We start from the raw sequence: 288,358 nt of genomic DNA on the forward strand, positions 1-288,358 counted from the left end.
ATTCCACTCCACTGCACTCCACTACATTCCATTGCATTCCACTCCCTTCCACTCCACTCCACTCCATTGCAGTGCACTCCTCTCTATTCCACTCCACTCCATTCCATTCCATTCCATTGCCTTCCACTCCATTCTATTCTGTTTCACTCCATTCCACTCTACTCCACTGTACTACATTCCCTTCCATTCCACTCCTTTGAAATCTGTTCTTTCCTTCCACAGAATCTCTCTCGGTCACTAAGGCTGGAGTGTAGTCACACAATCTCAGCTCACATTTCTCTTCTCCATTCCATTGCATTCCATTCCATCCCATTCCATTTCTTTCTATTTCACTCCACTCCACTGCATTCCATTCCACTGCATCCCATTCCATTCCACTCTGTTCCTCTTCACTCCACTCCATTCTACTCCTGTCCACTACATTCCATTCCATTTCACACCACTGCATTCCATTCCATTCTTTCGACACGATATCACTGTGTCAAACAGCCTGGAGAGCTTAGGCACAATCTCAGCTCACATTACATGTCAACTCTCTATTGAACTGCATTCTATTGCATTAAATTCCATTGCATCCCATTCCATTCCTTTGCTTTCCATTACATTCAATTCCATTCCATTCCACTCCTTTCCACTCCGCTCCACTCCAGTACGTTCCTTTACATCCGATTCCATTCCACGCCATTGCACTCCTCTCCACTCCACTGCACTGCACTCCACTCCACACCATCCCGTTACTTTCTGCTCCATTCCACAGCACTACACTCCTCACCACTCCACTCCACATCATTCCATTCCTTTACATCCGATTCCATTCCATTCCATTCCTCTCTATTCCACTGCACTCTACTTCAGTCCACTCGAATCCACCCAGTTAAAAATTCTTTCCATTCCATTTCTTTCTTTCAAGAGTATCTCACTCTGTCACCCAGCGTGGAGTGCAGTGGCACAATCTCAGCTCACATATCATTTCATCATTCCATCACATTCCATTGCATTCCATTCCATTCCAGTGCACTCCACTCCACTCAATTCCACTCCACTCCACTCCAATACGTTCCATTCCATTCCATTCCAATCCCTTCCATTCCACACTGTTTTATCGACAGGATCTCCCTCTCTCACACAGGCTCCAGCGCAGTGGCCAAATCACTGCACATATTTCTTCATTGCATTGGATTCAATTCCATTTCATTCCATTGGATTCCATTCCACTCCACTCCGTTCCATTCCACTCCACTCCGTTCCTTTCCTCTCCATTCCATTCCACTCCATTCCACTCTCCTCCACGACACTCCACTCCATTTCACTCCACTCCACTCCACTACACTCTTCTCCACACCACTCCACTCCACTCCAATCCATTCCATTCCATTCCATTCCATTCCATTCCATTCCTTTTTTTCCACAGGATTTCATTCCGTCACAAAGGCTGGAGTGCAGTGGAACAATAACAGCTCACATTTCCTTTCAGCAGTCCATTGCATTCCATTCCAACCCAGTGCATTCCATTCTATTTCACTAGACGATACTCCACTCCACTCCGTTCCATTCCACTCCGTCCCATTCCATTCGTCTCCATTCGACTCCAATCCACTCCACTCCATTCCATTCAATTCCATTCCACTCCATTCCATTTCACTCTATTGCATTCCATTCCTTTCTATCCACAGGATATAAGGTGTCACCCAGTCTGGAGTGCAGTGGCACAATCTCAGCTCACACTCCATGTCAACTTTCCGTTGTATTCCATTCTATTACAATGGATTCCATTGCATTCCAAAACATTCCACTACTGTCCACTCAATTCTATGCCATTCAACTCCGTTCCACTCCACTGCACTCCACTTCATTCCAGTCCATCCCATTCCTTTCCACCCCATTCCACTATAATCCATTCCACCCCACACCACTCCATTTCATGCCATTACGTTCCATTTCATTCCATTCCTCCACATTCCACTCCACTAATGTCCACTCTGTTCCATTCCATTCCACTGCGTTCCATTCCATTCCTTTCTTTTGAGAGTATGACACCCAGTCACCCTGCCTAGAGCACATTGGTAAAATCTCAGCTCCCATTCCATGCCTTCCCATTCCATTCCACTCCAGTCCAGTCCACTCCATTCTGTTCTGCTCCATTCCAGTCCATTACACTGCACTCCATTCCCTTCCACTACACTCCAATCCACTCCACTCCACTCCACTACTATCCATTCCATTCCACTCCATTCCATGCCATTCCACTCCACTCCATTCCATTCCTTTCCTCTCCGCTCCACTCAATTCCATTCCACTCCACTTCACTCCAATCCATTCCACTCCTCTCCACTCCACTCCATCCCATTCTATTCCATTCCATGCCATTCTATTCCATTCCACTCCACTCCATTCCATTCCATTCCACTCCATTCCATTCCATTCCATTTAACTCCATTCCACTCCAGTCCACTAAATTCAATTTCACTCCGTTCCACTCCTTTCCACTTCATTCCATTCCACTCCATTCCACTCCAATCCATACGTCTCCATCCCAATCCTTTCCATTCCTTTCCACTCCACTCCACTCCAATCAACTGCGTTTCTCTCCACTCCCTTCCATTTCATTTCATTCCACTCCACTCCACTCCACTCCATTCCACTCCACTCCATCCCATTTGATTCAATTCCATTCCACTCCATTCCATTCCATTCCAGTCCGTTCGACACCATTCCACTCTAATCCACTCTACTCCATTCCACTCCATTCGACTCCATTCCACTCCGTTACCTTCCACTCCATTCCACTCCTATTCACTCCATTCACTTCCACTCCACTCCACACCATGATATTCCATTCAACTGCACTCCACTTCACTCAATTCCATTCCACTCCACTCCCCTCCACTCCACTCCATTCCATTCCATTCCACTCCACTCTACTCCAATGCATTCCATTCCACTCCACTTATCGCCACTGCATTCCATTACACTCTACTCCATTCCATTCTATTCCATTCCATTCCACTCCACTACATTCCACTCCAATCCACCTCATATCATTCCATTCCATTCCACTCCGTTCCATTCCATTGTACTCCATTGAAGTACATTCAGCTCCATTCCACTCCACTCCACACCACTCTACTCCACTCTACTCCTTTGCATTCCTTTCCAATCCACTCCATTGCATTCAATTCCACTCCATTCTATGCCAGTCCATTCCATTCCACTCCATTCCACTCTACTTCTTTCCACTCCATGCCATTACAGTCCACTGCATTCTATTTCATTCCACTCCATTCCCTTCCACTCCGCTCCATTCCATTTCATTCCATTCCATTTCACTCCATTGCATTCCATTCACTTCTTACGACAGGATATCACCATGTCACCCTGGCTGGAGTGCAGTGTCACAATCTCAGCTCATATTACATGTCAACTATACATTCCATTGCATTCTATTCCATTGCATTCCATTGCATTCTTTTAATTCCGTTGCATTCAATTCTATTCCTTTCCATTGCTTTCCATTCCTTTCCATTCCATTCCATTCCCCTCAATTCCATTCCATTCCACTCCATTCCAGTCCATTCCACTAAATTCCACTACACTACACTCAATTCTAGTCTATTGCACTCCATTCCATTCCACTCTGTTCCATTCCACTCCATTTGATTCCATTCCACTCCACTCCATTCCGCTGCACTCCATTCCATTCTGCTCCATTCCCCTCCTCTCCATTCTATCACATTCCACTCCACTCCACTCCATTCCATTATACTCCATTTCACTCCACCCCACTACAAGTCATCCCACTCCATTCCATTCCATTCCATTCCATTCTATTCCACTCCATTCTTTTCCATTGCATTCCATTCCATTCCACTCTGGCCCACTCCATTCCACTCCACTCCTCTACGTTCCATTACATCCAATTCCATTCCACTGCATTCCTATCCTCTCCTCTCCAGTGCACTCCACTCCTGTCCATTCCACTCCTTTCCATTCCATTCTGCTCCATTCCACTGCAATGCACTCCACTGCACTCCACTGCATTTCATTCAATTCCCTTCCATCCCATTGCATTCTTCATTCCACTCTGCTCCAACTCACTCCATTCCACTCCACTCCACTCCGTTCCATTCCATTCTACGGCATTCCATTCCATTCCTTTATTGCGAGAATACCTCAGTCAGCCAGCCAGCCTGGAGTGCAGTGGCCCCAACCCACCTCCCGCTCCGTTCCATTCCACTCCGCTCCACTCCTTTCCTTTCCGTTCCATCCACTCCACTACTTTCCGTTACTTCCGATTCCATTCCACTCCATTGCACTCCTTTCCACTCTACTGCACTCCTCTCTACTCCATTTCTCTGCATCTGATTCCATTTCGCTCCATTCCATTGCACTCAACTCCACCCCACTCCAGTCTACTTCATTCCATTCCATTCCGTTCCATTCCTCTCCATTCCACTCCAATCCACTTCACTTCACTCCACTCCACTCCAATGCACCCCATTGCATTCCATTCCATTCCACTGCATTCCATTCCATTCCTTTCTTTTGAGAGTATCACACTGTGTCACCCATCCTGGAGCGCAGTGGTACAATCTCAGCTTCCATTGCGTTCCATTCAATTCCATTCCATGAGACTCCTCTGCACTCCACTCCATTACATTCCACTTCACCCATCGTCACTCCACTCCACCCCTTTCCAATCCACTCCACTCCATTGCATTCCACTGTGCTCCATTCCATGCCACTCCGTTCTATTCCTCACCACTCCAATCGACTCCACTCCACTGCATTCCACTCCCCTCCATTCCATTCAATTCCGTGCCATTCCGATGTATTTCACTCCACTCCACTCCACTCAATTCCTCTCCATTACCCGCCTCTCAAATACATTCCACTCCAGTACACTCCATTCGATTACATTCCACTCCAGTCCACTCCACTCCTCTCCATTCCACTACATTCCATTCCATTTCGTTCCATTCCACTCCCCTCCCTTCCATTCGTTTCCACACCATTCCACTCCACTCCATTCCATTCCAATCCACTCTAATCCACTCTACTCCACTCCTTTCCACTTCTTTCGATTCCTCTACTTTCAACTCCACTCCACTCCCTTCCACTCCACTCCAATCCATTCCATTCCATATAATTCCACTCCCTTCCACTCTACCCCATCCACTGTATTCCAATCCACCGCTGTTAACTCCACTCTGCTCCCCTCCATTCCAATCCACTCCATTCTACTCTACTTCTCTCCATTCTATTCCTTTCCACTTCATTCCAATCTACTCCATTGCATTCCACTCCACTCCATTCCACTCCTTTCAGACCTTTCCACTCCATTCCATTCCTCTCCACTCCACTCCATTCCACTCCATTCCACTCAATTCCATTCCGTTCCATTCCATACCCCTCCATTCCACTCTACTCCATTCCATGCCATTCCTTTCCACTTCACTCCACTCCACTACATGCCACTCCATTCCTCTCCATTCCATTCTGTTCCATTCCTTTCCACCCCACTCCACACCATTCCACTCCACTCCATTCCATTCCAGTCCACTCCACTCATCTCCACTCCAGTCCACTCCATTCCACTGCACTATACTCCATTTTATTCCACTCCCCTCCAGTCCACTGCACTCCAATCCTTTCCATTCAATTTCAATCCACTCCATTCCATTCCTTTCCACTACATTCCTTTCCGTTCCCTTCCATTCCACTCCATTCCACTCCTCTGCAACCCACTCCATTCTACTCCACTCCGTTCCACTCCATTCCATTCCACTCCATTCCAATCCACTCCTTTTCATTCCACTCCTTTACCTTCCACTCCATTCCACTCCACTTAACTCCATTCCATTCCATTCCATTCCTTTCCTCTCGACTCCACATCACTCCACTCCTTTCATCTCCACTCCACTCCACACAATTGCACTTCCCTCCTTTCGATTCCATTCCATTCTCTTCCTCTTACTCCCCTCCATTCCACTCCACTTCCACTCCATTCCTCTCCATTCCACTCCATTCCATTTTATTCCGTTTCATTCCACTCCATTGCATTCCCATCCACTTCATTCCATTCCATGCCACTCCACTCCACTCCACTCCAATCTGCTTCAGTCAATTCCTATCCACTTGTCTCCATTCCCTTCCATTCCACTCCATTCCATTCATTTCCACTCCATTCCACTCCACTCCACTACTTTCCACTTCACTCCATTCAATTCCATTGCAGTCCATTCCGTTCCACTTCATTCCATTCCTCTCCATTCCAGTTCATTCCAATCCAATCCACTCCACTGCATTCCATTCCTCTCCATTCCACTCATCTCCCTTCCTTCCCACTCCACTCTACTCCACTCCATTCCGTGCCATTCCATTCCATTTTGTTCCATTCCATTCCACTCCACTAGACTCCACTCCACTCCTTTAGATTCCATAGTACTCCATTTCACTGCATTCCAATCCACACCACTGCGTTCCGTTGCATTCCCTTCCATTCCATTCCACTCCTCTCCATTCCACTCCACTCCACTCCACTCCATTCCAATCCATTGGATTCCATTTCACTCCATTCCATTCCATTCCACTCCATGCCACTCCACTCACCTCCACTCCCCTCCACTCCACTGCATTCTGTTCCATTCTATTCCATTCCAGTCCACTCTACTCCTTCCACTCCTGTCCACTCCATTCCATTCCACTCCACTGCACTCCACTACATTCCATTGCATTCCACTCCCTTCCACTCCACTCCACTCCATTGCAGTGCACTCCTCTCTATTCCACTCCACTCCATTCCATTCCATTCCATTGCCTTCCACTCCATTCTATTCTGTTTCACTCCATTCCACTCTACTCCACTGTACTACATTCCCTTCCAATCCACTCCTTTGAAATCTGTTCTTTCCTTCCACAGAATCTCTCTCGGTCACTAAGGCTGGAGTGTAGTCACACAATCTCAGCTCACATTTCTCTTCTCCATTCCATTGCATTCCATTCCATCCCATTCCATTTCTTTCTATTTCACTCCACTCCACTGCATTCCATTCCACTGCATCCCATTCCATTCCACTCTGTTCCTCTTCACTCCACTCCATTCTACTCCTGTCCACTACATTCCATTCCATTTCACACCACTGCATTCCATTCCATTCTTTCGACACGATATCACTGTGTCAAACAGCCTGGAGAGCTTAGGCACAATCTCAGCTCACATTACATGTCAACTCTCTATTGAACTGCATTCTATTGCATTAAATTCCATTGCATCCCATTCCATTCCTTTGCTTTCCATTACATTCAATTCCATTCCATTCCACTCCTTTCCACTCCGCTCCACTCCAGTACGTTCCTTTACATCCGATTCCATTCCACGCCATTGCACTCCTCTCCACTCCACTGCACTGCACTCCACTCCACACCATCCCGTTACTTTCTGCTCCATTCCACAGCACTACACTCCTCACCACTCCACTCCACATCATTCCATTCCTTTACATCCGATTCCATTCCATTCCATTCCTCTCTATTCCACTGCACTCTACTTCAGTCCACTCGAATCCACCCAGTTAAAAATTCTTTCCATTCCATTTCTTTCTTTCAAGAGTATCTCACTCTGTCACCCAGCGTGGAGTGCAGTGGCACAATCTCAGCTCACATATCATTTCATCATTCCATCACATTCCATTGCATTCCATTCCATTCCAGTGCACTCCACTCCACTCAATTCCACTCCACTCCACTCCAATACGTTCCATTCCATTCCATTCCAATCCCTTCCATTCCACACTGTTTTATCGACAGGATCTCCCTCTCTCACACAGGCTCCAGCGCAGTGGCCAAATCACTGCACATATTTCTTCATTGCATTGGATTCAATTCCATTTCATTCCATTGGATTCCATTCCACTCCACTCCGTTCCATTCCACTCCACTCCGTTCCTTTCCTCTCCATTCCATTCCACTCCATTCCACTCTCCTCCACGACACTCCACTCCATTTCACTCCACTCCACTCCACTACACTCTTCTCCACACCACTCCACTCCACTCCAATCCATTCCATTCCATTCCATTCCATTCCATTCCATTCCTTTTTTTCCACAGGATTTCATTCCGTCACAAAGGCTGGAGTGCAGTGGAACAATAACAGCTCACATTTCCTTTCAGCAGTCCATTGCATTCCATTCCAACCCAGTGCATTCCATTCTATTTCACTAGACGATACTCCACTCCACTCCGTTCCATTCCACTCCGTCCCATTCCATTCGTCTCCATTCGACTCCAATCCACTCCACTCCATTCCATTCAATTCCATTCCACTCCATTCCATTTCACTCTATTGCATTCCATTCCTTTCTATCCACAGGATATAAGGTGTCACCCAGTCTGGAGTGCAGTGGCACAATCTCAGCTCACACTCCATGTCAACTTTCCGTTGTATTCCATTCTATTACAATGGATTCCATTGCATTCCAAAACATTCCACTACTGTCCACTCAATTCTATGCCATTCAACTCCGTTCCACTCCACTGCACTCCACTTCATTCCAGTCCATCCCATTCCTTTCCACCCCATTCCACTATAATCCATTCCACCCCACACCACTCCATTTCATGCCATTACGTTCCATTTCATTCCATTCCTCCACATTCCACTCCACTAATGTCCACTCTGTTCCATTCCATTCCACTGCGTTCCATTCCATTCCTTTCTTTTGAGAGTATGACACCCAGTCACCCTGCCTAGAGCACATTGGTAAAATCTCAGCTCCCATTCCATGCCTTCCCATTCCATTCCACTCCAGTCCAGTCCACTCCATTCTGTTCTGCTCCATTCCAGTCCATTACACTGCACTCCATTCCCTTCCACTACACTCCAATCCACTCCACTCCACTCCACTACTATCCATTCCATTCCACTCCATTCCATGCCATTCCACTCCACTCCATTCCATTCCTTTCCTCTCCGCTCCACTCAATTCCATTCCACTCCACTTCACTCCAATCCATTCCACTCCTCTCCACTCCACTCCATCCCATTCTATTCCATTCCATGCCATTCTATTCCATTCCACTCCACTCCATTCCATTCCATTCCACTCCATTCCATTCCATTCCATTTAACTCCATTCCACTCCAGTCCACTAAATTCAATTTCACTCCGTTCCACTCCTTTCCACTTCATTCCATTCCACTCCATTCCACTCCAATCCATACGTCTCCATCCCAATCCTTTCCATTCCTTTCCACTCCACTCCACTCCAATCAACTGCGTTTCTCTCCACTCCCTTCCATTTCATTTCATTCCACTCCACTCCACTCCACTCCATTCCACTCCACTCCATCCCATTTGATTCAATTCCATTCCACTCCATTCCATTCCATTCCAGTCCGTTCGACACCATTCCACTCTAATCCACTCTACTCCATTCCACTCCATTCGACTCCATTCCACTCCGTTACCTTCCACTCCATTCCACTCCTATTCACTCCATTCACTTCCACTCCACTCCACACCATGATATTCCATTCAACTGCACTCCACTTCACTCAATTCCATTCCACTCCACTCCCCTCCACTCCACTCCATTCCATTCCATTCCACTCCACTCTACTCCAATGCATTCCATTCCACTCCACTTATCGCCACTGCATTCCATTACACTCTACTCCATTCCATTCTATTCCATTCCATTCCACTCCACTACATTCCACTCCAATCCACCTCATATCATTCCATTCCATTCCACTCCGTTCCATTCCATTGTACTCCATTGAAGTACATTCAGCTCCATTCCACTCCACTCCACACCACTCTACTCCACTCTACTCCTTTGCATTCCTTTCCAATCCACTCCATTGCATTCAATTCCACTCCATTCTATGCCAGTCCATTCCATTCCACTCCATTCCACTCTACTTCTTTCCACTCCATGCCATTACAGTCCACTGCATTCTATTTCATTCCACTCCATTCCCTTCCACTCCGCTCCATTCCATTTCATTCCATTCCATTTCACTCCATTGCATTCCATTCACTTCTTACGACAGGATATCACCATGTCACCCTGGCTGGAGTGCAGTGTCACAATCTCAGCTCATATTACATGTCAACTATACATTCCATTGCATTCTATTCCATTGCATTCCATTGCATTCTTTTAATTCCGTTGCATTCAATTCTATTCCTTTCCATTGCTTTCCATTCCTTTCCATTCCATTCCATTCCCCTCAATTCCATTCCATTCCACTCCATTCCAGTCCATTCCACTAAATTCCACTACACTACACTCAATTCTAGTCTATTGCACTCCATTCCATTCCACTCTGTTCCATTCCACTCCATTTGATTCCATTCCACTCCACTCCATTCCGCTGCACTCCATTCCATTCTGCTCCATTCCCCTCCTCTCCATTCTATCACATTCCACTCCACTCCACTCCATTCCATTATACTCCATTTCACTCCACCCCACTACAAGTCATCCCACTCCATTCCATTCCATTCCATTCCATTCTATTCCACTCCATTCTTTTCCATTGCATTCCATTCCATTCCACTCTGGCCCACTCCATTCCACTCCACTCCTCTACGTTCCATTACATCCAATTCCATTCCACTGCATTCCTATCCTCTCCTCTCCAGTGCACTCCACTCCTGTCCATTCCACTCCTTTCCATTCCATTCTGCTCCATTCCACTGCAATGCACTCCACTGCACTCCACTGCATTTCATTCAATTCCCTTCCATCCCATTGCATTCTTCATTCCACTCTGCTCCAACTCACTCCATTCCACTCCACTCCACTCCGTTCCATTCCATTCTACGGCATTCCATTCCATTCCTTTATTGCGAGAATACCTCAGTCAGCCAGCCAGCCTGGAGTGCAGTGGCCCCAACCCACCTCCCGCTCCGTTCCATTCCACTCCGCTCCACTCCTTTCCTTTCCGTTCCATCCACTCCACTACTTTCCGTTACTTCCGATTCCATTCCACTCCATTGCACTCCTTTCCACTCTACTGCACTCCTCTCTACTCCATTTCTCTGCATCTGATTCCATTTCGCTCCATTCCATTGCACTCAACTCCACCCCACTCCAGTCTACTTCATTCCATTCCATTCCGTTCCATTCCTCTCCATTCCACTCCAATCCACTTCACTTCACTCCACTCCACTCCAATGCACCCCATTGCATTCCATTCCATTCCACTGCATTCCATTCCATTCCTTTCTTTTGAGAGTATCACACTGTGTCACCCATCCTGGAGCGCAGTGGTACAATCTCAGCTTCCATTGCGTTCCATTCAATTCCATTCCATGAGACTCCTCTGCACTCCACTCCATTACATTCCACTTCACCCATCGTCACTCCACTCCACCCCTTTCCAATCCACTCCACTCCATTGCATTCCACTGTGCTCCATTCCATGCCACTCCGTTCTATTCCTCACCACTCCAATCGACTCCACTCCACTGCATTCCACTCCCCTCCATTCCATTCAATTCCGTGCCATTCCGATGTATTTCACTCCACTCCACTCCACTCAATTCCTCTCCATTACCCGCCTCTCAAATACATTCCACTCCAGTACACTCCATTCGATTACATTCCACTCCAGTCCACTCCACTCCTCTCCATTCCACTACATTCCATTCCATTTCGTTCCATTCCACTCCCCTCCCTTCCATTCGTTTCCACACCATTCCACTCCACTCCATTCCATTCCAATCCACTCTAATCCACTCTACTCCACTCCTTTCCACTTCTTTCGATTCCTCTACTTTCAACTCCACTCCACTCCCTTCCACTCCACTCCAATCCATTCCATTCCATATAATTCCACTCCCTTCCACTCTACCCCATCCACTGTATTCCAATCCACCGCTGTTAACTCCACTCTGCTCCCCTCCATTCCAATCCACTCCATTCTACTCTACTTCTCTCCATTCTATTCCTTTCCACTTCATTCCAATCTACTCCATTGCATTCCACTCCACTCCATTCCACTCCTTTCAGACCTTTCCACTCCATTCCATTCCTCTCCACTCCACTCCATTCCACTCCATTCCACTCAATTCCATTCCGTTCCATTCCATACCCCTCCATTCCACTCTACTCCATTCCATGCCATTCCTTTCCACTTCACTCCACTCCACTACATGCCACTCCATTCCTCTCCATTCCATTCTGTTCCATTCCTTTCCACCCCACTCCACACCATTCCACTCCACTCCATTCCATTCCAGTCCACTCCACTCATCTCCACTCCAGTCCACTCCATTCCACTGCACTATACTCCATTTTATTCCACTCCCCTCCAGTCCACTGCACTCCAATCCTTTCCATTCAATTTCAATCCACTCCATTCCATTCCTTTCCACTACATTCCTTTCCGTTCCCTTCCATTCCACTCCATTCCACTCCTCTGCAACCCACTCCATTCTACTCCACTCCGTTCCACTCCATTCCATTCCACTCCATTCCAATCCACTCCTTTTCATTCCACTCCTTTACCTTCCACTCCATTCCACTCCACTTAACTCCATTCCATTCCATTCCATTCCTTTCCTCTCGACTCCACATCACTCCACTCCTTTCATCTCCACTCCACTCCACACAATTGCACTTCCCTCCTTTCGATTCCATTCCATTCTCTTCCTCTTACTCCCCTCCATTCCACTCCACTTCCACTCCATTCCTCTCCATTCCACTCCATTCCATTTTATTCCGTTTCATTCCACTCCATTGCATTCCCATCCACTTCATTCCATTCCATGCCACTCCACTCCACTCCACTCCAATCTGCTTCAGTCAATTCCTATCCACTTGTCTCCATTCCCTTCCATTCCACTCCATTCCATTCATTTCCACTCCATTCCACTCCACTCCACTACTTTCCACTTCACTCCATTCAATTCCATTGCAGTCCATTCCGTTCCACTTCATTCCATTCCTCTCCATTCCAGTTCATTCCAATCCAATCCACTCCACTGCATTCCATTCCTCTCCATTCCACTCATCTCCCTTCCTTCCCACTCCACTCTACTCCACTCCATTCCGTGCCATTCCATTCCATTTTGTTCCATTCCATTCCACTCCACTAGACTCCACTCCACTCCTTTAGATTCCATAGTACTCCATTTCACTGCATTCCAATCCACACCACTGCGTTCCGTTGCATTCCCTTCCATTCCATTCCACTCCTCTCCATTCCACTCCACTCCACTCCACTCCATTCCAATCCATTGGATTCCATTTCACTCCATTCCATTCCATTCCACTCCATGCCACTCCACTCACCTCCACTCCCCTCCACTCCACTGCATTCTGTTCCATTCTATTCCATTCCAGTCCACTCTACTCCTTCCACTCCTGTCCACTCCATTCCATTCCACTCCACTGCACTCCACTACATTCCATTGCATTCCACTCCCTTCCACTCCACTCCACTCCATTGCAGTGCACTCCTCTCTATTCCACTCCACTCCATTCCATTCCATTCCATTGCCTTCCACTCCATTCTATTCTGTTTCACTCCATTCCACTCTACTCCACTGTACTACATTCCCTTCCAATCCACTCCTTTGAAATCTGTTCTTTCCTTCCACAGAATCTCTCTCGGTCACTAAGGCTGGAGTGTAGTCACACAATCTCAGCTCACATTTCTCTTCTCCATTCCATTGCATTCCATTCCATCCCATTCCATTTCTTTCTATTTCACTCCACTCCACTGCATTCCATTCCACTGCATCCCATTCCATTCCACTCTGTTCCTCTTCACTCCACTCCATTCTACTCCTGTCCACTACATTCCATTCCATTTCACACCACTGCATTCCATTCCATTCTTTCGACACGATATCACTGTGTCAAACAGCCTGGAGAGCTTAGGCACAATCTCAGCTCACATTACATGTCAACTCTCTATTGAACTGCATTCTATTGCATTAAATTCCATTGCATCCCATTCCATTCCTTTGCTTTCCATTACATTCAATTCCATTCCATTCCACTCCTTTCCACTCCGCTCCACTCCAGTACGTTCCTTTACATCCGATTCCATTCCACGCCATTGCACTCCTCTCCACTCCACTGCACTGCACTCCACTCCACACCATCCCGTTACTTTCTGCTCCATTCCACAGCACTACACTCCTCACCACTCCACTCCACATCATTCCATTCCTTTACATCCGATTCCATTCCATTCCATTCCTCTCTATTCCACTGCACTCTACTTCAGTCCACTCGAATCCACCCAGTTAAAAATTCTTTCCATTCCATTTCTTTCTTTCAAGAGTATCTCACTCTGTCACCCAGCGTGGAGTGCAGTGGCACAATCTCAGCTCACATATCATTTCATCATTCCATCACATTCCATTGCATTCCATTCCATTCCAGTGCACTCCACTCCACTCAATTCCACTCCACTCCACTCCAATACGTTCCATTCCATTCCATTCCAATCCCTTCCATTCCACACTGTTTTATCGACAGGATCTCCCTCTCTCACACAGGCTCCAGCGCAGTGGCCAAATCACTGCACATATTTCTTCATTGCATTGGATTCAATTCCATTTCATTCCATTGGATTCCATTCCACTCCACTCCGTTCCATTCCACTCCACTCCGTTCCTTTCCTCTCCATTCCATTCCACTCCATTCCACTCTCCTCCACGACACTCCACTCCATTTCACTCCACTCCACTCCACTACACTCTTCTCCACACCACTCCACTCCACTCCAATCCATTCCATTCCATTCCATTCCATTCCATTCCATTCCATTCCTTTTTTTCCACAGGATTTCATTCCGTCACAAAGGCTGGAGTGCAGTGGAACAATAACAGCTCACATTTCCTTTCAGCAGTCCATTGCATTCCATTCCAACCCAGTGCATTCCATTCTATTTCACTCCACGATACTCCACTCCACTCCGTTCCATTCCACTCCGTCCCATTCCATTCGTCTCCATTCGACTCCACTCCACTCCACTCCATTCCATTCAATTCCATTCCACTCCATTCCATTTCACTCTATTGCATTCCATTCCTTTCTATCCACAGGATATAACGTGTCACCCAGTCTGGAGTGCAGTGGCACAATCTCAGCTCACACTCCATGTCAACTTTCCGTTGTATTCCATTCTATTACAATGGATTCCATTGCATTCCAAAACATTCCACTACTGTCCACTCAATTGTATGCCATTCAACTCCGTTCCACTCCACTGCACTCCACTTCATTCCACTCCATCCCATTCCTTTCCACCCCATTCCACTATAATCCATTCCACCCCACACCACTCCATTTCATGCCATTACGTTCCATTTCATTCCATTCCTCCACATTCCACTCCACTAATGTCCACTCTGTTCCATTCCATTCCACTGCGTTCCATTCCATTCCTTTCTTTTGAGAGTATGACACCCAGTCACCCTGCCTAGAGCACATTGGTAAAATCTCAGCTCCCATTCCATGCCATCCCATTCCATTCCACTCCAGTCCCGTCCACTCCATTCTGCTCTGCTCCATTCCAGTCCATTACACTGCACTCCATTCCCTTCCACTACACTCCAATCCACTCCACTTCACTCCACTACTATCCATTCCATTCCACTCCTTTCCATGCCATTCCACTCCACTCCATTCCATTCCTTTCCTCTCCGCTCCACTCAATTCCATTCCACTCCACTTCACTCCAATCCATTCCACTCCTCTCCACTCCACTCCATCCCATTCTATTCCATTCCATGCCATTCTATTCCATTCCACTCCACTCCATTCCATTCCATTCCACTCCATTCCATTCCATTCCATTTAACTCCATTCCACTCCAGTCCACTAAATTCAATTTCACTCCGTTCCACTCCTTTCCACTTCATTCCATTCCACTCCATTCCACTCCAATCCATACGTCTCCATCCCACTCCTTTCCATTCCTTTCCACTCCACTCCACTCCAATCAACTGCGTTTCTCTCCACTCCCTTCCATTTCATTTCATTCCACTCCACTCCACTCCACTCCATTCCATTTGATTCAATTCCATTCCACTCCATTCCATTCCATTCCAGTCCGTTCGACACCATTCCACTCTAATCCACTCTACTCCATTCCACTCCATTCGACTCCATTCCACTCCGTTACCTTCCACTCCATTCCACTCCTATTCACTCCATTCACTTCCACTCCACTCCACACCACGATATTCCATTCAACTGCACTCCACTTCACTCAATTCCATTCCACTCCACTCCCCTCCACTCCACTCCATTCCATTCCATTCCACTCCACTCTACTCCAATGCATTCCATTCCACTCCACTTATCGCCACTGCATTCCATTACACTCTACTCCATTCCATTCTATTCCATTCCTTTCCACTCCACTACATTCCACTCCAATCCACCTCATATCATTCCATTCCTTGCCACTCCGTTCCATTCCATTGTACTCCATTGAAGTACATTCAGCTCCATTCCACTCCACTCCACACCACTCTACTCCACTCTACTCCTTTGCATTCCTTTCCAATCCACTCCATTGCATTCAATTCCACTCCATTCTATGCCAGTCCATTCCATTCCACTCCATTCCACTCTACTTCTTTCCACTCCATGCCATTACAGTCCACTGCATTCTATTTCATTCCACTCCATTCCCTTCCATTCCGCTCCATTCCATTTCATTCCATTCCATTTCACTCCATTGCATTCCATTCACTTCTTACGACAAGATATCACCATGTCACCCTGGCTGGTGTGCAGTGTCACAATCTCAGCTCATATTACATGTCAACTATACATTCCATTGCATTCTATTCCATTGCATTCCATTGCATTCTTTTAATTCCGTTGCATTCAATTCTATTCCTTTCCATTGCTTTCCATTCCTTTCCATTCCATTCCATTCCCCTCAATTCCATTCCATTCCACTCCATTCCAGTCCATTCCACTAAATTCCACTACACTACACTCAATTCTAGTCTATTGCACTCCATTCCATTCCACTCTGTTCCATTCCACTCCATTTGATTCCATTCCACTCCACTCCATTCCGCTGCACTCCATTCCATTCTGCTCCATTCCCCTCCTCTCCATTCTATCACATTCCACTCCACTCCACTCCATTCCATTATACTCCATTTCACTCCACCCCACTACAAGTCATCCCACTCCATTCCATTCCATTCCATTCCATTCTATTCCACTCCATTCCTTTCCATTGCATTCCATTCCATTCCACTCTGGCCCACTCCATTCCACTCCACTCCTCTACGTTCCATTACATCCAATTCCATTCCACTGCATTCCTATCCTCTCCTCTCCAGTGCACTCCACTCCTGTCCATTCCACTCCTTTCCATTCCATTCTGCTCCATTCCACTGCAATGCAATCCACTGCACTCCACTGCATTTCATTCAATTCCCTTCCATCCCATTGCATTCTTCATTCCACTCTGCTCCAACTCACTCCATTCCACTCCACTCCACTCCGTTCCATTCCACTCTACGGCATTCCATTCCATTCCTTTATTGCGAGAATACCTCAGTCAGCCAGCCAGCCTGGAGTGCAGTGGCCCCAACCCACTTCCCGCTCCGTTCCATTCCACTCCGCTCCACTCCTTTCCTTTCCGTTCCATCCACTCCACTACTTTCCGTTACTTCCGATTCCATTCCACTCCATTGCACTCCTTTCCACTCTACTGCACTCCTCTCTACTCCATTTCTCTGCATCTGATTCCATTTCGCTCCATTCCATTGCACTCAACTCCACCCCACTCCAGTCTACTTCATTCCATTCCATTCCGTTCCATTCCTCTCCATTCCACTCCAATCCACTTCACTTCACTCCACTCCACTCCAATGCACCCCATTGCATTCCATTCCATTCCACTGCATTCCATTCCATTCCTTTCTTTTGAGAGTATCACACTGTGTCACCCATCCTGGAGCGCAGTGGTACAATCTCAGCTTCCATTGCGTTCCATTCCATTCCATTCCATGAGACTCCTCTGCACTCCACTCCATTACATTCCACTTCACCCATCGTCACTCCACTCCACCCCTTTCCAATCCACTCCACTCCATTGCATTCCACTGTGCTCCATTCCATGCCACTCCGTTCTATTCCTCACCACTCCAATCGACTCCACTCCACTGCATTCCACTCCCCTCCATTCCATTCAATTCCGTGCCATTCCGATGTATTTCACTCCACTCCACTCCACTCAATTCCTCTCCATTACCCGCCTCTCAAATACATTCCACTCCAGTACACTCCATTCGATTACATTCCACTCCAGTCCACTCCACTCCTCTCCATTCCACTACATTCCATTCCATTTCGTTCCATTCCACTCCCCTCCCTTCCATTCGTTTCCACACCATTCCACTCCACTCCATTCCATTCCAATCCACTCTAATCCACTCTACTCCACTCCTTTCCACTTCTTTCGATTCCTCTACTTTCAACTCCACTCCACTCCCTTCCACTCCACTCCAATCCATTCCATTCCATATAATTCCACTCCCTTCCACTCTACCCCATCCACTGTATTCCAATCCACCGCTGTTAACTCCACTCTGCTCCCCTCCATTCCAATCCACTCCATTCTACTCTACTTCTCTCCATTCTATTCCTTTCCACTTCATTCCAATCTACTCCATTGCATTCCACTCCACTCCATTCCACTCCTTTCAGACCTTTCCACTCCATTCCATTCCTCTCCACTCCACTCCATTCCACTCCATTCCACTCAATTCCATTCCGTTCCATTCCATACCCCTCCATTCCACTCTACTCCATTCCATGCCATTCCTTTCCACTTCACTCCACTCCACTACATGCCACTCCATTCCTCTCCATTCCATTCTGTTCCATTCCTTTCCACCCCACTCCACACCATTCCACTCCACTCCATTCCATTCCAGTCCACTCCACTCATCTCCACTCCAGTCCACTCCATTCCACTGCACTATACTCCATTTTATTCCACTCCCCTCCAGTCCACTGCACTCCAATCCTTTCCATTCAATTTCAATCCACTCCATTCCATTCCTTTCCACTACATTCCTTTCCGTTCCCTTCCATTCCACTCCATTCCACTCTTCTGCAACCCACTCCATTCTACTCCACTCCGTTCCACTCCATTCCATTCCACTCCATTCCAATCCACTCCTTTTCATTCCACTCCTTTACCTTCCACTCCATTCCACTCCACTTAACTCCATTCCATTCCATTCCATTCCTTTCCTCTCGACTCCACATCACTCCACTCCTTTCATCTCCACTCCACTCCACACAATTGCACTTCCCTCCTTTCGATTCCATTCCATTCTCTTCCTCTTACTCCCCTCCATTCCACTCCACTTCCACTCCATTCCTCTCCATTCCACTCCATTCCATTTTATTCCGTTTCATTCCACTCCATTGCATTCCCATCCACTTCATTCCATTCCATGCCACTCCACTCCACTCCACTCCAATCTGCTTCAGTCAATTCCTATCCACTTGTCTCCATTCCCTTCCATTCCACTCCATTCCATTCATTTCCACTCCATTCCACTCCACTCCACTACTTTCCACTTCACTCCATTCAATTCCATTGCAGTCCATTCCGTTCCACTTCATTCCATTCCTCTCCATTCCAGTTCATTCCAATCCAATCCACTCCACTGCATTCCATTCCTCTCCATTCCACTCATCTCCCTTCCTTCCCACTCCACTCTACTCCACTCCATTCCGTGCCATTCCATTCCATTTTGTTCCATTCCATTCCACTCCACTAGACTCCACTCCACTCCTTTAGATTCCATAGTACTCCATTTCACTGCATTCCAATCCACACCACTGCGTTCCGTTGCATTCCCTTCCATTCCATTCGACTCCTCTCCATTCCACTCCACTCCACTCCACTCCATTCCAATCCATTGGATTCCATTTCACTCCATTCCATTCCATTCCACTCCATGCCACTCCACTCACCTCCACTCCCCTCCACTCCACTGCATTCTGTTCCATTCTATTCCATTCCAGTCCACTCTACTCCTTCCACTCCTGTCCACTCCATTCCATTCCACTCCACTGCACTCCACTACATTCCATTGCATTCCACTCCCTTCCACTCCACTCCACTCCATTGCAGTGCACTCCTCTCTATTCCACTCCACTCCATTCCATTCCATTCCATTGCCTTCCACTCCATTCTATTCTGTTTCACTCCATTCCACTCTACTCCACTGTACTACATTCCCTTCCATTCCACTCCTTTGAAATCTGTTCTTTCCTTCCACAGAATCTCTCTCGGTCACTAAGGCTGGAGTGTAGTCACACAATCTCAGCTCACATTTCTCTTCTCCATTCCATTGCATTCCATTCCATCCCATTCCATTTCTTTCTATTTCACTCCACTCCACTGCATTCCATTCCACTGCATCCCATTCCATTCCACTCTGTTCCTCTTCACTCCACTCCATTCTACTCCTGTCCACTACATTCCATTCCATTTCACACCACTGCATTCCATTCCATTCTTTCGACACGATATCACTGTGTCAAACAGCCTGGAGAGCTTAGGCACAATCTCAGCTCACATTACATGTCAACTCTCTATTGAACTGCATTCTATTGCATTAAATTCCATTGCATCCCATTCCATTCCTTTGCTTTCCATTACATTCAATTCCATTCCATTCCACTCCTTTCCACTCCGCTCCACTCCAGTACGTTCCTTTACATCCGATTCCATTCCACGCCATTGCACTCCTCTCCACTCCACTGCACTGCACTCCACTCCACACCATCCCGTTACTTTCTGCTCCATTCCACAGCACTACACTCCTCACCACTCCACTCCACATCATTCCATTCCTTTACATCCGATTCCATTCCATTCCATTCCTCTCTATTCCACTGCACTCTACTTCAGTCCACTCGAATCCACCCAGTTAAAAATTCTTTCCATTCCATTTCTTTCTTTCAAGAGTATCTCACTCTGTCACCCAGCGTGGAGTGCAGTGGCACAATCTCAGCTCACATATCATTTCATCATTCCATCACATTCCATTGCATTCCATTCCATTCCAGTGCACTCCACTCCACTCAATTCCACTCCACTCCACTCCAATACGTTCCATTCCATTCCATTCCAATCCCTTCCATTCCACACTGTTTTATCGACAGGATCTCCCTCTCTCACACAGGCTCCAGCGCAGTGGCCAAATCACTGCACATATTTCTTCATTGCATTGGATTCAATTCCATTTCATTCCATTGGATTCCATTCCACTCCACTCCGTTCCATTCCACTCCACTCCGTTCCTTTCCTCTCCATTCCATTCCACTCCATTCCACTCTCCTCCACGACACTCCACTCCATTTCACTCCACTCCACTCCACTACACTCTTCTCCACACCACTCCACTCCACTCCAATCCATTCCATTCCATTCCATTCCATTCCATTCCATTCCATTCCTTTTTTTCCACAGGATTTCATTCCGTCACAAAGGCTGGAGTGCAGTGGAACAATAACAGCTCACATTTCCTTTCAGCAGTCCATTGCATTCCATTCCAACCCAGTGCATTCCATTCTATTTCACTCCACGATACTCCACTCCACTCCGTTCCATTCCACTCCGTCCCATTCCATTCGTCTCCATTCGACTCCACTCCACTCCACTCCATTCCATTCAATTCCATTCCACTCCATTCCATTTCACTCTATTGCATTCCATTCCTTTCTATCCACAGGATATAACGTGTCACCCAGTCTGGAGTGCAGTGGCACAATCTCAGCTCACACTCCATGTCAACTTTCCGTTGTATTCCATTCTATTACAATGGATTCCATTGCATTCCAAAACATTCCACTACTGTCCACTCAATTGTATGCCATTCAACTCCGTTCCACTCCACTGCACTCCACTTCATTCCACTCCATCCCATTCCTTTCCACCCCATTCCACTATAATCCATTCCACCCCACACCACTCCATTTCATGCCATTACGTTCCATTTCATTCCATTCCTCCACATTCCACTCCACTAATGTCCACTCTGTTCCATTCCATTCCACTGCGTTCCATTCCATTCCTTTCTTTTGAGAGTATGACACCCAGTCACCCTGCCTAGAGCACATTGGTAAAATCTCAGCTCCCATTCCATGCCATCCCATTCCATTCCACTCCAGTCCAGTCCACTCCATTCTGCTCTGCTCCATTCCAGTCCATTACACTGCACTCCATTCCCTTCCACTACACTCCAATCCACTCCACTTCACTCCACTACTATCCATTCCATTCCACTCCTTTCCATGCCATTCCACTCCACTCCATTCCATTCCTTTCCTCTCCGCTCCACTCAATTCCATTCCACTCCACTTCACTCCAATCCATTCCACTCCTCTCCACTCCACTCCATCACATTCTATTCCATTCCATGCCATTCTATTCCATTCCACTCCACTCCATTCCATTCCATTCCACTCCATTCCATTCCATTCCATTTAACTCCATTCCACTCCAGTCCACTAAATTCAATTTCACTCCGTTCCACTCCTTTCCACTTCATTCCATTCCACTCCATTCCACTCCAATCCATACGTCTCCATCCCACTCCTTTCCATTCCTTTCCACTCCACTCCACTCCAATCAACTGCGTTTCTCTCCACTCCCTTCCATTTCATTTCATTCCACTCCACTCCACTCCACTCCATTCCATTTGATTCAATTCCATTCCACTCCATTCCATTCCATTCCAGTCCGTTCGACACCATTCCACTCTAATCCACTCTACTCCATTCCACTCCATTCGACTCCATTCCACTCCGTTACCTTCCACTCCATTCCACTCCTATTCACTCCATTCACTTCCACTCCACTCCACACCACGATATTCCATTCAACTGCACTCCACTTCACTCAATTCCATTCCACTCCACTCCCCTCCACTCCACTCCATTCCATTCCATTCCACTCCACTCTACTCCAATGCATTCCATTCCACTCCACTTATCGCCACTGCATTCCATTACACTCTACTCCATTCCATTCTATTCCATTCCTTTCCACTCCACTACATTCCACTCCAATCCACCTCATATCATTCCATTCCTTGCCACTCCGTTCCATTCCATTGTACTCCATTGAAGTACATTCAGCTCCATTCCACTCCACTCCACACCACTCTACTCCACTCTACTCCTTTGCATTCCTTTCCAATCCACTCCATTGCATTCAATTCCACTCCATTCTATGCCAGTCCATTCCATTCCACTCCATTCCACTCTACTTCTTTCCACTCCATGCCATTACAGTCCACTGCATTCTATTTCATTCCACTCCATTCCCTTCCATTCCGCTCCATTCCATTTCATTCCATTCCATTTCACTCCATTGCATTCCATTCACTTCTTACGACAAGATATCACCATGTCACCCTGGCTGGTGTGCAGTGTCACAATCTCAGCTCATATTACATGTCAACTATACATTCCATTGCATTCTATTCCATTGCATTCCATTGCATTCTTTTAATTCCGTTGCATTCAATTCTATTCCTTTCCATTGCTTTCCATTCCTTTCCATTCCATTCCATTCCCCTCAATTCCATTCCATTCCACTCCATTCCAGTCCATTCCACTAAATTCCACTACACTACACTCAATTCTAGTCTATTGCACTCCATTCCATTCCACTCTGTTCCATTCCACTCCATTTGATTCCATTCCACTCCACTCCATTCCGCTGCACTCCATTCCATTCTGCTCCATTCCCCTCCTCTCCATTCTATCACATTCCACTCCACTCCACTCCATTCCATTATACTCCATTTCACTCCACCCCACTACAAGTCATCCCACTCCATTCCATTCCATTCCATTCCATTCTATTCCACTCCATTCCTTTCCATTGCATTCCATTCCATTCCACTCTGGCCCACTCCATTCCACTCCACTCCTCTACGTTCCATTACATCCAATTCCATTCCACTGCATTCCTATCCTCTCCTCTCCAGTGCACTCCACTCCTGTCCATTCCACTCCTTTCCATTCCATTCTGCTCCATTCCACTGCAATGCAATCCACTGCACTCCACTGCATTTCATTCAATTCCCTTCCATCCCATTGCATTCTTCATTCCACTCTGCTCCAACTCACTCCATTCCACTCCACTCCACTCCGTTCCATTCCACTCTACGGCATTCCATTCCATTCCTTTATTGCGAGAATACCTCAGTCAGCCAGCCAGCCTGGAGTGCAGTGGCCCCAACCCACTTCCCGCTCCGTTCCATTCCACTCCGCTCCACTCCTTTCCTTTCCGTTCCATCCACTCCACTACTTTCCGTTACTTCCGATTCCATTCCACTCCATTGCACTCCTTTCCACTCTACTGCACTCCTCTCTACTCCATTTCTCTGCATCTGATTCCATTTCGCTCCATTCCATTGCACTCAACTCCACCCCACTCCAGTCTACTTCATTCCATTCCATTCCGTTCCATTCCTCTCCATTCCACTCCAATCCACTTCACTTCACTCCACTCCACTCCAATGCACCCCATTGCATTCCATTCCATTCCACTGCATTCCATTCCATTCCTTTCTTTTGAGAGTATCACACTGTGTCACCCATCCTGGAGCGCAGTGGTACAATCTCAGCTTCCATTGCGTTCCATTCCATTCCATTCCATGAGACTCCTCTGCACTCCACTCCATTACATTCCACTTCACCCATCGTCACTCCACTCCACCCCTTTCCAATCCACTCCACTCCATTGCATTCCACTGTGCTCCATTCCATGCCACTCCGTTCTATTCCTCACCACTCCAATCGACTCCACTCCACTGCATTCCACTCCCCTCCATTCCATTCAATTCCGTGCCATTCCGATGTATTTCACTCCACTCCACTCCACTCAATTCCTCTCCATTACCCGCCTCTCAAATACATTCCACTCCAGTACACTCCATTCGATTACATTCCACTCCAGTCCACTCCACTCCTCTCCATTCCACTACATTCCATTCCATTTCGTTCCATTCCACTCCCCTCCCTTCCATTCGTTTCCACACCATTCCACTCCACTCCATTCCATTCCAATCCACTCTAATCCACTCTACTCCACTCCTTTCCACTTCTTTCGATTCCTCTACTTTCAACTCCACTCCACTCCCTTCCACTCCACTCCAATCCATTCCATTCCATATAATTCCACTCCCTTCCACTCTACCCCATCCACTGTATTCCAATCCACCGCTGTTAACTCCACTCTGCTCCCCTCCATTCCAATCCACTCCATTCTACTCTACTTCTCTCCATTCTATTCCTTTCCACTTCATTCCAATCTACTCCATTGCATTCCACTCCACTCCATTCCACTCCTTTCAGACCTTTCCACTCCATTCCATTCCTCTCCACTCCATTCCATACCCCTCCATTCCACTCTACTCCATTCCATGCCATTCCTTTCCACTTCACTCCACTCCACTACATGCCACTCCATTCCTCTCCATTCCATTCTGTTCCATTCCTTTCCACCCCACTCCACACCATTCCACTCCACTCCATTCCATTCCAGTCCACTCCACTCATCTCCACTCCAGTCCACTCCATTCCACTGCACTATACTCCATTTTATTCCACTCCCCTCCAGTCCACTGCACTCCAATCCTTTCCATTCAATTTCAATCCACTCCATTCCATTCCTTTCCACTACATTCCTTTCCGTTCCCTTCCATTCCACTCCATTCCACTCTTCTGCAACCCACTCCATTCTACTCCACTCCGTTCCACTCCATTCCATTCCACTCCATTCCAATCCACTCCTTTTCATTCCACTCCTTTACCTTCCACTCCATTCCACTCCACTTAACTCCATTCCATTCCATTCCATTCCTTTCCTCTCGACTCCACATCACTCCACTCCTTTCATCTCCACTCCACTCCACACAATTGCACTTCCCTCCTTTCGATTCCATTCCATTCTCTTCCTCTTACTCCCCTCCATTCCACTCCACTTCCACTCCATTCCTCTCCATTCCACTCCATTCCATTTTATTCCGTTTCATTCCACTCCATTGCATTCCCATCCACTTCATTCCATTCCATGCCACTCCACTCCACTCCACTCCAATCTGCTTCAGTCAATTCCTATCCACTTGTCTCCATTCCCTTCCATTCCACTCCATTCCATTCATTTCCACTCCATTCCACTCCACTCCACTACTTTCCACTTCACTCCATTCAATTCCATTGCAGTCCATTCCGTTCCACTTCATTCCATTCCTCTCCATTCCAGTTCATTCCAATCCAATCCACTCCACTGCATTCCATTCCTCTCCATTCCACTCATCTCCCTTCCTTCCCACTCCACTCTACTCCACTCCATTCCGTGCCATTCCATTCCATTTTGTTCCATTCCATTCCACTCCACTAGACTCCACTCCACTCCTTTAGATTCCATAGTACTCCATTTCACTGCATTCCAATCCACACCACTGCGTTCCGTTGCATTCCCTTCCATTCCATTCGACTCCTCTCCATTCCACTCCACTCCACTCCACTCCATTCCAATCCATTGGATTCCATTTCACTCCATTCCATTCCATTCCACTCCATGCCACTCCACTCACCTCCACTCCCCTCCACTCCACTGCATTCTGTTCCATTCTATTCCATTCCAGTCCACTCTACTCCTTCCACTCCTGTCCACTCCATTCCATTCCACTCCACTGCACTCCACTACATTCCATTGCATTCCACTCCCTTCCACTCCACTCCACTCCATTGCAGTGCACTCCTCTCTATTCCACTCCACTCCATTCCATTCCATTCCATTGCCTTCCACTCCATTCTATTCTGTTTCACTCCATTCCACTCTACTCCACTGTACTACATTCCCTTCCATTCCACTCCTTTGAAATCTGTTCTTTCCTTCCACAGAATCTCTCTCGGTCACTAAGGCTGGAGTGTAGTCACACAATCTCAGCTCACATTTCTCTTCTCCATTCCATTGCATTCCATTCCATCCCATTCCATTTCTTTCTATTTCACTCCACTCCACTGCATTCCATTCCACTGCATCCCATTCCATTCCACTCTGTTCCTCTTCACTCCACTCCATTCTACTCCTGTCCACTACATTCCATTCCATTTCACACCACTGCATTCCATTCCATTCTTTCGACACGATATCACTGTGTCAAACAGCCTGGAGAGCTTAGGCACAATCTCAGCTCACATTACATGTCAACTCTCTATTGAACTGCATTCTATTGCATTAAATTCCATTGCATCCCATTCCATTCCTTTGCTTTCCATTACATTCAATTCCATTCCATTCCACTCCTTTCCACTCCGCTCCACTCCAGTACGTTCCTTTACATCCGATTCCATTCCACGCCATTGCACTCCTCTCCACTCCACTGCACTGCACTCCACTCCACACCATCCCGTTACTTTCTGCTCCATTCCACAGCACTACACTCCTCACCACTCCACTCCACATCATTCCATTCCTTTACATCCGATTCCATTCCATTCCATTCCTCTCTATTCCACTGCACTCTACTTCAGTCCACTCGAATCCACCCAGTTAAAAATTATTTCCATTCCATTTCTTTCTTTCAAGAGTATCTCACTCTGTCACCCAGCGTGGAGTGCAGTGGCACAATCTCAGCTCACATATCATTTCATCATTCCATCACATTCCATTGCATTCCATTCCATTCCAGTGCACTCCACTCCACTCAATTCCACTCCACTCCACTCCAATACGTTCCATTCCATTCCATTCCAATCCCTTCCATTCCACACTGTTTTATCGACAGGATCTCCCTCTCTCACACAGGCTCCAGCGCAGTGGCCAAATCACTGCACATATTTCTTCATTGCATTGGATTCAATTCCATTTCATTCCATTGGATTCCATTCCACTCCACTCCGTTCCATTCCACTCCACTCCGTTCCTTTCCTCTCCATTCCATTCCACTCCATTCCACTCTCCTCCACGACACTCCACTCCATTTCACTCCACTCCACTCCACTACACTCTTCTCCACACCACTCCACTCCACTCCAATCCATTCCATTCCATTCCATTCCATTCCATTCCATTCCTTTTTTTCCACAGGATTTCATTCCGTCACAAAGGCTGGAGTGCAGTGGAACAATAACAGCTCACATTTCCTTTCAGCAGTCCATTGCATTCCATTCCAACCCAGTGCATTCCATTCTATTTCACTAGACGATACTCCACTCCACTCCGTTCCATTCCACTCCGTCCCATTCCATTCGTCTCCATTCGACTCCAATCCACTCCACTCCATTCCATTCAATTCCATTCCACTCCATTCCATTTCACTCTATTGCATTCCATTCCTTTCTATCCACAGGATATAAGGTGTCACCCAGTCTGGAGTGCAGTGGCACAATCTCAGCTCACACTCCATGTCAACTTTCCGTTGTATTCCATTCTATTACAATGGATTCCATTGCATTCCAAAACATTCCACTACTGTCCACTCAATTCTATGCCATTCAACTCCGTTCCACTCCACTGCACTCCACTTCATTCCAGTCCATCCCATTCCTTTCCACCCCATTCCACTATAATCCATTCCACCCCACACCACTCCATTTCATGCCATTACGTTCCATTTCATTCCATTCCTCCACATTCCACTCCACTAATGTCCACTCTGTTCCATTCCATTCCACTGCGTTCCATTCCATTCCTTTCTTTTGAGAGTATGACACCCAGTCACCCTGCCTAGAGCACATTGGTAAAATCTCAGCTCCCATTCCATGCCTTCCCATTCCATTCCACTCCAGTCCAGTCCACTCCATTCTGTTCTGCTCCATTCCAGTCCATTACACTGCACTCCATTCCCTTCCACTACACTCCAATCCACTGCACTCCACTCCACTACTATCCATTCCATTCCACTCCATTCCATGCCATTCCACTCCACTCCATTCCATTCCTTTCCTCTCCGCTCCACTCAATTCCATTCCACTCCACTTCACTCCAATCCATTCCACTCCTCTCCACTCCACTCCATCCCATTCTATTCCATTCCATGCCATTCTATTCCATTCCACTCCACTCCATTCCATTCCATTCCACTCCATTCCATTCCATTCCATTTAACTCCATTCCACTCCAGTCCACTAAATTCAATTTCACTCCGTTCCACTCCTTTCCACTTCATTCCATTCCACTCCATTCCACTCCAATCCATACGTCTCCATCCCAATCCTTTCCATTCCTTTCCACTCCACTCCACTCCAATCAACTGCGTTTCTCTCCACTCCCTTCCATTTCATTTCATTCCACTCCACTCCACTCCACTCCATTCCACTCCACTCCATCCCATTTGATTCAATTCCATTCCACTCCATTCCATTCCATTCCAGTCCGTTCGACACCATTCCACTCTAATCCACTCTACTCCATTCCACTCCATTCGACTCCATTCCACTCCGTTACCTTCCACTCCATTCCACTCCTATTCACTCCATTCACTTCCACTCCACTCCACACCATGATATTCCATTCAACTGCACTCCACTTCACTCAATTCCATTCCACTCCACTCCCCTCCACTCCACTCCATTCCATTCCATTCCACTCCACTCTACTCCAATGCATTCCATTCCACTCCACTTATCGCCACTGCATTCCATTACACTCTACTCCATTCCATTCTATTCCATTCCATTCCACTCCACTACATTACACTCCAATCCACCTCATATCATTCCATTCCATTCCACTCCGTTCCATTCCATTGTACTCCATTGAAGTACATTCAGCTCCATTCCACTCCACTCCACACCACTCTACTCCACTCTACTCCTTTGCATTCCTTTCCAATCCACTCCATTGCATTCAATTCCACTCCATTCTATGCCAGTCCATTCCATTCCACTCCATTCCACTCTACTTCTTTCCACTCCATGCCATTACAGTCCACTGCATTCTATTTCATTCCACTCCATTCCCTTCCACTCCGCTCCATTCCATTTCATTCCATTCCATTTCACTCCATTGCATTCCATTCACTTCTTACGACAGGATATCACCATGTCACCCTGGCTGGAGTGCAGTGTCACAATCTCAGCTCATATTACATGTCAACTATACATTCCATTGCATTCTATTCCATTGCATTCCATTGCATTCTTTTAATTCCGTTGCATTCAATTCTATTCCTTTCCATTGCTTTCCATTCCTTTCCATTCCATTCCATTCCCCTCAATTCCATTCCATTCCACTCCATTCCAGTCCATTCCACTAAATTCCACTACACTACACTCAATTCTAGTCTATTGCACTCCATTCCATTCCACTCTGTTCCATTCCACTCCATTTGATTCCATTCCACTCCACTCCATTCCGCTGCACTCCATTCCATTCTGCTCCATTCCCCTCCTCTCCATTCTATCACATTCCACTCCACTCCACTCCATTCCATTATACTCCATTTCACTCCACCCCACTACAAGTCATCCCACTCCATTCCATTCCATTCCATTCCATTCTATTCCACTCCATTCTTTTCCATTGCATTCCATTCCATTCCACTCTGGCCCACTCCATTCCACTCCACTCCTCTACGTTCCATTACATCCAATTCCATTCCACTGCATTCCTATCCTCTCCTCTCCAGTGCACTCCACTCCTGTCCATTCCACTCCTTTCCATTCCATTCTGCTCCATTCCACTGCAATGCACTCCACTGCACTCCACTGCATTTCATTCAATTCCCTTCCATCCCATTGCATTCTTCATTCCACTCTGCTCCAACTCACTCCATTCCACTCCACTCCACTCCGTTCCATTCCATTCTACGGCATTCCATTCCATTCCTTTATTGCGAGAATACCTCAGTCAGCCAGCCAGCCTGGAGTGCAGTGGCCCCAACCCACCTCCCGCTCCGTTCCATTCCACTCCGCTCCACTCCTTTCCTTTCCGTTCCATCCACTCCACTACTTTCCGTTACTTCCGATTCCATTCCACTCCATTGCACTCCTTTCCACTCTACTGCACTCCTCTCTACTCCATTTCTCTGCATCTGATTCCATTTCGCTCCATTCCATTGCACTCAACTCCACCCCACTCCAGTCTACTTCATTCCATTCCATTCCGTTCCATTCCTCTCCATTCCACTCCAATCCACTTCACTTCACTCCACTCCACTCCAATGCACCCCATTGCATTCCATTCCATTCCACTGCATTCCATTCCATTCCTTTCTTTTGAGAGTATCACACTGTGTCACCCATCCTGGAGCGCAGTGGTACAATCTCAGCTTCCATTGCGTTCCATTCCATTCCATTCCATGAGACTCCTCTGCACTCCACTCCATTACATTCCACTTCACCCATCGTCACTCCACTCCACCCCTTTCCAATCCACTCCACTCCATTGCATTCCACTGTGCTCCATTCCATGCCACTCCGTTCTATTCCTCACCACTCCAATCGACTCCACTCCACTGCATTCCACTCCCCTCCATTCCATTCAATTCCGTGCCATTCCGATGTATTTCACTCCACTCCACTCCACTCAATTCCTCTCCATTACCCGCCTCTCAAATACATTCCACTCCAGTACACTCCATTCGATTACATTCCACTCCAGTCCACTCCACTCCTCTCCATTCCACTACATTCCATTCCATTTCGTTCCATTCCACTCCCCTCCCTTCCATTCGTTTCCACACCATTCCACTCCACTCCATTCCATTCCAATCCACTCTAATCCACTCTACTCCACTCCTTTCCACTTCTTTCGATTCCTCTACTTTCAACTCCACTCCACTCCCTTCCACTCCACTCCAATCCATTCCATTCCATATAATTCCACTCCCTTCCACTCTACCCCATCCACTGTATTCCAATCCACCGCTGTTAACTCCACTCTGCTCCCCTCCATTCCAATCCACTCCATTCTACTCTACTTCTCTCCATTCTATTCCTTTCCACTTCATTCCAATCTACTCCATTGCATTCCACTCCACTCCATTCCACTCCTTTCAGACCTTTCCACTCCATTCCATTCCTCTCCACTCCACTCCATTCCACTCCATTCCACTCAATTCCATTCCGTTCCATTCCATACCCCTCCATTCCACTCTACTCCATTCCATGCCATTCCTTTCCACTTCACTCCACTCCACTACATGCCACTCCATTCCTCTCCATTCCATTCTGTTCCATTCCTTTCCACCCCACTCCACACCATTCCACTCCACTCCATTCCATTCCAGTCCACTCCACTCATCTCCACTCCAGTCCACTCCATTCCACTGCACTATACTCCATTTTATTCCACTCCCCTCCAGTCCACTGCACTCCAATCCTTTCCATTCAATTTCAATCCACTCCATTCCATTCCTTTCCACTACATTCCTTTCCGTTCCCTTCCATTCCACTCCATTCCACTCCTCTGCAACCCACTCCATTCTACTCCACTCCGTTCCACTCCATTCCATTCCACTCCATTCCAATCCACTCCTTTTCATTCCACTCCTTTACCTTCCACTCCATTCCACTCCACTTAACTCCATTCCATTCCATTCCATTCCTTTCCTCTCGACTCCACATCACTCCACTCCTTTCATCTCCACTCCACTCCACACAATTGCACTTCCCTCCTTTCGATTCCATTCCATTCTCTTCCTCTTACTCCCCTCCATTCCACTCCACTTCCACTCCATTCCTCTCCATTCCACTCCATTCCATTTTATTCCGTTTCATTCCACTCCATTGCATTCCCATCCACTTCATTCCATTCCATGCCACTCCACTCCACTCCACTCCAATCTGCTTCAGTCAATTCCTATCCACTTGTCTCCATTCCCTTCCATTCCACTCCATTCCATTCATTTCCACTCCATTCCACTCCACTCCACTACTTTCCACTTCACTCCATTCAATTCCATTGCAGTCCATTCCGTTCCACTTCATTCCATTCCTCTCCATTCCAGTTCATTCCAATCCAATCCACTCCACTGCATTCCATTCCTCTCCATTCCACTCATCTCCCTTCCTTCCCACTCCACTCTACTCCACTCCATTCCGTGCCATTCCATTCCATTTTGTTCCATTCCATTCCACTCCACTAGACTCCACTCCACTCCTTTAGATTCCATAGTACTCCATTTCACTGCATTCCAATCCACACCACTGCGTTCCGTTGCATTCCCTTCCATTCCATTCCACTCCTCTCCATTCCACTCCACTCCACTCCACTCCATTCCAATCCATTGGATTCCATTTCACTCCATTCCATTCCATTCCACTCCATGCCACTCCACTCACCTCCACTCCCCTCCACTCACCTCCACTCCCCTCCACTCCACTGCATTCTGTTCCATTCTATTCCATTCCAGTCCACTCTACTCCTTCCACTCCTGTCCACTCCATTCCATTCCACTCCACTGCACTCCACTACATTCCATTGCATTCCACTCCCTTCCACTCCACTCCACTCCATTGCAGTGCACTCCTCTCTATTCCACTCCACTCCATTCCATTCCATTCCATTGCCTTCCACTCCATTCTATTCTGTTTCACTCCATTCCACTCTACTCCACTGTACTACATTCCCTTCCAATCCACTCCTTTGAAATCTGTTCTTTCCTTCCACAGAATCTCTCTCGGTCACTAAGGCTGGAGTGTAGTCACACAATCTCAGCTCACATTTCTCTTCTCCATTCCATTGCATTCCATTCCATCCCATTCCATTTCTTTCTATTTCACTCCACTCCACTGCATTCCATTCCACTGCATCCCATTCCATTCCACTCTGTTCCTCTTCACTCCACTCCATTCTACTCCTGTCCACTACATTCCATTCCATTTCACACCACTGCATTCCATTCCATTCTTTCGACACGATATCACTGTGTCAAACAGCCTGGAGAGCTTAGGCACAATCTCAGCTCACATTACATGTCAACTCTCTATTGAACTGCATTCTATTGCATTAAATTCCATTGCATCCCATTCCATTCCTTTGCTTTCCATTACATTCAATTCCATTCCATTCCACTCCTTTCCACTCCGCTCCACTCCAGTACGTTCCTTTACATCCGATTCCATTCCACGCCATTGCACTCCTCTCCACTCCACTGCACTGCACTCCACTCCACACCATCCCGTTACTTTCTGCTCCATTCCACAGCACTACACTCCTCACCACTCCACTCCACATCATTCCATTCCTTTACATCCGATTCCATTCCATTCCATTCCTCTCTATTCCACTGCACTCTACTTCAGTCCACTCGAATCCACCCAGTTAAAAATTCTTTCCATTCCATTTCTTTCTTTCAAGAGTATCTCACTCTGTCACCCAGCGTGGAGTGCAGTGGCACAATCTCAGCTCACATATCATTTCATCATTCCATCACATTCCATTGCATTCCATTCCATTCCAGTGCACTCCACTCCACTCAATTCCACTCCACTCCACTCCAATACGTTCCATTCCATTCCATTCCAATCCCTTCCATTCCACACTGTTTTATCGACAGGATCTCCCTCTCTCACACAGGCTCCAGCGCAGTGGCCAAATCACTGCACATATTTCTTCATTGCATTGGATTCAATTCCATTTCATTCCATTGGATTCCATTCCACTCCACTCCGTTCCATTCCACTCCACTCCGTTCCTTTCCTCTCCATTCCATTCCACTCCATTCCACTCTCCTCCACGACACTCCACTCCATTTCACTCCACTCCACTCCACTACACTCTTCTCCACACCACTCCACTCCACTCCAATCCATTCCATTCCATTCCATTCCATTCCATTCCATTCCATTCCTTTTTTTCCACAGGATTTCATTCCGTCACAAAGGCTGGAGTGCAGTGGAACAATAACAGCTCACATTTCCTTTCAGCAGTCCATTGCATTCCATTCCAACCCAGTGCATTCCATTCTATTTCACTCCACGATACTCCACTCCACTCCGTTCCATTCCACTCCGTCCCATTCCATTCGTCTCCATTCGACTCCACTCCACTCCACTCCATTCCATTCAATTCCATTCCACTCCATTCCATTTCACTCTATTGCATTCCATTCCTTTCTATCCACAGGATATAACGTGTCACCCAGTCTGGAGTGCAGTGGCACAATCTCAGCTCACACTCCATGTCAACTTTCCGTTGTATTCCATTCTATTACAATGGATTCCATTGCATTCCAAAACATTCCACTACTGTCCACTCAATTGTATGCCATTCAACTCCGTTCCACTCCACTGCACTCCACTTCATTCCACTCCATCCCATTCCTTTCCACCCCATTCCACTATAATCCATTCCACCCCACACCACTCCATTTCATGCCATTACGTTCCATTTCATTCCATTCCTCCACATTCCACTCCACTAATGTCCACTCTGTTCCATTCCATTCCACTGCGTTCCATTCCATTCCTTTCTTTTGAGAGTATGACACCCAGTCACCCTGCCTAGAGCACATTGGTAAAATCTCAGCTCCCATTCCATGCCATCCCATTCCATTCCACTCCAGTCCCGTCCACTCCATTCTGCTCTGCTCCATTCCAGTCCATTACACTGCACTCCATTCCCTTCCACTACACTCCAATCCACTCCACTTCACTCCACTACTATCCATTCCATTCCACTCCTTTCCATGCCATTCCACTCCACTCCATTCCATTCCTTTCCTCTCCGCTCCACTCAATTCCATTCCACTCCACTTCACTCCAATCCATTCCACTCCTCTCCACTCCACTCCATCCCATTCTATTCCATTCCATGCCATTCTATTCCATTCCACTCCACTCCATTCCATTCCATTCCACTCCATTCCATTCCATTCCATTTAACTCCATTCCACTCCAGTCCACTAAATTCAATTTCACTCCGTTCCACTCCTTTCCACTTCATTCCATTCCACTCCATTCCACTCCAATCCATACGTCTCCATCCCACTCCTTTCCATTCCTTTCCACTCCACTCCACTCCAATCAACTGCGTTTCTCTCCACTCCCTTCCATTTCATTTCATTCCACTCCACTCCACTCCACTCCATTCCATTTGATTCAATTCCATTCCACTCCATTCCATTCCATTCCAGTCCGTTCGACACCATTCCACTCTAATCCACTCTACTCCATTCCACTCCATTCGACTCCATTCCACTCCGTTACCTTCCACTCCATTCCACTCCTATTCACTCCATTCACTTCCACTCCACTCCACACCACGATATTCCATTCAACTGCACTCCACTTCACTCAATTCCATTCCACTCCACTCCCCTCCACTCCACTCCATTCCATTCCATTCCACTCCACTCTACTCCAATGCATTCCATTCCACTCCACTTATCGCCACTGCATTCCATTACACTCTACTCCATTCCATTCTATTCCATTCCTTTCCACTCCACTACATTCCACTCCAATCCACCTCATATCATTCCATTCCTTGCCACTCCGTTCCATTCCATTGTACTCCATTGAAGTACATTCAGCTCCATTCCACTCCACTCCACACCACTCTACTCCACTCTACTCCTTTGCATTCCTTTCCAATCCACTCCATTGCATTCAATTCCACTCCATTCTATGCCAGTCCATTCCATTCCACTCCATTCCACTCTACTTCTTTCCACTCCATGCCATTACAGTCCACTGCATTCTATTTCATTCCACTCCATTCCCTTCCATTCCGCTCCATTCCATTTCATTCCATTCCATTTCACTCCATTGCATTCCATTCACTTCTTACGACAAGATATCACCATGTCACCCTGGCTGGTGTGCAGTGTCACAATCTCAGCTCATATTACATGTCAACTATACATTCCATTGCATTCTATTCCATTGCATTCCATTGCATTCTTTTAATTCCGTTGCATTCAATTCTATTCCTTTCCATTGCCTTCCATTCCTTTCCATTCCATTCCATTCCCCTCAATTCCATTCCATTCCACTCCATTCCAGTCCATTCCACTAAATTCCACTACACTACACTCAATTCTAGTCTATTGCACTCCATTCCATTCCACTCTGTTCCACTCCACTCCATTTGATTCCATTCCACTCCACTCCATTCCGCTGCACTCCATTCCATTCTGCTCCATTCCCCTCCTCTCCATTCTATCACATTCCACTCCACTCCACTCCATTCCATTATACTCCATTTCACTCCACCCCACTACAAGTCATCCCACTCCATTCCATTCCATTCCATTCCATTCTATTCCACTCCATTCCTTTCCATTGCATTCCATTCCATTCCACTCTGGCCCACTCCATTCCACTCCACTCCTCTACGTTCCATTACATCCAATTCCATTCCACTGCATTCCTATCCTCTCCTCTCCAGTGCACTCCACTCCTGTCCATTCCACTCCTTTCCATTCCATTCTGCTCCATTCCACTGCAATGCAATCCACTGCACTCCACTGCATTTCATTCAATTCCCTTCCATCCCATTGCATTCTTCATTCCACTCTGCTCCAACTCACTCCATTCCACTCCACTCCACTCCGTTCCATTCCACTCTACGGCATTCCATTCCATTCCTTTATTGCGAGAATACCTCAGTCAGCCAGCCAGCCTGGAGTGCAGTGGCCCCAACCCACTTCCCGCTCCGTTCCATTCCACTCCGCTCCACTCCTTTCCTTTCCGTTCCATCCACTCCACTACTTTCCGTTACTTCCGATTCCATTCCACTCCATTGCACTCCTTTCCACTCTACTGCACTCCTCTCTACTCCATTTCTCTGCATCTGATTCCATTTCGCTCCATTCCATTGCACTCAACTCCACCCCACTCCAGTCTACTTCATTCCATTCCATTCCGTTCCATTCCTCTCCATTCCACTCCAATCCACTTCACTTCACTCCACTCCACTCCAATGCACCCCATTGCGTTCCATTCCATTCCACTGCATTCCATTCCATTCCTTTCTTTTGAGAGTATCACACTGTGTCACCCATCCTGGAGCGCAGTGGTACAATCTCAGCTTCCATTGCGTTCCATTCCATTCCATTCCATGAGACTCCTCTGCACTCCACTCCATTACATTCCACTTCACCCATCGTCACTCCACTCCACCCCTTTCCAATCCACTCCACTCCATTGCATTCCACTGTGCTCCATTCCATGCCACTCCGTTCTATTCCTCACCACTCCAATCGACTCCACTCCACTGCATTCCACTCCCCTCCATTCCATTCAATTCCGTGCCATTCCGATGTATTTCACTCCACTCCACTCCACTCAATTCCTCTCCATTACCCGCCTCTCAAATACATTCCACTCCAGTACACTCCATTCGATTACATTCCACTCCAGTCCACTCCACTCCTCTCCATTCCACTACATTCCATTCCATTTCGTTCCATTCCACTCCCCTCCCTTCCATTCGTTTCCACACCATTCCACTCCACTCCATTCCATTCCAATCCACTCTAATCCACTCTACTCCACTCCTTTCCACTTCTTTCGATTCCTCTACTTTCAACTCCACTCCACTCCCTTCCACTCCACTCCAATCCATTCCATTCCATATAATTCCACTCCCTTCCACTCTACCCCATCCACTGTATTCCAATCCACCGCTGTTAACTCCACTCTGCTCCCCTCCATTCCAATCCACTCCATTCTACTCTACTTCTCTCCATTCTATTCCTTTCCACTTCATTCCAATCTACTCCATTGCATTCCACTCCACTCCATTCCACTCCTTTCAGACCTTTCCACTCCATTCCATTCCTCTCCACTCCACTCCATTCCACTCCATTCCACTCAATTCCATTCCGTTCCATTCCATACCCCTCCATTCCACTCTACTCCATTCCATGCCATTCCTTTCCACTTCACTCCACTCCACTACATGCCACTCCATTCCTCTCCATTCCATTCTGTTCCATTCCTTTCCACCCCACTCCACACCATTCCACTCCACTCCATTCCATTCCAGTCCACTCCACTCATCTCCACTCCAGTCCACTCCATTCCACTGCACTATACTCCATTTTATTCCACTCCCCTCCAGTCCACTGCACTCCAATCCTTTCCATTCAATTTCAATCCACTCCATTCCATTCCTTTCCACTACATTCCTTTCCGTTCCCTTCCATTCCACTCCATTCCACTCCTCTGCAACCCACTCCATTCTACTCCACTCCGTTCCACTCCATTCCATTCCACTCCATTCCAATCCACTCCTTTTCATTCCACTCCTTTACCTTCCACTCCATTCCACTCCACTTAACTCCATTCCATTCCATTCCATTCCTTTCCTCTCGACTCCACATCACTCCACTCCTTTCATCTCCACTCCACTCCACACAATTGCACTTCCCTCCTTTCGATTCCATTCCATTCTCTTCCTCTTACTCCCCTCCATTCCACTCCACTTCCACTCCATTCCTCTCCATTCCACTCCATTCCATTTTATTCCGTTTCATTCCACTCCATTGCATTCCCATCCACTTCATTCCATTCCATGCCACTCCACTCCACTCCACTCCAATCTGCTTCAGTCAATTCCTATCCACTTGTCTCCATTCCCTTCCATTCCACTCCATTCCATTCATTTCCACTCCATTCCACTCCACTCCACTACTTTCCACTTCACTCCATTCAATTCCATTGCAGTCCATTCCGTTCCACTTCATTCCATTCCTCTCCATTCCAGTTCATTCCAATCCAATCCACTCCACTGCATTCCATTCCTCTCCATTCCACTCATCTCCCTTCCTTCCCACTCCACTCTACTCCACTCCATTCCGTGCCATTCCATTCCATTTTGTTCCATTCCATTCCACTCCACTAGACTCCACTCCACTCCTTTAGATTCCATAGTACTCCATTTCACTGCATTCCAATCCACACCACTGCGTTCCGTTGCATTCCCTTCCATTCCATTCCACTCCTCTCCATTCCACTCCACTCCACTCCACTCCATTCCAATCCATTGGATTCCATTTCACTCCATTCCATTCCATTCCACTCCATGCCACTCCACTCACCTCCACTCCCCTCCACTCCACTGCATTCTGTTCCATTCTATTCCATTCCAGTCCACTCTACTCCTTCCACTCCTGTCCACTCCATTCCATTCCACTCCACTGCACTCCACTACATTCCATTGCATTCCACTCCCTTCCACTCCACTCCACTCCATTGCAGTGCACTCCTCTCTATTCCACTCCACTCCATTCCATTCCATTCCATTGCCTTCCACTCCATTCTATTCTGTTTCACTCCATTCCACTCTACTCCACTGTACTACATTCCCTTCCAATCCACTCCTTTGAAATCTGTTCTTTCCTTCCACAGAATCTCTCTCGGTCACTAAGGCTGGAGTGTAGTCACACAATCTCAGCTCACATTTCTCTTCTCCATTCCATTGCATTCCATTCCATCCCATTCCATTTCTTTCTATTTCACTCCACTCCACTGCATTCCATTCCACTGCATCCCATTCCATTCCACTCTGTTCCTCTTCACTCCACTCCATTCTACTCCTGTCCACTACATTCCATTCCATTTCACACCACTGCATTCCATTCCATTCTTTCGACACGATATCACTGTGTCAAACAGCCTGGAGAGCTTAGGCACAATCTCAGCTCACATTACATGTCAACTCTCTATTGAACTGCATTCTATTGCATTAAATTCCATTGCATCCCATTCCATTCCTTTGCTTTCCATTACATTCAATTCCATTCCATTCCACTCCTTTCCACTCCGCTCCACTCCAGTACGTTCCTTTACATCCGATTCCATTCCACGCCATTGCACTCCTCTCCACTCCACTGCACTGCACTCCACTCCACACCATCCCGTTACTTTCTGCTCCATTCCACAGCACTACACTCCTCACCACTCCACTCCACATCATTCCATTCCTTTACATCCGATTCCATTCCATTCCATTCCTCTCTATTCCACTGCACTCTACTTCAGTCCACTCGAATCCACCCAGTTAAAAATTCTTTCCATTCCATTTCTTTCTTTCAAGAGTATCTCACTCTGTCACCCAGCGTGGAGTGCAGTGGCACAATCTCAGCTCACATATCATTTCATCATTCCATCACATTCCATTGCATTCCATTCCATTCCAGTGCACTCCACTCCACTCAATTCCACTCCACTCCACTCCAATACGTTCCATTCCATTCCATTCCAATCCCTTCCATTCCACACTGTTTTATCGACAGGATCTCCCTCTCTCACACAGGCTCCAGCGCAGTGGCCAAATCACTGCACATATTTCTTCATTGCATTGGATTCAATTCCATTTCATTCCATTGGATTCCATTCCACTCCACTCCGTTCCATTCCACTCCACTCCGTTCCTTTCCTCTCCATTCCATTCCACTCCATTCCACTCTCCTCCACGACACTCCACTCCATTTCACTCCACTCCACTCCACTACACTCTTCTCCACACCACTCCACTCCACTCCAATCCATTCCATTCCATTCCATTCCATTCCATTCCATTCCATTCCATTCCATTCCTTTTTTTCCACAGGATTTCATTCCGTCACAAAGGCTGGAGTGCAGTGGAACAATAACAGCTCACATTTCCTTTCAGCAGTCCATTGCATTCCATTCCAACCCAGTGCATTCCATTCTATTTCACTCCACGATACTCCACTCCACTCCGTTCCATTCCACTCCGTCCCATTCCATTCGTCTCCATTCGACTCCACTCCACTCCACTCCATTCCATTCAATTCCATTCCACTCCATTCCATTTCACTCTATTGCATTCCATTCCTTTCTATCCACAGGATATAACGTGTCACCCAGTCTGGAGTGCAGTGGCACAATCTCAGCTCACACTCCATGTCAACTTTCCGTTGTATTCCATTCTATTACAATGGATTCCATTGCATTCCAAAACATTCCACTACTGTCCACTCAATTCTATGCCATTCAACTCCGTTCCACTCCACTGCACTCCACTTCATTCCACTCCATCCCATTCTTTTCCACCCCATTCCACTATAATCCATTCCACCCCACACCACTCCATTTCATGCCATTACGTTCCATTTCATTCCATTCCTCCACATTCCACTCCACTAATGTCCACTCTGTTCCATTCCATTCCACTGCGTTCCATTCCATTCCTTTCTTTTGAGAGTATGACACCCAGTCACCCTGCCTAGAGCACATTGGTAAAATCTCAGCTCCCATTCCATGCCATCCCATTCCATTCCACTCCAGTCCAGTCCACTCCATTCTGCTCTGCTCCATTCCAGTCCATTACACTGCACTCCATTCCCTTCCACTACACTCCAATCCACTCCACTTCACTCCACTACTATCCATTCCATTCCAATCCTTTCCATGCCATTCCACTCCACTCCATTCCATTCCTTTCCTCTCCGCTCCACTCAATTCCATTCCACTCCACTTCACTCCAATCCATTCCACTCCTCTCCACTCCACTCCATCCCATTCTATTCCATTCCATGCCATTCTATTCCATTCCACTCCACTCCATTCCATTCCATTCCACTCCATTCCATTCCATTCCATTTAACTCCATTCCACTCCAGTCCACTAAATTCAATTTCACTCCGTTCCACTCCTTTCCACTTCATTCCATTCCACTCCATTCCACTCCAATCCATACGTCTCCATCCCACTCCTTTCCATTCCTTTCCACTCCACTCCACTCCAATCAACTGCGTTTCTCTCCACTCCCTTCCATTTCATTTCATTCCACTCCACTCCACTCCACTCCATTCCATTTGATTCAATTCCATTCCACTCCATTCCATTCCATTCCAGTCCGTTCGACACCATTCCACTCTAATCCACTCTACTCCATTCCACTCCATTCGACTCCATTCCACTCCGTTACCTTCCACTCCATTCCACTCCTATTCACTCCATTCACTTCCACTCCACTCCACACCACGATATTCCATTCAACTGCACTCCACTTCACTCAATTCCATTCCACTCCACTCCCCTCCACTCCACTCCATTCCATTCCATTCCACTCCACTCTACTCCAATGCATTCCATTCCACTCCACTTATCGCCACTGCATTCCATTACACTCTACTCCATTCCATTCTATTCCATTCCTTTCCACTCCACTACATTCCACTCCAATCCACCTCATATCATTCCATTCCTTGCCACTCCGTTCCATTCCATTGTACTCCATTGAAGTACATTCAGCTCCATTCCACTCCACTCCACACCACTCTACTCCACTCTACTCCTTTGCATTCCTTTCCAATCCACTCCATTGCATTCAATTCCACTCCATTCTATGCCAGTCCATTCCATTCCACTCCATTCCACTCTACTTCTTTCCACTCCATGCCATTACAGTCCACTGCATTCTATTTCATTCCACTCCATTCCCTTCCATTCCGCTCCATTCCATTTCATTCCATTCCATTTCACTCCATTGCATTCCATTCACTTCTTACGACAAGATATCACCATGTCACCCTGGCTGGTGTGCAGTGTCACAATCTCAGCTCATATTACATGTCAACTATACATTCCATTGCATTCTATTCCATTGCATTCCATTGCATTCTTTTAATTCCGTTGCATTCAATTCTATTCCTTTCCATTGCTTTCCATTCCTTTCCATTCCATTCCATTCCCCTCAATTCCATTCCATTCCACTCCATTCCAGTCCATTCCACTAAATTCCACTACACTACACTCAATTCTAGTCTATTGCACTCCATTCCATTCCACTCTGTTCCATTCCACTCCATTTGATTCCATTCCACTCCACTCCATTCCGCTGCACTCCATTCCATTCTGCTCCATTCCCCTCCTCTCCATTCTATCACATTCCACTCCACTCCACTCCATTCCATTATACTCCATTTCACTCCACCCCACTACAAGTCATCCCACTCCATTCCATTCCATTCCATTCCATTCTATTCCACTCCATTCCTTTCCATTGCATTCCATTCCATTCCACTCTGGCCCACTCCATTCCACTCCACTCCTCTACGTTCCATTACATCCAATTCCATTCCACTGCATTCCTATCCTCTCCTCTCCAGTGCACTCCACTCCTGTCCATTCCACTCCTTTCCATTCCATTCTGCTCCATTCCACTGCAATGCAATCCACTGCACTCCACTGCATTTCATTCAATTCCCTTCCATCCCATTGCATTCTTCATTCCACTCTGCTCCAACTCACTCCATTCCACTCCACTCCACTCCGTTCCATTCCACTCTACGGCATTCCATTCCATTCCTTTTTTGCGAGAATACCTCAGTCAGCCAGCCAGCCTGGAGTGCAGTGGCCCCAACCCACTTCCCGCTCCGTTCCATTCCACTCCGCTCCACTCCTTTCCTTTCCGTTCCATCCACTCCACTACTTTCCGTTACTTCCGATTCCATTCCACTCCATTGCACTCCTTTCCACTCTACTGCACTCCTCTCTACTCCATTTCTCTGCATCTGATTCCATTTCGCTCCATTCCATTGCACTCAACTCCACCCCACTCCAGTCTACTTCATTCCATTCCATTCCGTTCCATTCCTCTCCATTCCACTCCAATCCACTTCACTTCACTCCACTCCACTCCAATGCACCCCATTGCATTCCATTCCATTCCACTGCATTCCATTCCATTCCTTTCTTTTGAGAGTATCACACTGTGTCACCCATCCTGGAGCGCAGTGGTACAATCTCAGCTTCCATTGCGTTCCATTCCATTCCATTCCATGAGACTCCTCTGCACTCCACTCCATTACATTCCACTTCACCCATCGTCACTCCACTCCACCCCTTTCCAATCCACTCCACTCCATTGCATTCCACTGTGCTCCATTCCATGCCACTCCGTTCTATTCCTCACCACTCCAATCGACTCCACTCCACTGCATTCCACTCCCCTCCATTCCATTCAATTCCGTGCCATTCCGATGTATTTCACTCCACTCCACTCCACTCAATTCCTCTCCATTACCCGCCTCTCAAATACATTCCACTCCAGTACACTCCATTCGATTACATTCCACTCCAGTCCACTCCACTCCTCTCCATTCCACTACATTCCATTCCATTTCGTTCCATTCCACTCCCCTCCCTTCCATTCGTTTCCACACCATTCCACTCCACTCCATTCCATTCCAATCCACTCTAATCCACTCTACTCCACTCCTTTCCACTTCTTTCGATTCCTCTACTTTCAACTCCACTCCACTCCCTTCCACTCCACTCCAATCCATTCCATTCCATATAATTCCACTCCCTTCCACTCTACCCCATCCACTGTATTCCAATCCACCGCTGTTAACTCCACTCTGCTCCCCTCCATTCCAATCCACTCCATTCTACTCTACTTCTCTCCATTCTATTCCTTTCCACTTCATTCCAATCTACTCCATTGCATTCCACTCCACTCCATTCCACTCCTTTCAGACCTTTCCACTCCATTCCATTCCTCTCCACTCCACTCCATTCCACTCCATTCCACTCAATTCCATTCCATTCCATTCCATACCCCTCCATTCCACTCTACTCCATTCCATGCCATTCCTTTCCACTTCACTCCACTCCACTACATGCCACTCCATTCCTCTCCATTCCATTCTGTTCCATTCCTTTCCACCCCACTCCACACCATTCCACTCCACTCCATTCCATTCCAGTCCACTCCACTCATCTCCACTCCAGTCCACTCCATTCCACTGCACTATACTCCATTTTATTCCACTCCCCTCCAGTCCACTGCACTCCAATCCTTTCCATTCAATTTCAATCCACTCCATTCCATTCCTTTCCACTACATTCCTTTCCGTTCCCTTCCATTCCACTCCATTCCACTCCTCTGCAACCCACTCCATTCTACTCCACTCCGTTCCACTCCATTCCTTTCCACTCCATTCCAATCCACTCCTTTTCATTCCACTCCATTACCTTCCACTCCATTCCACTCCACTTAACTCCATTCCATTCCATTCCATTCCTTTCCTCTCGACTCCACATCACTCCACTCCTTTCATCTCCACTCCACTCCACACAATTGCACTTCCCTCCTTTCGATTCCATTCCATTCTCTTCCTCTTACTCCCCTCCATTCCACTCCACTCCACTCCATTCCTCTCCATTCCACTCCATTCCATTTTATTCCATTTCATTCCACTCCATTGCATTCCCATCCACTTCATTCCATTCCATGCCACTCCACTCCACTCCACTCCAATCTGCTTCAGTCAATTCCTATCCACTTGTCTCCATTCCCTTCCATTCCACTCCATTCCATTCATTTCCACTCCATTCCACTCCACTCCACTACTTTCCACTTCACTCCATTCAATTCCATTGCAGTCCATTCCGTTCCACTTCATTCCATTCCTCTCCATTCCAGTTCATTCCAATCCAATCCACTCCACTGCATTCCATTCCTCTCCATTCCACTCATCTCCCTTCCTTCCCACTCCACTCTACTCCACTCCATTCCGTGCCATTCCATTCCATTTTGTTCCATTCCATTCCACTCCACTAGACTCCACTCCACTCCTTTAGATTCCATAGTACTCCATTTCACTGCATTCCAATCCACACCACTGCGTTCCGTTGCATTCCCTTCCATTCCATTCCACTCCTCTCCATTCCACTCCACTCCACTCCACTCCATTCCCATCCATTGGATTCCATTTCACTCCATTCCATTCCATTCCACTCCATGCCACTCCACTCACCTCCACTCCCCTCCACTCCACTGCATTCTGTTCCATTCTATTCCATTCCAGTCCACTCTACTCCTTCCACTCCTGTCCACTCCATTCCATTCCACTCCACTGCACTCCACTACATTCCATTGCATTCCACTCCCTTCCACTCCACTCCACTCCATTGCAGTGCACTCCTCTCTATTCCACTCCACTCCATTCCATTCCATTCCATTGCCTTCCACTCCATTCTATTCTGTTTCACTCCATTCCACTCTACTCCACGGTACTACATTCCCTTCCATTCCACTCCTTTGAAATCAGTTCTTTCCTTCCACAGAATCTCTCTCGGTCACTAAGGCTGGAGTGTAGTCACACAATCTCTGCTCACATTTCTCTTCTCCATTCCATTGCATTCCATTCCATCCCATTCCATTTCTTTCTATTTCACTCCACTCCACTGCATTCCATTCCACTGCATCCCATTCCATTCCACTCTGTTCCTCTTCACTCCACTCCATTCTACTCCTGTCCACTACATTCCATTCCATTTCACACCACTGCATTCCATTCCATTCTTTCGACACGATATCACTGTGTCAAACAGCCTGGAGAGCTTAGGCACAATCTCAGCTCACATTACATGTCAACTCTCTATTGAACTGCATTCTATTGCATTAAATTCCATTGCATCCCATTCCATTCCTTTGCTTTCCATTACATTCAATTCCATTCCATTCCACTCCTTTCCACTCCGCTCCACTCCAGTACGTTCCTTTACATCCGATTCCATTCCACGCCATTGCAATCCTCTCCACTCCACTGCACTGCACTCCACTCCACACCATCCCGTTACTTTCTGCTCCATTCCACAGCACTACACTCCTCACCACTCCACTCCACATCATTCCATTCCTTTACATCCGATTCCATTCCATTCCATTCCTCTCTATTCCACTGCACTCTACTTCAGTCCACTCGAATCCACCCAATTAAAAATTCTTTCCATTCCATTTCTTTCTTTCAAGAGTATCTCACTCTGTCACCCAGCGTGGAGTGCAGTGGCACAATCTCAGCTCACATATCATTTCATCATTCCATTACATTCCATTGCATTCCATTCCATTCCAGTGCACTCCACTCCACTCAATTCCACTCCACTCCACTCCAATACGTTCCATTCCATTCCATTCCAATCCCTTCCATTCCACACTGTTTTATCGACAGGATCTCCCTCTCTCACACAGGCTCCAGCGCAGTGGCCAAATCACTGCACATATTTCTTCATTCCATTCGATTCAATTCCATTTCATTCCATTGGATTCCATTCCACTCCACTCCGTTCCATTCCACTCCACTCCGTTCCTTTCCTCTCCATTCCATTCCACTCCATTCCACTCTCCTCCACGACACTCCACTCCATTTCACTCCACTCCACTACACTCCTCTCCACACCACTCCACTCCACTCCATTCCATTCCATTCCATTCCATTCCATTCCATTCCATTCCATTCCATTCCTTTTTTTCCACAGGATTTCATTCCGTCACAAAGGCTGGAGTGCAGTGGAACAATAACAGCTCACATTTCCTTTCAGCAGTCCATTGCATTCCATTCCAACCCAGTGCATTCCATTCTATTTCACTCCACGATACTCCACTCCACTCCGTTCCATTCCACTCCGTCCCATTCCATTCGTCTCCATTCGACTCCACTCCACTCCACTCCATTCCATTCAATTCCATTCCACTCCATTCCATTTCACTCTATTGCATTCCATTCCTTTCTATCCACAGGATATAACGTGTCACCCAGTCTGGAGTGCAGTGGCACAATCTCAGCTCACACTCCATGTCAACTTTCCGTTGTATTCCATTCTATTACAATGGATTCCATTGCATTCCAAAACATTCCACTACTGTCCACTCAATTGTATGCCATTCAACTCCGTTCCACTCCACTGCACTCCACTTCATTCCACTCCATCCCATTCCTTTCCACCCCATTCCACTATAATCCATTCCACCCCACACCACTCCATTTCATGCCATTACGTTCCATTTCATTCCATTCCTCCACATTCCACTCCACTAATGTCCACTCTGTTCCATTCCATTCCACTGCGTTCCATTCCATTCCTTTCTTTTGAGAGTATGACACCCAGTCACCCTGCCTAGAGCACATTGGTAAAATCTCAGCTCCCATTCCATGCCATCCCATTCCATTCCACTCCAGTCCCGTCCACTCCATTCTGCTCTGCTCCATTCCAGTCCATTACACTGCACTCCATTCCCTTCCACTACACTCCAATCCACTCCACTTCACTCCACTACTATCCATTCCATTCCACTCCTTTCCATGCCATTCCACTCCACTCCATTCCATTCCTTTCCTCTCCGCTCCACTCAATTCCATTCCACTCCACTTCACTCCAATCCATTCCACTCCTCTCCACTCCACTCCATCCCATTCTATTCCATTCCATGCCATTCTATTCCATTCCACTCCACTCCATTCCATTCCATTCCACTCCATTCCATTCCATTCCATTTAACTCCATTCCACTCCAGTCCACTAAATTCAATTTCACTCCGTTCCACTCCTTTCCACTTCATTCCATTCCACTCCATTCCACTCCAATCCATACGTCTCCATCCCACTCCTTTCCATTCCTTTCCACTCCACTCCACTCCAATCAACTGCGTTTCTCTCCACTCCCTTCCATTTCATTTCATTCCACTCCACTCCACTCCACTCCATTCCATTTGATTCAATTCCATTCCACTCCATTCCATTCCATTCCAGTCCGTTCGACACCATTCCACTCTAATCCACTCTACTCCATTCCACTCCATTCGACTCCATTCCACTCCGTTACCTTCCACTCCATTCCACTCCTATTCACTCCATTCACTTCCACTCCACTCCACACCACGATATTCCATTCAACTGCACTCCACTTCACTCAATTCCATTCCACTCCACTCCCCTCCACTCCACTCCATTCCATTCCATTCCACTCCACTCTACTCCAATGCATTCCATTCCACTCCACTTATCGCCACTGCATTCCATTACACTCTACTCCATTCCATTCTATTCCATTCCTTTCCACTCCACTACATTCCACTCCAATCCACCTCATATCATTCCATTCCTTGCCACTCCGTTCCATTCCATTGTACTCCATTGAAGTACATTCAGCTCCATTCCACTCCACTCCACACCACTCTACTCCACTCTACTCCTTTGCATTCCTTTCCAATCCACTCCATTGCATTCAATTCCACTCCATTCTATGCCAGTCCATTCCATTCCACTCCATTCCACTCTACTTCTTTCCACTCCATGCCATTACAGTCCACTGCATTCTATTTCATTCCACTCCATTCCCTTCCATTCCGCTCCATTCCATTTCATTCCATTCCATTTCACTCCATTGCATTCCATTCACTTCTTACGACAAGATATCACCATGTCACCCTGGCTGGTGTGCAGTGTCACAATCTCAGCTCATATTACATGTCAACTATACATTCCATTGCATTCTATTCCATTGCATTCCATTGCATTCTTTTAATTCCGTTGCATTCAATTCTATTCCTTTCCATTGCCTTCCATTCCTTTCCATTCCATTCCATTCCCCTCAATTCCATTCCATTCCACTCCATTCCAGTCCATTCCACTAAATTCCACTACACTACACTCAATTCTAGTCTATTGCACTCCATTCCATTCCACTCTGTTCCACTCCACTCCATTTGATTCCATTCCACTCCACTCCATTCCGCTGCACTCCATTCCATTCTGCTCCATTCCCCTCCTCTCCATTCTATCACATTCCACTCCACTCCACTCCATTCCATTATACTCCATTTCACTCCACCCCACTACAAGTCATCCCACTCCATTCCATTCCATTCCATTCCATTCTATTCCACTCCATTCCTTTCCATTGCATTCCATTCCATTCCACTCTGGCCCACTCCATTCCACTCCACTCCTCTACGTTCCATTACATCCAATTCTATTCCACTGCATTCCTATCCTCTCCTCTCCAGTGCACTCCACTCCTGTCCATTCCACTCCTTTCCATTCCATTCTGCTCCATTCCACTGCAATGCACTCCACTGCACTCCACTGCATTTCATTCAATTCCCTTCCATCCCATTGCATTCTTCATTCCACTCTGCTCCAACTCACTCCATTCCACTCCACTCCACTCCGTTCCATTCCACTCTACGGCATTCCATTCCATTCCTTTTTTGCGAGAATACCTCAGTCAGCCAGCCAGCCTGGAGTGCAGTGGCCCCAACCCACCTCCCGCTCCGTTCCATTCCACTCCGCTCCACTCCTTTCCTTTCCGTTCCATCCACTCCACTACTTTCCGTTACTTCCGATTCCATTCCACTCCATTGCACTCCTTTCCACTCTACTGCACTCCTCTCTACTCCATTTCTCTGCATCTGATTCCATTTCGCTCCATTCCATTGCACTCAACTCCACCCCACTCCAGTCTACTTCATTCCATTCCATTCCGTTCCATTCCTCTCCATTCCACTCCAATCCACTTCACTTCACTCCACTCCACTCCAATGCACCCCATTGCATTCCATTCCATTCCACTGCATTCCATTCCATTCCTTTCTTTTGAGAGTATCACACTGTGTCACCCATCCTGGAGCGCAGTGGTACAATCTCAGCTTCCATTGCGTTCCATTCCATTCCATTCCATGAGACTCCTCTGCACTCCACTCCATTACATTCCACTTCACCCATCGTCACTCCACCCCACCCCTTTCCAATCCACTCCACTCCATTGCATTCCACTGTGCTCCATTCCATGCCACTCCGTTCTATTCCTCACCACTCCAATCGACTCCACTCCACTGCATTCCACTCCCCTCCATTCCATTCAATTCCGTGCCATTCCGATGTATTTCACTCCACTCCACTCCACTCAATTCCTCTCCATTACCCGCCTCTCAAATACATTCCACTCCAGTACACTCCATTCGATTACATTCCACTCCAGTCCACTCCACTCCTCTCCATTCCACTACATTCCATTCCATTTCATTCCATTCCACTCCCCTCCCTTCCATTCGTTTCCACACCATTCCACTCCACTCCATTCCATTCCAATCCACTCTAATCCACTCTACTCCACTCCTTTCCACTTCTTTCGATTCCTCTACTTTCAACTCCACTCCACTCCCTTCCACTCCACTCCAATCCATTCCATTCCATATAATTCCACTCCCTTCCACTCTACCCCATCCACTGTATTCCAATCCACCGCTGTTAACTCCACTCTGCTCCCCTCCATTCCAATCCACTCCATTCTACTCTACTTCTCTCCATTCTATTCCTTTCCACTTCATTCCAATCTACTCCATTGCATTCCACTCCACTCCATTGCACTCCTTTCAGACCTTTCCACTCCATTCCATTCCTCTCCACTCCACTCCATTCCACTCAATTCCATTCCATTCCATTCCATACCCCTCCATTCCACTCTACTCCATTCCATGCCATTCCTTTCCACTTCACTCCACTCCACTACATGCCACTCCATTCCTCTCCATTCCATTCTGTTCCATTCCTTTCCACCCCACTCCACAACATTCCACTCCACTCCATTCCATTCCAGTCCACTCCACTCATCTCCACTCCAGTCCACTCCATTCCACTGCACTATACTCCATTTTATTCCACTCCCCTCCAGTCCACTGCACTCCAATCCTTTCCATTCAATTTCAATCCACTCCATTCCATTCCTTTCCACTACATTCCTTTCCGTTCCCTTCCATTCCACTCCATTCCACTCCTCTGCAACCCACTCCATTCTACTCCACTCCGTTCCACTCCATTCCATTCCACTCCATTCCAATCCACTCCTTTTCATTCCACTCCATTACCTTCCACTCCATTCCACTCCACTTAACTCCATTCCATTCCATTCCATTAATTTCCTCTCGACTCCACATCACTCCACTTCTTTCATCTCCACTCCACTCCACACAATTGCACTTCCCTCCTTTCGATTCCATTCCATTCTCTTCCTCTTACTCCCCTCCATTCCACTCCACTCCACTCCATTCCTCTCCATTCCACTCCATTCCATTTTATTCCATTTCATTCCACTCCATTGCATTCCCATCCACTTCATTCCATTCCATGCCACTCCACTCCACTCCACTCCAATCTGCTTCAGTCAATTCCTATCCACTTGTCTCCATTCCCTTCCATTCCACTCCATTCCATTCATTTCCACTCCATTCCACTCCACTCCACTACTTTCCACTTCACTCCATTCAATTCCATTGCAGTCCATTCCGTTCCACTTCATTCCATTCCTCTCCATTCCAGTTCATTCCAATCCAATCCACTCCACTGCATTCCATTCCTCTCCATTCCACTCATCTCCCTTCCTTCCCACTCCACTCTACTCCACTCCATTCCGTGCCATTCCATTCCATTTTGTTCCATTCCATTCCACTCCTCTAGACTCCACTCCACTCCTTTAGATTCCATAGTACTCCATTTCACTGCATTCCAATCCACACCACTGCGTTCCGTTGCATTCCCTTCCATTCCATTCGACTCCTCTCCATTCCACTCCACTCCACTCCACTCCATTCCAATCCATTGGATTCCATTTCACTCCATTCCATTCCATTCCACTCCATGCCACTCCACTCACCTCCACTCCCCTCCACTCCACTGCATTCTGTTCCATTCTATTCCATTCCAGTCCACTCTACTCCTTCCACTCCTGTCCACTCCATTCCATTCCACTCCACTGCACTCCACTACATTCCATTGCATTCCACTCCCTTCCACTCCACTCCACTCCATTGCAGTGCACTCCTCTCTATTCCACTCCACTCCATTCCATTCCATTCCATTGCCTTCCACTCCATTCTATTCTGTTTCACTCCATTCCACTCTACTCCACGGTACTACATTCCCTTCCATTCCACTCCTTTGAAATCAGTTCTTTCCTTCCACAGAATCTCTCTCGGTCACTAAGGCTGGAGTGTAGTCACACAATCTCAGCTCACATTTCTCTTCTCCATTCCATTGCATTCCATTCCATCCCATTCCATTTCTTTCTATTTCACTCCACTCCACTGCATTCCATTCCACTGCATCCCATTCCATTCCACTCTGTTCCTCTTCACTCCACTCCATTCTACTCCTGTCCACTACATTCCATTCCATTTCACACCACTGCATTCCATTCCATTTTTCGACACGATATCACTGTGTCAAACAGCCTGGAGAGCTTAGGCACAATCTCAGCTCACATTACATGTTAACTCTCTATTGAACTGCATTCTATTGCATTAAATTCCATTGCATCCCATTCCATTCCTTTGCTTTCCATTACATTCAATTCCATTCCATTCCACTCCTTTCCACTCCGCTCCACTCCAGTACGTTCCTTTACATCCGATTCCATTCCACGCCATTGCACTCCTCTCCACTCCACTGCACTGCACTCCACTCCACACCATCCCGTTACTTTCTGCTCCATTCCACAGCACTACACTCCTCACCACTCCACTCCACATCATTCCATTCCTTTACATCCGATTCCATTCCATTCCTCTCTATTCCACTGCACTCTACTTCAGTCCACTCGAATCCACCCAATTAAAAATTCTTTCCATTCCATTTCTTTCTTTCAAGAGTATCTCACTCTGTCACCCAGCGTGGAGTGCAGTGGCACAATCTCAGCTCACATATCATTTCATCATTCCATTACATTCCATTGCATTCCATTCCATTCCAGTGCACTCCACTCCACTCAATTCCACTCCACTCCACTCCAATACGTTCCATTCCATTCCATTCCAATCCCTTCCATTCCACACTGTTTTATCGACAGGATCTCCCTCTCTCACACAGGCTCCAGCGCAGTGGCCAAATCACTGCACATATTTCTTCATTCCATTCGATTCAATTCCATTTCATTCCATTGGATTCCATTCCACTCCACTCCGTTCCATTCCACTCCACTCCGTTCCTTTCCTCTCCATTCCATTCCACTCCATTCCACTCTCCTCCACGACACTCCACTCCATTTCACTCCACTCCACTACACTCCTCTCCACAACACTCCACTCCACTCCATTCCATTCCATTCCATTCCATTCCATTCCATTCCATTCCATTCCTTTTTTTCCACAGGATTTCATTCCGTCACAAAGGCTGGAGTGCAGTGGAACAATAACAGCTCACATTTCCTTTCAGCAGTCCATTGCATTCCATTCCAACCCAGTGCATTCCATTCTATTTCACTCCACGATACTCCACTCCACTCCGTTCCATTCCACTCCGTCCCATTCCATTCGTCTCCATTCGACTCCACTCCACTCCACTCCATTCCATTCAATTCCATTCCACTCCATTCCATTTCACTCTATTGCATTCCATTCCTTTCTATCCACAGGATATAACGTGTCACCCAGTCTGGAGTGCAGTGGCACAATCTCAGCTCACAATCCATGTCAACTTTCCATTGTATTCCATTCTATTACAAGGGATTCCATTGCATTCCAAAACATTCCACTACTGTCCACTCAATTCTATGCCATTCAACTCCGTTCCACTCCACTGCACTCCACTTCATTCCACTCCATCCCATTCCTTTCCACCCCATTCCACTATAATCCATTCCACCCCACACCACTCCATTTCATACCATTACGTTCCATTTCATTCCATTCCTCCACATTCCACTCCACTAATGTCCACTCTGTTCCATTCCATTCCACTGCGTTCCATTCCATTCCTTTCTTTTGAGAGGATGACACCCAGTCACCCTGCCTAGAGCACATTGGTAAAATCTCAGCTCCCATTCCATGCCATCCCATTCCATTCCACTCCAGTCCAGTCCACTCCATTCTGCTCTGCTCCATTCCAGTCCATTACACTGCACTCCATTCCCTTCCACTACACTCCAATCCACTCCACTCCACTCCAATACTATGCATTCCATTCCACTCTATTCCATGCCATTCCACTCCACTCCATTCCATTTCTTTCCTCTCCGCTCCACTCAATTCCATTCCACTCCACTTCACTCCAATCCATTCCACTCCTCTCCACTCCACTCCATCCCATTCTATTCCATTCCATGCCATTCTATTCCATTCCACTCCACTCCATTCCATTCCATTCCACTCCATTCCATTCCATTCCATTTAACTCCATTCCACTCCAGTCCACTAAATTCAATTTCACTCCGTTCCACTCCTTTCCACTTCATTCCATTCCACTCCATTCCACTCCAATCCATACGTCTCCATCCCACTCATTTCCATTCCTTTCCACTCCACTCCACTCCAATCAACTGCGTTTCTCTCCACTCCCTTCCATTTCATTTCATTCCACTCCACTCCACTCCACTCCATTCCACTCCACTCCATTCCATTTGATTCAATTCCATTCCACTTCATTCCATTCCATTCCAGTCCGTTCGACACCATTCCACTCTAATCCACTCTACTCCATTCCACTCCATTCGACTCCATTCCACTCCGTTACCTTCCACTCCATTCCACTCCTATTCACTCCATTCACTTCCACTCCACTCCACACCACGATATTCCATTCAACTGCACTCCACTTCACTCAATTCCATTCAACTCCACTCCCCTCCACTCCACTCCATTCCATTCCATTCCACTCCACTCTACTCCAATGCATTCCATTCCACTCCACTTATCGCCACTGCATTCCATTACACTCTACTCCATTCCATTCTATTCCATTCCATTCCACTCCACTACATTCCACTCCAATCCACCTCATATCATTCCATTCCATTCCACTCCGTTCCATTCCATTGTACTCCATTGAAGTACATTCAGCTCCATTCCACTCCACTCCACACCACTCTACTCCACTCTACTCCTTTGCATTCCTTTCCAATCCACTCCATTGCATTCAATTCCACTCCATTCTATGCCAGTCCATTCCATTCCACTCCATTCCACTCTACTTCTTTCCACTCCATGCCATTACAGTCCACTGCATTCTATTTCATTCCACTCCATTCCCTTCCACTCCGCTCCATTCCATTTCATTCCATTCCATTTCACTCCATTGCATTCCATTCACTTCTTACGACAGGATATCACCATGTCACCCTGGCTGGAGTGCAGTGTCACAATCTCAGCTCATATTACATGTCAACTATACATTCCATTGCATTCTATTCCATTGCATTCCATTGCATTCTTTTAATTCCGTTGCATTCAATTCTATTCCTTTCCATTGCTTTCCATTCCTTTCCATTCCATTCCATTCCCCTCAATTCCATTCCATTCCACTCCATTCCAGTCCATTCCACTAAATTCCACTACACTACACTCAATTCTAGTCTATTGCACTCCATTCCATTCCACTCTGTTCCATTCCACTCCATTTGATTCCATTCCACTCCACTCCATTCCGCTGCACTCCATTCCATTCTGCTCCATTCCCCTCCTCTCCATTCTATCACATTCCACTCCACTCCACTCCATTCCATTATACTCCATTTCACTCCACCCCACTACAAGTCATCCCACTCCATTCCATTCCATTCCATTCCATTCTATTCCACTCCATTCCTTTCCATTGCATTCCATTCCATTCTACTCTGTCCTACTCCATTCCACTCCACTCCTCTACGTTCCATTACATCCAATTCCATTCCACTGCATTCCTATCCTCTCCTCTCCAGTGCACTCCACTTCTGTCCATTCCACTCCTTTCCATTCCATTCTGCTCCATTCCACTGCAATGCACTCCACTGCACTCCACTGCATTTCATTCAATTCCCTTCCATCCCATTGCATTCTTCATTCCACTCTGCTCCAACTCACTCCATTCCACTCCACTCCACTCCGTTCCATTCCACTCTACGGCATTCCATTCCATTCCTTTATTGCGAGAATACCTCAGTCAGCCAGCCAGCCTGGAGTGCAGTGGCCCCAACCCACCTCCCGCTCCGTTCCATTCCACTCCGCTCCACTCCTTTCCTTTCCGTTCCATCCACTCCACTACTTTCCGTTACTTCCGATTCCATTCCACTCCATTGCACTCCTTTCCACTCTACTGCACTCCTCTCTACTCCATTTCTCTGCATCTGATTCCATTTCGCTCCATTCCATTGCACTCAACTCCACCCCACTCCAGTCTACTTCATTCCATTCCATTCCGTTCCATTCCTCTCCATTCCACTCCAATCCACTTCACTTCACTCCACTCCACTCCAATGCACCCCATTGCATTCCATTCCATTCCACTGCATTCCATTCCATTCCTTTCTTTTGAGAGTATCACACTGTGTCACCCATCCTGGAGCGCAGTGGTACAATCTCAGCTTCCATTGCGTTCCATTCCATTCCATTCCATGAGACTCCTCTGCACTCCACTCCATTACATTCCACTTCACCCATCGTCACTCCACTCCACCCCTTTCCAATCCACTCCACTCCATTGCATTCCACTGTGCTCCATTCCATGCCACTCCGTTCTATTCCTCACCACTCCAATCGACTCCACTCCACTGCATTCCACTCCCCTCCATTCCATTCAATTCCGTGCCATTCCGATGTATTTCACTCCACTCCACTCCACTCAATTCCTCTCCATTACCCGCCTCTCAAATACATTCCACTCCAGTACACTCCATTCGATTACATTCCACTCCAGTCCACTCCACTCCTCTCCATTCCACTACATTCCATTCCATTTCGTTCCATTCCACTCCCCTCCCTTCCATTCGTTTCCACACCATTCCACTCCACTCCATTCCATTCCAATCCACTCTAATCCACTCTACTCCACTCCTTTCCACTTCTTTCGATTCCTCTACTTTCAACTCCACTCCACTCCCTTCCACTCCACTCCAATCCATTCCATTCCATATAATTCCACTCCCTTCCACTCTACCCCATCCACTGTATTCCAATCCACCGCTGTTAACTCCACTCTGCTCCCCTCCATTCCAATCCACTCCATTCTACTCTACTTCTCTCCATTCTATTCCTTTCCACTTCATTCCAATCTACTCCATTGCATTCCACTCCACTCCATTCCACTCCTTTCAGACCTTTCCACTCCATTCCATTCCTCTCCACTCCACTCCATTCCACTCCATTCCACTCAATTCCATTCCATTCCATTCCATACCCCTCCATTCCACTCTACTCCATTCCATGCCATTCCTTTCCACTTCACTCCACTCCACTACATGCCACTCCATTCCTCTCCATTCCATTCTGTTCCATTCCTTTCCACCCCACTCCACACCTTTCCACTCCACTCCATTCCATTCCAGTCCACTCATCTCCACTCCAGTCCACTCCATTCCACTGCACTATACTCCATTTTATTCCACTCCCCTCCAGTCCACTGCACTCCAATCCTTTCCATTCAATTTCAATCCACTCCATTCCATTCCTTTCCACTACATTCCTTTCCGTTCCCTTCCATTCCACTCCATTCCACTCCTCTGCAACCCACTCCATTCTACTCCACTCCGTTCCACTCCATTCCTTTCCACTCCATTCCAATCCACTCCTTTTCATTCCACTCCATTACCTTCCACTCCATTCCACTCCACTTAACTCCATTCCATTCCATTCCATTCCTTTCCTCTCGACTCCACATCACTCCACTCCTTTCATCTCCACTCCACTCCACACAATTGCACTTCCCTCCTTTCGATTCCATTCCATTCTCTTCCTCTTACTCCCCTCCATTCCACTCCACTCCACTCCATTCCTCTCCATTCCACTCCATTCCATTTTATTCCATTTCATTCCACTCCATTGCATTCCCATCCACTTCATTCCATTCCATGCCACTCCACTCCACTCCAATCTGCTTCAGTCAATTCCTATCCACTTGTCTCCATTCCCTTCCATTCCACTCCATTCCATTCATTTCCACTCCATTCCACTCCACTCCACTACTTTCCACTTCACTCCATTCAATTCCATTGCAGTCCATTCCGTTCCACTTCATTCCATTCCTCTCCATTCCAGTTCATTCCAATCCAATCCACTCCACTGCATTCCATTCCTCTCCATTCCACTCATCTCCCTTCCTTCCCACTCCACTCTACTCCACTCCATTCCGTGCCATTCCATTCCATTTTGTTCCATTCCATTCCACTCCACTAGACTCCACTCCACTCCTTTAGATTCCATAGTACTCCATTTCACTGCATTCCAATCCACACCACTGCGTTCCGTTGCATTCCCTTCCATTCCATTCCACTCCTCTCCATTCCACTCCACTCCACTCCACTCCATTCCAATCCATTGGATTCCATTTCACTCCATTCCATTCCATTCCACTCCATGCCACTCCACTCACCTCCACTCCCCTCCACTCCACTGCATTCTGTTCCATTCTATTCCATTCCAGTCCACTCTACTCCTTCCACTCCTGTCCACTCCATTCCATTCCACTCCACTGCACTCCACTACATTCCATTGCATTCCACTCCCTTCCACTCCACTCCACTCCATTGCAGTGCACTCCTCTCTATTCCACTCCACTCCATTCCATTCCATTCCATTGCCTTCCACTCCATTCTATTCTGTTTCACTCCATTCCACTCTACTCCACTGTACTACATTCCCTTCCATTCCACTCCTTTGAAATCAGTTCTTTCCTTCCACAGAATCTCTCTCGGTCACTAAGGCTGGAGTGTAGTCACACAATCTCAGCTCACATTTCTCTTCTCCATTCCATTGCATTCCATTCCATCCCATTCCATTTCTTTCTATTTCACTCCACTCCACTGCATTCCATTCCACTGCATCCCATTCCATTCCACTCTGTTCCTCTTCACTCCACTCCATTCTACTCCTGTCCACTACATTCCATTCCATTTCACACCACTGCATTCCATTCCATTCTTTCCACACGATATCACTGTGTCAAACAGCCTGGACAGCTTAGGCACAATCTCAGCTCACATTACATGTCAACTCTCTATTGAACTGCATTCTATTGCATTAAATTCCATTGCATCCCATTCCATTCCTTTGCTTTCCATTACATTCAATTCCATTCCATTCCACTCCTTTCCACTCCGCTCCACTCCAGTACGTTCCTTTACATCCGATTCCATTCCACGCCATTGCAATCCTCTCCACTCCACTGCACTGCACTCCACTCCACACCATCCCGTTACTTTCTGCTCCATTCCACAGCACTACACTCCTCACCACTCCACTCCACATCATTCCATTCCTTTACATCCGATTCCATTCCATTCCATTCCTCTCTATTCCACTGCACTCTACTTCAGTCCACTCGAATCCACCCAATTAAAAATTCTTTCCATTCCATTTCTTTCTTTCAAGAGTATCTCACTCTGTCACCCAGCGTGGAGTGCAGTGGCACAATCTCAGCTCACATATCATTTCATCATTCCATTACATTCCATTGCATTCCATTCCATTCCAGTGCACTCCACTCCACTCAATTCCACTCCACTCCACTCCAATACGTTCCATTCCATTCCATTCCAATCCCTTCCATTCCACACTGTTTTATCGACAGGATCTCCCTCTCTCACACAGGCTCCAGCGCAGTGGCCAAATCACTGCACATATTTCTTCATTCCATTCGATTCAATTCCATTTCATTCCATTGGATTCCATTCCACTCCACTCCGTTCCATTCCACTCCACTCCGTTCCTTTCCTCTCCATTCCATTCCACTCCATTCCACTCTCCTCCACGACACTCCACTCCATTTCACTCCACTTCACTACACTCCTCTCCACACCACTCCACTCCACTCCATTCCATTCCATTCCATTCCATTCCATTCCATTCCATTCCATTCCATTCCTTTTTTTCCACAGGATTTCATTCCGTCACAAAGGCTGGAGTGCAGTGGAACAATAACAGCTCACATTTCCTTTCAGCAGTCCATTGCATTCCATTCCAACCCAGTGCATTCCATTCTATTTCACTCCACGATACTCCACTCCACTCCGTTCCATTCCACTCCGTCCCATTCCATTCGTCTCCATTCGACTCCACTCCACTCCACTCCATTCCATTCAATTCCATTCCACTCCATTCCATTTCACTCTATTGCATTCCATTCCTTTCTATCCACAGGATATAACGTGTCACCCAGTCTGGAGTGCAGTGGCACAATCTCAGCTCACACTCCATGTCAACTTTCCGTTGTATTCCATTCTATTACAATGGATTCCATTGCATTCCAAAACATTCCACTACTGTCCACTCAATTCTATGCCATTCAACTCCGTTCCACTCCACTGCACTCCACTTCATTCCACTCCATCCCATTCCTTTCCACCCCATTCCACTATAATCCATTCCACCCCACACCACTCCATTTCATGCCATTACGTTCCATTTCATTCCATTCCTCCACATTCCACTCCACTAATGTCCACTCTGTTCCATTCCATTCCACTGCGTTCCATTCCATTCCTTTCTTTTGAGAGTATGACACCCAGTCACCCTGCCTAGAGCACATTGGTAAAATCTCAGCTCCCATTCCATGCCATCCCATTCCATTCCACTCCAGTCCCGTCCACTCCATTCTGCTCTGCTCCATTCCAGTCCATTACACTGCACTCCATTCCCTTCCACTACACTCCAATCCACTCCACTCCACTCCACTACTATCCATTCCATTCCACTCCATTCCATGCCATTCCACTCCACTCCATTCCATTCCTTTCCTCTCCGCTCCACTCAATTCCATTCCACTCCACTTCACTCCAATCCATTCCACTCCTCTCCACTCCACTCCATCCCATTCTATTCCATTCCATGCCATTCTATTCCATTCCACTCCACTCCATTCCATTCCATTCCACTCCATTCCATTCCATTCCATTTAACTCCATTCCACTCCAGTCCACTAAATTCAATTTCACTCCGTTCCACTCCTTTCCACTTCATTCCATTCCACTCCATTCCACTCCAATCCATACGTCTCCATCCCACTCCTTTCCATTCCTTTCCACTCCACTCCACTCCAATCAACTGCGTTTCTCTCCACTCCCTTCCATTTCATTTCATTCCACTCCACTCCACTCCACTCCATTCCATTTGATTCAATTCCATTCCACTCCATTCCATTCCATTCCAGTCCGTTCGACACCATTCCACTCTAATCCACTCTACTCCATTCCACTCCATTCGACTCCATTCCACTCCGTTACCTTCCACTCCATTCCACTCCTATTCACTCCATTCACTTCCACTCCACTCCACACCACGATATTCCATTCAACTGCACTCCACTTCACTCAATTCCATTCCACTCCACTCCCCTCCACTCCACTCCATTCCATTCCATTCCACTCCACTCTACTCCAATGCATTCCATTCCACTCCACTTATCGCCACTGCATTCCATTACACTCTACTCCATTCCATTCTATTCCATTCCATTCCACTCCACTACATTCCACTCCAATCCACCTCATATCATTCCATTCCATTCCACTCCGTTCCATTCCATTGTACTCCATTGAAGTACATTCAGCTCCATTCCACTCCACTCCACACCACTCTACTCCACTCTACTCCTTTGCATTCCTTTCCAATCCACTCCATTGCATTCAATTCCACTCCATTCTATGCCAGTCCATTCCATTCCACTCCATTCCACTCTACTTCTTTCCACTCCATGCCATTACAGTCCACTGCATTCTATTTCATTCCACTCCATTCCCTTCCACTCCGCTCCATTCCATTTCATTCCATTCCATTTCACTCCATTGCATTCCATTCACTTCTTACGACAGGATATCACCATGTCACCCTGGCTGGAGTGCAGTGTCACAATCTCAGCTCATATTACATGTCAACTATACATTCCATTGCATTCTATTCCATTGCATTCCATTGCATTCTTTTAATTCCGTTGCATTCAATTCTATTCCTTTCCATTGCTTTCCATTCCTTTCCATTCCATTCCATTCCCCTCAATTCCATTCCATTCCACTCCATTCCAGTCCATTCCACTAAATTCCACTACACTACACTCAATTCTAGTCTATTGCACTCCATTCCATTCCACTCTGTTCCATTCCACTCCATTTGATTCCATTCCACTCCACTCCATTCCGCTGCACTCCATTCCATTCTGCTCCATTCCCCTCCTCTCCATTCTATCACATTCCACTCCACTCCACTCCATTCCATTATACTCCATTTCACTCCACCCCACTACAAGTCATCCCACTCCATTCCATTCCATTCCATTCCATTCCATTCTATTCCACTCCATTCCTTTCCATTGCATTCCATTCCATTCCACTCTGGCCCACTCCATTCCACTCCACTCCTCTACGTTCCATTACATCCAATTCCATTCCACTGTATTCCTATCCTCTCCTCTCCAGTGCACTCCACTCCTGTCCATTCCACTCCTTTCCATTCCATTCTGCTCCATTCCACTGCAATGCACTCCACTGCACTCCACTGCATTTCATTCAATTCCCTTCCATCCCATTGCATTCTTCATTCCACTCTGCTCCAACTCACTCCATTCCACTCCACTCCACTCCGTTCCATTCCACTCTACGGCATTCCATTCCATTCCTTTTTTGCGAGAATACCTCAGTCAGCCAGCCAGCCTGGAGTGCAGTGGCCCCAACCCACCTCCCGCTCCGTTCCATTCCACTCCGCTCCACTCCTTTCCTTTCCGTTCCATCCACTCCACTACTTTCCGTTACTTCCGATTCCATTCCACTCCATTGCACTCCTTTCCACTCTACTGCACTCCTCTCTACTCCATTTCTCTGCATCTGATTCCATTTCGCTCCATTCCATTGCACTCAACTCCACCCCACTCCAGTCTACTTCATTCCATTCCATTCCGTTCCATTCCTCTCCATTCCACTCCAATCCACTTCACTTCACTCCACTCCACTCCAATGCACCCCATTGCATTCCATTCCATTCCACTGCATTCCATTCCATTCCTTTCTTTTGAGAGTATCACACTGTGTCACCCATCCTGGAGCGCAGTGGTACAATCTCAGCTTCCATTGCGTTCCATTCCATTCCATTCCATGAGACTCCTCTGCACTCCACTCCATTACATTCCACTTCACCCATCGTCACTCCACCCCACCCCTTTCCAATCCACTCCACTCCATTGCATTCCACTGTGCTCCATTCCATGCCACTCCGTTCTATTCCTCACCACTCCAATCGACTCCACTCCACTGCATTCCACTCCCCTCCATTCCATTCAATTCCGTGCCATTCCGATGTATTTCACTCCACTCCACTCCACTCAATTCCTCTCCATTACCCGCCTCTCAAATACATTCCACTCCAGTACACTCCATTCGATTACATTCCACTCCAGTCCACTCCACTCCTCTCCATTCCACTACATTCCATTCCATTTCATTCCATTCCACTCCCCTCCCTTCCATTCGTTTCCACACCATTCCACTCCACTCCATTCCATTCCAATCCACTCTAATCCACTCTACTCCACTCCTTTCCACTTCTTTCGATTCCTCTACTTTCAACTCCACTCCACTCCCTTCCACTCCACTCCAATCCATTCCATTCCATATAATTCCACTCCCTTCCACTCTACCCCATCCACTGTATTCCAATCCACCGCTGTTAACTCCACTCTGCTCCCCTCCATTCCAATCCACTCCATTCTACTCTACTTCTCTCCATTCTATTCCTTTCCACTTCATTCCAATCTACTCCATTGCATTCCACTCCACTCCATTGCACTCCTTTCAGACCTTTCCACTCCATTCCATTCCTCTCCACTCCACTCCATTCCACTCAATTCCATTCCATTCCATTCCATACCCCTCCATTCCACTCTACTCCATTCCATGCCATTCCTTTCCACTTCACTCCACTCCACTACATGCCACTCCATTCCTCTCCATTCCATTCTGTTCCATTCCTTTCCACCCCACTCCACACCATTCCACTCCACTCCATTCCATTCCAGTCCACTCCACTCATCTCCACTCCAGTCCACTCCATTCCACTGCACTATACTCCATTTTATTCCACTCCCCTCCAGTCCACTGCACTCCAATCCTTTCCATTCAATTTCAATCCACTCCATTCCATTCCTTTCCACTACATTCCTTTCCGTTCCCTTCCATTCCACTCCATTCCACTCCTCTGCAACCCACTCCATTCTACTCCACTCCGTTCCACTCCATTCCATTCCACTCCATTCCAATCCACTCCTTTTCATTCCACTCCATTACCTTCCACTCCATTCCACTCCACTTAACTCCATTCCATTCCATTCCATTAATTTCCTCTCGACTCCACATCACTCCACTTCTTTCATCTCCACTCCACTCCACACAATTGCACTTCCCTCCTTTCGATTCCATTCCATTCTCTTCCTCTTACTCCCCTCCATTCCACTCCACTCCACTCCATTCCTCTCCATTCCACTCCATTCCATTTTATTCCATTTCATTCCACTCCATTGCATTCCCATCCACTTCATTCCATTCCATGCCACTCCACTCCACTCCACTCCAATCTGCTTCAGTCAATTCCTATCCACTTGTCTCCATTCCCTTCCATTCCACTCCATTCCATTCATTTCCACTCCATTCCACTCCACTCCACTACTTTCCACTTCACTCCATTCAATTCCATTGCAGTCCATTCCGTTCCACTTCATTCCATTCCTCTCCATTCCAGTTCATTCCAATCCAATCCACTCCACTGCATTCCATTCCTCTCCATTCCACTCATCTCCCTTCCTTCCCACTCCACTCTACTCCACTCCATTCCGTGCCATTCCATTCCATTTTGTTCCATTCCATTCCACTCCTCTAGACTCCACTCCACTCCTTTAGATTCCATAGTACTCCATTTCACTGCATTCCAATCCACACCACTGCGTTCCGTTGCATTCCCTTCCATTCCATTCGACTCCTCTCCATTCCACTCCACTCCACTCCACTCCATTCCAATCCATTGGATTCCATTTCACTCCATTCCATTCCATTCCACTCCATGCCACTCCACTCACCTCCACTCCCGTCCACTCCACTGCATTCTGTTCCATTCTATTCCATTCCAGTCCACTCTACTCCTTCCACTCCTGTCCACTCCATTCCATTCCACTCCACTGCACTCCACTACATTCCATTGCATTCCACTCCCTTCCACTCCACTCCACTCCATTGCAGTGCACTCCTCTCTATTCCACTCCACTCCATTCCATTCCATTCCATTGCCTTCCACTCCATTCTATTCTGTTTCACTCCATTCCACTCTACTCCACGGTACTACATTCCCTTCCATTCCACTCCTTTGAAATCAGTTCTTTCCTTCCACAGAATCTCTCTCGGTCACTAAGGCTGGAGTGTAGTCACACAATCTCAGCTCACATTTCTCTTCTCCATTCCATTGCATTCCATTCCATCCCATTCCATTTCTTTCTATTTCACTCCACTCCACTGCATTCCATTCCACTGCATCCCATTCCATTCCACTCTGTTCCTCTTCACTCCACTCCATTCTACTCCTGTCCACTACATTCCATTCCATTTCACACCACTGCATTCCATTCCATTCTTTCCACACGATATCACTGTGTCAAACAGCCTGGAGAGCTTAGGCACAATCTCAGCTCACATTACATGTCAACTCTCTATTGAACTGCATTCTATTGCATTAAATTCCATTGCATCCCATTCCATTCCTTTGCTTTCCATTACATTCAATTCCATTCCATTCCACTCCTTTCCACTCCGCTCCACTCCAGTACGTTCCTTTACATCCGATTCCATTCCACGCCATTGCACTCCTCTCCACTCCACTGCACTGCACTCCACTCCACACCATCCCGTTACTTTCTGCTCCATTCCACAGCACTACACTCCTCACCACTCCACTCCACATCATTCCATTCCTTTACATCCGATTCCATTCCATTCCTCTCTATTCCACTGCACTCTACTTCAGTCCACTCGAATCCACCCAATTAAAAATTCTTTCCATTCCATTTCTTTCTTTCAAGAGTATCTCACTCTGTCACCCAGCGTGGAGTGCAGTGGCACAATCTCAGCTCACATATCATTTCATCATTCCATTACATTCCATTGCATTCCATTCCATTCCAGTGCACTCCACTCCACTCAATTCCACTCCACTCCACTCCAATACGTTCCATTCCATTCCATTCCAATCCCTTCCATTCCACACTGTTTTATCGACAGGATCTCCCTCTCTCACACAGGCTCCAGCGCAGTGGCCAAATCACTGCACATATTTCTTCATTCCATTCGATTCAATTCCATTTCATTCCATTGGATTCCATTCCACTCCACTCCGTTCCATTCCACTCCACTCCGTTCCTTTCCTCTCCATTCCATTCCACTCCATTCCACTCTCCTCCACGACACTCCACTCCATTTCACTCCACTCCACTACACTCCTCTCCACAACACTCCACTCCACTCCATTCCATTCCATTCCATTCCATTCCATTCCATTCCATTCCTTTTTTTCCACAGGATTTCATTCCGTCACAAAGGCTGGAGTGCAGTGGAACAATAACAGCTCACATTTCCTTTCAGCAGTCCATTGCATTCCATTCCAACCCAGTGCATTCCATTCTATTTCACTCCACGATACTCCACTCCACTCCGTTCCATTCCACTCCGTCCCATTCCATTCGTCTCCATTCGACTCCACTCCACTCCACTCCATTCCATTCAATTCCATTCCACTCCATTCCATTTCACTCTATTGCATTCCATTCCTTTCTATCCACAGGATATAACGTGTCACCCAGTCTGGAGTGCAGTGGCACAATCTCAGCTCACACTCCATGTCAACTTTCCATTGTATTCCATTCTATTACAATGGATTCCATTGCATTCCAAAACATTCCACTACTGTCCACTCAATTCTATGCCATTCAACTCCGTTCCACTCCACTGCACTCCACTTCATTCCACTCCATCCCATTCCTTTCCACCCCATTCCACTATAATCCATTCCACCCCACACCACTCCATTTCATACCATTACGTTCCATTTCATTCCATTCCTCCACATTCCACTCCACTAATGTCCACTCTGTTCCATTCCATTCCACTGCGTTCCATTCCATTCCTTTCTTTTGAGAGGATGACACCCAGTCACCCTGCCTAGAGCACATTGGTAAAATCTCAGCTCCCATTCCATGCCATCCCATTCCATTCCACTCCAGTCCAGTCCACTCCATTCTGCTCTGCTCCATTCCAGTCCATTACACTGCACTCCATTCCCTTCCACTACACTCCAATCCACTCCACTCCACTCCACTACTATGCATTCCATTCCACTCTATTCCATGCCATTCCACTCCACTCCATTCCATTCCTTTCCTCTCCGCTCCACTCAATTCCATTCCACTCCACTTCACTCCAATCCATTCCACTCCTCTCCACTCCACTCCATCCCATTCTATTCCATTCCATGCCATTCTATTCCATTCCACTCCACTCCATTCCATTCCATTCCACTCCATTCCATTCCATTCCATTTAACTCCATTCCACTCCAGTCCACTAAATTCAATTTCACTCCGTTCCACTCCTTTCCACTTCATTCCATTCCACTCCATTCCACTCCAATCCATACGTCTCCATCCCACTCATTTCCATTCCTTTCCACTCCACTCCACTCCAATCAACTGCGTTTCTCTCCACTCCCTTCCATTTCATTTCATTCCACTCCACTCCACTCCACTCCATTCCACTCCACTCCATTCCATTTGATTCAATTCCATTCCACTTCATTCCATTCCATTCCAGTCCGTTCGACACCATTCCACTCTAATCCACTCTACTCCATTCCACTCCATTCGACTCCATTCCACTCCGTTACCTTCCACTCCATTCCACTCCTATTCACTCCATTCACTTCCACTCCACTCCACACCACGATATTCCATTCAACTGCACTCCACTTCACTCAATTCCATTCAACTCCACTCCCCTCCACTCCACTCCATTCCATTCCATTCCACTCCACTCTACTCCAATGCATTCCATTCCACTCCACTTATCGCCACTGCATTCCATTACACTCTACTCCATTCCATTCTATTCCATTCCATTCCACTCCACTACATTCCACTCCAATCCACCTCATATCATTCCATTCCATTCCACTCCGTTCCATTCCATTGTACTCCATTGAAGTACATTCAGCTCCATTCCACTCCACTCCACACCACTCTACTCCACTCTACTCCTTTGCATTCCTTTCCAATCCACTCCATTGCATTCAATTCCACTCCATTCTATGCCAGTCCATTCCATTCCACTCCATTCCACTCTACTTCTTTCCACTCCATGCCATTACAGTCCACTGCATTCTATTTCATTCCACTCCATTCCCTTCCACTCCGCTCCATTCCATTTCATTCCATTCCATTTCACTCCATTGCATTCCATTCACTTCTTACGACAGGATATCACCATGTCACCCTGGCTGGAGTGCAGTGTCACAATCTCAGCTCATATTACATGTCAACTATACATTCCATTGCATTCTATTCCATTGCATTCCATTGCATTCTTTTAATTCCGTTGCATTCAATTCTATTCCTTTCCATTGCTTTCCATTCCTTTCCATTCCATTCCATTCCCCTCAATTCCATTCCATTCCACTCCATTCCAGTCCATTCCACTAAATTCCACTACACTACACTCAATTCTAGTCTATTGCACTCCATTCCATTCCACTCTGTTCCATTCCACTCCATTTGATTCCATTCCACTCCACTCCATTCCGCTGCACTCCATTCCATTCTGCTCCATTCCCCTCCTCTCCATTCTATCACATTCCACTCCACTCCACTCCATTCCATTATACTCCATTTCACTCCACCCCACTACAAGTCATCCCACTCCATTCCATTCCATTCCATTCCATTCTATTCCACTCCATTCCTTTCCATTGCATTCCATTCCATTCCACTCTGTCCTACTCCATTCCACTCCACTCCTCTACGTTCCATTACATCCAATTCCATTCCACTGCATTCCTATCCTCTCCTCTCCAGTGTACTCCACTCCTGTCCATTCCACTCCTTTCCATTCCATTCTGCTCCATTCCACTGCAATGCACTCCACTGCACTCCACTGCATTTCATTCAATTCCCTTCCATCCCATTGCATTCTTCATTCCACTCTGCTCCAACTCACTCCATTCCACTCCACTCCACTCCGTTCCATTCCATTCTACGGCATTCCATTCCATTCGTTTATTGCGAGAATACCTCAGTCAGCCAGCCAGCCTGGAGTGCAGTGGCCCCAACCCACCTCCCGCTCCGTTCCATTCCACTCCGCTCCACTCCTTTCCTTTCCGTTCCATCCACTCCACTACTTTCCGTTACTTCCGATTCCATTCCACTCCATTGCACTCCTTTCCACTCTACTGCACTCCTCTCTACTCCATTTCTCTGCGTCTGATTCCATTTCGCTCCATTCCATTGCACTCAACTCCACCCCACTCCAGTCGACTTCATTCCATTCCATTCCGTTCCAGTCCTCTCCATTCCACTCCAATCCACTTCACTTCACTCCCCTCCACTCCAATGCACCCCATTGCATTGCATTCCCTTCCACTGCATTCCATTCCATTCCTTTCTTTTGAGAGTATCACACTGTGTCACCCATCCTGGAGCGCAGTGGTACAATCTCAGCTTCCATTGCGTTCCATTCCATTCCATTCCATGAGACTCCTCTGCACTCCACTCCATTACATTCGACTTCACCCATCGTCACTCCACTCCACCCCTTTCAAATCCACTCCACTCCATTGCATTCCACTGTGCTCCATTCCATGCCACTCCGTTCTATTCCTCACCACTCCAATCGACTCCACTCCACTGCATTCCACTCCCCTCCATTCCATTCAATTCCGTGCCATTCCGATGTATTTCACTCCACTCCACTCCACTCAATTCCTCTCCATTACCCGCCTCTCAAATACATTCCACTCCAGTACACTCCATTCGATTACATTCCACTCCAGTCCACTCCACTCCTCTCCATTCCACTACATTCCATTCCATTTCGTTCCATTCCACTCCCCTCCCTTCCATTCGTTTCCACACCATTCCACTCCACTCCATTCCATTCCAATCCACTCTAATCCACTCTACTCCACTCCTTTCCACTTCTTTCGATTCCTCTACTTTCAACTCCACTCCACTCCCTTCCACTCCACTCCAATCCATTCCATTCCATATAATTCCACTCCCTTCCACTCTACCCCATCCACTGTATTCCAATCCACCGCTGTTAACTCCACTCTGCTCCCCTCCATTCCAATCCACTCCATTCTACTCTACTTCTCTCCATTCTATTCCTTTCCACTTCATTCCAATCTACTCCATTGCATTCCACTCCACTCCATTCCACTCCTTTCAGACCTTTCCACTCCATTCCATTCCTCTCCACTCCACTCCATTCCACTCCATTCCACTCAATTCCATTCCATTCCATTCCATACCCCTCCATTCCACTCTACTCCATTCCATGCCATTCCTTTCCACTTCACTCCACTCCACTACATGCCACTCCATTCCTCTCCATTCCATTCTGTTCCATTCCTTTCCACCCCACTCCACACCATTCCACTCCACTCCATTCCATTCCAGTCCACTCCACTCATCTCCACTCCAGTCCACTCCATTCCACTGCACTATACTCCATTTTATTCCACTCCCCTCCAGTCCACTGCACTCCAATCCTTTCCATTCAATTTCAATCCACTCCATTCCATTCCTTTCCACTACATTCCTTTCCGTTCCCTTCCATTCCACTCCATTCCACTCCTCTGCAACCCACTCCATTCTACTCCACTCCGTTCCACTCCATTACATTCCACTCCATTCCAATCCACTCCTTTTCATTCCACTCCATTACCTTCCACTCCATTCCACTCCACTTAACTCCATTCCATTCCATTCCATTCCTTTCCTCTCGACTCCACATCACTCCACTCCTTTCATCTCCACTCCACTCCACACAATTGCACTTCCCTCCTTTCAATTCCATTCCATTCTCTTCCTCTTACTCCCCTCCATTCCACTCCACTCCACTCCATTCCTCTCCATTCCACTCCATTCCATTTTATTCGATTTCATTCCACTCCATTGCATTCCCATCCACTTCATTCCATTCCATGCCACTCCACTCCACTCCACTCCAATCTGCTTCAGTCAATTCCTATCCACTTGTCTCCATTCCCTTCCATTCCACTCCATTCCATTCATTTCCACTCCATTCCACTCCACTCCACTACTTTCCACTTCACTCCATTCAATTCCATTGCAGTCCATTCCGTTCCACTTCATTCCATTCCTCTCCATTCCAGTTCATTCCAATCCAATCCACTCCACTGCATTCCATTCCTCTCCATTCCACTCATCTCCCTTCCTTCCCACTCCACTCTACTCCACTCCATTCCGTGCCATTCCATTCCATTTTGTTCCATTCCATTCCACTCCACTAGACTCCACTCCACTCCTTTAGATTCCATAGTACTCCATTTCAGTGCATTCCAATCCACACCACTGCGTTCCGTTGCATTCCCTTCCATTCCATTCGACTCCTCTCCATTCCACTCCACTCCACTCCACTCCATTCCAATCCATTGGATTCCATTTCACTCCATTCCATTCCATTCCACTCCATGCCACTCCACTCACCTCCACTCCCCTCCACTCCACTGCATTCTGTTCCATTCTATTCCATTCCAGTCCACTCTACTCCTTCCACTCCTGTCCACTCCATTCCATTCCACTCCACTGCACTCCACTACATTCCATTGCATTCCACTCCCTTCCACTCCACTCCACTCCATTGCAGTGCACTCCTCTCTATTCCACTCCACTCCATTCCATTGCCTTCCACTCCATTCTATTCTGTTTCACTCCATTCCACTCTACTCCACTGTACTACATTCCCTTCCATTCCACTCCTTTGAAATCAGTTCTTTCCTTCCACAGAATCTCTCTCGGTCACTAAGGCTGGAGTGTAGTCACACAATCTCAGCTCACATTTCTCTTCTCCATTCCATTGCATTCCATTCCATCCCATTCCATTTCTTTCTATTTCACTCCACTCCACTGCATTCCATTCCACTGCATCCCATTCCATTCCACTCTGTTCCTCTTCACTCCACTCCATTCTACTCCTGTCCACTACATTCCATTCCATTTCACACCACTGCATTCCATTCCATTCTTTCCACACGATATCACTGTGTCAAACAGCCTGGAGAGCTTAGGCACAATCTCAGCTCACATTACATGTCAACTCTCTATTGAACTGCATTCTATTGCATTAAATTCCATTGCATCCCATTCCATTCCTTTGCTTTCCATTACATTCAATTCCATTCCATTCCACTCCTTTCCACTCCGCTCCACTCCAGTACGTTCCTTTACATCCGATTCCATTCCACGCCATTGCACTCCTCTCCACTCCACTGCACTGCACTCCACTCCACACCATCCCGTTACTTTCTGCTCCATTCCACAGCACTACACTCCTCACCACTCCACTCCACATCATTCCATTCCTTTACATCCGATTCCATTCCATTCCATTCCTCTCTATTCCACTGCACTCTACTTCAGTCCACTCGAATCCACCCAATTAAAAATTCTTTCCATTCCATTTCTTTCTTTCAAGAGTATCTCACTCTGTCACCCAGCGTGGAGTGCAGTGGCACAATCTCAGCTCACATATCATTTCATCATTCCATTACATTCCATTGCATTCCATTCCATTCCAGTGCACTCCACTCCACTCAATTCCACTCCACTCTACTCCAGTACGTTCCATTCCATTCCATTCCAATCCCTTCCATTCCACACTGTTTTATCGACAGGATCTCCCTCTCTCACACAGGCTCCAGCGCAGTGGCCAAATCACTGCACATATTTCCTCATTCCATTCGATTCAATTCCATTTCATTCCATTGGATTCCATTCCACTCCACTCCGTTCCATTCCACTCCACTCCGTTCCTTTCCTCTCCATTCCATTCCACTCCATTCCACTCTCCTCCACGACACTCCACTCCATTTCACTCCACTCCACTACACTCCTCTGCACACCACTCCACTCCACTCCACTCCATTCCATTCCATTCCATTCCATTCCATTCCTTTTTTTCCACAGGATTTCATTCCGTCACAAAGGCTGGAGTGCAGTGGAACAATAACAGCTCACATTTCCTTTCAGCAGTCCATTGCATTCCATTCCAACCCAGTGCATTCCATTCTATTTCACTTCACGATACTCCACTCCACTCCGTTCCATTCCACTCCGTCCCATTCCATTCGTCTCCATTCGACTCCACTCGACTCCACTCCATTCCATTCAATTCCATTCCACTCCATTCCATTTCACTCTATTGCATTCCATTCCTTTCTATCCACAGGATATAACGTGTCACCCAGTCTGGAGTGCAGTGGCACAATCTCAGCTCACACTCCATGTCAACTTTCCGTTGTATTCCATTCTATTACAATGGATTCCATTGCATTCCAAAACATTCCACTACTGTCCACTCAATTGTATGCCATTCAACTCCGTTCCACTCCACTGCACTCCACTTCATTCCACTCCATCCCATTCCTTTCCACCCCATTCCACTATAATCCATTCCACCCCACACCACTCCATTTCATGCCATTACGTTCCATTTCATTCCATTCCTCCACATTCCACTCCACTAATGTCCACTCTGTTCCATTCCATTCCACTGCGTTCCATTCCATTCCTTTCTTTTGAGAGTATGACACCCAGTCACCCTGCCTAGAGCACATTGGTAAAATCTCAGCTCCCATTCCATTCCATCCCATTCCATTCCACTCCAGTCCAGTCCACTCCATTCTGCTCTGCTCCATTCCAGTCCATTACACTGCACTCCATTCCCTTCCACTACACTCCAATCCACTCCACTCCACTCCACTACTATGCATTCCATTCCACTCCATTCCATGCCATTCCACTCCACTCCATGCCATTCCACTCCACTCCATTCCATTCCTTTCCTCTCCGCTCCACTCAATTCCATTCCACTCCACTTCACTCCAATCCATTCCACTCCTCTCCACTCCACTCCATCCCATTCTATTCCATTCCATGCCATTCTATTCCATTCCACTCCACTCCATTCCATTCCATTCCACTCCATTCCATTCCATTCCATTTAACTCCATTCCACTCCAGTCCACTAAATTCAATTTCACTCCGTTCCACTCCTTTCCACTTCATTCCATTCCACTCCATTCCACTCCAATCCATACGTCTCCATCCCACTCCTTTCCATTCCTTTCCACTCCACTCCACTCCAATCAACTGCGTTTCTCTCCACTCCCTTCCATTTCATTTCATTCCACTCCACTCCACTCCACTCCATTCCATTTGATTCAATTCCATTCCACTCCATTCCATTCCATTCCAGTCCGTTCGACACCATTCCACTCTAATCCACTCTACTCCATTCCACTCCATTCGACTCCATTCCACTCCGTTACCTTCCACTCCATTCCACTCCTATTCACTCCATTCACTTCCACTCCACTCCACACCACGATATTCCATTCAACTGCACTCCACTTCACTCAATTCCATTCCACTCCACTCCCCTCCACTCCACTCCATTCCATTCCATTCCACTCCACTCTACTCCAATGCATTCCATTCCACTCCACTTATCGCCACTGCATTCCATTACACTCTACTCCATTCCATTCTATTCCATTCCATTCCACTCCACTACATTCCACTCCAATCCACCTCATATCATTCCATTCCATTCCACTCCGTTCCATTCCATTGTACTCCATTGAAGTACATTCAGCTCCATTCCACTCCACTCCACACCACTCTACTCCACTCTACTCCTTTGCATTCCTTTCCAATCCACTCCATTGCATTCAATTCCACTCCATTCTATGCCAGTCCATTCCATTCCACTCCATTCCACTCTACTTCTTTCCACTCCATGCCATTACAGTCCACTGCATTCTATTTCATTCCACTCCATTCCCTTCCACTCCGCTCCATTCCATTTCATTCCATTCCATTTCACTCCATTGCATTCCATTCACTTCTTACGACAGGATATCACCATGTCACCCTGGCTGGAGTGCAGTGTCACAATCTCAGCTCATATTACATGTCAACTATACATTCCATTGCATTCTATTCCATTGCATTCCATTGCATTCTTTTAATTCCGTTGCATTCAATTCTATTCCTTTCCATTGCTTTCCATTCCTTTCCATTCCATTCCATTCCCCTCAATTCCATTCCATTCCACTCCATTCCAGTCCATTCCACTAAATTCCACTACACTACACTCAATTCTAGTCTATTGCACTCCATTCCATTCCACTCTGTTCCATTCCACTCCATTTGATTCCATTCCACTCCACTCCATTCCGCTGCACTCCATACCATTCTGCTCCATTCCCCTCCTCTCCATTCTATCACATTCCACTCCACTCCACTCCATTCCATTATACTCCATTTCACTCCACCCCACTACAAGTCATCCCACTCCATTCCATTCCATTCCATTCCATTCTATTCCACTCCATTCCTTTCCATTGCATTCCATTCCATTCCACTCTGGCCCACTCCATTCCACTCCACTCCTCTACGTTCCATTACATCCAATTCCATTCCACTGCATTCCTATCCTCTCCTCTCCAGTGCACTCCACTCCTGTCCATTCCACTCCTTTCCATTCCATTCTGCTCCATTCCACTGCAATGCACTCCACTGCACTCCACAGCATTTCATTCAATTCCCTTCCATCCCATTGCATTCTTCATTCCACTCTGCTCCAACTCACTCCATTCCACTCCACTCCACTCCGTTCCATTCCATTCAACGGCATTCCATTCCATTCCTTTATTGCGAGAATACCTCAGTCAGCCAGCCAGCCTGAAGTGCAGTGGCCCCAACCCACCTCCCGCTCCGTTCCATTCCACTCCGCTCCATTCCTTTCCTTTCCGTTCCATCCACTCCACTACTTTCCGTTACTTCCGATTCCATTCCACTCCTTTCCACTCTACTGCACTCCTCTCTACTCCATTTCTCTGCATCTGATTCCATTTCGTTCCATTCCATTGCACTCAACTCCACCCCACTCCAGTCTACTTCATTCCATTCCATTCCGTTCCAGTCCTCTCCATTCCACTCCAATCCACTTCACTTCACTCCACTCCACTCCGATGCACCCCATTGCATTCCATTCCATTCCACTGCATTCCATTCCATTCCTTTCTTTTGAGAGTATCACACTGTGTCACCCATCCTGGAGCGCAGTGGTACAATCTCAGCTTCCATTGCGTTCCATTCCATTCCATTCCATGAGACTCCTCTGCACTCCACTCCATTACATTCCACTTCACCCATCGTCACTCCACTCCACCCCTTTCCAATCCACTCCACTCCATTGCATTCCACTGTGCTCCATTCCATGCCACTCCGTTCTACTCCTCACCACTCCAATCGACTCCACTCCACTGCATTCCACTCCCCTCCATTCCATTCAATTCCGTGCCATTCCGATGTATTTCACTCCACTCCACTCCACTCAATTCCTCTCCATTACCCGCCTCTCAAATACATTCCACTCCAGTACACTCCATTCGATTACATTCCACTCCAGTCCACTCCACTCCTCTCCATTCCACTACATTCCATTCCATTTCGTTCCATTCCACTCCCCTCCCTTCCATTCGTTTCCACACCATTCCACTCCACTCCATTCCATTCCAATCCACTCTAATCCACTCTACTCCACTCCTTTCCACTTCTTTCGATTCCTCTACTTTCAACTCCACTCCACTCCCTTCCACTCCACTCCAATCCATTCCATTCCATATAATTCCACTCCCTTCCACTCTACCCCATCCACTGTATTCCAATCCACCGCTGTTAACTCCACTCTGCTCCCCTCCATTCCAATCCACTCCATTCTACTCTACTTCTCTCCATTCTATTCCTTTCCACTTCATTCCAATCTACTCCATTGCATTCCACTCCACTCCATTCCACTCCTTTCAGACCTTTCCACTCCATTCCATTCCTCTCCACTCCACTCCATTCCACTCCATTCCACTCAATTCCATTCCATTCCATTCCATACCCCTCCATTCCACTCTACTCCATTCCATGCCATTCCTTTCCACTTCACTCCACTCCACTACATGCCACTCCATTCCTCTCCATTCCATTCTGTTCCATTCCTTTCCACCCCACTCCACACCATTCCACTCCACTCCATTCCATTCCAGTCCACTCCACTCATCTCCACTCCAGTCCACTCCATTCCACTGCACTATACTCCATTTTATTCCACTCCCCTCCAGTCCACTGCACTCCAATCCTTTCCATTCAATTTCAATCCACTCCATTCCATTCCTTTCCACTACATTCCTTTCCGTTCCCTTCCATTCCACTCCATTCCACTCCTCTGCAACCCACTCCATTCTACTCCACTCCGTTCCACTCCATTCCATTCCACTCCATTCCAATCCACTCCTTTTCATTCCACTCCATTACCTTCCACTCCATTCCACTCCACTTAACTCCATTCCATTCCATTCCATTCCTTTCCTCTCGACTCCACATCACTCCACTCCTTTCATCTCCACTCCACTCCACACAATTGCACTTCCCTCCTTTCGATTCCATTCCATTCTCTTCCTCTTACTCCCCTCCATTCCACTCCACTCCACTCCATTCCTCTCCATTCCACTCCATTCCATTTTATTCCATTTCATTCCACTCCATTGCATTCCCATCCACTTCATTCCATTCCATGCCACTCCACTCCACTCCACTCCAATCTGCTTCAGTCAATTCCTATCCACTTGTCTCCATTCCCTTCCATTCCACTCCATTCCATTCATTTCCACTCCATTCCACTCCACTCCACTACTTTCCACTTCACTCCATTCAATTCCATTGCAGTCCATTCCGTTCCACTTCATTCCATTCCTTTCCATTCCAGTTCATTCCAATCCAATCCACTCCACTGCATTCAATTCCTCTCCATTCCACTCATCTCCCTTCCTTCCCACTCCACTCTACTCCACTCCATTCCGTGCCATTCCATTCCATTTTGTTCCATTCCATTCCACTCCTCTAGACTCCACTCCACTCCTTTAGATTCCATAGTACTCCATTTCACTGCATTCCAATCCACACCACTGCGTTCCGTTGCATTCCCTTCCATTCCATTCGACTCCTCTCCATTCCACTCCACTCCACTCCACTCCATTCCAATCCATTGGATTCCATTTCACTCCATTCCATTCCATTCCACTCCATGCCACTCCACTCACCTCCACTCCCCTCCACTCCACTGCATTCTGTTCCATTCTATTCCATTCCAGTCCACTCTACTCCTTCCACTCCTGTCCACTCCATTCCATTCCACTCCACTGCACTCCACTACATTCCATTGCATTCCACTCCCTTCCACTCCACTCCACTCCATTGCAGTGCACTCCTCTCTATTCCACTCCACTCCATTCCATTCCATTCCATTGCCTTCCACTCCATTCTATTCTGTTTCACTCCATTCCACTCTACTCCACGGTACTACATTCCCTTCCATTCCACTCCTTTGAAATCAGTTCTTTCCTTCCACAGAATCTCTCTCGGTCACTAAGGCTGGAGTGTAGTCACACAATCTCAGCTCACATTTCTCTTCTCCATTCCATTGCATTCCATTCCATCCCATTCCATTTCTTTCTATTTCACTCCACTCCACTGCATTCCATTCCACTGCATCCCATTCCATTCCACTCTGTTCCTCTTCACTCCACTCCATTCTACTCCTGTCCACTACATTCCATTCCATTTCACACCACTGCATTCCATTCCATTTTTCGACACGATATCACTGTGTCAAACAGCCTGGAGAGCTTAGGCACAATCTCAGCTCACATTACATGTTAACTCTCTATTGAACTGCATTCTATTGCATTAAATTCCATTGCATCCCATTCCATTCCTTTGCTTTCCATTACATTCAATTCCATTCCATTCCACTCCTTTCCACTCCGCTCCACTCCAGTACGTTCCTTTACATCCGATTCCATTCCACGCCATTGCACTCCTCTCCACTCCACTGCACTGCACTCCACTCCACACCATCCCGTTACTTTCTGCTCCATTCCACAGCACTACACTACTCACCACTCCACTCCACATCATTCCATTCCTTTACATCCGATTCCATTCCATTCCTCTCTATTCCACTGCACTCTACTTCAGTCCACTCGAATCCACCCAATTAAAAATTCTTTCCATTCCATTTCTTTCTTTCAAGAGTATCTCACTCTGTCACCCAGCGTGGAGTGCAGTGGCACAATCTCAGCTCACATATCATTTCATCATTCCATTACATTCCATTGCATTCCATTCCATTCCAGTGCACTCCACTCCACTCAATTCCACTCCACTCCACTCCAATACGTTCCATTCCATTCCATTCCAATCCCTTCCATTCCACACTGTTTTATCGACAGGATCTCCCTCTCTCACACAGGCTCCAGCGCAGTGGCCAAATCACTGCACATATTTCTTCATTCCATTCGATTCAATTCCATTTCATTCCATTGGATTCCATTCCACTCCACTCCGTTCCATTCCACTCCACTCCGTTCCTTTCCTCTCCATTCCATTCCACTCCATTCCACTCTCCTCCACGACACTCCACTCCATTTCACTCCACTCCACTACACTCCTCTCCACAACACTCCACTCCACTCCATTCCATTCCATTCCATTCCATTCCATTCCATTCCATTCCATTCCTTTTTTTCCACAGGATTTCATTCCGTCACAAAGGCTGGAGTGCAGTGGAACAATAACAGCTCACATTTCCTTTCAGCAGTCCATTGCATTCCATTCCAACCCAGTGCATTCCATTCTATTTCACTCCACGATACTCCACTCCACTCCGTTCCATTCCACTCCGTCCCATTCCATTCGTCTCCATTCGACTCCACTCCACTCCACTCCATTCCATTCAATTCCATTCCACTCCATTCCATTTCACTCTATTGCATTCCATTCCTTTCTATCCACAGGATATAACGTGTCACCCAGTCTGGAGTGCAGTGGCACAATCTCAGCTCACACTCCATGTCAACTTTCCATTGTATTCCATTCTATTACAAGGGATTCCATTGCATTCCAAAACATTCCACTACTGTCCACTCAATTCTATGCCATTCAACTCCGTTCCACTCCACTGCACTCCACTTCATTCCACTCCATCCCATTCCTTTCCACCCCATTCCACTATAATCCATTCCATCCCACACCACTCCATTTCATACCATTACGTTCCATTTCATTCCATTCCTCCACATTCCACTCCACTAATGTCCACTCTGTTCCATTCCATTCCACTGCGTTCCATTCCATTCCTTTCTTTTGAGAGGATGACACCCAGTCACCCTGCCTAGAGCACATTGGTAAAATCTCAGCTCCCATTCCATGCCATCCCATTCCATTCCACTCCAGTCCAGTCCACTCCATTCTGCTCTGCTCCATTCCAGTCCATTACACTGCACTCCATTCCCTTCCACTACACTCCAATCCACTCCACTCCACTCCAATACTATGCATTCCATTCCACTCTATTCCATGCCATTCCACTCCACTCCATTCCATTTCTTTCCTCTCCGCTCCACTCAATTCCATTCCACTCCACTTCACTCCAATCCATTCCACTCCTCTCCACTCCACTCCATCCCATTCTATTCCATTCCATGCCATTCTATTCCATTCCACTCCACTCCATTCCATTCCATTCCACTCCATTCCATTCCATTCCATTTAACTCCATTCCACTCCAGTCCACTAAATTCAATTTCACTCCGTTCCACTCCTTTCCACTTCATTCCATTCCACTCCATTCCACTCCAATCCATACGTCTCCATCCCACTCATTTCCATTCCTTTCCACTCCACTCCACTCCAATCAACTGCGTTTCTCTCCACTCCCTTCCATTTCATTTCATTCCACTCCACTCCACTCCACTCCATTCCACTCCACTCCATTCCATTTGATTCAATTCCATTCCACTTCATTCCATTCCATTCCAGTCCGTTCGACACCATTCCACTCTAATCCACTCTACTCCATTCCACTCCATTCGACTCCATTCCACTCCGTTACCTTCCACTCCATTCCACTCCTATTCACTCCATTCACTTCCACTCCACTCCACACCACGATATTCCATTCAACTGCACTCCACTTCACTCAATTCCATTCAACTCCACTCCCCTCCACTCCACTCCATTCCATTCCATTCCACTCCACTCTACTCCAATGCATTCCATTCCACTCCACTTATCGCCACTGCATTCCATTACACTCTACTCCATTCCATTCTATTCCATTCCATTCCACTCCACTACATTCCACTCCAATCCACCTCATATCATTCCATTCCATTCCACTCCGTTCCATTCCATTGTACTCCATTGAAGTACATTCAGCTCCATTCCACTCCACTCCACACCACTCTACTCCACTCTACTCCTTTGCATTCCTTTCCAATCCACTCCATTGCATTCAATTCCACTCCATTCTATGCCAGTCCATTCCATTCCACTCCATTCCACTCTACTTCTTTCCACTCCATGCCATTACAGTCCACTGCATTCTATTTCATTCCACTCCATTCCCTTCCACTCCGCTCCATTCCATTTCATTCCATTCCATTTCACTCCATTGCATTCCATTCACTTCTTACGACAGGATATCACCATGTCACCCTGGCTGGAGTGCAGTGTCACAATCTCAGCTCATATTACATGTCAACTATACATTCCATTGCATTCTATTCCATTGCATTCCATTGCATTCTTTTAATTCCGTTGCATTCAATTCTATTCCTTTCCATTGCTTTCCATTCCTTTCCATTCCATTCCATTCCCCTCAATTCCATTCCATTCCACTCCATTCCAGTCCATTCCACTAAATTCCACTACACTACACTCAATTCTAGTCTATTGCACTCCATTCCATTCCACTCTGTTCCATTCCACTCCATTTGATTCCATTCCACTCCACTCCATTCCTCTGCACTCCATTCCATTCTGCTCCATTCCCCTCCTCTCCATTCTATCACATTCCACTCCACTCCACTCCATTCCATTATACTCCATTTCACTCCACCCCACTACAAGTCATCCCACTCCATTCCATTCCATTCCATTCCATTCTATTCCACTCCATTCCTTTCCATTGCATTCCATTCCATTCCACTCTGTCCTACTCCATTCCACTCCACTCCTCTACGTTCCATTACATCCAATTCCATTCCACTGCATTCCTATCCTCTCCTCTCCAGTGCACTCCACTTCTGTCCATTCCACTCCTTTCCATTCCATTCTGCTCCATTCCACTGCAATGCACTCCACTGCACTCCACTGCATTTCATTCAATTCCCTTCCATCCCATTGCATTCTTCATTCCACTCTGCTCCAACTCACTCCATTCCACTCCACTCCACTCCGTTCCATTCCACTCTACGGCATTCCATTCCATTCCTTTATTGCGAGAATACCTCAGTCAGCCAGCCAGCCTGGAGTGCAGTGGCCCCAACCCACCTCCCGCTCCGTTCCATTCCACTCCGCTCCACTCCTTTCCTTTCCGTTCCATCCACTCCACTACTTTCCGTTACTTCCGATTCCATTCCACTCCATTGCACTCCTTTCCACTCTACTGCACTCCTCTCTACTCCATTTCTCTGCATCTGATTCCATTTCGCTCCATTCCATTGCACTCAACTCCACCCCACTCCAGTCTACTTCATTCCATTCCATTCCGTTCCATTCCTCTCCATTCCACTCCAATCCACTTCACTTCACTCCACTCCACTCCAATGCACCCCATTGCATTCCATTCCATTCCACTGCATTCCATTCCATTCCTTTCTTTTGAGAGTATCACACTGTGTCACCCATCCTGGAGCGCAGTGGTACAATCTCAGCTTCCATTGCGTTCCATTCCATTCCATTCCATGAGACTCCTCTGCACTCCACTCCATTACATTCCACTTCACCCATCGTCACTCCACTCCACCCCTTTCCAATCCACTCCACTCCATTGCATTCCACTGTGCTCCATTCCATGCCACTCCGTTCTATTCCTCACCACTCCAATCGACTCCACTCCACTGCATTCCACTCCCCTCCATTCCATTCAATTCCGTGCCATTCCGATGTATTTCACTCCACTCCACTCCACTCAATTCCTCTCCATTACCCGCCTCTCAAATACATTCCACTCCAGTACACTCCATTCGATTACATTCCACTCCAGTCCACTCCACTCCTCTCCATTCCACTACATTCCATTCCATTTCGTTCCATTCCACTCCCCTCCCTTCCATTCGTTTCCACACCATTCCACTCCACTCCATTCCATTCCAATCCACTCTAATCCACTCTACTCCACTCCTTTCCACTTCTTTCGATTCCTCTACTTTCAACTCCACTCCACTCCCTTCCACTCCACTCCAATCCATTCCATTCCATATAATTCCACTCCCTTCCACTCTACCCCATCCACTGTATTCCAATCCACCGCTGTTAACTCCACTCTGCTCCCCTCCATTCCAATCCACTCCATTCTACTCTACTTCTCTCCATTCTATTCCTTTCCACTTCATTCCAATCTACTCCATTGCATTCCACTCCACTCCATTCCACTCCTTTCAGACCTTTCCACTCCATTCCATTCCTCTCCACTCCACTCCATTCCACTCCATTCCACTCAATTCCATTCCATTCCATTCCATACCCCTCCATTCCACTCTACTCCATTCCATGCCATTCCTTTCCACTTCACTCCACTCCACTACATGCCACTCCATTCCTCTCCATTCCATTCTGTTCCATTCCTTTCCACCCCACTCCACACCTTTCCACTCCACTCCATTCCATTCCAGTCCACTCATCTCCACTCCAGTCCACTCCATTCCACTGCACTATACTCCATTTTATTCCACTCCCCTCCAGTCCACTGCACTCCAATCCTTTCCATTCAATTTCAATCCACTCCATTCCATTCCTTTCCACTACATTCCTTTCCGTTCCCTTCCATTCCACTCCATTCCACTCCTCTGCAACCCACTCCATTCTACTCCACTCCGTTCCACTCCATTCCTTTCCACTCCATTCCAATCCACTCCTTTTCATTCCACTCCATTACCTTCCACTCCATTCCACTCCACTTAACTCCATTCCATTCCATTCCATTCCTTTCCTCTCGACTCCACATCACTCCACTCCTTTCATCTCCACTCCACTCCACACAATTGCACTTCCCTCCTTTCGATTCCATTCCATTCTCTTCCTCTTACTCCCCTCCATTCCACTCCACTCCACTCCATTCCTCTCCATTCCACTCCATTCCATTTTATTCCATTTCATTCCACTCCATTGCATTCCCATCCACTTCATTCCATTCCATGCCACTCCACTCCACTCCACTCCAATCTGCTTCAGTCAATTCCTATCCACTTGTCTCCATTCCCTTCCATTCCACTCCATTCCATTCATTTCCACTCCATTCCACTCCACTCCACTACTTTCCACTTCACTCCATTCAATTCCATTGCAGTCCATTCCGTTCCACTTCATTCCATTCCTCTCCATTCCAGTTCATTCCAATCCAATCCACTCCACTGCATTCCATTCCTCTCCATTCCACTCATCTCCCTTCCTTCCCACTCCACTCTACTCCACTCCATTCCGTGCCATTCCATTCCATTTTGTTCCATTCCATTCCACTCCACTAGACTCCACTCCACTCCTTTAGATTCCATAGTACTCCATTTCACTGCATTCCAATCCACACCACTGCGTTCCGTTGCATTCCCTTCCATTCCATTCCACTCCTCTCCATTCCACTCCACTCCACTCCACTCCATTCCAATCCATTGGATTCCATTTCACTCCATTCCATTCCATTCCACTCCATGCCACTCCACTCACCTCCACTCCCCTCCACTCCACTGCATTCTGTTCCATTCTATTCCATTCCAGTCCACTCTACTCCTTCCACTCCTGTCCACTCCATTCCATTCCACTCCACTGCACTCCACTACATTCCATTGCATTCCACTCCCTTCCACTCCACTCCACTCCATTGCAGTGCACTCCTCTCTATTCCACTCCACTCCATTCCATTCCATTCCATTGCCTTCCACTCCATTCTATTCTGTTTCACTCCATTCCACTCTACTCCACTGTACTACATTCCCTTCCATTCCACTCCTTTGAAATCAGTTCTTTCCTTCCACAGAATCTCTCTCGGTCACTAAGGCTGGAGTGTAGTCACACAATCTCAGCTCACATTTCTCTTCTCCATTCCATTGCATTCCATTCCATCCCATTCCATTTCTTTCTATTTCACTCCACTCCACTGCATTCCATTCCACTGCATCCCATTCCATTCCACTCTGTTCCTCTTCACTCCACTCCATTCTACTCCTGTCCACTACATTCCATTCCATTTCACACCACTGCATTCCATTCCATTCTTTCCACACGATATCACTGTGTCAAACAGCCTGGACAGCTTAGGCACAATCTCAGCTCACATTACATGTCAACTCTCTATTGAACTGCATTCTATTGCATTAAATTCCATTGCATCCCATTCCATTCCTTTGCTTTCCATTACATTCAATTCCATTCCATTCCACTCCTTTCCACTCCGCTCCACTCCAGTACGTTCCTTTACATCCGATTCCATTCCACGCCATTGCAATCCTCTCCACTCCACTGCACTGCACTCCACTCCACACCATCCCGTTACTTTCTGCTCCATTCCACAGCACTACACTCCTCACCACTCCACTCCACATCATTCCATTCCTTTACATCCGATTCCATTCCATTCCATTCCTCTCTATTCCACTGCACTCTACTTCAGTCCACTCGAATCCACCCAATTAAAAATTCTTTCCATTCCATTTCTTTCTTTCAAGAGTATCTCACTCTGTCACCCAGCGTGGAGTGCAGTGGCACAATCTCAGCTCACATATCATTTCATCATTCCATTACATTCCATTGCATTCCATTCCATTCCAGTGCACTCCACTCCACTCAATTCCACTCCACTCCACTCCAATACGTTCCATTCCATTCCATTCCAATCCCTTCCATTCCACACTGTTTTATCGACAGGATCTCCCTCTCTCACACAGGCTCCAGCGCAGTGGCCAAATCACTGCACATATTTCTTCATTCCATTCGATTCAATTCCATTTCATTCCATTGGATTCCATTCCACTCCACTCCGTTCCATTCCACTCCACTCCGTTCCTTTCCTCTCCATTCCATTCCACTCCATTCCACTCTCCTCCACGACACTCCACTCCATTTCACTCCACTCCACTACACTCCTCTCCACACCACTCCACTCCACTCCATTCCATTCCATTCCATTCCATTCCATTCCATTCCATTCCTTTTTTTCCACAGGATTTCATTCCGTCACAAAGGCTGGAGTGCAGTGGAACAATAACAGCTCACATTTCCTTTCAGCAGTCCATTGCATTCCATTCCAACCCAGTGCATTCCATTCTATTTCACTCCACGATACTCCACTCCACTCCGTTCCATTCCACTCCGTCCCATTCCATTCGTCTCCATTCGACTCCACTCCACTCCACTCCATTCCATTCAATTCCATTCCACTCCATTCCATTTCACTCTATTGCATTCCATTCCTTTCTATCCACAGGATATAACGTGTCACCCAGTCTGGAGTGCAGTGGCACAATCTCAGCTCACACTCCATGTCAACTTTCCGTTGTATTCCATTCTATTACAATGGATTCCATTGCATTCCAAAACATTCCACTACTGTCCACTCAATTCTATGCCATTCAACTCCGTTCCACTCCACTGCACTCCACTTCATTCCACTCCATCCCATTCCTTTCCACCCCATTCCACTATAATCCATTCCACCCCACACCACTCCATTTCATGCCATTACGTTCCATTTCATTCCATTCCTCCACATTCCACTCCACTAATGTCCACTCTGTTCCATTCCATTCCACTGCGTTCCATTCCATTCCTTTCTTTTGAGAGTATGACACCCAGTCACCCTGCCTAGAGCACATTGGTAAAATCTCAGCTCCCATTCCATGCCATCCCATTCCATTCCACTCCAGTCCAGTCCACTCCATTCTGCTCTGCTCCATTCCAGTCCATTACACTGCACTCCATTCCCTTCCACTACACTCCAATCCACTCCACTCCACTCCACTACTATCCATTCCATTCCACTCCATTCCATGCCATTCCACTCCACTCCATTCCATTCCTTTCCTCTCCGCTCCACTCAATTCCATTCCACTCCACTTCACTCCAATCCATTCCACTCCTCTCCACTCCACTCCATCCCATTCTATTCCATTCCATGCCATTCTATTCCATTCCACTCCACTCCATTCCATTCCATTCCACTCCATTCCATTCCATTCCATTTAACTCCATTCCACTCCAGTCCACTAAATTCAATTTCACTCCGTTCCACTCCTTTCCACTTCATTCCATTCCACTCCATTCCACTCCAATCCATACGTCTCCATCCCACTCCTTTCCATTCCTTTCCACTCCACTCCACTCCAATCAACTGCGTTTCTCTCCACTCCCTTCCATTTCATTTCATTCCACTCCACTCCACTCCACTCCATTCCATTTGATTCAATTCCATTCCACTCCATTCCATTCCATTCCAGTCCGTTCGACACCATTCCACTCTAATCCACTCTACTCCATTCCACTCCATTCGACTCCATTCCACTCCGTTACCTTCCACTCCATTCCACTCCTATTCACTCCATTCACTTCCACTCCACTCCACACCACGATATTCCATTCAACTGCACTCCACTTCACTCAATTCCATTCCACTCCACTCCCCTCCACTCCACTCCATTCCATTCCATTCCACTCCACTCTACTCCAATGCATTCCATTCCACTCCACTTATCGCCACTGCATTCCATTACACTCTACTCCATTCCATTCTATTCCATTCCATTCCACTCCACTACATTCCACTCCAATCCACCTCATATCATTCCATTCCATTCCACTCCGTTCCATTCCATTGTACTCCATTGAAGTACATTCAGCTCCATTCCACTCCACTCCACACCACTCTACTCCACTCTACTCCTTTGCATTCCTTTCCAATCCACTCCATTGCATTCAATTCCACTCCATTCTATGCCAGTCCATTCCATTCCACTCCATTCCACTCTACTTCTTTCCACTCCATGCCATTACAGTCCACTGCATTCTATTTCATTCCACTCCATTCCCTTCCACTCCGCTCCATTCCATTTCATTCCATTCCATTTCACTCCATTGCATTCCATTCACTTCTTACGACAGGATATCACCATGTCACCCTGGCTGGAGTGCAGTGTCACAATCTCAGCTCATATTACATGTCAACTATACATTCCATTGCATTCTATTCCATTGCATTCCATTGCATTCTTTTAATTCCGTTGCATTCAATTCTATTCCTTTCCATTGCTTTCCATTCCTTTCCATTCCATTCCATTCCCCTCAATTCCATTCCATTCCACTCCATTCCAGTCCATTCCACTAAATTCCACTACACTACACTCAATTCTAGTCTATTGCACTCCATTCCATTCCACTCTGTTCCATTCCACTCCATTTGATTCCATTCCACTCCACTCCATTCCGCTGCACTCCATTCCATTCTGCTCCATTCCCCTCCTCTCCATTCTATCACATTCCACTCCACTCCACTCCATTCCATTATACTCCATTTCACTCCACCCCACTACAAGTCATCCCACTCCATTCCATTCCATTCCATTCCATTCCATTCTATTCCACTCCATTCCTTTCCATTGCATTCCATTCCATTCCACTCTGGCCCACTCCATTCCACTCCACTCCTCTACGTTCCATTACATCCAATTCCATTCCACTGCATTCCTATCCTCTCCTCTCCAGTGCACTCCACTCCTGTCCATTCCACTCCTTTCCATTCCATTCTGCTCCATTCCACTGCAATGCACTCCACTGCACTCCACTGCATTTCATTCAATTCCCTTCCATCCCATTGCATTCTTCATTCCACTCTGCTCCAACTCACTCCATTCCACTCCACTCCACTCCGTTCCATTCCACTCTACGGCATTCCATTCCATTCCTTTTTTGCGAGAATACCTCAGTCAGCCAGCCAGCCTGGAGTGCAGTGGCCCCAACCCACCTCCCGCTCCGTTCCATTCCACTCCGCTCCACTCCTTTCCTTTCCGTTCCATCCACTCCACTACTTTCCGTTACTTCCGATTCCATTCCACTCCATTGCACTCCTTTCCACTCTACTGCACTCCTCTCTACTCCATTTCTCTGCATCTGATTCCATTTCGCTCCATTCCATTGCACTCAACTCCACCCCACTCCAGTCTACTTCATTCCATTCCATTCCGTTCCATTCCTCTCCATTCCACTCCAATCCACTTCACTTCACTCCACTCCACTCCAATGCACCCCATTGCATTCCATTCCATTCCACTGCATTCCATTCCATTCCTTTCTTTTGAGAGTATCACACTGTGTCACCCATCCTGGAGCGCAGTGGTACAATCTCAGCTTCCATTGCGTTCCATTCCATTCCATTCCATGAGACTCCTCTGCACTCCACTCCATTACATTCCACTTCACCCATCGTCACTCCACTCCACCCCTTTCCAATCCACTCCACTCCATTGCATTCCACTGTGCTCCATTCCATGCCACTCCGTTCTACTCCTCACCACTCCAATCGACTCCACTCCACTGCATTCCACTCCCCTCCATTCCATTCAATTCCGTGCCATTCCGATGTATTTCACTCCACTCCACTCCACTCAATTCCTCTCCATTACCCGCCTCTCAAATACATTCCACTCCAGTACACTCCATTCGATTACATTCCACTCCAGTCCACTCCACTCCTCTCCATTCCACTACATTCCATTCCATTTCGTTCCATTCCACTCCCCTCCCTTCCATCCGTTTCCACACCATTCCACTCCACTCCATTCCATTCCAATCCACTCTAATCCACTCTACTCCACTCCTTTCCACTTCTTTCGATTCCTCTACTTTCAACTCCACTCCACTCCCTTCCACTCCACTCCAATCCATTCCATTCCATATAATTCCACTCCCTTCCACTCTACCCCATCCACTGTATTCCAATCCACCGCTGTTAACTCCACTCTGCTCCCCTCCATTCCAATCCACTCCATTCTACTCTACTTCTCTCCATTCTATTCCTTTCCACTTCATTCCAATCTACTCCATTGCATTCCACTCCACTCCATTCCACTCCTTTCAGACCTTTCCACTCCATTCCATTCCTCTCCACTCCACTCCATTCCACTCCATTCCACTCAATTCCATTCCATTCCATTCCATACCCCTCCATTCCACTCTACTCCATTCCATGCCATTCCTTTCCACTTCACTCCACTCCACTACATGCCACTCCATTCCTCTCCATTCCATTCTGTTCCATTCCTTTCCACCCCACTCCACACCATTCCACTCCACTCCATTCCATTCCAGTCCACTCCACTCATCTCCACTCCAGTCCACTCCATTCCACTGCACTATACTCCATTTTATTCCACTCCCCTCCAGTCCACTGCACTCCAATCCTTTCCATTCAATTTCAATCCACTCCATTCCATTCCTTTCCACTACATTCCTTTCCGTTCCCTTCCATTCCACTCCATTCCACTCCTCTGCAACCCACTCCATTCTACTCCACTCCGTTCCACTCCATTACATTCCACTCCATTCCAATCCACTCCTTTTCATTCCACTCCATTACCTTCCACTCCATTCCACTCCACTTAACTCCATTCCATTCCATTCCATTCCTTTCCTCTCGACTCCACATCACTCCACTCCTTTCATCTCCACTCCACTCCACACAATTGCACTTCCCTCCTTTCAATTCCATTCCATTCTCTTCCTCTTACTCCCCTCCATTCCACTCCACTCCACTCCATTCCTCTCCATTCCACTCCATTCCATTTTATTCGATTTCATTCCACTCCATTGCATTCCCATCCACTTCATTCCATTCCATGCCACTCCACTCCACTCCACTCCAATCTGCTTCAGTCAATTCCTATCCACTTGTCTCCATTCCCTTCCATTCCACTCCATTCCATTCATTTCCACTCCATTCCACTCCACTCCACTACTTTCCACTTCACTCCATTCAATTCCATTGCAGTCCATTCCGTTCCACTTCATTCCATTCCTCTCCATTCCAGTTCATTCCAATCCAATCCACTCCACTGCATTCCATTCCTCTCCATTCCACTCATCTCCCTTCCTTCCCACTCCACTCTACTCCACTCCATTCCGTGCCATTCCATTCCATTTTGTTCCATTCCATTCCACTCCACTAGACTCCACTCCACTCCTTTAGATTCCATAGTACTCCATTTCAGTGCATTCCAATCCACACCACTGCGTTCCGTTGCATTCCCTTCCATTCCATTCGACTCCTCTCCATTCCACTCCACTCCACTCCACTCCATTCCAATCCATTGGATTCCATTTCACTCCATTCCATTCCATTCCACTCCATGCCACTCCACTCACCTCCACTCCCCTCCACTCCACTGCATTCTGTTCCATTCTATTCCATTCCAGTCCACTCTACTCCTTCCACTCCTGTCCACTCCATTCCATTCCACTCCACTGCACTCCACTACATTCCATTGCATTCCACTCCCTTCCACTCCACTCCACTCCATTGCAGTGCACTCCTCTCTATTCCACTCCACTCCATTCCATTGCCTTCCACTCCATTCTATTCTGTTTCACTCCATTCCACTCTACTCCACTGTACTACATTCCCTTCCATTCCACTCCTTTGAAATCAGTTCTTTCCTTCCACAGAATCTCTCTCGGTCACTAAGGCTGGAGTGTAGTCACACAATCTCAGCTCACATTTCTCTTCTCCATTCCATTGCATTCCATTCCATCCCATTCCATTTCTTTCTATTTCACTCCACTCCACTGCATTCCATTCCACTGCATCCCATTCCATTCCACTCTGTTCCTCTTCACTCCACTCCATTCTACTCCTGTCCACTACATTCCATTCCATTTCACACCACTGCATTCCATTCCATTCTTTCCACACGATATCACTGTGTCAAACAGCCTGGAGAGCTTAGGCACAATCTCAGCTCACATTACATGTCAACTCTCTATTGAACTGCATTCTATTGCATTAAATTCCATTGCATCCCATTCCATTCCTTTGCTTTCCATTACATTCAATTCCATTCCATTCCACTCCTTTCCACTCCGCTCCACTCCAGTACGTTCCTTTACATCCGATTCCATTCCACGCCATTGCACTCCTCTCCACTCCACTGCACTGCACTCCACTCCACACCATCCCGTTACTTTCTGCTCCATTCCACAGCACTACACTCCTCACCACTCCACTCCACATCATTCCATTCCTTTACATCCGATTCCATTCCATTCCATTCCTCTCTATTCCACTGCACTCTACTTCAGTCCACTCGAATCCACCCAATTAAAAATTCTTTCCATTCCATTTCTTTCTTTCAAGAGTATCTCACTCTGTCACCCAGCGTGGAGTGCAGTGGCACAATCTCAGCTCACATATCATTTCATCATTCCATTACATTCCATTGCATTCCATTCCATTCCAGTGCACTCCACTCCACTCAATTCCACTCCACTCTACTCCAGTACGTTCCATTCCATTCCATTCCAATCCCTTCCATTCCACACTGTTTTATCGACAGGATCTCCCTCTCTCACACAGGCTCCAGCGCAGTGGCCAAATCACTGCACATATTTCCTCATTCCATTCGATTCAATTCCATTTCATTCCATTGGATTCCATTCCACTCCACTCCGTTCCATTCCACTCCACTCCGTTCCTTTCCTCTCCATTCCATTCCACTCCATTCCACTCTCCTCCACGACACTCCACTCCATTTCACTCCACTCCACTACACTCTTCTGCACACCACTCCACTCCACTCCACTCCATTCCATTCCATTCCATTCCATTCCATTCCTTTTTTTCCACAGGATTTCATTCCGTCACAAAGGCTGGAGTGCAGTGGAACAATAACAGCTCACATTTCCTTTCAGCAGTCCATTGCATTCCATTCCAACCCAGTGCATTCCATTCTATTTCACTTCACGATACTCCACTCCACTCCGTTCCATTCCACTCCGTCCCATTCCATTCGTCTCCATTCGACTCCACTCGACTCCACTCCATTCCATTCAATTCCATTCCACTCCATTCCATTTCACTCTATTGCATTCCATTCCTTTCTATCCACAGGATATAACGTGTCACCCAGTCTGGAGTGCAGTGGCACAATCTCAGCTCACACTCCATGTCAACTTTCCGTTGTATTCCATTCTATTACAATGGATTCCATTGCATTCCAAAACATTCCACTACTGTCCACTCAATTGTATGCCATTCAACTCCGTTCCACTCCACTGCACTCCACTTCATTCCACTCCATCCCATTCCTTTCCACCCCATTCCACTATAATCCATTCCACCCCACACCACTCCATTTCATGCCATTACGTTCCATTTCATTCCATTCCTCCACATTCCACTCCACTAATGTCCACTCTGTTCCATTCCATTCCACTGCGTTCCATTCCATTCCTTTCTTTTGAGAGTATGACACCCAGTCACCCTGCCTAGAGCACATTGGTAAAATCTCAGCTCCCATTCCATTCCATCCCATTCCATTCCACTCCAGTCCAGTCCACTCCATTCTGCTCTGCTCCATTCCAGTCCATTACACTGCACTCCATTCCCTTCCACTACACTCCAATCCACTCCACTCCACTCCACTACTATGCATTCCATTCCACTCCATTCCATGCCATTCCACTCCACTCCATGCCATTCCACTCCACTCCATTCCATTCCTTTCCTCTCCGCTCCACTCAATTCCATTCCACTCCACTTCACTCCAATCCATTCCACTCCTCTCCACTCCACTCCATCCCATTCTATTCCATTCCATGCCATTCTATTCCATTCCACTCCACTCCATTCCATTCCATTCCACTCCATTCCATTCCATTCCATTTAACTCCATTCCACTCCAGTCCACTAAATTCAATTTCACTCCGTTCCACTCCTTTCCACTTCATTCCATTCCACTCCATTCCACTCCAATCCATACGTCTCCATCCCACTCCTTTCCATTCCTTTCCACTCCACTCCACTCCAATCAACTGCGTTTCTCTCCACTCCCTTCCATTTCATTTCATTCCACTCCACTCCACTCCACTCCATTCCATTTGATTCAATTCCATTCCACTCCATTCCATTCCATTCCAGTCCGTTCGACACCATTCCACTCTAATCCACTCTACTCCATTCCACTCCATTCCACTCCGTTACCTTCCACTCCATTCCACTCCTATTCACTCCATTCACTTCCACTCCACTCCACACCACGATATTCCATTCAACTGCACTCCACTTCACTCAATTCCATTCCACTCCACTCCCCTCCACTCCACTCCATTCCATTCCATTCCACTCCACTCTACTCCAATGCATTCCATTCCACTCCACTTATCGCCACTGCATTCCATTACACTCTACTCCATTCCATTCTATTCCATTCCATTCCACTCCACTACATTCCACTCCAATCCACCTCATATCATTCCATTCCATTCCACTCCGTTCCATTCCATTGTACTCCATTGAAGTACATTCAGCTCCATTCCACTCCACTCCACACCACTCTACTCCACTCTACTCCTTTGCATTCCTTTCCAATCCACTCCATTGCATTCAATTCCACTCCATTCTATGCCAGTCCATTCCATTCCACTCCATTCCACTCTACTTCTTTCCACTCCATGCCATTACAGTCCACTGCATTCTATTTCATTCCACTCCATTCCCTTCCACTCCGCTCCATTCCATTTCATTCCATTCCATTTCACTCCATTGCATTCCATTCACTTCTTACGACAGGATATCACCATGTCACCCTGGCTGGAGTGCAGTGTCACAATCTCAGCTCATATTACATGTCAACTATACATTCCATTGCATTCTATTCCATTGCATTCCATTGCATTCTTTTAATTCCGTTGCATTCAATTCTATTCCTTTCCATTGCTTTCCATTCCTTTCCATTCCATTCCATTCCCCTCAATTCCATTCCATTCCACTCCATTCCAGTCCATTCCACTAAATTCCACTACACTACACTCAATTCTAGTCTATTGCACTCCATTCCATTCCACTCTGTTCCATTCCACTCCATTTGATTCCATTCCACTCCACTCCATTCCGCTGCACTCCATACCATTCCGCTCCATTCCCCTCCTCTCCATTCTATCACATTCCACTCCACTCCACTCCATTCCATTATACTCCATTTCACTCCACCCCACTACAAGTCATCCCACTCCATTCCATTCCATTCCATTCCATTCTATTCCACTCCATTCCTTTCCATTGCATTCCATTCCATTCCACTCTGGCCCACTCCATTCCACTCCACTCCTCTACGTTCCATTACATCCAATTCCATTCCACTGCATTCCTATCCTCTCCTCTCCAGTGCACTCCACTCCTGTCCATTCCACTCCTTTCCATTCCATTCTGCTCCATTCCACTGCAATGCACTCCACTGCACTCCACAGCATTTCATTCAATTCCCTTCCATCCCATTGCATTCTTCATTCCACTCTGCTCCAACTCACTCCATTCCACTCCACTCCACTCCGTTCCATTCCATTCAACGGCATTCCATTCCATTCCTTTATTGCGAGAATACCTCAGTCAGCCAGCCAGCCTGCAGTGCAGTGGCCCCAACCCACCTCCCGCTCCGTTCCATTCCACTCCGCTCCATTCCTTTCCTTTCCGTTCCATCCACTCCACTACTTTCCGTTACTTCCGATTCCATTCCACTCCTTTCCACTCTACTGCACTCCTCTCTACTCCATTTCTCTGCATCTGATTCCATTTCGTTCCATTCCATTGCACTCAACTCCACCCCACTCCAGTCTACTTCATTCCATTCCATTCCGTTCCAGTCCTCTCCATTCCACTCCAATCCACTTCACTTCACTCCACTCCACTCCGATGCACCCCATTGCATTCCATTCCATTCCACTGCATTCCATTCCATTCCTTTCTTTTGAGAGTATCACACTGTGTCACCCATCCTGGAGCGCAGTGGTACAATCTCAGCTTCCATTGCGTTCCATTCCATTCCATTCCATGAGACTCCTCTGCACTCCACTCCATTACATTCCACTTCACCCATCGTCACTCCACTCCACCCCTTTCCAATCCACTCCACTCCATTGCATTCCACTGTGCTCCATTCCATGCCACTCCGTTCTACTCCTCACCACTCCAATCGACTCCACTCCAGTGCATTCCACTCCCCTCCATTCCATTCAATTCCGTGCCATTCCGATGTATTTCACTCCACTCCACTCCACTCAATTCCTCTCCATTACCCGCCTCTCAAATACATTCCACTCCAGTACACTCCATTCGATTACATTCCACTCCAGTCCACTCCACTCCTCTCCATTCCACTACATTCCATTCCATTTCGTTCCATTCCACTCCCCTCCCTTCCATTCGTTTCCACACCATTCCACTCCACTCCATTCCATTCCAATCCACTCTAATCCACTCTACTCCACTCCTTTCCACTTCTTTCGATTCCTCTACTTTCAACTCCACTCCACTCCCTTCCACTCCACTCCAATCCATTCCATTCCATATAATTCCACTCCCTTCCACTCTACCCCATCCACTGTATTCCAATCCACCGCTGTTAACTCCACTCTGCTCCCCTCCATTCCAATCCACTCCATTCTACTCTACTTCTCTCCATTCTATTCCTTTCCACTTCATTCCAATCTACTCCATTGCATTCCACTCCACTCCATTCCACTCCTTTCAGACCTTTCCACTCCATTCCATTCCTCTCCACTCCACTCCATTCCACTCCATTCCACTCAATTCCATTCCATTCCATTCCATACCCCTCCATTCCACTCTACTCCATTCCATGCCATTCCTTTCCACTTCACTCCACTCCACTACATGCCACTCCATTCCTCTCCATTCCATTCTGTTCCATTCCTTTCCACCCCACTCCACACCTTTCCACTCCACTCCATTCCATTCCAGTCCACTCATCTCCACTCCAGTCCACTCCATTCCACTGCACTATACTCCATTTTATTCCACTCCCCTCCAGTCCACTGCACTCCAATCCTTTCCATTCAATTTCAATCCACTCCATTCCATTCCTTTCCACTACATTCCTTTCCGTTCCCTTCCATTCCACTCCATTCCACTCCTCTGCAACCCACTCCATTCTACTCCACTCCGTTCCACTCCATTCCTTTCCACTCCATTCCAATCCACTCCTTTTCATTCCACTCCATTACCTTCCACTCCATTCCACTCCACTTAACTCCATTCCATTCCATTCCATTCCTTTCCTCTCGACTCCACATCACTCCACTCCTTTCATCTCCACTCCACTCCACACAATTGCACTTCCCTCCTTTCGATTCCATTCCATTCTCTTCCTCTTACTCCCCTCCATTCCACTCCACTCCACTCCATTCCTCTCCATTCCACTCCATTCCATTTTATTCCATTTCATTCCACTCCATTGCATTCCCATCCACTTCATTCCATTCCATGCCACTCCACTCCACTCCACTCCAATCTGCTTCAGTCAATTCCTATCCACTTGTCTCCATTCCCTTCCATTCCACTCCATTCCATTCATTTCCACTCCATTCCACTCCACTCCACTACTTTCCACTTCACTCCATTCAATTCCATTGCAGTCCATTCCGTTCCACTTCATTCCATTCCTCTCCATTCCAGTTCATTCCAATCCAATCCACTCCACTGCATTCCATTCCTCTCCATTCCACTCATCTCCCTTCCTTCCCACTCCACTCTACTCCACTCCATTCCGTGCCATTCCATTCCATTTTGTTCCATTCCATTCCACTCCACTAGACTCCACTCCACTCCTTTAGATTCCATAGTACTCCATTTCACTGCATTCCAATCCACACCACTGCGTTCCGTTGCATTCCCTTCCATTCCATTCCACTCCTCTCCATTCCACTCCACTCCACTCCACTCCATTCCAATCCATTGGATTCCATTTCACTCCATTCCATTCCATTCCACTCCATGCCACTCCACTCACCTCCACTCCCCTCCACTCCACTGCATTCTGTTCCATTCTATTCCATTCCAGTCCACTCTACTCCTTCCACTCCTGTCCACTCCATTCCATTCCACTCCACTGCACTCCACTACATTCCATTGCATTCCACTCCCTTCCACTCCACTCCACTCCATTGCAGTGCACTCCTCTCTATTCCACTCCACTCCATTCCATTCCATTCCATTGCCTTCCACTCCATTCTATTCTGTTTCACTCCATTCCACTCTACTCCACTGTACTACATTCCCTTCCATTCCACTCCTTTGAAATCAGTTCTTTCCTTCCACAGAATCTCTCTCGGTCACTAAGGCTGGAGTGTAGTCACACAATCTCAGCTCACATTTCTCTTCTCCATTCCATTGCATTCCATTCCATCCCATTCCATTTCTTTCTATTTCACTCCACTCCACTGCATTCCATTCCACTGCATCCCATTCCATTCCACTCTGTTCCTCTTCACTCCACTCCATTCTACTCCTGTCCACTACATTCCATTCCATTTCACACCACTGCATTCCATTCCATTCTTTCCACACGATATCACTGTGTCAAACAGCCTGGAGAGCTTAGGCACAATCTCAGCTCACATTACATGTCAACTCTCTATTGAACTGCATTCTATTGCATTAAATTCCATTGCATCCCATTCCATTCCTTTGCTTTCCATTACATTCAATTCCATTCCATTCCACTCCTTTCCACTCCGCTCCACTCCAGTACGTTCCTTTACATCCGATTCCATTCCACGCCATTGCAATCCTCTCCACTCCACTGCACTGCACTCCACTCCACACCATCCCGTTACTTTCTGCTCCATTCCACAGCACTACACTCCTCACCACTCCACTCCACATCATTCCATTCCTTTACATCCGATTCCATTCCATTCCATTCCTCTCTATTCCACTGCACTCTACTTCAGTCCACTCGAATCCACCCAATTAAAAATTCTTTCCATTCCATTTCTTTCTTTCAAGAGTATCTCACTCTGTCACCCAGCGTGGAGTGCAGTGGCACAATCTCAGCTCACATATCATTTCATCATTCCATTACATTCCATTGCATTCCATTCCATTCCAGTGCACTCCACTCCACTCAATTCCACTCCACTCCACTCCAATACGTTCCATTCCATTCCATTCCAATCCCTTCCATTCCACACTGTTTTATCGACAGGATCTCCCTCTCTCACACAGGCTCCAGCGCAGTGGCCAAATCACTGCACATATTTCTTCATTCCATTCGATTCAATTCCATTTCATTCCATTGGATTCCATTCCACTCCACTCCGTTCCATTCCACTCCACTCCGTTCCTTTCCTCTCCATTCCATTCCACTCCATTCCACTCTCCTCCACGACACTCCACTCCATTTCACTCCACTCCACTACACTCCTCTCCACACCACTCCACTCCACTCCATTCCATTCCATCCATTCCATTCCATTCCATTCCATTCCATTCCATTCCTTTTTTTCCACAGGATTTCATTCCGTCACAAAGGCTGGAGTGCAGTGGAACAATAACAGCTCACATTTCCTTTCAGCAGTCCATTGCATTCCATTCCAACCCAGTGCATTCCATTCTATTTCACTCCACGATACTCCACTCCACTCCGTTCCATTCCACTCCGTCCCATTCCATTCGTCTCCATTCGACTCCACTCCACTCCACTCCATTCCATTCAATTCCATTCCACTCCATTCCATTTCACTCTATTGCATTCCATTCCTTTCTATCCACAGGATATAACGTGTCACCCAGTCTGGAGTGCAGTGGCACAATCTCAGCTCACACTCCATGTCAACTTTCCGTTGTATTCCATTCTATTACAATGGATTCCATTGCATTCCAAAACATTCCACTACTGTCCACTCAATTCTATGCCATTCAACTCCGTTCCACTCCACTGCACTCCACTTCATTCCACTCCATCCCATTCCTTTCCACCCCATTCCACTATAATCCATTCCACCCCACACCACTCCATTTCATGCCATTACGTTCCATTTCATTCCATTCCTCCACATTCCACTCCACTAATGTCCACTCTGTTCCATTCCATTCCACTGCGTTCCATTCCATTCCTTTCTTTTGAGAGTATGACACCCAGTCACCCTGCCTAGAGCACATTGGTAAAATCTCAGCTCCCATTCCATGCCATCCCATTCCATTCCACTCCAGTCCCGTCCACTCCATTCTGCTCTGCTCCATTCCAGTCCATTACACTGCACTCCATTCCCTTCCACTACACTCCAATCCACTCCACTCCACTCCACTACTATCCATTCCATTCCACTCCATTCCATGCCATTCCACTCCACTCCATTCCATTCCTTTCCTCTCCGCTCCACTCAATTCCATTCCACTCCACTTCACTCCAATCCATTCCACTCCTCTCCACTCCACTCCATCCCATTCTATTCCATTCCATGCCATTCTATTCCATTCCACTCCACTCCATTCCATTCCATTCCACTCCATTCCATTCCATTCCATTTAACTCCATTCCACTCCAGTCCACTAAATTCAATTTCACTCCGTTCCACTCCTTTCCACTTCATTCCATTCCACTCCATTCCACTCCAATCCATACGTCTCCATCCCACTCCTTTCCATTCCTTTCCACTCCACTCCACTCCAATCAACTGCGTTTCTCTCCACTCCCTTCCATTTCATTTCATTCCACTCCACTCCACTCCACTCCATTCCATTTGATTCAATTCCATTCCAGTCCATTCCATTCCATTCCAGTCCGTTCGACACCATTCCACTCTAATCCACTCTACTCCATTCCACTCCATTCGACTCCATTCCACTCCGTTACCTTCCACTCCATTCCACTCCTATTCACTCCATTCACTTCCACTCCACTCCACACCACGATATTCCATTCAACTGCACTCCACTTCACTCAATTCCATTCCACTCCACTCCCCTCCACTCCACTCCATTCCATTCCATTCCACTCCACTCTACTCCAATGCATTCCATTCCACTCCACTTATCGCCACTGCATTCCATTACACTCTACTCCATTCCATTCTATTCCATTCCATTCCACTCCACTACATTCCACTCCAATCCACCTCATATCATTCCATTCCATTCCACTCCGTTCCATTCCATTGTACTCCATTGAAGTACATTCAGCTCCATTCCACTCCACTCCACACCACTCTACTCCACTCTACTCCTTTGCATTCCTTTCCAATCCACTCCATTGCATTCAATTCCACTCCATTCTATGCCAGTCCATTCCATTCCACTCCATTCCACTCTACTTCTTTCCACTCCATGCCATTACAGTCCACTGCATTCTATTTCATTCCACTCCATTCCCTTCCACTCCGCTCCATTCCATTTCATTCCATTCCATTTCACTCCATTGCATTCCATTCACTTCTTACGACAGGATATCACCATGTCACCCTGGCTGGAGTGCAGTGTCACAATCTCAGCTCATATTACATGTCAACTATACATTCCATTGCATTCTATTCCATTGCATTCCATTGCATTCTTTTAATTCCGTTGCATTCAATTCTATTCCTTTCCATTGCTTTCCATTCCTTTCCATTCCATTCCATTCCCCTCAATTCCATTCCATTCCACTCCATTCCAGTCCATTCCACTAAATTCCACTACACTACACTCAATTCTAGTCTATTGCACTCCATTCCATTCCACTCTGTTCCATTCCACTCCATTTGATTCCATTCCACTCCACTCCATTCCGCTGCACTCCATTCCATTCTGCTCCATTCCCCTCCTCTCCATTCTATCACATTCCACTCCACTCCACTCCATTCCATTATACTCCATTTCACTCCACCCCACTACAAGTCATCCCACTCCATTCCATTCCATTCCATTCCATTCCATTCTATTCCACTCCATTCCTTTCCATTGCATTCCATTCCATTCCACTCTGGCCCACTCCATTCCACTCCACTCCTCTACGTTCCATTACATCCAATTCCATTCCACTGCATTCCTATCCTCTCCTCTCCAGTGCACTCCACTCCTGTCCATTCCACTCCTTTCCATTCCATTCTGCTCCATTCCACTGCAATGCACTCCACTGCACTCCACTGCATTTCATTCAATTCCCTTCCATCCCATTGCATTCTTCATTCCACTCTGCTCCAACTCACTCCATTCCACTCCACTCCACTCCGTTCCATTCCACTCTACGGCATTCCATTCCATTCCTTTTTTGCGAGAATACCTCAGTCAGCCAGCCAGCCTGGAGTGCAGTGGCCCCAACCCACCTCCCGCTCCGTTCCATTCCACTCCGCTCCACTCCTTTCCTTTCCGTTCCATCCACTCCACTACTTTCCGTTACTTCCGATTCCATTCCACTCCATTGCACTCCTTTCCACTCTACTGCACTCCTCTCTACTCCATTTCTCTGCATCTGATTCCATTTCGCTCCATTCCATTGCACTCAACTCCACCCCACTCCAGTCTACTTCATTCCATTCCATTCCGTTCCATTCCTCTCCATTCCACTCCAATCCACTTCACTTCACTCCACTCCACTCCAATGCACCCCATTGCATTCCATTCCATTCCACTGCATTCCATTCCATTCCTTTCTTTTGAGAGTATCACACTGTGTCACCCATCCTGGAGCGCAGTGGTACAATCTCAGCTTCCATTGCGTTCCATTCCATTCCATTCCATGAGACTCCTCTGCACTCCACTCCATTACATTCCACTTCACCCATCGTCACTCCACCCCACCCCTTTCCAATCCACTCCACTCCATTGCATTCCACTGTGCTCCATTCCATGCCACTCCGTTCTATTCCTCACCACTCCAATCGACTCCACTCCACTGCATTCCACTCCCCTCCATTCCATTCAATTCCGTGCCATTCCGATGTATTTCACTCCACTCCACTCCACTCAATTCCTCTCCATTACCCGCCTCTCAAATACATTCCACTCCAGTACACTCCATTCGATTACATTCCACTCCAGTCCACTCCACTCCTCTCCATTCCACTACATTCCATTCCATTTCATTCCATTCCACTCCCCTCCCTTCCATTCGTTTCCACACCATTCCACTCCACTCCATTCCATTCCAATCCACTCTAATCCACTCTACTCCACTCCTTTCCACTTCTTTCGATTCCTCTACTTTCAACTCCACTCCACTCCCTTCCACTCCACTCCAATCCATTCCATTCCATATAATTCCACTCCCTTCCACTCTACCCCATCCACTGTATTCCAATCCACCGCTGTTAACTCCACTCTGCTCCCCTCCATTCCAATCCACTCCATTCTACTCTACTTCTCTCCATTCTATTCCTTTCCACTTCATTCCAATCTACTCCATTGCATTCCACTCCACTCCATTGCACTCCTTTCAGACCTTTCCACTCCATTCCATTCCTCTCCACTCCACTCCATTCCACTCAATTCCATTCCATTCCATTCCATACCCCTCCATTCCACTCTACTCCATTCCATGCCATTCCTTTCCACTTCACTCCACTCCACTACATGCCACTCCATTCCTCTCCATTCCATTCTGTTCCATTCCTTTCCACCCCACTCCACACCATTCCACTCCACTCCATTCCATTCCAGTCCACTCCACTCATCTCCACTCCAGTCCACTCCATTCCACTGCACTATACTCCATTTTATTCCACTCCCCTCCAGTCCACTGCACTCCAATCCTTTCCATTCAATTTCAATCCACTCCATTCCATTCCTTTCCACTACATTCCTTTCCGTTCCCTTCCATTCCACTCCATTCCACTCCTCTGCAACCCACTCCATTCTACTCCACTCCGTTCCACTCCATTCCATTCCACTCCATTCCAATCCACTCCTTTTCATTCCACTCCATTACCTTCCACTCCATTCCACTCCACTTAACTCCATTCCATTCCATTCCATTAATTTCCTCTCGACTCCACATCACTCCACTTCTTTCATCTCCACTCCACTCCACACAATTGCACTTCCCTCCTTTCGATTCCATTCCATTCTCTTCCTCTTACTCCCCTCCATTCCACTCCACTCCACTCCATTCCTCTCCATTCCACTCCATTCCATTTTATTCCATTTCATTCCACTCCATTGCATTCCCATCCACTTCATTCCATTCCATGCCACTCCACTCCACTCCACTCCAATCTGCTTCAGTCAATTCCTATCCACTTGTCTCCATTCCCTTCCATTCCACTCCATTCCATTCATTTCCACTCCATTCCACTCCACTCCACTACTTTCCACTTCACTCCATTCAATTCCATTGCAGTCCATTCCGTTCCACTTCATTCCATTCCTCTCCATTCCAGTTCATTCCAATCCAATCCACTCCACTGCATTCCATTCCTCTCCATTCCACTCATCTCCCTTCCTTCCCACTCCACTCTACTCCACTCCATTCCGTGCCATTCCATTCCATTTTGTTCCATTCCATTCCACTCCTCTAGACTCCACTCCACTCCTTTAGATTCCATAGTACTCCATTTCACTGCATTCCAATCCACACCACTGCGTTCCGTTGCATTCCCTTCCATTCCATTCGACTCCTCTCCATTCCACTCCACTCCACTCCACTCCATTCCAATCCATTGGATTCCATTTCACTCCATTCCATTCCATTCCACTCCATGCCACTCCACTCACCTCCACTCCCCTCCACTCCACTGCATTCTGTTCCATTCTATTCCATTCCAGTCCACTCTACTCCTTCCACTCCTGTCCACTCCATTCCATTCCACTCCACTGCACTCCACTACATTCCATTGCATTCCACTCCCTTCCACTCCACTCCACTCCATTGCAGTGCACTCCTCTCTATTCCACTCCACTCCATTCCATTCCATTCCATTGCCTTCCACTCCATTCTATTCTGTTTCACTCCATTCCACTCTACTCCACGGTACTACATTCCCTTCCATTCCACTCCTTTGAAATCAGTTCTTTCCTTCCACAGAATCTCTCTCGGTCACTAAGGCTGGAGTGTAGTCACACAATCTCAGCTCACATTTCTCTTCTCCATTCCATTGCATTCCATTCCATCCCATTCCATTTCTTTCTATTTCACTCCACTCCACTGCATTCCATTCCACTGCATCCCATTCCATTCCACTCTGTTCCTCTTCACTCCACTCCATTCTACTCCTGTCCACTACATTCCATTCCATTTCACACCACTGCATTTCATTCCATTTTTCGACACGATATCACTGTGTCAAACAGCCTGGAGAGCTTAGGCACAATCTCAGCTCACATTACATGTTAACTCTCTATTGAACTGCATTCTATTGCATTAAATTCCATTGCATCCCATTCCATTCCTTTGCTTTCCATTACATTCAATTCCATTCCATTCCACTCCTTTCCACTCCGCTCCACTCCAGTACGTTCCTTTACATCCGATTCCATTCCACGCCATTGCACTCCTCTCCACTCCACTGCACTGCACTCCACTCCACACCATCCCGTTACTTTCTGCTCCATTCCACAGCACTACACTCCTCACCACTCCACTCCACATCATTCCATTCCTTTACATCCGATTCCATTCCATTCCTCTCTATTCCACTGCACTCTACTTCAGTCCACTCGAATCCACCCAATTAAAAATTCTTTCCATTCCATTTCTTTCTTTCAAGAGTATCTCACTCTGTCACCCAGCGTGGAGTGCAGTGGCACAATCTCAGCTCACATATCATTTCATCATTCCATTACATTCCATTGCATTCCATTCCATTCCAGTGCACTCCACTCCACTCAATTCCACTCCACTCCACTCCAATACGTTCCATTCCATTCCATTCCAATCCCTTCCATTCCACACTGTTTTATCGACAGGATCTCCCTCTCTCACACAGGCTCCAGCGCAGTGGCCAAATCACTGCACATATTTCTTCATTCCATTCGATTCAATTCCATTTCATTCCATTGGATTCCATTCCACTCCACTCCGTTCCATTCCACTCCACTCCGTTCCTTTCCTCTCCATTCCATTCCACTCCATTCCACTCTCCTCCACGACACTCCACTCCATTTCACTCCACTCCACTACACTCCTCTCCACAACACTCCACTCCACTCCATTCCATTCCATTCCATTCCATTCCATTCCATTCCATTCCTTTTTTTCCACAGGATTTCATTCCGTCACAAAGGCTGGAGTGCAGTGGAACAATAACAGCTCACATTTCCTTTCAGCAGTCCATTGCATTCCATTCCAACCCAGTGCATTCCATTCTATTTCACTCCACGATACTCCACTCCACTCCGTTCCATTCCACTCCGTCCCATTCCATTCGTCTCCATTCGACTCCACTCCACTCCACTCCATTCCATTCAATTCCATTCCACTCCATTCCATTTCACTCTATTGCATTCCATTCCTTTCTATCCACAGGATATAACGTGTCACCCAGTCTGGAGTGCAGTGGCACAATCTCAGCTCACACTCCATGTCAACTTTCCTTTGTATTCCATTCTATTACAATGGATTCCATTGCATTCCAAAACATTCCACTACTGTCCACTCAATTCTATGCCATTCAACTCCGTTCCACTCCACTGCACTCCACTTCATTCCACTCCATCCCATTCCTTTCCACCCCATTCCACTATAATCCATTCCACCCCACACCACTCCATTTCATACCATTACGTTCCATTTCATTCCATTCCTCCACATTCCACTCCACTAATGTCCACTCTGTTCCATTCCATTCCACTGCGTTCCATTCCATTCCTTTCTTTTGAGAGGATGACACCCAGTCACCCTGCCTAGAGCACATTGGTAAAATCTCAGCTCCCATTCCATGCCATCCCATTCCATTCCACTCCAGTCCAGTCCACTCCATTCTGCTCTGCTCCATTCCAGTCCATTACACTGCACTCCATTCCCTTCCACTACACTCCAATCCACTCCACTCCACTCCACTACTATGCATTCCATTCCACTCTATTCCATGCCATTCCACTCCACTCCATTCCATTCCTTTCCTCTCCGCTCCACTCAATTCCATTCCACTCCACTTCACTCCAATCCATTCCACTCCTCTCCACTCCACTCCATCCCATTCTATTCCATTCCATGCCATTCTATTCCATTCCACTCCACTCCATTCCATTCCATTCCACTCCATTCCATTCCATTCCATTTAACTCCATTCCACTCCAGTCCACTAAATTCAATTTCACTCCGTTCCACTCCTTTCCACTTCATTCCATTCCACTCCATTCCACTCCAATCCATACGTCTCCATCCCACTCATTTCCATTCCTTTCCACTCCACTCCACTCCAATCAACTGCGTTTCTCTCCACTCCCTTCCATTTCATTTCATTCCACTCCACTCCACTCCACTCCATTCCACTCCACTCCATTCCATTTGATTCAATTCCATTCCACTTCATTCCATTCCATTCCAGTCCGTTCGACACCATTCCACTCTAATCCACTCTACTCCATTCCACTCCATTCGACTCCATTCCACTCCGTTACCTTCCACTCCATTCCACTCCTATTCACTCCATTCACTTCCACTCCACTCCACACCACGATATTCCATTCAACTGCACTCCACTTCACTCAATTCCATTCAACTCCACTCCCCTCCACTCCACTCCATTCCATTCCATTCCACTCCACTCTACTCCAATGCATTCCATTCCACTCCACTTATCGCCACTGCATTCCATTACACTCTACTCCATTCCATTCTATTCCATTCCATTCCACTCCACTACATTCCACTCCAATCCACCTCATATCATTCCATTCCATTCCACTCCGTTCCATTCCATTGTACTCCATTGAAGTACATTCAGCTCCATTCCACTCCACTCCACACCACTCTACTCCACTCTACTCCTTTGCATTCCTTTCCAATCCACTCCATTGCATTCAATTCCACTCCATTCTATGCCAGTCCATTCCATTCCACTCCATTCCACTCTACTTCTTTCCACTCCATGCCATTACAGTCCACTGCATTCTATTTCATTCCACTCCATTCCCTTCCACTCCGCTCCATTCCATTTCATTCCATTCCATTTCACTCCATTGCATTCCATTCACTTCTTACGACAGGATATCACCATGTCACCCTGGCTGGAGTGCAGTGTCACAATCTCAGCTCATATTACATGTCAACTATACATTCCATTGCATTCTATTCCATTGCATTCCATTGCATTCTTTTAATTCCGTTGCATTCAATTCTATTCCTTTCCATTGCTTTCCATTCCTTTCCATTCCATTCCATTCCCCTCAATTCCATTCCATTCCACTCCATTCCAGTCCATTCCACTAAATTCCACTACACTACACTCAATTCTAGTCTATTGCACTCCATTCCATTCCACTCTGTTCCATTCCACTCCATTTGATTCCATTCCACTCCACTCCATTCCGCTGCACTCCATTCCATTCTGCTCCATTCCCCTCCTCTCCATTCTATCACATTCCACTCCACTCCACTCCATTCCATTATACTCCATTTCACTCCACCCCACTACAAGTCATCCCACTCCATTCCATTCCATTCCATTCCATTCTATTCCACTCCATTCCTTTCCATTGCATTCCATTCCATTCCACTCTGTCCTACTCCATTCCACTCCACTCCTCTACGTTCCATTACATCCAATTCCATTCCACTGCATTCCTATCCTCTCCTCTCCAGTGTACTCCACTCCTGTCCATTCCACTCCTTTCCATTCCATTCTGCTCCATTCCACTGCAATGCACTCCACTGCACTCCACTGCATTTCATTCAATTCCCTTCCATCCCATTGCATTCTTCATTCCACTCTGCTCCAACTCACTCCATTCCACTCCACTCCACTCCGTTCCATTCCATTCTACGGCATTCCATTCCATTCGTTTATTGCGAGAATACCTCAGTCAGCCAGCCAGCCTGGAGTGCAGTGGCCCCAACCCACCTCCCGCTCCGTTCCATTCCACTCCGCTCCACTCCTTTCCTTTCCGTTCCATCCACTCCACTACTTTCCGTTACTTCCGATTCCATTCCACTCCATTGCACTCCTTTCCACTCTACTGCACTCCTCTCTACTCCATTTCTCTGCGTCTGATTCCATTTCGCTCCATTCCATTGCACTCAACTCCACCCCACTCCAGTCGACTTCATTCCATTCCATTCCGTTCCAGTCCTCTCCATTCCACTCCAATCCACTTCACTTCACTCCCCTCCACTCCAATGCACCCCATTGCATTGCATTCCCTTCCACTGCATTCCATTCCATTCCTTTCTTTTGAGAGTATCACACTGTGTCACCCATCCTGGAGCGCAGTGGTACAATCTCAGCTTCCATTGCGTTCCATTCCATTCCATTCCATGAGACTCCTCTGCACTCCACTCCATTACATTCGACTTCACCCATCGTCACTCCACTCCACCCCTTTCCAATCCACTCCACTCCATTGCATTCCACTGTGCTCCATTCCATGCCACTCCGTTCTATTCCTCACCACTCCAATCGACTCCACTCCACTGCATTCCACTCCCCTCCATTCCATTCAATTCCGTGCCATTCCGATGTATTTCACTCCACTCCACTCCACTCAATTCCTCTCCATTACCCGCCTCTCAAATACATTCCACTCCAGTACACTCCATTCGATTACATTCCACTCCAGTCCACTCCACTCCTCTCCATTCCACTACATTCCATTCCATTTCGTTCCATTCCACTCCCCTCCCTTCCATTCGTTTCCACACCATTCCACTCCACTCCATTCCATTCCAATCCACTCTAATCCACTCTACTCCACTCCTTTCCACTTCTTTCGATTCCTCTACTTTCAACTCCACTCCACTCCCTTCCACTCCACTCCAATCCATTCCATTCCATATAATTCCACTCCCTTCCACTCTACCCCATCCACTGTATTCCAATCCACCGCTGTTAACTCCACTCTGCTCCCCTCCATTCCAATCCACTCCATTCTACTCTACTTCTCTCCATTCTATTCCTTTCCACTTCATTCCAATCTACTCCATTGCATTCCACTCCACTCCATTCCACTCCTTTCAGACCTTTCCACTCCATTCCATTCCTCTCCACTCCACTCCATTCCACTCCATTCCACTCAATTCCATTCCATTCCATTCCATACCCCTCCATTCCACTCTACTCCATTCCATGCCATTCCTTTCCACTTCACTCCACTCCACTACATGCCACTCCATTCCTCTCCATTCCATTCTGTTCCATTCCTTTCCACCCCACTCCACACCATTCCACTCCACTCCATTCCATTCCAGTCCACTCCACTCATCTCCACTCCAGTCCACTCCATTCCACTGCACTATACTCCATTTTATTCCACTCCCCTCCAGTCCACTGCACTCCAATCCTTTCCATTCAATTTCAATCCACTCCATTCCATTCCTTTCCACTACATTCCTTTCCGTTCCCTTCCATTCCACTCCATTCCACTCCTCTGCAACCCACTCCATTCTACTCCACTCCGTTCCACTCCATTCCATTCCACTCCATTCCAATCCACTCCTTTTCATTCCACTCCATTACCTTCCACTCCATTCCACTCCACTTAACTCCATTCCATTCCATTCCATTCCTTTCCTCTCGACTCCACATCACTCCACTCCTTTCATCTCCACTCCACTCCACACAATTGCACTTCCCTCCTTTCAATTCCATTCCATTCTCTTCCTCTTACTCCCCTCCATTCCACTCCACTCCACTCCATTCCTCTCCATTCCACTCCATTCCATTTTATTCGATTTCATTCCACTCCATTGCATTCCCATCCACTTCATTCCATTCCATGCCACTCCACTCCACTCCACTCCAATCTGCTTCAGTCAATTCCTATCCACTTGTCTCCATTCCCTTCCATTCCACTCCATTCCATTCATTTCCACTCCATTCCACTCCACTCCACTACTTTCCACTTCACTCCATTCAATTCCATTGCAGTCCATTCCGTTCCACTTCATTCCATTCCTCTCCATTCCAGTTCATTCCAATCCAATCCACTCCACTGCATTCCATTCCTCTCCATTCCACTCATCTCCCTTCCTTCCCACTCCACTCTACTCCACTCCATTCCGTGCCATTCCATTCCATTTTGTTCCATTCCATTCCACTCCACTAGACTCCACTCCACTCCTTTAGATTCCATAGTACTCCATTTCAGTGCATTCCAATCCACACCACTGCGTTCCGTTGCATTCCCTTCCATTCCATTCGACTCCTCTCCATTCCACTCCACTCCACTCCACTCCATTCCAATCCATTGGATTCCATTTCACTCCATTCCATTCCATTCCACTCCATGCCACTCCACTCACCTCCACTCCCCTCCACTCCACTGCATTCTGTTCCATTCTATTCCATTCCAGTCCACTCTACTCCTTCCACTCCTGTCCACTCCATTCCATTCCACTCCACTGCACTCCACTACATTCCATTGCATTCCACTCCCTTCCACTCCACTCCACTCCATTGCAGTGCACTCCTCTCTATTCCACTCCACTCCATTCCATTGCCTTCCACTCCATTCTATTCTGTTTCACTCCATTCCACTCTACTCCACTGTACTACATTCCCTTCCATTCCACTCCTTTGAAATCAGTTCTTTCCTTCCACAGAATCTCTCTCGGTCACTAAGGCTGGAGTGTAGTCACACAATCTCAGCTCACATTTCTCTTCTCCATTCCATTGCATTCCATTCCATCCCATTCCATTTCTTTCTATTTCACTCCACTCCACTGCATTCCATTCCACTGCATCCCATTCCATTCCACTCTGTTCCTCTTCACTCCACTCCATTCTACTCCTGTCCACTACATTCCATTCCATTTCACACCACTGCATTCCATTCCATTCTTTCCACACGATATCACTGTGTCAAACAGCCTGGAGAGCTTAGGCACAATCTCAGCTCACATTACATGTCAACTCTCTATTGAACTGCATTCTATTGCATTAAATTCCATTGCATCCCATTCCATTCCTTTGCTTTCCATTACATTCAATTCCATTCCATTCCACTCCTTTCCACTCCGCTCCACTCCAGTACGTTCCTTTACATCCGATTCCATTCCACGCCATTGCACTCCTCTCCACTCCACTGCACTGCACTCCACTCCACACCATCCCGTTACTTTCTGCTCCATTCCACAGCACTACACTCCTCACCACTCCACTCCACATCATTCCATTCCTTTACATCCGATTCCATTCCATTCCATTCCTCTCTATTCCACTGCACTCTACTTCAGTCCACTCGAATCCACCCAATTAAAAATTCTTTCCATTCCATTTCTTTCTTTCAAGAGTATCTCACTCTGTCACCCAGCGTGGAGTGCAGTGGCACAATCTCAGCTCACATATCATTTCATCATTCCATTACATTCCATTGCATTCCATTCCATTCCAGTGCACTCCACTCCACTCAATTCCACTCCACTCTACTCCAGTACGTTCCATTCCATTCCATTCCAATCCCTTCCATTCCACACTGTTTTATCGACAGGATCTCCCTCTCTCACACAGGCTCCAGCGCAGTGGCCAAATCACTGCACATATTTCCTCATTCCATTCGATTCAATTCCATTTCATTCCATTGGATTCCATTCCACTCCACTCCGTTCCATTCCACTCCACTCCGTTCCTTTCCTCTCCATTCCATTCCACTCCATTCCACTCTCCTCCACGACACTCCACTCCATTTCACTCCACTCCACTACACTCCTCTGCACACCACTCCACTCCACTCCACTCCATTCCATTCCATTCCATTCCATTCCATTCCATTCCTTTTTTTCCACAGGATTTCATTCCGTCACAAAGGCTGGAGTGCAGTGGAACAATAACAGCTCACATTTCCTTTCAGCAGTCCATTGCATTCCATTCCAACCCAGTGCATTCCATTCTATTTCACTTCACGATACTCCACTCCACTCCGTTCCATTCCACTCCGTCCCATTCCATTCGTCTCCATTCGACTCCACTCGACTCCACTCCATTCCATTCAATTCCATTCCACTCCATTCCATTTCACTCTATTGCATTCCATTCCTTTCTATCCACAGGATATAACGTGTCACCCAGTCTGGAGTGCAGTGGCACAATCTCAGCTCACACTCCATGTCAACTTTCCGTTGTATTCCATTCTATTACAATGGATTCCATTGCATTCCAAAACATTCCACTACTGTCCACTCAATTGTATGCCATTCAACTCCGTTCCACTCCACTGCACTCCACTTCATTCCACTCCATCCCATTCCTTTCCACCCCATTCCACTATAATCCATTCCACCCCACACCACTCCATTTCATGCCATTACGTTCCATTTCATTCCATTCCTCCACATTCCACTCCACTAATGTCCACTCTGTTCCATTCCATTCCACTGCGTTCCATTCCATTCCTTTCTTTTGAGAGTATGACACCCAGTCACCCTGCCTAGAGCACATTGGTAAAATCTCAGCTCCCATTCCATTCCATCCCATTCCATTCCACTCCAGTCCAGTCCACTCCATTCTGCTCTGCTCCATTCCAGTCCATTACACTGCACTCCATTCCCTTCCACTACACTCCAATCCACTCCACTCCACTCCACTACTATGCATTCCATTCCACTCCATTCCATGCCATTCCACTCCACTCCATGCCATTCCACTCCACTCCATTCCATTCCTTTCCTCTCCGCTCCACTCAATTCCATTCCACTCCACTTCACTCCAATCCATTCCACTCCTCTCCACTCCACTCCATCCCATTCTATTCCATTCCATGCCATTCTATTCCATTCCACTCCACTCCATTCCATTCCATTCCACTCCATTCCATTCCATTCCATTTAACTCCATTCCACTCCAGTCCACTAAATTCAATTTCACTCCGTTCCACTCCTTTCCACTTCATTCCATTCCACTCCATTCCACTCCAATCCATACGTCTCCATCCCACTCCTTTCCATTCCTTTCCACTCCACTCCACTCCAATCAACTGCGTTTCTCTCCACTCCCTTCCATTTCATTTCATTCCACTCCACTCCACTCCACTCCATTCCATTTGATTCAATTCCATTCCACTCCATTCCATTCCATTCCAGTCCGTTCGACACCATTCCACTCTAATCCACTCTACTCCATTCCACTCCATTCGACTCCATTCCACTCCGTTACCTTCCACTCCATTCCACTCCTATTCACTCCATTCACTTCCACTCCACTCCACACCACGATATTCCATTCAACTGCACTCCACTTCACTCAATTCCATTCCACTCCACTCCCCTCCACTCCACTCCATTCCATTCCATTCCACTCCACGCTACTCCAATGCATTCCATTCCACTCCACTTATCGCCACTGCATTCCATTACACTCTACTCCATTCCATTCTATTCCATTCCATTCCACTCCACTACATTCCACTCCAATCCACCTCATATCATTCCATTCCATTCCACTCCGTTCCATTCCATTGTACTCCATTGAAGTACATTCAGCTCCATTCCACTCCACTCCACACCACTCTACTCCACTCTACTCCTTTGCATTCCTTTCCAATCCACTCCATTGCATTCAATTCCACTCCATTCTATGCCAGTCCATTCCATTCCACTCCATTCCACTCTACTTCTTTCCACTCCATGCCATTACAGTCCACTGCATTCTATTTCATTCCACTCCATTCCCTTCCACTCCGCTCCATTCCATTTCATTCCATTCCATTTCACTCCATTGCATTCCATTCACTTCTTACGACAGGATATCACCATGTCACCCTGGCTGGAGTGCAGTGTCACAATCTCAGCTCATATTACATGTCAACTATACATTCCATTGCATTCTATTCCATTGCATTCCATTGCATTCTTTTAATTCCGTTGCATTCAATTCTATTCCTTTCCATTGCTTTCCATTCCTTTCCATTCCATTCCATTCCCCTCAATTCCATTCCATTCCACTCCATTCCAGTCCATTCCACTAAATTCCACTACACTACACTCAATTCTAGTCTATTGCACTCCATTCCATTCCACTCTGTTCCATTCCACTCCATTTGATTCCATTCCACTCCACTCCATTCCGCTGCACTCCATACCATTCTGCTCCATTCCCCTCCTCTCCATTCTATCACATTCCACTCCACTCCACTCCATTCCATTATACTCCATTTCACTCCACCCCACTACAAGTCATCCCACTCCATTCCATTCCATTCCATTCCATTCTATTCCACTCCATTCCTTTCCATTGCATTCCATTCCATTCCACTCTGGCCCACTCCATTCCACTCCACTCCTCTACGTTCCATTACATCCAATTCCATTCCACTGCATTCCTATCCTCTCCTCTCCAGTGCACTCCACTCCTGTCCATTCCACTCCTTTCCATTCCATTCTGCTCCATTCCACTGCAATGCACTCCACTGCACTCCACAGCATTTCATTCAATTCCCTTCCATCCCATTGCATTCTTCATTCCACTCTGCTCCAACTCACTCCATTCCACTCCACTCCACTCCGTTCCATTCCATTCAACGGCATTCCATTCCATTCCTTTATTGCGAGAATACCTCAGTCAGCCAGCCAGCCTGCAGTGCAGTGGCCCCAACCCACCTCCCGCTCCGTTCCATTCCACTCCGCTCCATTCCTTTCCTTTCCGTTCCATCCACTCCACTACTTTCCGTTACTTCCGATTCCATTCCACTCCTTTCCACTCTACTGCACTCCTCTCTACTCCATTTCTCTGCATCTGATTCCATTTCGTTCCATTCCATTGCACTCAACTCCACCCCACTCCAGTCTACTTCATTCCATTCCATTCCGTTCCAGTCCTCTCCATTCCACTCCAATCCACTTCACTTCACTCCACTCCACTCCGATGCACCCCATTGCATTCCATTCCATTCCACTGCATTCCATTCTATTCCTTTCTTTTGAGAGTATCACACTGTGTCACCCATCCTGGAGCGCAGTGGTACAATCTCAGCTTCCATTGCTTTCCATTCCATTCCATTCCATGAGACTCCTCTGCACTCCACTCCATTACATTCCACTTCACCCATCGTCACTCCACTCCACCCCTTTCCAATCCACTCCACTCCATTGCATTCCACTGTGCTCCATTCCATGCCACTCCGTTCTACTCCTCACCACTCCAATCGACTCCACTCCACTGCATTCCACTCCCCTCCATTCCATTCAATTCCGTGCCATTCCGATGTATTTCACTCCACTCCACTCCACTCAATTCCTCTCCATTACCCGCCTCTCAAATACATTCCACTCCAGTACACTCCATTCGATTACATTCCACTCCAGTCCACTCCACTCCTCTCCATTCCACTACATTCCATTCCATTTCGTTCCATTCCACTCCCCTCCCTTCCATTCGTTTCCACACCATTCCACTCCACTCCATTCCATTCCAATCCACTCTAATCCACTCTACTCCACTCCTTTCCACTTCTTTCGATTCCTCTACTTTCAACTCCACTCCACTCCCTTCCACTCCACTCCAATCCATTCCATTCCATATAATTCCACTCCCTTCCACTCTACCCCATCCACTGTATTCCAATCCACCGCTGTTAACTCCACTCTGCTCCCCTCCATTCCAATCCACTCCATTCTACTCTACTTCTCTCCATTCTATTCCTTTCCACTTCATTCCAATCTACTCCATTGCATTCCACTCCACTCCATTCCACTCCTTTCAGACCTTTCCACTCCATTCCATTCCTCTCCACTCCACTCCATTCCACTCCATTCCACTCAATTCCATTCCATTCCATTCCATACCCCTCCATTCCACTCTACTCCATTCCATGCCATTCCTTTCCACTTCACTCCACTCCACTACATGCCACTCCATTCCTCTCCATTCCATTCTGTTCCATTCCTTTCCACCCCACTCCACACCATTCCACTCCACTCCATTCCATTCCAGTCCACTCCACTCATCTCCACTCCAGTCCACTCCATTCCACTGCACTATACTCCATTTTATTCCACTCCCCTCCAGTCCACTGCACTCCAATCCTTTCCATTCAATTTCAATCCACTCCATTCCATTCCTTTCCACTACATTCCTTTCCGTTCCCTTCCATTCCACTCCATTCCACTCCTCTGCAACCCACTCCATTCTACTCCACTCCGTTCCACTCCATTCCATTCCACTCCATTCCAATCCACTCCTTTTCATTCCACTCCATTACCTTCCACTCCATTCCACTCCACTTAACTCCATTCCATTCCATTCCATTCCTTTCCTCTCGACTCCACATCACTCCACTCCTTTCATCTCCACTCCACTCCACACAATTGCACTTCCCTCCTTTCGATTCCATTCCATTCTCTTCCTCTTACTCCCCTCCATTCCACTCCACTCCACTCCATTCCTCTCCATTCCACTCCATTCCATTTTATTCCATTTCATTCCACTCCATTGCATTCCCATCCACTTCATTCCATTCCATGCCACTCCACTCCACTCCACTCCAATCTGCTTCAGTCAATTCCTATCCACTTGTCTCCATTCCCTTCCATTCCACTCCATTCCATTCATTTCCACTCCATTCCACTCCACTCCACTACTTTCCACTTCACTCCATTCAATTCCATTGCAGTCCATTCCGTTCCACTTCATTCCATTCCTCTCCATTCCAGTTCATTCCAATCCAATCCACTCCACTGCATTCCATTCCTCTCCATTCCACTCATCTCCCTTCCTTCCCACTCCACTCTACTCCACTCCATTCCGTGCCATTCCATTCCATTTTGTTCCATTCCATTCCACTCCACTAGACTCCACTCCACTCCTTTAGATTCCATAGTACTCCATTTCACTGCATTCCAATCCACACCACTGCGTTCCGTTGCATTCCCTTCCATTCCATTCCACTCCTCTCCATTCCACTCCACTCCACTCCACTCCATTCCAATCCATTGGATTCCATTTCACTCCATTCCATTCCATTCCACTCCATGCCACTCCACTCACCTCCACTCCCCTCCACTCCACTGCATTCTGTTCCATTCTATTCCATTCCAGTCCACTCTACTCCTTCCACTCCTGTCCACTCCATTCCATTCCACTCCACTGCACTCCACTACATTCCATTGCATTCCACTCCCTTCCACTCCACTCCACTCCATTGCAGTGCACTCCTCTCTATTCCACTCCACTCCATTCCATTCCATTCCATTGCCTTCCACTCCATTCTATTCTGTTTCACTCCATTCCACTCTACTCCACTGTACTACATTCCCTTCCATTCCACTCCTTTGAAATCAGTTCTTTCTTTCCACAGAATCTCTCTCGGTCACTAAGGCTGGAGTGTAGTCACACAATCTCAGCTCACATTTCTCTTCTCCATTCCATTGCATTCCATTCCATCCCATTCCATTTCTTTCTATTTCACTCCACTCCACTGCATTCCATTCCACTGCATCCCATTCCATTCCACTCTGTTCCTCTTCACTCCACTCCATTCTACTCCTGTCCACTACATTCCATTCCATTTCACACCACTGCATTCCATTCCATTCTTTCCACACGATATCACTGTGTCAAACAGCCTGGAGAGCTTAGGCACAATCTCAGCTCACATTACATGTCAACTCTCTATTGAACTGCATTCTATTGCATTAAATTCCATTGCATCCCATTCCATTCCTTTGCTTTCCATTACATTCAATTCCATTCCATTCCACTCCTTTCCACTCCGCTCCACTCCAGTACGTTCCTTTACATCCGATTCCATTCCACGCCATTGCACTCCTCTCCACTCCACTGCACTGCACTCCACTCCACACCATCCCGTTACTTTCTGCTCCATTCCACAGCACTACACTCCTCACCACTCCACTCCACATCATTCCATTCCTTTACATCCGATTCCATTCCATTCCATTCCTCTCTATTCCACTGCACTCTACTTCAGTCCACTCGAATCCACCCAATTAAATATTCTTTCCATTCCATTTCTTTCTTTCAAGAGTATCTCACTCTGTCACCCAGCGTGGAGTGCAGTGGCACAATCTCAGCTCACATATCATTTCATCATTCCATTACATTCCATTGCATTCCATTCCATTCCAGTGCACTCCACTCCACTCAATTCCACTCCACTCCACTCCAGTACGTTCCATTCCATTCCATTCCAATCCCTTCCATTCCACACTGTTTTATCGACAGGATCTCCCTCTCTCACACAGGCTCCAGCGCAGTGGCCAAATCACTGCACATATTTCTTCATTCCATTCGATTCAATTCCATTTCATTCCATTGGATTCCATTCCACTCCACTCCGTTCCATTCCACTCCACTCCGTTCCTTTCCTCTCCATTCCATTCCACTCCATTCCACTCTCCTCCACGACACTCCACTCCATTTCACTCCACTCCACTACACTCCTCTGCACACCACTCCACTCCACTCCACTCCATTCCATTCCATTCCATTCCATTCCATTCCATTCCTTTTTTTCCACAGGATTTCATTCCGTCACAAAGGCTGGAGTGCAGTGGAACAATAACAGCTCACATTTCCTTTCAGCAGTCCATTGCATTCCATTCCAACCCAGTGCATTCCATTCTATTTCACTAGACGATTCTCCACTCCACTCCGTTCCATTCCACTCCGTCCCATTCCATTCGTCTCCATTCGACTGCACTCCACTCCACTCCATTCCATTCAATTCCATTCCACTCCATTCCATTTCACTCTATTGCATTCCATTCCTTTCTATCCACAGGATATAAGGTGTCACCCAGTCTGGAGTGGAGTGGCACAATCTCAGCTCACACTCCATGTCAACTTTCCGTTTTATTCCATTCTATTACAATGGATTCCATTGCATTCCAAAACATTCCACTACTGTCCACTCAATTCTATGCCATTCAACTCCGTTCCACTCCACTGCACTCCACTTCATTCCACTCCATCCCATTCCTTTCCACCCCATTCCACTATAATCCATTCCACCCCACACCACTCCATTTCATGCCATTACGTTCCATTTCATTCCATTCCTCCACATTCCACTCCACTAATGTCCACTCTGTTCCATTCCATTCCACTGCGTTCCATTCCATTCCTTTCTTTTGAGAGTATGACACCCAGTCACCCTGCCTAGAGCACATTGGTAAAATCTCAGCTCCCATTCCATGCCTTCCCATTCCATTCCACTCCAGTCCAGTCCACTCCATTCTGTTCTGCTCCATTCCAGTCCATTACACTGCACTCCATTCCCTTCCACTACACTCCAATCCACTCCACTCCACTCCACTACTATCCATTCCATTCCACTCCATTCCATGCCATTCCACTCCACTCCATTCCATTCCTTTCCTCTCCGCTCCACTCAATTCCATTCCACTCCACTTCACTCCAATCCATTCCACTCCTCTCCACTCCACTCCATCCCATTCTATTCGATTCCATGCCATTCTATTCCATTCCACTCCACTCCATTCCATTCCATTACACTCCATTCCATTCCATTCAATTTAACTCCATTCCACTCCAGTCCACTAAATTCAATTTCACTCCGTTCCACTCCTTTCCACTTCATTCCATTCCACTCCATTCCACTCCAATCCATACGTCTCCATCCCACTCCTTTCCATTCCTTTCCACTCCACTCCTCTCCAATCAACTGCGTTTCTCTCCACTCCCTTCCATTTCATTTCATTCCACTCCACTCCACTCCACTCCATTCCACTCCACTCCATTCCATTTGATTCAATTCCATTCCACTCCATTCCATTCCATTCCAGTCCGTTCGACACCATTCCACTCTAATCCACTCTACTCCATTCCACTCCATTCGACTCCATTCCACTCCGTTACCTTCCACTCCATTCCACTCCTATTCACTCCATTCAGTTCCACTCCACTCCACACCATGATATTCCATTCAACTGCACTCCACTTCACTCAATTCCATTCCACTCCACTCCCCTCCACTCCACTCCATTCCATTCCATTCCACTCCACTCTACTCCAATGCATTCCATTCCACTCCACTTATCGCCACTGCATTCCATTACACTCTACTCCATTCCATTCTATTCCATTCCATTCCACTCCACTACATTCCACTCCAATCCACCTCATATCATTCCATTCCATTCCACTCCGTTCCATTCCATTGTACTCCATTGAAGTACATTCAGCTCCATTCCACTCCACTCCACACCACTCTACTCCACTCTCCTCCTTTGCATTCCTTTCCAATCCACTCCATTGCATTCAATTCCACTCCATTCTATGCCAGTCCATTCCATTCCACTCCATTCCACTCTACTTCTTTCCACTCCATGCCATTACAGTCCACTGCATTCTATATCATTCCACTCCATTCCCTTCCACTCCGCTCCATTCCATTTCATTCCATTCCATTTCACTCCATTGCATTCCATTCACTTCTTACGACAGGATATCACCATGTCACCCTGGCTGGAGTGCAGTGTCACAATCTCAGCTCATATTACATGTCAACTATACATTCCATTGCATTCTATTCCATTGCATTGCATTGCATTCTTTTAATTCCGTTGCATTCAATTCTATTCCTTTCCATTGCTTTCCATTCCTTTCCATTCCATTCCATTCCCCTCAATTCCATTCCATTCCACTCCATTCCAGTCCATTCCACTAAATTCCACTACACTACACTCAATTCTAGTCTATTGCACTCCATTCCATTCCACTCTGTTCCATTCCACTCCATTTGATTCCATTCCACTCCACTCCATTCCGCTGCACTCCATTCCATTCTGCTCCATTCCCCTCCTCTCCATTCTATCACATTCCACTCCACTCCACTCCATTCCATTATACTCCATTTCACTCCACCCCACTACAAGTCATCCCACTCCATTCCATTCCATTCCATTCCATTCTATTCCACTCCATTCCTTTCCATTGCATTCCATTCCATTCCACTCTGGCCCACTCCATTCCACTCCACTCCTCTACGTTCCATTACATCCAATTCCATTCCACTGCATTCCTATCCTCTCCTCTCCAGTGCACTCCACTCCTGTCCATTCCACTCCTTTCCATTCCATTCTGCTCCATTCCACTGCAATGCACTCCACTGCACTCCACTGCATTTCATTCAATTCCCTTCCATCCCATTGCATTCTTCATTCCACTCTGCTCCAACTCACTCCATTCCACTCCACTCCACTCCGTTCCATTCCATTCTACGGCATTCCATTCCATTCCTTTATTGCGAGAATACCTCAGTCAGCCAGCCAGCCTGGAGTGCAGTGGCCCCAACCCACCTCCCGCTCCGTTCCATTCCACTCCGCTCCACTCCTTTCCTTTCCGTTCCATCCACTCCACTACTTTCCGTTACTTCCGATTCCATTCCACTCCATTGCACTCCTTTCCACTCTACTGCACTCCTCTCTACTCCATTTCTCTGCATCTGATTCCATTTCGCTCCATTCCATTGCACTCAACTCCACCCCACTCCAGTCTACTTCATTCCATTCCATTCCGTTCCATTCCTCTCCATTCCACTCCAATCCACTTCACTTCACTCCACTCCACTCCAATGCACCCCATTGCATTCCATTCCATTCCACTGCATTCCATTCCATTCCTTTCTTTTGAGAGTATCACACTGTGTCACCCATCCTGGAGCGCAGTGGTACAATCTCAGCTTCCATTGCGTTCCATTCCATTCCATTCCATGAGACTCCTCTGCACTCCACTCCATTACATTCCACTTCACCCATCGTCACTCCACTCCACCCCTTTCCAATCCACTCCACTCCATTGCATTCCACTGTGCTCCATTCCATGCCACTTCGTTCTATTCCTCACCACTCCAATCGACTCCACTCCACTGCATTCCACTCCCCTCCATTCCATTCAATTCCGTGCCATTCCGATGTATTTCACTCCACTCCACTCCACTCAATTCGTCTCCATTACCCGCCTCTCAAATACATTCCACTCCAGTACACTCCATTCGATTACATTCCAATCCAGTCCACTCCACTCCTCTCCATTCCACTACATTCCATTCCATTTCGTTCCATTCCACTCCCCTCCCTTCCATTCGTTTCCACACCATTCCACTCCACTCCATTCCATTCCAATCCACTCTAATCCACTCTACTCCACTCCTTTCCACTTCTTTCGATTCCTCTACTTTCAACTCCACTCCACTCCCTTCCACTCCACTCCAATCCATTCCATTCCATATAATTCCACTCCCTTCCACTCTACCCCATCCACTGTATTCCAATCCACCGCTGTTAACTCCACTCTGCTCCCCTCCATTCCAATCCACTCCATTCTACTCTACTTCTCTCCATTCTATTCCTTTCCACTTCATTCCAATCTACTCCATTGCATTCCACTCCACTCCATTCCACTCCTTTCAGACCTTTCCACTCCATTCCATTCCTCTCCACTCCACTCCATTCCACTGCATTCCACTCAATTCCATTCCGTTCCATTCCATACCCCTCCATTCCACTCTACTCCATTCCATGCCATTCCTTTCCACTTCACTCCACTCCACTACATGCCACTCCATTCCTCTCCATTCCATTCTGTTCCATTCCTTTCCACCCCACTCCACACCATTCCACTCCACTCCATTCCATTCCAGTCCACTCCACTCATCTCCACTCCAGTCCACTCCATTCCAGTGTACTATACTCCATTTTATTCCACTCCCCTCCAGTCCACTGCACTCCAATCCTTTCCATTCAATTTCAATCCACTCCATTCCATTCCTTTCCACTACATTCCTTTCCGTTCCCTTCCATTCCACTCCATTCCACTCCTCTGCAACCCACTCCATTCTACTCCACTCCGTTCCACTCCATTCCATTCCACTCCATTCCAATCCACTCGTTTTCATTCCACTCCTTTACCTTCCACTCCATTCCACTCCACTTAACTCCATTCCATTCCATTCCATTCCTTTCCTCTCGACTCCACATCACTCCACTCCTTTCATCTCCACTCCACTCCACACAATTGCACTTCCCTCCTTTCGATTCCATTCCATTCTCTTCCTCTTACTCCCCTCCATTCCACTCCACTTCCACTCCATTCCTCTCCATTCCACTCCATTCCATTTTATTCCATTTCATTCCACTCCATTGCATTCCCATCCACTTCATTCCATTCCATGCCACTCCACTCCACTCCACTCCAATCTGCTTCAGTCAATTCCTATCCACTTGCCTCCATTCTCTTCCATTCCACTCCATTCCATTCATTTCCACTCCATTCCACTCCACTCCACTACTTTCCACTTCACTCCTTTCAATTCCATTGCGGTCCATTCCGTTCCACTTCATTCCATTCCTCTCCATTCCAGTTCATTCCAATCCAATCCACTCCTCTGCATTCCGTTCCTCTCCATTCCACTCATCTCCCTTCCTTCCCACTCCACTCTACTCCACTCCATTCCGTGCCATTCCATTCCATTTTGTTCCATTCCATTCCACTCCACTAGACTCCACTCCACTCCTTTAGATTGCATAGTACTCCATTTCACTGCATTCCAATCCACACCACTGCGTTCCGTTGCATTCCCTTCCATTCCATTCGACTCCTCTCCATTCCACTCCACTCCACTCCACTCCATTCCAATCCATTGGATTCCATTTCACTCCATTCCATTCCATTCCACTCCATGCCACTCCACTCACCTCCACTCCCCTCCACTCCACTGCATTCTGTTCCATTCTATTCCATTCCAGTCCACTCTACTCCTTCCACTCCTGTCCACTCCATTCCATTCCACTCCACTGCACTCCACTACATTCCATTGCATCCCACTCCCTTCCACTCCACTCCACTCCATTGCAGTGCACTCCTCTCTATTCCACTCCACTCCATTCCATTCCATTCCATTGCCTTCCACTCCATTCTATTCTGTTTCACTCCATTCCACTCTACTCCACTGTACTACATTCCCTTCCATTCCACTCCTTTGAAATCAGTTCTTTCCTTCCACAGAATCTCTCTCGGTCACTAAGGCTGGAGTGTAGTCACACAATCTCAGCTCACATTTCTCTTCTCCATTCCATTGCATTCCATTCCATCCCATTCCATTTCTTTCTATTTCACTCCACTCCACTGCATTCCATTCCACTGCATCCCATTCCATTCCACTCTGTTCCTCTTCACTCCACTCCATTCTACTCCTGTCCACTACATTCCATTCCATTTCACACCACTGCATTCCATTCCATTCTTTCGACACGATATCACTGTGTCAAACAGCCTGGAGAGCTTAGGCACAATCTCAGCTCACATTACATGTCAACTCTCTATTGAACTGCATTCTATTGCATTAAATTCCATTGCATCCCATTCCATTCCTTTGCTTTCCATTACATTCAATTCCATTCCATTCCACTCCTTTCCACTCCGCTCCACTCCAGTACGTTCCTTTACATCCGATTCCATTCCACGCCATTGCACTCCTCTCCACTCCACTGCACTGCACTCCACTCCACACCATCCCGTTACTTTCTGCTCCATTCCACAGCACTACACTCCTCACCACTCCACTCCACATCATTCCATTCCTTTACATCCGATTCCATTCCATTCCATTCCTCTCTATTCCACTGCACTCTACTTCAGTCCACTCGAATCCACCCAATTAAAAATTCTTTCCATTCCATTTCTTTCTTTCAAGAGTATCTCACTCTGTCACCCAGCCTGGAGTGCAGTGGCACAATCTCAGCTCACATATCATTTCATCATTCCATTACATTCCATTGCATTCCATTCCATTCCAGTGCACTCCACTCCACTCAATTCCACTCCACTCCACTCCAGTACGTTCCATTCCATTCCATTCCAATCCCTTCCATTCCACACTGTTTTATCGACAGGATCTCCCTCTCTCACACAGGCTCCAGCGCAGTGGCCAAATCACTGCACATATTTCCTCATTCCATTCGATTCAATTCCATTTCATTCCATTGGATTCCATTCCACTCCACTCCGTTCCATTCCACTCCACTCCGTTCCTTTCCTCTCCATTCCATTCCACTCCATTCCACTCTCCTCCACGACACTCCACTCCATTTCACTCCACTCCACTACACTCCTCTGCACACCACTCCACTCCACTCCACTCCATTCCATTCCATTCCATTCCATTCCATTCCATTCCTTTTTTTCCACAGGATTTCATTCCGTCACAAAGGCTGGAGTGCAGTGGAACAATAACAGCTCACATTTCCTTTCAGCAGTCCATTGCATTCCATTCCAACCCAGTGCATTCCATTCTATTTCACTAGACGATACTCCACTCCACTCCGTTCCATTCCACTCCGTCCCATTCCATTCGTCTCCATTCGACTCCAATCCACTCCACTCCATTCCATTCAATTCCATTCCACTCCATTCCATTTCACTCTATTGCATTCCATTCCTTTCTATCCACAGGATATAAGGTGTCACCCAGTCTGGAGTGCAGTGGCACAATCTCAGCTCACACTCCATGTCAACTTTCCGTTGTATTCCATTCTATTACAATGGATTCCATTGCATTCCAAAACATTCCACTACTGTCCACTCAATTCTATGCCATTCAACTCCGTTCCACTCCACTGCACTCCACTTCATTCCAGTCCATCCCATTCCTTTCCACCCCATTCCACTATAATCCATTCCACCCCACACCACTCCATTTCATGCCATTACGTTCCATTTCATTCCATTCCTCCACATTCCACTCCACTAATGTCCACTCTGTTCCATTCCATTCCACTGCGTTCCATTCCATTCCTTTCTTTTGAGAGTATGACACCCAGTCACCCTGCCTAGAGCACATTGGTAAAATCTCAGCTCCCATTCCATGCCTTCCCATTCCATTCCACTCCAGTCCAGTCCACTCCATTCTGTTCTGCTCCATTCGAGTCCATTACACTGCACTCCATTCCCTTCCACTACACTCCAATCCACTCCACTCCACTCCACTACTATCCATTCCATTCCACTCCATTCCATGCCATTCCACTCCACTCCATTCCATTCCTTTCCTCTCCGCTCCACTCAATTCCATTCCACTCCACTTCACTCCAATCCATTCCACTCCTCTCCACTCCACTCCATCCCATTCTATTCCATTCCATGCCATTCTATTCCATTCCACTCCACTCCATTCCATTCCATTCCACTCCATTCCATTCCATTCCATTTAACTCCATTCCACTCCAGTCCACTAAATTCAATTTCACTCCGTTCCACTCCTTTCCACTTCATTCCATTCCACTCCATTCCACTCCAATCCATACGTCTCCATCCCAATCCTTTCCATTCCTTTCCACTCCACTCCACTCCAATCAACTGCGTTTCTCTCCACTCCCTTCCATTTCATTTCATTCCACTCCACTCCACTCCACTCCATTCCACTCCACTCCATCCCATTTGATTCAATTCCATTCCACTCCATTCCATTCCATTCCAGTCCGTTCGACACCATTCCACTCTAATCCACTCTACTCCATTCCACTCCATTCGACTCCATTCCACTCCGTTACCTTCCACTCCATTCCACTCCTATTCACTCCATTCACTTCCACTCCACTCCACACCATGATATTCCATTCAACTGCACTCCACTTCACTCAATTCCATTCCACTCCACTCCCCTCCACTCCACTCCATTCCATTCCATTCCACTCCACTCTACTCCAATGCATTCCATTCCACTCCACTTATCGCCACTGCATTCCATTACACTCTACTCCATTCCATTCTATTCCATTCCATTCCACTCCACTACATTCCACTCCAATCCACCTCATATCATTCCATTCCATTCCACTCCGTTCCATTCCATTGTACTCCATTGAAGTACATTCAGCTCCATTCCACTCCACTCCACACCACTCTACTCCACTCTACTCCTTTGCATTCCTTTCCAATCCACTCCATTGCATTCAATTCCACTCCATTCTATGCCAGTCCATTCCATTCCACTCCATTCCACTCTACTTCTTTCCACTCCATGCCATTACAGTCCACTGCATTCTATTTCATTCCACTCCATTCCCTTCCACTCCGCTCCATTCCATTTCATTCCATTCCATTTCACTCCATTGCATTCCATTCACTTCTTACGACAGGATATCACCATGTCACCCTGGCTGGAGTGCAGTGTCACAATCTCAGCTCATATTACATGTCAACTATACATTCCATTGCATTCTATTCCATTGCATTCCATTGCATTCTTTTAATTCCGTTGCATTCAATTCTATTCCTTTCCATTGCTTTCCATTCCTTTCCATTCCATTCCATTCCCCTCAATTCCATTCCATTCCACTCCATTCCAGTCCATTCCACTAAATTCCACTACACTACACTCAATTCTAGTCTATTGCACTCCATTCCATTCCACTCTGTTCCATTCCACTCCATTTGATTCCATTCCACTCCACTCCATTCCGCTGCACTCCATTCCATTCTGCTCCATTCCCCTCCTCTCCATTCTATCACATTCCACTCCACTCCACTCCATTCCATTATACTCCATTTCACTCCACCCCACTACAAGTCATCCCACTCCATTCCATTCCATTCCATTCCATTCTATTCCACTCCATTCTTTTCCATTGCATTCCATTCCATTCCACTCTGGCCCACTCCATTCCACTCCACTCCTCTACGTTCCATTACATCCAATTCCATTCCACTGCATTCCTATCCTCTCCTCTCCAGTGCACTCCACTCCTGTCCATTCCACTCCTTTCCATTCCATTCTGCTCCATTCCACTGCAATGCACTCCACTGCACTCCACTGCATTTCATTCAATTCCCTTCCATCCCATTGCATTCTTCATTCCACTCTGCTCCAACTCACTCCATTCCACTCCACTCCACTCCGTTCCATTCCATTCTACGGCATTCCATTCCATTCCTTTATTGCGAGAATACCTCAGTCAGCCAGCCAGCCTGGAGTGCAGTGGCCCCAACCCACCTCCCGCTCCGTTCCATTCCACTCCGCTCCACTCCTTTCCTTTCCGTTCCATCCACTCCACTACTTTCCGTTACTTCCGATTCCATTCCACTCCATTGCACTCCTTTCCACTCTACTGCACTCCTCTCTACTCCATTTCTCTGCATCTGATTCCATTTCGCTCCATTCCATTGCACTCAACTCCACCCCACTCCAGTCTACTTCATTCCATTCCATTCCGTTCCATTCCTCTCCATTCCACTCCAATCCACTTCACTTCACTCCACTCCACTCCAATGCACCCCATTGCATTCCATTCCATTCCACTGCATTCCATTCCATTCCTTTCTTTTGAGAGTATCACACTGTGTCACCCATCCTGGAGCGCAGTGGTACAATCTCAGCTTCCATTGCGTTCCATTCAATTCCATTCCATGAGACTCCTCTGCACTCCACTCCATTACATTCCACTTCACCCATCGTCACTCCACTCCACCCCTTTCCAATCCACTCCACTCCATTGCATTCCACTGTGCTCCATTCCATGCCACTCCGTTCTATTCCTCACCACTCCAATCGACTCCACTCCACTGCATTCCACTCCCCTCCATTCCATTCAATTCCGTGCCATTCCGATGTATTTCACTCCACTCCACTCCACTCAATTCCTCTCCATTACCCGCCTCTCAAATACATTCCACTCCAGTACACTCCATTCGATTACATTCCACTCCAGTCCACTCCACTCCTCTCCATTCCACTACATTCCATTCCATTTCGTTCCATTCCACTCCCCTCCCTTCCATTCGTTTCCACACCATTCCACTCCACTCCATTCCATTCCAATCCACTCTAATCCACTCTACTCCACTCCTTTCCACTTCTTTCGATTCCTCTACTTTCAACTCCACTCCACTCCCTTCCACTCCACTCCAATCCATTCCATTCCATATAATTCCACTCCCTTCCACTCTACCCCATCCACTGTATTCCAATCCACCGCTGTTAACTCCACTCTGCTCCCCTCCATTCCAATCCACTCCATTCTACTCTACTTCTCTCCATTCTATTCCTTTCCACTTCATTCCAATCTACTCCATTGCATTCCACTCCACTCCATTCCACTCCTTTCAGACCTTTCCACTCCATTCCATTCCTCTCCACTCCACTCCATTCCACTCCATTCCACTCAATTCCATTCCGTTCCATTCCATACCCCTCCATTCCACTCTACTCCATTCCATGCCATTCCTTTCCACTTCACTCCAATCCACTACATGCCACTCCATTCCTCTCCATTCCATTCTGTTCCATTCCTTTCCACCCCACTCCACACCATTCCACTCCACTCCATTCCATTCCAGTCCACTCCACTCATCTCCACTCCAGTCCACTCCATTCCACTGCACTATACTCCATTTTATTCCACTCCCCTCCAGTCCACTGCACTCCAATCCTTTCCATTCAATTTCAATCCACTCCATTCCATTCCTTTCCACTACATTCCTTTCCGTTCCCTTCCATTCCACTCCATTCCACTCCTCTGCAACCCACTCCATTCTACTCCACTCCGTTCCACTCCATTCCATTCCACTCCATTCCAATCCACTCCTTTTCATTCCACTCCTTTACCTTCCACTCCATTCCACTCCACTTAACTCCATTCCATTCCATTCCATTCCTTTCCTCTCGACTCCACATCACTCCACTCCTTTCATCTCCACTCCACTCCACACAATTGCACTTCCCTCCTTTCGATTCCATTCCATTCTCTTCCTCTTACTCCCCTCCATTCCACTCCACTTCCACTCCATTCCTCTCCATTCCACTCCATTCCATTTTATTCCGTTTCATTCCACTCCATTGCATTCCCATCCACTTCATTCCATTCCATGCCACTCCACTCCACTCCACTCCAATCTGCTTCAGTCAATTCCTATCCACTTGTCTCCATTCCCTTCCATTCCACTCCATTCCATTCATTTCCACTCCATTCCACTCCACTCCACTACTTTCCACTTCACTCCATTCAATTCCATTGCAGTCCATTCCGTTCCACTTCATTCCATTCCTCTCCATTCCAGTTCATTCCAATCCAATCCACTCCACTGCATTCCATTCCTCTCCATTCCACTCATCTCCCTTCCTTCCCACTCCACTCTACTCCACTCCATTCCGTGCCATTCCATTCCATTTTGTTCCATTCCATTCCACTCCACTAGACTCCACTCCACTCCTTTAGATTCCATAGTACTCCATTTCACTGCATTCCAATCCACACCACTGCGTTCCGTTGCATTCCCTTCCATTCCATTCGACTCCTCTCCATTCCACTCCACTCCACTCCACTCCATTCCAATCCATTGGATTCCATTTCACTCCATTCCATTCCATTCCACTCCATGCCACTCCACTCACCTCCACTCCCCTCCACTCCACTGCATTCTGTTCCATTCTATTCCATTCCAGTCCACTCTACTCCTTCCACTCCTGTCCACTCCATTCCATTCCACTCCACTGCACTCCACTACATTCCATTGCATTCCACTCCCTTCCACTCCACTCCACTCCATTGCAGTGCACTCCTCTCTATTCCACTCCACTCCATTCCATTCCATTCCATTGCCTTCCACTCCATTCTATTCTGTTTCACTCCATTCCACTCTACTCCACTGTACTACATTCCCTTCCATTCCACTCCTTTGAAATCTGTTCTTTCCTTCCACAGAATCTCTCTCGGTCACTAAGGCTGGAGTGTAGTCACACAATCTCAGCTCACATTTCTCTTCTCCATTCCATTGCATTCCATTCCATCCCATTCCATTTCTTTCTATTTCACTCCACTCCACTGCATTCCATTCCACTGCATCCCATTCCATTCCACTCTGTTCCTCTTCACTCCACTCCATTCTACTCCTGTCCACTACATTCCATTCCATTTCACACCACTGCATTCCATTCCATTCTTTCAACACGATATCACTGTGTCAAACAGCCTGGAGAGCTTAGGCACAATCTCAGCTCACATTACATGTCAACTCTCTATTGAACTGCATTCTATTGCATTAAATTCCATTGCATCCCATTCCATTCCTTTGCTTTCCATTACATTCAATTCCATTCCATTCCACTCCTTTCCACTCCGCTCCACTCCAGTACGTTCCTTTACATCCGATTCCATTCCACGCCATTGCACTCCTCTCCACTCCACTGCACTGCACTCCACTCCACACCATCCCGTTACTTTCTGCTCCATTCCACAGCACTACACTCCTCACCACTCCACTCCACATCATTCCATTCCTTTACATCCGATTCCATTCCATTCCATTCCTCTCTATTCCACTGCACTCTACTTCAGTCCACTCGAATCCACCCAGTTAAAAATTCTTTCCATTCCATTTCTTTCTTTCAAGAGTATCTCACTCTGTCACCCAGCGTGGAGTGCAGTGGCACAATCTCAGCTCACATATCATTTCATCATTCCATCACATTCCATTGCATTCCATTCCATTCCAGTGCACTCCACTCCACTCAATTCCACTCCACTCCACTCCAATACGTTCCATTCCATTCCATTCCAATCCCTTCCATTCCACACTGTTTTATCGACAGGATCTCCCTCTCTCACACAGGCTCCAGCGCAGTGGCCAAATCACTGCACATATTTCTTCATTGCATTGGATTCAATTCCATTTCATTCCATTGGATTCCATTCCACTCCACTCCGTTCCATTCCACTCCACTCCGTTCCTTTCCTCTCCATTCCATTCCACTCCATTCCACTCTCCTCCACGACACTCCACTCCATTTCACTCCACTCCACTCCACTACACTCTTCTCCACACCACTCCACTCCACTCCAATCCATTCCATTCCATTCCATTCCATTCCATTCCATTCCTTTTTTTCCACAGGATTTCATTCCGTCACAAAGGCTGGAGTGCAGTGGAACAATAACAGCTCACATTTCCTTTCAGCAGTCCATTGCATTCCATTCCAACCCAGTGCATTCCATTCTATTTCACTAGACGATACTCCACTCCACTCCGTTCCATTCCACTCCGTCCCATTCCATTCGTCTCCATTCGACTCCAATCCACTCCACTCCATTCCATTCAATTCCATTCCACTCCATTCCATTTCACTCTATTGCATTCCATTCCTTTCTATCCACAGGATATAAGGTGTCACCCAGTCTGGAGTGCAGTGGCACAATCTCAGCTCACACACCATGTCAACTTTCCGTTGTATTCCATTCTATTACAATGGATTCCATTGCATTCCAAAACATTCCACTACTGTCCACTCAATTCTATGCCATTCAACTCCGTTCCACTCCACTGCACTCCACTTCATTCCAGTCCATCCCATTCCTTTCCACCCCATTCCACTATAATCCATTCCACCCCACACCACTCCATTTCATGCCATTACGTTCCATTTCATTCCATTCCTCCACATTCCACTCCACTAATGTCCACTCTGTTCCATTCCATTCCACTGCGTTCCATTCCATTCCTTTCTTTTGAGAGTATGACACCCAGTCACCCTGCCTAGAGCACATTGGTAAAATCTCAGCTCCCATTCCATGCCTTCCCATTCCATTCCACTCCAGTCCAGTCCACTCCATTCTGTTCTGCTCCATTCCAGTCCATTACACTGCACTCCATTCCCTTCCACTACACTCCAATCCACTCCACTCCACTCCACTACTATCCATTCCATTCCACTCCATTCCATGCCATTCCACTCCACTCCATTCCATTCCTTTCCTCTCCGCTCCACTCAATTCCATTCCACTCCACTTCACTCCAATCCATTCCACTCCTCTCCACTCCACTCCATCCCATTCTATTCCATTCCATGCCATTCTATTCCATTCCACTCCACTCCATTCCATTCCATTCCACTCCATTCCATTCCATTCCATTTAACTCCATTCCACTCCAGTCCACTAAATTCAATTTCACTCCGTTCCACTCCTTTCCACTTCATTCCATTCCACTCCATTCCACTCCAATCCATACGTCTCCATCCCAATCCTTTCCATTCCTTTCCACTCCACTCCACTCCAATCAACTGCGTTTCTCTCCACTCCCTTCCATTTCATTTCATTCCACTCCACTCCACTCCACTCCATTCCACTCCACTCCATCCCATTTGATTCAATTCCATTCCACTCCATTCCATTCCATTCCAGTCCGTTCGACACCATTCCACTCTAATCCACTCTACTCCATTCCACTCCATTCGACTCCATTCCACTCCGTTACCTTCCACTCCATTCCACTCCTATTCACTCCATTCACTTCCACTCCACTCCACACCATGATATTCCATTCAACTGCACTCCACTTCACTCAATTCCATTCCACTCCACTCCCCTCCACTCCACTCCATTCCATTCCATTCCACTCCACTCTACTCCAATGCATTCCATTCCACTCCACTTATCGCCACTGCATTCCATTACACTCTACTCCATTCCATTCTATTCCATTCCATTCCACTCCACTACATTCCACTCCAATCCACCTCATATCATTCCATTCCATTCCACTCCGTTCCATTCCATTGTACTCCATTGAAGTACATTCAGCTCCATTCCACTCCACTCCACACCACTCTACTCCACTCTACTCCTTTGCATTCCTTTCCAATCCACTCCATTGCATTCAATTCCACTCCATTCTATGCCAGTCCATTCCATTCCACTCCATTCCACTCTACTTCTTTCCACTCCATGCCATTACAGTCCACTGCATTCTATTTCATTCCACTCCATTCCCTTCCACTCCGCTCCATTCCATTTCATTCCATTCCATTTCACTCCATTGCATTCCATTCACTTCTTACGACAGGATATCACCATGTCACCCTGGCTGGAGTGCAGTGTCACAATCTCAGCTCATATTACATGTCAACTATACATTCCATTGCATTCTATTCCATTGCATTCCATTGCATTCTTTTAATTCCGTTGCATTCAATTCTATTCCTTTCCATTGCTTTCCATTCCTTTCCATTCCATTCCATTCCCCTCAATTCCATTCCATTCCACTCCATTCCAGTCCATTCCACTAAATTCCACTACACTACACTCAATTCTAGTCTATTGCACTCCATTCCATTCCACTCTGTTCCATTCCACTCCATTTGATTCCATTCCACTCCACTCCATTCCGCTGCACTCCATTCCATTCTGCTCCATTCCCCTCCTCTCCATTCTATCACATTCCACTCCACTCCACTCCATTCCATTATACTCCATTTCACTCCACCCCACTACAAGTCATCCCACTCCATTCCATTCCATTCCATTCCATTCTATTCCACTCCATTCTTTTCCATTGCATTCCATTCCATTCCACTCTGGCCCACTCCATTCCACTCCACTCCTCTACGTTCCATTACATCCAATTCCATTCCACTGCATTCCTATCCTCTCCTCTCCAGTGCACTCCACTCCTGTCCATTCCACTCCTTTCCATTCCATTCTGCTCCATTCCACTGCAATGCACTCCACTGCACTCCACTGCATTTCATTCAATTCCCTTCCATCCCATTGCATTCTTCATTCCACTCTGCTCCAACTCACTCCATTCCACTCCACTCCACTCCGTTCCATTCCATTCTACGGCATTCCATTCCATTCCTTTATTGCGAGAATACCTCAGTCAGCCAGCCAGCCTGGAGTGCAGTGGCCCCAACCCACCTCCCGCTCCGTTCCATTCCACTCCGCTCCACTCCTTTCCTTTCCGTTCCATCCACTCCACTACTTTCCGTTACTTCCGATTCCATTCCACTCCATTGCACTCCTTTCCACTCTACTGCACTCCTCTCTACTCCATTTCTCTGCATCTGATTCCATTTCGCTCCATTCCATTGCACTCAACTCCACCCCACTCCAGTCTACTTCATTCCATTCCATTCCGTTCCATTCCTCTCCATTCCACTCCAATCCACTTCACTTCACTCCACTCCACTCCAATGCACCCCATTGCATTCCATTCCATTCCACTGCATTCCATTCCATTCCTTTCTTTTGAGAGTATCACACTGTGTCACCCATCCTGGAGCGCAGTGGTACAATCTCAGCTTCCATTGCGTTCCATTCCATTCCATTCCATGAGACTCCTCTGCACTCCACTCCATTACATTCCACTTCACCCATCGTCACTCCACTCCACCCCTTTCCAATCCACTCCACTCCATTGCATTCCACTGTGCTCCATTCCATGCCACTCCGTTCTATTCCTCACCACTCCAATCGACTCCACTCCACTGCATTCCACTCCCCTCCATTCCATTCAATTCCGTGCCATTCCGATGTATTTCACTCCACTCCACTCCACTCAATTCCTCTCCATTACCCGCCTCTCAAATACATTCCACTCCAGTACACTCCATTCGATTACATTCCACTCCAGTCCACTCCACTCCTCTCCATTCCACTACATTCCATTCCATTTCGTTCCATTCCACTCCCCTCCCTTCCATTCGTTTCCACACCATTCCACTCCACTCCATTCCATTCCAATCCACTCTAATCCACTCTACTCCACTCCTTTCCACTTCTTTCGATTCCTCTACTTTCAACTCCACTCCACTCCCTTCCACTCCACTCCAATCCATTCCATTCCATATAATTCCACTCCCTTCCACTCTACCCCATCCACTGTATTCCAATCCACCGCTGTTAACTCCACTCTGCTCCCCTCCATTCCAATCCACTCCATTCTACTCTACTTCTCTCCATTCTATTCCTTTCCACTTCATTCCAATCTACTCCATTGCATTCCACTCCACTCCATTCCACTCCTTTCAGACCTTTCCACTCCATTCCATTCCTCTCCACTCCACTCCATTCCACTCCATTCCACTCAATTCCATTCCGTTCCATTCCATACCCCTCCATTCCACTCTACTCCATTCCATGCCATTCCTTTCCACTTCACTCCACTCCACTACATGCCACTCCATTCCTCTCCATTCCATTCTGTTCCATTCCTTTCCACCCCACTCCACACCATTCCACTCCACTCCATTCCATTCCAGTCCACTCCACTCATCTCCACTCCAGTCCACTCCATTCCACTGCACTATACTCCATTTTATTCCACTCCCCTCCAGTCCACTGCACTCCAATCCTTTCCATTCAATTTCAATCCACTCCATTCCATTCCTTTCCACTACATTCCTTTCCGTTCCCTTCCATTCCACTCCATTCCACTCCTCTGCAACCCACTCCATTCTACTCCACTCCGTTCCACTCCATTCCATTCCACTCCATTCCAATCCACTCCTTTTCATTCCACTCCTTTACCTTCCACTCCATTCCACTCCACTTAACTCCATTCCATTCCATTCCATTCCTTTCCTCTCGACTCCACATCACTCCACTCCTTTCATCTCCACTCCACTCCACACAATTGCACTTCCCTCCTTTCGATTCCATTCCATTCTCTTCCTCTTACTCCCCTCCATTCCACTCCACTTCCACTCCATTCCTCTCCATTCCACTCCATTCCATTTTATTCCGTTTCATTCCACTCCATTGCATTCCCATCCACTTCATTCCATTCCATGCCACTCCACTCCACTCCACTCCAATCTGCTTCAGTCAATTCCTATCCACTTGTCTCCATTCCCTTCCATTCCACTCCATTCCATTCATTTCCACTCCATTCCACTCCACTCCACTACTTTCCACTTCACTCCATTCAATTCCATTGCAGTCCATTCCGTTCCACTTCATTCCATTCCTCTCCATTCCAGTTCATTCCAATCCAATCCACTCCACTGCATTCCATTCCTCTCCATTCCACTCATCTCCCTTCCTTCCCACTCCACTCTACTCCACTCCATTCCGTGCCATTCCATTCCATTTTGTTCCATTCCATTCCACTCCACTAGACTCCACTCCACTCCTTTAGATTCCATAGTACTCCATTTCACTGCATTCCAATCCACACCACTGCGTTCCGTTGCATTCCCTTCCATTCCATTCCACTCCTCTCCATTCCACTCCACTCCACTCCACTCCATTCCAATCCATTGGATTCCATTTCACTCCATTCCATTCCATTCCACTCCATGCCACTCCACTCACCTCCACTCCCCTCCACTCCACTGCATTCTGTTCCATTCTATTCCATTCCAGTCCACTCTACTCCTTCCACTCCTGTCCACTCCATTCCATTCCACTCCACTGCACTCCACTACATTCCATTGCATTCCACTCCCTTCCACTCCACTCCACTCCATTGCAGTGCACTCCTCTCTATTCCACTCCACTCCATTCCATTCCATTCCATTGCCTTCCACTCCATTCTATTCTGTTTCACTCCATTCCACTCTACTCCACTGTACTACATTCCCTTCCATTCCACTCCTTTGAAATCTGTTCTTTCCTTCCACAGAATCTCTCTCGGTCACTAAGGCTGGAGTGTAGTCACACAATCTCAGCTCACATTTCTCTTCTCCATTCCATTGCATTCCATTCCATCCCATTCCATTTCTTTCTATTTCACTCCACTCCACTGCATTCCATTCCACTGCATCCCATTCCATTCCACTCTGTTCCTCTTCACTCCACTCCATTCTACTCCTGTCCACTACATTCCATTCCATTTCACACCACTGCATTCCATTCCATTCTTTCAACACGATATCACTGTGTCAAACAGCCTGGAGAGCTTAGGCACAATCTCAGCTCACATTACATGTCAACTCTCTATTGAACTGCATTCTATTGCATTAAATTCCATTGCATCCCATTCCATTCCTTTGCTTTCCATTACATTCAATTCCATTCCATTCCACTCCTTTCCACTCCGCTCCACTCCAGTACGTTCCTTTACATCCGATTCCATTCCACGCCATTGCACTCCTCTCCACTCCACTGCACTGCACTCCACTCCACACCATCCCGTTACTTTCTGCTCCATTCCACAGCACTACACTCCTCACCACTCCACTCCACATCATTCCATTCCTTTACATCCGATTCCATTCCATTCCATTCCTCTCTATTCCACTGCACTCTACTTCAGTCCACTCGAATCCACCCAGTTAAAAATTCTTTCCATTCCATTTCTTTCTTTCAAGAGTATCTCACTCTGTCACCCAGCGTGGAGTGCAGTGGCACAATCTCAGCTCACATATCATTTCATCATTCCATCACATTCCATTGCATTCCATTCCATTCCAGTGCACTCCACTCCACTCAATTCCACTCCACTCCACTCCAATACGTTCCATTCCATTCCATTCCAATCCCTTCCATTCCACACTGTTTTATCGACAGGATCTCCCTCTCTCACACAGGCTCCAGCGCAGTGGCCAAATCACTGCACATATTTCTTCATTGCATTGGATTCAATTCCATTTCATTCCATTGGATTCCATTCCACTCCACTCCGTTCCATTCCACTCCACTCCGTTCCTTTCCTCTCCATTCCATTCCACTCCATTCCACTCTCCTCCACGACACTCCACTCCATTTCACTCCACTCCACTCCACTACACTCTTCTCCACACCACTCCACTCCACTCCAATCCAGTCCATTCCATTCCATTCCATTCCATTCCATTCCATTCCTTTTTTTCCACAGGATTTCATTCCGTCACAAAGGCTGGAGTGCAGTGGAACAATAACAGCTCACATTTCCTTTCAGCAGTCCATTGCATTCCATTCCAACCCAGTGCATTCCATTCTATTTCACTCCACGATACTCCACTCCACTCCGTTCCATTCCACTCCGTCCCATTCCATTCGTCTCCATTCGACTCCACTCCACTCCACTCCATTCCATTCAATTCCATTCCACTCCATTCCATTTCACTCTATTGCATTCCATTCCTTTCTATCCACAGGATATAACGTGTCACCCAGTCTGGAGTGCAGTGGCACAATCTCAGCTCACACTCCATGTCAACTTTCCGTTGTATTCCATTCTATTACAATGGATTCCATTGCATTCCAAAACATTCCACTACTGTCCACTCAATTGTATGCCATTCAACTCCGTTCCACTCCACTGCACTCCACTTCATTCCACTCCATCCCATTCCTTTCCACCCCATTCCACTATAATCCATTCCACCCCACACCACTCCATTTCATGCCATTACGTTCCATTTCATTCCATTCCTCCACATTCCACTCCACTAATGTCCACTCTGTTCCATTCCATTCCACTGCGTTCCATTCCATTCCTTTCTTTTGAGAGTATGACACCCAGTCACCCTGCCTAGAGCACATTGGTAAAATCTCAGCTCCCATTCCATGCCATCCCATTCCATTCCACTCCAGTCCAGTCCACTCCATTCTGCTCTGCTCCATTCCAGTCCATTACACTGCACTCCATTCCCTTCCACTACACTCCAATCCACTCCACTTCACTCCACTACTATCCATTCCATTCCACTCCTTTCCATGCCATTCCACTCCACTCCATTCCATTCCTTTCCTCTCCGCTCCACTCAATTCCATTCCACTCCACTTCACTCCAATCCATTCCACTCCTCTCCACTCCACTCCATCCCATTCTATTCCATTCCATGCCATTCTATTCCATTCCACTCCACTCCATTCCATTCCATTCCACTCCATTCCATTCCATTCCATTTAACTCCATTCCACTCCAGTCCACTAAATTCAATTTCACTCCGTTCCACTCCTTTCCACTTCATTCCATTCCACTCCATTCCACTCCAATCCATACGTCTCCATCCCAATCCTTTCCATTCCTTTCCACTCCACTCCACTCCAATCAACTGCGTTTCTCTCCACTCCCTTCCATTTCATTTCATTCCACTCCACTCCACTCCACTCCATTCCACTCCACTCCATCCCATTTGATTCAATTCCATTCCACTCCATTCCATTCCATTCCAGTCCGTTCGACACCATTCCACTCTAATCCACTCTACTCCATTCCACTCCATTCGACTCCATTCCACTCCGTTACCTTCCACTCCATTCCACTCCTATTCACTCCATTCACTTCCACTCCACTCCACACCATGATATTCCATTCAACTGCACTCCACTTCACTCAATTCCATTCCACTCCACTCCCCTCCACTCCACTCCATTCCATTCCATTCCACTCCACTCTACTCCAATGCATTCCATTCCACTCCACTTATCGCCACTGCATTCCATTACACTCTACTCCATTCCATTCTATTCCATTCCATTCCACTCCACTACATTCCACTCCAATCCACCTCATATCATTCCATTCCATTCCACTCCGTTCCATTCCATTGTACTCCATTGAAGTACATTCAGCTCCATTCCACTCCACTCCACACCACTCTACTCCACTCTACTCCTTTGCATTCCTTTCCAATCCACTCCATTGCATTCAATTCCACTCCATTCTATGCCAGTCCATTCCATTCCACTCCATTCCACTCTACTTCTTTCCACTCCATGCCATTACAGTCCACTGCATTCTATTTCATTCCACTCCATTCCCTTCCACTCCGCTCCATTCCATTTCATTCCATTCCATTTCACTCCATTGCATTCCATTCACTTCTTACGACAGGATATCACCATGTCACCCTGGCTGGAGTGCAGTGTCACAATCTCAGCTCATATTACATGTCAACTATACATTCCATTGCATTCTATTCCATTGCATTCCATTGCATTCTTTTAATTCCGTTGCATTCAATTCTATTCCTTTCCATTGCTTTCCATTCCTTTCCATTCCATTCCATTCCCCTCAATTCCATTCCATTCCACTCCATTCCAGTCCATTCCACTAAATTCCACTACACTACACTCAATTCTAGTCTATTGCACTCCATTCCATTCCACTCTGTTCCATTCCACTCCATTTGATTCCATTCCACTCCACTCCATTCCGCTGCACTCCATTCCATTCTGCTCCATTCCCCTCCTCTCCATTCTATCACATTCCACTCCACTCCACTCCATTCCATTATACTCCATTTCACTCCACCCCACTACAAGTCATCCCACTCCATTCCATTCCATTCCATTCCATTCTATTCCACTCCATTCTTTTCCATTGCATTCCATTCCATTCCACTCTGGCCCACTCCATTCCACTCCACTCCTCTACGTTCCATTACATCCAATTCCATTCCACTGCATTCCTATCCTCTCCTCTCCAGTGCACTCCACTCCTGTCCATTCCACTCCTTTCCATTCCATTCTGCTCCATTCCACTGCAATGCACTCCACTGCACTCCACTGCATTTCATTCAATTCCCTTCCATCCCATTGCATTCTTCATTCCACTCTGCTCCAACTCACTCCATTCCACTCCACTCCACTCCGTTCCATTCCATTCTACGGCATTCCATTCCATTCCTTTATTGCGAGAATACCTCAGTCAGCCAGCCAGCCTGGAGTGCAGTGGCCCCAACCCACCTCCCGCTCCGTTCCATTCCACTCCGCTCCACTCCTTTCCTTTCCGTTCCATCCACTCCACTACTTTCCGTTACTTCCGATTCCATTCCACTCCATTGCACTCCTTTCCACTCTACTGCACTCCTCTCTACTCCATTTCTCTGCATCTGATTCCATTTCGCTCCATTCCATTGCACTCAACTCCACCCCACTCCAGTCTACTTCATTCCATTCCATTCCGTTCCATTCCTCTCCATTCCACTCCAATCCACTTCACTTCACTCCACTCCACTCCAATGCACCCCATTGCATTCCATTCCATTCCACTGCATTCCATTCCATTCCTTTCTTTTGAGAGTATCACACTGTGTCACCCATCCTGGAGCGCAGTGGTACAATCTCAGCTTCCATTGCGTTCCATTCCATTCCATTCCATGAGACTCCTCTGCACTCCACTCCATTACATTCCACTTCACCCATCGTCACTCCACTCCACCCCTTTCCAATCCACTCCACTCCATTGCATTCCACTGTGCTCCATTCCATGCCACTCCGTTCTATTCCTCACCACTCCAATCGACTCCACTCCACTGCATTCCACTCCCCTCCATTCCATTCAATTCCGTGCCATTCCGATGTATTTCACTCCACTCCACTCCACTCAATTCCTCTCCATTACCCGCCTCTCAAATACATTCCACTCCAGTACACTCCATTCGATTACATTCCACTCCAGTCCACTCCACTCCTCTCCATTCCACTACATTCCATTCCATTTCGTTCCATTCCACTCCCCTCCCTTCCATTCGTTTCCACACCATTCCACTCCACTCCATTCCATTCCAATCCACTCTAATCCACTCTACTCCACTCCTTTCCACTTCTTTCGATTCCTCTACTTTCAACTCCACTCCACTCCCTTCCACTCCACTCCAATCCATTCCATTCCATATAATTCCACTCCCTTCCACTCTACCCCATCCACTGTATTCCAATCCACCGCTGTTAACTCCACTCTGCTCCCCTCCATTCCAATCCACTCCATTCTACTCTACTTCTCTCCATTCTATTCCTTTCCACTTCATTCCAATCTACTCCATTGCATTCCACTCCACTCCATTCCACTCCTTTCAGACCTTTCCACTCCATTCCATTCCTCTCCACTCCACTCCATTCCACTCCATTCCACTCAATTCCATTCCGTTCCATTCCATACCCCTCCATTCCACTCTACTCCATTCCATGCCATTCCTTTCCACTTCACTCCACTCCACTACATGCCACTCCATTCCTCTCCATTCCATTCTGTTCCATTCCTTTCCACCCCACTCCACACCATTCCACTCCACTCCATTCCATTCCAGTCCACTCCACTCATCTCCACTCCAGTCCACTCCATTCCACTGCACTATACTCCATTTTATTCCACTCCCCTCCAGTCCACTGCACTCCAATCCTTTCCATTCAATTTCAATCCACTCCATTCCATTCCTTTCCACTACATTCCTTTCCGTTCCCTTCCATTCCACTCCATTCCACTCCTCTGCAACCCACTCCATTCTACTCCACTCCGTTCCACTCCATTCCATTCCACTCCATTCCAATCCACTCCTTTTCATTCCACTCCTTTACCTTCCACTCCATTCCACTCCACTTAACTCCATTCCATTCCATTCCATTCCTTTCCTCTCGACTCCACATCACTCCACTCCTTTCATCTCCACTCCACTCCACACAATTGCACTTCCCTCCTTTCGATTCCATTCCATTCTCTTCCTCTTACTCCCCTCCATTCCACTCCACTTCCACTCCATTCCTCTCCATTCCACTCCATTCCATTTTATTCCGTTTCATTCCACTCCATTGCATTCCCATCCACTTCATTCCATTCCATGCCACTCCACTCCACTCCACTCCAATCTGCTTCAGTCAATTCCTATCCACTTGTCTCCATTCCCTTCCATTCCACTCCATTCCATTCATTTCCACTCCATTCCACTCCACTCCACTACTTTCCACTTCACTCCATTCAATTCCATTGCAGTCCATTCCGTTCCACTTCATTCCATTCCTCTCCATTCCAGTTCATTCCAATCCAATCCACTCCACTGCATTCCATTCCTCTCCATTCCACTCATCTCCCTTCCTTCCCACTCCACTCTACTCCACTCCATTCCGTGCCATTCCATTCCATTTTGTTCCATTCCATTCCACTCCACTAGACTCCACTCCACTCCTTTAGATTCCATAGTACTCCATTTCACTGCATTCCAATCCACACCACTGCGTTCCGTTGCATTCCCTTCCATTCCATTCCACTCCTCTCCATTCCACTCCACTCCACTCCACTCCATTCCAATCCATTGGATTCCATTTCACTCCATTCCATTCCATTCCACTCCATGCCACTCCACTCACCTCCACTCCCCTCCACTCCACTGCATTCTGTTCCATTCTATTCCATTCCAGTCCACTCTACTCCTTCCACTCCTGTCCACTCCATTCCATTCCACTCCACTGCACTCCACTACATTCCATTGCATTCCACTCCCTTCCACTCCACTCCACTCCATTGCAGTGCACTCCTCTCTATTCCACTCCACTCCATTCCATTCCATTCCATTGCCTTCCACTCCATTCTATTCTGTTTCACTCCATTCCACTCTACTCCACTGTACTACATTCCCTTCCATTCCACTCCTTTGAAATCTGTTCTTTCCTTCCACAGAATCTCTCTCGGTCACTAAGGCTGGAGTGTAGTCACACAATCTCAGCTCACATTTCTCTTCTCCATTCCATTGCATTCCATTCCATCCCATTCCATTTCTTTCTATTTCACTCCACTCCACTGCATTCCATTCCACTGCATCCCATTCCATTCCACTCTGTTCCTCTTCACTCCACTCCATTCTACTCCTGTCCACTACATTCCATTCCATTTCACACCACTGCATTCCATTCCATTCTTTCAACACGATATCACTGTGTCAAACAGCCTGGAGAGCTTAGGCACAATCTCAGCTCACATTACATGTCAACTCTCTATTGAACTGCATTCTATTGCATTAAATTCCATTGCATCCCATTCCATTCCTTTGCTTTCCATTACATTCAATTCCATTCCATTCCACTCCTTTCCACTCCGCTCCACTCCAGTACGTTCCTTTACATCCGATTCCATTCCACGCCATTGCACTCCTCTCCACTCCACTGCACTGCACTCCACTCCACACCATCCCGTTACTTTCTGCTCCATTCCACAGCACTACACTCCTCACCACTCCACTCCACATCATTCCATTCCTTTACATCCGATTCCATTCCATTCCATTCCTCTCTATTCCACTGCACTCTACTTCAGTCCACTCGAATCCACCCAGTTAAAAATTCTTTCCATTCCATTTCTTTCTTTCAAGAGTATCTCACTCTGTCACCCAGCGTGGAGTGCAGTGGCACAATCTCAGCTCACATATCATTTCATCATTCCATCACATTCCATTGCATTCCATTCCATTCCAGTGCACTCCACTCCACTCAATTCCACTCCACTCCACTCCAATACGTTCCATTCCATTCCATTCCAATCCCTTCCATTCCACACTGTTTTATCGACAGGATCTCCCTCTCTCACACAGGCTCCAGCGCAGTGGCCAAATCACTGCACATATTTCTTCATTGCATTGGATTCAATTCCATTTCATTCCATTGGATTCCATTCCACTCCACTCCGTTCCATTCCACTCCACTCCGTTCCTTTCCTCTCCATTCCATTCCACTCCATTCCACTCTCCTCCACGACACTCCACTCCATTTCACTCCACTCCACTCCACTACACTCTTCTCCACACCACTCCACTCCACTCCAATCCAGTCCATTCCATTCCATTCCATTCCATTCCATTCCATTCCTTTTTTTCCACAGGATTTCATTCCGTCACAAAGGCTGGAGTGCAGTGGAACAATAACAGCTCACATTTCCTTTCAGCAGTCCATTGCATTCCATTCCAACCCAGTGCATTCCATTCTATTTCACTCCACGATACTCCACTCCACTCCGTTCCATTCCACTCCGTCCCATTCCATTCGTCTCCATTCGACTCCACTCCACTCCACTCCATTCCATTCAATTCCATTCCACTCCATTCCATTTCACTCTATTGCATTCCATTCCTTTCTATCCACAGGATATAACGTGTCACCCAGTCTGGAGTGCAGTGGCACAATCTCAGCTCACACTCCATGTCAACTTTCCGTTGTATTCCATTCTATTACAATGGATTCCATTGCATTCCAAAACATTCCACTACTGTCCACTCAATTGTATGCCATTCAACTCCGTTCCACTCCACTGCACTCCACTTCATTCCACTCCATCCCATTCCTTTCCACCCCATTCCACTATAATCCATTCCACCCCACACCACTCCATTTCATGCCATTACGTTCCATTTCATTCCATTCCTCCACATTCCACTCCACTAATGTCCACTCTGTTCCATTCCATTCCACTGCGTTCCATTCCATTCCTTTCTTTTGAGAGTATGACACCCAGTCACCCTGCCTAGAGCACATTGGTAAAATCTCAGCTCCCATTCCATGCCATCCCATTCCATTCCACTCCAGTCCAGTCCACTCCATTCTGCTCTGCTCCATTCCAGTCCATTACACTGCACTCCATTCCCTTCCACTACACTCCAATCCACTCCACTTCACTCCACTACTATCCATTCCATTCCACTCCTTTCCATGCCATTCCACTCCACTCCATTCCATTCCTTTCCTCTCCGCTCCACTCAATTCCATTCCACTCCACTTCACTCCAATCCATTCCACTCCTCTCCACTCCACTCCATCCCATTCTATTCCATTCCATGCCATTCTATTCCATTACACTCCACTCCATTCCATTCCATTCCACTCCATTCCATTCCATTCCATTTAACTCCATTCCACTCCAGTCCACTAAATTCAATTTCACTCCGTTCCACTCCTTTCCACTTCATTCCATTCCACTCCATTCCACTCCAATCCATACGTCTCCATCCCACTCCTTTCCATTCCTTTCCACTCCACTCCACTCCAATCAACTGCGTTTCTCTCCACTCCCTTCCATTTCATTTCATTCCACTCCACTCCACTCCACTCCATTCCATTTGATTCAATTCCATTCCACTCCATTCCATTCCATTCCAGTCCGTTCGACACCATTCCACTCTAATCCACTCTACTCCATTCCACTCCATTCGACTCCATTCCACTCCGTTACCTTCCACTCCATTCCACTCCTATTCACTCCATTCACTTCCACTCCACTCCACACCACGATATTCCATTCAACTGCACTCCACTTCACTCAATTCCATTCAACTCCACTCCCCTCCACTCCACTCCATTCCATTCCATTCCACTCCACTCTACTCCAGTGCATTCCATTCCACTCCACTTATCGCCACTGCATTCCATTACACTCTACTCCATTCCATTCTATTCCATTCCATTCCACTCCACTACATTCCACTCCAATCCACCTCATATCATTCCATTCCATTCCACTCCGTTCCATTCCATTGTACTCCATTGAAGTACATTCAGCTCCATTCCACTCCACTCCACACCACTCTACTCCACTCTACTCCTTTGCATTCCTTTCCAATCCACTCCATTGCATTCAATTCCACTCCATTCTATGCCAGTCCATTCCATTCCACTCCATTCCACTCTACTTCTTTCCACTCCATGCCATTACAGTCCACTGCATTCTATTTCATTCCACTCCATTCCCTTCCACTCCGCTCCATTCCATTTCATTCCATTCCATTTCACTCCATTGCATTCCATTCACTTCTTACGACAGGATATCACCATGTCACCCTGGCTGGAGTGCAGTGTCACAATCTCAGCTCATATTACATGTCAACTATACATTCCATTGCATTCTATTCCATTGCATTCCATTGCATTCTTTTAATTCCGTTGCATTCAATTCTATTCCTTTCCATTGCTTTCCATTCCTTTCCATTCCATTCCATTCCCCTCAATTCCATTCCATTCCACTCCATTCCAGTCCATTCCACTAAATTCCACTACACTACACTCAATTCTAGTCTATTGCACTCCATTCCATTCCACTCTGTTCCATTCCACTCCATTTGATTCCATTCCACTCCACTCCATTCCGCTGCACTCCATTCCATTCTGCTCCATTCCCCTCCTCTCCATTCTATCACATTCCACTCCACTCCACTCCATTCCATTATACTCCATTTCACTCCACCCCACTACAAGTCATCCCACTCCATTCCATTCCATTCCATTCCATTCCATTCTATTCCACTCCATTCCTTTCCATTGCATTCCATTCCATTCCACTCTGGCCCACTCCATTCCACTCCACTCCTCTACGTTCCATTACATCCAATTCCATTCCACTGCATTCCTATCCTCTCCTCTCCAGTGCACTCCACTTCTGTCCATTCCACTCCTTTCCATTCCATTCTGCTCCATTCCACTGCAATGCACTCCACTGCACTCCACTGCATTTCATTCAATTCCCTTCCATCCCATTGCATTCTTCATTCCACTCTGCTCCAACTCACTCCATTCCACTCCACTCCACTCCGTTCCATTCCACTCTACGGCATTCCATTCCATTCCTTTATTGCGAGAATACCTCAGTCAGCCAGCCAGCCTGGAGTGCAGTGGCCCCAACCCACCTCCCGCTCCGTTCCATTCCACTCCGCTCCACTCCTTTCCTTTCCGTTCCATCCACTCCACTACTTTCCGTTACTTCCGATTCCATTCCACTCCATTGCACTCCTTTCCACTCTACTGCACTCCTCTCTACTCCATTTCTCTGCATCTGATTCCATTTCGCTCCATTCCATTGCACTCAACTCCACCCCACTCCAGTCTACTTCATTCCATTCCATTCCGTTCCATTCCTCTCCATTCCACTCCAATCCACTTCACTTCACTCCACTCCACTCCAATGCACCCCATTGCATTCCATTCCATTCCACTGCATTCCATTCCATTCCTTTCTTTTGAGAGTATCACACTGTGTCACCCATCCTGGAGCGCAGTGGTACAATCTCAGCTTCCATTGCATTCCATTCCATTCCATTCCATGAGACTCCTCTGCACTCCACTCCATTACATTCCACTTCACCCATCGTCACTCCACTCCACCCCTTTCCAATCCACTCCACTCCATTGCATTCCACTGTGCTCCATTCCATGCCACTCCGTTCTATTCCTCACCACTCCAATCGACTCCACTCCACTGCATTCCACTCCCCTCCATTCCATTCAATTCCGTGCCATTCCGATGTATTTCACTCCACTCCACTCCACTCAATTCCTCTCCATTACCCGCCTCTCAAATACATTCCACTCCAGTACACTCCATTCGATTACATTCCACTCCAGTCCACTCCACTCCTCTCCATTCCACTACATTCCATTCCATTTCGTTCCATTCCACTCCCCTCCCTTCCATTCGTTTCCACACCATTCCACTCCACTCCATTCCATTCCAATCCACTCTAATCCACTCTACTCCACTCCTTTCCACTTCTTTCGATTCCTCTACTTTCAACTCCACTCCACTCCCTTCCACTCCACTCCAATCCATTCCATTCCATATAATTCCACTCCCTTCCACTCTACCCCATCCACTGTATTCCAATCCACCGCTGTTAACTCCACTCTGCTCCCCTCCATTCCAATCCACTCCATTCTACTCTACTTCTCTCCATTCTATTCCTTTCCACTTCATTCCAATCTACTCCATTGCATTCCACTCCACTCCATTCCACTCCTTTCAGACCTTTCCACTCCATTCCATTCCTCTCCACTCCACTCCATTCCACTCAATTCCATTCCATTCCATTCCATACCCCTCCATTCCACTCTACTCCATTCCATGCCATTCCTTTCCACTTCACTCCACTCCACCACATGCCACTCCATTCCTCTCCATTCCATTCTGTTCCATTCCTTTCCACCCCACTCCACACCATTCCACTCCACTCCATTCCATTCCAGTCCACTCCACTCATCTCCACTCCAGTCCACTCCATTCCACTGCACTATACTCCATTTTATTCCACTCCCCTCCAGTCCACTGCACTCCAATCCTTTCCATTCAATTTCAATCCACTCCATTCCATTCCTTTCCACTACATTCCTTTCCGTTCCCTTCCATTCCACTCCATTCCACTCCTCTGCAACCCACTCCATTCTACTCCACTCCGTTCCACTCCATTCCATTCCACTTCATTCCAATCCACTCCTTTTCATTCCACTCCATTACCTTCCACTCCATTCCACTCCACTTAACTCCATTCCATTCCATTCCATTAATTTCCTCTCGACTCCACATCACTCCACTTCTTTCATCTCCACTCCACTCCACACAATTGCACTTCCCTCCTTTCGATTCCATTCCATTCTCTTCCTCTTACTCCCCTCCATTCCACTCCACTCCACTCCATTCCTCTCCATTCCACTCCATTCCATTTTATTCCATTTCATTCCACTCCATTGCATTCCCATCCACTTCATTCCATTCCATGCCACTCCACTCCACTCCACTCCAATCTGCTTCAGTCAATTCCTATCCACTTGTCTCCATTCCCTTCCATTCCACTCCATTCCATTCATTTCCACTCCATTCCACTCCACTCCACTACTTTCCACTTCACTCCATTCAATTCCATTGCAGTCCATTCCGTTCCACTTCATTCCATTCCTCTCCATTCCAGTTCATTCCAATCCAATCCACTCCACTGCATTCCATTCCTCTCCATTCCACTCATCTCCCTTCCTTCCCACTCCACTCTACTCCACTCCATTCCGTGCCATTCCATTCCATTTTGTTCCATTCCATTCCACTCCTCTAGACTCCACTCCACTCCTTTAGATTCCATAGTACTCCATTTCACTGCATTCCAATCCACACCACTGCGTTCCGTTGCATTCCCTTCCATTCCATTCGACTCCTCTCCATTCCACTCCACTCCACTCCACTCCATTCCAATCCATTGGATTCCATTTCACTCCATTCCATTCCATTCCACTCCATGCCACTCCACTCACCTCCACTCCCCTCCACTCCACTGCATTCTGTTCCATTCTATTCCATTCCAGTCCACTCTACTCCTTCCACTCCTGTCCACTCCATTCCATTCCACTCCACTGCACTCCACTACATTCCATTGCATTCCACTCCCTTCCACTCCTCTCCACTCCATTGCAGTGCACTCCTCTCTATTCCACTCCACTCCATTCCATTCCATTCCATTGCCTTCCACTCCATTCTATTCTGTTTCACTCCATTCCACTCTACTCCACGGTACTACATTCCCTTCCATTCCACTCCTTTGAAATCAGTTCTTTCCTTCCACAGAATCTCTCTCGGTCACTAAGGCTGGAGTGTAGTCACACAATCTCAGCTCACATTTCTCTTCTCCATTCCATTGCATTCCATTCCATCCCATTCCATTTCTTTCTATTTCACTCCACTCCACTGCATTCCATTCCACTGCATCCCATTCCATTCCACTCTGTTCCTCTTCACTCCACTCCATTCTACTCCTGTCCACTACATTCCATTCCATTTCACACCACTGCATTCCATTCCATTTTTCGACACGATATCACTGTGTCAAACAGCCTGGAGAGCTTAGGCACAATCTCAGCTCACATTACATGTTAACTCTCTATTGAACTGCATTCTATTGCATTAAATTCCATTGCATCCCATTCCATTCCTTTGCTTTCCATTACATTCAATTCCATTCCATTCCACTCCTTTCCACTCCGCTCCACTCCAGTACGTTCCTTTACATCCGATTCCATTCCACGCCATTGCACTCCTCTCCACTCCACTGCACTGCACTCCACTCCACACCATCCCGTTACTTTCTGCTCCATTCCACAGCACTACACTCCTCACCACTCCACTCCACATCATTCCATTCCTTTACATCCGATTCCATTCCATTCCTCTCTATTCCACTGCACTCTACTTCAGTCCACTCGAATCCACCCAATTAAAAATTCTTTCCATTCCATTTCTTTCTTTCAAGAGTATCTCACTCTGTCACCCAGCGTGGAGTGCAGTGGCACAATCTCAGCTCACATATCATTTCATCATTCCATTACATTCCATTGCATTCCATTCCATTCCAGTGCACTCCACTCCACTCAATTCCACTCCACTCCACTCCAATACGTTCCATTCCATTCCATTCCAATCCCTTCCATTCCACACTGTTTTATCGACAGGATCTCCCTCTCTCACACAGGCTCCAGCGCAGTGGCCAAATCACTGCACATATTTCTTCATTCCATTCGATTCAATTCCATTTCATTCCATTGGATTCCATTCCACTCCACTCCGTTCCATTCCACTCCACTCCGTTCCTTTCCTCTCCATTCCATTCCACTCCATTCCACTCTCCTCCACGACACTCCACTCCATTTCACTCCACTCCACTACACTCCTCTCCACACCACTCCACTCCACTCCATTCCATTCCATTCCATTCCATTCCATTCCATTCCATTCCATTCCATTCCATTCCTTTTTTTCCACAGGATTTCATTCCGTCACAAAGGCTGGAGTGCAGTGGAACAATAACAGCTCACATTTCCTTTCAGCAGTCCATTGCATTCCATTCCAACCCAGTGCATTCCATTCTATTTCACTCCACGATACTCCACTCCACTCCGTTCCATTCCACTCCGTCCCATTCCATTCGTCTCCATTCGACTCCACTCCACTCCACTCCATTCCATTCAATTCCATTCCACTCCATTCCATTTCACTCTATTGCATTCCATTCCTTTCTATCCACAGGATATAACGTGTCACCCAGTCTGGAGTGCAGTGGCACAATCTCAGCTCACACTCCATGTCAACTTTCCGTTGTATTCCATTCTATTACAATGGATTCCATTGCATTCCAAAACATTCCACTACTGTCCACTCAATTCTATGCCATTCAACTCCGTTCCACTCCACTGCACTCCACTTCATTCCACTCCATCCCATTCCTTTCCACCCCATTCCACTATAATCCATTCCACCCCACACCACTCCATTTCATGCCATTACGTTCCATTTCATTCCATTCCTCCACATTCCACTCCACTAATGTCCACTCTGTTCCATTCCATTCCACTGCGTTCCATTCCATTCCTTTCTTTTGAGAGTATGACACCCAGTCACCCTGCCTAGAGCACATTGGTAAAATCTCAGCTCCCATTCCATGCCATCCCATTCCATTCCACTCCAGTCCCGTCCACTCCATTCTGCTCTGCTCCATTCCAGTCCATTACACTGCACTCCATTCCCTTCCACTACACTCCAATCCACTCCACTCCACTCCACTACTATCCATTCCATTCCACTCCATTCCATGCCATTCCACTCCACTCCATTCCATTCCTTTCCTCTCCGCTCCACTCAATTCCATTCCACTCCACTTCACTCCAATCCATTCCACTCCTCTCCACTCCACTCCATCCCATTCTATTCCATTCCATGCCATTCTATTCCATTCCACTCCACTCCATTCCATTCCATTCCACTCCATTCCATTCCATTCCATTTAACTCCATTCCACTCCAGTCCACTAAATTCAATTTCACTCCGTTCCACTCCTTTCCACTTCATTCCATTCCACTCCATTCCACTCCAATCCATACGTCTCCATCCCACTCCTTTCCATTCCTTTCCACTCCACTCCACTCCAATCAACTGCGTTTCTCTCCACTCCCTTCCATTTCATTTCATTCCACTCCACTCCACTCCACTCCATTCCATTTGATTCAATTCCATTCCACTCCATTCCATTCCATTCCAGTCCGTTCGACACCATTCCACTCTAATCCACTCTACTCCATTCCACTCCATTCGACTCCATTCCACTCCGTTACCTTCCACTCCATTCCACTCCTATTCACTCCATTCACTTCCACTCCACTCCACACCACGATATTCCATTCAACTGCACTCCACTTCACTCAATTCCATTCCACTCCACTCCCCTCCACTCCACTCCATTCCATTCCATTCCACTCCACTCTACTCCAATGCATTCCATTCCACTCCACTTATCGCCACTGCATTCCATTACACTCTACTCCATTCCATTCTATTCCATTCCATTCCACTCCACTACATTCCACTCCAATCCACCTCATATCATTCCATTCCATTCCACTCCGTTCCATTCCATTGTACTCCATTGAAGTACATTCAGCTCCATTCCACTCCACTCCACACCACTCTACTCCACTCTACTCCTTTGCATTCCTTTCCAATCCACTCCATTGCATTCAATTCCACTCCATTCTATGCCAGTCCATTCCATTCCACTCCATTCCACTCTACTTCTTTCCACTCCATGCCATTACAGTCCACTGCATTCTATTTCATTCCACTCCATTCCCTTCCACTCCGCTCCATTCCATTTCATTCCATTCCATTTCACTCCATTGCATTCCATTCACTTCTTACGACAGGATATCACCATGTCACCCTGGCTGGAGTGCAGTGTCACAATCTCAGCTCATATTACATGTCAACTATACATTCCATTGCATTCTATTCCATTGCATTCCATTGCATTCTTTTAATTCCGTTGCATTCAATTCTATTCCTTTCCATTGCTTTCCATTCCTTTCCATTCCATTCCATTCCCCTCAATTCCATTCCATTCCACTCCATTCCAGTCCATTCCACTAAATTCCACTACACTACACTCAATTCTAGTCTATTGCACTCCATTCCATTCCACTCTGTTCCATTCCACTCCATTTGATTCCATTCCACTCCACTCCATTCCGCTGCACTCCATTCCATTCTGCTCCATTCCCCTCCTCTCCATTCTATCACATTCCACTCCACTCCACTCCATTCCATTATACTCCATTTCACTCCACCCCACTACAAGTCATCCCACTCCATTCCATTCCATTCCATTCCATTCCATTCTATTCCACTCCATTCCTTTCCATTGCATTCCATTCCATTCCACTCTGGCCCATTCCATTCCACTCCACTCCTCTACGTTCCATTACATCCAATTCTATTGCACTGCATTCCTATCCTCTCCTCTCCAGTGCACTCCACTCCTGTCCATTCCACTCCTTTCCATTCCATTCTGCTCCATTCCACTGCAATGCACTCCACTGCACTCCACTGCATTTCATTCAATTCCCTTCCATCCCATTGCATTCTTCATTCCACTCTGCTCCAACTCACTCCATTCCACTCCACTCCACTCCGTTCCATTCCACTCTACGGCATTCCATTCCATTCCATTTTGCGAGAATACCTCAGTCAGCCAGCCAGCCTGGAGTGCAGTGGCCCCAACCCACCTCCCGCTCCGTTCCATTCCACTCCGCTCCACTCCTTTCCTTTCCGTTCCATCCACTCCACTACTTTCCGTTACTTCCGATTCCATTCCACTCCATTGCACTCCTTTCCACTCTACTGCACTCCTCTCTACTCCATTTCTCTGCATCTGATTCCATTTCGCTCCATTCCATTGCACTCAACTCCACCCCACTCCAGTCTACTTCATTCCATTCCATTCCGTTCCATTCCTCTCCATTCCACTCCAATCCACTTCACTTCACTCCACTCCACTCCAATGCACCCCATTGCATTCCATTCCATTCCACTGCATTCCATTCCATTCCTTTCTTTTGAGAGTATCACACTGTGTCACCCATCCTGGAGCGCAGTGGTACAATCTCAGCTTCCATTGCGTTCCATTCCATTCCATTCCATGAGACTCCTCTGCACTCCACTCCATTACATTCCACTTCACCCATCGTCACTCCACCCCACCCCTTTCCAATCCACTCCACTCCATTGCATTCCACTGTGCTCCATTCCATGCCACTCCGTTCTATTCCTCACCACTCCAATCGACTCCACTCCACTGCATTCCACTCCCCTCCATTCCATTCAATTCCGTGCCATTCCGATGTATTTCACTCCACTCCACTCCACTCAATTCCTCTCCATTACCCGCCTCTCAAATACATTCCACTCCAGTACACTCCATTCGATTACATTCCACTCCAGTCCACTCCACTCCTCTCCATTCCACTACATTCCATTCCATTTCGTTCCATTCCACTCCCCTCCCTTCCATTCGTTTCCACACCATTCCACTCCACTCCATTCCATTCCAATCCACTCTAATCCACTCTACTCCACTCCTTTCCACTTCTTTCGATTCCTCTACTTTCAACTCCACTCCACTCCCTTCCACTCCACTCCAATCCATTCCATTCCATATAATTCCACTCCCTTCCACTCTACCCCATCCACTGTATTCCAATCCACCGCTGTTAACTCCACTCTGCTCCCCTCCATTCCAATCCACTCCATTCTACTCTACTTCTCTCCATTCTATTCCTTTCCACTTCATTCCAATCTACTCCATTGCATTCCACTCCACTCCATTCCACTCCTTTCAGACCTTTCCACTCCATTCCATTCCTCTCCACTCCACTCCATTCCACTCCATTCCACTCAATTCCATTCCATTCCATTCCATACCCCTCCATTCCACTCTACTCCATTCCATGCCATTCCTTTCCACTTCACTCCACTCCACTACATGCCACTCCATTCCTCTCCATTCCATTCTGTTCCATTCCTTTCCACCCCACTCCACACCATTCCACTCCACTCCATTCCATTCCAGTCCACTCCACTCATCTCCACTCCAGTCCACTCCATTCCACTGCACTATACTCCATTTTATTCCACTCCCCTCCAGTCCACTGCACTCCAATCCTTTCCATTCAATTTCAATCCACTCCATTCCATTCCTTTCCACTACATTCCTTTCCGTTCCCTTCCATTCCACTCCATTCCACTCCTCTGCAACCCACTCCATTCTACTCCACTCCGTTCCACTCCATTCCATTCCACTCCATTCCAATCCACTCCTTTTCATTCCACTCCATTACCTTCCACTCCATTCCACTCCACTTAACTCCATTCCATTCCATTCCATTCCTTTCCTCTCGACTCCACATCACTCCACTCCTTTCATCTCCACTCCACTCCACACAATTGCACTTCCCTCCTTTCGATTCCATTCCATTCTCTTCCTCTTACTCCCCTCCATTCCACTCCACTCCACTCCATTCCTCTCCATTCCACTCCATTCCATTTTATTCCATTTCATTCCACTCCATTGCATTCCCATCCACTTCATTCCATTCCATGCCACTCCACTCCACTCCACTCCAATCTGCTTCAGTCAATTCCTATCCACTTGTCTCCATTCCCTTCCATTCCACTCCATTCCATTCATTTCCACTCCATTCCACTCCACTCCACTACTTTCCACTTCACTCCATTCAATTCCATTGCAGTCCATTCCGTTCCACTTCATTCCATTCCTCTCCATTCCAGTTCATTCCAATCCAATCCACTCCACTGCATTCCAATCCTCTCCATTCCACTCATCTCCCTTCCTTCCCACTCCACTCTACTCCACTCCATTCCGTGCCATTCCATTCCATTTTGTTCCATTCCATTCCACTCCTCTAGACTCCACTCCACTCCTTTAGATTCCATAGTACTCCATTTCACTGCATTCCAATCCACACCACTGCGTTCCGTTGCATTCCCTTCCATTCCATTCGACTCCTCTCCATTCCACTCCACTCCACTCCACTCCATTCCAATCCATTGGATTCCATTTCACTCCATTCCATTCCATTCCACTCCATGCCACTCCACTCACCTCCACTCCCCTCCACTCCACTGCATTCTGTTCCATTCTATTCCATTCCAGTCCACTCTACTCCTTCCACTCCTGTCCACTCCATTCCATTCCACTCCACTGCACTCCACTACATTCCATTGCATTCCACTCCCTTCCACTCCACTCCACTCCATTGCAGTGCACTCCTCTCTATTCCACTCCACTCCATTCCATTCCATTCCATTGCCTTCCACTCCATTCTATTCTGTTTCACTCCATTCCACTCTACTCCACTGTACTACATTCCCTTCCATTCCACTCCTTTGAAATCAGTTCTTTCCTTCCACAGAATCTCTCTCGGTCACTAAGGCTGGAGTGTAGTCACACAATCTCAGCTCACATTTCTCTTCTCCATTCCATTGCATTCCATTCCATCCCATTCCATTTCTTTCTATTTCACTCCACTCCACTGCATTCCATTCCACTGCATCCCATTCCATTCCACTCTGTTCCTCTTCACTCCACTCCATTCTACTCCTGTCCACTACATTCCATTCCATTTCACACCACTGCATTCCATTCCATTTTTCGACACGATATCACTGTGTCAAACAGCCTGGAGAGCTTAGGCACAATCTCAGCTCACATTACATGTTAACTCTCTATTGAACTGCATTCTATTGCATTAAATTCCATTGCATCCCATTCCATTCCTTTGCTTTCCATTACATTCAATTCCATTCCATTCCACTCCTTTCCACTCCGCTCCACTCCAGTACGTTCCTTTACATCCGATTCCATTCCACGCCATTGCACTCCTCTCCACTCCACTGCACTGCACTCCACTCCACACCATCCCGTTACTTTCTGCTCCATTCCACAGCACTACACTACTCACCACTCCACTCCACATCATTCCATTCCTTTACATCCGATTCCATTCCATTCCTCTCTATTCCACTGCACTCTACTTCAGTCCACTCGAATCCACCCAATTAAAAATTCTTTCCATTCCATTTCTTTCTTTCAAGAGTATCTCACTCTGTCACCCAGCGTGGAGTGCAGTGGCACAATCTCAGCTCACATATCATTTCATCATTCCATTACATTCCATTGCATTCCATTCCATTCCAGTGCACTCCACTCCACTCAATTCCACTCCACTCCACTCCAATACGTTCCATTCCATTCCATTCCAATCCCTTCCATTCCACACTGTTTTATCGACAGGATCTCCCTCTCTCACACAGGCTCCAGCGCAGTGGCCAAATCACTGCACATATTTCTTCATTCCATTCGATTCAATTCCATTTCATTCCATTGGATTCCATTCCACTCCACTCCGTTCCATTCCACTCCACTCCGTTCCTTTCCTCTCCATTCCATTCCACTCCATTCCACTCTCCTCCACGACACTCCACTCCATTTCACTCCACTCCACTACACTCCTCTCCACAACACTCCACTCCACTCCATTCCATTCCATTCCATTCCATTCCATTCCATTCCATTCCATTCCTTTTTTTCCACAGGATTTCATTCCGTCACAAAGGCTGGAGTGCAGTGGAACAATAACAGCTCACATTTCCTTTCAGCAGTCCATTGCATTCCATTCCAACCCAGTGCATTCCATTCTATTTCACTCCACGATACTCCACTCCACTCCGTTCCATTCCACTCCGTCCCATTCCATTCGTCTCCATTCGACTCCACTCCACTCCACTCCATTCCATTCAATTCCATTCCACTCCATTCCATTTCACTCTATTGCATTCCATTCCTTTCTATCCACAGGATATAACGTGTCACCCAGTCTGGAGTGCAGTGGCACAATCTCAGCTCACACTCCATGTCAACTTTCCATTGTATTCCATTCTATTACAAGGGATTCCATTGCATTCCAAAACATTCCACTACTGTCCACTCAATTCTATGCCATTCAACTCCGTTCCACTCCACTGCACTCCACTTCATTCCACTCCATCCCATTCCTTTCCACCCCATTCCACTATAATCCATTCCACCCCACACCACTCCATTTCATACCATTACGTTCCATTTCATTCCATTCCTCCACATTCCACTCCACTAATGTCCACTCTGTTCCATTCCATTCCACTGCGTTCCATTCCATTCCTTTCTTTTGAGAGGATGACACCCAGTCACCCTGCCTAGAGCACATTGGTAAAATCTCAGCTCCCATTCCATGCCATCCCATTCCATTCCACTCCAGTCCAGTCCACTCCATTCTGCTCTGCTCCATTCCAGTCCATTACACTGCACTCCATTCCCTTCCACTACACTCCAATCCACTCCACTCCACTCCAATACTATGCATTCCATTCCACTCTATTCCATGCCATTCCACTCCACTCCATTCCATTTCTTTCCTCTCCGCTCCACTCAATTCCATTCCACTCCACTTCACTCCAATCCATTCCACTCCTCTCCACTCCACTCCATCCCATTCTATTCCATTCCATGCCATTCTATTCCATTCCACTCCACTCCATTCCATTCCATTCCACTCCATTCCATTCCATTCCATTTAACTCCATTCCACTCCAGTCCACTAAATTCAATTTCACTCCGTTCCACTCCTTTCCACTTCATTCCATTCCACTCCATTCCACTCCAATCCATACGTCTCCATCCCACTCATTTCCATTCCTTTCCACTCCACTCCACTCCAATCAACTGCGTTTCTCTCCACTCCCTTCCATTTCATTTCATTCCACTCCACTCCACTCCACTCCATTCCACTCCACTCCATTCCATTTGATTCAATTCCATTCCACTTCATTCCATTCCATTCCAGTCCGTTCGACACCATTCCACTCTAATCCACTCTACTCCATTCCACTCCATTCGACTCCATTCCACTCCGTTACCTTCCACTCCATTCCACTCCTATTCACTCCATTCACTTCCACTCCACTCCACACCACGATATTCCATTCAACTGCACTCCACTTCACTCAATTCCATTCAACTCCACTCCCCTCCACTCCACTCCATTCCATTCCATTCCACTCCACTCTACTCCAATGCATTCCATTCCACTCCACTTATCGCCACTGCATTCCATTACACTCTACTCCATTCCATTCTATTCCATTCCATTCCACTCCACTACATTCCACTCCAATCCACCTCATATCATTCCATTCCATTCCACTCCGTTCCATTCCATTGTACTCCATTGAAGTACATTCAGCTCCATTCCACTCCACTCCACACCACTCTACTCCACTCTACTCCTTTGCATTCCTTTCCAATCCACTCCATTGCATTCAATTCCACTCCATTCTATGCCAGTCCATTCCATTCCACTCCATTCCACTCTACTTCTTTCCACTCCATGCCATTACAGTCCACTGCATTCTATTTCATTCCACTCCATTCCCTTCCACTCCGCTCCATTCCATTTCATTCCATTCCATTTCACTCCATTGCATTCCATTCACTTCTTACGACAGGATATCACCATGTCACCCTGGCTGGAGTGCAGTGTCACAATCTCAGCTCATATTACATGTCAACTATACATTCCATTGCATTCTATTCCATTGCATTCCATTGCATTCTTTTAATTCCGTTGCATTCAATTCTATTCCTTTCCATTGCTTTCCATTCCTTTCCATTCCATTCCATTCCCCTCAATTCCATTCCATTCCACTCCATTCCAGTCCATTCCACTAAATTCCACTACACTACACTCAATTCTAGTCTATTGCACTCCATTCCATTCCACTCTGTTCCATTCCACTCCATTTGATTCCATTCCACTCCACTCCATTCCGCTGCACTCCATTCCATTCTGCTCCATTCCCCTCCTCTCCATTCTATCACATTCCACTCCACTCCACTCCATTCCATTATACTCCATTTCACTCCACCCCACTACAAGTCATCCCACTCCATTCCATTCCATTCCATTCCATTCTATTCCACTCCATTCCTTTCCATTGCATTCCATTCCATTCCACTCTGTCCTACTCCATTCCACTCCACTCCTCTACGTTCCATTACATCCAATTCCATTCCACTGCATTCCTATCCTCTCCTCTCCAGTGCACTCAACTTCTGTCCATTCCACTCCTTTCCATTCCATTCTGCTCCATTCCACTGCAATGCACTCCACTGCACTCCACTGCATTTCATTCAATTCCCTTCCATCCCATTGCATTCTTCATTCCACTCTGCTCCAACTCACTCCATTCCACTCCACTCCACTCCGTTCCATTCCACTCTACGGCATTCCATTCCATTCCTTTATTGCGAGAATACCTCAGTCAGCCAGCCAGCCTGGAGTGCAGTGGCCCCAACCCACCTCCCGCTCCGTTCCATTCCACTCCGCTCCACTCCTTTCCTTTCCGTTCCATCCACTCCACTACTTTCCGTTACTTCCGATTCCATTCCACTCCATTGCACTCCTTTCCACTCTACTGCACTCCTCTCTACTCCATTTCTCTGCATCTGATTCCATTTCGCTCCATTCCATTGCACTCAACTCCACCCCACTCCAGTCTACTTCATTCCATTCCATTCCGTTCCATTCCTCTCCATTCCACTCCAATCCACTTCACTTCACTCCACTCCACTCCAATGCACCCCATTGCATTCCATTCCATTCCACTGCATTCCATTCCATTCCTTTCTTTTGAGAGTATCACACTGTGTCACCCATCCTGGAGCGCAGTGGTACAATCTCAGCTTCCATTGCGTTCCATTCCATTCCATTCCATGAGACTCCTCTGCACTCCACTCCATTACATTCCACTTCACCCATCGTCACTCCACTCCACCCCTTTCCAATCCACTCCACTCCATTGCATTCCACTGTGCTCCATTCCATGCCACTCCGTTCTATTCCTCACCACTCCAATCGACTCCACTCCACTGCATTCCACTCCCCTCCATTCCATTCAATTCCGTGCCATTCCGATGTATTTCACTCCACTCCACTCCACTCAATTCCTCTCCATTACCCGCCTCTCAAATACATTCCACTCCAGTACACTCCATTCGATTACATTCCACTCCAGTCCACTCCACTCCTCTCCATTCCACTACATTCCATTCCATTTCGTTCCATTCCACTCCCCTCCCTTCCATTCGTTTCCACACCATTCCACTCCACTCCATTCCATTCCAATCCACTCTAATCCACTCTACTCCACTCCTTTCCACTTCTTTCGATTCCTCTACTTTCAACTCCACTCCACTCCCTTCCACTCCACTCCAATCCATTCCATTCCATATAATTCCACTCCCTTCCACTCTACCCCATCCACTGTATTCCAATCCACCGCTGTTAACTCCACTCTGCTCCCCTCCATTCCAATCCACTCCATTCTACTCTACTTCTCTCCATTCTATTCCTTTCCACTTCATTCCAATCTACTCCATTGCATTCCACTCCACTCCATTCCACTCCTTTCAGACCTTTCCACTCCATTCCATTCCTCTCCACTCCACTCCATTCCACTCCATTCCACTCAATTCCATTCCATTCCATTCCATACCCCTCCATTCCACTCTACTCCATTCCATGCCATTCCTTTCCACTTCACTCCACTCCACTACATGCCACTCCATTCCTCTCCATTCCATTCTGTTCCATTCCTTTCCACCCCACTCCACACCTTTCCACTCCACTCCATTCCATTCCAGTCCACTCATCTCCACTCCAGTCCACTCCATTCCACTGCACTATACTCCATTTTATTCCACTCCCCTCCAGTCCACTGCACTCCAATCCTTTCCATTCAATTTCAATCCACTCCATTCCATTCCTTTCCACTACATTCCTTTCCGTTCCCTTCCATTCCACTCCATTCCACTCCTCTGCAACCCACTCCATTCTACTCCACTCCGTTCCACTCCATTCCTTTCCACTCCATTCCAATCCACTCCTTTTCATTCCACTCCATTACCTTCCACTCCATTCCACTCCACTTAACTCCATTCCATTCCATTCCATTCCTTTCCTCTCGACTCCACATCACTCCACTCCTTTCATCTCCACTCCACTCCACACAATTGCACTTCCCTCCTTTCGATTCCATTCCATTCTCTTCCTCTTACTCCCCTCCATTCCACTCCACTCCACTCCATTCCTCTCCATTCCACTCCATTCCATTTTATTCCATTTCATTCCACTCCATTGCATTCCCATCCACTTCATTCCATTCCATGCCACTCCACTCCACTCCACTCCAATCTGCTTCAGTCAATTCCTATCCACTTGTCTCCATTCCCTTCCATTCCACTCCATTCCATTCATTTCCACTCCATTCCACTCCACTCCACTACTTTCCACTTCACTCCATTCAATTCCATTGCAGTCCATTCCGTTCCACTTCATTCCATTCCTCTCCATTCCAGTTCATTCCAATCCAATCCACTCCACTGCATTCCATTCCTCTCCATTCCACTCATCTCCCTTCCTTCCCACTCCACTCTACTCCACTCCATTCCGTGCCATTCCATTCCATTTTGTTCCATTCCATTCCACTCCACTAGACTCCACTCCACTCCTTTAGATTCCATAGTACTCCATTTCACTGCATTCCAATCCACACCACTGCGTTCCGTTGCATTCCCTTCCATTCCATTCCACTCCTCTCCATTCCACTCCACTCCACTCCACTCCATTCCAATCCATTGGATTCCATTTCACTCCATTCCATTCCATTCCACTCCATGCCACTCCACTCACCTCCACTCCCCTCCACTCCACTGCATTCTGTTCCATTCTATTCCATTCCAGTCCACTCTACTCCTTCCACTCCTGTCCACTCCATTCCATTCCACTCCACTGCACTCCACTACATTCCATTGCATTCCACTCCCTTCCACTCCACTCCACTCCATTGCAGTGCACTCCTCTCTATTCCACTCCACTCCATTCCATTCCATTCCATTGCCTTCCACTCCATTCTATTCTGTTTCACTCCATTCCACTCTACTCCACTGTACTACATTCCCTTCCATTCCACTCCTTTGAAATCAGTTCTTTCCTTCCACAGAATCTCTCTCGGTCACTAAGGCTGGAGTGTAGTCACACAATCTCAGCTCACATTTCTCTTCTCCATTCCATTGCATTCCATTCCATCCCATTCCATTTCTTTCTATTTCACTCCACTCCACTGCATTCCATTCCACTGCATCCCATTCCATTCCACTCTGTTCCTCTTCACTCCACTCCATTCTACTCCTGTCCACTACATTCCATTCCATTTCACACCACTGCATTCCATTCCATTCTTTCCACACGATATCACTGTGTCAAACAGCCTGGAGAGCTTAGGCACAATCTCAGCTCACATTACATGTCAACTCTCTATTGAACTGCATTCTATTGCATTAAATTCCATTGCATCCCATTCCATTCCTTTGCTTTCCATTACATTCAATTCCATTCCATTCCACTCCTTTCCACTCCGCTCCACTCCAGTACGTTCCTTTACATCCGATTCCATTCCACGCCATTGCACTCCTCTCCACTCCACTGCACTGCACTCCACTCCACACCATCCCGTTACTTTCTGCTCCATTCCACAGCACTACACTCCTCACCACTCCACTCCACATCATTCCATTCCTTTACATCCGATTCCATTCCATTCCATTCCTCTCTATTCCACTGCACTCTACTTCAGTCCACTCGAATCCACCCAATTAAAAATTCTTTCCATTCCATTTCTTTCTTTCAAGAGTATCTCACTCTGTCACCCAGCGTGGAGTGCAGTGGCACAATCTCAGCTCACATATCATTTCATCATTCCATTACATTCCATTGCATTCCATTCCATTCCAGTGCACTCCACTCCACTCAATTCCACTCCACTCCACTCCAATACGTTCCATTCCATTCCATTCCAATCCCTTCCATTCCACACTGTTTTATCGACAGGATCTCCCTCTCTCACACAGGCTCCAGCGCAGTGGCCAAATCACTGCACATATTTCTTCATTCCATTCGATTCAATTCCATTTCATTCCATTGGATTCCATTCCACTCCACTCCGTTCCATTCCACTCCACTCCGTTCCTTTCCTCTCCATTCCATTCCACTCCATTCCACTCTCCTCCACGACACTCCACTCCATTTCACTCCACTCTACTACACTCCTCTCCACACCACTCCACTCCACTCCATTCCATTCCATTCCATTCCATTCCATTCCATTCCATTCCATTCCATTCCTTTTTTTCCACAGGATTTCATTCCGTCACAAAGGCTGGAGTGCAGTGGAACAATAACAGCTCACATTTCCTTTCAGCAGTCCATTGCATTCCATTCCAACCCAGTGCATTCCATTCTATTTCACTCCACGATACTCCACTCCACTCCGTTCCATTCCACTCCGTCCCATTCCATTCGTCTCCATTCGACTCCACTCCACTCCACTCCATTCCATTCAATTCCATTCCACTCCATTCCATTTCACTCTATTGCATTCCATTCCTTTCTATCCACAGGATATAACGTGTCACCCAGTCTGGAGTGCAGTGGCACAATCTCAGCTCACACTCCATGTCAACTTTCCGTTGTATTCCATTCTATTACAATGGATTCCATTGCATTCCAAAACATTCCACTACTGTCCACTCAATTCTATGCCATTCAACTCCGTTCCACTCCACTGCACTCCACTTCATTCCAGTCCATCCCATTCCTTTCCACCCCATTCCACTATAATCCATTCCACCCCACACCACTCCATTTCATGCCATTACGTTCCATTTCATTCCATTCCTCCACATTCCACTCCACTAATGTCCACTCTGTTCCATTCCATTCCACTGCGTTCCATTCCATTCCTTTCTTTTGAGAGTATGACACCCAGTCACCCTGCCTAGAGCACATTGGTAAAATCTCAGCTCCCATTCCATGCCATCCCATTCCATTCCACTCCAGTCCCGTCCACTCCATTCTGCTCTGCTCCATTCCAGTCCATTACACTGCACTCCATTCCCTTCCACTACACTCCAATCCACTCCACTCCACTCCACTACTATCCATTCCATTCCACTCCATTCCATGCCATTCCACTCCACTCCATTCCATTCCTTTCCTCTCCGCTCCACTCAATTCCATTCCACTCCACTTCACTCCAATCCATTCCACTCCTCTCCACTCCACTCCATCCCATTCTATTCCATTCCATGCCATTCTATTCCATTCCACTCCACTCCATTCCATTCCATTCCACTCCATTCCATTCCATTCCATTTAACTCCATTCCACTCCAGTCCACTAAATTCAATTTCACTCCGTTCCACTCCTTTCCACTTCATTCCATTCCACTCCATTCCACTCCAATCCATACGTCTCCATCCCACTCCTTTCCATTCCTTTCCACTCCACTCCACTCCAATCAACTGCGTTTCTCTCCACTCCCTTCCATTTCATTTCATTCCACTCCACTCCACTCCACTCCATTCCATTTGATTCAATTCCATTCCAGTCCATTCCATTCCATTCCAGTCCGTTCGACACCATTCCACTCTAATCCACTCTACTCCATTCCACTCCATTCGACTCCATTCCACTCCGTTACCTTCCACTCCATTCCACTCCTATTCACTCCATTCACTTCCACTCCACTCCACACCACGATATTCCATTCAACTGCACTCCACTTCACTCAATTCCATTCCACTCCACTCCCCTCCACTCCACTCCATTCCATTCCATTCCACTCCACTCTACTCCAATGCATTCCATTCCACTCCACTTATCGCCACTGCATTCCATTACACTCTACTCCATTCCATTCTATTCCATTCCATTCCACTCCACTACATTCCACTCCAATCCACCTCATATCATTCCATTCCATTCCACTCCGTTCCATTCCATTGTACTCCATTGAAGTACATTCAGCTCCATTCCACTCCACTCCACACCACTCTACTCCACTCTACTCCTTTGCATTCCTTTCCAATCCACTCCATTGCATTCAATTCCACTCCATTCTATGCCAGTCCATTCCATTCCACTCCATTCCACTCTACTTCTTTCCACTCCATGCCATTACAGTCCACTGCATTCTATTTCATTCCACTCCATTCCCTTCCACTCCGCTCCATTCCATTTCATTCCATTCCATTTCACTCCATTGCATTCCATTCACTTCTTACGACAGGATATCACCATGTCACCCTGGCTGGAGTGCAGTGTCACAATCTCAGCTCATATTACATGTCAACTATACATTCCATTGCATTCTATTCCATTGCATTCCATTGCATTCTTTTAATTCCGTTGCATTCAATTCTATTCCTTTCCATTGCTTTCCATTCCTTTCCATTCCATTCCATTCCCCTCAATTCCATTCCATTCCACTCCATTCCAGTCCATTCCACTAAATTCCACTACACTACACTCAATTCTAGTCTATTGCACTCCATTCCATTCCACTCTGTTCCATTCCACTCCATTTGATTCCATTCCACTCCACTCCATTCCGCTGCACTCCATTCCATTCTGCTCCATTCCCCTCCTCTCCATTCTATCACATTCCACTCCACTCCACTCCATTCCATTATACTCCATTTCACTCCACCCCACTACAAGTCATCCCACTCCATTCCATTCCATTCCATTCCATTCCATTCTATTCCACTCCATTCCTTTCCATTGCATTCCATTCCATTCCACTCTGGCCCACTCCATTCCACTCCACTCCTCTACGTTCCATTACATCCAATTCCATTCCACTGCATTCCTATCCTCTCCTCTCCAGTGCACTCCACTCCTGTCCATTCCACTCCTTTCCATTCCATTCTGCTCCATTCCACTGCAATGCACTCCACTGCACTCCACTGCATTTCATTCAATTCCCTTCCATCCCATTGCATTCTTCATTCCACTCTGCTCCAACTCACTCCATTCCACTCCACTCCACTCCGTTCCATTCCACTCTACGGCATTCCATTCCATTCCTTTTTTGCGAGAATACCTCAGTCAGCCAGCCAGCCTGGAGTGCAGTGGCCCCAACCCACCTCCCGCTCCGTTCCATTCCACTCCGCTCCACTCCTTTCCTTTCCGTTCCATCCACTCCACTACTTTCCGTTACTTCCGATTCCATTCCACTCCATTGCACTCCTTTCCACTCTACTGCACTCCTCTCTACTCCATTTCTCTGCATCTGATTCCATTTCGCTCCATTCCATTGCACTCAACTCCACCCCACTCCAGTCTAATTCATTCCATTCCATTCCGTTCCATTCCTCTCCATTCCACTCCAATCCACTTCACTTCACTCCACTCCGCTCCAATGCACCCCATTGCATTCCATTCCATTCCACTGCATTCCATTCCATTCCTTTCTTTTGAGAGTATCACACTGTGTCACCAATCCTGGAGCGCAGTGGTACAATCTCAGCTTCCATTGCGTTCCATTCCATTCCATTCCATGAGACTCCTCTGCACTCCACTCCATTACATTCCACTTCACCCATCGTCACTCCACCCCACCCCTTTCCAATCCACTCCACTCCATTGCATTCCACTGTGCTCCATTCCATGCCACTCCGTTCTATTCCTCACCACTCCAATCGACTCCACTCCACTGCATTCCACTCCCCTCCATTCCATTCAATTCCGTGCCATTCCGATGTATTTCACTCCACTCCACTCCACTCAATTCCTCTCCATTACCCGCCTCTCAAATACATTCCACTCCAGTACACTCCATTCGATTACATTCCACTCCAGTCCACTCCACTCCTCTCCATTCCACTACATTCCATTCCATTTCATTCCATTCCACTCCCCTCCCTTCCATTCGTTTCCACACCATTCCACTCCACTCCATTCCATTCCAATCCACTCTAATCCACTCTACTCCACTCCTTTCCACTTCTTTCGATTCCTCTACTTTCAACTCCACTCCACTCCCTTCCACTCCACTCCAATCCATTCCATTCCATATAATTCCACTCCCTTCCACTCTACCCCATCCACTGTATTCCAATCCACCGCTGTTAACTCCACTCTGCTCCCCTCCATTCCAATCCACTCCATTCTACTCTACTTCTCTCCATTCTATTCCTTTCCACTTCATTCCAATCTACTCCATTGCATTCCACTCCACTCCATTGCACTCCTTTCAGACCTTTCCACTCCATTCCATTCCTCTCCACTCCACTCCATTCCACTCAATTCCATTCCATTCCATTCCATACCCCTCCATTCCACTCTACTCCATTCCATGCCATTCCTTTCCACTTCACTCCACTCCACTACATGCCACTCCATTCCTCTCCATTCCATTCTGTTCCATTCCTTTCCACCCCACTCCACACCATTCCACTCCACTCCATTCCATTCCAGTCCACTCCACTCATCTCCACTCCAGTCCACTCCATTCCACTGCACTATACTCCATTTTATTCCACTCCCCTCCAGTCCACTGCACTCCAATCCTTTCCATTCAATTTCAATCCACTCCATTCCATTCCTTTCCACTACATTCCTTTCCGTTCCCTTCCATTCCACTCCATTCCACTCCTCTGCAACCCACTCCATTCTACTCCACTCCGTTCCACTCCATTCCATTCCACTCCATTCCAATCCACTCCTTTTCATTCCACTCCATTACCTTCCACTCCATTCCACTCCACTTAACTCCATTCCATTCCATTCCATTAATTTCCTCTCGACTCCACATCACTCCACTTCTTTCATCTCCACTCCACTCCACACAATTGCACTTCCCTCCTTTCGATTCCATTCCATTCTCTTCCTCTTACTCCCCTCCATTCCACTCCACTCCACTCCATTCCTCTCCATTCCACTCCATTCCATTTTATTCCATTTCATTCCACTCCATTGCATTCCCATCCACTTCATTCCATTCCATGCCACTCCACTCCACTCCACTCCAATCTGCTTCAGTCAATTCCTATCCACTTGTCTCCATTCCCTTCCATTCCACTCCATTCCATTCATTTCCACTCCATTCCACTCCACTCCACTACTTTCCACTTCACTCCATTCAATTCCATTGCAGTCCATTCCGTTCCACTTCATTCCATTCCTCTCCATTCCAGTTCATTCCAATCCAATCCACTCCACTGCATTCCATTCCTCTCCATTCCACTCATCTCCCTTCCTTCCCACTCCACTCTACTCCACTCCATTCCGTGCCATTCCATTCCATTTTGTTCCATTCCATTCCACTCCTCTAGACTCCACTCCACTCCTTTAGATTCCATAGTACTCCATTTCACTGCATTCCAATCCACACCACTGCGTTCCGTTGCATTCCCTTCCATTCCATTCGACTCCTCTCCATTCCACTCCACTCCACTCCACTCCATTCCAATCCATTGGATTCCATTTCACTCCATTCCATTCCATTCCACTCCATGCCACTCCACTCACCTCCACTCCCGTCCACTCCACTGCATTCTGTTCCATTCTATTCCATTCCAGTCCACTCTACTCCTTCCACTCCTGTCCACTCCATTCCATTCCACTCCACTGCACTCCACTACATTCCATTGCATTCCACTCCCTTCCACTCCACTCCACTCCATTGCAGTGCACTCCTCTCTATTCCACTCCACTCCATTCCATTGCCTTCCACTCCATTCTATTCTGTTTCACTCCATTCCACTCTACTCCACTGTACTACATTCCCTTCCATTCCACTCCTTTGAAATCAGTTCTTTCCTTCCACAGAATCTCTCTCGGTCACTAAGGCTGGAGTGTAGTCACACAATCTCAGCTCACATTTCTCTTCTCCATTCCATTGCATTCCATTCCATCCCATTCCATTTCTTTCTATTTCACTCCACTCCACTGCATTCCATTCCACTGCATCCCATTCCATTCCACTCTGTTCCTCTTCACTCCACTCCATTCTACTCCTGTCCACTACATTCCATTCCATTTCACACCACTGCATTCCATTCCATTCTTTCAACACGATATCACTGTGTCAAACAGCCTGGAGAGCTTAGGCACAATCTCAGCTCACATTACATGTCAACTCTCTATTGAACTGCATTCTATTGCATTAAATTCCATTGCATCCCATTCCATTCCTTTGCTTTCCATTACATTCAATTCCATTCCATTCCACTCCTTTCCACTCCGCTCCACTCCAGTACGTTCCTTTACATCCGATTCCATTCCACGCCATTGCACTCCTCTCCACTCCACTGCACTGCACTCCACTCCACACCATCCCGTTACTTTCTGCTCCATTCCACAGCACTACACTCCTCACCACTCCACTCCACATCATTCCATTCCTTTACATCCGATTCCATTCCATTCCATTCCTCTCTATTCCACTGCACTCTACTTCAGTCCACTCGAATCCACCCAATTAAAAATTCTTTCCATTCCATTTCTTTCTTTCAAGAGTATCTCACTCTGTCACCCTGCGTGGAGTGCAGTGGCACAATCTCAGCTCACATATCATTTCATCATTCCATTACATTCCATTGCATTCCATTCCATTAAAGTGCACTCCACTCCACTCAATTCCACTCCACTCTACTCCAGTACGTTCCATTCCATTCCATTCCAATCCCTTCCATTCCGCACTGTTTTATCGACAGGATCTCCCTCTCTCACACAGGCTCCAGCGCAGTGGCCAAATCACTGCACATATTTCCTCATTCCATTCGATTCAATTCCATTTCATTCCATTGGATTCCATTCCACTCCACTCCGTTCCATTCCACTCCACTCCGTTCCTTTCCTCTCCATTCCATTCCACTCCATTCCACTCTCCTCCACGACACTCCACTCCATTTCACTCCACTCCACTACACTCCTCTGCACACCACTCCACTCCACTCCACTCCATTCCATTCCATTCCATTCCATTCCATTCCATTCCATTCCTTTTTTTCCACAGGATTTCATTCCGTCACAAAGGCTGGAGTGCAGTGGAACAATAACAGCTCACATTTCCTTTCAGCAGTCCATTGCATTCCATTCCAACCCAGTGCATTCCATTCTATTTCACTTCACGATACTCCACTCCACTCCGTTCCATTCCACTCCGTCCCATTCCATTCGTCTCCATTCGACTCCACTCCACTCCACTCCATTCCATTCAATTCCATTCCACTCCATTCCATTTCACTCTATTGCATTCCATTCCTTTCTATCCACAGGATATAACGTGTCACCCAGTCTGGAGTGCAGTGGCACAATCTCAGCTCACACTCCATGTCAACTTTCCGTTGTATTCCATTCTATTACAATGGATTCCATTGCATTCCAAAACATTCCACTACTGTCCACTCAATTGTATGCCATTCAACTCCGTTCCACTCCACTGCACTCCACTTCATTCCACTCCATCCCATTCCTTTCCACCCCATTCCACTATAATCCATTCCACCCCACACCACTCCATTTCATGCCATTACGTTCCATTTCATTCCATTCCTCCACATTCCACTCCACTAATGTCCACTCTGTTCCATTCCATTCCACTGCGTTCCATTCCATTCCTTTCTTTTGAGAGTATGACACCCAGTCACCCTGCCTAGAGCACATTGGTAAAATCTCAGCTCCCATTCCATTCCATCCCATTCCATTCCACTCCAGTCCAGTCCACTCCATTCTGCTCTGCTCCATTCCAGTCCATTACACTGCACTCCATTCCCTTCCACTACACTCCAATCCACTCCACTCCACTCCACTACTATGCATTCCATTCCACTCCATTCCATGCCATTCCACTCCACTCCATGCCATTCCACTCCACTCCATTCCATTCCTTTCCTCTCCGCTCCACTCAATTCCATTCCACTCCACTTCACTCCAATCCATTCCACTCCTCTCCACTCCACTCCATCCCATTCTATTCCATTCCATGCCATTCTATTCCATTCCACTCCACTCCATTCCATTCCATTCCACTCCATTCCATTCCATTCCATTTAACTCCATTCCACTCCAGTCCACTAAATTCAATTTCACTCCGTTCCACTCCTTTCCACTTCATTCCATTCCACTCCATTCCACTCCAATCCATACGTCTCCATCCCACTCCTTTCCATTCCTTTCCACTCCACTCCACTCCAATCAACTGCGTTTCTCTCCACTCCCTTCCATTTCATTTCATTCCACTCCACTCCTCTCCACTCCATTCCATTTGATTCAATTCCATTCCACTCCATTCCATTCCATTCCAGTCCGTTCGACACCATTCCACTCTAATCCACTCTACTCCATTCCACTCCATTCGACTCCATTCCACTCCGTTACCTTCCACTCCATTCCACTCCTATTCACTCCATTCACTTCCACTCCACTCCACACCACGATATTCCATTCAACTGCACTCCACTTCACTCAATTCCATTCCACTCCACTCCCCTCCACTCCACTCCATTCCATTCCATTCCACTCCACTCTACTCCAATGCATTCCATTCCACTCCACTTATCGCCACTGCATTCCATTACACTCTACTCCATTCCATTCTATTCCATTCCATTCCACTCCAGTACATTCCACTCCAATCCACCTCATATCATTCCATTCCATTCCACTCCGTTCCATTCCATTGTACTCCATTGAAGTACATTCAGCTCCATTCCACTCCACTCCACACCACTCTACTCCACTCTACTCCTTTGCATTCCTTTCCAATCCACTCCATTGCATTCAATTCCACTCCATTCTATGCCAGTCCATTCCATTCCACTCCATTCCACTCTACTTCTTTCCACTCCATGCCATTACAGTCCACTGCATTCTATTTCATTCCACTCCATTCCCTTCCACTCCGCTCCATTCCATTTCATTCCATTCCATTTCACTCCATTGCATTCCATTCACTTCTTACGACAGGATATCACCATGTCACCCTGGCTGGAGTGCAGTGTCACAATCTCAGCTCATATTACATGTCAACTATACATTCCATTGCATTCTATTCCATTGCATTCCATTGCATTCTTTTAATTCCGTTGCATTCAATTCTATTCCTTTCCATTGCTTTCCATTCCTTTCCATTCCATTCCATTCCCCTCAATTCCATTCCATTCCACTCCATTCCAGTCCATTCCACTAAATTCCACTACACTACACTCAATTCTAGTCTATTGCACTCCATTCCATTCCACTCTGTTCCATTCCACTCCATTTGATTCCATTCCACTCCACTCCATTCCGCTGCACTCCATACCATTCTGCTCCATTCCCCTCCTCTCCATTCTATCACATTCCACTCCACTCCACTCCATTCCATTATACTCCATTTCACTCCACCCCACTACAAGTCATCCCACTCCATTCCATTCCATTCCATTCCATTCTATTCCACTCCATTCCTTTCCATTGCATTCCATTCCATTCCACTCTGGCCCACTCCATTCCACTCCACTCCTCTACGTTCCATTACATCCAATTCCATTCCACTGCATTCCTATCCTCTCCTCTCCAGTGCACTCCACTCCTGTCCATTCCACTCCTTTCCATTCCATTCTGCTCCATTCCACTGCAATGCACTCCACTGCACTCCACAGCATTTCATTCAATTCCCTTCCATCCCATTGCATTCTTCATTCCACTCTGCTCCAACTCACTCCATTCCACTCCACTCCACTCCGTTCCATTCCATTCAACGGCATTCCATTCCATTCCTTTATTGCGAGAATACCTCAGTCAGCCAGCCAGCCTGCAGTGCAGTGGCCCCAACCCACCTCCCGCTCCGTTCCATTCCACTCCGCTCCATTCCTTTCCTTTCCGTTCCATCCACTCCACTACTTTCCGTTACTTCCGATTCCATTCCACTCCTTTCCACTCTACTGCACTCCTCTCTACTCCATTTCTCTGCATCTGATTCCATTTCGTTCCATTCCATTGCACTCAACTCCACCCCACTCCAGTCTACTTCATTCCATTCCATTCCGTTCCAGTCCTCTCCATTCCACTCCAATCCACTTCACTTCACTCCACTCCACTCCGATGCACCCCATTGCATTCCATTCCATTCCACTGCATTCCATTCCATTCCTTTCTTTTGAGAGTATCACACTGTGTCACCCATCCTGGAGCGCAGTGGTACAATCTCAGCTTCCATTGCGTTCCATTCCATTCCATTCCATGAGACTCCTCTGCACTCCACTCCATTACATTCCACTTCACCCATCGTCACTCCACTCCACCCCTTTCCAATCCACTCCACTCCATTGCATTCCACTGTGCTCCATTCCATGCCACTCCGTTCTACTCCTCACCACTCCAATCGACTCCACTCCACTGCATTCCACTCCCCTCCATTCCATTCAATTCCGTGCCATTCCGATGTATTTCACTCCACTCCACTCCACTCAATTCCTCTCCATTACCCGCCTCTCAAATACATTCCACTCCAGTACACTCCATTCGATTACATTCCACTCCAGTCCACTCCACTCCTCTCCATTCCACTACATTCCATTCCATTTCGTTCCATTCCACTCCCCTCCCTTCCATTCGTTTCCACACCATTCCACTCCACTCCATTCCATTCCAATCCACTCTAATCCACTCTACTCCACTCCTTTCCACTTCTTTCGATTCCTCTACTTTCAACTCCACTCCACTCCCTTCCACTCCACTCCAATCCATTCCATTCCATATAATTCCACTCCCTTCCACTCTACCCCATCCACTGTATTCCAATCCACCGCTGTTAACTCCACTCTGCTCCCCTCCATTCCAATCCACTCCATTCTACTCTACTTCTCTCCATTCTATTCCTTTCCACTTCATTCCAATCTACTCCATTGCATTCCACTCCACTCCATTCCACTCCTTTCAGACCTTTCCACTCCATTCCATTCCTCTCCACTCCACTCCATTCCACTCCATTCCACTCAATTCCATTCCATTCCATTCCATACCCCTCCATTCCACTCTACTCCATTCCATGCCATTCCTTTCCACTTCACTCCACTCCACTACATGCCACTCCATTCCTCTCCATTCCATTCTGTTCCATTCCTTTCCACCCCACTCCACACCATTCCACTCCACTCCATTCCATTCCAGTCCACTCCACTCATCTCCACTCCAGTCCACTCCATTCCACTGCACTATACTCCATTTTATTCCACTCCCCTCCAGTCCACTGCACTCCAATCCTTTCCATTCAATTTCAATCCACTCCATTCCATTCCTTTCCACTACATTCCTTTCCGTTCCCTTCCATTCCACTCCATTCCACTCCTCTGCAACCCACTCCATTCTACTCCACTCCGTTCCACTCCATTCCATTCCACTCCATTCCAATCCACTCCTTTTCATTCCACTCCATTACCTTCCACTCCATTCCACTCCACTTAACTCCATTCCATTCCATTCCATTCCTTTCCTCTCGACTCCACATCACTCCACTCCTTTCATCTCCACTCCACTCCACACAATTGCACTTCCCTCCTTTCGATTCCATTCCATTCTCTTCCTCTTATTCCCCTCCATTCCACTCCACTCCACTCCATTCCTCTCCATTCCACTCCATTCCATTTTATTCCATTTCATTCCACTCCATTGCATTCCCATCCACTTCATTCCATTCCATGCCACTCCACTCCACTCCACTCCAATCTGCTTCAGTCAATTCCTATCCACTTGTCTCCATTCCCTTCCATTCCACTCCATTCCATTCATTTCCACTCCATTCCACTCCACTCCACTACTTTCCACTTCACTCCATTCAATTCCATTGCAGTCCATTCCGTTCCACTTCATTCCATTCCTCTCCATTCCAGTTCATTCCAATCCAATCCACTCCACTGCATTCCATTCCTCTCCATTCCACTCATCTCCCTTCCTTCCCACTCCACTCTACTCCACTCCATTCCGTGCCATTCCATTCCATTTTGTTCCATTCCATTCCACTCCTCTAGACTCCACTCCACTCCTTTAGATTCCATAGTACTCCATTTCACTGCATTCCAATCCACACCACTGCGTTCCGTTGCATTCCCTTCCATTCCATTCCACTCCTCTCCATTCCACTCCACTCCACTCCATTCCAATCCATTGGATTCCATTTCACTCCATTCCATTCCATTCCACTCCATGCCACTCCACTCACCTCCACTCCCCTCCACTCCACTGCATTCTGTTCCATTCTATTCCATTCCAGTCCACTCTACTCCTTCCACTCCTGTCCACTCCATTCCATTCCACTCCACTGCACTCCACTACATTCCATTGCATTCCACTCCCTTCCACTCCACTCCACTCCATTGCAGTGCACTCCTCTCTATTCCACTCCACTCCATTCCATTCCATTCCATTGCCTTCCACTCCATTCTATTCTGTTTCACTCCATTCCACTCTACTCCACTGTACTACATTCCCTTCCATTCCACTCCTTTGAAATCAGTTCTTTCTTTCCACAGAATCTCTCTCGGTCACTAAGGCTGGAGTGTAGTCACACAATCTCAGCTCACATTTCTCTTCTCCATTCCATTGCATTCCATTCCATCCCATTCCATTTCTTTCTATTTCACTCCACTCCACTGCATTCCATTCCACTGCATCCCATTCCATTCCACTCTGTTCCTCTTCACTCCACTCCATTCTACTCCTGTCCACTACATTCCATTCCATTTCACACCACTGCATTCCATTCCATTCTTTCCACACGATATCACTGTGTCAAACAGCCTGGAGAGCTTAGGCACAATCTCAGCTCACATTACATGTCAACTCTCTATTGAACTGCATTCTATTGCATTAAATTCCATTGCATCCCATTCCATTCCTTTGCTTTCCATTACATTCAATTCCATTCCATTCCACTCCTTTCCACTCCGCTCCACTCCAGTACGTTCCTTTACATCCGATTCCATTCCACGCCATTGCACTCCTCTCCACTCCACTGCACTGCACTCCACTCCACACCATCCCGTTACTTTCTGCTCCATTCCACAGCACTACACTCCTCACCACTCCACTCCACATCATTCCATTCCTTTACATCCGATTCCATTCCATTCCATTCCTCTCTATTCCACTGCACTCTACTTCAGTCCACTCGAATCCACCCAATTAAATATTCTTTCCATTCCATTTCTTTCTTTCAAGAGTATCTCACTCTGTCACCCAGCGTGGAGTGCAGTGGCACAATCTCAGCTCACATATCATTTCATCATTCCATTACATTCCATTGCATTCCATTCCATTCCAGTGCACTCCACTCCACTCAATTCCACTCCACTCCACTCCAGTACGTTCCATTCCATTCCATTCCAATCCCTTCCATTCCACACTGTTTTATCGACAGGATCTCCCTCTCTCACACAGGCTCCAGCGCAGTGGCCAAATCACTGCACATATTTCCTCATTCCATTCGATTCAATTCCATTTCATTCCATTGGATTCCATTCCACTCCACTCCGTTCCATTCCACTCCACTCCGTTCCTTTCCTCTCCATTCCATTCCACTCCATTCCACTCTCCTCCACGACACTCCACTCCATTTCACTCCACTCCACTACACTCCTCTGCACACCACTCCACTCCACTCCACTCCATTCCATTCCATTCCATTCCATTCCATTCCATTCCTTTTTTTCCACAGGATTTCATTCCGTCACAAAGGCTGGAGTGCAGTGGAACAATAACAGCTCACATTTCCTTTCAGCAGTCCATTGCATTCCATTCCAACCCAGTGCATTCCATTCTATTTCACTAGACGATTCTCCACTCCACTCCGTTCCATTCCACTCCGTCCCATTCCATTCGTCTCCATTCGACTCCACTCCACTCCACTCCATTCCATTCAATTCCATTCCACTCCATTCCATTTCACTCTATTGCAATCCATTCCTTTCTATCCACAGGATATAAGGTGTCACCCAGTCTGGAGTGGAGTGGCACAATCTCAGCTCACACTCCATGTCAACTTTCCGTTGTATTCCATTCTATTACAATGGATTCCATTGCATTCCAAAACATTCCACTACTGTCCACTCAATTCTATGCCATTCAACTCCGTTCCACTCCACTGCACTCCACTTCATTCCACTCCATCCCATTCCTTTCCACCCCATTCCACTATAATCCATTCCACCCCACACCACTCCATTTCATGCCATTACGTTCCATTTCATTCCATTCCTCCACATTCCACTCCACTAATGTCCACTCTGTTCCATTCCATTCCACTGCGTTCCATTCCATTCCTTTCTTTTGAGAGTATGACACCCAGTCACCCTGCCTAGAGCACATTGGTAAAATCTCAGCTCCCATTCCATGCCTTCCCATTCCATTCCACTCCAGTCCAGTCCACTCCATTCTGTTCTGCTCCATTCCAGTCCATTACACTGCACTCCATTCCCTTCCACTACACTCCAATCCACTCCACTCCACTCCACTACTATCCATTCCATTCCACTCCATTCCATGCCATTCCACTCCACTCCATTCCATTCCTTTCCTCTCCGCTCCACTCAATTCCATTCCACTCCACTTCACTCCAATCCATTCCACTCCTCTCCACTCCACTCCATCCCATTCTATTCGATTCCATGCCATTCTATTCCATTCCACTCCACTCCATTCCATTCCATTCCACTCCATTCCATTCCATTCAATTTAACTCCATTCCACTCCAGTCCACTAAATTCAATTTGACTCCGTTCCACTCCTTTCCACTTCATTCCATTCCACTCCATTCCACTCCAATCCATACGTCTCCATCCCACTCCTTTCCATTCCTTTCCACTCCACTCCTCTCCAATCAACTGCGTTTCTCTCCACTCCCTTCCATTTCATTTCATTCCACTCCACTCCACTCCACTCCATTCCACTCCACTCCATTCCATTTGATTCAATTCCATTCCACTCCATTCCATTCCATTCCAGTCCGTTCGACACCATTCCACTCTAATCCACTCTACTCCATTCCACTCCATTCGACTCCATTCCACTCCGTTACCTTCCACTCCATTCCACTCCTATTCACTCCATTCACTTCCACTCCACTCCACACCATGATATTCCATTCAACTGCACTCCACTTCACTCAATTCCATTCCACTCCACTCCCCTCCACTCCACTCCATTCCATTCCATTCCACTCCACTCTACTCCAATGCATTCCATTCCACTCCACTTATCGCCACTGCATTCCATTACACTCTACTCCATTCCATTCTATTCCATTCCATTCCACTCCACTACATTCCACTCCAATCCACCTCATATCATTCCATTCCATTCCACTCCGTTCCATTCCATTGTACTCCATTGAAGTACATTCAGCTCCATTCCACTCCACTCCACACCACTCTACTCCACTCTACTCCTTTGCATTCCTTTCCAATCCACTCCATTGCATTCAATTCCACTCCATTCTATGCCAGTCCATTCCATTCCACTCCATTCCACTCTACTTCTTTCCACTCCATGCCATTACAGTCCACTGCATTCTATATCATTCCACTCCATTCCCTTCCACTCCGCTCCATTCCATTTCATTCCATTCCATTTCACTCCATTGCATTCCATTCACTTCTTACGACAGGATATCACCATGTCACCCTGGCTGGAGTGCAGTGTCACAATCTCAGCTCATATTACATGTCAACTATACATTCCATTGCATTCTATTCCATTGCATTGCATTGCATTCTTTTAATTCCGTTGCATTCAATTCTATTCCTTTCCATTGCTTTCCATTCCTTTCCATTCCATTCCATTCCCCTCAATTCCATTCCATTCCACTCCATTCCAGTCCATTCCACTAAATTCCACTACACTACACTCAATTCTAGTCTATTGCACTCCATTCCATTCCACTCTGTTCCATTCCACTCCATTTGATTCCATTCCACTCCACTCCATTCCGCTGCACTCCATTCCATTCTGCTCCATTCCCCTCCTCTCCATTCTATCACATTCCACTCCACTCCACTCCATTCCATTATACTCCATTTCACTCCACCCCACTACAAGTCATCCCACTCCATTCCATTCCATTCCATTCCATTCTATTCCACTCCATTCCTTTCCATTGCATTCCATTCCATTCCACTCTTGCCCACTCCATTCCACTCCACTCCTCTACGTTCCATTACATCCAATTCCATTCCACTGCATTCCTATCCTCTCCTCTCCAGTGCACTCCACTCCTGTCCATTCCACTCCTTTCCATTCCATTCTGCTCCATTCCACTGCAATGCACTCCACTGCACTCCACTGCATTTCATTCAATTCCCTTCCATCCCATTGCATTCTTCATTCCACTCTGCTCCAACTCACTCCATTCCACTCCACTCCACTCCGTTCCATTCCATTCTACGGCATTCCATTCCATTCCTTTATTGCGAGAATACCTCAGTCAGCCAGCCAGCCTGGAGTGCAGTGGCCCCAACCCACCTCCCGCTCCGTTCCATTCCACTCCGCTCCACTCCTTTCCTTTCCGTTCCATCCACTCCACTACTTTCCGTTACTTCCGATTCCATTCCACTCCATTGCACTCCTTTCCACTCTACTGCACTCCTCTCTACTCCATTTCTCTGCATCTGATTCCATTTCGCTCCATTCCATTGCACTCAACTCCACCCCACTCCAGTCTACTTCATTCCATTCCATTCCGTTCCATTCCTCTCCATTCCACTCCAATCCACTTCACTTCACTCCACTCCACTCCAATGCACCCCATTGCATTCCATTCCATTCCACTGCATTCCATTCCATTCCTTTCTTTTGAGAGTATCACACTGTGTCACCCATCCTGGAGCGCAGTGGTACAATCTCAGCTTCCATTGCGTTCCATTCCATTCCATTCCATGAGACTCCTCTGCACTCCACTCCATTACATTCCACTTCACCCATCGTCACTCCACTCCACCCCTTTCCAATCCACTCCACTCCATTGCATTCCACTGTGCTCCATTCCATGCCACTTCGTTCTATTCCTCACCACTCCAATCGACTCCACTCCACTGCATTCCACTCCCCTCCATTCCATTCAATTCCGTGCCATTCCGATGTATTTCACTCCACTCCACTCCACTCAATTCGTCTCCATTACCCGCCTCTCAAATACATTCCACTCCAGTACACTCCATTCGATTACATTCCAATCCAGTCCACTCCACTCCTCTCCATTCCACTACATTCCATTCCATTTCGTTCCATTCCACTCCCCTCCCTTCCATTCGTTTCCACACCATTCCACTCCACTCCATTCCATTCCAATCCACTCTAATCCACTCTACTCCACTCCTTTCCACTTCTTTCGATTCCTCTACTTTCAACTCCACTCCACTCCCTTCCACTCCACTCCAATCCATTCCATTCCATATAATTCCACTCCCTTCCACTCTACCCCATCCACTGTATTCCAATCCACCGCTGTTAACTCCACTCTGCTCCCCTCCATTCCAATCCACTCCATTCTACTCTACTTCTCTCCATTCTATTCCTTTCCACTTCATTCCAATCTACTCCATTGCATTCCACTCCACTCCATTCCACTCCTTTCAGACCTTTCCACTCCATTCCATTCCTCTCCACTCCACTCCATTCCACTCCATTCCACTCAATTCCATTCCGTTCCATTCCATACCCCTCCATTCCACTCTACTCCATTCCATGCCATTCCTTTCCACTTCACTCCACTCCACTACATGCCACTCCATTCCTCTCCATTCCATTCTGTTCCATTCCTTTCCACCCCACTCCACACCATTCCACTCCACTCCATTCCATTCCAGTCCACTCCACTCATCTCCACTCCAGTCCACTCCATTCCACTGTACTATACTCCATTTTATTCCACTCCCCTCCAGTCCACTGCACTCCAATCCTTTCCATTCAATTTCAATCCACTCCATTCCATTCCTTTCCACTACATTCCTTTCCGTTCCCTTCCATTCCACTCCATTCCACTCCTCTGCAACCCACTCCATTCTACTCCACTCCGTTCCACTCCATTCCATTCCACTCCATTCCAATCCACTCGTTTTCATTCCACTCCTTTACCTTCCACTCCATTCCACTCCACTTAACTCCATTCCATTCCATTCCATTCCTTTCCTCTCGACTCCACATCACTCCACTCCTTTCATCTCCACTCCACTCCACACAATTGCACTTCCCTCCTTTCGATTCCATTCCATTCTCTTCCTCTTACTCCCCTCCATTCCACTCCACTTCCACTCCATTCCTCTCCATTCCACTCCATTCCATTTTATTCCATTTCATTCCACTCCATTGCATTCCCATCCACTTCATTCCATTCCATGCCACTCCACTCCACTCCACTCCAATCTGCTTCAGTCAATTCCTATCCACTTGCCTCCATTCCCTTCCATTCCACTCCATTCCATTCATTTCCACTCCATTCCACTCCACTCCACTACTTTCCACTTCACTCCTTTCAATTCCATTGCGGTCCATTCCGTTCCACTTCATTCCATTCCTCTCCATTCCAGTTCATTCCAATCCAATCCACTCCTCTGCATTCCGTTCCTCTCCATTCCACTCATCTCCCTTCCTTCCCACTCCACTCTACTCCACTCCATTCCGTGCCATTCCATTCCATTTTGTTACATTCCATTCCACTCCACTAGACTCCACTCCACTCCTTTAGATTGCATAGTACTCCATTTCACTGCATTCCAATCCACACCACTGCGTTCCGTTGCATTCCCTTCCATTCCATTCGACTCCTCTCCATTCCACTCCACTCCACTCCACTCCATTCCAATCCATTGGATTCCATTTCACTCCATTCCATTCCATTCCACTCCATGCCACTCCACTCACCTCCACTCCCCTCCACTCCACTGCATTCTGTTCCATTCTATTCCATTCCAGTCCACTCTACTCCTTCCACTCCTGTCCACTCCATTCCATTCCACTCCACTGCACTCCACTACATTCCATTGCATTCCACTCCCTTCCACTCCACTCCACTCCATTGCAGTGCACTCCTCTCTATTCCACTCCACTCCATTCCATTCCATTCCATTGCCTTCCACTCCATTCTATTCTGTTTCACTCCATTCCACTCTACTCCACTGTACTACATTCCCTTCCATTCCACTCCTTTGAAATCAGTTCTTTCCTTCCACAGAATCTCTCTCGGTCACTAAGGCTGGAGTGTAGTCACACAATCTCAGCTCACATTTCTCTTCTCCATTCCATTGCATTCCATTCCATCCCATTCCATTTCTTTCTATTTCACTCCACTCCACTGCATTCCATTCCACTGCATCCCATTCCATTCCACTCTGTTCCTCTTCACTCCACTCCATTCTACTCCTGTCCACTACATTCCATTCCATTTCACACCACTGCATTCCATTCCATTCTTTCGACACGATATCACTGTGTCAAACAGCCTGGAGAGCTTAGGCACAATCTCAGCTCACATTACATGTCAACTCTCTATTGAACTGCATTCTATTGCATTAAATTCCATTGCATCCCATTCCATTCCTTTGCTTTCCATTACATTCAATTCCATTCCATTCCACTCCTTTCCACTCCGCTCCACTCCAGTACGTTCCTTTACATCCGATTCCATTCCACGCCATTGCACTCCTCTCCACTCCACTGCACTGCACTCCACTCCACACCATCCCGTTACTTTCTGCTCCATTCCACAGCACTACACTCCTCACCACTCCACTCCACATCATTCCATTCCTTTACATCCGATTCCATTCCATTCCATTCCTCTCTATTCCACTGCACTCTACTTCAGTCCACTCGAATCCACCCAATTAAAAATTCTTTCCATTCCATTTCTTTCTTTCAAGAGTATCTCACTCTGTCACCCAGCCTGGAGTGCAGTGGCACAATCTCAGCTCACATATCATTTCATCATTCCATTACATTCCATTGCATTCCATTCCATTCCAGTGCACTCCACTCCACTCAATTCCACTCCACTCCACTCCAGTACGTTCCATTCCATTCCATTCCAATCCCTTCCATTCCACACTGTTTTATCGACAGGATCTGCCTCTCTCACACAGGCTCCAGCGCAGTGGCCAAATCACTGCACATATTTCCTCATTCCATTCGATTCAATTCCATTTCATTCCATTGGATTCCATTCCACTCCACTCCGTTCCATTCCACTCCACTCCGTTCCTTTCCTCTCCATTCCATTCCACTCCATTCCACTCTCCTCCACGACACTCCACTCCATTTCACTCCACTCCACTACACTCCTCTGCACACCACTCCACTCCACTCCACTCCATTCCATTCCATTCCATTCCATTCCATTCCATTCCTTTTTTTCCACAGGATTTCATTCCGTCACAAAGGCTGGAGTGCAGTGGAACAATAACAGCTCACATTTCCTTTCAGCAGTCCATTGCATTCCATTCCAACCCAGTGCATTCCATTCTATTTCACTAGACGATACTCCACTCCACTCCGTTCCATTCCACTCCGTCCCATTCCATTCGTCTCCATTCGACTCCAATCCACTCCACTCCATTCCATTCAATTCCATTCCACTCCATTCCATTTCACTCTATTGCATTCCATTCCTTTCTATCCACAGGATATAAGGTGTCACCCAGTCTGGAGTGCAGTGGCACAATCTCAGCTCACACTCCATGTCAACTTTCCGTTGTATTCCATTCTATTACAATGGATTCCATTGCATTCCAAAACATTCCACTACTGTCCACTCAATTCTATGCCATTCAACTCCGTTCCACTCCACTGCACTCCACTTCATTCCAGTCCATCTCATTCCTTTCCACCCCATTCCACTATAATCCATTCCACCCCACACCACTCCATTTCATGCCATTACGTTCCATTTCATTCCATTCCTCCACATTCCACTCCACTAATGTCCACTCTGTTCCATTCCATTCCACTGCGTTCCATTCCATTCCTTTCTTTTGAGAGGATGACACCCAGTCACCCTGCCTAGAGCACATTGGTAAAATCTCAGCTCCCATTCCATGCCTTCCCATTCCATTCCACTCCAGTCCAGTCCACTCCATTCTGTTCTGCTCCATTCGAGTCCATTACACTGCACTCCATTCCCTTCCACTACACTCCAATCCACTCCACTCCACTCCACTACTATCCATTCCATTCCACTCCATTCCATGCCATTCCACTCCACTCCATTCCATTCCTTTCCTCTCCGCTCCACTCAATTCCATTCCACTCCACTTCACTCCAATCCATTCCACTCCTCTCCACTCCACTCCATCCCATTCTATTCCATTCCATGCCATTCTATTCCATTCCACTCCACTCCATTCCATTCCATTCCACTCCATTCCATTCCATTCCATTTAACTCCATTCCACTCCAGTCCACTAAATTCAATTTCACTCCGTTCCACTCCTTTCCACTTCATTCCATTCCACTCCATTCCACTCCAATCCATACGTCTCCGTCCCAATCCTTTCCATTCCTTTCCACTCCACTCCACTCCAATCAACTGCGTTTCTCTCCACTCCCTTCCATTTCATTTCATTCCACTCCACTCCACTCCACTCCATTCCACTCCACTCCATCCCGTTTGATTCAATTCCATTCCACTCCATTCCATTCCATTCCAGTCCGTTCGACACCATTCCACTCTAATCCACTCTACTCCATTCCACTCCATTCGACTCCATTCCACTCCGTTACCTTCCACTCCATTCCACTCCTATTCACTCCATTCACTTCCACTCCACTCCACACCATGATATTCCATTCAACTGCACTCCACTTCACTCAATTCCATTCCACTCCACTCCCCTCCACTCCACTCCATTCCATTCCATTCCACTCCACTCTACTCCAATGCATTCCATTCCACTCCACTTATCGCCACTGCATTCCATTACACTCTACTCCATTCCATTCTATTCCATTCCATTCCACTCCACTACATTCCACTCCAATCCACCTCATATCATTCCATTCCATTCCACTCCGTTCCATTCCATTGTACTCCATTGAAGTACATTCAGCTCCATTCCACTCCACTCCACACCACTCTACTCCACTCTACTCCTTTGCATTCCTTTCCAATCCACTCCATTGCATTCAATTCCACTCCATTCTATGCCAGTCCATTCCATTCCACTCCATTCCACTCTACTTCTTTCCACTCCATGCCATTACAGTCCACTGCATTCTATTTCATTCCACTCCATTCCCTTCCACTCCGCTCCATTCCATTTCATTCCATTCCATTTCACTCCATTGCATTCCATTCACTTCTTACGACAGGATATCACCATGTCACCCTGGCTGGAGTGCAGTGTCACAATCTCAGCTCATATTACATGTCAACTATACATTCCATTGCATTCTATTCCATTGCATTCCATTGCATTCTTTTAATTCCGTTGCATTCAATTCTATTCCTTTCCATTGCTTTCCATTCCTTTCCATTCCATTCCATTCCCCTCAATTCCATTCCATTCCACTCCATTCCAGTCCATTCCACTAAATTCCACTACACTACACTCAATTCTAGTCTATTGCACTCCATTCCATTCCACTCTGTTCCATTCCACTCCATTTGATTCCATTCCACTCCACTCCATTCCGCTGCACTCCATTCCATTCTGCTCCATTCCCCTCCTCTCCATTCTATCACATTCCACTCCACTCCACTCCATTCCATTATACTCCATTTCACTCCACCCCACTACAAGTCATCCCACTCCATTCCATTCCATTCCATTCCATTCTATTCCACTCCATTCTTTTCCATTGCATTCCATTCCATTCCAATCTGGCCCACTCCATTCCACTCCACTCCTCTACGTTCCATTACATCCAATTCCATTCCACTGCATTCCTATCCTCTCCTCTCCAGTGCACTCCACTCCTGTCCATTCCACTCCTTTCCATTCCATTCTGCTCCATTCCACTGCAATGCACTCCACTGCACTCCACTGCATTCCATTCAATTCCCTTCCATCCCATTGCATTCTTCATTCCACTCTGCTCCAACTCACTCCATTCCACTCCACTCCACTCCGTTCCATTCCATTCTACGGCATTCCATTCCATTCCTTTATTGCGAGAATACCTCAGTCAGCCAGCCAGCCTGGAGTGCAGTGGCCCCAACCCACCTCCCGCTCCGTTCCATTCCACTCCGCTCCACTCCTTTCCTTTCCGTTCCATCCACTCCACTACTTTCCGTTACTTCCGATTCCATTCCACTCCATTGCACTCCTTTCCACTCTACTGCACTCCTCTCTACTCCATTTCTCTGCATCTGATTCCATTTCGCTCCATTCCATTGCACTCAACTCCACCCCACTCCAGTCTACTTCATTCCATTCCATTCCGTTCCATTCCTCTCCATTCCACTCCAATCCACTTCACTTCACTCCACTCCACTCCAATGCACCCCATTGCATTCCATTCCATTCCACTGCATTCCATTCCATTCCTTTCTTTTGAGAGTATCACACTGTGTCACCCATCCTGGAGCGCAGTGGTACAATCTCAGCTTCCATTGCGTTCCATTCAATTCCATTCCATGAGACTCCTCTGCACTCCACTCCATTACATTCCACTTCACCCATCGTCACTCCACTCCACCCCTTTCCAATCCACTCCACTCCATTGCATTCCACTGTGCTCCATTCCATGCCACTCCGTTCTATTCCTCACCACTCCAATCGACTCCACTCCACTGCATTCCACTCCCCTCCATTCCATTCAATTCCGTGCCATTCCGATGTATTTCACTCCACTCCACTCCACTCAATTCGTCTCCATTACCCGCCTCTCAAATACATTCCACTCCAGTACACTCCATTCGATTACATTCCACTCCAGTCCACTCCACTCCTCTCCATTCCACTACATTCCATTCCATTTCGTTCCATTCCACTCCCCTCCCTTCCATTCGTTTCCACACCATTCCACTCCACTCCATTCCATTCCAATCCACTCTAATCCACTCTACTCCACTCCTTTCCACTTCTTTCGATTCCTCTACTTTCAACTCCACTCCACTCCCTTCCACTCCACTCCAATCCATTCCATTCCATATAATTCCACTCCCTTCCACTCTACCCCATCCACTGTATTCCAATCCACCGCTGTTAACTCCACTCTGCTCCCCTCCATTCCAATCCACTCCATTCTACTCTACTTCTCTCCATTCTATTCCTTTCCACTTCATTCCAATCTACTCCATTGCATTCCACTCCACTCCATTCCACTCCTTTCAGACCTTTCCACTCCATTCCATTCCTCTCCACTCCACTCCATTCCACTCCATTCCACTCAATTCCATTCCGTTCCATTCCATATCCCTCCATTCCATTCCACTCCATTCCACTCAATTCCATTCCGTTCCATTCCATACCCCTCCATTCCACTCTACTCCATTCCATGCCATTCCTTTCCACTTCACTCCACTCCACTACATGCCACTCCATTCCTCTCCATTCCATTCTGTTCCATTCCTTTCCACCCCACTCCACACCATTCCACTCCACTCCATTCCATTCCAGTCCACTCCACTCATCTCCACTCCAGTCCACTCCATTCCACTGCACTATACTCCATTTTATTCCACTCCCCTCCAGTCCACTGCACTCCAATCCTTTCCATTCAATTTCAATCCACTCCATTCCATTCCTTTCCACTACATTCCTTTCCGTTCCCTTCCATTCCACTCCATTCCACTCCTCTGCAACCCACTCCATTCTACTCCACTCCGTTCCACTCCATTCCATTCCACTCCATTCCAATCCACTCCTTTTCATTCCACTCCTTTACCTTCCACTCCATTCCACTCCACTTAACTCCATTCCATTCCATTCCATTCCTTTCCTCTCGACTCCACATCACTCCACTCCTTTCATCTCCACTCCACTCCACACAATTGCACTTCCCTCCTTTCGATTCCATTCCATTCTCTTCCTCTTACTCCCCTCCATTCCACTCCACTTCCACTCCATTCCTCTCCATTCCACTCCATTCCATTTTATTCCGTTTCATTCCACTCCATTGCATTCCCATCCACTTCATTCCATTCCATGCCACTCCACTCCACTCCACTCCAATCTGCTTCAGTCAATTCCTATCCACTTGTCTCCATTCCCTTCCATTCCACTCCATTCCATTCATTTCCACTCCATTCCACTCCACTCCACTACTTTCCACTTCACTCCATTCAATTCCATTGCAGTCCATTCCGTTCCACTTCATTCCATTCCTCTCCATTCCAGTTCATTCCAATCCAATCCACTCCACTGCATTCCATTCCTCTCCATTCCACTCATCTCCCTTCCTTCCCACTCCACTCTACTCCACTCCATTCCGTGCCATTCCATTCCATTTTGTTCCATTCCATTCCACTCCACTAGACTCCACTCCACTCCTTTAGATTCCATAGTACTCCATTTCACTGCATTCCAATCCACACCACTGCGTTCCGTTGCATTCCCTTCCATTCCATTCGACTCCTCTCCATTCCACTCCACTCCACTCCACTCCATTCCAATCCATTGGATTCCATTTCACTCCATTCCATTCCATTCCACTCCATGCCACTCCACTCACCTCCACTCCCCTCCACTCCACTGCATTCTGTTCCATTCTATTCCATTCCAGTCCACTCTACTCCTTCCACTCCTGTCCACTCCATTCCATTCCACTCCACTGCACTCCACTACATTCCATTGCATTCCACTCCCTTCCACTCCACTCCACTCCATTGCAGTGCACTCCTCTCTATTCCACTCCACTCCATTCCATTCCATTCCATTGCCTTCCACTCCATTCTATTCTGTTTCACTCCATTCCACTCTACTCCACTGTACTACATTCCCTTCCATTCCACTCCTTTGAAATCTGTTCTTTCCTTCCACAGAATCTCTCTCGGTCACTAAGGCTGGAGTGTAGTCACACAATCTCAGCTCACATTTCTCTTCTCCATTCCATTGCATTCCATTCCATCCCATTCCATTTCTTTCTATTTCACTCCACTCCACTGCATTCCATTCCACTGCATCCCATTCCATTCCACTCTGTTCCTCTTCACTCCACTCCATTCTACTCCTGTCCACTACATTCCATTCCATTTCACACCACTGCATTCCATTCCATTCTTTCGACACGATATCACTGTGTCAAACAGCCTGGAGAGCTTAGGCACAATCTCAGCTCACATTACATGTCAACTCTCTATTGAACTGCATTCTATTGCATTAAATTCCATTGCATCCCATTCCATTCCTTTGCTTTCCATTACATTCAATTCCATTCCATTCCACTCCTTTCCACTCCGCTCCACTCCAGTACGTTCCTTTACATCCGATTCCATTCCACGCCATTGCACTCCTCTCCACTCCACTGCACTGCACTCCACTCCACACCATCCCGTTACTTTCTGCTCCATTCCACAGCACTACACTCCTCACCACTCCACTCCACATCATTCCATTCCTTTACATCCGATTCCATTCCATTCCATTCCTCTCTATTCCACTGCACTCTACTTCAGTCCACTCGAATCCACCCAGTTAAAAATTCTTTCCATTCCATTTCTTTCTTTCAAGAGTATCTCACTCTGTCACCCAGCGTGGAGTGCAGTGGCACAATCTCAGCTCACATATCATTTCATCATTCCATCACATTCCATTGCATTCCATTCCATTCCAGTGCACTCCACTCCACTCAATTCCACTCCACTCCACTCCAATACGTTCCATTCCATTCCATTCCAATCCCTTCCATTCCACACTGTTTTATCGACAGGATCTCCCTCTCTCACACAGGCTCCAGCGCAGTGGCCAAATCACTGCACATATTTCTTCATTGCATTGGATTCAATTCCATTTCATTCCATTGGATTCCATTCCACTCCACTCCGTTCCATTCCACTCCACTCCGTTCCTTTCCTCTCCATTCCATTCCACTCCATTCCACTCTCCTCCACGACACTCCACTCCATTTCACTCCACTCCACTCCACTACACTCTTCTCCACACCACTCCACTCCACTCCAATCCATTCCATTCCATTCCATTCCATTCCATTCCATTCCATTCCATTCCTTTTTTTCCACAGGATTTCATTCCGTCACAAAGGCTGGAGTGCAGTGGAACAATAACAGCTCACATTTCCTTTCAGCAGTCCATTGCATTCCATTCCAACCCAGTGCATTCCATTCTATTTCACTCCACGATACTCCACTCCACTCCGTTCCATTCCACTCCGTCCCATTCCATTCGTCTCCATTCGACTCCACTCCACTCCACTCCATTCCATTCAATTCCATTCCACTCCATTCCATTTCACTCTATTGCATTCCATTCCTTTCTATCCACAGGATATAACGTGTCACCCAGTCTCGAGTGCAGTGGCACAATCTCAGCTCACACTCCATGTCAACTTTCCGTTGTATTCCATTCTATTACAATGGATTCCATTGCATTCCAAAACATTCCACTACTGTCCACTCAATTGTATGCCATTCAACTCCGTTCCACTCCACTGCACTCCACTTCATTCCACTCCATCCCATTCCTTTCCACCCCATTCCACTATAATCCATTCCACCCCACACCACTCCATTTCATGCCATTACGTTCCATTTCATTCCATTCCTCCACATTCCACTCCACTAATGTCCACTCTGTTCCATTCCATTCCACTGCGTTCCATTCCATTCCTTTCTTTTGAGAGTATGACACCCAGTCACCCTGCCTAGAGCACATTGGTAAAATCTCAGCTCCCATTCCATGCCATCCCATTCCATTCCACTCCAGTCCAGTCCACTCCATTCTGCTCTGCTCCATTCCAGTCCATTACACTGCACTCCATTCCCTTCCACTACACTCCAATCCACTCCACTTCACTCCACTACTATCCATTCCATTCCACTCCTTTCCATGCCATTCCACTCCACTCCATTCCATTCCTTTCCTCTCCGCTCCACTCAATTCCATTCCACTCCACTTCACTCCAATCCATTCCACTCCTCTCCACTCCACTCCATCCCATTCTATTCCATTCCATGCCATTCTATTCCATTCCACTCCACTCCATTCCATTCCATTCCACTCCATTCCATTCCATTCCATTTAACTCCATTCCACTCCAGTCCACTAAATTCAATTTCACTCCGTTCCACTCCTTTCCACTTCATTCCATTCCACTCCATTCCACTCCAATCCATACGTCTCCATCCCACTCCTTTCCATTCCTTTCCACTCCACTCCACTCCAATCAACTGCGTTTCTCTCCACTCCCTTCCATTTCATTTCATTCCACTCCACTCCACTCCACTCCATTCCATTTGATTCAATTCCATTCCACTCCATTCCATTCCATTCCAGTCCGTTCGACACCATTCCACTCTAATCCACTCTACTCCATTCCACTCCATTCGACTCCATTCCACTCCGTTACCTTCCACTCCATTCCACTCCTATTCACTCCATTCACTTCCACTCCACTCCACACCACGATATTCCATTCAACTGCACTCCACTTCACTCAATTCCATTCCACTCCACTCCCCTCCACTCCACTCCATTCCATTCCATTCCACTCCACTCTACTCCAATGCATTCCATTCCACTCCACTTATCGCCACTGCATTCCATTACACTCTACTCCATTCCATTCTATTCCATTCCTTTCCACTCCACTACATTCCACTCCAATCCACCTCATATCATTCCATTCCTTGCCACTCCGTTCCATTCCATTGTACTCCATTGAAGTACATTCAGCTCCATTCCACTCCACTCCACACCACTCTACTCCACTCTACTCCTTTGCATTCCTTTCCAATCCACTCCATTGCATTCAATTCCACTCCATTCTATGCCAGTCCATTCCATTCCACTCCATTCCACTCTACTTCTTTCCACTCCATGCCATTACAGTCCACTGCATTCTATTTCATTCCACTCCATTCCCTTCCATTCCGCTCCATTCCATTTCATTCCATTCCATTTCACTCCATTGCATTCCATTCACTTCTTACGACAAGATATCACCATGTCACCCTGGCTGGTGTGCAGTGTCACAATCTCAGCTCATATTACATGTCAACTATACATTCCATTGCATTCTATTCCATTGCATTCCATTGCATTCTTTTAATTCCGTTGCATTCAATTCTATTCCTTTCCATTGCTTTCCATTCCTTTCCATTCCATTCCATTCCCCTCAATTCCATTCCATTCCACTCCATTCCAGTCCATTCCACTAAATTCCACTACACTACACTCAATTCTAGTCTATTGCACTCCATTCCATTCCACTCTGTTCCATTCCACTCCATTTGATTCCATTCCACTCCACTCCATTCCGCTGCACTCCATTCCATTCTGCTCCATTCCCCTCCTCTCCATTCTATCACATTCCACTCCACTCCACTCCATTCCATTATACTCCATTTCACTCCACCCCACTACAAGTCATCCCACTCCATTCCATTCCATTCCATTCCATTCTATTCCACTCCATTCCTTTCCATTGCATTCCATTCCATTCCACTCTGGCCCACTCCATTCCACTCCACTCCTCTACGTTCCATTACATCCAATTCCATTCCACTGCATTCCTATCCTCTCCTCTCCAGTGCACTCCACTCCTGTCCATTCCACTCCTTTCCATTCCATTCTGCTCCATTCCACTGCAATGCAATCCACTGCACTCCACTGCATTTCATTCAATTCCCTTCCATCCCATTGCATTCTTCATTCCACTCTGCTCCAACTCACTCCATTCCACTCCACTCCACTCCGTTCCATTCCACTCTACGGCATTCCATTCCATTCCTTTATTGCGAGAATACCTCAGTCAGCCAGCCAGCCTGGAGTGCAGTGGCCCCAACCCACTTCCCGCTCCGTTCCATTCCACTCCGCTCCACTCCTTTCCTTTCCGTTCCATCCACTCCACTACTTTCCGTTACTTCCGATTCCATTCCACTCCATTGCACTCCTTTCCACTCTACTGCACTCCTCTCTACTCCATTTCTCTGCATCTGATTCCATTTCGCTCCATTCCATTGCACTCAACTCCACCCCACTCCAGTCTACTTCATTCCATTCCATTCCGTTCCATTCCTCTCCATTCCACTCCAATCCACTTCACTTCACTCCACTCCACTCCAATGCACCCCATTGCATTCCATTCCATTCCACTGCATTCCATTCCATTCCTTTCTTTTGAGAGTATCACACTGTGTCACCCATCCTGGAGCGCAGTGGTACAATCTCAGCTTCCATTGCGTTCCATTCCATTCCATTCCATGAGACTCCTCTGCACTCCACTCCATTACATTCCACTTCACCCATCGTCACTCCACTCCACCCCTTTCCAATCCACTCCACTCCATTGCATTCCACTGTGCTCCATTCCATGCCACTCCGTTCTATTCCTCACCACTCCAATCGACTCCACTCCACTGCATTTCACTCCCCTCCATTCCATTCAATTCCGTGCCATTCCGATGTATTTCACTCCACTCCACTCCACTCAATTCCTCTCCATTACCCGCCTCTCAAATACATTCCACTCCAGTACACTCCATTCGATTACATTCCACTCCAGTCCACTCCACTCCTCTCCATTCCACTACATTCCATTCCATTTCGTTCCATTCCACTCCCCTCCCTTCCATTCGTTTCCACACCATTCCACTCCACTCCATTCCATTCCAATCCACTCTAATCCACTCTACTCCACTCCTTTCCACTTCTTTCGATTCCTCTACTTTCAACTCCACTCCACTCCCTTCCACTCCACTCCAATCCATTCCATTCCATATAATTCCACTCCCTTCCACTCTACCCCATCCACTGTATTCCAATCCACCGCTGTTAACTCCACTCTGCTCCCCTCCATTCCAATCCACTCCATTCTACTCTACTTCTCTCCATTCTATTCCTTTCCACTTCATTCCAATCTACTCCATTGCATTCCACTCCACTCCATTCCACTCCTTTCAGACCTTTCCACTCCATTCCATTCCTCTCCACTCCACTCCATTCCACTCCATTCCACTCAATTCCATTCCGTTCCATTCCATACCCCTCCATTCCACTCTACTCCATTCCATGCCATTCCTTTCCACTTCACTCCACTCCACTACATGCCACTCCATTCCTCTCCATTCCATTCTGTTCCATTCCTTTCCACCCCACTCCACACCATTCCACTCCACTCCATTCCATTCCAGTCCACTCCACTCATCTCCACTCCAGTCCACTCCATTCCACTGCACTATACTCCATTTTATTCCACTCCCCTCCAGTCCACTGCACTCCAATCCTTTCCATTCAATTTCAATCCACTCCATTCCATTCCTTTCCACTACATTCCTTTCCGTTCCCTTCCATTCCACTCCATTCCACTCTTCTGCAACCCACTCCATTCTACTCCACTCCGTTCCACTCCATTCCATTCCACTCCATTCCAATCCACTCCTTTTCATTCCACTCCTTTACCTTCCACTCCATTCCACTCCACTTAACTCCATTCCATTCCATTCCATTCCTTTCCTCTCGACTCCACATCACTCCACTCCTTTCATCTCCACTCCACTCCACACAATTGCACTTCCCTCCTTTCGATTCCATTCCATTCTCTTCCTCTTACTCCCCTCCATTCCACTCCACTTCCACTCCATTCCTCTCCATTCCACTCCATTCCATTTTATTCCGTTTCATTCCACTCCATTGCATTCCCATCCACTTCATTCCATTCCATGCCACTCCACTCCACTCCACTCCAATCTGCTTCAGTCAATTCCTATCCACTTGTCTCCATTCCCTTCCATTCCACTCCATTCCATTCATTTCCACTCCATTCCACTCCACTCCACTACTTTCCACTTCACTCCATTCAATTCCATTGCAGTCCATTCCGTTCCACTTCATTCCATTCCTCTCCATTCCAGTTCATTCCAATCCAATCCACTCCACTGCATTCCATTCCTCTCCATTCCACTCATCTCCCTTCCTTCCCACTCCACTCTACTCCACTCCATTCCGTGCCATTCCATTCCATTTTGTTCCATTCCATTCCACTCCACTAGACTCCACTCCACTCCTTTAGATTCCATAGTACTCCATTTCACTGCATTCCAATCCACACCACTGCGTTCCGTTGCATTCCCTTCCATTCCATTCGACTCCTCTCCATTCCACTCCACTCCACTCCACTCCATTCCAATCCATTGGATTCCATTTCACTCCATTCCATTCCATTCCACTCCATGCCACTCCACTCACCTCCACTCCCCTCCACTCCACTGCATTCTGTTCCATTCTATTCCATTCCAGTCCACTCTACTCCTTCCACTCCTGTCCACTCCATTCCATTCCACTCCACTGCACTCCACTACATTCCATTGCATTCCACTCCCTTCCACTCCACTCCACTCCATTGCAGTGCACTCCTCTCTATTCCACTCCACTCCATTCCATTCCATTCCATTGCCTTCCACTCCATTCTATTCTGTTTCACTCCATTCCACTCTACTCCACTGTACTACATTCCCTTCCATTCCACTCCTTTGAAATCTGTTCTTTCCTTCCACAGAATCTCTCTCGGTCACTAAGGCTGGAGTGTAGTCACACAATCTCAGCTCACATTTCTCTTCTCCATTCCATTGCATTCCATTCCATCCCATTCCATTTCTTTCTATTTCACTCCACTCCACTGCATTCCATTCCACTGCATCCCATTCCATTCCACTCTGTTCCTCTTCACTCCACTCCATTCTACTCCTGTCCACTACATTCCATTCCATTTCACACCACTGCATTCCATTCCATTCTTTCGACACGATATCACTGTGTCAAACAGCCTGGAGAGCTTAGGCACAATCTCAGCTCACATTACATGTCAACTCTCTATTGAACTGCATTCTATTGCATTAAATTCCATTGCATCCCATTCCATTCCTTTGCTTTCCATTACATTCAATTCCATTCCATTCCACTCCTTTCCACTCCGCTCCACTCCAGTACGTTCCTTTACATCCGATTCCATTCCACGCCATTGCACTCCTCTCCACTCCACTGCACTGCACTCCACTCCACACCATCCCGTTACTTTCTGCTCCATTCCACAGCACTACACTCCTCACCACTCCACTCCACATCATTCCATTCCTTTACATCCGATTCCATTCCATTCCATTCCTCTCTATTCCACTGCACTCTACTTCAGTCCACTCGAATCCACCCAGTTAAAAATTCTTTCCATTCCATTTCTTTCTTTCAAGAGTATCTCACTCTGTCACCCAGCGTGGAGTGCAGTGGCACAATCTCAGCTCACATATCATTTCATCATTCCATCACATTCCATTGCATTCCATTCCATTCCAGTGCACTCCACTCCACTCAATTCCACTCCACTCCACTCCAATACGTTCCATTCCATTCCATTCCAATCCCTTCCATTCCACACTGTTTTATCGACAGGATCTCCCTCTCTCACACAGGCTCCAGCGCAGTGGCCAAATCACTGCACATATTTCTTCATTGCATTGGATTCAATTCCATTTCATTCCATTGGATTCCATTCCACTCCACTCCGTTCCATTCCACTCCACTCCGTTCCTTTCCTCTCCATTCCATTCCACTCCATTCCACTCTCCTCCACGACACTCCACTCCATTTCACTCCACTCCACTCCACTACACTCTTCTCCACACCACTCCACTCCACTCCAATCCATTCCATTCCATTCCATTCCATTCCATTCCATTCCATTCCTTTTTTTCCACAGGATTTCATTCCGTCACAAAGGCTGGAGTGCAGTGGAACAATAACAGCTCACATTTCCTTTCAGCAGTCCATTGCATTCCATTCCAACCCAGTGCATTCCATTCTATTTCACTCCACGATACTCCACTCCACTCCGTTCCATTCCACTCCGTCCCATTCCATTCGTCTCCATTCGACTCCACTCCACTCCACTCCATTCCATTCAATTCCATTCCACTCCATTCCATTTCACTCTATTGCATTCCATTCCTTTCTATCCACAGGATATAACGTGTCACCCAGTCTGGAGTGCAGTGGCACAATCTCAGCTCACACTCCATGTCAACTTTCCGTTGTATTCCATTCTATTACAATGGATTCCATTGCATTCCAAAACATTCCACTACTGTCCACTCAATTCTATGCCATTCAACTCCGTTCCACTCCACTGCACTCCACTTCATTCCACTCCATCCCATTCCTTTCCACCCCATTCCACTATAATCCATTCCACCCCACACCACTCCATTTCATGCCATTACGTTCCATTTCATTCCATTCCTCCACATTCCACTCCACTAATGTCCACTCTGTTCCATTCCATTCCACTGCGTTCCATTCCATTCCTTTCTTTTGAGAGTATGACACCCAGTCACCCTGCCTAGAGCACATTGGTAAAATCTCAGCTCCCATTCCATGCCATCCCATTCCATTCCACTCCAGTCCAGTCCACTCCATTCTGCTCTGCTCCATTCCAGTCCATTACACTGCACTCCATTCCCTTCCACTACACTCCAATCCACTCCACTTCACTCCACTACTATCCATTCCATTCCACTCCTTTCCATGCCATTCCACTCCACTCCATTCCATTCCTTTCCTCTCCGCTCCACTCAATTCCATTCCACTCCACTTCACTCCAATCCATTCCACTCCTCTCCACTCCACTCCATCCCATTCTATTCCATTCCATGCCATTCTATTCCATTCCACTCCACTCCATTCCATTCCATTCCACTCCATTCCATTCCATTCCATTTAACTCCATTCCACTCCAGTCCACTAAATTCAATTTCACTCCGTTCCACTCCTTTCCACTTCATTCCATTCCACTCCATTCCACTCCAATCCATACGTCTCCATCCCACTCCTTTCCATTCCTTTCCACTCCACTCCACTCCAATCAACTGCGTTTCTCTCCACTCCCTTCCATTTCATTTCATTCCACTCCACTCCACTCCACTCCATTCCATTTGATTCAATTCCATTCCACTCCATTCCATTCCATTCCAGTCCGTTCGACACCATTCCACTCTAATCCACTCTACTCCATTCCACTCCATTCGACTCCATTCCACTCCGTTACCTTCCACTCCATTCCACTCCTATTCACTCCATTCACTTCCACTCCACTCCACACCACGATATTCCATTCAACTGCACTCCACTTCACTCAATTCCATTCCACTCCACTCCCCTCCACTCCACTCCATTCCATTCCATTCCACTCCACTCTACTCCAATGCATTCCATTCCACTCCACTTATCGCCACTGCATTCCATTACACTCTACTCCATTCCATTCTATTCCATTCCTTTCCACTCCACTACATTCCACTCCAATCCACCTCATATCATTCCATTCCTTGCCACTCCGTTCCATTCCATTGTACTCCATTGAAGTACATTCAGCTCCATTCCACTCCACTCCACACCACTCTACTCCACTCTACTCCTTTGCATTCCTTTCCAATCCACTCCATTGCATTCAATTCCACTCCATTCTATGCCAGTCCATTCCATTCCACTCCATTCCACTCTACTTCTTTCCACTCCATGCCATTACAGTCCACTGCATTCTATTTCATTCCACTCCATTCCCTTCCATTCCGCTCCATTCCATTTCATTCCATTCCATTTCACTCCATTGCATTCCATTCACTTCTTACGACAAGATATCACCATGTCACCCTGGCTGGTGTGCAGTGTCACAATCTCAGCTCATATTACATGTCAACTATACATTCCATTGCATTCTATTCCATTGCATTCCATTGCATTCTTTTAATTCCGTTGCATTCAATTCTATTCCTTTCCATTGCTTTCCATTCCTTTCCATTCCATTCCATTCCCCTCAATTCCATTCCATTCCACTCCATTCCAGTCCATTCCACTAAATTCCACTACACTACACTCAATTCTAGTCTATTGCACTCCATTCCATTCCACTCTGTTCCATTCCACTCCATTTGATTCCATTCCACTCCACTCCATTCCGCTGCACTCCATTCCATTCTGCTCCATTCCCCTCCTCTCCATTCTATCATATTCCACTCCACTCCACTCCATTCCATTATACTCCATTTCACTCCACCCCACTACAAGTCATCCCACTCCATTCCATTCCATTCCATTCCATTCTATTCCACTCCATTCCTTTCCATTGCATTCCATTCCATTCCACTCTGGCCCACTCCATTCCACTCCACTCCTCTACGTTCCATTACATCCAATTCCATTCCACTGCATTCCTATCCTCTCCTCTCCAGTGCACTCCACTCCTGTCCATTCCACTCCTTTCCATTCCATTCTGCTCCATTCCACTGCAATGCAATCCACTGCACTCCACTGCATTTCATTCAATTCCCTTCCATCCCATTGCATTCTTCATTCCACTCTGCTCCAACTCACTCCATTCCACTCCACTCCACTCCGTTCCATTCCACTCTACGGCATTCCATTCCATTCCTTTATTGCGAGAATACCTCAGTCAGCCAGCCAGCCTGGAGTGCAGTGGCCCCAACCCACTTCCCGCTCCGTTCCATTCCACTCCGCTCCACTCCTTTCCTTTCCGTTCCATCCACTCCACTACTTTCCGTTACTTCCGATTCCATTCCACTCCATTGCACTCCTTTCCACTCTACTGCACTCCTCTCTACTCCATTTCTCTGCATCTGATTCCATTTCGCTCCATTCCATTGCACTCAACTCCACCCCACTCCAGTCTACTTCATTCCATTCCATTCCGTTCCATTCCTCTCCATTCCACTCCAATCCACTTCACTTCACTCCACTCCACTCCAATGCACCCCATTGCATTCCATTCCATTCCACTGCATTCCATTCCATTCCTTTCTTTTGAGAGTATCACACTGTGTCACCCATCCTGGAGCGCAGTGGTACAATCTCAGCTTCCATTGCGTTCCATTCCATTCCATTCCATGAGACTCCTCTGCACTCCACTCCATTACATTCCACTTCACCCATCGTCACTCCACTCCACCCCTTTCCAATCCACTCCACTCCATTGCATTCCACTGTGCTCCATTCCATGCCACTCCGTTCTATTCCTCACCACTCCAATCGACTCCACTCCACTGCATTCCACTCCCCTCCATTCCATTCAATTCCGTGCCATTCCGATGTATTTCACTCCACTCCACTCCACTCAATTCCTCTCCATTACCCGCCTCTCAAATACATTCCACTAAAGTACACTCCATTCGATTACATTCCACTCCAGTCCACTCCACTCCTCTCCATTCCACTACATTCCATTCCATTTCGTTCCATTCCACTCCCCTCCCTTCCATTCGTTTCCACACCATTCCACTCCACTCCATTCCATTCCAATCCACTCTAATCCACTCTACTCCACTCCTTTCCACTTCTTTCGATTCCTCTACTTTCAACTCCACTCCACTCCCTTCCACTCCACTCCAATCCATTCCATTCCATATAATTCCACTCCCTTCCACTCTACCCCATCCACTGTATTCCAATCCACCGCTGTTAACTCCACTCTGCTCCCCTCCATTCCAATCCACTCCATTCTACTCTACTTCTCTCCATTCTATTCCTTTCCACTTCATTCCAATCTACTCCATTGCATTCCACTCCACTCCATTCCACTCCTTTCAGACCTTTCCACTCCATTCCATTCCTCTCCACTCCACTCCATTCCACTCCATTCCACTCAATTCCATTCCGTTCCATTCCATACCCCTCCATTCCACTCTACTCCATTCCATGCCATTCCTTTCCACTTCACTCCACTCCACTACATGCCACTCCATTCCTCTCCATTCCATTCTGTTCCATTCCTTTCCACCCCACTCCACACCATTCCACTCCACTCCATTCCATTCCAGTCCACTCCACTCATCTCCACTCCAGTCCACTCCATTCCACTGCACTATACTCCATTTTATTCCACTCCCCTCCAGTCCACTGCACTCCAATCCTTTCCATTCAATTTCAATCCACTCCATTCCATTCCTTTCCACTACATTCCTTTCCGTTCCCTTCCATTCCACTCCATTCCACTCTTCTGCAACCCACTCCATTCTACTCCACTCCGTTCCACTCCATTCCATTCCACTCCATTCCAATCCACTCCTTTTCATTCCACTCCTTTACCTTCCACTCCATTCCACTCCACTTAACTCCATTCCATTCCATTCCATTCCTTTCCTCTCGACTCCACATCACTCCACTCCTTTCATCTCCACTCCACTCCACACAATTGCACTTCCCTCCTTTCGATTCCATTCCATTCTCTTCCTCTTACTCCCCTCCATTCCACTCCACTTCCACTCCATTCCTCTCCATTCCACTCCATTCCATTTTATTCCGTTTCATTCCACTCCATTGCATTCCCATCCACTTCATTCCATTCCATGCCACTCCACTCCACTCCACTCCAATCTGCTTCAGTCAATTCCTATCCACTTGTCTCCATTCCCTTCCATTCCACTCCATTCCATTCATTTCCACTCCATTCCACTCCACTCCACTACTTTCCACTTCACTCCATTCAATTCCATTGCAGTCCATTCCGTTCCACTTCATTCCATTCCTCTCCATTCCAGTTCATTCCAATCCAATCCACTCCACTGCATTCCATTCCTCTCCATTCCACTCATCTCCCTTCCTTCCCACTCCACTCTACTCCACTCCATTCCGTGCCATTCCATTCCATTTTGTTCCATTCCATTCCACTCCACTAGACTCCACTCCACTCCTTTAGATTCCATAGTACTCCATTTCACTGCATTCCAATCCACACCACTGCGTTCCGTTGCATTCCCTTCCATTCCATTCGACTCCTCTCCATTCCACTCCACTCCACTCCACTCCATTCCAATCCATTGGATTCCATTTCACTCCATTCCATTCCATTCCACTCCATGCCACTCCACTCACCTCCACTCCCCTCCACTCCACTGCATTCTGTTCCATTCTATTCCATTCCAGTCCACTCTACTCCTTCCACTCCTGTCCACTCCATTCCATTCCACTCCACTGCACTCCACTACATTCCATTGCATTCCACTCCCTTCCACTCCACTCCACTCCATTGCAGTGCACTCCTCTCTATTCCACTCCACTCCATTCCATTCCATTCCATTGCCTTCCACTCCATTCTATTCTGTTTCACTCCATTCCACTCTACTCCACTGTACTACATTCCCTTCCATTCCACTCCTTTGAAATCTGTTCTTTCCTTCCACAGAATCTCTCTCGGTCACTAAGGCTGGAGTGTAGTCACACAATCTCAGCTCACATTTCTCTTCTCCATTCCATTGCATTCCATTCCATCCCATTCCATTTCTTTCTATTTCACTCCACTCCACTGCATTCCATTCCACTGCATCCCATTCCATTCCACTCTGTTCCTCTTCACTCCACTCCATTCTACTCCTGTCCACTACATTCCATTCCATTTCACACCACTGCATTCCATTCCATTCTTTCGACACGATATCACTGTGTCAAACAGCCTGGAGAGCTTAGGCACAATCTCAGCTCACATTACATGTCAACTCTCTATTGAACTGCATTCTATTGCATTAAATTCCATTGCATCCCATTCCATTCCTTTGCTTTCCATTACATTCAATTCCATTCCATTCCACTCCTTTCCACTCCGCTCCACTCCAGTACGTTCCTTTACATCCGATTCCATTCCACGCCATTGCACTCCTCTCCACTCCACTGCACTGCACTCCACTCCACACCATCCCGTTACTTTCTGCTCCATTCCACAGCACTACACTCCTCACCACTCCACTCCACATCATTCCATTCCTTTACATCCGATTCCATTCCATTCCATTCCTCTCTATTCCACTGCACTCTACTTCAGTCCACTCGAATCCACCCAGTTAAAAATTCTTTCCATTCCATTTCTTTCTTTCAAGAGTATCTCACTCTGTCACCCAGCGTGGAGTGCAGTGGCACAATCTCAGCTCACATATCATTTCATCATTCCATCACATTCCATTGCATTCCATTCCATTCCAGTGCACTCCACTCCACTCAATTCCACTCCACTCCACTCCAATACGTTCCATTCCATTCCATTCCAATCCCTTCCATTCCACACTGTTTTATCGACAGGATCTCCCTCTCTCACACAGGCTCCAGCGCAGTGGCCAAATCACTGCACATATTTCTTCATTGCATTGGATTCAATTCCATTTCATTCCATTGGATTCCATTCCACTCCACTCCGTTCCATTCCACTCCACTCCGTTCCTTTCCTCTCCATTCCATTCCACTCCATTCCACTCTCCTCCACGACACTCCACTCCATTTCACTCCACTCCACTCCACTACACTCTTCTCCACACCACTCCACTCCACTCCAATCCATTCCATTCCATTCCATTCCATTCCATTCCATTCCTTTTTTTCCACAGGATTTCATTCCGTCACAAAGGCTGGAGTGCAGTGGAACAATAACAGCTCACATTTCCTTTCAGCAGTCCATTGCATTCCATTCCAACCCAGTGCATTCCATTCTATTTCACTAGACGATACTCCACTCCACTCCGTTCCATTCCACTCCGTCCCATTCCATTCGTCTCCATTCGACTCCAATCCACTCCACTCCATTCCATTCAATTCCATTCCACTCCATTCCATTTCACTCTATTGCATTCCATTCCTTTCTATCCACAGGATATAAGGTGTCACCCAGTCTGGAGTGCAGTGGCACAATCTCAGCTCACACTCCATGTCAACTTTCCGTTGTATTCCATTCTATTACAATGGATTCCATTGCATTCCAAAACATTCCACTACTGTCCACTCAATTCTATGCCATTCAACTCCGTTCCACTCCACTGCACTCCACTTCATTCCAGTCCATCCCATTCCTTTCCACCCCATTCCACTATAATCCATTCCACCCCACACCACTCCATTTCATGCCATTACGTTCCATTTCATTCCATTCCTCCACATTCCACTCCACTAATGTCCACTCTGTTCCATTCCATTCCACTGCGTTCCATTCCATTCCTTTCTTTTGAGAGTATGACACCCAGTCACCCTGCCTAGAGCACATTGGTAAAATCTCAGCTCCCATTCCATGCCTTCCCATTCCATTCCACTCCAGTCCAGTCCACTCCATTCTGTTCTGCTCCATTCCAGTCCATTACACTGCACTCCATTCCCTTCCACTACACTCCAATCCACTCCACTCCACTCCACTACTATCCATTCCATTCCACTCCATTCCATGCCATTCCACTCCACTCCATTCCATTCCTTTCCTCTCCGCTCCACTCAATTCCATTCCACTCCACTTCACTCCAATCCATTCCACTCCTCTCCACTCCACTCCATCCCATTCTATTCCATTCCATGCCATTCTATTCCATTCCACTCCACTCCATTCCATTCCATTCCACTCCATTCCATTCCATTCCATTTAACTCCATTCCACTCCAGTCCACTAAATTCAATTTCACTCCGTTCCACTCCTTTCCACTTCATTCCATTCCACTCCATTCCACTCCAATCCATACGTCTCCATCCCAATCCTTTCCATTCCTTTCCACTCCACTCCACTCCAATCAACTGCGTTTCTCTCCACTCCCTTCCATTTCATTTCATTCCACTCCACTCCACTCCACTCCATTCCACTCCACTCCATCCCATTTGATTCAATTCCATTCCACTCCATTCCATTCCATTCCAGTCCGTTCGACACCATTCCACTCTAATCCACTCTACTCCATTCCACTCCATTCGACTCCATTCCACTCCGTTACCTTCCACTCCATTCCACTCCTATTCACTCCATTCACTTCCACTCCACTCCACACCATGATATTCCATTCAACTGCACTCCACTTCACTCAATTCCATTCCACTCCACTCCCCTCCACTCCACTCCATTCCATTCCATTCCACTCCACTCTACTCCAATGCATTCCATTCCACTCCACTTATCGCCACTGCATTCCATTACACTCTACTCCATTCCATTCTATTCCATTCCATTCCACTCCACTACATTCCACTCCAATCCACCTCATATCATTCCATTCCATTCCACTCCATTCCATTCCATTGTACTCCATTGAAGTACATTCAGCTCCATTCCACTCCACTCCACACCACTCTACTCCACTCTACTCCTTTGCATTCCTTTCCAATCCACTCCATTGCATTCAATTCCACTCCATTCTATGCCAGTCCATTCCATTCCACTCCATTCCACTCTACTTCTTTCCACTCCATGCCATTACAGTCCACTGCATTCTATTTCATTCCACTCCATTCCCTTCCACTCCGCTCCATTCCATTTCATTCCATTCCATTTCACTCCATTGCATTCCATTCACTTCTTACGACAGGATATCACCATGTCACCCTGGCTGGAGTGCAGTGTCACAATCTCAGCTCATATTACATGTCAACTATACATTCCATTGCATTCTATTCCATTGCATTCCATTGCATTCTTTTAATTCCGTTGCATTCAATTCTATTCCTTTCCATTGCTTTCCATTCCTTTCCATTCCATTCCATTCCCCTCAATTCCATTCCATTCCACTCCATTCCAGTCCATTCCACTAAATTCCACTACACTACACTCAATTCTAGTCTATTGCACTCCATTCCATTCCACTCTGTTCCATTCCACTCCATTTGATTCCATTCCACTCCACTCCATTCCGCTGCACTCCATTCCATTCTGCTCCATTCCCCTCCTCTCCATTCTATCACATTCCACTCCACTCCACTCCATTCCATTATACTCCATTTCACTCCACCCCACTACAAGTCATCCCACTCCATTCCATTCCATTCCATTCCATTCTATTCCACTCCATTCTTTTCCATTGCATTCCATTCCATTCCACTCTGGCCCACTCCATTCCACTCCACTCCTCTACGTTCCATTACATCCAATTCCATTCCACTGCATTCCTATCCTCTCCTCTCCAGTGCACTCCACTCCTGTCCATTCCACTCCTTTCCATTCCATTCTGCTCCATTCCACTGCAATGCACTCCACTGCACTCCACTGCATTTCATTCAATTCCCTTCCATCCCATTGCATTCTTCATTCCACTCTGCTCCAACTCACTCCATTCCACTCCACTCCACTCCGTTCCATTCCATTCTACGGCATTCCATTCCATTCCTTTATTGCGAGAATACCTCAGTCAGCCAGCCAGCCTGGAGTGCAGTGGCCCCAACCCACCTCCCGCTCCGTTCCATTCCACTCCGCTCCACTCCTTTCCTTTCCGTTCCATCCACTCCACTACTTTCCGTTACTTCCGATTCCATTCCACTCCATTGCACTCCTTTCCACTCTACTGCACTCCTCTCTACTCCATTTCTCTGCATCTGATTCCATTTCGCTCCATTCCATTGCACTCAACTCCACCCCACTCCAGTCTACTTCATTCCATTCCATTCCGTTCCATTCCTCTCCATTCCACTCCAATCCACTTCACTTCACTCCACTCCACTCCAATGCACCCCATTGCATTCCATTCCATTCCACTGCATTCCATTCCATTCCTTTCTTTTGAGAGTATCACACTGTGTCACCCATCCTGGAGCGCAGTGGTACAATCTCAGCTTCCATTGCGTTCCATTCAATTCCATTCCATGAGACTCCTCTGCACTCCACTCCATTACATTCCACTTCACCCATCGTCACTCCACTCCACCCCTTTCCAATCCACTCCACTCCATTGCATTCCACTGTGCTCCATTCCATGCCACTCCGTTCTATTCCTCACCACTCCAATCGACTCCACTCCACTGCATTCCACTCCCCTCCATTCCATTCAATTCCGTGCCATTCCGATGTATTTCACTCCACTCCACTCCACTCAATTCCTCTCCATTACCCGCCTCTCAAATACATTCCACTCCAGTACACTCCATTCGATTACATTCCACTCCAGTCCACTCCACTCCTCTCCATTCCACTACATTCCATTCCATTTCGTTCCATTCCACTCCCCTCCCTTCCATTCGTTTCCACACCATTCCACTCCACTCCATTCCATTCCAATCCACTCTAATCCACTCTACTCCACTCCTTTCCACTTCTTTCGATTCCTCTACTTTCAACTCCACTCCACTCCCTTCCACTCCACTCCAATCCATTCCATTCCATATAATTCCACTCCCTTCCACTCTACCCCATCCACTGTATTCCAATCCACCGCTGTTAACTCCACTCTGCTCCCCTCCATTCCAATCCACTCCATTCTACTCTACTTCTCTCCATTCTATTCCTTTCCACTTCATTCCAATCTACTCCATTGCATTCCACTCCACTCCATTCCACTCCTTTCAGACCTTTCCACTCCATTCCATTCCTCTCCACTCCACTCCATTCCACTCCATTCCACTCAATTCCATTCCGTTCCATTCCATACCCCTCCATTCCACTCTACTCCATTCCATGCCATTCCTTTCCACTTCACTCCACTCCACTACATGCCACTCCATTCCTCTCCATTCCATTCTGTTCCATTCCTTTCCACCCCACTCCACACCATTCCACTCCACTCCATTCCATTCCAGTCCACTCCACTCATCTCCACTCCAGTCCACTCCATTCCACTGCACTATACTCCATTTTATTCCACTCCCCTCCAGTCCACTGCACTCCAATCCTTTCCATTCAATTTCAATCCACTCCATTCCATTCCTTTCCACTACATTCCTTTCCGTTCCCTTCCATTCCACTCCATTCCACTCCTCTGCAACCCACTCCATTCTACTCCACTCCGTTCCACTCCATTCCATTCCACTCCATTCCAATCCACTCCTTTTCATTCCACTCCTTTACCTTCCACTCCATTCCACTCCACTTAACTCCATTCCATTCCATTCCATTCCTTTCCTCTCGACTCCACATCACTCCACTCCTTTCATCTCCACTCCACTCCACACAATTGCACTTCCCTCCTTTCGATTCCATTCCATTCTCTTCCTCTTACTCCCCTCCATTCCACTCCACTTCCACTCCATTCCTCTCCATTCCACTCCATTCCATTTTATTCCGTTTCATTCCACTCCATTGCATTCCCATCCACTTCATTCCATTCCATGCCACTCCACTCCACTCCACTCCAATCTGCTTCAGTCAATTCCTATCCACTTGTCTCCATTCCCTTCCATTCCACTCCATTCCATTCATTTCCACTCCATTCCACTCCACTCCACTACTTTCCACTTCACTCCATTCAATTCCATTGCAGTCCATTCCGTTCCACTTCATTCCATTCCTCTCCATTCCAGTTCATTCCAATCCAATCCACTCCACTGCATTCCATTCCTCTCCATTCCACTCATCTCCCTTCCTTCCCACTCCACTCTACTCCACTCCATTCCGTGCCATTCCATTCCATTTTGTTCCATTCCATTCCACTCCACTAGACTCCACTCCACTCCTTTAGATTCCATAGTACTCCATTTCACTGCATTCCAATCCACACCACTGCGTTCCGTTGCATTCCCTTCCATTCCATTCCACTCCTCTCCATTCCACTCCACTCCACTCCACTCCATTCCAATCCATTGGATTCCATTTCACTCCATTCCATTCCATTCCACTCCATGCCACTCCACTCACCTCCACTCCCCTCCACTCCACTGCATTCTGTTCCATTCTATTCCATTCCAGTCCACTCTACTCCTTCCACTCCTGTCCACTCCATTCCATTCCACTCCACTGCACTCCACTACATTCCATTGCATTCCACTCCCTTCCACTCCACTCCACTCCATTGCAGTGCACTCCTCTCTATTCCACTCCACTCCATTCCATTCCATTCCATTGCCTTCCACTCCATTCTATTCTGTTTCACTCCATTCCACTCTACTCCACTGTACTACATTCCCTTCCAATCCACTCCTTTGAAATCTGTTCTTTCCTTCCACAGAATCTCTCTCGGTCACTAAGGCTGGAGTGTAGTCACACAATCTCAGCTCACATTTCTCTTCTCCATTCCATTGCATTCCATTCCATCCCATTCCATTTCTTTCTATTTCACTCCACTCCACTGCATTCCATTCCACTGCATCCCATTCCATTCCACTCTGTTCCTCTTCACTCCACTCCATTCTACTCCTGTCCACTACATTCCATTCCATTTCACACCACTGCATTCCATTCCATTCTTTCGACACGATATCACTGTGTCAAACAGCCTGGAGAGCTTAGGCACAATCTCAGCTCACATTACATGTCAACTCTCTATTGAACTGCATTCTATTGCATTAAATTCCATTGCATCCCATTCCATTCCTTTGCTTTCCATTACATTCAATTCCATTCCATTCCACTCCTTTCCACTCCGCTCCACTCCAGTACGTTCCTTTACATCCGATTCCATTCCACGCCATTGCACTCCTCTCCACTCCACTGCACTGCACTCCACTCCACACCATCCCGTTACTTTCTGCTCCATTCCACAGCACTACACTCCTCACCACTCCACTCCACATCATTCCATTCCTTTACATCCGATTCCATTCCATTCCATTCCTCTCTATTCCACTGCACTCTACTTCAGTCCACTCGAATCCACCCAGTTAAAAATTCTTTCCATTCCATTTCTTTCTTTCAAGAGTATCTCACTCTGTCACCCAGCGTGGAGTGCAGTGGCACAATCTCAGCTCACATATCATTTCATCATTCCATCACATTCCATTGCATTCCATTCCATTCCAGTGCACTCCACTCCACTCAATTCCACTCCACTCCACTCCAATACGTTCCATTCCATTCCATTCCAATCCCTTCCATTCCACACTGTTTTATCGACAGGATCTCCCTCTCTCACACAGGCTCCAGCGCAGTGGCCAAATCACTGCACATATTTCTTCATTGCATTGGATTCAATTCCATTTCATTCCATTGGATTCCATTCCACTCCACTCCGTTCCATTCCACTCCACTCCGTTCCTTTCCTCTCCATTCCATTCCACTCCATTCCACTCTCCTCCACGACACTCCACTCCATTTCACTCCACTCCACTCCACTACACTCTTCTCCACACCACTCCACTCCACTCCAATCCATTCCATTCCATTCCATTCCATTCCATTCCATTCCTTTTTTTCCACAGGATTTCATTCCGTCACAAAGGCTGGAGTGCAGTGGAACAATAACAGCTCACATTTCCTTTCAGCAGTCCATTGCATTCCATTCCAACCCAGTGCATTCCATTCTATTTCACTAGACGATACTCCACTCCACTCCGTTCCATTCCACTCCGTCCCATTCCATTCGTCTCCATTCGACTCCAATCCACTCCACTCCATTCCATTCAATTCCATTCCACTCCATTCCATTTCACTCTATTGCATTCCATTCCTTTCTATCCACAGGATATAAGGTGTCACCCAGTCTGGAGTGCAGTGGCACAATCTCAGCTCACACTCCATGTCAACTTTCCGTTGTATTCCATTCTATTACAATGGATTCCATTGCATTCCAAAACATTCCACTACTGTCCACTCAATTCTATGCCATTCAACTCCGTTCCACTCCACTGCACTCCACTTCATTCCAGTCCATCCCATTCCTTTCCACCCCATTCCACTATAATCCATTCCACCCCACACCACTCCATTTCATGCCATTACGTTCCATTTCATTCCATTCCTCCACATTCCACTCCACTAATGTCCACTCTGTTCCATTCCATTCCACTGCGTTCCATTCCATTCCTTTCTTTTGAGAGTATGACACCCAGTCACCCTGCCTAGAGCACATTGGTAAAATCTCAGCTCCCATTCCATGCCTTCCCATTCCATTCCACTCCAGTCCAGTCCACTCCATTCTGTTCTGCTCCATTCCAGTCCATTACACTGCACTCCATTCCCTTCCACTACACTCCAATCCACTCCACTCCACTCCACTACTATCCATTCCATTCCACTCCATTCCATGCCATTCCACTCCACTCCATTCCATTCCTTTCCTCTCCGCTCCACTCAATTCCATTCCACTCCACTTCACTCCAATCCATTCCACTCCTCTCCACTCCACTCCATCCCATTCTATTCCATTCCATGCCATTCTATTCCATTCCACTCCACTCCATTCCATTCCATTCCACTCCATTCCATTCCATTCCATTTAACTCCATTCCACTCCAGTCCACTAAATTCAATTTCACTCCGTTCCACTCCTTTCCACTTCATTCCATTCCACTCCATTCCACTCCAATCCATACGTCTCCATCCCAATCCTTTCCATTCCTTTCCACTCCACTCCACTCCAATCAACTGCGTTTCTCTCCACTCCCTTCCATTTCATTTCATTCCACTCCACTCCACTCCACTCCATTCCACTCCACTCCATCCCATTTGATTCAATTCCATTCCACTCCATTCCATTCCATTCCAGTCCGTTCGACACCATTCCACTCTAATCCACTCTACTCCATTCCACTCCATTCGACTCCATTCCACTCCGTTACCTTCCACTCCATTCCACTCCTATTCACTCCATTCACTTCCACTCCACTCCACACCATGATATTCCATTCAACTGCACTCCACTTCACTCAATTCCATTCCACTCCACTCCCCTCCACTCCACTCCATTCCATTCCATTCCACTCCACTCTACTCCAATGCATTCCATTCCACTCCACTTATCGCCACTGCATTCCATTACACTCTACTCCATTCCATTCTATTCCATTCCATTCCACTCCACTACATTCCACTCCAATCCACCTCATATCATTCCATTCCATTCCACTCCGTTCCATTCCATTGTACTCCATTGAAGTACATTCAGCTCCATTCCACTCCACTCCACACCACTCTACTCCACTCTACTCCTTTGCATTCCTTTCCAATCCACTCCATTGCATTCAATTCCACTCCATTCTATGCCAGTCCATTCCATTCCACTCCATTCCACTCTACTTCTTTCCACTCCATGCCATTACAGTCCACTGCATTCTATTTCATTCCACTCCATTCCCTTCCACTCCGCTCCATTCCATTTCATTCCATTCCATTTCACTCCATTGCATTCCATTCACTTCTTACGACAGGATATCACCATGTCACCCTGGCTGGAGTGCAGTGTCACAATCTCAGCTCATATTACATGTCAACTATACATTCCATTGCATTCTATTCCATTGCATTCCATTGCATTCTTTTAATTCCGTTGCATTCAATTCTATTCCTTTCCATTGCTTTCCATTCCTTTCCATTCCATTCCATTCCCCTCAATTCCATTCCATTCCACTCCATTCCAGTCCATTCCACTAAATTCCACTACACTACACTCAATTCTAGTCTATTGCACTCCATTCCATTCCACTCTGTTCCATTCCACTCCATTTGATTCCATTCCACTCCACTCCATTCCGCTGCACTCCATTCCATTCTGCTCCATTCCCCTCCTCTCCATTCTATCACATTCCACTCCACTCCACTCCATTCCATTATACTCCATTTCACTCCACCCCACTACAAGTCATCCCACTCCATTCCATTCCATTCCATTCCATTCTATTCCACTCCATTCTTTTCCATTGCATTCCATTCCATTCCACTCTGGCCCACTCCATTCCACTCCACTCCTCTACGTTCCATTACATCCAATTCCATTCCACTGCATTCCTATCCTCTCCTCTCCAGTGCACTCCACTCCTGTCCATTCCACTCCTTTCCATTCCATTCTGCTCCATTCCACTGCAATGCACTCCACTGCACTCCACTGCATTTCATTCAATTCCCTTCCATCCCATTGCATTCTTCATTCCACTCTGCTCCAACTCACTCCATTCCACTCCACTCCACTCCGTTCCATTCCATTCTACGGCATTCCATTCCATTCCTTTATTGCGAGAATACCTCAGTCAGCCAGCCAGCCTGGAGTGCAGTGGCCCCAACCCACCTCCCGCTCCGTTCCATTCCACTCCGCTCCACTCCTTTCCTTTCCGTTCCATCCACTCCACTACTTTCCGTTACTTCCGATTCCATTCCACTCCATTGCACTCCTTTCCACTCTACTGCACTCCTCTCTACTCCATTTCTCTGCATCTGATTCCATTTCGCTCCATTCCATTGCACTCAACTCCACCCCACTCCAGTCTACTTCATTCCATTCCATTCCGTTCCATTCCTCTCCATTCCACTCCAATCCACTTCACTTCACTCCACTCCACTCCAATGCACCCCATTGCATTCCATTCCATTCCACTGCATTCCATTCCATTCCTTTCTTTTGAGAGTATCACACTGTGTCACCCATCCTGGAGCGCAGTGGTACAATCTCAGCTTCCATTGCGTTCCATTCAATTCCATTCCATGAGACTCCTCTGCACTCCACTCCATTACATTCCACTTCACCCATCGTCACTCCACTCCACCCCTTTCCAATCCACTCCACTCCATTGCATTCCACTGTGCTCCATTCCATGCCACTCCGTTCTATTCCTCACCACTCCAATCGACTCCACTCCACTGCATTCCACTCCCCTCCATTCCATTCAATTCCGTGCCATTCCGATGTATTTCACTCCACTCCACTCCACTCAATTCCTCTCCATTACCCGCCTCTCAAATACATTCCACTCCAGTACACTCCATTCGATTACATTCCACTCCAGTCCACTCCACTCCTCTCCATTCCACTACATTCCATTCCATTTCGTTCCATTCCACTCCCCTCCCTTCCATTCGTTTCCACACCATTCCACTCCACTCCATTCCATTCCAATCCACTCTAATCCACTCTACTCCACTCCTTTCCACTTCTTTCGATTCCTCTACTTTCAACTCCACTCCACTCCCTTCCACTCCACTCCAATCCATTCCATTCCATATAATTCCACTCCCTTCCACTCTACCCCATCCACTGTATTCCAATCCACCGCTGTTAACTCCACTCTGCTCCCCTCCATTCCAATCCACTCCATTCTACTCTACTTCTCTCCATTCTATTCCTTTCCACTTCATTCCAATCTACTCCATTGCATTCCACTCCACTCCATTCCACTCCTTTCAGACCTTTCCACTCCATTCCATTCCTCTCCACTCCACTCCATTCCACTCCATTCCACTCAATTCCATTCCGTTCCATTCCATACCCCTCCATTCCACTCTACTCCATTCCATGCCATTCCTTTCCACTTCACTCCACTCCACTACATGCCACTCCATTCCTCTCCATTCCATTCTGTTCCATTCCTTTCCACCCCACTCCACACCATTCCACTCCACTCCATTCCATTCCAGTCCACTCCACTCATCTCCACTCCAGTCCACTCCATTCCACTGCACTATACTCCATTTTATTCCACTCCCCTCCAGTCCACTGCACTCCAATCCTTTCCATTCAATTTCAATCCACTCCATTCCATTCCTTTCCACTACATTCCTTTCCGTTCCCTTCCATTCCACTCCATTCCACTCCTCTGCAACCCACTCCATTCTACTCCACTCCGTTCCACTCCATTCCATTCCACTCCATTCCAATCCACTCCTTTTCATTCCACTCCTTTACCTTCCACTCCATTCCACTCCACTTAACTCCATTCCATTCCATTCCATTCCTTTCCTCTCGACTCCACATCACTCCACTCCTTTCATCTCCACTCCACTCCACACAATTGCACTTCCCTCCTTTCGATTCCATTCCATTCTCTTCCTCTTACTCCCCTCCATTCCACTCCACTTCCACTCCATTCCTCTCCATTCCACTCCATTCCATTTTATTCCGTTTCATTCCACTCCATTGCATTCCCATCCACTTCATTCCATTCCATGCCACTCCACTCCACTCCACTCCAATCTGCTTCAGTCAATTCCTATCCACTTGTCTCCATTCCCTTCCATTCCACTCCATTCCATTCATTTCCACTCCATTCCACTCCACTCCACTACTTTCCACTTCACTCCATTCAATTCCATTGCAGTCCATTCCGTTCCACTTCATTCCATTCCTCTCCATTCCAGTTCATTCCAATCCAATCCACTCCACTGCATTCCATTCCTCTCCATTCCACTCATCTCCCTTCCTTCCCACTCCACTCTACTCCACTCCATTCCGTGCCATTCCATTCCATTTTGTTCCATTCCATTCCACTCCACTAGACTCCACTCCACTCCTTTAGATTCCATAGTACTCCATTTCACTGCATTCCAATCCACACCACTGCGTTCCGTTGCATTCCCTTCCATTCCATTCCACTCCTCTCCATTCCACTCCACTCCACTCCACTCCATTCCAATCCATTGGATTCCATTTCACTCCATTCCATTCCATTCCACTCCATGCCACTCCACTCACCTCCACTCCCCTCCACTCCACTGCATTCTGTTCCATTCTATTCCATTCCAGTCCACTCTACTCCTTCCACTCCTGTCCACTCCATTCCATTCCACTCCACTGCACTCCACTACATTCCATTGCATTCCACTCCCTTCCACTCCACTCCACTCCATTGCAGTGCACTCCTCTCTATTCCACTCCACTCCATTCCATTCCATTCCATTGCCTTCCACTCCATTCTATTCTGTTTCACTCCATTCCACTCTACTCCACTGTACTACATTCCCTTCCAATCCACTCCTTTGAAATCTGTTCTTTCCTTCCACAGAATCTCTCTCGGTCACTAAGGCTGGAGTGTAGTCACACAATCTCAGCTCACATTTCTCTTCTCCATTCCATTGCATTCCATTCCATCCCATTCCATTTCTTTCTATTTCACTCCACTCCACTGCATTCCATTCCACTGCATCCCATTCCATTCCACTCTGTTCCTCTTCACTCCACTCCATTCTACTCCTGTCCACTACATTCCATTCCATTTCACACCACTGCATTCCATTCCATTCTTTCGACACGATATCACTGTGTCAAACAGCCTGGAGAGCTTAGGCACAATCTCAGCTCACATTACATGTCAACTCTCTATTGAACTGCATTCTATTGCATTAAATTCCATTGCATCCCATTCCATTCCTTTGCTTTCCATTACATTCAATTCCATTCCATTCCACTCCTTTCCACTCCGCTCCACTCCAGTACGTTCCTTTACATCCGATTCCATTCCACGCCATTGCACTCCTCTCCACTCCACTGCACTGCACTCCACTCCACACCATCCCGTTACTTTCTGCTCCATTCCACAGCACTACACTCCTCACCACTCCACTCCACATCATTCCATTCCTTTACATCCGATTCCATTCCATTCCATTCCTCTCTATTCCACTGCACTCTACTTCAGTCCACTCGAATCCACCCAGTTAAAAATTCTTTCCATTCCATTTCTTTCTTTCAAGAGTATCTCACTCTGTCACCCAGCGTGGAGTGCAGTGGCACAATCTCAGCTCACATATCATTTCATCATTCCATCACATTCCATTGCATTCCATTCCATTCCAGTGCACTCCACTCCACTCAATTCCACTCCACTCCACTCCAATACGTTCCATTCCATTCCATTCCAATCCCTTCCATTCCACACTGTTTTATCGACAGGATCTCCCTCTCTCACACAGGCTCCAGCGCAGTGGCCAAATCACTGCACATATTTCTTCATTGCATTGGATTCAATTCCATTTCATTCCATTGGATTCCATTCCACTCCACTCCGTTCCATTCCACTCCACTCCGTTCCTTTCCTCTCCATTCCATTCCACTCCATTCCACTCTCCTCCACGACACTCCACTCCATTTCACTCCACTCCACTCCACTACACTCTTCTCCACACCACTCCACTCCACTCCAATCCATTCCATTCCATTCCATTCCATTCCATTCCATTCCTTTTTTTCCACAGGATTTCATTCCGTCACAAAGGCTGGAGTGCAGTGGAACAATAACAGCTCACATTTCCTTTCAGCAGTCCATTGCATTCCATTCCAACCCAGTGCATTCCATTCTATTTCACTAGACGATACTCCACTCCACTCCGTTCCATTCCACTCCGTCCCATTCCATTCGTCTCCATTCGACTCCAATCCACTCCACTCCATTCCATTCAATTCCATTCCACTCCATTCCATTTCACTCTATTGCATTCCATTCCTTTCTATCCACAGGATATAAGGTGTCACCCAGTCTGGAGTGCAGTGGCACAATCTCAGCTCACACTCCATGTCAACTTTCCGTTGTATTCCATTCTATTACAATGGATTCCATTGCATTCCAAAACATTCCACTACTGTCCACTCAATTCTATGCCATTCAACTCCGTTCCACTCCACTGCACTCCACTTCATTCCAGTCCATCCCATTCCTTTCCACCCCATTCCACTATAATCCATTCCACCCCACACCACTCCATTTCATGCCATTACGTTCCATTTCATTCCATTCCTCCACATTCCACTCCACTAATGTCCACTCTGTTCCATTCCATTCCACTGCGTTCCATTCCATTCCTTTCTTTTGAGAGTATGACACCCAGTCACCCTGCCTAGAGCACATTGGTAAAATCTCAGCTCCCATTCCATGCCTTCCCATTCCATTCCACTCCAGTCCAGTCCACTCCATTCTGTTCTGCTCCATTCCAGTCCATTACACTGCACTCCATTCCCTTCCACTACACTCCAATCCACTCCACTCCACTCCACTACTATCCATTCCATTCCACTCCATTCCATGCCATTCCACTCCACTCCATTCCATTCCTTTCCTCTCCGCTCCACTCAATTCCATTCCACTCCACTTCACTCCAATCCATTCCACTCCTCTCCACTCCACTCCATCCCATTCTATTCCATTCCATGCCATTCTATTCCATTCCACTCCACTCCATTCCATTCCATTCCACTCCATTCCATTCCATTCCATTTAACTCCATTCCACTCCAGTCCACTAAATTCAATTTCACTCCGTTCCACTCCTTTCCACTTCATTCCATTCCACTCCATTCCACTCCAATCCATACGTCTCCATCCCAATCCTTTCCATTCCTTTCCACTCCACTCCACTCCAATCAACTGCGTTTCTCTCCACTCCCTTCCATTTCATTTCATTCCACTCCACTCCACTCCACTCCATTCCACTCCACTCCATCCCATTTGATTCAATTCCATTCCACTCCATTCCATTCCATTCCAGTCCGTTCGACACCATTCCACTCTAATCCACTCTACTCCATTCCACTCCATTCGACTCCATTCCACTCCGTTACCTTCCACTCCATTCCACTCCTATTCACTCCATTCACTTCCACTCCACTCCACACCATGATATTCCATTCAACTGCACTCCACTTCACTCAATTCCATTCCACTCCACTCCCCTCCACTCCACTCCATTCCATTCCATTCCACTCCACTCTACTCCAATGCATTCCATTCCACTCCACTTATCGCCACTGCATTCCATTACACTCTACTCCATTCCATTCTATTCCATTCCATTCCACTCCACTACATTCCACTCCAATCCACCTCATATCATTCCATTCCATTCCACTCCGTTCCATTCCATTGTACTCCATTGAAGTACATTCAGCTCCATTCCACTCCACTCCACACCACTCTACTCCACTCTACTCCTTTGCATTCCTTTCCAATCCACTCCATTGCATTCAATTCCACTCCATTCTATGCCAGTCCATTCCATTCCACTCCATTCCACTCTACTTCTTTCCACTCCATGCCATTACAGTCCACTGCATTCTATTTCATTCCACTCCATTCCCTTCCACTCCGCTCCATTCCATTTCATTCCATTCCATTTCACTCCATTGCATTCCATTCACTTCTTACGACAGGATATCACCATGTCACCCTGGCTGGAGTGCAGTGTCACAATCTCAGCTCATATTACATGTCAACTATACATTCCATTGCATTCTATTCCATTGCATTCCATTGCATTCTTTTAATTCCGTTGCATTCAATTCTATTCCTTTCCATTGCTTTCCATTCCTTTCCATTCCATTCCATTCCCCTCAATTCCATTCCATTCCACTCCATTCCAGTCCATTCCACTAAATTCCACTACACTACACTCAATTCTAGTCTATTGCACTCCATTCCATTCCACTCTGTTCCATTCCACTCCATTTGATTCCATTCCACTCCACTCCATTCCGCTGCACTCCATTCCATTCTGCTCCATTCCCCTCCTCTCCATTCTATCACATTCCACTCCACTCCACTCCATTCCATTATACTCCATTTCACTCCACCCCACTACAAGTCATCCCACTCCATTCCATTCCATTCCATTCCATTCTATTCCACTCCATTCTTTTCCATTGCATTCCATTCCATTCCACTCTGGCCCACTCCATTCCACTCCACTCCTCTACGTTCCATTACATCCAATTCCATTCCACTGCATTCCTATCCTCTCCTCTCCAGTGCACTCCACTCCTGTCCATTCCACTCCTTTCCATTCCATTCTGCTCCATTCCACTGCAATGCACTCCACTGCACTCCACTGCATTTCATTCAATTCCCTTCCATCCCATTGCATTCTTCATTCCACTCTGCTCCAACTCACTCCATTCCACTCCACTCCACTCCGTTCCATTCCATTCTACGGCATTCCATTCCATTCCTTTATTGCGAGAATACCTCAGTCAGCCAGCCAGCCTGGAGTGCAGTGGCCCCAACCCACCTCCCGCTCCGTTCCATTCCACTCCGCTCCACTCCTTTCCTTTCCGTTCCATCCACTCCACTACTTTCCGTTACTTCCGATTCCATTCCACTCCATTGCACTCCTTTCCACTCTACTGCACTCCTCTCTACTCCATTTCTCTGCATCTGATTCCATTTCGCTCCATTCCATTGCACTCAACTCCACCCCACTCCAGTCTACTTCATTCCATTCCATTCCGTTCCATTCCTCTCCATTCCACTCCAATCCACTTCACTTCACTCCACTCCACTCCAATGCACCCCATTGCATTCCATTCCATTCCACTGCATTCCATTCCATTCCTTTCTTTTGAGAGTATCACACTGTGTCACCCATCCTGGAGCGCAGTGGTACAATCTCAGCTTCCATTGCGTTCCATTCAATTCCATTCCATGAGACTCCTCTGCACTCCACTCCATTACATTCCACTTCACCCATCGTCACTCCACTCCACCCCTTTCCAATCCACTCCACTCCATTGCATTCCACTGTGCTCCATTCCATGCCACTCCGTTCTATTCCTCACCACTCCAATCGACTCCACTCCACTGCATTCCACTCCCCTCCATTCCATTCAATTCCGTGCCATTCCGATGTATTTCACTCCACTCCACTCCACTCAATTCCTCTCCATTACCCGCCTCTCAAATACATTCCACTCCAGTACACTCCATTCGATTACATTCCACTCCAGTCCACTCCACTCCTCTCCATTCCACTACATTCCATTCCATTTCGTTCCATTCCACTCCCCTCCCTTCCATTCGTTTCCACACCATTCCACTCCACTCCATTCCATTCCAATCCACTCTAATCCACTCTACTCCACTCCTTTCCACTTCTTTCGATTCCTCTACTTTCAACTCCACTCCACTCCCTTCCACTCCACTCCAATCCATTCCATTCCATATAATTCCACTCCCTTCCACTCTACCCCATCCACTGTATTCCAATCCACCGCTGTTAACTCCACTCTGCTCCCCTCCATTCCAATCCACTCCATTCTACTCTACTTCTCTCCATTCTATTCCTTTCCACTTCATTCCAATCTACTCCATTGCATTCCACTCCACTCCATTCCACTCCTTTCAGACCTTTCCACTCCATTCCATTCCTCTCCACTCCACTCCATTCCACTCCATTCCACTCAATTCCATTCCGTTCCATTCCATACCCCTCCATTCCACTCTACTCCATTCCATGCCATTCCTTTCCACTTCACTCCACTCCACTACATGCCACTCCATTCCTCTCCATTCCATTCTGTTCCATTCCTTTCCACCCCACTCCACACCATTCCACTCCACTCCATTCCATTCCAGTCCACTCCACTCATCTCCACTCCAGTCCACTCCATTCCACTGCACTATACTCCATTTTATTCCACTCCCCTCCAGTCCACTGCACTCCAATCCTTTCCATTCAATTTCAATCCACTCCATTCCATTCCTTTCCACTACATTCCTTTCCGTTCCCTTCCATTCCACTCCATTCCACTCCTCTGCAACCCACTCCATTCTACTCCACTCCGTTCCACTCCATTCCATTCCACTCCATTCCAATCCACTCCTTTTCATTCCACTCCTTTACCTTCCACTCCATTCCACTCCACTTAACTCCATTCCATTCCATTCCATTCCTTTCCTCTCGACTCCACATCACTCCACTCCTTTCATCTCCACTCCACTCCACACAATTGCACTTCCCTCCTTTCGATTCCATTCCATTCTCTTCCTCTTACTCCCCTCCATTCCACTCCACTTCCACTCCATTCCTCTCCATTCCACTCCATTCCATTTTATTCCGTTTCATTCCACTCCATTGCATTCCCATCCACTTCATTCCATTCCATGCCACTCCACTCCACTCCACTCCAATCTGCTTCAGTCAATTCCTATCCACTTGTCTCCATTCCCTTCCATTCCACTCCATTCCATTCATTTCCACTCCATTCCACTCCACTCCACTACTTTCCACTTCACTCCATTCAATTCCATTGCAGTCCATTCCGTTCCACTTCATTCCATTCCTCTCCATTCCAGTTCATTCCAATCCAATCCACTCCACTGCATTCCATTCCTCTCCATTCCACTCATCTCCCTTCCTTCCCACTCCACTCTACTCCACTCCATTCCGTGCCATTCCATTCCATTTTGTTCCATTCCATTCCACTCCACTAGACTCCACTCCACTCCTTTAGATTCCATAGTACTCCATTTCACTGCATTCCAATCCACACCACTGCGTTCCGTTGCATTCCCTTCCATTCCATTCCACTCCTCTCCATTCCACTCCACTCCACTCCACTCCATTCCAATCCATTGGATTCCATTTCACTCCATTCCATTCCATTCCACTCCATGCCACTCCACTCACCTCCACTCCCCTCCACTCCACTGCATTCTGTTCCATTCTATTCCATTCCAGTCCACTCTACTCCTTCCACTCCTGTCCACTCCATTCCATTCCACTCCACTGCACTCCACTACATTCCATTGCATTCCACTCCCTTCCACTCCACTCCACTCCATTGCAGTGCACTCCTCTCTATTCCACTCCACTCCATTCCATTCCATTCCATTGCCTTCCACTCCATTCTATTCTGTTTCACTCCATTCCACTCTACTCCACTGTACTACATTCCCTTCCAATCCACTCCTTTGAAATCTGTTCTTTCCTTCCACAGAATCTCTCTCGGTCACTAAGGCTGGAGTGTAGTCACACAATCTCAGCTCACATTTCTCTTCTCCATTCCATTGCATTCCATTCCATCCCATTCCATTTCTTTCTATTTCACTCCACTCCACTGCATTCCATTCCACTGCATCCCATTCCATTCCACTCTGTTCCTCTTCACTCCACTCCATTCTACTCCTGTCCACTACATTCCATTCCATTTCACACCACTGCATTCCATTCCATTCTTTCGACACGATATCACTGTGTCAAACAGCCTGGAGAGCTTAGGCACAATCTCAGCTCACATTACATGTCAACTCTCTATTGAACTGCATTCTATTGCATTAAATTCCATTGCATCCCATTCCATTCCTTTGCTTTCCATTACATTCAATTCCATTCCATTCCACTCCTTTCCACTCCGCTCCACTCCAGTACGTTCCTTTACATCCGATTCCATTCCACGCCATTGCACTCCTCTCCACTCCACTGCACTGCACTCCACTCCACACCATCCCGTTACTTTCTGCTCCATTCCACAGCACTACACTCCTCACCACTCCACTCCACATCATTCCATTCCTTTACATCCGATTCCATTCCATTCCATTCCTCTCTATTCCACTGCACTCTACTTCAGTCCACTCGAATCCACCCAGTTAAAAATTCTTTCCATTCCATTTCTTTCTTTCAAGAGTATCTCACTCTGTCACCCAGCGTGGAGTGCAGTGGCACAATCTCAGCTCACATATCATTTCATCATTCCATCACATTCCATTGCATTCCATTCCATTCCAGTGCACTCCACTCCACTCAATTCCACTCCACTCCACTCCAATACGTTCCATTCCATTCCATTCCAATCCCTTCCATTCCACACTGTTTTATCGACAGGATCTCCCTCTCTCACACAGGCTCCAGCGCAGTGGCCAAATCACTGCACATATTTCTTCATTGCATTGGATTCAATTCCATTTCATTCCATTGGATTCCATTCCACTCCACTCCGTTCCATTCCACTCCACTCCGTTCCTTTCCTCTCCATTCCATTCCACTCCATTCCACTCTCCTCCACGACACTCCACTCCATTTCACTCCACTCCACTCCACTACACTCTTCTCCACACCACTCCACTCCACTCCAATCCATTCCATTCCATTCCATTCCATTCCATTCCATTCCATTCCTTTTTTTCCACAGGATTTCATTCCGTCACAAAGGCTGGAGTGCAGTGGAACAATAACAGCTCACATTTCCTTTCAGCAGTCCATTGCATTCCATTCCAACCCAGTGCATTCCATTCTATTTCACTCCACGATACTCCACTCCACTCCGTTCCATTCCACTCCGTCCCATTCCATTCGTCTCCATTCGACTCCACTCCACTCCACTCCATTCCATTCAATTCCATTCCACTCCATTCCATTTCACTCTATTGCATTCCATTCCTTTCTATCCACAGGATATAACGTGTCACCCAGTCTGGAGTGCAGTGGCACAATCTCAGCTCACACTCCATGTCAACTTTCCGTTGTATTCCATTCTATTACAATGGATTCCATTGCATTCCAAAACATTCCACTACTGTCCACTCAATTCTATGCCATTCAACTCCGTTCCACTCCACTGCACTCCACTTCATTCCACTCCATCCCATTCCTTTCCACCCCATTCCACTATAATCCATTCCACCCCACACCACTCCATTTCATGCCATTACGTTCCATTTCATTCCATTCCTCCACATTCCACTCCACTAATGTCCACTCTGTTCCATTCCATTCCACTGCGTTCCATTCCATTCCTTTCTTTTGAGAGTATGACACCCAGTCACCCTGCCTAGAGCACATTGGTAAAATCTCAGCTCCCATTCCATGCCATCCCATTCCATTCCACTCCAGTCCCGTCCACTCCATTCTGCTCTGCTCCATTCCAGTCCATTACACTGCACTCCATTCCCTTCCACTACACTCCAATCCACTCCACTTCACTCCACTACTATCCATTCCATTCCACTCCTTTCCATGCCATTCCACTCCACTCCATTCCATTCCTTTCCTCTCCGCTCCACTCAATTCCATTCCACTCCACTTCACTCCAATCCATTCCACTCCTCTCCACTCCACTCCATCCCATTCTATTCCATTCCATGCCATTCTATTCCATTCCACTCCACTCCATTCCATTCCATTCCACTCCATTCCATTCCATTCCATTTAACTCCATTCCACTCCAGTCCACTAAATTCAATTTCACTCCGTTCCACTCCTTTCCACTTCATTCCATTCCACTCCATTCCACTCCAATCCATACGTCTCCATCCCACTCCTTTCCATTCCTTTCCACTCCACTCCACTCCAATCAACTGCGTTTCTCTCCACTCCCTTCCATTTCATTTCATTCCACTCCACTCCACTCCACTCCATTCCATTTGATTCAATTCCATTCCACTCCATTCCATTCCATTCCAGTCCGTTCGACACCATTCCACTCTAATCCACTCTACTCCATTCCACTCCATTCGACTCCATTCCACTCCGTTACCTTCCACTCCATTCCACTCCTATTCACTCCATTCACTTCCACTCCACTCCACACCACGATATTCCATTCAACTGCACTCCACTTCACTCAATTCCATTCCACTCCACTCCCCTCCACTCCACTCCATTCCATTCCATTCCACTCCACTCTACTCCAATGCATTCCATTCCACTCCACTTATCGCCACTGCATTCCATTACACTCTACTCCATTCCATTCTATTCCATTCCTTTCCACTCCACTACATTCCACTCCAATCCACCTCATATCATTCCATTCCTTGCCACTCCGTTCCATTCCATTGTACTCCATTGAAGTACATTCAGCTCCATTCCACTCCACTCCACACCACTCTACTCCACTCTACTCCTTTGCATTCCTTTCCAATCCACTCCATTGCATTCAATTCCACTCCATTCTATGCCAGTCCATTCCATTCCACTCCATTCCACTCTACTTCTTTCCACTCCATGCCATTACAGTCCACTGCATTCTATTTCATTCCACTCCATTCCCTTCCATTCCGCTCCATTCCATTTCATTCCATTCCATTTCACTCCATTGCATTCCATTCACTTCTTACGACAAGATATCACCATGTCACCCTGGCTGGTGTGCAGTGTCACAATCTCAGCTCATATTACATGTCAACTATACATTCCATTGCATTCTATTCCATTGCATTCCATTGCATTCTTTTAATTCCGTTGCATTCAATTCTATTCCTTTCCATTGCTTTCCATTCCTTTCCATTCCATTCCATTCCCCTCAATTCCATTCCATTCCACTCCATTCCAGTCCATTCCACTAAATTCCACTACACTACACTCAATTCTAGTCTATTGCACTCCATTCCATTCCACTCTGTTCCATTCCACTCCATTTGATTCCATTCCACTCCACTCCATTCCGCTGCACTCCATTCCATTCTGCTCCATTCCCCTCCTCTCCATTCTATCACATTCCACTCCACTCCACTCCATTCCATTATACTCCATTTCACTCCACCCCACTACAAGTCATCCCACTCCATTCCATTCCATTCCATTCCATTCTATTCCACTCCATTCCTTTCCATTGCATTCCATTCCATTCCACTCTGGCCCACTCCATTCCACTCCACTCCTCTACGTTCCATTACATCCAATTCCATTCCACTGCATTCCTATCCTCTCCTCTCCAGTGCACTCCACTCCTGTCCATTCCACTCCTTTCCATTCCATTCTGCTCCATTCCACTGCAATGCAATCCACTGCACTCCACTGCATTTCATTCAATTCCCTTCCATCCCATTGCATTCTTCATTCCACTCTGCTCCAACTCACTCCATTCCACTCCACTCCACTCCGTTCCATTCCACTCTACGGCATTCCATTCCATTCCTTTATTGCGAGAATACCTCAGTCAGCCAGCCAGCCTGGAGTGCAGTGGCCCCAACCCACTTCCCGCTCCGTTCCATTCCACTCCGCTCCACTCCTTTCCTTTCCGTTCCATCCACTCCACTACTTTCCGTTACTTCCGATTCCATTCCACTCCATTGCACTCCTTTCCACTCTACTGCACTCCTCTCTACTCCATTTCTCTGCATCTGATTCCATTTCGCTCCATTCCATTGCACTCAACTCCACCCCACTCCAGTCTACTTCATTCCATTCCATTCCGTTCCATTCCTCTCCATTCCACTCCAATCCACTTCACTTCACTCCACTCCACTCCAATGCACCCCATTGCATTCCATTCCATTCCACTGCATTCCATTCCATTCCTTTCTTTTGAGAGTATCACACTGTGTCACCCATCCTGGAGCGCAGTGGTACAATCTCAGCTTCCATTGCGTTCCATTCCATTCCATTCCATGAGACTCCTCTGCACTCCACTCCATTACATTCCACTTCACCCATCGTCACTCCACTCCACCCCTTTCCAATCCACTCCACTCCATTGCATTCCACTGTGCTCCATTCCATGCCACTCCGTTCTATTCCTCACCACTCCAATCGACTCCACTCCACTGCATTCCACTCCCCTCCATTCCATTCAATTCCGTGCCATTCCGATGTATTTCACTCCACTCCACTCCACTCAATTCCTCTCCATTACCCGCCTCTCAAATACATTCCACTCCAGTACACTCCATTCGATTACATTCCACTCCAGTCCACTCCACTCCTCTCCATTCCACTACATTCCATTCCATTTCGTTCCATTCCACTCCCCTCCCTTCCATTCGTTTCCACACCATTCCACTCCACTCCATTCCATTCCAATCCACTCTAATCCACTCTACTCCACTCCTTTCCACTTCTTTCGATTCCTCTACTTTCAACTCCACTCCACTCCCTTCCACTCCACTCCAATCCATTCCATTCCATATAATTCCACTCCCTTCCACTCTACCCCATCCACTGTATTCCAATCCACCGCTGTTAACTCCACTCTGCTCCCCTCCATTCCAATCCACTCCATTCTACTCTACTTCTCTCCATTCTATTCCTTTCCACTTCATTCCAATCTACTCCATTGCATTCCACTCCACTCCATTCCACTCCTTTCAGACCTTTCCACTCCATTCCATTCCTCTCCACTCCACTCCATTCCACTCCATTCCACTCAATTCCATTCCGTTCCATTCCATACCCCTCCATTCCACTCTACTCCATTCCATGCCATTCCTTTCCACTTCACTCCACTCCACTACATGCCACTCCATTCCTCTCCATTCCATTCTGTTCCATTCCTTTCCACCCCACTCCACACCATTCCACTCCACTCCATTCCATTCCAGTCCACTCCACTCATCTCCACTCCAGTCCACTCCATTCCACTGCACTATACTCCATTTTATTCCACTCCCCTCCAGTCCACTGCACTCCAATCCTTTCCATTCAATTTCAATCCACTCCATTCCATTCCTTTCCACTACATTCCTTTCCGTTCCCTTCCATTCCACTCCATTCCACTCTTCTGCAACCCACTCCATTCTACTCCACTCCGTTCCACTCCATTCCATTCCACTCCATTCCAATCCACTCCTTTTCATTCCACTCCTTTACCTTCCACTCCATTCCACTCCACTTAACTCCATTCCATTCCATTCCATTCCTTTCCTCTCGACTCCACATCACTCCACTCCTTTCATCTCCACTCCACTCCACACAATTGCACTTCCCTCCTTTCGATTCCATTCCATTCTCTTCCTCTTACTCCCCTCCATTCCACTCCACTTCCACTCCATTCCTCTCCATTCCACTCCATTCCATTTTATTCCGTTTCATTCCACTCCATTGCATTCCCATCCACTTCATTCCATTCCATGCCACTCCACTCCACTCCACTCCAATCTGCTTCAGTCAATTCCTATCCACTTGTCTCCATTCCCTTCCATTCCACTCCATTCCATTCATTTCCACTCCATTCCACTCCACTCCACTACTTTCCACTTCACTCCATTCAATTCCATTGCAGTCCATTCCGTTCCACTTCATTCCATTCCTCTCCATTCCAGTTCATTCCAATCCAATCCACTCCACTGCATTCCATTCCTCTCCATTCCACTCATCTCCCTTCCTTCCCACTCCACTCTACTCCACTCCATTCCGTGCCATTCCATTCCATTTTGTTCCATTCCATTCCACTCCACTAGACTCCACTCCACTCCTTTAGATTCCATAGTACTCCATTTCACTGCATTCCAATCCACACCACTGCGTTCCGTTGCATTCCCTTCCATTCCATTCGACTCCTCTCCATTCCACTCCACTCCACTCCACTCCATTCCAATCCATTGGATTCCATTTCACTCCATTCCATTCCATTCCACTCCATGCCACTCCACTCACCTCCACTCCCCTCCACTCCACTGCATTCTGTTCCATTCTATTCCATTCCAGTCCACTCTACTCCTTCCACTCCTGTCCACTCCATTCCATTCCACTCCACTGCACTCCACTACATTCCATTGCATTCCACTCCCTTCCACTCCACTCCACTCCATTGCAGTGCACTCCTCTCTATTCCACTCCACTCCATTCCATTCCATTCCATTGCCTTCCACTCCATTCTATTCTGTTTCACTCCATTCCACTCTACTCCACTGTACTACATTCCCTTCCATTCCACTCCTTTGAAATCTGTTCTTTCCTTCCACAGAATCTCTCTCGGTCACTAAGGCTGGAGTGTAGTCACACAATCTCAGCTCACATTTCTCTTCTCCATTCCATTGCATTCCATTCCATCCCATTCCATTTCTTTCTATTTCACTCCACTCCACTGCATTCCATTCCACTGCATCCCATTCCATTCCACTCTGTTCCTCTTCACTCCACTCCATTCTACTCCTGTCCACTACATTCCATTCCATTTCACACCACTGCATTCCATTCCATTCTTTCGACACGATATCACTGTGTCAAACAGCCTGGAGAGCTTAGGCACAATCTCAGCTCACATTACATGTCAACTCTCTATTGAACTGCATTCTATTGCATTAAATTCCATTGCATCCCATTCCATTCCTTTGCTTTCCATTACATTCAATTCCATTCCATTCCACTCCTTTCCACTCCGCTCCACTCCAGTACGTTCCTTTACATCCGATTCCATTCCACGCCATTGCACTCCTCTCCACTCCACTGCACTGCACTCCACTCCACACCATCCCGTTACTTTCTGCTCCATTCCACAGCACTACACTCCTCACCACTCCACTCCACATCATTCCATTCCTTTACATCCGATTCCATTCCATTCCATTCCTCTCTATTCCACTGCACTCTACTTCAGTCCACTCGAATCCACCCAGTTAAAAATTCTTTCCATTCCATTTCTTTCTTTCAAGAGTATCTCACTCTGTCACCCAGCGTGGAGTGCAGTGGCACAATCTCAGCTCACATATCATTTCATCATTCCATCACATTCCATTGCATTCCATTCCATTCCAGTGCACTCCACTCCACTCAATTCCACTCCACTCCACTCCAATACGTTCCATTCCATTCCATTCCAATCCCTTCCATTCCACACTGTTTTATCGACAGGATCTCCCTCTCTCACACAGGCTCCAGCGCAGTGGCCAAATCACTGCACATATTTCTTCATTGCATTGGATTCAATTCCATTTCATTCCATTGGATTCCATTCCACTCCACTCCGTTCCATTCCACTCCACTCCGTTCCTTTCCTCTCCATTCCATTCCACTCCATTCCACTCTCCTCCACGACACTCCACTCCATTTCACTCCACTCCACTCCACTACACTCTTCTCCACACCACTCCACTCCACTCCAATCCATTCCATTCCATTCCATTCCATTCCATTCCATTCCATTCCTTTTTTTCCACAGGATTTCATTCCGTCACAAAGGCTGGAGTGCAGTGGAACAATAACAGCTCACATTTCCTTTCAGCAGTCCATTGCATTCCATTCCAACCCAGTGCATTCCATTCTATTTCACTCCACGATACTCCACTCCACTCCGTTCCATTCCACTCCGTCCCATTCCATTCGTCTCCATTCGACTCCACTCCACTCCACTCCATTCCATTCAATTCCATTCCACTCCATTCCATTTCACTCTATTGCATTCCATTCCTTTCTATCCACAGGATATAACGTGTCACCCAGTCTGGAGTGCAGTGGCACAATCTCAGCTCACACTCCATGTCAACTTTCCGTTGTATTCCATTCTATTACAATGGATTCCATTGCATTCCAAAACATTCCACTACTGTCCACTCAATTGTATGCCATTCAACTCCGTTCCACTCCACTGCACTCCACTTCATTCCACTCCATCCCATTCCTTTCCACCCCATTCCACTATAATCCATTCCACCCCACACCACTCCATTTCATGCCATTACGTTCCATTTCATTCCATTCCTCCACATTCCACTCCACTAATGTCCACTCTGTTCCATTCCATTCCACTGCGTTCCATTCCATTCCTTTCTTTTGAGAGTATGACACCCAGTCACCCTGCCTAGAGCACATTGGTAAAATCTCAGCTCCCATTCCATGCCATCCCATTCCATTCCACTCCAGTCCAGTCCACTCCATTCTGCTCTGCTCCATTCCAGTCCATTACACTGCACTCCATTCCCTTCCACTACACTCCAATCCACTCCACTTCACTCCACTACTATCCATTCCATTCCACTCCTTTCCATGCCATTCCACTCCACTCCATTCCATTCCTTTCCTCTCCGCTCCACTCAATTCCATTCCACTCCACTTCACTCCAATCCATTCCACTCCTCTCCACTCCACTCCATCCCATTCTATTCCATTCCATGCCATTCTATTCCATTCCACTCCACTCCATTCCATTCCATTCCACTCCATTCCATTCCATTCCATTTAACTCCATTCCACTCCAGTCCACTAAATTCAATTTCACTCCGTTCCACTCCTTTCCACTTCATTCCATTCCACTCCATTCCACTCCAATCCATACGTCTCCATCCCACTCCTTTCCATTCCTTTCCACTCCACTCCACTCCAATCAACTGCGTTTCTCTCCACTCCCTTCCATTTCATTTCATTCCACTCCACTCCACTCCACTCCATTCCATTTGATTCAATTCCATTCCACTCCATTCCATTCCATTCCAGTCCGTTCGACACCATTCCACTCTAATCCACTCTACTCCATTCCACTCCATTCGACTCCATTCCACTCCGTTACCTTCCACTCCATTCCACTCCTATTCACTCCATTCACTTCCACTCCACTCCACACCACGATATTCCATTCAACTGCACTCCACTTCACTCAATTCCATTCCACTCCACTCCCCTCCACTCCACTCCATTCCATTCCATTCCACTCCACTCTACTCCAATGCATTCCATTCCACTCCACTTATCGCCACTGCATTCCATTACACTCTACTCCATTCCATTCTATTCCATTCCTTTCCACTCCACTACATTCCACTCCAATCCACCTCATATCATTCCATTCCTTGCCACTCCGTTCCATTCCATTGTACTCCATTGAAGTACATTCAGCTCCATTCCACTCCACTCCACACCACTCTACTCCACTCTACTCCTTTGCATTCCTTTCCAATCCACTCCATTGCATTCAATTCCACTCCATTCTATGCCAGTCCATTCCATTCCACTCCATTCCACTCTACTTCTTTCCACTCCATGCCATTACAGTCCACTGCATTCTATTTCATTCCACTCCATTCCCTTCCATTCCGCTCCATTCCATTTCATTCCATTCCATTTCACTCCATTGCATTCCATTCACTTCTTACGACAAGATATCACCATGTCACCCTGGCTGGTGTGCAGTGTCACAATCTCAGCTCATATTACATGTCAACTATACATTCCATTGCATTCTATTCCATTGCATTCCATTGCATTCTTTTAATTCCGTTGCATTCAATTCTATTCCTTTCCATTGCTTTCCATTCCTTTCCATTCCATTCCATTCCCCTCAATTCCATTCCATTCCACTCCATTCCAGTCCATTCCACTAAATTCCACTACACTACACTCAATTCTAGTCTATTGCACTCCATTCCATTCCACTCTGTTCCATTCCACTCCATTTGATTCCATTCCACTCCACTCCATTCCGCTGCACTCCATTCCATTCTGCTCCATTCCCCTCCTCTCCATTCTATCATATTCCACTCCACTCCACTCCATTCCATTATACTCCATTTCACTCCACCCCACTACAAGTCATCCCACTCCATTCCATTCCATTCCATTCCATTCTATTCCACTCCATTCCTTTCCATTGCATTCCATTCCATTCCACTCTGGCCCACTCCATTCCACTCCACTCCTCTACGTTCCATTACATCCAATTCCATTCCACTGCATTCCTATCCTCTCCTCTCCAGTGCACTCCACTCCTGTCCATTCCACTCCTTTCCATTCCATTCTGCTCCATTCCACTGCAATGCAATCCACTGCACTCCACTGCATTTCATTCAATTCCCTTCCATCCCATTGCATTCTTCATTCCACTCTGCTCCAACTCACTCCATTCCACTCCACTCCACTCCGTTCCATTCCACTCTACGGCATTCCATTCCATTCCTTTATTGCGAGAATACCTCAGTCAGCCAGCCAGCCTGGAGTGCAGTGGCCCCAACCCACTTCCCGCTCCGTTCCATTCCACTCCGCTCCACTCCTTTCCTTTCCGTTCCATCCACTCCACTACTTTCCGTTACTTCCGATTCCATTCCACTCCATTGCACTCCTTTCCACTCTACTGCACTCCTCTCTACTCCATTTCTCTGCATCTGATTCCATTTCGCTCCATTCCATTGCACTCAACTCCACCCCACTCCAGTCTACTTCATTCCATTCCATTCCGTTCCATTCCTCTCCATTCCACTCCAATCCACTTCACTTCACTCCACTCCACTCCAATGCACCCCATTGCATTCCATTCCATTCCACTGCATTCCATTCCATTCCTTTCTTTTGAGAGTATCACACTGTGTCACCCATCCTGGAGCGCAGTGGTACAATCTCAGCTTCCATTGCGTTCCATTCCATTCCATTCCATGAGACTCCTCTGCACTCCACTCCATTACATTCCAATTCACCCATCGTCACTCCACTCCACCCCTTTCCAATCCACTCCACTCCATTGCATTCCACTGTGCTCCATTCCATGCCACTCCGTTCTATTCCTCACCACTCCAATCGACTCCACTCCACTGCATTCCACTCCCCTCCATTCCATTCAATTCCGTGCCATTCCGATGTATTTCACTCCACTCCACTCCACTCAATTCCTCTCCATTACCCGCCTCTCAAATACATTCCACTCCAGTACACTCCATTCGATTACATTCCACTCCAGTCCACTCCACTCCTCTCCATTCCACTACATTCCATTCCATTTCGTTCCATTCCACTCCCCTCCCTTCCATTCGTTTCCACACCATTCCACTCCACTCCATTCCATTCCAATCCACTCTAATCCACTCTACTCCACTCCTTTCCACTTCTTTCGATTCCTCTACTTTCAACTCCACTCCACTCCCTTCCACTCCACTCCAATCCATTCCATTCCATATAATTCCACTCCCTTCCACTCTACCCCATCCACTGTATTCCAATCCACCGCTGTTAACTCCACTCTGCTCCCCTCCATTCCAATCCACTCCATTCTACTCTACTTCTCTCCATTCTATTCCTTTCCACTTCATTCCAATCTACTCCATTGCATTCCACTCCACTCCATTCCACTCCTTTCAGACCTTTCCACTCCATTCCATTCCTCTCCACTCCATTCCATACCCCTCCATTCCACTCTACTCCATTCCATGCCATTCCTTTCCACTTCACTCCACTCCACTACATGCCACTCCATTCCTCTCCATTCCATTCTGTTCCATTCCTTTCCACCCCACTCCACACCATTCCACTCCACTCCATTCCATTCCAGTCCACTCCACTCATCTCCACTCCAGTCCACTCCATTCCACTGCACTATACTCCATTTTATTCCACTCCCCTCCAGTCCACTGCACTCCAATCCTTTCCATTCAATTTCAATCCACTCCATTCCATTCCTTTCCACTACATTCCTTTCCGTTCCCTTCCATTCCACTCCATTCCACTCTTCTGCAACCCACTCCATTCTACTCCACTCCGTTCCACTCCATTCCATTCCACTCCATTCCAATCCACTCCTTTTCATTCCACTCCTTTACCTTCCACTCCATTCCACTCCACTTAACTCCATTCCATTCCATTCCATTCCTTTCCTCTCGACTCCACATCACTCCACTCCTTTCATCTCCACTCCACTCCACACAATTGCACTTCCCTCCTTTCGATTCCATTCCATTCTCTTCCTCTTACTCCCCTCCATTCCACTCCACTTCCACTCCATTCCTCTCCATTCCACTCCATTCCATTTTATTCCGTTTCATTCCACTCCATTGCATTCCCATCCACTTCATTCCATTCCATGCCACTCCACTCCACTCCACTCCAATCTGCTTCAGTCAATTCCTATCCACTTGTCTCCATTCCCTTCCATTCCACTCCATTCCATTCATTTCCACTCCATTCCACTCCACTCCACTACTTTCCACTTCACTCCATTCAATTCCATTGCAGTCCATTCCGTTCCACTTCATTCCATTCCTCTCCATTCCAGTTCATTCCAATCCAATCCACTCCACTGCATTCCATTCCTCTCCATTCCACTCATCTCCCTTCCTTCCCACTCCACTCTACTCCACTCCATTCCGTGCCATTCCATTCCATTTTGTTCCATTCCATTCCACTCCACTAGACTCCACTCCACTCCTTTAGATTCCATAGTACTCCATTTCACTGCATTCCAATCCACACCACTGCGTTCCGTTGCATTCCCTTCCATTCCATTCGACTCCTCTCCATTCCACTCCACTCCACTCCACTCCATTCCAATCCATTGGATTCCATTTCACTCCATTCCATTCCATTCCACTCCATGCCACTCCACTCACCTCCACTCCCCTCCACTCCACTGCATTCTGTTCCATTCTATTCCATTCCAGTCCACTCTACTCCTTCCACTCCTGTCCACTCCATTCCATTCCACTCCACTGCACTCCACTACATTCCATTGCATTCCACTCCCTTCCACTCCACTCCACTCCATTGCAGTGCACTCCTCTCTATTCCACTCCACTCCATTCCATTCCATTCCATTGCCTTCCACTCCATTCTATTCTGTTTCACTCCATTCCACTCTACTCCACTGTACTACATTCCCTTCCATTCCACTCCTTTGAAATCTGTTCTTTCCTTCCACAGAATCTCTCTCGGTCACTAAGGCTGGAGTGTAGTCACACAATCTCAGCTCACATTTCTCTTCTCCATTCCATTGCATTCCATTCCATCCCATTCCATTTCTTTCTATTTCACTCCACTCCACTGCATTCCATTCCACTGCATCCCATTCCATTCCACTCTGTTCCTCTTCACTCCACTCCATTCTACTCCTGTCCACTACATTCCATTCCATTTCACACCACTGCATTCCATTCCATTCTTTCGACACGATATCACTGTGTCAAACAGCCTGGAGAGCTTAGGCACAATCTCAGCTCACATTACATGTCAACTCTCTATTGAACTGCATTCTATTGCATTAAATTCCATTGCATCCCATTCCATTCCTTTGCTTTCCATTACATTCAATTCCATTCCATTCCACTCCTTTCCACTCCGCTCCACTCCAGTACGTTCCTTTACATCCGATTCCATTCCACGCCATTGCACTCCTCTCCACTCCACTGCACTGCACTCCACTCCACACCATCCCGTTACTTTCTGCTCCATTCCACAGCACTACACTCCTCACCACTCCACTCCACATCATTCCATTCCTTTACATCCGATTCCATTCCATTCCATTCCTCTCTATTCCACTGCACTCTACTTCAGTCCACTCGAATCCACCCAGTTAAAAATTCTTTCCATTCCATTTCTTTCTTTCAAGAGTATCTCACTCTGTCACCCAGCGTGGAGTGCAGTGGCACAATCTCAGCTCACATATCATTTCATCATTCCATCACATTCCATTGCATTCCATTCCATTCCAGTGCACTCCACTCCACTCAATTCCACTCCACTCCACTCCAATACGTTCCATTCCATTCCATTCCAATCCCTTCCATTCCACACTGTTTTATCGACAGGATCTCCCTCTCTCACACAGGCTCCAGCGCAGTGGCCAAATCACTGCACATATTTCTTCATTGCATTGGATTCAATTCCATTTCATTCCATTGGATTCCATTCCACTCCACTCCGTTCCATTCCACTCCACTCCGTTCCTTTCCTCTCCATTCCATTCCACTCCATTCCACTCTCCTCCACGACACTCCACTCCATTTCACTCCACTCCACTCCACTACACTCTTCTCCACACCACTCCACTCCACTCCAATCCATTCCATTCCATTCCATTCCATTCCATTCCATTCCTTTTTTTCCACAGGATTTCATTCCGTCACAAAGGCTGGAGTGCAGTGGAACAATAACAGCTCACATTTCCTTTCAGCAGTCCATTGCATTCCATTCCAACCCAGTGCATTCCATTCTATTTCACTAGACGATACTCGACTCCACTCCGTTCCATTCCACTCCGTCCCATTCCATTCGTCTCCATTCGACTCCAATCCACTCCACTCCATTCCATTCAATTCCATTCCACTCCATTCCATTTCACTCTATTGCATTCCATTCCTTTCTATCCACAGGATATAAGGTGTCACCCAGTCTGGAGTGCAGTGGCACAATCTCAGCTCACACTCCATGTCAACTTTCCGTTGTATTCCATTCTATTACAATGGATTCCATTGCATTCCAAAACATTCCACTACTGTCCACTCAATTCTATGCCATTCAACTCCGTTCCACTCCACTGCACTCCACTTCATTCCAGTCCATCCCATTCCTTTCCACCCCATTCCACTATAATCCATTCCACCCCACACCACTCCATTTCATGCCATTACGTTCCATTTCATTCCATTCCTCCACATTCCACTCCACTAATGTCCACTCTGTTCCATTCCATTCCACTGCGTTCCATTCCATTCCTTTCTTTTGAGAGTATGACACCCAGTCACCCTGCCTAGAGCACATTGGTAAAATCTCAGCTCCCATTCCATGCCTTCCCATTCCATTCCACTCCAGTCCAGTCCACTCCATTCTGTTCTGCTCCATTCCAGTCCATTACACTGCACTCCATTCCCTTCCACTACACTCCAATCCACTCCACTCCACTCCACTACTATCCATTCCATTCCACTCCATTCCATGCCATTCCACTCCACTCCATTCCATTCCTTTCCTCTCCGCTCCACTCAATTCCATTCCACTCCACTTCACTCCAATCCATTCCACTCCTCTCCACTCCACTCCATCCCATTCTATTCCATTCCATGCCATTCTATTCCATTCCACTCCACTCCATTCCATTCCATTCCACTCCATTCCATTCCATTCCATTTAACTCCATTCCACTCCAGTCCACTAAATTCAATTTCACTCCGTTCCACTCCTTTCCACTTCATTCCATTCCACTCCATTCCACTCCAATCCATACGTCTCCATCCCAATCCTTTCCATTCCTTTCCACTCCACTCCACTCCAATCAACTGCGTTTCTCTCCACTCCCTTCCATTTCATTTCATTCCACTCCACTCCACTCCACTCCATTCCACTCCACTCCATCCCATTTGATTCAATTCCATTCCACTCCATTCCATTCCATTCCAGTCCGTTCGACACCATTCCACTCTAATCCACTCTACTCCATTCCACTCCATTCGACTCCATTCCACTCCGTTACCTTCCACTCCATTCCACTCCTATTCACTCCATTCACTTCCACTCCACTCCACACCATGATATTCCATTCAACTGCACTCCACTTCACTCAATTCCATTCCACTCCACTCCCCTCCACTCCACTCCATTCCATTCCATTCCACTCCACTCTACTCCAATGCATTCCATTCCACTCCACTTATCGCCACTGCATTCCATTACACTCTACTCCATTCCATTCTATTCCATTCCATTCCACTCCACTACATTACACTCCAATCCACCTCATATCATTCCATTCCATTCCACTCCGTTCCATTCCATTGTACTCCATTGAAGTACATTCAGCTCCATTCCACTCCACTCCACACCACTCTACTCCACTCTACTCCTTTGCATTCCTTTCCAATCCACTCCATTGCATTCAATTCCACTCCATTCTATGCCAGTCCATTCCATTCCACTCCATTCCACTCTACTTCTTTCCACTCCATGCCATTACAGTCCACTGCATTCTATTTCATTCCACTCCATTCCCTTCCACTCCGCTCCATTCCATTTCATTCCATTCCATTTCACTCCATTGCATTCCATTCACTTCTTACGACAGGATATCACCATGTCACCCTGGCTGGAGTGCAGTGTCACAATCTCAGCTCATATTACATGTCAACTATACATTCCATTGCATTCTATTCCATTGCATTCCATTGCATTCTTTTAATTCCGTTGCATTCAATTCTATTCCTTTCCATTGCTTTCCATTCCTTTCCATTCCATTCCATTCCCCTCAATTCCATTCCATTCCACTCCATTCCAGTCCATTCCACTAAATTCCACTACACTACACTCAATTCTAGTCTATTGCACTCCATTCCATTCCACTCTGTTCCATTCCACTCCATTTGATTCCATTCCACTCCACTCCATTCCGCTGCACTCCATTCCATTCTGCTCCATTCCCCTCCTCTCCATTCTATCACATTCCACTCCACTCCACTCCATTCCATTATACTCCATTTCACTCCACCCCACTACAAGTCATCCCACTCCATTCCATTCCATTCCATTCCATTCTATTCCACTCCATTCTTTTCCATTGCATTCCATTCCATTCCACTCTGGCCCACTCCATTCCACTCCACTCCTCTACGTTCCATTACATCCAATTCCATTCCACTGCATTCCTATCCTCTCCTCTCCAGTGCACTCCACTCCTGTCCATTCCACTCCTTTCCATTCCATTCTGCTCCATTCCACTGCAATGCACTCCACTGCACTCCACTGCATTTCATTCAATTCCCTTCCATCCCATTGCATTCTTCATTCCACTCTGCTCCAACTCACTCCATTCCACTCCACTCCACTCCGTTCCATTCCATTCTACGGCATTCCATTCCATTCCTTTATTGCGAGAATACCTCAGTCAGCCAGCCAGCCTGGAGTGCAGTGGCCCCAACCCACCTCCCGCTCCGTTCCATTCCACTCCGCTCCACTCCTTTCCTTTCCGTTCCATCCACTCCACTACTTTCCGTTACTTCCGATTCCATTCCACTCCATTGCACTCCTTTCCACTCTACTGCACTCCTCTCTACTCCATTTCTCTGCATCTGATTCCATTTCGCTCCATTCCATTGCACTCAACTCCACCCCACTCCAGTCTACTTCATTCCATTCCATTCCGTTCCATTCCTCTCCATTCCACTCCAATCCACTTCACTTCACTCCACTCCACTCCAATGCACCCCATTGCATTCCATTCCATTCCACTGCATTCCATTCCATTCCTTTCTTTTGAGAGTATCACACTGTGTCACCCATCCTGGAGCGCAGTGGTACAATCTCAGCTTCCATTGCGTTCCATTCAATTCCATTCCATGAGACTCCTCTGCACTCCACTCCATTACATTCCACTTCACCCATCGTCACTCCACTCCACCCCTTTCCAATCCACTCCACTCCATTGCATTCCACTGTGCTCCATTCCATGCCACTCCGTTCTATTCCTCACCACTCCAATCGACTCCACTCCACTGCATTCCACTCCCCTCCATTCCATTCAATTCCGTGCCATTCCGATGTATTTCACTCCACTCCACTCCACTCAATTCCTCTCCATTACCCGCCTCTCAAATACATTCCACTCCAGTACACTCCATTCGATTACATTCCACTCCAGTCCACTCCACTCCTCTCCATTCCACTACATTCCATTCCATTTCGTTCCATTCCACTCCCCTCCCTTCCATTCGTTTCCACACCATTCCACTCCACTCCATTCCATTCCAATCCACTCTAATCCACTCTACTCCACTCCTTTCCACTTCTTTCGATTCCTCTACTTTCAACTCCACTCCACTCCCTTCCACTCCACTCCAATCCATTCCATTCCATATAATTCCACTCCCTTCCACTCTACCCCATCCACTGTATTCCAATCCACCGCTGTTAACTCCACTCTGCTCCCCTCCATTCCAATCCACTCCATTCTACTCTACTTCTCTCCATTCTATTCCTTTCCACTTCATTCCAATCTACTCCATTGCATTCCACTCCACTCCATTCCACTCCTTTCAGACCTTTCCACTCCATTCCATTCCTCTCCACTCCACTCCATTCCACTCCATTCCACTCAATTCCATTCCGTTCCATTCCATACCCCTCCATTCCACTCTACTCCATTCCATGCCATTCCTTTCCACTTCACTCCACTCCACTACATGCCACTCCATTCCTCTCCATTCCATTCTGTTCCATTCCTTTCCACCCCACTCCACACCATTCCACTCCACTCCATTCCATTCCAGTCCACTCCACTCATCTCCACTCCAGTCCACTCCATTCCACTGCACTATACTCCATTTTATTCCACTCCCCTCCAGTCCACTGCACTCCAATCCTTTCCATTCAATTTCAATCCACTCCATTCCATTCCTTTCCACTACATTCCTTTCCGTTCCCTTCCATTCCACTCCATTCCACTCCTCTGCAACCCACTCCATTCTACTCCACTCCGTTCCACTCCATTCCATTCCACTCCATTCCAATCCACTCCTTTTCATTCCACTCCTTTACCTTCCACTCCATTCCACTCCACTTAACTCCATTCCATTCCATTCCATTCCTTTCCTCTCGACTCCACATCACTCCACTCCTTTCATCTCCACTCCACTCCACACAATTGCACTTCCCTCCTTTCGATTCCATTCCATTCTCTTCCTCTTACTCCCCTCCATTCCACTCCACTTCCACTCCATTCCTCTCCATTCCACTCCATTCCATTTTATTCCGTTTCATTCCACTCCATTGCATTCCCATCCACTTCATTCCATTCCATGCCACTCCACTCCACTCCACTCCAATCTGCTTCAGTCAATTCCTATCCACTTGTCTCCATTCCCTTCCATTCCACTCCATTCCATTCATTTCCACTCCATTCCACTCCACTCCACTACTTTCCACTTCACTCCATTCAATTCCATTGCAGTCCATTCCGTTCCACTTCATTCCATTCCTCTCCATTCCAGTTCATTCCAATCCAATCCACTCCACTGCATTCCATTCCTCTCCATTCCACTCATCTCCCTTCCTTCCCACTCCACTCTACTCCACTCCATTCCGTGCCATTCCATTCCATTTTGTTCCATTCCATTCCACTCCACTAGACTCCACTCCACTCCTTTAGATTCCATAGTACTCCATTTCACTGCATTCCAATCCACACCACTGCGTTCCGTTGCATTCCCTTCCATTCCATTCCACTCCTCTCCATTCCACTCCACTCCACTCCACTCCATTCCAATCCATTGGATTCCATTTCACTCCATTCCATTCCATTCCACTCCATGCCACTCCACTCACCTCCACTCCCCTCCACTCACCTCCACTCCCCTCCACTCCACTGCATTCTGTTCCATTCTATTCCATTCCAGTCCACTCTACTCCTTCCACTCCTGTCCACTCCATTCCATTCCACTCCACTGCACTCCACTACATTCCATTGCATTCCACTCCCTTCCACTCCACTCCACTCCATTGCAGTGCACTCCTCTCTATTCCACTCCACTCCATTCCATTCCATTCCATTGCCTTCCACTCCATTCTATTCTGTTTCACTCCATTCCACTCTACTCCACTGTACTACATTCCCTTCCAATCCACTCCTTTGAAATCTGTTCTTTCCTTCCACAGAATCTCTCTCGGTCACTAAGGCTGGAGTGTAGTCACACAATCTCAGCTCACATTTCTCTTCTCCATTCCATTGCATTCCATTCCATCCCATTCCATTTCTTTCTATTTCACTCCACTCCACTGCATTCCATTCCACTGCATCCCATTCCATTCCACTCTGTTCCTCTTCACTCCACTCCATTCTACTCCTGTCCACTACATTCCATTCCATTTCACACCACTGCATTCCATTCCATTCTTTCGACACGATATCACTGTGTCAAACAGCCTGGAGAGCTTAGGCACAATCTCAGCTCACATTACATGTCAACTCTCTATTGAACTGCATTCTATTGCATTAAATTCCATTGCATCCCATTCCATTCCTTTGCTTTCCATTACATTCAATTCCATTCCATTCCACTCCTTTCCACTCCGCTCCACTCCAGTACGTTCCTTTACATCCGATTCCATTCCACGCCATTGCACTCCTCTCCACTCCACTGCACTGCACTCCACTCCACACCATCCCGTTACTTTCTGCTCCATTCCACAGCACTACACTCCTCACCACTCCACTCCACATCATTCCATTCCTTTACATCCGATTCCATTCCATTCCATTCCTCTCTATTCCACTGCACTCTACTTCAGTCCACTCGAATCCACCCAGTTAAAAATTCTTTCCATTCCATTTCTTTCTTTCAAGAGTATCTCACTCTGTCACCCAGCGTGGAGTGCAGTGGCACAATCTCAGCTCACATATCATTTCATCATTCCATCACATTCCATTGCATTCCATTCCATTCCAGTGCACTCCACTCCACTCAATTCCACTCCACTCCACTCCAATACGTTCCATTCCATTCCATTCCAATCCCTTCCATTCCACACTGTTTTATCGACAGGATCTCCCTCTCTCACACAGGCTCCAGCGCAGTGGCCAAATCACTGCACATATTTCTTCATTGCATTGGATTCAATTCCATTTCATTCCATTGGATTCCATTCCACTCCACTCCGTTCCATTCCACTCCACTCCGTTCCTTTCCTCTCCATTCCATTCCACTCCATTCCACTCTCCTCCACGACACTCCACTCCATTTCACTCCACTCCACTCCACTACACTCTTCTCCACACCACTCCACTCCACTCCAATCCATTCCATTCCATTCCATTCCATTCCATTCCATTCCATTCCTTTTTTTCCACAGGATTTCATTCCGTCACAAAGGCTGGAGTGCAGTGGAACAATAACAGCTCACATTTCCTTTCAGCAGTCCATTGCATTCCATTCCAACCCAGTGCATTCCATTCTATTTCACTCCACGATACTCCACTCCACTCCGTTCCATTCCACTCCGTCCCATTCCATTCGTCTCCATTCGACTCCACTCCACTCCACTCCATTCCATTCAATTCCATTCCACTCCATTCCATTTCACTCTATTGCATTCCATTCCTTTCTATCCACAGGATATAACGTGTCACCCAGTCTGGAGTGCAGTGGCACAATCTCAGCTCACACTCCATGTCAACTTTCCGTTGTATTCCATTCTATTACAATGGATTCCATTGCATTCCAAAACATTCCACTACTGTCCACTCAATTGTATGCCATTCAACTCCGTTCCACTCCACTGCACTCCACTTCATTCCACTCCATCCCATTCCTTTCCACCCCATTCCACTATAATCCATTCCACCCCACACCACTCCATTTCATGCCATTACGTTCCATTTCATTCCATTCCTCCACATTCCACTCCACTAATGTCCACTCTGTTCCATTCCATTCCACTGCGTTCCATTCCATTCCTTTCTTTTGAGAGTATGACACCCAGTCACCCTGCCTAGAGCACATTGGTAAAATCTCAGCTCCCATTCCATGCCATCCCATTCCATTCCACTCCAGTCCCGTCCACTCCATTCTGCTCTGCTCCATTCCAGTCCATTACACTGCACTCCATTCCCTTCCACTACACTCCAATCCACTCCACTTCACTCCACTACTATCCATTCCATTCCACTCCTTTCCATGCCATTTCCACTCCACTCCATTCCATTCCTTTCCTCTCCGCTCCACTCAATTCCATTCCACTCCACTTCACTCCAATCCATTCCACTCCTCTCCACTCCACTCCATCCCATTCTATTCCATTCCATGCCATTCTATTCCATTCCACTCCACTCCATTCCATTCCATTCCACTCCATTCCATTCCATTCCATTTAACTCCATTCCACTCCAGTCCACTAAATTCAATTTCACTCCGTTCCACTCCTTTCCACTTCATTCCATTCCACTCCATTCCACTCCAATCCATACGTCTCCATCCCACTCCTTTCCATTCCTTTCCACTCCACTCCACTCCAATCAACTGCGTTTCTCTCCACTCCCTTCCATTTCATTTCATTCCACTCCACTCCACTCCACTCCATTCCATTTGATTCAATTCCATTCCACTCCATTCCATTCCATTCCAGTCCGTTCGACACCATTCCACTCTAATCCACTCTACTCCATTCCACTCCATTCGACTCCATTCCACTCCGTTACCTTCCACTCCATTCCACTCCTATTCACTCCATTCACTTCCACTCCACTCCACACCACGATATTCCATTCAACTGCACTCCACTTCACTCAATTCCATTCCACTCCACTCCCCTCCACTCCACTCCATTCCATTCCATTCCACTCCACTCTACTCCAATGCATTCCATTCCACTCCACTTATCGCCACTGCATTCCATTACACTCTACTCCATTCCATTCTATTCCATTCCTTTCCACTCCACTACATTCCACTCCAATCCACCTCATATCATTCCATTCCTTGCCACTCCGTTCCATTCCATTGTACTCCATTGAAGTACATTCAGCTCCATTCCACTCCACTCCACACCACTCTACTCCACTCTACTCCTTTGCATTCCTTTCCAATCCACTCCATTGCATTCAATTCCACTCCATTCTATGCCAGTCCATTCCATTCCACTCCATTCCACTCTACTTCTTTCCACTCCATGCCATTACAGTCCACTGCATTCTATTTCATTCCACTCCATTCCCTTCCATTCCGCTCCATTCCATTTCATTCCATTCCATTTCACTCCATTGCATTCCATTCACTTCTTACGACAAGATATCACCATGTCACCCTGGCTGGTGTGCAGTGTCACAATCTCAGCTCATATTACATGTCAACTATACATTCCATTGCATTCTATTCCATTGCATTCCATTGCATTCTTTTAATTCCGTTGCATTCAATTCTATTCCTTTCCATTGCTTTCCATTCCTTTCCATTCCATTCCATTCCCCTCAATTCCATTCCATTCCACTCCATTCCAGTCCATTCCACTAAATTCCACTACACTACACTCAATTCTAGTCTATTGCACTCCATTCCATTCCACTCTGTTCCATTCCACTCCATTTGATTCCATTCCACTCCACTCCATTCCGCTGCACTCCATTCCATTCTGCTCCATTCCCCTCCTCTCCATTCTATCACATTCCACTCCACTCCACTCCATTCCATTATACTCCATTTCACTCCACCCCACTACAAGTCATCCCACTCCATTCCATTCCATTCCATTCCATTCTATTCCACTCCATTCCTTTCCATTGCATTCCATTCCATTCCACTCTGGCCCACTCCATTCCACTCCACTCCTCTACGTTCCATTACATCCAATTCCATTCCACTGCATTCCTATCCTCTCCTCTCCAGTGCACTCCACTCCTGTCCATTCCACTCCTTTCCATTCCATTCTGCTCCATTCCACTGCAATGCAATCCACTGCACTCCACTGCATTTCATTCAATTCCCTTCCATCCCATTGCATTCTTCATTCCACTCTGCTCCAACTCACTCCATTCCACTCCACTCCACTCCGTTCCATTCCACTCTACGGCATTCCATTCCATTCCTTTATTGCGAGAATACCTCAGTCAGCCAGCCAGCCTGGAGTGCAGTGGCCCCAACCCACTTCCCGCTCCGTTCCATTCCACTCCGCTCCACTCCTTTCCTTTCCGTTCCATCCACTCCACTACTTTCCGTTACTTCCGATTCCATTCCACTCCATTGCACTCCTTTCCACTCTACTGCACTCCTCTCTACTCCATTTCTCTGCATCTGATTCCATTTCGCTCCATTCCATTGCACTCAACTCCACCCCACTCCAGTCTACTTCATTCCATTCCATTCCGTTCCATTCCTCTCCATTCCACTCCAATCCACTTCACTTCACTCCACTCCACTCCAATGCACCCCATTGCGTTCCATTCCATTCCACTGCATTCCATTCCATTCCTTTCTTTTGAGAGTATCACACTGTGTCACCCATCCTGGAGCGCAGTGGTACAATCTCAGCTTCCATTGCGTTCCATTCCATTCCATTCCATGAGACTCCTCTGCACTCCACTCCATTACATTCCACTTCACCCATCGTCACTCCACTCCACCCCTTTCCAATCCACTCCACTCCATTGCATTCCACTGTGCTCCATTCCATGCCACTCCGTTCTATTCCTCACCACTCCAATCGACTCCACTCCACTGCATTCCACTCCCCTCCATTCCATTCAATTCCGTGCCATTCCGATGTATTTCACTCCACTCCACTCCACTCAATTCCTCTCCATTACCCGCCTCTCAAATACATTCCACTCCAGTACACTCCATTCGATTACATTCCACTCCAGTCCACTCCACTCCTCTCCATTCCACTACATTCCATTCCATTTCGTTCCATTCCACTCCCCTCCCTTCCATTCGTTTCCACACCATTCCACTCCACTCCATTCCATTCCAATCCACTCTAATCCACTCTACTCCACTCCTTTCCACTTCTTTCGATTCCTCTACTTTCAACTCCACTCCACTCCCTTCCACTCCACTCCAATCCATTCCATTCCATATAATTCCACTCCCTTCCACTCTACCCCATCCACTGTATTCCAATCCACCGCTGTTAACTCCACTCTGCTCCCCTCCATTCCAATCCACTCCATTCTACTCTACTTCTCTCCATTCTATTCCTTTCCACTTCATTCCAATCTACTCCATTGCATTCCACTCCACTCCATTCCACTCCTTTCAGACCTTTCCACTCCATTCCATTCCTCTCCACTCCACTCCATTCCACTCCATTCCACTCAATTCCATTCCGTTCCATTCCATACCCCTCCATTCCACTCTACTCCATTCCATGCCATTCCTTTCCACTTCACTCCACTCCACTACATGCCACTCCATTCCTCTCCATTCCATTCTGTTCCATTCCTTTCCACCCCACTCCACACCATTCCACTCCACTCCATTCCATTCCAGTCCACTCCACTCATCTCCACTCCAGTCCACTCCATTCCACTGCACTATACTCCATTTTATTCCACTCCCCTCCAGTCCACTGCACTCCAATCCTTTCCATTCAATTTCAATCCACTCCATTCCATTCCTTTCCACTACATTCCTTTCCGTTCCCTTCCATTCCACTCCATTCCACTCCTCTGCAACCCACTCCATTCTACTCCACTCCGTTCCACTCCATTCCATTCCACTCCATTCCAATCCACTCCTTTTCATTCCACTCCTTTACCTTCCACTCCATTCCACTCCACTTAACTCCATTCCATTCCATTCCATTCCTTTCCTCTCGACTCCACATCACTCCACTCCTTTCATCTCCACTCCACTCCACACAATTGCACTTCCCTCCTTTCGATTCCATTCCATTCTCTTCCTCTTACTCCCCTCCATTCCACTCCACTTCCACTCCATTCCTCTCCATTCCACTCCATTCCATTTTATTCCGTTTCATTCCACTCCATTGCATTCCCATCCACTTCATTCCATTCCATGCCACTCCACTCCACTCCACTCCAATCTGCTTCAGTCAATTCCTATCCACTTGTCTCCATTCCCTTCCATTCCACTCCATTCCATTCATTTCCACTCCATTCCACTCCACTCCACTACTTTCCACTTCACTCCATTCAATTCCATTGCAGTCCATTCCGTTCCACTTCATTCCATTCCTCTCCATTCCAGTTCATTCCAATCCAATCCACTCCACTGCATTCCATTCCTCTCCATTCCACTCATCTCCCTTCCTTCCCACTCCACTCTACTCCACTCCATTCCGTGCCATTCCATTCCATTTTGTTCCATTCCATTCCACTCCACTAGACTCCACTCCACTCCTTTAGATTCCATAGTACTCCATTTCACTGCATTCCAATCCACACCACTGCGTTCCGTTGCATTCCCTTCCATTCCATTCGACTCCTCTCCATTCCACTCCACTCCACTCCACTCCATTCCAATCCATTGGATTCCATTTCACTCCATTCCATTCCATTCCACTCCATGCCACTCCACTCACCTCCACTCCCCTCCACTCCACTGCATTCTGTTCCATTCTATTCCATTCCAGTCCACTCTACTCCTTCCACTCCTGTCCACTCCATTCCATTCCACTCCACTGCACTCCACTACATTCCATTGCATTCCACTCCCTTCCACTCCACTCCACTCCATTGCAGTGCACTCCTCTCTATTCCACTCCACTCCATTCCATTCCATTCCATTGCCTTCCACTCCATTCTATTCTGTTTCACTCCATTCCACTCTACTCCACTGTACTACATTCCCTTCCAATCCACTCCTTTGAAATCTGTTCTTTCCTTCCACAGAATCTCTCTCGGTCACTAAGGCTGGAGTGTAGTCACACAATCTCAGCTCACATTTCTCTTCTCCATTCCATTGCATTCCATTCCATCCCATTCCATTTCTTTCTATTTCACTCCACTCCACTGCATTCCATTCCACTGCATCCCATTCCATTCCACTCTGTTCCTCTTCACTCCACTCCATTCTACTCCTGTCCACTACATTCCATTCCATTTCACACCACTGCATTCCATTCCATTCTTTCGACACGATATCACTGTGTCAAACAGCCTGGAGAGCTTAGGCACAATCTCAGCTCACATTACATGTCAACTCTCTATTGAACTGCATTCTATTGCATTAAATTCCATTGCATCCCATTCCATTCCTTTGCTTTCCATTACATTCAATTCCATTCCATTCCACTCCTTTCCACTCCGCTCCACTCCAGTACGTTCCTTTACATCCGATTCCATTCCACGCCATTGCACTCCTCTCCACTCCACTGCACTGCACTCCACTCCACACCATCCCGTTACTTTCTGCTCCATTCCACAGCACTACACTCCTCACCACTCCACTCCACATCATTCCATTCCTTTACATCCGATTCCATTCCATTCCATTCCTCTCTATTCCACTGCACTCTACTTCAGTCCACTCGAATCCACCCAGTTAAAAATTCTTTCCATTCCATTTCTTTCTTTCAAGAGTATCTCACTCTGTCACCCAGCGTGGAGTGCAGTGGCACAATCTCAGCTCACATATCATTTCATCATTCCATCACATTCCATTGCATTCCATTCCATTCCAGTGCACTCCACTCCACTCAATTCCACTCCACTCCACTCCAATACGTTCCATTCCATTCCATTCCAATCCCTTCCATTCCACACTGTTTTATCGACAGGATCTCCCTCTCTCACACAGGCTCCAGCGCAGTGGCCAAATCACTGCACATATTTCTTCATTGCATTGGATTCAATTCCATTTCATTCCATTGGATTCCATTCCACTCCACTCCGTTCCATTCCACTCCACTCCGTTCCTTTCCTCTCCATTCCATTCCACTCCATTCCACTCTCCTCCACGACACTCCACTCCATTTCACTCCACTCCACTCCACTACACTCTTCTCCACACCACTCCACTCCACTCCAATCCATTCCATTCCATTCCATTCCATTCCATTCCATTCCATTCCATTCCTTTTTTTCCACAGGATTTCATTCCGTCACAAAGGCTGGAGTGCAGTGGAACAATAACAGCTCACATTTCCTTTCAGCAGTCCATTGCATTCCATTCCAACCCAGTGCATTCCATTCTATTTCACTCCACGATACTCCACTCCACTCCGTTCCATTCCACTCCGTCCCATTCCATTCGTCTCCATTCGACTCCACTCCACTCCACTCCATTCCATTCAATTCCATTCCACTCCATTCCATTTCACTCTATTGCATTCCATTCCTTTCTATCCACAGGATATAACGTGTCACCCAGTCTGGAGTGCAGTGGCACAATCTCAGCTCACACTCCATGTCAACTTTCCGTTGTATTCCATTCTATTACAATGGATTCCATTGCATTCCAAAACATTCCACTACTGTCCACTCAATTCTATGCCATTCAACTCCGTTCCACTCCACTGCACTCCACTTCATTCCACTCCATCCCATTCTTTTCCACCCCATTCCACTATAATCCATTCCACCCCACACCACTCCATTTCATGCCATTACGTTCCATTTCATTCCATTCCTCCACATTCCACTCCACTAATGTCCACTCTGTTCCATTCCATTCCACTGCGTTCCATTCCATTCCTTTCTTTTGAGAGTATGACACCCAGTCACCCTGCCTAGAGCACATTGGTAAAATCTCAGCTCCCATTCCATGCCATCCCATTCCATTCCACTCCAGTCCAGTCCACTCCATTCTGCTCTGCTCCATTCCAGTCCATTACACTGCACTCCATTCCCTTCCACTACACTCCAATCCACTCCACTTCACTCCACTACTATCCATTCCATTCCACTCCTTTCCATGCCATTCCACTCCACTCCATTCCATTCCTTTCCTCTCCGCTCCACTCAATTCCATTCCACTCCACTTCACTCCAATCCATTCCACTCCTCTCCACTCCACTCCATCCCATTCTATTCCATTCCATGCCATTCTATTCCATTCCACTCCACTCCATTCCATTCCATTCCACTCCATTCCATTCCATTCCATTTAACTCCATTCCACTCCAGTCCACTAAATTCAATTTCACTCCGTTCCACTCCTTTCCACTTCATTCCATTCCACTCCATTCCACTCCAATCCATACGTCTCCATCCCACTCCTTTCCATTCCTTTCCACTCCACTCCACTCCAATCAACTGCGTTTCTCTCCACTCCCTTCCATTTCATTTCATTCCACTCCACTCCACTCCACTCCATTCCATTTGATTCAATTCCATTCCACTCCATTCCATTCCATTCCAGTCCGTTCGACACCATTCCACTCTAATCCACTCTACTCCATTCCACTCCATTCGACTCCATTCCACTCCGTTACCTTCCACTCCATTCCACTCCTATTCACTCCATTCACTTCCACTCCACTCCACACCACGATATTCCATTCAACTGCACTCCACTTCACTCAATTCCATTCCACTCCACTCCCCTCCACTCCACTCCATTCCATTCCATTCCACTCCACTCTACTCCAATGCATTCCATTCCACTCCACTTATCGCCACTGCATTCCATTACACTCTACTCCATTCCATTCTATTCCATTCCTTTCCACTCCACTACATTCCACTCCAATCCACCTCATATCATTCCATTCCTTGCCACTCCGTTCCATTCCATTGTACTCCATTGAAGTACATTCAGCTCCATTCCACTCCACTCCACACCACTCTACTCCACTCTACTCCTTTGCATTCCTTTCCAATCCACTCCATTGCATTCAATTCCACTCCATTCTATGCCAGTCCATTCCATTCCACTCCATTCCACTCTACTTCTTTCCACTCCATGCCATTACAGTCCACTGCATTCTATTTCATTCCACTCCATTCCCTTCCATTCCGCTCCATTCCATTTCATTCCATTCCATTTCACTCCATTGCATTCCATTCACTTCTTACGACAAGATATCACCATGTCACCCTGGCTGGTGTGCAGTGTCACAATCTCAGCTCATATTACATGTCAACTATACATTCCATTGCATTCTATTCCATTGCATTCCATTGCATTCTTTTAATTCCGTTGCATTCAATTCTATTCCTTTCCATTGCTTTCCATTCCTTTCCATTCCATTCCATTCCCCTCAATTCCATTCCATTCCACTCCATTCCAGTCCATTCCACTAAATTCCACTACACTACACTCAATTCTAGTCTATTGCACTCCATTCCATTCCACTCTGTTCCATTCCACTCCATTTGATTCCATTCCACTCCACTCCATTCCGCTGCACTCCATTCCATTCTGCTCCATTCCCCTCCTCTCCATTCTATCACATTCCACTCCACTCCACTCCATTCCATTATACTCCATTTCACTCCACCCCACTACAAGTCATCCCACTCCATTCCATTCCATTCCATTCCATTCTATTCCACTCCATTCCTTTCCATTGCATTCCATTCCATTCCACTCTGGCCCACTCCATTCCACTCCACTCCTCTACGTTCCATTACATCCAATTCCATTCCACTGCATTCCTATCCTCTCCTCTCCAGTGCACTCCACTCCTGTCCATTCCACTCCTTTCCATTCCATTCTGCTCCATTCCACTGCAATGCAATCCACTGCACTCCACTGCATTTCATTCAATTCCCTTCCATCCCATTGCATTCTTCATTCCACTCTGCTCCAACTCACTCCATTCCACTCCACTCCACTCCGTTCCATTCCACTCTACGGCATTCCATTCCATTCCTTTATTGCGAGAATACCTCAGTCAGCCAGCCAGCCTGGAGTGCAGTGGCCCCAACCCACTTCCCGCTCCGTTCCATTCCACTCCGCTCCACTCCTTTCCTTTCCGTTCCATCCACTCCACTACTTTCCGTTACTTCCGATTCCATTCCACTCCATTGCACTCCTTTCCACTCTACTGCACTCCTCTCTACTCCATTTCTCTGCATCTGATTCCATTTCGCTCCATTCCATTGCACTCAACTCCACCCCACTCCAGTCTACTTCATTCCATTCCATTCCGTTCCATTCCTCTCCATTCCACTCCAATCCACTTCACTTCACTCCACTCCACTCCAATGCACCCCATTGCATTCCATTCCATTCCACTGCATTCCATTCCATTCCTTTCTTTTGAGAGTATCACACTGTGTCACCCATCCTGGAGCGCAGTGGTACAATCTCAGCTTCCATTGCGTTCCATTCCATTCCATTCCATGAGACTCCTCTGCACTCCACTCCATTACATTCCACTTCACCCATCGTCACTCCACTCCACCCCTTTCCAATCCACTCCACTCCATTGCATTCCACTGTGCTCCATTCCATGCCACTCCGTTCTATTCCTCACCACTCCAATCGACTCCACTCCACTGCATTCCACTCCCCTCCATTCCATTCAATTCCGTGCCATTCCGATGTATTTCACTCCACTCCACTCCACTCAATTCCTCTCCATTACCCGCCTCTCAAATACATTCCACTCCAGTACACTCCATTCGATTACATTCCACTCCAGTCCACTCCACTCCTCTCCATTCCACTACATTCCATTCCATTTCGTTCCATTCCACTCCCCTCCCTTCCATTCGTTTCCACACCATTCCACTCCACTCCATTCCATTCCAATCCACTCTAATCCACTCTACTCCACTCCTTTCCACTTCTTTCGATTCCTCTACTTTCAACTCCACTCCACTCCCTTCCACTCCACTCCAATCCATTCCATTCCATATAATTCCACTCCCTTCCACTCTACCCCATCCACTGTATTCCAATCCACCGCTGTTAACTCCACTCTGCTCCCCTCCATTCCAATCCACTCCATTCTACTCTACTTCTCTCCATTCTATTCCTTTCCACTTCATTCCAATCTACTCCATTGCATTCCACTCCACTCCATTCCACTCCTTTCAGACCTTTCCACTCCATTCCATTCCTCTCCACTCCACTCCATTCCACTCCATTCCACTCAATTCCATTCCATTCCATTCCATACCCCTCCATTCCACTCTACTCCATTCCATGCCATTCCTTTCCACTTCACTCCACTCCACTACATGCCACTCCATTCCTCTCCATTCCATTCTGTTCCATTCCTTTCCACCCCACTCCACACCATTCCACTCCACTCCATTCCATTCCAGTCCACTCCACTCATCTCCACTCCAGTCCACTCCATTCCACTGCACTATACTCCATTTTATTCCACTCCCCTCCAGTCCACTGCACTCCAATCCTTTCCATTCAATTTCAATCCACTCCATTCCATTCCTTTCCACTACATTCCTTTCCGTTCCCTTCCATTCCACTCCATTCCACTCCTCTGCAACCCACTCCATTCTACTCCACTCCGTTCCACTCCATTCCATTCCACTCCATTCCAATCCACTCCTTTTCATTCCACTCCTTTACATTCCACTCCATTCCACTCCACTTAACTCCATTCCATTCCATTCCATTCCTTTCCTCTCGACTCCACATCACTCCACTCCTTTCATCTCCACTCCACTCCACACAATTGCACTTCCCTCCTTTCGATTCCATTCCATTCTCTTCCTCTTACTCCCCTCCATTCCACTCCACTTCCACTCCATTCCTCTCCATTCCACTCCATTCCATTTTATTCCATTTCATTCCACTCCATTGCATTCCCATCCACTTCATTCCATTCCATGCCACTCCACTCCACTCCACTCCAATCTGCTTCAGTCAATTCCTATCCACTTGCCTCCATTCCCTTCCATTCCACTCCATTCCATTCATTTCCACTCCATTCCACTCCACTCCACTACTTTCCACTTCACTCCTTTCAATTCCATTGCGGTCCATTCCGTTCCACTTCATTCCATTCCTCTCCATTCCAGTTCATTCCAATCCAATCCACTCCTCTGCATTCCGTTCCTCTCCATTCCACTCATCTCCCTTCCTTCCCACTCCACTCTACTCCACTCCATTCCGTGCCATTCCATTCCATTTTGTTACATTCCATTCCACTCCACTAGACTCCACTCCACTCCTTTAGATTGCATAGTACTCCATTTCACTGCATTCCAATCCACACCACTGCGTTCCGTTGCATTCCCTTCCATTCCATTCCACTCCTCTCCATTCCACTCCACTCCACTCCACTCCATTCCAATCCATTGGATTCCATTTCACTCCATTCCATTCCATTCCACTCCATGCCACTCCACTCACCTCCACTCCCCTCCACTCCACTGCATTCTGTTCCATTCTATTCCATTCCAGTCCACTCTACTCCTTCCACTCCTGTCCACTCCATTCCATTCCACTCCACTGCACTCCACTACATTCCATTGCATTCCACTCCCTTCCACTCCACTCCACTCCATTGCAGTGCACTCCTCTCTATTCCACTCCACTCCATTCCATTCCATTCCATTGCCTTCCACTCCATTCTATTCTGTTTCACTCCATTCCACTCTACTCCACTGTACTACATTCCCTTCCATTCCACTCCTTTGAAATCAGTTCTTTCCTTCCACAGAATCTCTCTCGGTCACTAAGGCTGGAGTGTAGTCACACAATCTCAGCTCACATTTCTCTTCTCCATTCCATTGCATTCCATTCCATCCCATTCCATTTCTTTCTATTTCACTCCACTCCACTGCATTCCATTCCACTGCATCCCATTCCATTCCACTCTGTTCCTCTTCACTCCACTCCATTCTACTCCTGTCCACTACATTCCATTCCATTTCACACCACTGCATTCCATTCCATTCTTTCCACACGATATCACTGTGTCAAACAGCCTGGAGAGCTTAGGCACAATCTCAGCTCACATTACATGTCAACTCTCTATTGAACTGCATTCTATTGCATTAAATTCCATTGCATCCCATTCCATTCCTTTGCTTTCCATTACATTCAATTCCATTCCATTCCACTCCTTTCCACTCCGCTCCACTCCAGTACGTTCCTTTACATCCGATTCCATTCCACGCCATTGCACTCCTCTCCACTCCACTGCACTGCACTCCACTCCACACCATCCCGTTACTTTCTGCTCCATTCCACAGCACTACACTCCTCACCACTCCACTCCACATCATTCCATTCCTTTACATCCGATTCCATTCCATTCCATTCCTCTCTATTCCACTGCACTCTACTTCAGTCCACTCGAATCCACCCAATTAAAAATTCTTTCCATTCCATTTCTTTCTTTCAATAGTATCTCACTCTGTCACCCAGCGTGGAGTGCAGTGGCACAATCTCAGCTCACATATCATTTCATCATTCCATCACATTCCATTGCATTCCATTCCATTCCAGTGCACTCCACTCCACTCAATTCCACTCCACTCCACTCCAATACGTTCCATTCCATTCCATTCCAATCCCTTCCATTCCACACTGTTTTATCGACAGGATCTCCCTCTCTCACACAGGCTCCAGCGCAGTGGCCAAATCACTGCACATATTTCTTCATTGCATTGGATTCAATTCCATTTCATTCCATTGGATTCCATTCCACTCCACTCCGTTCCATTCCACTCCACTCCGTTCCTTTCCTCTCCATTCCATTCCACTCCATTCCACTCTCCTCCACGACACTCCACTCCATTTCACTCCACTCCACTCCACTACACTCTTCTCCACACCACTCCACTCCACTCCAATCCATTCCATTCCATTCCATTCCATTCCATTCCATTCCATTCCATTCCATTCCTTTTTTTCCACAGGATTTCATTCCGTCACAAAGGCTGGAGTGCAGTGGAACAATAACAGCTCACATTTCCTTTCAGCAGTCCATTGCATTCCATTCCAACCCAGTGCATTCCATTCTATTTCACTCCACAATACTCCACTCCACTCCGTTCCATTCCACTCCGTCCCATTCCATTCGTCTCCATTCGACTCCACTCCACTCCACTCCATTCCATTCAATTCCATTCCACTCCATTCCATTTCACTCTATTGCATTCCATTCCTTTCTATCCACAGGATATAACGTGTCACCCAGTCTGGAGTGCAGTGGGACAATCTCAGCTCACACTCCATGTCAACTTTCCGTTGTATTCCATTCTATTACAATGGATTCCATTGCATTCCAAAACATTCCACTACTGTCCACTCAATTCTATGCCGTTCAACTCCGTTCCACTCCACTGCACTCCACTTCATTCCAGTCCATCCCATTCCTTTCCACCCCATTCCACTATAATCCATTCCACCCCACACCACTCCATTTCATGCCATTACGTTCCATTTCATTCCATTCCTCCACATTCCACTCCACTAATGTCCACTCTGTTCCATTCCATTCCACTGCGTTCCATTCCATTCCTTTCTTTTGAGAGTATGACACCCAGTCACCCTGCCTAGAGCACATTGGTAAAATCTCAGCTCCCATTCCATGCCATCCCATTCCATTCCACTCCAGTCCAGTCCACTCCATTCTGCTCTGCTCCATTCCAGTCCATTACACTGCACTCCATTCCCTTCCACTACACTCCAATCCACTCCACTTCACTCCACTACTATCCATTCCATTCCACTCCTTTCCATGCCATTCCACTCCACTCCATTCCATTCCTTTCCTCTCCGCTCCACTCAATTCCATTCCACTCCACTTCACTCCAATCCATTCCACTCCTCTCCACTCCACTCCATCCCATTCTATTCCATTCCATGCCATTCTATTCCATTCCACTCCACTCCATTCCATTCCATTCCACTCCATTCCATTCCATTCCATTTAACTCCATTCCACTCCAGTCCACTAAATTCAATTTCACTCCGTTCCACTCCTTTCCACTTCATTCCATTCCACTCCATTCCACTCCAATCCATACGTCTCCATCCCACTCCTTTCCATTCCTTTCCACTCCACTCCACTCCAATCAACTGCGTTTCTCTCCACTCCCTTCCATTTCATTTCATTCCACTCCACTCCACTCCACTCCATTCCATTTGATTCAATTCCATTCCACTCCATTCCATTCCATTCCAGTCCGTTCGACACCATTCCACTCTAATCCACTCTACTCCATTCCACTCCATTCGACTCCATTCCACTCCGTTACCTTCCACTCCATTCCACTCCTATTCACTCCATTCACTTCCACTCCACTCCACACCACGATATTCCATTCAACTGCACTCCACTTCACTCAATTCCATTCCACTCCACTCCCCTCCACTCCACTCCATTCCATTCCATTCCACTCCACTCTACTCCAATGCATTCCATTCCACTCCACTTATCGCCACTGCATTCCATTACACTCTACTCCATTCCATTCTATTCCATTCCTTTCCACTCCACTACATTCCACTCCAATCCACCTCATATCATTCCATTCCTTGCCACTCCGTTCCATTCCATTGTACTCCATTGAAGTACATTCAGCTCCATTCCACTCCACTCCACACCACTCTACTCCACTCTACTCCTTTGCATTCCTTTCCAATCCACTCCATTGCATTCAATTCCACTCCATTCTATGCCAGTCCATTCCATTCCACTCCATTCCACTCTACTTCTTTCCACTCCATGCCATTACAGTCCACTGCATTCTATTTCATTCCACTCCATTCCCTTCCATTCCGCTCCATTCCATTTCATTCCATTCCATTTCACTCCATTGCATTCCATTCACTTCTTACGACAAGATATCACCATGTCACCCTGGCTGGTGTGCAGTGTCACAATCTCAGCTCATATTACATGTCAACTATACATTCCATTGCATTCTATTCCATTGCATTCCATTGCATTCTTTTAATTCCGTTGCATTCAATTCTATTCCTTTCCATTGCTTTCCATTCCTTTCCATTCCATTCCATTCCCCTCAATTCCATTCCATTCCACTCCATTCCAGTCCATTCCACTAAATTCCACTACACTACACTCAATTCTAGTCTATTGCACTCCATTCCATTCCACTCTGTTCCATTCCACTCCATTTGATTCCATTCCACTCCACTCCATTCCGCTGCACTCCATTCCATTCTGCTCCATTCCCCTCCTCTCCATTCTATCACATTCCACTCCACTCCACTCCATTCCATTATACTCCATTTCACTCCACCCCACTACAAGTCATCCCACTCCATTCCATTCCATTCCATTCCATTCCATTCTATTCCACTCCATTCTTTTCCATTGCATTCCATTCCATTCCACTCTGGCCCACTCCATTCCACTCCACTCCTCTACGTTACATTACATCCAATTCCATTCCACTGCATTCCTATCCTCTCCTCTCCAGTGCACTCCACTCCTGTCCATTCCACTCCTTTCCATTCCATTCTGCTCCATTCCACTGCAATGCACTCCACTGCACTCCACTGCATTTCATTCAATTCCCTTCCATCCCATTGCATTCTTCATTCCACTCTGCTCCAACTCACTCCATTCCACTCCACTCCACTCCGTTCCATTCCATTCTACGGCATTCCATTCCATTCCTTTATTGCGAGAATACCTCAGTCAGCCAGCCAGCCTGGAGTGCAGTGGCCCCAACCCACCTCCCGCTCCGTTCCATTCCACTCCGCTCCACTCCTTTCCTTTCCGTTCCATCCACTCCACTACTTTCCGTTACTTCCGATTCCATTCCACTCCATTGCACTCCTTTCCACTCTACTGCACTCCTCTCTACTCCATTTCTCTGCATCTGATTCCATTTCGCTCCATTCCATTGCACTCAACTCCACCCCACTCCAGTCTACTTCATTCCATTCCATTCCGTTCCATTCCTCTCCATTCCACTCCAATCCACTTCACTTCACTCCACTCCACTCCAATGCACCCCATTGCGTTCCATTCCATTCCACTGCATTCCATTCCATTCCTTTCTTTTGAGAGTATCACACTGTGTCACCCATCCTGGAGCGCAGTGGTACAATCTCAGCTTCCATTGCGTTCCATTCAATTCCATTCCATGAGACTCCTCTGCACTCCACTCCATTACATTCCACTTCACCCATCGTCACTCCACTCCACCCCTTTCCAATCCACTCCACTCCATTGCATTCCACTGTGCTCCATTCCATGCCACTCCGTTCTATTCCTCACCACTCCAATCGACTCCACTCCACTGCATTCCACTCCCCTCCATTCCATTCAATTCCGTGCCATTCCGATGTATTTCACTCCACTCCACTCCACTCAATTCCTCTCCATTACCCGCCTCTCAAATACATTCCACTCCAGTACACTCCATTCGATTACATTCCACTCCAGTCCACTCCACTCCTCTCCATTCCACTACATTCCATTCCATTTCGTTCCATTCCACTCCCCTCCCTTCCATTCGTTTCCACACCATTCCACTCCACTCCATTCCATTCCAATCCACTCTAATCCACTCTACTCCACTCCTTTCCACTTCTTTCGATTCCTCTACTTTCAACTCCACTCCACTCCCTTCCACTCCACTCCAATCCATTCCATTCCATATAATTCCACTCCCTTCCACTCTACCCCATCCACTGTATTCCAATCCACCGCTGTTAACTCCACTCTGCTCCCCTCCATTCCAATCCACTCCATTCTACTCTACTTCTCTCCATTCTATTCCTTTCCACTTCATTCCAATCTACTCCATTGCATTCCACTCCACTCCATTCCACTCCTTTCAGACCTTTCCACTCCATTCCATTCCTCTCCACTCCACTCCATTCCACTCCATTCCACTCAATTCCATTCCGTTCCATTCCATACCCCTCCATTCCACTCTACTCCATTCCATGCCATTCCTTTCCACTTCACTCCACTCCACTACATGCCACTCCATTCCTCTCCATTCCATTCTGTTCCATTCCTTTCCACCCCACTCCACACCATTCCACTCCACTCCATTCCATTCCAGTCCACTCCACTCATCTCCACTCCAGTCCACTCCATTCCACTGCACTATACTCCATTTTATTCCACTCCCCTCCAGTCCACTGCACTCCAATCCTTTCCATTCAATTTCAATCCACTCCATTCCATTCCTTTCCACTACATTCCTTTCCGTTCCCTTCCATTCCACTCCATTCCACTCCTCTGCAACCCACTCCATTCTACTCCACTCCGTTCCACTCCATTCCATTCCACTCCATTCCAATCCACTCCTTTTCATTCCACTCCTTTACATTCCACTCCATTCCACTCCACTTAACTCCATTCCATTCCATTCCATTCCTTTCCTCTCGACTCCACATCACTCCACTCCTTTCATCTCCACTCCACTCCACACAATTGCACTTCCCTCCTTTCGATTCCATTCCATTCTCTTCCTCTTACTCCCCTCCATTCCACTCCACTTCCACTCCATTCCTCTCCATTCCACTCCATTCCATTTTATTCCATTTCATTCCACTCCATTGCATTCCCATCCACTTCATTCCATTCCATGCCACTCCACTCCACTCCACTCCAATCTGCTTCAGTCAATTCCTATCCACTTGCCTCCATTCCCTTCCATTCCACTCCATTCCATTCATTTCCACTCCATTCCACTCCACTCCACTACTTTCCACTTCACTCCTTTCAATTCCATTGCGGTCCATTCCGTTCCACTTCATTCCATTCCTCTCCATTCCAGTTCATTCCAATCCAATCCACTCCTCTGCATTCCGTTCCTCTCCATTCCACTCATCTCCCTTCCTTCCCACTCCACTCTACTAGACTCCATTCCGTGCCATTCCATTCCATTTTGTTACATTCCATTCCACTCCACTAGACTCCACTCCACTCCTTTAGATTGCATAGTACTCCATTTCACTGCATTCCAATCCACACCACTGCGTTCCGTTGCATTCCCTTCCATTCCATTCGACTCCTCTCCATTCCACTCCACTCCACTCCACTCCATTCCAATCCATTGGATTCCATTTCACTCCATTCCATTCCATTCCACTCCATGCCACTCCACTCACCTCCACTCCCCTCCACTCCACTGCATTCTGTTCCATTCTATTCCATTCCAGTCCACTCTACTCCTTCCACTCCTGTCCACTCCATTCCATTCCACTCCACTGCACTCCACTACATTCCATTGCATTCCACTCCCTTCCACTCCACTCCACTCCATTGCAGTGCACTCCTCTCTATTCCACTCCACTCCATTCCATTCCATTCCATTGCCTTCCACTCCATTCTATTCTGTTTCACTCCATTCCACTCTACTCCACTGTACTACATTCCCTTCCATTCCACTCCTTTGAAATCAGTTCTTTCCTTCCACAGAATCTCTCTCGGTCACTAAGGCTGGAGTGTAGTCACACAATCTCAGCTCACATTTCTCTTCTCCATTCCATTGCATTCCATTCCATCCCATTCCATTTCTTTCTATTTCACTCCACTCCACTGCATTCCATTCCACTGCATCCCATTCCATTCCACTCTGTTCCTCTTCACTCCACTCCATTCTACTCCTGTCCACTACATTCCATTCCATTTCACACCACTGCATTCCATTCCATTCTTTCCACACGATATCACTGTGTCAAACAGCCTGGAGAGCTTAGGCACAATCTCAGCTCACATTACATGTCAACTCTCTATTGAACTGCATTCTATTGCATTAAATTCCATTGCATCCCATTCCATTCCTTTGCTTTCCATTACATTCAATTCCATTCCATTCCACTCCTTTCCACTCCGCTCCACTCCAGTACGTTCCTTTACATCCGATTCCATTCCACGCCATTGCACTCCTCTCCACTCCACTGCACTGCACTCCACTCCACACCATCCCGTTACTTTCTGCTCCATTCCACAGCACTACACTCCTCACCACTCCACTCCACATCATTCCATTCCTTTACATCCGATTCCATTCCATTCCATTCCTCTCTATTCCACTGCACTCTACTTCAGTCCACTCGAATCCACCCAATTAAAAATTCTTTCCATTCCATTTCTTTCTTTCAAGAGTATCTCACTCTGTCACCCAGCGTGGAGTGCAGTGGCACAATCTCAGCTCACATATCATTTCATCATTCCATCACATTCCATTGCATTCCATTCCATTCCAGTGCACTCCACTCCACTCAATTCCACTCCACTCCACTCCAATACGTTCCATTCCATTCCATTCCAATCCCTTCCATTCCACACTGTTTTATCGACAGGATCTCCCTCTCTCACACAGGCTCCAGCGCAGTGGCCAAATCACTGCACATATTTCTTCATTGCATTGGATTCAATTCCATTTCATTCCATTGGATTCCATTCCACTCCACTCCGTTCCATTCCACTCCACTCCGTTCCTTTCCTCTCCATTCCATTCCACTCCATTCCACTCTCCTCCACGACACTCCACTCCATTTCACTCCACTCCACTCCACTACACTCTTCTCCACACCACTCCACTCCACTCCAATCCATTCCATTCCATTCCATTCCATTCCATTCCATTCCATTCCATTCCATTCCATTCCTTTTTTTCCACAGGATTTCATTCCGTCACAAAGGCTGGAGTGCAGTGGAACAATAACAGCTCACATTTCCTTTCAGCAGTCCATTGCATTCCATTCCAACCCAGTGCATTCCATTCTATTTCACTCCACGATACTCCACTCCACTCCGTTCCATTCCACTCCGTCCCATTCCATTCGTCTCCATTCGACTCCACTCCACTCCACTCCATTCCATTCAATTCCATTCCACTCCATTCCATTTCACTCTATTGCATTCCATTCCTTTCTATCCACAGGATATAACGTGTCACCCAGTCTGGAGTGCAGTGGCACAATCTCAGCTCACACTCCATGTCAACTTTCCGTTGTATTCCATTCTATTACAATGGATTCCATTGCATTCCAAAACATTCCACTACTGTCCACTCAATTCTATGCCATTCAACTCCGTTCCACTCCACTGCACTCCACTTCATTCCACTCCATCCCATTCCTTTCCACCCCATTCCACTATAATCCATTCCACCCCACACCACTCCATTTCATGCCATTACGTTCCATTTCATTCCATTCCTCCACATTCCACTCCACTAATGTCCACTCTGTTCCATTCCATTCCACTGCGTTCCATTCCATTCCTTTCTTTTGAGAGTATGACACCCAGTCACCCTGCCTAGAGCACATTGGTAAAATCTCAGCTCCCATTCCATGCCATCCCATTCCATTCCACTCCAGTCCAGTCCACTCCATTCTGCTCTGCTCCATTCCAGTCCATTACACTGCACTCCATTCCCTTCCACTACACTCCAATCCACTCCACTCCACTCCACTACTATGCATTCCATTCCACTCCATTCCATGCCATTCCACTCCACTCCATTCCATTCCTTTCCTCTCCGCTCCACTCAATTCCATTCCACTCCACTTCACTCCAATCCATTCCACTCCTCTCCACTCCACTCCATTCCATTCTATTCCATTCCATGCCATTCTATTCCATTCCACTCCACTCCATTCCATTCCATTCCACTCCATTCCATTCCATTCCATTTAACTCCATTCCACTCCAGTCCACTAAATTCAATTTCACTCCGTTCCACTCCTTTCCACTTCATTCCATTCCACTCCATTCCACTCCAATCCATACGTCTCCATCCCACTCCTTTCCATTCCTTTCCACTCCACTCCACTCCAATCAACTGCGTTTCTCTCCACTCCCTTCCATTTCATTTCATTCCACTCCACTCCACTCCACTCCATTCCATTTGATTCAATTCCATTCCACTCCATTCCATTCCATTCCAGTCCGTTCGACACCATTCCACTCTAATCCACTCTACTCCATTCCACTCCATTCGACTCCATTCCACTCCGTTACCTTCCACTCCATTCCACTCCTATTCACTCCATTCACTTCCACTCCACTCCACACCACGATATTCCATTCAACTGCACTCCAGTTCACTCAATTCCATTCCACTCCACTCCCCTCCACTCCACTCCATTCCATTCCATTCCACTCCACTCTACTCCAATGCATTCCATTCCACTCCACTTATCGCCACTGCATTCCATTACACTCTACTCCATTCCATTCTATTCCATTCCATTCCACTCCACTACATTCCACTCCAATCCACCTCATATCATTCCATTCCATTCCACTCCGTTCCATTCCATTGTACTCCATTGAAGTACATTCAGCTCCATTCCACTCCACTCCACACCACTCTACTCCACTCTACCCCTTTGCATTCCTTTCCAATCCACTCCATTGCATTCAATTCCACTCCATTCTATGCCAGTCCATTCCATTCCACTCCATTCCACTCTACTTCTTTCCACTCCATGCCATTACAGTCCACTGCATTCTATTTCATTCCACTCCATTCCCTTCCATTCCGCTCCATTCCATTTCATTCCATTCCATTTCACTCCATTGCATTCCATTCACTTCTTACGACAAGATATCACCATGTCACCCTGGCTGGTGTGCAGTGTCACAATCTCAGCTCATATTACATGTCAACTATACATTCCATTGCATTCTATTCCATTGCATTCCATTGCATTCTTTTAATTCCGTTGCATTCAATTCTATTCCTTTCCATTGCTTTCCATTCCTTTCCATTCCATTCCATTCCCCTCAATTCCATTCCATTCCACTCCATTCCAGTCCATTCCACTAAATTCCACTACACTACACTCAATTCTAGTCTATTGCACTCCATTCCATTCCACTCTGTTCCATTCCACTCCATTTGATTCCATTCCACTCCACTCCATTCCGCTGCACTCCATTCCATTCTGCTCCATTCCCCTCCTCTCCATTCTATCACATTCCACTCCACTCCACTCCATTCCATTATACTCCATTTCACTCCACCCCACTACAAGTCATCCCACTCCATTCCATTCCATTCCATTCCATTATATTCCACTCCATTCCATTCCATTCTATTCCACTCCATTCCTTTCCATTGCCTTCCATTCCATTCCACTCTGGCCCACTCCATTCCACTCCACTCCTCTACGTTCCATTACATCCAATTCCATTCCACTGCATTCCTATCCTCTCCTCTCCAGTGCACTCCACTCCTGTCCATTCCACTCCTTTCCATTCCATTCTGCTCCATTCCACTGCAATGCAATCCACTGCACTCCACTGCATTTCATTCAATTCCCTTCCATCCCATTGCATTCTTCATTCCACTCTGCTCCAACTCACTCCATTCCACTCCACTCCACTCCGTTCCATTCCACTCTACGGCATTCCATTCCATTCCTTTATTGCGAGAATACCTCAGTCAGCCAGCCAGCCTGGAGTGCAGTGGCCCCAACCCACTTCCCGCTCCGTTCCATTCCACTCCGCTCCACTCCTTTCCTTTCCGTTCCATCCACTCCACTACTTTCCGTTACTTCCGATTCCATTCCACTCCATTGCACTCCTTTCCACTCTACTGCACTCCTCTCTACTCCATTTCTCTGCATCTGATTCCATTTCGCTCCATTCCATTGCACTCAACTCCACCCCACTCCAGTCTACTTCATTCCATTCCATTCCGTTCCATTCCTCTCCATTCCACTCCAATCCACTTCACTTCACTCCACTCCACTCCAATGCACCCCATTGCATTCCATTCCATTCCACTGCATTCCATTCCATTCCTTTCTTTTGAGAGTATCACACTGTGTCACCCATCCTGGAGCGCAGTGGTACAATCTCAGCTTCCATTGCGTTCCATTCCATTCCATTCCATGAGACTCCTCTGCACTCCACTCCATTACATTCCACTTCACCCATCGTCACTCCACTCCACCCCTTTCCAATCCACTCCACTCCATTGCATTCCACTGTGCTCCATTCCATGCCACTCCGTTCTATTCCTCACCACTCCAATCGACTCCACTCCACTGCATTCCACTCCCCTCCATTCCATTCAATTCCGTGCCATTCCGATGTATTTCACTCCACTCCACTCCACTCAATTCCTCTCCATTACCCGCCTCTCAAATACATTCCACTCCAGTACACTCCATTCGATTACATTCCACTCCAGTCCACTCCACTCCTCTCCATTCCACTACATTCCATTCCATTTCGTTCCATTCCACTCCCCTCCCTTCCATTCGTTTCCACACCATTCCACTCCACTCCATTCCATTCCAATCCACTCTAATCCACTCTACTCCACTCCTTTCCACTTCTTTCGATTCCTCTACTTTCAACTCCACTCCACTCCCTTCCACTCCACTCCAATCCATTCCATTCCATATAATTCCACTCCCTTCCACTCTACCCCATCCACTGTATTCCAATCCACCGCTGTTAACTCCACTCTGCTCCCCTCCATTCCAATCCACTCCATTCTACTCTACTTCTCTCCATTCTATTCCTTTCCACTTCATTCCAATCTACTCCATTGCATTCCACTCCACTCCATTCCACTCCTTTCAGACCTTTCCACTCCATTCCATTCCTCTCCACTCCACTCCATTCCACTCCATTCCACTCAATTCCATTCCGTTCCATTCCATACCCCTCCATTCCACTCTACTCCATTCCATGCCATTCCTTTCCACTTCACTCCACTCCACTACATGCCACTCCATTCCTCTCCATTCCATTCTGTTCCATTCCTTTCCACCCCACTCCACACCATTCCACTCCACTCCATTCCATTCCAGTCCACTCCACTCATCTCCACTCCAGTCCACTCCATTCCACTGCACTATACTCCATTTTATTCCACTCCCCTCCAGTCCACTGCACTCCAATCCTTTCCATTCAATTTCAATCCACTCCATTCCATTCCTTTCCACTACATTCCTTTCCGTTCCCTTCCATTCCACTCCATTCCACTCTTCTGCAACCCACTCCATTCTACTCCACTCCGTTCCACTCCATTCCATTCCACTCCATTCCAATCCACTCCTTTTCATTCCACTCCTTTACCTTCCACTCCATTCCACTCCACTTAACTCCATTCCATTCCATTCCATTCCTTTCCTCTCGACTCCACATCACTCCACTCCTTTCATCTCCACTCCACTCCACACAATTGCACTTCCCTCCTTTCGATTCCATTCCATTCTCTTCCTCTTACTCCCCTCCATTCCACTCCACTTCCACTCCATTCCTCTCCATTCCACTCCATTCCATTTTATTCCGTTTCATTCCACTCCATTGCATTCCCATCCACTTCATTCCATTCCATGCCACTCCACTCCACTCCACTCCAATCTGCTTCAGTCAATTCCTATCCACTTGTCTCCATTCCCTTCCATTCCACTCCATTCCATTCATTTCCACTCCATTCCACTCCACTCCACTACTTTCCACTTCACTCCATTCAATTCCATTGCAGTCCATTCCGTTCCACTTCATTCCATTCCTCTCCATTCCAGTTCATTCCAATCCAATCCACTCCACTGCATTCCATTCCTCTCCATTCCACTCATCTCCCTTCCTTCCCACTCCACTCTACTCCACTCCATTCCGTGCCATTCCATTCCATTTTGTTCCATTCCATTCCACTCCACTAGACTCCACTCCACTCCTTTAGATTCCATAGTACTCCATTTCACTGCATTCCAATCCACACCACTGCGTTCCGTTGCATTCCCTTCCATTCCATTCGACTCCTCTCCATTCCACTCCACTCCACTCCACTCCATTCCAATCCATTGGATTCCATTTCACTCCATTCCATTCCATTCCACTCCATGCCACTCCACTCACCTCCACTCCCCTCCACTCCACTGCATTCTGTTCCATTCTATTCCATTCCAGTCCACTCTACTCCTTCCACTCCTGTCCACTCCATTCCATTCCACTCCACTGCACTCCACTACATTCCATTGCATTCCACTCCCTTCCACTCCACTCCACTCCATTGCAGTGCACTCCTCTCTATTCCACTCCACTCCATTCCATTCCATTCCATTGCCTTCCACTCCATTCTATTCTGTTTCACTCCATTCCACTCTACTCCACTGTACTACATTCCCTTCCATTCCACTCCTTTGAAATCTGTTCTTTCCTTCCACAGAATCTCTCTCGGTCACTAAGGCTGGAGTGTAGTCACACAATCTCAGCTCACATTTCTCTTCTCCATTCCATTGCATTCCATTCCATCCCATTCCATTTCTTTCTATTTCACTCCACTCCACTGCATTCCATTCCACTGCATCCCATTCCATTCCACTCTGTTCCTCTTCACTCCACTCCATTCTACTCCTGTCCACTACATTCCATTCCATTTCACACCACTGCATTCCATTCCATTCTTTCGACACGATATCACTGTGTCAAACAGCCTGGAGAGCTTAGGCACAATCTCAGCTCACATTACATGTCAACTCTCTATTGAACTGCATTCTATTGCATTAAATTCCATTGCATCCCATTCCATTCCTTTGCTTTCCATTACATTCAATTCCATTCCATTCCACTCCTTTCCACTCCGCTCCACTCCAGTACGTTCCTTTACATCCGATTCCATTCCACGCCATTGCACTCCTCTCCACTCCACTGCACTGCACTCCACTCCACACCATCCCGTTACTTTCTGCTCCATTCCACAGCACTACACTCCTCACCACTCCACTCCACATCATTCCATTCCTTTACATCCGATTCCATTCCATTCCATTCCTCTCTATTCCACTGCACTCTACTTCAGTCCACTCGAATCCACCCAGTTAAAAATTCTTTCCATTCCATTTCTTTCTTTCAAGAGTATCTCACTCTGTCACCCAGCGTGGAGTGCAGTGGCACAATCTCAGCTCACATATCATTTCATCATTCCATCACATTCCATTGCATTCCATTCCATTCCAGTGCACTCCACTCCACTCAATTCCACTCCACTCCACTCCAATACGTTCCATTCCATTCCATTCCAATCCCTTCCATTCCACACTGTTTTATCGACAGGATCTCCCTCTCTCACACAGGCTCCAGCGCAGTGGCCAAATCACTGCACATATTTCTTCATTGCATTGGATTCAATTCCATTTCATTCCATTGGATTCCATTCCACTCCACTCCGTTCCATTCCACTCCACTCCGTTCCTTTCCTCTCCATTCCATTCCACTCCATTCCACTCTCCTCCACGACACTCCACTCCATTTCACTCCACTCCACTCCACTACACTCTTCTCCACACCACTCCACTCCACTCCAATCCATTCCATTCCATTCCATTCCATTCCATTCCATTCCATTCCTTTTTTTCCACAGGATTTCATTCCGTCACAAAGGCTGGAGTGCAGTGGAACAATAACAGCTCACATTTCCTTTCAGCAGTCCATTGCATTCCATTCCAACCCAGTGCATTCCATTCTATTTCACTCCACGATACTCCACTCCACTCCGTTCCATTCCACTCCGTCCCATTCCATTCGTCTCCATTCGACTCCACTCCACTCCACTCCATTCCATTCAATTCCATTCCACTCCATTCCATTTCACTCTATTGCATTCCATTCCTTTCTATCCACAGGATATAACGTGTCACCCAGTCTGGAGTGCAGTGGCACAATCTCAGCTCACACTCCATGTCAACTTTCCGTTGTATTCCATTCTATTACAATGGATTCCATTGCATTCCAAAACATTCCACTACTGTCCACTCAATTGTATGCCATTCAACTCCGTTCCACTCCACTGCACTCCACTTCATTCCACTCCATCCCATTCCTTTCCACCCCATTCCACTATAATCCATTCCACCCCACACCACTCCATTTCATGCCATTACGTTCCATTTCATTCCATTCCTCCACATTCCACTCCACTAATGTCCACTCTGTTCCATTCCATTCCACTGCGTTCCATTCCATTCCTTTCTTTTGAGAGTATGACACCCAGTCACCCTGCCTAGAGCACATTGGTAAAATCTCAGCTCCCATTCCATGCCATCCCATTCCATTCCACTCCAGTCCAGTCCACTCCATTCTGCTCTGCTCCATTCCAGTCCATTACACTGCACTCCATTCCCTTCCACTACACTCCAATCCACTCCACTTCACTCCACTACTATCCATTCCATTCCACTCCTTTCCATGCCATTCCACTCCACTCCATTCCATTCCTTTCCTCTCCGCTCCACTCAATTCCATTCCACTCCACTTCACTCCAATCCATTCCACTCCTCTCCACTCCACTCCATCCCATTCTATTCCATTCCATGCCATTCTATTCCATTCCACTCCACTCCATTCCATTCCATTCCACTCCATTCCATTCCATTCCATTTAACTCCATTCCACTCCAGTCCACTAAATTCAATTTCACTCCGTTCCACTCCTTTCCACTTCATTCCATTCCACTCCATTCCACTCCAATCCATACGTCTCCATCCCACTCCTTTCCATTCCTTTCCACTCCACTCCACTCCAATCAACTGCGTTTCTCTCCACTCCCTTCCATTTCATTTCATTCCACTCCACTCCACTCCACTCCATTCCATTTGATTCAATTCCATTCCACTCCATTCCATTCCATTCCAGTCCGTTCGACACCATTCCACTCTAATCCACTCTACTCCATTCCACTCCATTCGACTCCATTCCACTCCGTTACCTTCCACTCCATTCCACTCCTATTCACTCCATTCACTTCCACTCCACTCCACACCACGATATTCCATTCAACTGCACTCCACTTCACTCAATTCCATTCCACTCCACTCCCCTCCACTCCACTCCATTCCATTCCATTCCACTCCACTCTACTCCAATGCATTCCATTCCACTCCACTTATCGCCACTGCATTCCATTACACTCTACTCCATTCCATTCTATTCCATTCCTTTCCACTCCACTACATTCCACTCCAATCCACCTCATATCATTCCATTCCTTGCCACTCCGTTCCATTCCATTGTACTCCATTGAAGTACATTCAGCTCCATTCCACTCCACTCCACACCACTCTACTCCACTCTACTCCTTTGCATTCCTTTCCAATCCACTCCATTGCATTCAATTCCACTCCATTCTATGCCAGTCCATTCCATTCCACTCCATTCCACTCTACTTCTTTCCACTCCATGCCATTACAGTCCACTGCATTCTATTTCATTCCACTCCATTCCCTTCCATTCCGCTCCATTCCATTTCATTCCATTCCATTTCACTCCATTGCATTCCATTCACTTCTTACGACAAGATATCACCATGTCACCCTGGCTGGTGTGCAGTGTCACAATCTCAGCTCATATTACATGTCAACTATACATTCCATTGCATTCTATTCCATTGCATTCCATTGCATTCTTTTAATTCCGTTGCATTCAATTCTATTCCTTTCCATTGCTTTCCATTCCTTTCCATTCCATTCCATTCCCCTCAATTCCATTCCATTCCACTCCATTCCAGTCCATTCCACTAAATTCCACTACACTACACTCAATTCTAGTCTATTGCACTCCATTCCATTCCACTCTGTTCCATTCCACTCCATTTGATTCCATTCCACTCCACTCCATTCCGCTGCACTCCATTCCATTCTGCTCCATTACCCTCCTCTCCATTCTATCATATTCCACTCCACTCCACTCCATTCCATTATACTCCATTTCACTCCACCCCACTACAAGTCATCCCACTCCATTCCATTCCATTCCATTCCATTCTATTCCACTCCATTCCTTTCCATTGCATTCCATTCCATTCCACTCTGGCCCACTCCATTCCACTCCACTCCTCTACGTTCCATTACATCCAATTCCATTCCACTGCATTCCTATCCTCTCCTCTCCAGTGCACTCCACTCCTGTCCATTCCACTCCTTTCCATTCCATTCTGCTCCATTCCACTGCAATGCAATCCACTGCACTCCACTGCATTTCATTCAATTCCCTTCCATCCCATTGCATTCTTCATTCCACTCTGCTCCAACTCACTCCATTCCACTCCACTCCACTCCGTTCCATTCCACTCTACGGCATTCCATTCCATTCCTTTATTGCGAGAATACCTCAGTCAGCCAGCCAGCCTGGAGTGCAGTGGCCCCAACCCACTTCCCGCTCCGTTCCATTCCACTCCGCTCCACTCCTTTCCTTTCCGTTCCATCCACTCCACTACTTTCCGTTACTTCCGATTCCATTCCACTCCATTGCACTCCTTTCCACTCTACTGCACTCCTCTCTACTCCATTTCTCTGCATCTGATTCCATTTCGCTCCATTCCATTGCACTCAACTCCACCCCACTCCAGTCTACTTCATTCCATTCCATTCCGTTCCATTCCTCTCCATTCCACTCCAATCCACTTCACTTCACTCCACTCCACTCCAATGCACCCCATTGCATTCCATTCCATTCCACTGCATTCCATTCCATTCCTTTCTTTTGAGAGTATCACACTGTGTCACCCATCCTGGAGCGCAGTGGTACAATCTCAGCTTCCATTGCGTTCCATTCCATTCCATTCCATGAGACTCCTCTGCACTCCACTCCATTACATTCCACTTCACCCATCGTCACTCCACTCCACCCCTTTCCAATCCACTCCACTCCATTGCATTCCACTGTGCTCCATTCCATGCCACTCCGTTCTATTCCTCACCACTCCAATCGACTCCACTCCACTGCATTCCACTCCCCTCCATTCCATTCAATTCCGTGCCATTCCGATGTATTTCACTCCACTCCACTCCACTCAATTCCTCTCCATTACCCGCCTCTCAAATACATTCCACTCCAGTACACTCCATTCGATTACATTCCACTCCAGTCCACTCCACTCCTCTCCATTCCACTACATTCCATTCCATTTCGTTCCATTCCACTCCCCTCCCTTCCATTCGTTTCCACACCATTCCACTCCACTCCATTCCATTCCAATCCACTCTAATCCACTCTACTCCACTCCTTTCCACTTCTTTCGATTCCTCTACTTTCAACTCCACTCCACTCCCTTCCACTCCACTCCAATCCATTCCATTCCATATAATTCCACTCCCTTCCACTCTACCCCATCCACTGTATTCCAATCCACCGCTGTTAACTCCACTCTGCTCCCCTCCATTCCAATCCACTCCATTCTACTCTACTTCTCTCCATTCTATTCCTTTCCACTTCATTCCAATCTACTCCATTGCATTCCACTCCACTCCATTCCACTCCTTTCAGACCTTTCCACTCCATTCCATTCCTCTCCACTCCATTCCATACCCCTCCATTCCACTCTACTCCATTCCATGCCATTCCTTTCCACTTCACTCCACTCCACTACATGCCACTCCATTCCTCTCCATTCCATTCTGTTCCATTCCTTTCCACCCCACTCCACACCATTCCACTCCACTCCATTCCATTCCAGTCCACTCCACTCATCTCCACTCCAGTCCACTCCATTCCACTGCACTATACTCCATTTTATTCCACTCCCCTCCAGTCCACTGCACTCCAATCCTTTCCATTCAATTTCAATCCACTCCATTCCATTCCTTTCCACTACATTCCTTTCCGTTCCCTTCCATTCCACTCCATTCCACTCTTCTGCAACCCACTCCATTCTACTCCACTCCGTTCCACTCCATTCCATTCCACTCCATTCCAATCCACTCCTTTTCATTCCACTCCTTTACCTTCCACTCCATTCCACTCCACTTAACTCCATTCCATTCCATTCCATTCCTTTCCTCTCGACTCCACATCACTCCACTCCTTTCATCTCCACTCCACTCCACACAATTGCACTTCCCTCCTTTCGATTCCATTCCATTCTCTTCCTCTTACTCCCCTCCATTCCACTCCACTTCCACTCCATTCCTCTCCATTCCACTCCATTCCATTTTATTCCGTTTCATTCCACTCCATTGCATTCCCATCCACTTCATTCCATTCCATGCCACTCCACTCCACTCCACTCCAATCTGCTTCAGTCAATTCCTATCCACTTGTCTCCATTCCCTTCCATTCCACTCCATTCCATTCATTTCCACTCCATTCCACTCCACTCCACTACTTTCCACTTCACTCCATTCAATTCCATTGCAGTCCATTCCGTTCCACTTCATTCCATTCCTCTCCATTCCAGTTCATTCCAATCCAATCCACTCCACTGCATTCCATTCCTCTCCATTCCACTCATCTCCCTTCCTTCCCACTCCACTCTACTCCACTCCATTCCGTGCCATTCCATTCCATTTTGTTCCATTCCATTCCACTCCACTAGACTCCACTCCACTCCTTTAGATTCCATAGTACTCCATTTCACTGCATTCCAATCCACACCACTGCGTTCCGTTGCATTCCCTTCCATTCCATTCGACTCCTCTCCATTCCACTCCACTCCACTCCACTCCATTCCAATCCATTGGATTCCATTTCACTCCATTCCATTCCATTCCACTCCATGCCACTCCACTCACCTCCACTCCCCTCCACTCCACTGCATTCTGTTCCATTCTATTCCATTCCAGTCCACTCTACTCCTTCCACTCCTGTCCACTCCATTCCATTCCACTCCACTGCACTCCACTACATTCCATTGCATTCCACTCCCTTCCACTCCACTCCACTCCATTGCAGTGCACTCCTCTCTATTCCACTCCACTCCATTCCATTCCATTCCATTGCCTTCCACTCCATTCTATTCTGTTTCACTCCATTCCACTCTACTCCACTGTACTACATTCCCTTCCATTCCACTCCTTTGAAATCTGTTCTTTCCTTCCACAGAATCTCTCTCGGTCACTAAGGCTGGAGTGTAGTCACACAATCTCAGCTCACATTTCTCTTCTCCATTCCATTGCATTCCATTCCATCCCATTCCATTTCTTTCTATTTCACTCCACTCCACTGCATTCCATTCCACTGCATCCCATTCCATTCCACTCTGTTCCTCTTCACTCCACTCCATTCTACTCCTGTCCACTACATTCCATTCCATTTCACACCACTGCATTCCATTCCATTCTTTCGACACGATATCACTGTGTCAAACAGCCTGGAGAGCTTAGGCACAATCTCAGCTCACATTACATGTCAACTCTCTATTGAACTGCATTCTATTGCATTAAATTCCATTGCATCCCATTCCATTCCTTTGCTTTCCATTACATTCAATTCCATTCCATTCCACTCCTTTCCACTCCGCTCCACTCCAGTACGTTCCTTTACATCCGATTCCATTCCACGCCATTGCACTCCTCTCCACTCCACTGCACTGCACTCCACTCCACACCATCCCGTTACTTTCTGCTCCATTCCACAGCACTACACTCCTCACCACTCCACTCCACATCATTCCATTCCTTTACATCCGATTCCATTCCATTCCATTCCTCTCTATTCCACTGCACTCTACTTCAGTCCACTCGAATCCACCCAGTTAAAAATTCTTTCCATTCCATTTCTTTCTTTCAAGAGTATCTCACTCTGTCACCCAGCGTGGAGTGCAGTGGCACAATCTCAGCTCACATATCATTTCATCATTCCATCACATTCCATTGCATTCCATTCCATTCCAGTGCACTCCACTCCACTCAATTCCACTCCACTCCACTCCAATACGTTCCATTCCATTCCATTCCAATCCCTTCCATTCCACACTGTTTTATCGACAGGATCTCCCTCTCTCACACAGGCTCCAGCGCAGTGGCCAAATCACTGCACATATTTCTTCATTGCATTGGATTCAATTCCATTTCATTCCATTGGATTCCATTCCACTCCACTCCGTTCCATTCCACTCCACTCCGTTCCTTTCCTCTCCATTCCATTCCACTCCATTCCACTCTCCTCCACGACACTCCACTCCATTTCACTCCACTCCACTCCACTACACTCTTCTCCACACCACTCCACTCCACTCCAATCCATTCCATTCCATTCCATTCCATTCCATTCCATTCCTTTTTTTCCACAGGATTTCATTCCGTCACAAAGGCTGGAGTGCAGTGGAACAATAACAGCTCACATTTCCTTTCAGCAGTCCATTGCATTCCATTCCAACCCAGTGCATTCCATTCTATTTCACTAGACGATACTCGACTCCACTCCGTTCCATTCCACTCCGTCCCATTCCATTCGTCTCCATTCGACTCCAATCCACTCCACTCCATTCCATTCAATTCCATTCCACTCCATTCCATTTCACTCTATTGCATTCCATTCCTTTCTATCCACAGGATATAAGGTGTCACCCAGTCTGGAGTGCAGTGGCACAATCTCAGCTCACACTCCATGTCAACTTTCCGTTGTATTCCATTCTATTACAATGGATTCCATTGCATTCCAAAACATTCCACTACTGTCCACTCAATTCTATGCCATTCAACTCCGTTCCACTCCACTGCACTCCACTTCATTCCAGTCCATCCCATTCCTTTCCACCCCATTCCACTATAATCCATTCCACCCCACACCACTCCATTTCATGCCATTACGTTCCATTTCATTCCATTCCTCCACATTCCACTCCACTAATGTCCACTCTGTTCCATTCCATTCCACTGCGTTCCATTCCATTCCTTTCTTTTGAGAGTATGACACCCAGTCACCCTGCCTAGAGCACATTGGTAAAATCTCAGCTCCCATTCCATGCCTTCCCATTCCATTCCACTCCAGTCCAGTCCACTCCATTCTGTTCTGCTCCATTCCAGTCCATTACACTGCACTCCATTCCCTTCCACTACACTCCAATCCACTCCACTCCACTCCACTACTATCCATTCCATTCCACTCCATTCCATGCCATTCCACTCCACTCCATTCCATTCCTTTCCTCTCCGCTCCACTCAATTCCATTCCACTCCACTTCACTCCAATCCATTCCACTCCTCTCCACTCCACTCCATCCCATTCTATTCCATTCCATGCCATTCTATTCCATTCCACTCCACTCCATTCCATTCCATTCCACTCCATTCCATTCCATTCCATTTAACTCCATTCCACTCCAGTCCACTAAATTCAATTTCACTCCGTTCCACTCCTTTCCACTTCATTCCATTCCACTCCATTCCACTCCAATCCATACGTCTCCATCCCAATCCTTTCCATTCCTTTCCACTCCACTCCACTCCAATCAACTGCGTTTCTCTCCACTCCCTTCCATTTCATTTCATTCCACTCCACTCCACTCCACTCCATTCCACTCCACTCCATCCCATTTGATTCAATTCCATTCCACTCCATTCCATTCCATTCCAGTCCGTTCGACACCATTCCACTCTAATCCACTCTACTCCATTCCACTCCATTCGACTCCATTCCACTCCGTTACCTTCCACTCCATTCCACTCCTATTCACTCCATTCACTTCCACTCCACTCCACACCATGATATTCCATTCAACTGCACTCCACTTCACTCAATTCCATTCCACTCCACTCCCCTCCACTCCACTCCATTCCATTCCATTCCACTCCACTCTACTCCAATGCATTCCATTCCACTCCACTTATCGCCACTGCATTCCATTACACTCTACTCCATTCCATTCTATTCCATTCCATTCCACTCCACTACATTACACTCCAATCCACCTCATATCATTCCATTCCATTCCACTCCGTTCCATTCCATTGTACTCCATTGAAGTACATTCAGCTCCATTCCACTCCACTCCACACCACTCTACTCCACTCTACTCCTTTGCATTCCTTTCCAATCCACTCCATTGCATTCAATTCCACTCCATTCTATGCCAGTCCATTCCATTCCACTCCATTCCACTCTACTTCTTTCCACTCCATGCCATTACAGTCCACTGCATTCTATTTCATTCCACTCCATTCCCTTCCACTCCGCTCCATTCCATTTCATTCCATTCCATTTCACTCCATTGCATTCCATTCACTTCTTACGACAGGATATCACCATGTCACCCTGGCTGGAGTGCAGTGTCACAATCTCAGCTCATATTACATGTCAACTATACATTCCATTGCATTCTATTCCATTGCATTCCATTGCATTCTTTTAATTCCGTTGCATTCAATTCTATTCCTTTCCATTGCTTTCCATTCCTTTCCATTCCATTCCATTCCCCTCAATTCCATTCCATTCCACTCCATTCCAGTCCATTCCACTAAATTCCACTACACTACACTCAATTCTAGTCTATTGCACTCCATTCCATTCCACTCTGTTCCATTCCACTCCATTTGATTCCATTCCACTCCACTCCATTCCGCTGCACTCCATTCCATTCTGCTCCATTCCCCTCCTCTCCATTCTATCACATTCCACTCCACTCCACTCCATTCCATTATACTCCATTTCACTCCACCCCACTACAAGTCATCCCACTCCATTCCATTCCATTCCATTCCATTCTATTCCACTCCATTCTTTTCCATTGCATTCCATTCCATTCCACTCTGGCCCACTCCATTCCACTCCACTCCTCTACGTTCCATTACATCCAATTCCATTCCACTGCATTCCTATCCTCTCCTCTCCAGTGCACTCCACTCCTGTCCATTCCACTCCTTTCCATTCCATTCTGCTCCATTCCACTGCAATGCACTCCACTGCACTCCACTGCATTTCATTCAATTCCCTTCCATCCCATTGCATTCTTCATTCCACTCTGCTCCAACTCACTCCATTCCACTCCACTCCACTCCGTTCCATTCCATTCTACGGCATTCCATTCCATTCCTTTATTGCGAGAATACCTCAGTCAGCCAGCCAGCCTGGAGTGCAGTGGCCCCAACCCACCTCCCGCTCCGTTCCATTCCACTCCGCTCCACTCCTTTCCTTTCCGTTCCATCCACTCCACTACTTTCCGTTACTTCCGATTCCATTCCACTCCATTGCACTCCTTTCCACTCTACTGCACTCCTCTCTACTCCATTTCTCTGCATCTGATTCCATTTCGCTCCATTCCATTGCACTCAACTCCACCCCACTCCAGTCTACTTCATTCCATTCCATTCCGTTCCATTCCTCTCCATTCCACTCCAATCCACTTCACTTCACTCCACTCCACTCCAATGCACCCCATTGCATTCCATTCCATTCCACTGCATTCCATTCCATTCCTTTCTTTTGAGAGTATCACACTGTGTCACCCATCCTGGAGCGCAGTGGTACAATCTCAGCTTCCATTGCGTTCCATTCAATTCCATTCCATGAGACTCCTCTGCACTCCACTCCATTACATTCCACTTCACCCATCGTCACTCCACTCCACCCCTTTCCAATCCACTCCACTCCATTGCATTCCACTGTGCTCCATTCCATGCCACTCCGTTCTATTCCTCACCACTCCAATCGACTCCACTCCACTGCATTCCACTCCCCTCCATTCCATTCAATTCCGTGCCATTCCGATGTATTTCACTCCACTCCACTCCACTCAATTCCTCTCCATTACCCGCCTCTCAAATACATTCCACTCCAGTACACTCCATTCGATTACATTCCACTCCAGTCCACTCCACTCCTCTCCATTCCACTACATTCCATTCCATTTCGTTCCATTCCACTCCCCTCCCTTCCATTCGTTTCCACACCATTCCACTCCACTCCATTCCATTCCAATCCACTCTAATCCACTCTACTCCACTCCTTTCCACTTCTTTCGATTCCTCTACTTTCAACTCCACTCCACTCCCTTCCACTCCACTCCAATCCATTCCATTCCATATAATTCCACTCCCTTCCACTCTACCCCATCCACTGTATTCCAATCCACCGCTGTTAACTCCACTCTGCTCCCCTCCATTCCAATCCACTCCATTCTACTCTACTTCTCTCCATTCTATTCCTTTCCACTTCATTCCAATCTACTCCATTGCATTCCACTCCACTCCATTCCACTCCTTTCAGACCTTTCCACTCCATTCCATTCCTCTCCACTCCACTCCATTCCACTCCATTCCACTCAATTCCATTCCGTTCCATTCCATACCCCTCCATTCCACTCTACTCCATTCCATGCCATTCCTTTCCACTTCACTCCACTCCACTACATGCCACTCCATTCCTCTCCATTCCATTCTGTTCCATTCCTTTCCACCCCACTCCACACCATTCCACTCCACTCCATTCCATTCCAGTCCACTCCACTCATCTCCACTCCAGTCCACTCCATTCCACTGCACTATACTCCATTTTATTCCACTCCCCTCCAGTCCACTGCACTCCAATCCTTTCCATTCAATTTCAATCCACTCCATTCCATTCCTTTCCACTACATTCCTTTCCGTTCCCTTCCATTCCACTCCATTCCACTCCTCTGCAACCCACTCCATTCTACTCCACTCCGTTCCACTCCATTCCATTCCACTCCATTCCAATCCACTCCTTTTCATTCCACTCCTTTACCTTCCACTCCATTCCACTCCACTTAACTCCATTCCATTCCATTCCATTCCTTTCCTCTCGACTCCACATCACTCCACTCCTTTCATCTCCACTCCACTCCACACAATTGCACTTCCCTCCTTTCGATTCCATTCCATTCTCTTCCTCTTACTCCCCTCCATTCCACTCCACTTCCACTCCATTCCTCTCCATTCCACTCCATTCCATTTTATTCCGTTTCATTCCACTCCATTGCATTCCCATCCACTTCATTCCATTCCATGCCACTCCACTCCACTCCACTCCAATCTGCTTCAGTCAATTCCTATCCACTTGTCTCCATTCCCTTCCATTCCACTCCATTCCATTCATTTCCACTCCATTCCACTCCACTCCACTACTTTCCACTTCACTCCATTCAATTCCATTGCAGTCCATTCCGTTCCACTTCATTCCATTCCTCTCCATTCCAGTTCATTCCAATCCAATCCACTCCACTGCATTCCATTCCTCTCCATTCCACTCATCTCCCTTCCTTCCCACTCCACTCTACTCCACTCCATTCCGTGCCATTCCATTCCATTTTGTTCCATTCCATTCCACTCCACTAGACTCCACTCCACTCCTTTAGATTCCATAGTACTCCATTTCACTGCATTCCAATCCACACCACTGCGTTCCGTTGCATTCCCTTCCATTCCATTCCACTCCTCTCCATTCCACTCCACTCCACTCCACTCCATTCCAATCCATTGGATTCCATTTCACTCCATTCCATTCCATTCCACTCCATGCCACTCCACTCACCTCCACTCCCCTCCACTCACCTCCACTCCCCTCCACTCCACTGCATTCTGTTCCATTCTATTCCATTCCAGTCCACTCTACTCCTTCCACTCCTGTCCACTCCATTCCATTCCACTCCACTGCACTCCACTACATTCCATTGCATTCCACTCCCTTCCACTCCACTCCACTCCATTGCAGTGCACTCCTCTCTATTCCACTCCACTCCATTCCATTCCATTCCATTGCCTTCCACTCCATTCTATTCTGTTTCACTCCATTCCACTCTACTCCACTGTACTACATTCCCTTCCAATCCACTCCTTTGAAATCTGTTCTTTCCTTCCACAGAATCTCTCTCGGTCACTAAGGCTGGAGTGTAGTCACACAATCTCAGCTCACATTTCTCTTCTCCATTCCATTGCATTCCATTCCATCCCATTCCATTTCTTTCTATTTCACTCCACTCCACTGCATTCCATTCCACTGCATCCCATTCCATTCCACTCTGTTCCTCTTCACTCCACTCCATTCTACTCCTGTCCACTACATTCCATTCCATTTCACACCACTGCATTCCATTCCATTCTTTCGACACGATATCACTGTGTCAAACAGCCTGGAGAGCTTAGGCACAATCTCAGCTCACATTACATGTCAACTCTCTATTGAACTGCATTCTATTGCATTAAATTCCATTGCATCCCATTCCATTCCTTTGCTTTCCATTACATTCAATTCCATTCCATTCCACTCCTTTCCACTCCGCTCCACTCCAGTACGTTCCTTTACATCCGATTCCATTCCACGCCATTGCACTCCTCTCCACTCCACTGCACTGCACTCCACTCCACACCATCCCGTTACTTTCTGC

The sequence above is a fragment of the Pongo abelii genome, chromosome Y (assembly GCF_028885655.2).
Source record: "Pongo abelii isolate AG06213 chromosome Y, NHGRI_mPonAbe1-v2.0_pri, whole genome shotgun sequence".
NCBI lineage: Eukaryota > Metazoa > Chordata > Mammalia > Primates > Hominidae > Pongo > Pongo abelii.